The sequence below is a fragment of the Copidosoma floridanum genome, unplaced genomic scaffold (genome assembly GCF_036245765.1).
Source record: "Copidosoma floridanum isolate Cflo_tuat_1 unplaced genomic scaffold, Cflo_Japanese_pri ptg000035l, whole genome shotgun sequence".
Lineage (NCBI taxonomy): Eukaryota > Metazoa > Arthropoda > Insecta > Hymenoptera > Encyrtidae > Copidosoma > Copidosoma floridanum.
Window position 1 is genome coordinate 3,259,301 of NW_028321912.1, and position 243,474 is coordinate 3,502,774.

Here is a 243,474-nt window from a genome sequence, read left to right on the forward strand (position 1 = left end):
CAAAATTTTACATTTATATAATTAAGTATTGAAATTTTACGTTTTCAATCATACAACAATAACTTTGACTTAATTTCTGTTTTTTTTTTTTTTTTCAATTTACTAGTCGATATCTTTAACCCGTACTTGTATATTTTTTTTTTATACAGCTATATGTATACACATGTACGTAATAACACTAGATTCGTGTGACATCAAACATATATTTTAGCACTTGCCACCTATTTGCTGATATTGGACGTGAATGCCCAATCTAATGAGGTTCATGCTCCTAAAGCAGCCGCACCTTGTGAAATTTGCCTAGCCACTGACAATATAAACTACGTATGTGGGACCGATGGTGTCACATACGATAACGAAATGCTGCTGGACTGTGCCAGGAAATGCAAGGATTCCTGTAAGTTCACTTTTTTGGTGTTCTTAACATTCAACTTTTCACCATCGTTTATGACCTTCGAATGTTTCTAATCTTATTTTTCTTGCATATTGCAGCTCTAAGAATCCGTAATGAGGGCCCATGTGACTAGATTGACTAACAACAGATTTTTCTTCTATTAGAGATTTTTTATAAATATGTCTTTTGTATTAGTCGCGATGTGATAAACTAGGATAAGGATGTTGTAGTAAAAATAATTTTTGAACGGATTCTTACATAAAAATATTTTATTTCATGCCTACTATAAAAAATAAAAACTTATATCATGCTAGCCCTACGATTTTCGAAGAATTTAATATTATGGTTGTACTGGGTTGGAGCAATCGTTGTACGCAAGTTTTTGTGTCCATGAATTATAAATTTTTTGACACAATTTTATAAAAAACGAGAAAGTTCGTTATCATAACACTAAATTGGACACATACAGCAAAACTTTAAAAGCCTGAGAAACGCCGTTGAAGAAATATTTTTATTCAAAATTTAAAATTAAATGCTATTAGTAAATTTAGGCACAGAGTGTGAACCAGAAAAAAATTATACATTAATTCAAGTAATACTTTTGTTTTGTATTATTTAAAATTTTACAATTTTTTACGTAATTTAATCAAATATGATATAAAAAAGAAAAAAATTATTCATGAATTCATAGAAGGTGATGTGTCAAAATCGTAGTCAATTATTCTTTGCCAGGGTGGAGCTCAGCTGATATTTTATTATTAATAAAACAGTACTATTAGCACTCCTGTAAAAGCTTTATATTTCTATATTTTGCTTGTGACGTCGCATATTTATAAATAATAAAAAAAGTCCAATGATCACGAGAATATAAGGAGACTCATTGTAAGACATAATTTTGAAACTTAATATGTCTTCCAACCTTTTGATATCTTTTTGTACATTTTTTACGTCAGTGTAAGTCTGTAAGATAATTGTAATAAGTTAAAACGCATTTAAGAATAAATAATCGAATCAGCATACAAATAAGTTAAGACAAATACAAATAAAATAAGACAATAATTGTTTTTTTAGTAGACGAGGTGACACTCAATATTAAAGCTTTGGGCCAATCAGTTGACAATGGATGATGACATCTACATTGATTTGTTTTTTACGATACCTTTTTAAAATGAAGCTATTGAAAGACGCGATATTTTTATAGCTGCTTACACACCTTAGGCAATGCAGTAAAGAATGTTCCAGATCTCGTGTGTATTGTCAATAAGTGTTAACTTTGTTGTTTAACTATTACCTTGTGTATAAGAATTTTTGATAACTTTAAAAATTTGTTGTTATGTAAGCCTCTTTATTCTAATGTCCTTTTCAAAGTAACTGAAAATTAAGCTACATCGAAGCAGTCGTAAAAAAATTCAACTTACGAAACTTCACTTCTTTCACAATGTCTGATAGTCAAGGGCTTACAGAAAAAGTGATGTCACGTGGACAGGGAATAATTAGATAGTTTCTTTTTATTATTTATAAACATTATTAAATCAATTTTATTACGATTCTGGCCCTTGCCACATACATAAGGAGTAACAGTATATATTTTTCAGTGAGTGAGATTTACAACATGAGAAGATTATATTGTTTTTGATTGAAAAACTTCACTTTTCGGAACCATCCAGTTGTGAAAAATTAGTTTTTATAGTTTTTTAATTAAATTTTTGAAATTGGTCACTTTTTCCTTTGAAGATGGATGAACTGACAACTTTTTACACGTCACTAAAAAAAAAAAAAAAAAAAAAAAAAAAATCAAGCATAACTTGTCTCTCCCCCTTTTTTCTGCAGTAACTAAGTATGAGTAAAAGGCGGAAAATAAAAGTAACATGATGCAACAATGAAGTAGTCTTCCCATAATTCAAGTATATTTATAACGTTTTTGGCCTTCGGAATAAAAACGAAGCTTAAGTAATTTTCCAGTGGGCGGGATTCATGACACACGAGCCCTTACTGTTTTAAACTGATTGACTTTTGGCTCTGAAAATAGGCAGATAACTTCATTGTAATATTATTACTACATACATATATCTCACATCTGGGTGTTCATTAATAGTTTTCGTTGAAAAAAAGATTATAAAAAAAAAAAAATCAAAGAATTAATGAAATAATTATCTTCGGATACCATAATTTCATTGTTTCATCAGGCTAATTAACAGATTAATTTTGGCATTTGTGAATTATTTTTAACTTTTTCCCGTTAAGTTTTTGTTTGATTTTACTCTATTGAAAACAAACATGATCGGAAATAATATATTTCCTTTAACATGTATAAAAAAGTATACACAGTATGTATACGTGAAAGTAGTTGAACCTTTTTTTTTTACATAACCATGTAATCCTTCGTGACAGTTAAATTAATATTGGAATATTTTTTTTCTCACACTAAAATTGTAATAAAAATTAAAAACAAAAGTCCAAAGATTTTAGACAAAACTCACGTATACGGCATTTCTCAAAACTTGCAAAGCTTCAAGTACACTAATCATATTTATTACCATTTTTTGTGTTCTGGGATATCTAAAAAGCATAGGTAAAGTACGTTTTTTTAAATTTTGTAGAAGTTTAAACAAACGACCAATTTTTTCAGTTTTTTTTCAATTCCCTTTGACTATTTTTACCGTTAAGAATATACTTCGAACTAAGTCTTGTATATAATCTAAACTTGAAGTAGTAAAAAATTAATATTTTAGAATTACAAGTAGACAAATCAAGTATAGAAAAATATTTTACTTTTTTAATTATAAAACTGTTCTGTTCAAAGAAATGATGCCGTTCAGTCACTAAGAAATCGTACGTTTCTATTTTCAATTTTTCTGTTTTTTTTTCTTTTTATATATTTTTACATATTTTAGTTGAACCAAAAAGTATTTTTTTATCATAACATATTTGGCGCTCTGGCTTCATCTTATAACTTATTTCAACTTTTACGGTAAAAAGAGAAACGATTTTACCATTTCAACCAATTGCACCCTGAAAATTTTTCAAAATTAGTTTTCCACTGATTTTTTAATTCAGAGGATGCGTAATAAAAAATAAAGGATCAGGTAAAGTTATCGTCACGCGCCTTATATTTAGCTCCATTCGAATTAATACTCTCACAATCGCACGCAGATCGCTTGCGATTACACAGAAAACAATCTTAAACGCAATCTCGTTCATGGTATCCCTAACGGTATGTACACGAGTAGAGCTCACAGCCTCTTATAAAATAAAGGAACGGTATGATTTCAGCATCACGTGGGTCGTTGTGCCAAAGACGATGTCGCGACGCTCTGGGCGATTTTTGGTCGTGCACGGAAGAGAAATGGTAATGGGGAAAATATGGGGCATCAGCAGATCGATAGGCAAAGGAGAATGCTTGTGTGAAATTTTTTTTTTTATTTCAACAGATTACTGAGGTATGGGATTATTTTGTGATTTGAGGAAACTTTTTTTTCAGATTTATTAGATACTTTATTTTCATCCGTTGGTAAGGAAATTTTTTTAGCTATACTCAAGTCGTAGGGTAAGCTTTAATGGTAGGTTACTACAAAAGGCAATATCTTATTATGGTTTTACAGTGTGAGGGAATATAATTCAATCTTAAAAGATTGATTGTCACCTGAGTGAAACCTTTTTATTCATTGCGGGTTTTTTAAAAAGACAGATCACGGGGTTTGTTTGCAGATTTTCAAAAATTTGAATACGTTAAATTCTACCAATATAACATGAAGATGATGTAGTATGATGAGGTTCCATTCGATTAATATTTTTTGAATGAAACTAGACAAAAAAACTGTATTTGATATGATTTTCTATTAAATCAAAATATACAAAATGTATGCTTGTATTTTGTTATTTTATAATGTTGCTAAGAAACCAGGCGCACATTTTGTACGAAAAAAAAAAAATATCGATTATTTTAGTATGTCTTCAGGTCATAGCGTTTACATCAAAAGTTAAAAAAAAAAAAAAAAAAAAAAATCATGTCCACCATTAGCAGAGAATATAGAATGTATCCTCTTTAAGTACTTAAAGGGGATTTATTCTATATTCTCTGCCATTAGTGACATCATAATAAAGGTATAAAGGTATTAAATTTAAAGATTGCACAGACAAGATATGCAGTATGTATTTGCAAAGATGAAAAAAAATGTAAGAAAAATTTTGTTCTCTTTGTTAAATAACATAGTATAAAATGATTAAATATTTATTAAATAATTGTCAAAGTAGTTATTAAAATTCAGATTGCACAAAGCACGTTTAAAATAACTAGGGCTTATTACATATAGTTACAGCTTTTATCGGAGAATTTCGTGGTAAAAAATTCCCTGAAAGTTGGTCATACATTCGGAATTCGTATCAACGATACTCTTCAAGTTAGTGGCAGACTATGTCCAGTACACACAAAAAATTAAATTAAATCTAAAGAACAGTGCATTACACTGCCATTACAGCTCCTTATATAGGAAAAAATAATCCATTTTTATAGTTCGTTGAAATTTTTGATGTAAAACAAAAAATTTGTTTTAAAATACTTACACTTAATTAACTGAATACATTTAATACGATGATGAGTTTACTTACATTACTATATAATAATCGTCCAAATAATTAATTGATATCAACCTTGTATCGTGTAAGGCAACTGTGTGACAAAAAATGTTTATAATTTCTTTATCTGAAAATTATATAGCATAACATATAATTAAAATAACATAATAATATTTTGTACACACTAATAGTACTATTATAAGCAATAAGTGAAATTACTTACAATCGTAAAATATTTCTTTTTTAGCAAAATAAAATTGCGTCAGCAAGACAGCTCCACTCAATTGATATTATGTGATGACATCTAATGGGAGTTTTTTTAATTTACAGACTTCGTCGAACACTTAATATTCTGCTACTTTGTTTATCATCTCCATGAGCTCCTTATTCTAACACATTCACGTATTTCAGCCTAAAATACCACTTAACAGTTTCTCCCAAAAGTACATACCATTACAGTTTACCTAGTAAACGATCATGTTGCGAACTGTGATTTTCATAAAGCCCGATGCTCCAATAAAAATGTACTCTTTTTTCTTCCTCGTAAAACGTGTAATACACATACAGGGGCCCAAAGTCGTAAAATCCATCTGGACGGAAAATTAGAAGGCGCTCGTGTAAACTAAAGAGGAGGCGACGCCTGAATCTGTTTTCATGAATCCAGACCTACAAGAAAGAGAGAGAAGGAAAATAAGTGCATACAGTTGTTTTGTGATCGCAGAATGTAAGTAGATTGCCATCGCTGCTTTACACTTACTCCACAATACATCCGCGCGTGCAAGTGCACCCACGATACAACTACAGCTTTTTCCTCGACTTTCGGTCATTGTTATTACACGCTTTTATAGATCCTCGTGATATGATTTTATCTCGTGGTCCCGCGTGGCTTTGGCTTGTAAATAATAAGGAAAACACTTTCACGTAAATGTGAAGGTTGTAATTTTTTTTGTGCCGCGTTTTCCACCCAACGCGGTTGCACGCTGTGTACGTTGTTTGTTGACGAGAGATAATTTTCAATTTATTAAAGGTAGAAAATCCGTCACCACTAACAAATCATACTTTTCTTGAATTTAAAAAATGATTTATACTAAATTTTGTTATGTTATCGATAATTTTTGAAAGTTAACGTACCGGTACCATAGTTTTTAAGATATTTAAGTTTGAAATATGTCTTTTAACATGGGCTTATTATAATAAGATACAGTAATAACAGCTTGAAAGACAAACGTAACAAATCAAACTATTTTTATAAAAAATACTGTATGAGTCTTCGAAATTTTTAATTCATTTTAGTCCTTTCAAACTATGGTGTGCCGGCACATAATAAAAATTAGTTTTTAATATTTTTTCAATTACAAAAGCATAAGGTAAATGTCCCTATTCGTGGAATGTGTCCCTATTCATGGAATATGAAAATTTATGTATATTTGTTATGCAATACACTTAATAAAAAAATTGTGGTAGCTGCATACTTTATTTATCTTTGTGAATTCACAAGAAAAGTTTCATTATACATACAATAAATGACCAATTTTAAAGATAATTTCATAAATAGAGACAAAGTCGTACATATCTTTTGAACAGTACACATTATGGTACCAAACTTCAACGAGTAATTTATATAATTCTAGGGAACAAATAAACGTTATAATTATTTCTGTTGAATACAAAAGTGTTATGCAAGTGAAAAAACTTTCATTGTCTTAAAATATACTAAATTTACGTTTTTAAAAAAGTTTTATAAATAGGGACATAATTATGAAACAGTAAGTACAATACATATCATAATTATGTACATTTTGGTCTTATAAACTTTTTATAAGACAAAGTAATTCAACAATTAAGAACCATATTTAAAAATTAGAATAATAATGGCAAGCAAAATTAACATTTCTACCATTAAAGCTCACGTTTAGAAAAAAAAATTACAGAAACAAGTATGATGAAACTTGGGGTCATAATAGGAACATTTACCTTACAGCCGTAACTACTACAACAGCTTGACTAACTCAGTCCACGGTATTTTCAATTTTATCCTTCGTACTTGGGAATGATAAGTTATCGAATTTTTAGTGTAATTTACGAATAAATGAAATTTAAAAAAAAAAAAAACAGAATCAAAATACAAAAATAAAAATTGCAGAAAGTGTATAACAAGGTAATTAATAGCTATGTCCGTGGGATTATTCTCAATTAGAAATCGCCAACCATATAATAACGATGATCTCGATGAATCCAGTACACAAAGCAAACTCATGAGAAAATTTCACTACTATCTTTCAAACAACTGCAAGATCAAAATAAAACGAAAAAAAGACATTATATACTAAAATATGTACACAATACGCCGTGTACTGCATTATATTATAGGGAAAAAGTGCCAAGTCACTGTTACCATGTAGTACACGATGACATTCGTGACGTGTATTCCCTCAAATTTTAGGTGAAAGTAATCGTTCTTGAATTTTTTTTTTTTTTTTGTAAGCAATGCAACATCACGAGAGCCGTGAAGAGACAATGTGAGCCAATTACCGGGATACGATCTTACGACCGCAGGCCATTTTAGGCTCATGCATATATACGCGAGCTCCCAGCCGTGAAAGTGTGTCGTTTCTTGATCGTCAGATCCTTATCTAGCTGCACTTATTTCAATTTTTCCGGATTCCCTTTTGGATTAGGATCAAAGAAAACGAAAATTGTCGCCGACTGAGTCATTGCTAATGACGAGGCGAGTTCATTATATCAAGGCGGGACAGAAAACGGTGTTTTCAATCACCATAGGTAACCGAACGAAATTATTTATACTGTCCGGAGAAATGCGTTTGTTTGTGTTGACTAGCTTATCTTTATAAGGCAGAGTTTCACTTTCCGTTTAGTACTAGCCTTGTGGCTCATGTGTCATTTATAACGGAACAATGTTCGTACATACGAAATATTTGCACAACAAGATCTTTAAAATAAATAGCGCGCTATTCTCATGAAATTTTAATGCATCAACATTTTAACGGCTGCACTCACAAATTATCCAACTCATTTACACTGTTCTAGTAATGTCTAACACTTAGATAAACAAGGTTTGTTTCATTTTATTATTCAGTTCGAAAAATATAGCTATTTAGTTTTAGTACCTTATTCGAATATATTTTCTGATTAATCATTCATCAGACATTCAGACTTGGCGTCGTTCCAAGTCACTTTAAATCACCAAACCTAAATAGACTAATCTAAATCTTAGTTTTCACATGTAAAAACTTCACTTGAGAATAAGGGATTGACTGTCCCTCGTGGAAAATAGCTACTTTAGAAATCATTGAATTAAGTATTAACGTACATGTGGTAGAATTTTATTCATTCATTCAGAACAAGAGACATTATTTGGATCTTGTTTTCAGTTTAAGAGGTTATACCACAAAACAAAATATGATCGTCATTTAAAATATTTTCTCCTTCGATAAACTTATTTTTACCATCGCCTACATAATTGATGAAATCAAAAATATACATCAAATAAGACATTGGAGGTTCATTGCGCTACGTGTTAGAACACATGATTGCGGTCCACTATAGGATTCTATTTCAATCCGACAGGGTGGCGCTACTAGTGGGTCAACATGATGAATTATCATACATAACTGTTCATAGCCTTTACAATAGTTATTCAAACAATATCCTTAGTAAATATTGGATATTAAGTGATGACTAATTTTAAGAAAACAATCGTAGCTCAATTAGGTAATGTGGTAGTAATTGGTCAGGTGATTATTTAATTGGAAGATGGGTTAGGAAGATATTAGTTGGGGTTAGGATCAACAGCCTCCATACATTATCAGTATCGGGTTCTCATAAAAATCACGCAAATCGGTGCGTGGAGAAAAAAACAAAATTATTCGCATTGTTGGACAAGTTTGTCATTAACTAAATAATTTAAATAGTTAAATAAAAAAAAGTATTTACAAAAAAATATATACGAATGAATAAGCAAAAGTGTCCCACCTAGCGTTTAGATTTGGAACCTCCGTAGTGTAGACAAAAACTAGCAAACAAAAAGATAAACTTGGTTTGATTGTTTGTTGAAAATTTAAATAACCAATGGGATTAAAAGACGCATAAACAGAGTTATGTTTGTCTTCTGCTTGTCTACACTTCAGCAGCTACCGTAGCGCCCTCAAACGGGACATGGTCATCCGGACAAGTAAAAATTTACGATCACTCAATAGAACCGTGACGAATAAAATATGAATTCTAAGCCATGTTTAATAATGATGCCTTGAAAAATAGTACCTCAATACCCGTCCCTTGCTTCTATAAATAAAAAAGGTATGCAATTGCACATAAACGATTTCACGGTTCACGACGTACAAAACCCTTGACCAACAAGCCCGCACGCAATGACGTATTTGTCTTATTCCTCGATTTACGATCTCTTCTTCAAGTTGCCATGTTTCGCAGCTGTTCCACAACAAGTGAAATATGTGGTGCTTGTTTTCATTCCCTAACCACGCACAGTAGGCTTTTGTATTAAATCCAAGCGTGGAGGAGAGTCGAATACATTAACGGTCGATTAAAAGTCGCAAGTATGCGTGTTATTGTCAAATTTTCTGGTCTAGTTGATAAATATATCGCGAGCTCGGAAAAACATTTCTATGACTCGATATGCCCGTACAAAAATAACTTTGGTAAGGAAGGAAAATTAATGAATATTTCAGTTGCATTTTTAGATTGTAATCACGATAACTGAATTGAAGATATTGATTGAACGATATTTAGGAAATGAAGTATCAAAACTGTACTAAAAATGCCTTGACTAAAAGAAAATACTAAAAGTACACAGAACATTTTATACATATTTGCGAAACTTTTTAGCATATGTTGGAGGGTGTGGTAAATTATAAGCATGAATATTGTTACTTTGAAATACTATTTACTAAAAATTGCATGTCTTTGAATAAACCCATCAAAGATGTCAGCACATTTTTAGTTTTTAATTCAAACCTCCCATTTTTTTGTTCGTTTAACGCACTTCATAAAAAAAGGTATAAAAATTACCTGCTTGGTGTTTGATAGAGCACCACTATATTTTCCCATTTTTTTTTTTTTTCTTTTTCTATAATATATTTTATATTTACATGGATCACACAGCAACGGAAGTATCCATTTTTTTTACAGAAAACGTACTTTTTTGACTAATGGTTATAAAAAACTGTTTTGAATCAGTAAACTTAAATGTTTACAAAACTTGAACTCGTACATAAACACTTTTTTACAAGATTATAAAGTTAGGTATTATTAAGACATTAAAATCATACAGGCATGCAATATGATCGACACAACAGATTATTCAGTGAAATGTTGATTTTTTTTGTTTAAATATAATTAAATGTCAGCAAAGAATAAGCACAAAACAGTCGCCACTCGACAAGTTAATCCAGTACATCCAAGACATTTAAAATGCATCAGGTACATCCTCCAGGACATGGTCTCGAGAACAATAAGAATAAATCAAACCGTCTCGCATTAGATGCTGTGGCGCAAGAGCTCGGAAACAACGTAATGGCTCAGTAAAATACGACGGGTCATAAGCTCTCGGTATATTACGTACATACACGCCTCCATACTCCCAACGTTGACATTTATAGAATAGACCGTCGAGCCACTTCCTCGTGGGCTAATTGTATGCGATTGTTCGTATACGCACACCTTATACGCGTACAGTCGCGAGATTCAAGTACGATAATTTACGAGGGAATCAAAAGCTTGCTTTTAGATGCTGCTACCGCCGTTGCAGCAAGTCCCAACGAACAACAGCTACGATCCTTCTACCACAGTGATAATCCTATCCGATTTGTCTCTTACTTGGGCTTAAAGATGTGGTGTCTGTGATGCGATAAGCTATATACTGAATCAAGGAATGGTTACTTTATGATCTAATTTGAGCAGCGGGTGAATCTCAAAAATTAGTTGAAAGATGCAAATAAAGCCAAAGAATTCGAGAAATTCATGCAGAATTAAGAGAGAAGAAGGTGGACAATGGTACACGAGTAAACCATAGATGTTGGACTCACTCGTCGAAACGTACGAGGAGTGGGAAAATAATGAGGAATAATAAAAAAAATCTTTGAATATATAATTCAACTTAAGGAGGTTTAAGAATATCATTCAGAGAGGCGAGGAACGGGGAGTCCCCCTGGACCGCGCATCTGGGCCCCGTTTACCGCGCACCTCCTCTTGCACTCCACAAACTTGAATCTGTACGATTGTAACTGCTTATATTTTTGAAAAATGCCTGGCAAATCTTGATTTTTTTTGTCGAGCATCTTCCTTTTGTACCAAGTTATCTATGAAAACGGTTTTTTTTTTATTCCAACACATTTAGAATATACCTTAATTTCAATTAAAAGGCAAACCTAACCTTGTTCTCTCATAAGAGACCGTGTTAAACTGTCAATATTTCATAATTTTTCTCTTGAAAATTTCCCTAGTGAAAAATCTGAAAAAATTAATGTGAACTCTTAACATGCTCAAATATAACATACATTTTTTTTGGCATGTTTGTCCATTTTGAACTTTTCTCCCAAACCTGCTTAAGAAGTAGTATAGATATGGCAGATCGAAGAGTAGAGAAAAAAATAGAAAAATAGACAAAAGAGAATAAAAGGAAGCAGGCGGATAAAGGAAACGAGTAGAAGAAAATAGAGGAATTAAGACAAACAGTATAGGGAAGTTTGAAATAAAAAAGGAATTTTACCAAAAAAAATTAGAAAAATCATTTAAGATAATTGCTGGAAGCTGAAGAAAACAGTGTGGTGGACAAATTAGAGATAAGCAAGAGAAAAAGAGGGGAAAATTTATTAAGGTGTAGAGAAAAGAAAGCGTTTCAATTTAAATAAACAAAGTAGAAGTGGAAAAACTTTGTTAAAAATTAAAAATAACGAAGCAGCAGGAAGTGACGGGGTTCCAGTTGAATTTTTAAACAACTTGTACTTTCGCTCTACTTCTGCTTGCTTTTTGACTTTGGTCTTTATTAGTCAACGAACATACATGATAAGAGAAATTTATTATTCAACTGTTTGACCATGTGGTAGATAAAACGATTACTGTGTGTTTAATAGCTGCAATTCAATGTTAGTTACAAAGACATAAAATTTTGTTGTACAGAATAATTGCAGTCGAGGTGACCGGGTTTATCAGTGCAATTTTTATCTACGCTTTTGAAATATGTTCGTGCCATTATTTTATTAAGACATTCACATAAGTTTTATTAATAAAAAATTGCAATTTTAGAGCATAAATTTTGTTCACTCTTTCGATTATAGAAATATGTCCCAGAAAAATTATACGATTATTCCAATACGTTGAACAAGAAAATGACTATACATTTGTCACTCGAAAATAACGCAAAATTTTATCTTTAATAACTTGTTTAACATTTATATACGGTGCTGGTGACAGAAGTCATAAGATATGAAAATCAAAATTTTTGTAAAGTTTCAAAGCTGTGCCACCATATGTAAGAAAATTGACACAGCTATTTTTGAACTTAAGAGTCTTCTCATTTTTTCACCTATAAAAAATTGAAGATGCTTTATAATGTTTCTAAATATTATTTGATAAAAACCTTGCTTTTATGATAATCAACAAATTTAGACAAAGTAGCGTGCCACCCAAAAATAAAAATGTTCCACTTCAATGTGTAATGATAATTTGAAAGAAACATACTAGGATTTTACAATTTATGTTAACACATTGACAAATGCTATTAAATGACTCAGACTAATGGAGAAACAAAGTACATAAATGAATTATAAATACCATTTAAAAGTATTTCATGGTGAATCTCTTATTTTTTCGTATTACATAGCTTTTAATGTGTGTTACTGCTCGGTTGCTTATGTCCACCCTCGATAAAAATTGTAAAAAAATGTCTAGTTGGAACTAATAATCCTATAAGTTAATAATTTATATTGATCTTACTGCGTTGCTAATAAAGTGTTTAATCCTGCGAGTAAACATTTCTCTTTGAATCCTATAGTGTCTGGTCAGTATCAGGTTAATGGTAAAATATAAGAGAAAATTACGACAACAGGAAATATTATTAAAACAAAAAATATAATGAAATCAGACAAAGTGCAATGTAAACTGTTGGACTGATAGATATAAAGAAAAAATACATAAAGAAAAAGTATTTAAAAAAAATCAACTGATGATGAAAATATGTAGCTAATTTTTTTAAGACTGTGACGACAATGTACGTTAAAAATTTTAATTATTTATAATAAAATAACTCTTTGTTAGCATTGTATATTTAGGTTGGATATTTATGTAGAAGATCAATATATGATACGCACTTGAACGTTTTATTTTCTGAATATATTTTTGATCTAAATGTATATTTTTTCATTTTCCTTGGGTTATAACTTTCAAATATTTTATTCTGATCGAGTCTTTCGATGCAATATTATTATTTACATGCAAGCTAAAATAACTAGAGTTTTAAAAAAAATGTGGAAAAACTTTGAACAAAAAACCCAAGTTTCTTAAAGAAAATGACAAGTGTGAATCCTTCGTACCCCCAATTTATAATAATTTTATAAACTCCATGTATGAATTTTTGTAGACAATTGAAAGTTTTAGAAAATATTAATTTGTCTATCGAAATACTTGATACACTATAGTTTATCATAAATGTCACTGTTGGCCACAATGATTATCATAGTAAGGATGAAGGTACCTATTCTCTTATCCTAACACATTCATCGTACGATATTGTGAGAAATTCGAAACTTATGGAAAGTCGCTGCTAGATAAAGAAAAACCTAAACCTTAATGATTCTCGTGAAGTGGTGATGTGCACGAATGTCACACGAGAAGTCATTAAAGAAAGCGTGAATCACGTAGACACTAAATTACCTATCCACTTAAGCGTTTGAAGGGTATAAATTGCCAATGTCCATTTGCACATGAGTACATTTCCCCGTTCAGAAGCAAGAAGACTGCAAGCAACTCATCACGTTCTCTACACCATCGACAAAATGGTTCTTTTCAAGATTTTCGTGATGTTTCTGATAGTCCAAAGTTGGTTGTTGACATAATAATCGTTAACTCTACAATTACTTTTTCTCAAGTTATTTTGTGGCACTTTTCAAACCAATTGACTGTTTCAGCAATAGCCGAAGCCGGCGTTATTAGTGGAGTTGAACCAGATCAGAGCACTGTAGTCGAAGAAGCCTCTTCTAATGAGACATTACTCGAAGATTGGGTGATAGTCGAAGGTAGCTTCTTGATGATTTGATCGTAATTTTCATACCTAGATACAATTTAAAAAAAAAATTTTTAATGACACTTTTGTAATCAATTATATATTGCACTAGATGCAGACAAAGTTACGAGTACAATTGAACCACAACAAAGCACTGCAGCCGAAGACAAATCCGAAGAAGCATCGACTAATGGTAAGTACTTGTTGCTTCAAAAGTTTATTTTTTAAGTAAAATTATCGCCTTTATGATATTTAGTTTTGGACTGTTCTATAAATACATAGAGAGAAACAAACAATAACAATTACAGAGGAATTCCAGCAAAAATTTCCATTTTGCAGAGTAAGTCGAGCAAGTTGACCAAAAAATTTATTATTTTTTAACGGTAAAGATTACAGTTTGAATAGTAAAAATTATGGTTGGGACAGTAAGCCTTAAAAGGATCGGTTAATTAATTTTGCTTTCCAGCATTGTAATTTTTACTATTGGAACCATAATTATAACAGTAATAATTAAAAAAATTATAATTTACCAACTTGTATCTTGTTTATATTGTAGGATAGTAATTTTTTCTGGAATTTTTCTATAATTTATATGTTTTTTTTCTCTTAATGTATATTTTTTTGGTCAACTCCATTAACAAAGTTATTCAAGTGCTCGACTTTGATATTTCTTTTGTAATCAAATTGCAGTTGAACAAGTTGAAAGTACTGCTACTCCAAACAATGACGTCCCAGTTGAGGGTAAGCGCTTGTTATACGGCTAAAAAACTTATTTTGGATAAAAATCATTGTCTAACTCAAAAATTGATTCCGAAGGTGTCGAGTCCGTCCCAACAGTCAAACCGGATGATCAGTTTTTATTACAAGTGGCTATCGTAGAAAAAAATAGCTATTTAACTAGGTTACCTTGCAGTGCTGCCCTTATTAAGGAAAATTACGTGGTAACGAATGCCAGATGTGTGCTGGACAATGCCACTTACGTCGTCCTGGATTTTGTCAGGGGCGTGGAAAGATCCATCAACATTAGCAATATTTACATTCACGAGAAATACAACACGGGGTATGATATTCATTTCCAATTAAACATAATACATTATTTTAGATAAATCGAGACTGTTGAATTAATTCATTATTTTTGCAGAAGTGAGATAAATCGGGAGTTTGACATTGCTGTCGTGCAGTTGGCCGAAAAACTGGAACCCAACAGAGTTTTGAACGTATCGGAAATCAAAGGAAAAAGTGTGGGGAATGCGATGATTGGCTATCAATCTAAGGAAATTGGCAAAGAACTGGTACATTTTTATGTTGATTTGGACGAGTTTTGCAATGAAACTTCGTCGCAAGACAACATACATGTTCCACTACGTGAATGGCTATTTTGTGTCATGAACTATGAAATCCCATCTTTTGTGGTAAATGTCGAGAGCGAGTATAATATGTCAATTTTGCAAACATTTAGTTGGTAAAATTGATGAACAATATTTGATATTTTACAGGAAGACGGTAACATCGTTTTGGTTGAAAAAAATGGCAATGAATCCGCATTGATTGGGCTCTCTATCGATGGTAAAATCACGTTCATGAAAGTATCCTATCATTTTCAATGGATCCAAAATAAAACCAGCAGTGCCGTCGGCCTAACACCTGGTTATCTTTTGCTTACTACTGCAGTCATCAGCTGCTTGAGAAAAATGTTCAACTAAAGTTTTATCGCTTGATAATTGGAATTTCAAAAAGTGACTATTCACATAATGATTTTTAAATATTTTGGCTGGATTATAATTATGTACTTGGTTTTTTTATTGATTTCTACAAATTTACACTTTATTATGTAAATGCTCGTCATCATAAGTTTAATAATAAGGTTGATTGAATTTGAATAAATAAATATAAATATAAAACAAAATTTAATTATTTTACCAAACACAATTGCTAATCATCAAAAGTATTTTTATCTGATTTTTCAAAAAATCATGAACTCATCAAAAAACTCCAAAATTTATTGCATCAAAAATTTGATAGCTAGTAAATAATAACAGATAACCAAATAAAAAAATTATAGATATTTTTGATGTTAAGAGTATTACGAGCTGTCAGTAATTTGAAAGAATATCAATTTTGTTTATGAATTTTGTCCTTGTTTTATCTTGATATCAGCTTATTATTTGCGTTATGTTTTTCAAACGGGGGAAGAGATTAATTTTTAAAATATATTTATTCTACGACGAAACCGGTTAAGAATGTCTAATGTTACCTAATAAAACTGACAAACTTTTAAAAAAGTATTTCAAGGTTGAATCCATACTCTGAAAGTATGAAAATCTCAAGCTAGTACCACCAGTGCATATTTATATTAAAATATGGTAAGCTACTGCCGGAAAAAAAAAAAGAAATTCAGGTACAGATTAATTATCAAATTTCCTTGTACTGCACAAATATTACCTCGATCTGTCCATACCTGGGTAAAATGTGTAATCGAGAGGGATCCCTCCGGGCTGCTTAGATCGACAATCGTGGAGTTGCGAGGCCCTCCTCTGGTTGCCCGCGCGACCACACGCACACGTAAAAAGAACCACGGTAACAACCGCATGATCGCGTGTAACGCGTGCGCTCGCGACTTTTTTTGCCGATCCAACGAGCTGAGGGTACATACGTACATTTACTCGCGTCGTACGTATATATGTGCATACACCTCCGCACACTTTGCGGCACTATATATTATGCGTGTGCAACGTCTCGATGGGCAATATCTAAATCGCCGAGCGCTCTCCTCTTCTCTGCTCCTTTTACGGAACAAAGGTGTAATATTTTAGCTTGGATGTCGCGGGCTGGTTTTTGTTTTTTCTCATTCAGGCTCAGGTATTACCCGCCCGGTTCATTGGTTTAATAATGTACGATTGTGCGATATTTGGTTGATCGATCGTTTATCGGGTGATCGTTTCAACGAGAACACGTATTTTATATGCATTTTTTGTGGAATAATCGAAACATCTGAGGCGAGACACCTGACCCGAGCTTGCTGAATTTTTTGGATTTCAATTGTTTACTCATTTTTTGACTCGTCAACAAATACCGATAAACGTAAAAATGGATGATTTAGTTTTACGCATATATGCTTGGATAAGCTTTATAATGTGATACTCCCCCTGATGCTGTTAAATACTTACTTCATCATTTTTTGTTTGCAAAAGAAAGGTGAAAACATACACATTTTTTTTTTTTTTTTTTTTTCATCATCTACTTTGATGGACATTGTGGATTTTTTCACGGAATCGAACTTTCTTGATGATGAAACTTAGCAGCAGATAAAAAATTATTGAGTTATGATGCCAATTTGTTGTCTTTTGACTTTGTGATTGAAGTACATTACTCCTTAAAAAATGTTTGTCTGATGTACATTATGTACTACGTGTATTTAAGATAGTGAATAGAATATGTGTTATTAATTGGGTCTTAAGATTATGTCGGACAATTTTCGATTAATAATACTTTTTATCAACTATTCTGGATCACAGAAATATAAAAAAAAAAAAATCGTATTTTTAATTTTTAAAATTGAAACAAATTAATTATTTATAAGACAAAACTGCACATGAAACTATTAAAAAAATTTAACATATCTCTGTGAATTCTAATTCAGTTACGAAAATTCCTTTTTTTATTAGAATTATTATTTTTATTATTTTTTTACAATATTATTAATGAATATGTGAAAAAAATTTATTAAAAACACACATTAGTATTTTAAAAAATGCGAAAAAAATAAGTAAAATATTTTGAAAAAAATTTTTAGTCGTAAACTAAATAAAAATGATTGTTCTTTTATTTAAATCTTATGAAAAAATATCATTTAAAATTTTAGATACAATATTTGAAAAAACTGAAATTAATCATACATACATTATAGGTTTACGTCATTAGCAGTTTTTCATAACGCTGTCACTGAATTTTATGAAAACACATGACTCAGAAATTAAATATAATAATACCTCACTGGAAAAAAAATTAGAATCAAGAACATATTCAGTAGAATAACTTGAAGTTATTATTCTGTTGAAATAAAATTACATTATTGTACTTAAAGAAAATATGGATTTCAAACAGGTAAAAATGTCTCCTTATGTAAAAAATGTCTTATTTCAAGAGATTATTTACTATTCATTTTTTTAATACAAGAAAATTTTTTTCACTATTCCCATCAATTTTGCTTGGTTGTTTGTTTCAATTTCTACACACGTGAATAAACTATTTCAAAGAAAATATGAAAAATGTAATAAAACGCTAGAATAGAGAAACGACCTCTAAAAGCAAGCAAATCAATTAGGAGCATTATAGATAAATTTATAATCAAACACACTGTTGATATCAGAAAAAAAAAAAAACTCAATACGCTCGATTCAAAAGTAAACTTTCCACGTCATCTCCACTCATATATTTTCCGACGAGCGAAAATAAAATTCAAGCCAGCTCGAATCGCCCACGCACAATGCAACCTTTTCATTAGTAATACCACGCTTCCGCAAAAAGTTAAATTGCCGCCGAAACTTAGCAAAATCCCAAGCCAAAGGCGATCGCTGCTCTGGCCAATGACGAGCGACGAAAAAGTCAACGCAAAACCATCAATCACATCTCTAAATCGCCCACTTCCACGTGTCATACCCCTCGAAATATCACCGGTCCGCACTTGACAGACCCAAGGTGTTTTTGCACAGGTGTTCAAGTGTCCGAGCATCTATATTTGACTCCTTCACTTCCGCCCTCTCTCTCTCTCTTGGTCGGATCGGCCCCAATTATCTATACGCAAGCACGTGTCAGAGCCCCGCACGTGGATCTACCCTCGGGGCTCTCCGTCCCGTACGCGCGCTTTTTGATTTATCACGCGAGCACCAGTTATTCGAGCATATACGTATATATTTCTCTCGTCTTCTAGACTACACTGTGAGCACATGATATATACATACTACTTTGTAGAGCCGTGCTATGAAAAGTGTTTATGCGGTATACCTACGCGTGGGGGAGTGTTGTTTCCTTGTTTTTTTTTTCTCCTTTTACTTACGGAGTTATCGTGTTGACGAGTATTTATTTGTGGAATTTGGTTGTACGGAGTCTTGGGGAAGAGTTGCTGCCAGATGTCGTTGGCTTCGAAGGAATAATCGATCGGGGGGTTTTTTTTTTTTTCATGATGATTTCTATCGTTAAATCAAAGGTACTTCACAATGATATTGAAACGATTGAAGAAAAATAAAGTAATTAGTTGGTAGTTGGCACGAAACAATGTTAAAGTGAATTTTCTTGTGTTTCGTAATGCCGAAATCATTCAGTTCGATATCTGTGTCTTATACAAAAAAAAAGCCAGCGACTTTGCAGTGATGCAAAAAGGCTATACATTTTGTGCACAAGGGCTCGACATAGTTTTAAATGTTAGGGTTTAGTTTACATACGTTTACTGGCATTCGTAAAAAATACATGTAGCCAAATAAATGTTAGGGTAGAAGATCACGAGGGGTACGCCATCTGTGAGAAACAATCATTTGAATAAATGAACTTTTAGTTAGTAAATCTGTATATTATAACTGTATCGTTATCGTATTCTATTAGTCACTTCGCTAAGAAATATTTGAATTTTCAATTTTTGTTATACACTTTCGTTTCATGATTCAATTTTCTCTGTATTTGTTAATATCCCAACAAGATGGTTTTGAAATTGAAATATAATATTTTCGAAATATTAACCTATGACATATTAGTTTTATGAAGAAAATTGTAATTTTTATATTGCACAAAATTCAAAACAGTGATAAACATACCTTCCCGTAAGATGCCATGTATAACACAAAAAAAAAATAAAAAAAAATAAAACACGGAATTTGGATTAAAAGATCTCTTATATAAGATAAAAATCGTCTTATTTTTGTAGGGCATGTATTATCACTTAAGTTTAAGCATATTACATTTTTAATTGGATATGTAACTTTTTTTTTTTATAACTCATCTACCTTAAAATTTCTGTACCTACTTCTGATTGCCAAACAATAAAATACATAATTCATGCGCTTGTCGATTGACACACTCGTGTGATGTACCAAAAAGCCCATACCATGCGAAAACGACCAATTTAACGCTCTTGTTACATAATATACCCTTGTGTATGAACATTTTTGACTAAATAAATAGTTCATTAAATTTTTTTTTTCAATTGTATTGACTACGTGATCCACGCTAAAGGTAATATACTTTCTTTTTTTTTTTTTTTTTTTTAATTTCCATGCTACACGTACAATCATAAAATTCTCACTCTTTATTCATAAAATGGCTGAGTACTCCTGTGATACCCAACCGCACAAGTCGAAAAAGCCGTAAAATGATGTTTTAGGACTGAGGAAAAAAGAAAAACCTACACTCGAGTGATGCGGCCTCCCCAAAAAAAGCTTTCCATATATGCTTGGAAACTAGTGAAGAAAAGCTCAGAGTGCAAATCCGCGTAGGATCTCTAGTTCGGTGCGCACTTCCCCGTAAAGGTACTCCGAAAAAGAACAAGAAAAAAAAAACTGGACAATCGACTTTACGCGAGCCTTAGGGGCACACGCCACACGCGCTAGCTGCATGTATTAAATTTCAGAGCTGGCGAGGAGATGTTCTTCTCTCTCTCTCTCTCTCTCTCTCTCTCTCTCTCTCTCTCTCTCACTATTCGACTTCCTCGATCCTTTAGTTTGCTTTTTCATCTATTTTCTCGGGGGATACGAGAATGTAGGGATTTTTTTTTTTCTATTTTCTCTGTGAATACCAGAACGTTGTACAGTTTGGCTAGTTATTTTATTGCGGGTGTGCATTGAAGATTTTATGGGTCTACGTCGATCGCAATCATTGGTACCTATTTATTAGTAGTAGAGAAGAAAAAGTTCACAGCGTCTTTGAGCTAAAACAAAAATTTGTTGCGCACCTATTATCAGATTGAGGAAAATGTGGAAAAAAAAACTTTACCTGTACTTTTGTTGTAAATAAATTTTCAAAAATTTCAGGTTAACTAATCGTAAGAGAAATTCATAATCTATGTTCTCTGGATGTATTTAATTCAGTCAAAAACTAAACTTCTGCCCTATTCCTTACAAAAGAAGATAAATTCAGGTATGTTCGGAAAAATTTATTTTGAGTGGATTTTGTCCTTGATTAAAGGAAAAAAAACGCTTCGTAACAGTAAAATAGGTGAAGTATTCCATAACTTTATTAATTTGTTTTAATTCTTCAAGAAATAATATATATTTAAATATTTATTTATAGATGCTTCGTTAAAAATTATGGTATATCGAGACAAAGGTGATCGTTTTAATCGCATATTTATGATTATTTTTTCAAAATTTTTATTGTTTATTTGATGTGCATGGAAATAACATTAAAACATACAAACAAAAAACTTCTTTTCCTGAATTGAGGACTCGCAATCACAGAAGAGATTTGTTAGTTTTATACGTGCAGCGGTTTGAGGTTATAAATGTTACTTACATTTACGATGTGACATCTCAAGTAATATAAGCCATCCGAGTTTATCTAACTACTATTTAGGCAATTAAATATAATGAAAAAAAATCAGGACACGTTTCAAATCATATCATAATTTTTTCACTCATGTTAATATTTTTTTCCATTTAGTTTATCGTTATAAAATAATTTTCTGTTAATTATTATTTCATAAAAAATATTTCATTCTCAAGAGAATTTTTTTGTTGTAACCACTTCATCGTTACTTATAAATGCTACATTTTATCAGTATTCCGATTTACCTTACACAATTTTTTTTTTCCTGGTATACCTGAATTTACTTAAGACGTCAGAATTTTTTAATACAATAAATGGCATTAGAATACATCGTAGTATTACTATGATATCGGCCCTTGGACCTATGGCTAGGGAGTACAGAGGCTTTCATCACGATATATTATACAATTATACGATTCAAAAAGCCGGTGTAACATTAAGTCAACCTAACCTCTTTACCATGTAAGGTCGATGTCCCCTCGTTCACTTAAGGAGGTTTGGAAGAAAAGTTGAAAATGGAGAAATGTGCCAAAAAAAATGTATGTTATATTTGAACACATTAGGAGTGCACATGAATTTTTTCAGATTTTTCACCAGGGGAAATTTTCGAGAAAAAAATCATGAAATATTGACAGTTTAACTCGGTCTCTTATGAGAGAAAAAGGTTAAGTTTGCCTTTTAATTGAAATTAAGGTATATTCTAAATGTGTTGGAATAAAAAAAAAACGTTTCATAGATAACTTGGTATGAAAGGAAGATGCTCGACAAAAAAAATCAAGATTTGCCAGGCATTTTTCAAAAATATAATCAATTACAGTCGTACAGTTTCAAGTTTGTACAATGCAAGAGGAAGTGCGCGGTAAAGGGTAAAGGGGGCCCAGCTGCGCGGTCCAGGGGGATTCCCCGTTCCTCGCCTCTCTGAATGAAACTCCCAAACCTCCTATAAACAGATGAAATATCACAATAGTCGGTCACTTGTTCTTTTATGGGCCTTTGTTATATTTTTAATTGGGTGTACACGTTAATTTTTATTAAAAAAGTAATTGTTTAGTTTCTGAATGAATACTCGATTTATATATGTTTTGAAAGTTTATATTGAAAAAATCCACCAAGTGACCGGTTGTTGGGAGATATAACCGAGTACTGGCGGGGTGGCGGGACATCGTATTTACTTCTTGCAAAACTAACCATTTTTGTGACTTTTTAATTCTTGTAACATCATAAAAACCTTATGATGTGTTAATATTCTCAGAAACCCACTTATTTTGGAAATTCATTTGAGTATTTGATCCATATAGATTATTTCAGTAGAGCAGGGGTTTTATCGTAGTATGTGATATAACTAAAGTTCTACCAGATAATATAGAATGCATATCCTTCATTGTATATTCTCTGATTCTGTAGCATCAACCTAACCTATTAAATTTGTTTCAACACCAATAATGTCTCAAGACTACGACACTGAAATGTTCGATATTTGGAATCTCACGATTACATCTACAGTTTCAGGATCCCAAGATCTTCATCGCGATGTGCAATTATTAAAAATTCAATGTAATGGTGTATTAATGAAGTCTTGAAATCATACGTCTTGGTAAATAGAATTTACAAAAAAAAAAAGAAGAAAAAATAAGTTTCAAAAACGTAGTATAAAAATCAAACATGTGAGTACGAATAAAATAATTATCAGATTGTTAGGAATATCATGAATATTTGAGCAAAAGTAAAAATCGAAAACGAAATTCTAGGCATCAAGCCACATTATTCGAAGGAATACAAACACTTGCATGCAGAGATTGTAAAAAAACCACACTAGTATACCTACGCCATGCAGCGACAACAACAACAACAGCATCCCAAAATTCCAAGACAAGACTTCCTGGATACATACCTCATAATATACACATACAAGCCGTATAGTGGGAAAATAAGAATTACTCGCCGAACAAGCGGCGGATAACGGGCGCCCCTTCTCCGAATAAGAATATGAAAATCGCGCGTGCACGCATGTAGTTTATAGTTGGGCTGGTGTAGCTAATACGAAGGTACATAAAGTATAGCTGAAACAGTAACGGAGAGAGAAGTGCAAGGTGCAACAGCAGCAACAGGACTATTATATGCATCGACCCCTCGTGACCTTGGTATCACGACCAGCTTATGGATAACTTTTTTCTTGCCATTGCATATTTTATCATTGCGGATTTTATAGGTTTTTCTATCCCCTTCGGCCGTAAAACAATATTCTCGCCACCTCTTTCCCATATCACTTTGTTTGTGGAACACCAAGGGACAAAATCAAGGTTTTGAGTAAAAATCATTTATATTACCTACAATTGTATTCAGATGCATTAAGATGGTGAAAAAAAAAATTTCATTATGTAGAGACGCTATCATAAATTCATTTAACTTGTGACATGTTCACTTTCGTCGAGTATCAGGGAATTCAAAGTAATTAAAATGTTTTATCGACCGTACGTTTTTTTTTGCTTTTTTTGCGTACAGTGGGGCGTGCCATGGCACACTACTGACAATAATTTATGCGCATACGGGCAGCGGGGCGAAAGAAAAAGTATTTAATTGTCAGCTGTATTTTTTTCTTTGAGATCCCTTTGCATTTCTCACGCCAAAACTGTTAGCATTATTTTACTGCAAAGTGCGGCAATGTCGTGTTGGATACAAATCAAACTTCTTCTGCAAAAATACGAAAAAGCAATTTTAGCCGATGCAATGGAGCATATAAATCAAAATTTAAAATTTGTTTAAATGACAACGAGTGAGTTGTGACTTAAGGTAGTTGTATTTAGTTGGCAGCAAAACCATCAGTCCCAGTACTTACGTACCGGGCCACTAACGCCATTTACGATCTATACGAATTACGGTTAATATTATCCTAAACCAGGCATAAATTAATTTATCAACTGATCTATAGTTTTATTTAAAATAATTTTTTTACTTTAACTTAAAAAAAAAAAAAAAAAAAAAACTGAAAACAGAGGCCAAGTACTAGGTCATTTTAGTGTGCATAACCTCACTTTTTGCGTGGACTTAGTTAATGGATACTACATTGTAACATTAATTACGACAGACTATACATCCATTGGTCCTACAATTTCAGAAATTGGTAAAACTTCACACCCTCTCGACATTTAATGCTCACTTTTTAGTGAATCAGTATACAAAGCAACAAAAGACTCAATCTTCTTATCATGTCTTAAAATTTTTTAGGTTATGATATTTAATTGAATTAGTTATAAAACTTACATAAAAAAAATTTGCATAAATAGTGGCATTATAAAGGAATGAAAAATATCAATGGTACTTCGTATTCTTTGGTATACTACAAATTTGTAGGTTAGATAAATCCGTACACACCAGAGAAGTAAAAAGCGCTTATGAATACATAAAATTAATCCATTGATTACAATATATTGATTGGCAAGTAACTAATTGAGCAATTTGCTGAGACTCTTACATCTATTAAATAATACTTACATTCAAATCGAACATTAAAAATAACCTAAAATACTTATGGCTATTTTAGTGTATTGCGATATTATAGATTGAACAAAACTATACACAGATTTGAGAAAGAACAAAAAGTATACGTATTGAAAAATCTGTTTTTACCTGGCTCATGGCAACATGTGTAGAATAAAAAAAAAACTACCTACCACAGCGAGATATAAAACACAGCCTCTTCCTTACATTCTTTGCCACAGCAAAGCATCGAGCCTCTGCACACCTTTTACCACAGCTCCTCGTACAGGAAGTTCCGAAAAGTTCAAAGGTTTCGAAAAATCTATCCGGCGGTGTGTTTCGCGGTAAGCTCCTGCGGTTTACATACAATACACTAAGCTGATGTTCGTTGTTCTTTAATTCACCCACTCCCTGCTCACGCGCACACGTGTATGTATCTTTGCATCGAGGCCGCAGCTTCGTTCTGCCTCTCTGCAGCATATTTGTTGTTGCTTGTGCCAACAAAGTATTATTGGTGTACCTGCAAGACACACAAGGAAACGGGACTCGCGGAAATTTCATATGGGCACGTGAAAAAATCTTATTCGCGTACGAGGGAAAATCTAAATTTTTTTCCAGAGAACAATGCGTTGCCGTTAAGAGGTTATTTGCTATCGCAAGTTTACTGGGTAATCGTTTTGCTTGTTTTGTAGAAAAAACTATCGTTATAAAAAATGAAAGATGTACCTGATTAGAAATATATTGGAATGTCGAATTGCTAAACCATGCAGTATTTTAAGGAGGTTCTATCTCTCGCTATAGTCCATGCAACACTTCCTATGGTTTATTATGTCGTCTGTCTCTCTTGCCCTCCCGTGAAAACATAACCTTTAGTAGTTTTTAACATGCTTATTAATCAATTTCTTGTCTCACCAGTTCCTTAAATTATTTTATAAAAAAAAAAAATGAAAAAAAATATGATCATTAGATATTTTTGGTAAAATTTTTATCAAAAGTTAATTGTTAATAAACGAGATCAATGCAATAGAAGTGTTTATAAGAACGACAGGCCATAAATATTAATTTCCGCGTTCTAACCTCAAAATAGCACCTTCGCCGCTTGATTTTAGATTCTCAGGCCGAAAAATAGTGTACGAACCTCGTTACGGCCCTCGCTTATGGCTCGTGCCGTAAACCTCTCGGTTCGTAAATCGAAGCCTTTGCAAATTCGTACGTAATATTCTATTATTCGGCTCCTAGGAACCCTCGTCCCTTCAAAATTTGACAGTGTCATTTTCATGACTTTATTAACTTGTAAATAAATTTTTATCCAATTTTCATTGTTAATTATGTAATCGATAGAACTCTCTTAATTTATAAGTACTGCAAACGGTCACTAAACGTCTTATACTCCTACGGAGTACCTTGGATAGGATATATTATATTGCACCAGATATTTTTTAATTATATCTGACACGCATAAATGTATCAACTTTTTTTACATGGATAAGTGTTTGTAATTCAAAAAAAAACTGTGTATATATGTGATAAGCTATAATACTTCTGAGCTCAGGCAATCCCTGTTAAAGTAAAATTTAGTATGTTTTCTTATTTCGCTTCTGTTTGTCTGATATTGTCTATGTCTGGTATGCCCCTATATGTAATGAGCAAAATCCTGTAACTGATTTTGAATCTACGTCTACATCAAATAAACAGATTTTGTTTCGACAAAACTTTTATTGTGGATGGCAACAAAATGTAGTGTATAAACGCCATATACATTATACTTTTTTTATGTTTTCAAATGGTTCTTGAAAATTAAAAATAACAGATTTTGGATTTAATGGCTCCTCTTACCTTTCGCGTTTGTCTCTAAGTCTGTATTTTAAAATTTATAAACTCTTAGGTTAAAAATCGAATAAATTATGGACTGTACGGTTTAATTGTAGATGAAAATCACACAAATTAAAAAGTTTTTCATCGTATGCGTGAATTCTTGGATCTCCAGTCATGTAATTGTAATCATACAAACGATGAAAAATTATTCTTTCTTTTTGATAAAATAAAAACTCAATTGCACCATTTTTCCCCGCGTGTATTTTTTATCATAACGGACTACAGAAAGTAATAATTTCACCAGCAATCGGAAACCATACTTTTGATACATCCTTCGAAGCAAACTTTGTATCGGTATATAGTAAGCCATTGCCTGTATTCACAAGAAAAGTCGTATTTTTCCGAGAACTGCACACCGAACGACCCCGGCAAGCTCCTACCTGTGATTTCCAGGAACGTTTTGAATGCGAACGGTATCGTTCGACCGAATGCACCCGATGATCGGTATTATGGGTTGAAACGAGCTTCCAATTAATACCACTTGGATTCAGAAAGCCGGGGTTAGCCGATTCTATGCAATGAGAGAAAATTCAATGTCCAATCGTATCCACCGGTGAAATCTCGCGAAACAAGTGACCTACGAAAGTGGAGAGATCACCGGATCGGCACTCTCTCGCGCGTTCGCATACCGAAATATCGTATATCTCCGCTCGATTGCGCGCATCGGTGTCCATATTTTTCCTTTTTTATATTTAACTTTTATTTATTTACTTTTTTTCATCATCGGGTATATATTTCGCAGCAGCGAAAGCGAGAGCGAGCCCCCCGATGGAAAAAGAGAAACGGAACGAAACACGAACCCAACGACTTGTGTGTGTGCATACGGATATTTATACATCGGCACAAATGCCATCGTATACACGAACGCGCCAGATAAGAGAGACGTGTAACGTGTCATCGATACACGTATTATAAAACTGCATACGTTCGCGAGATGAATAAGGAAAAGGAGATGAGAAAGAGGGGGGGGAGGATCGATAAATCGGCAAACGTGCAGCACCACCCGCGGTTCGAAGAAATCATGCGGGACGTCGAATCGGCCGTCACGAGAGAGAGAGAGTGAAATTCGCGACTACCGATTTATCGATTCACCATGTGTTGTTGCGAAAGGAGCTGCAGGTCGATAGGTGTTTCCTCGTTCGCATTCGATCACGAATTGGAGCAACGATGCATTTATTGCTCTTGTGTCTTCAAAGTTACGTCACTCCGGTGTGGTGTATTGTCAACACAACGAGACGCGGGGAAAATACACACACACACATCTCACAAAAATCGGCAAAGATCGGTATACACGTACGCGCGACGAAAAAAAAAAAAAAATTCATACACGTATATACGTATGCACACGAAACTAGAAAATGCAATCTTCCTCCAAATCTCTCTCTCTGTATCGCTCTCCTGCGTCGCAATAAACCGCAAACATCGAATCACAAAGCCAACTCTCCTCGCGCGTGTATCTATCTCGAAGCTCGTCCTTTTTTTTCCGCGGTGGATAAAAACATCCGCTCGTAGCAGAGGGAGACTATCTCTCGCGCGAAATCGATATTAACCTTGCCTCTCTTTTGCGAGCGCGGGGCGGGGGGAGGAAGAAAGAAAATAAGAAAAAGAGAGGGACACACATGCGCCGGAAGAGATAAGGGACGCGCGCGTACATGCAATCCAGGCGCGCCGATTGCCACGGCAATCCGATTTATTAAATCTTTCGATCGGGTGGTATGTATATACGCGCGCTGGTTGGGGCCTTTTTTTTCAAACGGCCGCAGCTGCGCGCGAGCAGATCGAAAGGGGGCCCTTGTCCCTTTTACGAACATCATGAAGGTTGTATGGAGAACCCATAGATTTTAGCACGACACTTAGGATTTGAAAAAATTTATGCGTTGGTGCTTAAACAAATAACCAAACGATGTAGAACAAAAAAAAATCGGTAAAAGAAAGCCAATGGCTATACTGAACAAATCTTGATTTATGAAACTATTAAACAATAAGTTATTTATTAATCCTCGTCAAGTTCCTATCATTATCATGTGTGAAATTTAGCATATCTGAATTGTTTCACTATGGCAGGCCATTCTCGTTTTTTGTATATCAGAAAAATTATAAAAATTATCCCGTTTTTGTTCCCTATTTTAATTTAAAAAAATGGTTTTGAGACACACCCTCAAAACCGGGCTCATTTTTATTCGTTATGTGATATGTACAATGAGCAAAAAACTTTGAAAACAAGTTTCAGTGCGAGCAATGTAAAATGGTGAGATACATGTGATAGAAACAAAAAAGGCTCAATCTTACACTCAGTGAATGCAATGATATGATTTATTTGAATTAAATAGGCTACAAAAAGCACAAAATATTGAATTGTAATTACTTAAATTATAACAAAAAAATATTGTAAGGGTAGACACTTATATGTATGTGTTAATATTGGTGTTCAGTACAGTTGAAAAAAAATTATTTGAATCAAATAATTGCCTCTGGAACACGGTGTCAACGATTAGAATACATTAAAGTTAATTTGGAATCAATCCAACTATTATAACTAAGATCGAACATGCTTTGATTTCACGGTCCGAGGCATTGTTTGAAAAAATTTAACACTCACGTGGTATTTCAAAAATCTTGACACCAAAGAACTTCTTTACATATAAAACCATGTATACTACCAAATCAAGACTGAATACATAAGCTTCATAGGGAGTTAAAATATCGTAATACATTTTTATCAGTCTAACGACTTTCGTTTTAAAAGAATTGTTGCAAGGCCAATTTTCACTTCTTTTTGAAAATAACGAGTTCAACAATTCAATCTTTTCATATCTTTCAATTTTCTGAATTTCGAATAGTATTATAATTGGCTTGTAAAACATCTAGAATAGAAAAATGAAATTGTTTTCTCTCATCACTATAGGCAGATGTAAATTATATGGCCAAAAATTGTAATGTATGAATTAAATCACTCACCGTAGATACATCAACAGAAGACACCCAATCATCTCTACATGCAGTACAGTTACAAGTTAAATTATAAGAATATTTCATTGAGAGTTGTCTGTCAATTTTTTTCATACGAATTGTAGCACCGTAAGTAATAGTTAACTAAAATTTTAATATTGCATATACTAAGTGTTGAATTTTATAAAAATAATTTTCGTTTTAGGACACCAACTTTATCACAAATTACCTGTTCTCCTTTTTTTATGGGTTGTGCTGCACAAAGTAGCATTTGCTACCTGGAGTGATTACTTTAATAAGATTATGATTGCAACTATGTTTAACAAGACGACAAAACGGGAATAAAATTTCTCCAATATTCAGCTCCCCACAAGTGATTTGGCATTTTTCATTAGACTCACAATCGCAATTTGAACCTCGAAACTACAAATGTAAGACTTTTGAAAATTACAAGTACTTGTTTTTAATAATTTTTTGATACAATTGGATCTATTTATGTAACCATTTTCTTACAAAAGTTGCATTAAAATAAATATGAATATATAACATATACCTCGTAAGTGTTATTCTCAACAATCAAATGTAATTTGCGAATGATTTCCACGAGTTGATTATCACAATTGCCATTGGCTCTGTTCGGAAATGATGTGTCGGTTAAGTATTAGGTTGGTACCTATACCCCCACCCATTGCTTAACTAACCAAGCGCGCGTTCGCACATGTAAACATAGTTAATCAGCTGATGGTTGTTTTGGAGCAAGTCAGTTGTGATTGTTTTCTACTTTTATAGTGACAATACTTAAAAGCTGTTGAATTAATCAGTAGTTATGGATAATCGAGCAGTTATAATTGTAGTGTTGGATGAAATATTAACATCTAGCAGCAGTGAAGAAGAAAGCTTGATGACGAAGTATTTAATGTTAATCATCAACGTGATTATAATTACAGAATTCCAAGAGTGCATAATTTTGTCGAAAATGTTGTTTCTCAGTACACTGATGAAGAGTTTCGTCAAAATTTTAGGTACGTAGGTAATATTTGTTATTAGGGTAATAAAAATTAAGGTAATATTTGTTAATGTCATTATAGCATGTATCGTAATAATAATAATAATAATAATAATAATAATAATAATAATAATATTGTTGTAATTATTCTTATAATACTTGATTATTGATTGTATTGCATAGGCTTAGGCGTGTTACTTTCGATTACCTCCTCTTTCTCACGAGGGATCAATTAGAAGCTGCGGTTGGTGGATTTGGAAATGTTTCTATTAGTGCAGAAAAACGACTGTTAATAGCATTATGGATTTTGGGAACACCGGATTCCTATAGGTAATACTTATTATATATACAGAATACTACTCCAACTCACTACAATTTTACTTTGGCGATCTGTATCAGTAACTTTTTGGTTTCCTGTTAACAGATCTGTGACCTCTAAATTTGGTGTTGCAAAGTCAACAGCGTGGAAAAGTACGTTCAGAGTTGTTAAACTGCTCTGCAACTATCGAAATTATTTTATTAGGTGGCCTTCTCATGAGGAAGCTCAAGAAACAGCTGTACGAATCCAAGAGGCTCATGGGTTTCCTGGTGTAATCGGGGCCTTGGATGGTACCCATATTAATATATCGGCTCCCAAAAATGATCCAAACGCATACATTAACAGAAAAGGCAAACACTCCATACAATTACAGGTTCGTGACGAATTTATTGTTTTCAACTTTTTCAACACAAGTGAATATTTTAACTTAAGTTTGTTAATACCTTTTGTATAAACGATCATATTGCAGGTCATATGCAACGACAAGTTGGAATTCATGCACTGTTACGTGGGCATGCCTGGGTCTGTGCATGATATGAGAGTCTTCAAGTATTCTGGTGTACAAGATAAGTGCACTGACGAATATTTTCCAAACAATTGTCACATCTTAGCTGATGCAGCTTACACTATTCAGAAATGTATTATAGTTCCCTTCAAAGACAATGGGCATCTCAGCAGAGAAGAAACTCTTTTTAATACCAACTTGTCGAGAATACGTACTATGGTAGAGCGTTGTATTGGACTCTTGAAGATGAGATGGAGAATTCTTTTGGATAAAGTACCAATGCGACGGACTGATCTCATACCATTCTACATTTTAGCTACTTGTGTCTTGCACAACATTTGTTTAAAAAGAGAGGATACGTTTGAGTTTCCTGTCGTCATACTAGACACTGAAAATGAGTATCCAGAGCCCCTCGCAGTAAATGCTGATCAAAAGAGACTAGGAGAAGCTAAGAGACGGGAATTAGTGCTGACACTGCAAAGAAATAGAGACATATAAAAATGTATATTCTATATGAGTGATCTTCAGAAAAACTGTTGTAGCGTGCTTTCGTATATTTACATGTTACCACTCTATTTATTAATAATGTAAATTTTTATATCAATTTGTTTACGTACTACACATATACTCTTAAAAAATTGTTTATTTAAGTTTTTTTGTTTTTTACAAAGTAATGTTATAACAAAGAGAATATTTAAATATGGCCATTATTATCATTGCAATAATTTATATAATACATTTCCCTTTGAATGTTATGTGAATATATTTTTTTAGTAACTCTAGAGGTAATACATCAATTTCAATTTAAATTCCTATATATATGAAAATCACAAAAATATACGAGAGCATTATGTATGTAATTGGTCCATAATATCATATCTATAATGCATGTATCAGAAAATGCTTTTAATTACTCTAATTCTAAATTTAAGTTCATACATTACTTACATACAAATATAAAATTTCAATGTAACGAAACAAAGCTATAAATTAAACAACTCTAAATATTACAAAACATTTTATAAAGCCTACATTCTACGATGAACACATTAACTTTTTTAGTAAAGCTATCAGCTTATTAGTTTAAAAGTAAATTGTTATGTTTTAAGATTAATAAAAGCTCAGTATTAGGAAATGGCCAATAAGAAGATTAATAATACCCCAGTTTTTAAGTAATAATACTAAATTACTATGAAGCAAACTTTAACATAAAAAGTAGTATTAAAAAAATGTACGCTTAAAAAATACGTAACAATGCGAACTGTTAGACCCTATCGCAAGAATCACATTTTTGGGTTAGTGCTGTTGCGAAAGTTTCAAGGATCTGTAGTTTTTTTTGTCGATATGCAGAAGTTTCCTGTCTTCGAAGGATCCTTTCATCGATGGCACTTTGCAGATATTCCTTCTTCAGTACATCAATACTTGCCTTCTGATTTTCTGCAAATAAATTAGGTTTATACATTTATGCAATTATATATAATTTTTTTACAATTATGGTACAGAAGAATACAAACTAAAGTTTGAAGAACATTTGCCCATCGAATTTTCTTTTTTACTTATCATCAATGGTAAATCCGATCCAGCTACAGAAATGGGAGTAACCCACGGTTTTTTTGAGAACAAATCGTCCAGTTTCTAACAAAAGTTAATAATATTTTTATTATTGATACATTGAATAAGAGAGTAAATAAATTATCTATATTACCTTAAAAAATGCAAAATCTTTTCGATTATTCCCAGATTTGGCATTGTGATCCTTGACCTCTTTATACTTTTTTTTTAAATTATCAATTTTGTACTGGCACTGAATAGAAGAGAATTTGTAACCTTTTTCCAAAAGTCCTTGAGAAAGAATTTTATAAAATTGTCTGTAAGTCATGGCATTACTGTCTAATAGTTCTTGATTATCACCATACAGACATAAAAGAAGAGTTACTTGTGCGTCAGACCACAAGGTACGGTCTTTTGTTTTGGACTTAGAGCATATACTACTGGAGGGAGCATGCAATGCTGAGAGAGCGTACGCACCTCCCAAGAGAAGAGTTGCATGCTTTCTCTCTCTAACTCACCTGTGATTGGTCGAGTCGGTTTGCCGAAGAGGCAAGGGGGGTACACGCGCGCGAGCTCTGCTAAGGAACAATAAAAAGTAACGCACAAACGACAGGGCATAATTGTGGAACATGGCACAAGTATTTTTCATTGTTAAATAATTTAAAGTGTTTCGTATACCCAAAAAAAATTAACATTAAATTTTACAAGTAAGCTTGCAGAAAACTTAGTATAATCGTATTACCTGTATAAATTTAGCCCTCACGTTTCGAAACTGCGAAATCACAGTATATTTCTGGGCCTGTTGAAAATGACCATGATACTTTATTGATAATAATCAAATTTTCCTAAATGCAACTGCTGCGTGGGTACATACATAAGCATTAAATACCAATGCTAAATATGTAAATATAAAAAATAATTATGCTGAAAGAAGAAATAAAACCAAAGTAATTAATGGGCTTGTAAAAAATGTAGATGTATTAACAAGTTGTGTTATAAAGGAGCGGCGTTGGCTCAGTGGTAAGCGTGCTTGCTACTGATACAACGCTGTTCTAGGGGTCGTGGGTTCGATTCCCGGTGAGTGCAGATTTTTTCAAAAACTGTTTTCACCGGAAAAAGTCCCTATGTATCCCCGGCTGTTTCGGGGCGGGTTTTTCCGTGGAATTTTTCCTTCAGAGTAATTCCAAGGTTTTTTCCTTGCTCCACAGGTCTTCGGGCCTGGGTGAATGCAAAACAGTGTTAGGGCCTAATAGGTAAGGGATTAGTGGGCCCGATGCCAGGCAGGGATCGCCGGCCTTACCGGCGAGGAGTGGCCCCTGAAACATGGGGCTTCTCTGGGGATGCTAATTAGCCTGGATCCGATGCTTCGGACCCAGGCTACACAGTGGCGAGTTGACCCGATGCACTTTCCCCCGGTGCAGAGAGTGTCAGCTTAACTGACAAGGTGTGTTACACCGGAGATACTTCCACTGTGCCCATGGTATGATATGTATGGTATCAATTAAAAGAGAAGATTTAATGGGTGTGGCAATACACCCCTACACATAGGTGGTGAGTGGGTGGCCCCGGCGACTGGGCCAATAGGCTGTCGCGGTAACCCAATATAAAAAAAAAAAAAAAAAAACAGTTGTGTTATAATCATTTTACATAATTTAGAAATGAATTAAACAAAATAAGTCCTGTTAATGCATAAATAGAATTAGATGTAGATGGTAAATGTAATTGTGCGCTACTGATTTTTAAAATGTATCAATTTTTTGCTAACTCTGCGAATATTCTTAATTGATGATCTTTTTTGCTTTTCGTAATGATTAATTCTTAGTTGCAAGTATTTTTTAATAAGAGCATTCAAAATTTTAGATCTGTGTTTTGTGGGGTTGTCAGAATGATTAATTTGTAAAATATTTGACGGTATACTTTTAAGACATTCTTTAAATAAATAATTGAAGATTCCTGGTCGAGACTTATAAAAAAACCTAAATTTTTTTTCCACAATTTTGCATATTGTTACTATATCGTTACACGGCTTTATCAGACGTCCTCTAGTCTTTTTTTCTAAAAAAGCATGTCGGCTTGTCTCGTTTGTTAAGAGCAATGGACAAGAGAAACACGTTGTCCGTATCAAATAAGTCCTTGTTATAAATCCAGCTATGTATTCAACTATTCCATTGAGGTATTCTTCGTGTGTATTTGGTCCGTAAAAAGATGTTTCGTTAGCTGTTGTACTTTCTTCGCCGCTCTCAATATCATCACTGCTATTCATTAAATTACTGGATTTTTCAATCAAAGTATCTGGAGACACTTGTAATATCTCTGTATTATCCAAGCACAAGCAGTTAGTTTTATCAGAACCCTTTACGTCTGCGTGTACGAGCAATTTCTTAAAAATGCTAATAAACTGATAGCTACTTGGATTATCATTATACCCACATGCACTTCTAATTGCGCTGAAAAAAATCTCTAGATGATCTTGACTCAATTTATATGTTAATAAATATCCTCCAAATTTCTCGATGTACTCATCATAAATACGTATAATACCATTTAACGACGAGATCATACCGACGAAACCTGTTTTCCATATGCTATTGATAACTTCTTGTCTATTCAAAGTTTTCAAGTTAGAAATATAGTGAGTGATAATAACAATTTTTTCGCGTACTTCCTCAATGTTTTTTTCTGAAATCCCAATTTTCGATTTTTCTTTCGAAAACAATGCACGTGAATTCAATACATCGAAAGCTTCGTTAACTATTGAACAGAATCTTGCAGTTTCTTCAACATTTTGAAATTGTTTTACTTTTAATTCTGTGCTTAGATAACGTAACGCCAAGGACACACTTTCACTAAAAGTTTGAGCAGCCAATCTGACATTCATTTTGTTATCTGTCCAATTTATATGCTGCTTCCGAATTTTTGTCGCAGCATGCAGGCCATTGGTATCTTGAAAATCGACAAGGGCTCGCAAATGCAACCATGAAATTATAAGTCCATCTTGATCAACAAAATCTTGCTTTGCAATGGTATTTCTCATAAGTTTTAAAGCATGGCAGGCATCTATGGTTATATAAATATTTTCCTTAGTGATCGGATTCAAAAAATACATACAGGAATTGTCGAATGCCCCTAATTTCTTGCACATAGTAAGGTTTGATTTTAAACCATCAAAAGTAAGGGATACAATTTTTACTCCAGTATGAGTAATGGCTATAACATTGTCTTTTATAATTTTAGCTTTTTCAACCCCAGACAGAGAGTTAACAAAATAATAAGAGACGGGAATTTTCCACTTGCAATTAAGAAATACCACCATCACTACTAAAACGTTTTCTGCTTCCGGACAATCATCTCCATCACACCTGTCACCAATGTCAATGTAGCCATACTCCTTGTTATTTATGATGTCAACGCGTTTTTTAATTTTTATCTCATCAAATACGATATTGCATAGGAGTACATTGTCAGTCTGGGTTTGTACTTTTCTCTTGATAGCCTCAAGACTGGCTGAAACTATACCAGATGAGCAATCAATTTTCCTAAACCATTTTTTGATAGTCTGGGGATGAGGTAAACATTTAAATAAGCTGCTGCGAACATATTTATAAGCCTTTGGAGAATACAAATATAGTGTTGTAGCAAATGATTTCAATGATGAAGGAAAAGGAGTTTTTGAGTTGGATTTTTCAAATAACTTTCTTAAAATAATATATGCATTGGCTGGAAGTGACTCCTACAAATAAAATAAAATAATATTAGGAGGGAATAGAATTCTTGCAAAACACCAATAAAAAAATGATGTTTATAAAAAAGATTTTATTATTGACAATGTAACATTTTCGCTTTGAATAATGTATTTCTATTTCATGTAAGAATGATGCTGTGGTATTGGGAAGGTAGTAAAACACTATGCTCTATTAAAAAAAAAACGTTGTGAAAACCTACTTACCTTCAGGTTTTACAATCTCTTCTCCTGACGTGAAAAAAAAAAAAATCAACAAGTAAAAATCAAAATTAGTTGAAGTTAATCTGTACGTATAAATAAAATAACAAACAATTTGCTCTCTCTCTCTTTTACATGAAAACATTAAGAAATAGATTTGACTTGATTAAGTTTACACATTTGTAGCTGGTTAGTACATAAAATACTTAAAAATTTTTTAGCAAAATAATCTTTTACGAAAAATACTTAAAAATTATTTTCACTTACTTCTAGAGTACTACTTATATCTGCAGGTATTAAATTTTTCTTTTGCAAGTGCGACAACAGATCTTTAAAATTCTTAATTTTTTTTTTCGAGCGAAACGCCTGCAATCTTTTCGCTTCCAATTTTTTTTTTAGGCTTACGATTTCTGATTGCCCTTTTTCGAGCAATAATTTAAGCGTTGGAAGATTTTTTTCTGAGTATTCTAGTGATGATAAATCCACATTTCTTAAGGATTTCTTTAGTAATTCATTCGGCTTCGAAGAGATTTTTGAACTAGAATACATTTACATGTAAAGTTATAAAATGTATGTCATAAAAATGAAAAATTAATTTTATACAGTTTCTTTATATTTACCAGTTATGTGTTTCTAAATGATCACTCTCATTTTTTTGGGAACTATCGATCAAATCGGGAAGTGCATCATCATCTGAACAAAAGACAGAACACTCTTTCGATGGAAAACTTTCAATTGCATTTGTACTTGTGACATCTGGGATGTTGTCCAGATTTGAAAGCCTGGAGGTTTCTTGCAGAACGTCACTCATAGATTCCGATGCCTCATACAAGTCAGAGATATGGTTATCAAACATTCCTTGATTGATAAGATTTTGGTTGTTGACGTTTTGTTTCAAACTGCAAATGAAATGTAAATAATGAAAAAAAAAATTTCAGATTATATTAACAATCGTCACAAATATATTGATATCACATACTACTTTAAACTTGGTGGAAATTCACTTGGGTAGCAGTTTTTCTTAACGTGTTTTCGCCCACTTTGTGTTGTCTCTACGGAAGCAGCATTAAAATGCAAACTGCACAAATACGTATATTTTTTCTCTTCTATATGAAAGTGTTCCTCAATTTTTTGTAACCAGAGTTTTTTGACGTTCACATCACTAGGCAGTCTGATAAAAGTTGTAAATGTAATTAATACATAGCATTACTAGCAGTCAAAATAATGCAGATTCTACTTACTTAAAAAAACTCAAACTGCGCCCTTCAGCATCATCGTCTTGAATTCGACAATTCGGTATGATGCAGTTTTTAGGCATTATTAATAAATAAGCCTATCACTCTCTCATAAATCAATAATAATACGCATGTCATTATAACTATACAATCCACAAATCCACATTAGCGAACGTATTTTTAAAACTTTAATTTTGATAAGAAAGATAAACGTTTATAATGCCGCAGTTTTAAGGTTAGTACTTCGGTTTGGCAGCAGAAAAGCAGAGCTCGCGCGCGTGTACCCCCCATGCCTCTTCGGCAAACCGACTCGACCAATCACAGGTGAGTTAGAGAGAGAAAGCATGCAACTCTTCTCTTGGGAGGTGCGTACGCTCTCTCAGCATTGCATGCTCCCTCCAGTAGTATATGCTCTAAGGTTTTGGAACCTGCAAATATGCATTTAATAGATGTGTGACAATTCACAGTAAAATTTTTACACTGACGAATAAAAAAGTAATAGTACTCATATTCATAAAGACAGAGAAATAGAGAGAGAGATACATCTACTATTAGTGCGGAAAGACGCGAAGTGAAAAAATAAGTAGATCATAATTACGTACCCATAGTTGGATCAGCGAATTCCTCTTCTAAAACATCCATACTTTCGGATTCGTCATCCTGCAAAACTTCTTGGCCATTTCCTTGAACTGTTTATGATACCATAAACTGTGTCTTATGTTTATTAACAAGTTCAGTGGCAAACGATAAATCTGCAGCTACAAAAAAATTTCAAAACCATGCTAGTTTTTCGTATCTGAGTAGCATATAACACTTGCTTACCTGTGAGAGCTCTTTGATGTTCATCAGGTGTGACCAAAATTGTACACGATTCACCATTGTGATTCAGTACTTGTAAAGGTTGCAATTCATTAGAGGAATGGCTTGGATAAGAGTGAAGAGTAATATTACTCTGCACAGTGTTTTTTTGCTGATCAGATATACTTTTTATGTGAGCTTGTAAGAGTGTTGTCGCAAAACGTAAATCTGATAAAAAAAATTAATTTTATCTTACACAATGTACAGGCACTATTATGAGCACAGCTGTTTAAGAGAACGTAGGAAAGAGCAGCTATGTTTTACAATTTTCTTCCAAAATTAAGCTTTGAGAGCACTGTTATAATCAAACCGTTTCAATTTTTCTTAAGTTTATTGATTCATGAGGGAGAATATTTTGTAATGGTATGGAAGCCTGTTAGTTAACATAACCTCGTTCCCATGTTTTTTAAAATAAGATTTATTATTAGTAAGTATATACCTGTTGTAGCTCGATCATAAACTTCCTTGGAAACATTGATATTATAACATTCGTTGTCCGTTGAATCTACTAATTCAAGAGTGTAAGTTGCGGTATCCATTTTACAATGTTCCACTTACTTGAAAATTTTATAAAAGTACCGAACCAACGATCAGCTGATTAACTGTGTTTACATGTGCGAACGCGCGCTTGGTTAGTTAAGCAATGGGTGGGAGTAGGTACCAACCAAAAACTTAACCAACATAAGATCATTTCCGAACAGAGCCTGCACGAACAAACTAAAAAAGTTCAAACAGTACACAAATATTGACGAAATAAACAACATTTTCAAAGTCAATTTTTATTATTAGTATTACAAGTGGTTAAACAAGTATTTTTTTCAATTAGTTTTGAAAAAATTACACATACTTGGTTTACTACAAAAGCAATTGCTTTGCTATTTATTGGTCATAAAAACATTATGAAATCAGCACTCATTGGGTATATTCAACATCTTCATGCAAAACTTATTTTCGAAATACATTGAAATCCAGTCTATGCAACGTAAATTGTTAATGTAAGCTTCATGAGTAGACAAAGTCTTGTAGAAGGCATAAACCATTTTTATTACTTTTTTTCGCATGGATTTAGTAAAAATTTTATTTTCATCCTCGTCAAACACTGTTCTGAAATCCATTTCAAATCCTTTAAATTTCTGCATTTCCGACAAAATACATTTAATTTTTCAAAAAATAATCAAAACCAAAAACGTACCAGAGTGACATGTATATAACTATAAATAAATATTAAATTAAAGTACGTGGATAGTACTCGATGGTTTTGGGGCTCTCGTCAAGTTGCACATATTATATGTAGCGAAATACTTAGAAAAAAAAAATTACTAGCGTTCCCTTTTCGTTTTTACAACTGAAGCAGCCACGAGCAGAGTAAAAGAGAGATTCAACGAAAATCAGCCAGTGTATGAGTCGCAAAAAAGCGTTTATTGTCCAGCGACAGCCTTAAAGTAGTTGGTAATGAGGAGAAGTTCCTCTGTTCCATGTTTCTATACCACCTTATATTTACTTGACGTGTATAAGTTTTTTAATTTTTTAGTACGGTCCCATTGATTTCTTTTTTTTTGTTTTGTTCAGCGAATCGAATAAGTACTTAAATTATGTAACGATCTAAAACTTTTTTGGTCGCATGGGATAAGTACCTGTGACTCAGGGATCAAACAATTATTTTCGATAATAGAAGATTCCTCTTTTGGTGGATCAATTACTCATTAGCTCGTTGGCTAACTTTACGGACGAGAGTATATGAAAAACTAAAAAAATTTTTTAATATATTTCGTTGTTGCAAGTTTGAATAAGTTTACTAAAACGCAAAAAAAAAAGAATAAAATGAAAATTAGCGTCATTAAGCGCTTTAAAAATATACGGTTGAGTTAGTTGGGAAATAAAAGGCTAACAGAAATTGCGAAATGGTACATTGTGTCGTTAAAAATAAAGTAACTTACTCCCATGATGATTAATTGATAATACATTGGGCTTTGATTATTAAAAAATGAAATATTGAAAAAAATGTATATTACGTGCCATTATTGTGTCTCAATGGTGTGCCTTAACTAAAAATTTTCATTAAAAAATGGGGGCAAAAATAGGATATTTTTTGTAGATTTACTCATGTACGTATGACTCGGCACCAGAGGAAGTGCGTATATATACGAGAGTATCGTATGTGAAAAGTGATTCTCTGGAATACTTGGAATAAAAAGTACTTGCGTTTCTTTGTTATCGCCAGTCAAAGCAACTGGAGCAGAGGGAGAAGAGAAATTTAATACAAATTAGCCGCAAAAAGCGTTCATTGTCCACTGAGCACTTGTACAGTGTAGACGATAAGGAAAGTCTCTTAATTATATTTTTGTAATATCGACTAATATTCACTTCGTGTGCTCTTTTTTTTATTTTTTCAATATATAATCCAATTGCTTTTTTCTTTGTTCACGAAATTTAAAAAGTGACACTTTCGATTTTTGACTGTACACCTTTCAAGTATTTGTGGTAAGCAGGAACTTATATACATTACAAAAATATCCATACTCCTTCCGAAGTAAACTACTAATGTTGTTTTAGTTGCAAATTTAAGTAAAAATATTTAAAAGAGCCGTAGTTGCAGTACAAACTTTGAAATACTATTTTAAAATTAGAACCGCAAATATTATTTTTCCGAAATCATGGGTAGTGCTGCACGTGTGGTTTATAATTAATTAAATATGGTTATGTTTGTAAGTGACAATGAAAGTAAATCACCCGAAGCACGTTTAATGTAACCATAGTATACATTATACTTTACTGGCCATGGGCGCAAAGTCATTACAAGAAAAACGGAATTTGCACTTTTAGTGTGAGCAAACTAGATTTTCGACTGATAAATCCAGACTGGGTCAAAAAACATTTTTTTTATAGATCTCGAGCCCGATAACAAATGTAACTACTTTTGGACAAAAAAAAATGTCAGCAAAAGGTCCAAAAAAATGGTAAAAATGGCCAAATCAGGTTTTTTGCTTCTATCGGAAAAACTGTAATTCGGACAAAAAAACGTTCCGCATGAAAATGATGCGCAATTTCAAGACAAACAAAATGAGCCCTGGTGAACTCAAATCGGCCTTACTTTTTTTCCGCAAATTGCCCAAAAGTGCCAATTTCACCCTGTTTTTCGGTATTTCATAACTGGAGTTCTAATTAATATTTGGACTTCAAATTTTAACAGAACATGGGTTTCATGATTCTTAACAAACCTACAAAATTTCAAGACGATCGGATGTAAACTTTTTGCAAACCGTCAAATAAACTAAAAAAAGGTCCTTCTGAAAAATGGCTCTAAAAAAGTTGTTAGACCACATAGAACAATTTTTCAAAATGTTTTCTCTTAATAGGATGTGAGCGCACCGCCGATGTAGGCCACGCCCACTTCCTCGCAGCGCCGTGCCAATCCAGCGCCGTCGCTGGTACTTTACGAAACAACACTATTTTTCGATACATTTTTAGGGTACTTACGAAAAAGTTAGAGATACGAAAATTTAACCAGTTTGGGTTCACCAGGGCTCATTTTGTTCGTCTTGAAATTGCGCATCATTTTCATACGGAACATTTTTTTGGCCGAATTACAGCTTTTTCGATAGGAAAGAAAAACCTGATTTGGCCATTTTTACCATTTTTTTGGACCTTTTGCTTACATTCTTTTTTGTCCGAAAGTGGTTACATTTGTTATCGGGCTCGAGATTTATACACAAAATTTTTTTTTGGCCCAGTTTGAATTTTCATTAAATAGGGGTAGTTTTCACCTATAGGATGCTCATACTATTTGTGCTCATGGTAAAAAATTTCAGGGTTCGTCACAAAAGTGCCATCGCCTCTGAAGCTATAAGATAGCCCTTTTGGATGACGCTCGTGTGGCGAACACTATTTTTTATACCTCGGGACGTTTGGACGTTTACTGCAATTAAAAGACGAACAGAAGCAGTTTTATTGAGCCCCGGTTGGTTCAGTAGCTGTTGAATAAATGGCAAAGTGCCGCGTTTTTGGCCAGTTTTAGGAAGATTGCATGTGATAGTAGTGCTTTGGACATTTTTTTTTTCACTTTTGGACGTTTACCGTGTCCTCACTAGGAAAAATAGGGTTCGCATCTGGTGCGCGCCTAACCAGGGCAAACACGAGGAGTTTCTCAGGCCCATATGGGGCTTACCCTGGAGACATTCGCCACTAGGTACGAAAACTACAATTATACTTAATACTTTTAAAAAATGACCCTTTCGTAACACGGCCATAAAAAATGTTGTTAATTAACGTAGGGTAATTTTTTAAACGCCCTGTTTTCTTCTTGAACGTTTGTCGACAAGTTTAAAAGTACTCCTAAAATTGATTTAAAAAATAATAATTTTGCGCTCCAGCTGGGGACCAATGGGGCAAATAGAATGTACAATAAACCGTTAATACTCATTGAATTACCAAAAAAATATTGTTACAATAGTAATAATAATAATATTAATAATAATATCTAGTCGTAATATACAATAGAATGCAAGTTATAAATTACGCAAAAAATGGCCCAAAAACGCGGCATTTTCCACTTTATTCAACAATGATGGTAAATATCTTTTATGATTTTTGGAATTTAAATACTTTGATTTGATGATTTTAAAGACTTTTCTAATAAAAGTGCATAAAACGCAAAACCTCACTTAACATAAACATCTGAAAGATAATTTTTTTTTTTATATCTTATAATGTTACAAGAGTGCAGACCAAACAAGATTTTATTATGATTTAACATTGTGATAATCATAAACCGATATGATTTCAATTATGTTCCACACGTACAAAAAATTCAAAAAAACCTTGCTATGATAGTTTGCTACGAGACTTTTTCTAACCATAACAAAATTAATACAGTGGCTTCAAGTCACGCGGTAATCAGTATATCAAAAAAGGTTTTGGTGCTTTTAAAAATAGCTCTCTTGCTGGACGAACAGGTGTACTAAAAAAAAAATTTTTTTAGAGTAAAAAAAAAAATTTACTAGAATAGTTTTACATGGAAAAAAAATTACATAGAATTGAGAAAATATTTACTAGAATAGTTCCAAGTGAATATTATCTTGAAACAAGATGAGACAAGATTATTTTATTACATCAGAAATATTTATTTGTTAAAACAGTTATTTTGTTAAAGTAATAAAGTATAATCTTATTTCGAGAAATATTTAACTTGGAACTATTCTAGTAAATATTTGATTGATTGAATGGAATTTTTTTTTCCCATATGAAATCAGTCCGTTTTTTATTATGGAATGTGCAAAGTAAAAACTCTTATGAAAAAGAATTAATAAGTCAATTATCAATCGTATAATATTGTTTTAGTTTATTTACATCCCCTCGCTAGTATGGATCAACTTCTGCAGAAGCTCGATCAACAAAAATCTGCAAAAGCATCATCGGTGGCTCGCCAGATAGGCAATAAACTTTACACAAGTAAAAATCATAACAAGAAAGTTCACCTCGATATTCTCTCTTTTTATAATAAAAGCTTGGCTTTTGCTGAGGATGGCTCCGAAGAAATGGCCTTGGCTTACTCCAACAGATCAGCTTTGCTGCTGCATTTGTGCAAGTACCAGGAGTGTCTCGTTGACGTTGAAAGGGCCTACCAAGTCACAAAGTCGGAAGAGCTGAGGGTAAAGCTTCTGACTCGCAAGATGAAGTGCATGAAGTTGATGGATGAAAAGAGCCAACCTTTGGTCAAAAACAAGGACAAAGAAATTGGAACTATCGAGTCTTATGCAGTTGGTGAGAGGTCCAAGACCATCCCCTGCGCCTATGACTGCGTCACTCTGGCCTACAACAAAAAATATGGGAGACATGTCGTAGCTACGAAAGACATAGAGCCAGGACAGGTTGTTGTCATTGAGAAAAGCTTTGTCCAGTCTCCCTCCATAGATAAAATGTACTTGGTTTGCTCCCACTGTTCGATATTTGCGTGCAATGGAGTACCTTGCAAGTCTTGCGCAATATTATTTTATTGTACAGAAAAGTGCAGGGATGAAGCTTGGCTACAATATCACGACGTTGAGTGTATTGTTCTTTCTTTTTTGAAGTATGCCCATGATTTACAACAGTATAGTTTGACGTCATTATTAGCATCAATTAAGTTATTTATTATATCAGTTAAGAAAGAAGGTCTGCACACCATCTTACATAATGTTCATGAGATTAATTGTTTGCAGAGTAAAGGTTTATATCTGTTCAAATTTTTGGTATCTCTTTGAAGGATTTTCTTATATTCGAGATCTTTAAATTTATCTTAATTTCTTTTGAGGTGAATTTTTGGAAGGATTCTTTGATAATGGAATATTCCAAGGTAACAAATTTAAAAGCATTTACAATTTATCACCGGGTACCAAAACCATCAACCAAATTGAGCATAAGGTTGTTATGGCTGCAATAGAGAAGATTGTAAAATTGCTAGTGGATAATTCAAACATGTTTGATCCAAAAAAATACAACAGTCCAGGATTGGTATGTGATAATCAACTCGTGGAAATCATTCGCAAATTACATTTGATTGTTGAGAATAACACTTACGAGGTATATGTTATACATTCATATTTATTTTAATGCAACTTTTGTAAGAAAATGGTTACATAAATAGATCCAATTGTATCAAAAAATTATTAAAAACAAGTACTTGTAATTTTCAAAAGTCTTACATTTGTAGTTTCGAGGTTCAAATTGCGATTGTGAGTCTAATGAAAAATGCCAAATCACTTGTGGGGAGCTGAATATTGGAGAAATTTTATTCCCGTTTTGTCGTCTTGTTAAACATAGTTGCAATCATAATCTTATTAAAGTAATCACTCCAGGTAGCAAATGCTACTTTGTGCAGCACAACCCATAAAAAAAGGAGAACAGGTAATTTGTGATAAAGTTGGTGTCCTAAAACGAAAATTATTTTTATAATATTCAACACTTAGTATATGCAATATTAAAATTTCAGTTAACTATTACTTACGGTTCTACAATTCGTATGAAAAAAATTGACAGACAACTCTCAATGAAATATTCTTATAATTTCACTTGTAACTGTACTGCATGTAGAGATGATTGGGTGTCTTCTGTTGATGTATCTACGGTGAGTGATTTAATTCATACATTACAATTTTTGGCCATATAATTTACATCTGCCTATAGTGATGAGAGAAAACAATTTCATTTTTCTATTCTAGATGTTTTACAAGCCAATTATAATACTATTCGAAATTCAGAAAATTGAAAGATATGAAAAGATTGAATTGTTGAACTCGTTATTTTCAAAAAGAAGTGAAAATTGGCCTTGCAACAATTCTTTTAAAACGAAAGTCGTTAGACTGATAAAAATGTATTACGATATTTTAACTCCCTATGAAGCTTATGTATTCAGTCTTGATTTGGTAGTATACATGGTTTTATATGTAAAGAAGTTCTTTGGTGTCAAGATTTTTGAAATACCACGTGAGTGTTAAATTTTTTCAAACAATGCCTCGGACCGTGAAATCAAAGCATGTTCGATCTTAGTTATAATAGTTGGATTGATTCCAAATTAACTTTAATGTATTCTAATCGTTGACACCGTGTTCCAGAGGCAATTATTTGATTCAAATAATTTTTTTTCAACTGTACTGAACACCAATATTAACACATACATATAAGTGTCTACCCTTACAATATTTTTTTGTTATAATTTAAGTAATTACAATTCAATATTTTGTGCTTTTTGTAGCCTATTTAATTCAAATAAATCATATCATTGCATTCACTGAGTGTAAGATTGAGCCTTTTTTGTTTCTATCACATGTATCTCACCATTTTACATTGCTCGCACTGAAACTTGTTTTCAAAGTTTTTTCCTCATTGTACATATCACATAACGAATAAAAATGAGCCCGGTTTCGAGGGTGTGTCTCGAAACCATTTTTTTAAATTAAAATAGGGAACAAAAACGGGATAATTTTTATAATTTTTCTGATATACAAAAAACGAGAATGGCCTGCCATAGTGAAAAAATTCAGATATGCTAAATTTCACACATGATAATGATAGGAACTTGACGAGGATTAATAAATAACTGATTCGACAAATAAAAGGGACAAGGGCCCCATACGTGCATACACGCCCTTTCGATTTGCTCGCGCGCAGCTGCGGCCGTTTGAAAAAAAAGGCCCCAACCAGCGCGCGTATATATATACCACCCGATCAAAAGATTTAATAAATCGAATTGTTATGTTATTATTTTAATATGTTACCGGCAAAGTGTATAATCAGGCATTCTATAGAATGCCTAGGCATTCAGAGTTAGGCAAAGTATAGAATAAGTCTATATTTCACACTTTGCCTAGGCATTCTATAGAATGCCTAAGAGATACCCGGCAAAATATGAAATTATCAACAAATACTCGTTGATTAGCGAATTACTTCTCAGTTTGCTGTTTACTTTTGACGTACACGGTTGTAGTTTGAGGACTGGCTTAGAAATGGCTCAGGAAGCGAAAGAAATCATGAGGCAGCGTTTTGAGAATAAACTGAAATCAGTAGACAGCAAATCGAATTCGGTTATACTAAGTAATGTGAAAATCTTAGATCTAATAAAAGAAGTTAAAGAAGAAAAGTGCAAAGAGACTGGTAAATTTTCACGACATTATTGGTTGCTGCAACACTACGATGTGCTAAACGTTGAAGGACGCGAAAAGTTAATTTTGCCAATTAGTGAAGCGAATGCTGATATTAAGTATTATTGTGCCATGGAAGATTTATTTGCCGTACTGTATGATAGTCATTCGTCAATCGGACACGGCGGACGAGATCGAATGATCTATGAAATAAGTAAAAAGTATAAGAACATAACACGTAATCAAATTCAATTATTTTTGAATTTGTGTGAACCATGTCAACAGAAAAAAAAGGAAATCAAGAAGGGAATTGTGGTGAAACCAATAATTTTATACCATTTTAACTCCAGATGCCAAATAGACTTGATTGATTTTCAGTCTCAGCCTGACGGCGAATATAAGTTTATTTTCGTCTATCAAGACCACGTGACGAAATTTGTTGTTTTACGTTTAATTTATGTTTAACTTATTAGCTGTTTTTAAAATGTTTACCTCATCCAAACCAAATTAATAAGTGGTATCGAAAAATTGAATATCCTAGTAATATTAACTTAAATACTATTCAGACAGTTAAAAATAAAGTGGACAAAATCAAGCAAAATAATTCAGAAGCTGAGGTGTTCGTGAATTTGGTCTTCGATGAAATGAAAATTAAAAAAAAAGTGGAAACCATGCAGGGTGTAGAGTATGGATTTATAGATATAGGCGCCGATGCAAATAGTAAAGTTCGTCCAAAAGCTGAAAATGTTTTAGTAGTCATGGTGGTTTGTGTGAATGGCAACTGGAAATACCATTGTCTTATTATTTTGTAAACAGTCTAACAGGTGAAGAAAAAGCAGAAATTATAACGAGCAATTTGAAACAATTGGAACCTACAGGTGTTGTTGTAACATCCTTAACTTTTGACGGACTTTCATCAAATTTCACTATGTGTACAGTTTTGGGTGCAACTATATCTGCTGAAGATCCTTCGAAAGCTTTTTTTGTTCACCCTACAAGTGAAAAACCCATTTTTGTAATGCCTGATGGTTGTCATGATGTTAAACTAATTAGAAACTCCTTTGCTACTCATAACATGATTGATGAAAATGGTGACATCATATCATGGCATTTTATAGAAGAGTTGGTGAATCAACAAGATAAAAATGGCCTTCATTTAGCCACAAAAATCAGACGGCAACACATTGATTGGAAACAAAATAAAATGAATGTTAGCCTGGCTGTGCAAACTTTGAGTGAAAGTGTAAGTGTTGCCCTAATGTATGCCAAATGTGATCTTGGCCTTCAAGCTTTCGAAAACGTTGACGGCACTGCAAAATTTTGCTCCGTGATCAATGAGGCGTTCGATATTTTAAATTCAAGACAAAAATTTCATACTAACAAGCAAAAAAATGCTATAGACAGTAGCAATTTTTATGATGTCTGCAGAAGAGTTTCCTACATCATTCATTATATAGCATCGTTGAAAAATGTGCATGGCACACTAATGATTGAAACTGACAGAAAAACAGGTTTCGTTGGATTAATTATTGCGCTGTTCAATTGCTTAAGAGAATATACAACATATTTTGCAAGCTGGAACGGATATTTGCTAACGTACAAGTTATTACAAGATTTTTTAGAAAATTTTTTCAGTGCAGTCAGAAGCAAGGGTGGGCACAATAATAATCCTACCGCATATCAGTTTATGCACACATTCAAAAAGTTACTCATCCATGCAGATGCAAAAGAGTCCCCTAATGCAAATTGCCAGTCTTTAGATGACACATCCTTGTTACAAATTTCTCATAAAAATGTAGCAGTGAAAGAAAATTTTACATCGAATGACAGTTTGACCATAAACAGCAATCAATCACTTATTGATCAAACAAAAAACAGCTATGGTAAAAAGGCAAACCAAAAGTATGTAAATGACGTCGTTATTTATATTGCTGGCTTTGTTTTGAGATTTCTATTAAAAAAAACAAAATGTTATGAATGCCCCATTCTCTTAACTGCGGAAGAAACATCATCTATGTTACTAGAGAGAAAAAATCGTGGTGGACTGATTAAGCCATGCAGTGATATTATCGAAATTTGTAAGAGAATAGAAAAAATTTTTCGGCAATACTACATCCCGACAAAAGGAATTTTTGAAATGTTGCAGTCTTATATTTTAAAAAATATACCCCCTACGTTATTACCAATAAGACACACGAAAGGCCCAAAAAGACATATATCATACATAGTACAGAGAATAGTATATAAATATTTAGAAATTAGAACCCATTATCACGAATCTTTAAAAAATAAATCAAAAAAGCGTGTGCGTAGAACTTATACAAAATTGGTTTTAGTTCGCAATGAATAAAAATGTAATAATGCAAAAAACTTTCATTTGTACGAGCATATCATGAAAATCAGGGTATCTAAATTTACACAGTAACTATTTAATAAATAAATATCTTTTGGTAAAATTTACATGTACAGCCGCCCTCATTTTGTCAATAATTTCAATTTCACACCTTTTAATTAAATAATATATTAAATAATAATCAAAGATTAATATTACTATTAAACATAAAATATAGTAACTTATCGTTTATTTTTAAGTAAAAAAAGGGACAAACTTCTAGTAATGAGAAAAAAAAATCCATTCCGAGAATTTGACTTTAAGACCACCGTGGTCTGAGGCAAAAGTGTTATCATTTGCGCTATAAGCTTTTAAATATATTGATGCTAAAAAGTACTTGATACTCATCGGCGAGCAGCCCATAAATCAGCTTATATGTTTCTCAAGAATTAGCGTTCACAATAGGTTTCATTTTCCAATGTTATTGTTCAAAATTGATGGTTATATGTTTTTTTTATTATTAATTTTACAAATGTACTGCCCTACACTTCTACCATCTCACTTGCATGGGCTATATATAGGTATTGTACCTAACATCATCTTGAGTTTCTCTTCTACTACTATGAGGCTCTTTTACAGTCAAGCTTGAATCAGATGGCGCCAGGGTACGTCGCGGCTGTCATGGCCGTCTCACTCACACAACATTACTTTTCAGTATTGTATGTATACAGGAAATTAAAGTGTAGTGGTAAAGAGCAATATTTGAAATTTTGAAATGAATAAGGAAGACAAGAAAGAATATTATGGGAGCTTAAAAGTTTCAGAATTAAAAAAGCTTTTAAAAGGGAAAGGAGCAAGAGTCAGTGGAAGAAAAGCAGAACTCGTGGACAGGTAAGTGTAAATTTTAGGTTATATTTACAAGGCTATTTATGTATTTGTTTACTAATGATTGGTCTCCCAATTGCTTCGAGCCACTTTTTTTTATCACACTATCAGAAGGAAATTTAAATTTCACTTTCTTATCGCAGCATATTACACTGCACTTCATTTTTCCTACTATCTTTAAATGTAAATGCAAACAAAAATTGTCTGCAAACAACAGCAATCATTTACAAAGGTTGTGTCTTCTGTTTTGCTCATCACACAGATAGGCTCACGGACACAATACACAACTGTAAATTTGACGGTGTGTAAGTGCGACGGCCATGACAGCCGCGACGTGCCCTGGCGCCATCTGATTCAAGCTTGACTGTAAAAGAGCCTCATACTGCACATACCGTCAGCCTGGCCAGGGCCTGGTCTTCAGCTACGGCCGTCTAGCGGTCATTTCTTGTCGGGGTGGTTCGATTCCCGACCAGTGCGACTTTTCAGGCAAGTACCTCTGTGATTTTTTACATGTGCTTTTTCACCACGCAATGCTCCTCGAGGGGAGTTTTAGGCGACCTTCTCGCAGCAAAAATTGCCTAATTTCCCTCTACCCCCCTCCTTTAATGGAAGGCCTCCCATCCCTTTCCCAAGTGCTAAGTGCCCATACTTAGTAGTGCCCTTATCAAAAGGAGCCGGACGTAGAGCACTACAATATAAAAAAAAAACATATATATGTATGACTTGCACCAGCGTTGTGTGCGTGTATGTGTAATTAATTGGTGTGAGCACGCACACCATCAAATGTTTCATACTATATATAAAATTGTAATAAGAGAAACTTGGTGAATTATCAATTCAGAGAGTCCTATATGCATCAATACGAGTAGAATTTCTTAGAGTATTAAATAATTATATTATGAGGTTCATGGCGAGTATAACTACATACATATATATGAGCGCGCGGTGGATCGGTTGGCTTGTTTGTGGGACGGCACGCGGGAGACTGCGTGTTCGTTTCCCAGCCAGTGCGACTTTCGGGCAAGTACCTCTATGATTTTTCTCATGTGCTTTTTTACCACGCAATGCTCCTCAAGGAGGGTTTAGGCGACCTTCCCGCAGCAAAAATTGCCACAATTTAGTGCGTCAAGAAACTGACGCAGAAAACTGATCGAGATTGGAACAGCAGCGTGTAAATCGACAAATAAAGAATTCATTACGTGAGAGATAAGCTTTTTATTTTACCCTCTCAGTAATCTTTTAAATCTTTAAAGATCTAAATTCAGATTTTTAAATAAGAAGAAAATATATTTGTATTTTTGTTGCAATAAAAAATGTAGAGATTAAGCACAAGGCCGTTTACTTATAAGCAAATGCAGTAAGAGTAAAAATAATGAAATAACGGGAATAAGAGGAATATCAGCAAAAATAAGCGAACCAGCACAATATCAGGAGCCGTACCATATAACTTTTTCCGCTTCGCGGGCCTATGTTTTAACATAGGCCCGCAATCCCGCAAAGCGAAGAAAAGTTATACTTATGGTACGGACCCTGGGGTGACCTGGGGTACATTTTTTTTGTGGTCAGTCGGTCCAATTCCTCAAGAAAGTAATACAGATATACATGCTAGAGGAATCGGACCGACCGACCGATCACAAAAAAAACGTACCCCATTAATAGTTTCAAAAAAGTATAGTACCTACATTAATATATTATTCTGTTTATTCCCACTGATATTCTCGTTATCATCTTATTTCTTGTTTTCATCACATTTGCGTGAAAAGAACCAACGTACACTTGTCACCCTTGGCCCTTGGCCCCCCTGAGTAAAGATCCACATTCCAGAATCTCTGATTCCACAATCCGCAGCTCTCCAGTAGCCTAGACGTGTGAATGTGTGATTCATCGATTCATGGCCTAAGCCGTGTCTCTTTGCAGCTTTGCACTTCATGCACCCAACCTATATGGTCATTTGGTCATGGTCATGGCCACAGTGGCCACACACTGGCTCATAGCTCTTACTTTGGAGAGCCTATTACTTAGAGCCTATATTATTATGTAGCCAATGAAGTGAAAAGAAGAAGTGTCTCTTTGCATTCACAATTCACACGCCGTGTATTAATGCTGTTGTATCTCTAAAATTATACTTGTAAACAGTAGTAAACAAAAAACTGTGTCCATTATTGTACATTATTTGTACAAAAACTTGATTTTTCTTTTTTTTTTTTATCTATAGGCGATAAGACCGTGACAGGTGATCATTGAAAATTCGAAACTCCCAATATACTATCCACCGTCATGGACGTGGACGAAGAAACCACATTGTTGTTGAGAGAACTGAAAAGTTTCAAGGTTTTAGAAGTAATCGAAACCGGAAACGACGAAAGTAGCCTAAAATGTGCTCGCACATCCCTCATGGCCCGACAATTAGGAAACGAGATCGTAGTGAAGCAGCACCACACGACCCAGGACCACTACGACATCCTCAAGTTCTACTGCAAAAGCATAGCTTTTGCACCCAACCAGTCCGAGGAACTGGCACGAGCTTACGGAAACAGATCTGCCCTCCTGCTGCACTTGGAGAAGTACAAGGAGTGCATTGTGGACGTCGACAGGGCTTTGGCCATTACTCGAGCTACAGATCTTATAGAACAGCTGACCAAACGTAAAGAAAAGTGCTTTCAATTGATGAATTTGACTAACGAGATAGATGAGCTGCAGAAGAGGAAAACTGAGGCATGCAAGGAGCTATCGGTAGGTTTATCATTCAACACTAGCTGGGTCTTTTTTTTTCACATTGTATTGAATAAGGTATTTTTCTCTCAGGAAAATGAAACTCGAGGTGCTAAGAATACAATTGGATTTTTTGACCTATCCATCAAAGGTTACAATGACAATTTGTTATCCCAAGAATGTTCGTTCAAGTCAGTTGATATAAGATATAATACTACGTTTGGTAGGCACCTGACAGCTACACGTTACATCAGACCTGGGGAGATAATACTTGTGGAGAAGCCGTACGTAAATAACTTCAACTTCCAAAATCCCTACCGTGATTGTGGACACTGCTTGGCGGTCAATTGGACAGGGATCCCTTGCCATCAGTGTGGTTGGATAATGTATTGCTCCGAAAAGTGTAAGAATGAAGCTTGGGAGCAGTACCATGACATTGAATGCCTTAGTATGAGTTATATAAATGATTTTACGGATTATGCTAAGAGTCGTACAGGCAAGGACATCAGATTTGATGGGCTCATCATTAGAGCCATGCTTAGAGGTCTTAAGCAAGCTGGTAGCTTTGAAAAGCTGAAAGAGCAGATGAAACGTGTTGATCAGTGCACAGGTAAATCTCCAAAATGTAAATCTTTCACTGCTAGGCAGATTTCAATTTTACTGGATTGTTATTTGTTGTTGCAGATGAATCCAAAAAAGGTTTTTCTGAGAATGGGAAATTTGAGACCGATAAATTCATAAGTTTGTACAGTCTGCCCCGTGGTTCGCCTAAAAGTATGAAGAAAAGTAAGATAATGTTTGTTGCCATTGCTCTTTCGTGTCTGGCAAAGCACACGAAGCTTTTTGATGATGCGTTCAACAATTTCAGTATTGCGGCACTGCTAAAAAATCGAGACGCCATTTTCATTGGTACCGTACTTATGAAATTATCATTAATAAGCGGTCAACATTTGTCTAACGTAAGTTTTTTTAATTGCATGATAAAAAATGTTGAAACAATCCAATAAGAATAATGCCTGTAAACACTTACATTAGGTAAAAAATGCAATGGACAAATGCAAATATCTTCGGGAGGAAGAGAGATATTTCAAACAAAATTGCTGCATGAGACGATTTTCCAGCATGTCAATTATCAATCTGACTGTTAACAACTGCAATTCAAATGCTAGTGGATGTTTTACTAATAATCAAAAATGTGTGTTGTACGCTATTCAACCAATAATGAAAAACACTGAGGTACTTGTGAAATCAATAATGTAGTACAGGATGCTCACCTCACTACTTAATCAAACTTTATTGAATCAGCTTTATTATAATCATTGAAATCATTCTTAAAAAACTTTTTATTTTTTTGGTTTAGATTTCCATGGCTCACTGTTTCCATTTACATCCATACTACAAAGAAAGTACTCTTCAGCGTACTGTTCCAACTCTTTGGGAAATACCTTTATTGCTACGGTATAACAGCTTGATGCAAAGTATTTTCCAAAAATCTATTCAGTTCGATCAAACTGTGCTTGATAACATATCAAGAGCTGTAGAAAATACAGTGAATATTCCACAGCCTTCCCTCTTTTCTTGTGATGTACTTCAATGTCTCAGGCAAGTGTTTGAAGCGCTGTATGGATATAACACTGAAATATGTGAGAAATATTAATTTTCTATCTCATTTTCTTTAAAAGCCACACTTTATTCATGTATTAAAGTAGAATAGGTGGCAAAAAGTTTAGTTTTACAATTTTCGTTTTGATACCACACTTGAACAATGTAATGTAAGTTTAATTATTGTAATCAGGATCAGGATTTACTTATAAGCATATGTAGCCACTACATAACAACCAGATTATGTTATGTATTTAACACTATATATAGAGATATTCATTCTTTAAACTTTCTTGCATCTGCTTTGTGAAATTATTAATCTTTCCAGTGACAAACCTTTTTGATGACGTTATAACGGCATGTACAAAATATTAATGCATACAGTGAACTCTTTCTTGACTGTTATAAATAGTCCAAGCTAAGAAAAAATAATTTCATTATTTTGTTCAATAATATAGTGCGTAACACCTTTTATTTAAACTTTTTTTCCCCCATACACAAGAAACAACTACTGCCTTGCATCAGAAATCAACGGCTAAATATCAAACTTAGATATAGCATCTATAAAATTTGTATTTGAATGGCTGATTATTGTTTGTGAGATATAATATTACGATAATAATAAAAAAAATTGTAACTTTGTGTGTTAATAAATATTTTTTACCACACAACTGCGTAATCATGATTTTTATGAGCCACAAAAGACCTTCGTATTATATCCATCGTATTCTCTCTCTCGCAATTTATTGGTATATATGTCATTAAAAAAATGATATAAAATATTTTTAGCCGCATGTAGTATGCAATACATTCAATTAAGCTTCGTTTTATCAATTTAAAGAAAGGGTTAATGAAATCGTGAATTTAAATTTGGTCTAATTTTTTTCTCCATGGATAAGAAAATGCTAGATCTTTTTTACAATGATCTGAGACCACATATTAGGTGGAGTTCTTTTGGATCATCAATGTAAAGCTTATTTCCGCGTTTCTGAAGTAAGATTTTTGTTGTTCACTGTACACATTTCTCTGCATTTTTTCAGATAGTTTATCGCAGTTGTCTTATTTTTTAAAACTAAATTCCATTTTTTATCACCGAATATATATAAGGATATTCGAGTGAAATAATATTAAAAAATTTACCTTTAAAAAATACAAATAGTGAATTTACATTTGAATAAAAGTGATCACTACTAAGTAGAATCTAAAGTATTTAAGGAGAAGGTTACAGTTAAAGAAGAATAATGAAATATTAGATAATAATATCCACCAATTTCGGGAACTTTACAAGGAAAAACGTAATAAATACTAGTTTCCACTAAAATCATTAAAAATAGTTATTGTCAGAATGATAATTTAGTCGTTTATAAATATAAGTAAAGTTTAATTCACATAAATAACTTTTTGTCTACCAATTAAAAAAAAAAAAAAAATGAAACCGATCATTTAACTACATCATGGAAAATAAACTCAAGCTATTGTGGTTTTAAATTTAAGGTATAATTTCATAGTGTTTTAAATATTTACTTATAAAAGTATATTATATTGTCATCGAAAAAAATCCGGAATTTTTGGATACGTTTTTCAAAGTGATTTAAAATGTATTAGAATTTTTTAACTATGAAATGTTTATTAACATTAAAAAAATATTATAACTTTCAAGAACAAAAATACACTTATTTTATAAAAAATCGCTTAAATAAAACAGTTTTTTTTTTAATTTACATGTATTTAGGCATTTTTTTTTTTTTTTGTTTACTCAACACATTTTTCTCTTATGTTTTTCGAAAAAAAAAACATTAAATGTCTACTATACGTCGCTTGCAAATTTCTCCTCCTGGCCAAGTTTGTCTCAGCTCTGTAGACTTATATTTTTCCCAATATTTTGGTACGAACGTAAACAATTAATTTATATAATTATAAAAATGAATTAATAAAAAATTCAATCATACCAAAAGAAAATCATGTTATTCCAACAAAATAATTATAATCACCCCAGTCTTTCACACGTACAATTTCTTATGTTTCAATGGAATTTTTTTCCATGATAGGGACATAAATTATAAAACTCTAGGACTAGTCGTATCAATTGTTTGTGAAAACAATATCTTTTTGACGCAAGGATATTTACGTTTAAAAATGGACAGTAAATTTTATTGAGTCATACCAACAGAAAACATCGAAATTTCTCAAACTCGAGCGTTCAAGTTTTACTGACAAAATAAAAGAAAAATGAATTAATGATTACTTATTTTACCTATGCCAATCATTTCTGATCAAACCGATCAATCAAAAGTTAAAATGATCAAACAACAAGTCATAACGCGATATTATGCAACAGAACCAACATTTGGTCAACAGTGAGAGGCACAACAACGAAAAAAACGTGCTTTTGGTAAACAAAACAAAATATTTTTCATTTCCTCAACATCGAATGCCGTAGCACGTGTACAAACAGATATTTTTCCGCGTCACGAATTTCGCAGCGAGAATCCGGTGCGCGTTACAAAATGTCCAACTCGGCGTGTATACGCTCGCGCAGATGTATATACACCGGTCCGGGCTGATCAATTGCAAGGGTGGAGTCGGCGAAAATTAAAAATAACGAGAACTAATGGGTCCGACAACAGACTGGCGCCGCGTGCTTTTCAAACACGACGTCTCCTTCTCGAATGCGAAACGGCTCGTTTGAATAAACGATCGGTTATTTTTTTTTTTTTTTTTTTTTTTTTTTTTTACAATTATTCTCGCCCGTTCTTTTGTCAAATAAACTCGTGTACGGCCACGCGGGCAAAAGTTTAATTTGTCTCTTTCTTTCTCTGAGTCAACGGGAGTTTAAACATTGGGAAATCCACGAGTGACGATTTGTCGTAAGCAACAATACAAAATCTTCAGTATTGTCTATTGAAGAGAGAGTTTGGGGGACGTTTGATGCTGGTCTCCCGTTCTTTTACACGACCAAGTGTATGCGGTTGTTCACCTTAATTATTGCCATTTATGAGATGTTGAAAAAATTACGTTAACAAACGCAATTTTCACAATACGCTTGAAAAGGAAAAGGAAAAAAAAAAAGAATCTATTTAAAATTCCTTATAAAAAGATGGAATATTCCTAATAACTTAAAAAATCCAATCCAAAAATTCGATATTTTATAAAAAAATATTAAATATCAACGAAAATCCAAATTTTTGTGATGGCAATAGCCTGAAAAAGTTTTAAGATGAAACATCAAGGCATGCCCATTAAATAAAAATTCTTGCATTTAATTATGTGCTTCATTTCATTCGTGATAAAAAATAATTTATTGTACACTGCAAATAAGGTGGATTGCATTTCGGAGGTCGGTATTTTCAGTCCCCTTAAAAATACACCCTTTCACAATATAGACCATAAAAAAACCATCGCGTCGCACGCAGAGCCTTTTTAAAACATGACACAAAGTACTAACAGCGAAGGTTATTAATGAAAGAAAAAAGGGATGAAAAAAGCAGATAAAAACTAAGCGCGCGCTTCATTTTTATCGCAACGACAAAAACCGATAGTCGCTCCCTGCAGAGGTAAGCACCAATAAAATAAAAAAAATAATTAAAAAAAAGTCGCACGCGTTGGGCTTTCCAAAAATACAAAGGCTCCGAGTGTAACTTACAGCCGCAAGGGTGTATATATAAATGCTTACTCCGATACGGGCCATCGAAAATAAAGGCGGCCTGCAGCCAATGAACTCGCGCGCGTGCCTCTTTCTTTTTTCGCACGTTTTGGCGCGTTATGATACTCGCACGCGTGTATAACCAACCACTGGTGAAAATTCGGAGTCCTGTTGGCTTTTTTGGGGGTCGATAGCCGCGTTGAGACGCTTGCGATTGTTGTTGGAAAATAAATGCTCAGAATGTTTTTTTTTTTTTTTTTCTTTCTTTTTTTTTCGTTAATGTAGGTAAAGGTACAATAAATATATACGTAGATAGAAATCATAGATTAGAATACATACCTTATTTACAAAAATTTATTTTTTAGTCCTGTACTTACTGCAAGCTCTATATTGTATCCTAATCAAAAAATTTAATATGAATTACTTTTCAGGAAGAATTTTTCAACCGTTGTAACCATTTTTCATCTGCTCAAAAATTATTTTATCGCTAGTGAGAGTTGAAAGTGCACTACTGAAAATTGTTTGGACCTACAAGTTTTTGAAAATAATTTTTTATTTTGTTTAGTACTTTTTTCTATTTTTTTTTTTTTGCTCTGTAGAAGTATCTTCAAATTTTTTTCGCTTTACAATAGGCCTTAAAAATCCAGTACGTAGTTCTAATTCTATTCAAAACGATTCAATGACTTTGAAGCAGATGAAAAAATGTTGTAAAAACGGTGAAAAAATATATTTTTTACGATTTGCTTGCAAACATTTTTTCCTTGATTTGGTTGTATGTGTCTATGTATCTAATGTATACTCTGGTTCAAATAAAAAAATTTTTGAAATTTCTATGTTATTTAAATGGTAATCCAAGTGCATTTGGCTGCACATGACTTTTTTCACAAAGATATTAGGATCGTGCAACAGTTGAAAAGAGCGCCACCATTGGCGACACTCGGAGTCACTGGGCCGGAGATAATGAATGAGAGTAAGTGACGATTTCTCATCAATAATTTAATCTTACAAATTTATCGAGTTAGAAGACGTTTATACAAGTAATAATGAATTATCCAGTATTTGTGATAACCTTATCCATTTTTCTGAAAACAAACATCACAAAAAATATATAACCTCATAGCGTATGGAAGAAAACAATGAATTAGATAACGGAAAATTCATTATTACTTGTATAAACGTCTTCTAACTCGATAGATTTGTAAGATTAAATTAGTAAAGAGAAATTGTCACTTCCGTGCATTATTTCTGGTCCAGTGACTCCGACTATCGCCAGTGGTGGCGCTCTTTCAAACTGTTGAACGGTCTGCATAAGCAAAGATGGTAGAAAAGGTATGTTTGACGCGTGTCTTTGAAAACACATGGGATGGATATGGAAAGGGTCACTGACACCCATGCATTGATACCTATTATCTGGGTAAGGTAAAAGCACCAGTACGTGAACACTTCCTAAAATTGCACCAGTAGATTGAACAGCTTGAATAAACTATTTTCAATTTAAGTGGATAAAAAAAAAAAATGTTTCTGATATCCTTTGATCGTTCTTTAGATAAAACAAAATTTATATTTCAGTAAGTCTTTATACTCAACGAGAAAAAAATTATTTATTTGTGCAACTTGTATGAGGTGGCTTGTGAGACTGTTCAGGTACTGGTACCATTATGTTTTACCTATACCCAGTACTCGAACACATAAAAATGATTGAAATCACTGTTAATCAATAATAATAGTATGTCAAGCCAGTCGTTATAGTTTTCATAATATGTCACCAACGAAATTAGAAAGAAATTTTTCGATTTGGTTATTTGCAATACATAATAAAAATAGAAATCAGTAGAAGGCAGCTAACATAACCTCTCTCCCATTTAATTAACATGGGATGTTCAAGTACTCGGTCAAAAATACGTATCGGTACCAATACCTGAACACGCTGTTCATCTACTGGGTCATTGGTAAAAAAACTTTAAAATTAATTTATTAATTGTACACATGACCTAGAAAAACTTTTTTGTTTTTTTTTTAAAGGAAAAAATATAAACTTACTGGCGCAATGACTGTTTTGTTGTTATGCAAATCAGAAATTCAATAAAAATGAGAAAACAAAGACTTTCTGGAAAAAGGGTTCACGTACTGGTGCTTTTACCTTAAGAAGTTATTATTACCACTTTACATACATCAGGCAATTTGAATAACCGCCACAACATTCGTTCGTGCGGACTTATTTATCCTCGAAAGCGTTTTTAACGCTCGCGCCTTTATTCTTAAATTTCCATCCGTAATAAACAAGAAAATCACGGGAACGAGAGTATATCACGCCTGAGTGCCTTATATAAACTGTCCTGTCTTTTTTTTTTTTTTTTTCAAGTACCACTTGGAAGTTTGAAAATAAAGAAACGGCCGCCGGGGAGAGCACGCCGCGCGCAGATGAATAAATAAACGCGGATCTCGAGTGAAAACGGCGGTAGGATCGAATTATGCAAAACCGATTGGGTATACGTGTAAACTTAATTAGCCGATCGTCATTATTTCGCGATGACTGTGTACTTATTCTTTTGCTTTCTCCAAAAGTTTGAATTATGACCGTTGATTATAAGACGGAAAAGTTCGAATTCTTTCGGGCACAGGAACAAAGTGTACTCGCATTGCACAACGAAATACCTACTCGCGGGATTGTAATAATGATGCGATAGGCTCACCCCATTCTTTTTTCCTCCTCGAACGCGAAAGTCCACGCGAAGTTTTTCAAATGATTCACCCTCCTCCTTTTCCCTTTCTTCTTCATCTCGAGGAATTACGCTCTGCTTTCATTTATTTTTGCCTTTCGAGTGTTTTTACGCGTGTTTACGGTTTCTCTCTCCCCGTCTTTCTCGCTTTACACTTTCACGATCCCGTGAATAATTGTTATTCCTTTATTTCGCGATTTACTCCCACTGGCGGTTATTTTACGTTATAGTGCGGTATAAGAATTATATTTGCACGACAACGGTTGTTGTTGATCAAAGTATTTCGAAGTCAGGGTTACGTGATGTCAATTTTTAGGCAAATAAAATAGTTTACATATGTGTGTACTTTTGTGACCGTTGGAATCGTTGGAAAAAAAATTTTTTACTAGTTACCTAATTTGTTTTTTTCAGTTTAAAATTGTCATTGCATTGTAACACTAGCGAAAATAAAATTCTTAAATCTCCGATAAATGACAAACTCATCAAAATAGTGAAAACATTAATATCAATATTCACTAATGCTCGCGCGATATAAAACATTGTCACTACTTTTATAGTTATATTTACAGATATTTTTATATTTTTACCACAATAATCTTTTTATCTACTTATCTTTTTCGAAAGCGTAAACAAGACAAATATCATCACTTTGTATCATTTCCACAGTGTGAACTTATTTAATTTCATACGTTATTATGATTTAAACGGTTAACCTTTTTTTTATAGCCACGTAATCAGTCTCAATCAATCACACAACGAATAAAAAGGGACAATCAATCTTTTAAGATTGGATACGAAACGGAACGGAATAGAAAGTAAATTTTAAAACTTGGCGCTCTTTCACGGCCTTGCCCCGCCAAGCAGTCGACGCACATTTGCACGTGTGTGTCGTCTTCTCTCAAACCACAACAAACTCTCGAGTTGCAGCAACGTGCGCACGACATGGTGCGTTAAATCTTCGCCGCAAACTCCAAAAAAGTGTACACGAGTGCCTTTTCAACTCTTGTTTAAGCACCCAAAGTATCCTGTTACCTGTTATGTTAAAAGTGCGTGCAAACAAAGAAAAACAAATCAACTCTATCAACAGACTCGAGTGCCTGTGACTTAACCTAAAAGCTATTTTCAATTAACTTTGGCCCGTAGCTTCAACTTAAGGGGCAAGATGTCGAGGCCGGAGCTCACGGCCCCGCCAGAAATCTTCTACAACGACGAGGAGGCGAAAAAGTACACCTTCAACTCGCGTATAATGGCGATCCAGGAGCAGATGTGCGAGCGTGCCCTGGAGTTGCTGAGCTTGCCCGAGGACCAGACGTGCCTGCTGCTGGACGTCGGCTGTGGCTCCGGGCTTAGTGGCATGGTGCTGGAAGAGCACGAGCACCACTGGATTGGTGTGGACATATCGTCATCGATGCTGAAAATCGCCACGGAACGAGTCACGGGTGATCTGCTACTGTCCGACATGGGACAGGGTGTGCCCTTCAAGGCTGGAACTTTCGACGGTGCTGTCAGTATATCTGCTCTGCAGTGGATCTGCAACATAGATAAGAGCAGCCATTCTCTGAACAAGAGGCTCAATGCTTTTTTCACATCGCTTTTTGCTTGTCTCGCCCGAGGGGCTAGGGCTGTTTTTCAGTTCTATCCGCAGAGCGAGGAGCAGATCAGTATAATAACAGCTGCTGCGACCAGGTGTGGGTTCATGGGTGGTGTTGTGGTCGACTATCCCAACAGCAAGAAAGCCAAGAAGTTCTTTCTGGTGCTGATGACTTCGGGTATGGTGAAATTGCCTAAGGCTCTGGGTGATGGCGATTCACATAGACACAAGAACAAGAAGGAGGACAAGCTAAGAAAGTGCTCCAAGACTTGGATTTTCAAGAAAAAGGAAAGGAGATTAATGAAAGGATTGGAAGTGAAGAGGGACTCCAAGTACACGGGTAGAAAGAGGAGTAACAGGAAGTTTTAAGCTAGTGACATTTTATAACGAGATTGTTTATTGCGAATGACTGTGAGAATATCTTGGTGATAGTGTGTGAAAAATTTAATATTTTTAAGGCTGTTAATTGTAACTTTAGTTGGTAATAAAGTACTAATTTTATTACTTACTAGTTTGTTTTTTGACAGTGGTTTAATTGATTGTGCAAATCTATCCATTTACAAATCCCTACATTGACACCCATTATTTATGTTTATCATTAAAATCAGAGAATGAATGTCGTTGAATTTAGGATACCAGATATTTAATGTATATAGATGTACAAGACTATTGTACCAAGCAAATATGAACTCACTTTTTGTTTTAATGTATGAAGTTCCTCATAATCTAATTCAGATGAGTAAATACATTGACATTTTTTCAATTAATCTGAATAAATGTTAATACTTTTCACAATACTTTACATTTTCAGAAGTTGAAAATAGTTCAACACATTTTCATATAACAGGAAATCAATAACAATTTATCTTTCAATGAATGCAAAGTCTAATTCAGGTTAAAGAATGTGATAATACCTATTTGGTGGAGATGGAACTTTTTTCATTTCTTTAGAATCTGCCATTGTAAACTAATACTGTAAGTAGACTGTTGTTTAGGTAAGGGCGAGCAGTAATAATGTGAACAGAATTTTGCACTTTTTTTATGTATTCTATCACACAGTTTGTAATGGTAATGGATGATAATTTTTATTCAAACAAAATTAAACTTCCTCCTTAGAACTTAGTTATTAACTTGAGTATCGTAATAATTACAGTTTGTTGTAGTAGTAATCATACCTTGAATAATTGTTTGCAACTTTAAAACAATACTTACATTTTTGTTTTGAGTTGAATGCATTAAACTTCAAATATTTATATAGTCATTGGCAAGTTTTTTACATACCAAACGTTCTGCTCAATGTGTATATAAAAAAAATGTGTATTTTGTTATCCTCAAAAAGTCAACATCAAAAAAAAAAAAGTTTATACGTAGGAAATTGTTCAGTAATGGTTACAATCTATGGATTGAAAGCTGTATAACGTAATTTTTATCCTTGTACTACTGTTTTAAATAATAAAATTGAAAGAAAAAAAAATTCTATAAAAGAACGCAATAATTGTTATCAAACGTCATTTGAGTTTTAAGTAAAGTTTTAAGAACTTTTTAAAAGTTTATTTGGAATGTCTCACCAGTATTTTACAACAAAATAGCAAGTTAAACACGACTTTATCGATGTAACGCTCAGTCGCATTAGATTATTATTTTAATTGTAAAAACTCATTTTCTTTTAGCAAAGAAGTTTTCAATCATGGTTTTTTTCAGTTACATAAGATTTTAAAATACGCTATTTTGTTTTAATGATAATCACTTTCTAACCAATCAATTTTAATCTTCTGAGGCTTGTTTATTTACAGGACTAATATAATTTGATACAGCTTGTTTACAATTTTTTTTTAATTTTTACACGTTAATAACAGCTTTTTGACTCATTTGTATCGACATTGTAAATTAATTTTGTTACAATTTGAAGGTTTCCTAACAATTCCTGGAATTTCACACAATTTTTCGTAAAGTTACCATTTTACTTAAAAGGTAGTGTTTATGTCAAACAAATAATATATTTTTAACTCACCGATTAAAGTCAGGGATAAAAATAGATAGGTCAAGACAAAACAAAAAATAATCATTCGCTCTGCGGAAATGAGCGTTGACATGAGATTTTAGGCATTTTTTAAAAACTAATTTATTACAAAATAGTGTAACTTTTTATTTTCTTCAAATCATTTATTTTCGTAATATTACTATTACTATCAATAATTTAATTATGACGGTAATAATTATTATTTTACTATTTACATTAGATGAACACAGAAATATTTAACACGTATCCCGGAAAATGCACAACTTTTATACCATATACAAGTAACTTTAAAAAAAATTCAACCCTTATCGTAATTTTGTTGTCCCTGAATTATGAGAAGTACTGTGGAATAAAAAAATAAAAAAAGAACATCAACAATTTAACCAAAAAAACTTTATTTTTCATACATAAATTTCACTATAACAAGTGACTAGCACTTAAAATACATTTTTTTTCTTCATTTTTTCTAATTTATAATAATTATCTCGTAAAATATATAGCTATGTCCACGCCGCATTCGCGGACGCTATGAAAGATTCATTTACAGAAATATACAATTGGAATGTTTGAGGCCTCAAGGTAATAAGGTCATCAGATACGTTATTTTTATGAATATACATGTAATAAAAAAAAAAAAAGCGCGGAATAAAAGGCACTATACAGTGTGTATGGGCATATCGTACAAATCTAGTGGTATACACGGTACCTCCTATTGACATTTCAGTAAGCGCAGTAATATTGAGTTATTAATATAAATATGGAAAAGAGCACGTGTGTGTTCGCATAGATGTAAATGTGTCTCAATTGAGAAATGAAGGTGTGTGGGTGCGCGTGGTTAAAAAAAAAGAAAATTACAATGTACAGATTCCAACGCTACGAAGCATCGACAAACTTAACATGACAAAAATCATTCGTCCTGCAGAAAATTACATTTTTAAATATGTGTACTATAATCTGTTTTTTTTTTTTTTTTTTTCGTCTCTTATTCATAATACAACTCTCAACTTGGATTCGGAACACATTATTACGAATTCCTCGCTCATTACATTTTTTCGTTGCTCACAAACATACATTTCGTTATTTTTAGGAACATAATGATACAAAACTTGAGCTAAAAGGTATCATCTTATCGACCATCCAATTGACATCAACATAACCTAATTCGTAGTTTTCGTTTCAACTTTAATTATCACAATATGTGCACGCAAAATCTCTTTTCCAAATTTACCGCATGAAGTACTAATGCAGTCGATCTCACGTTCCAATATAAGTATGTCATGGTAACCACCATCGTTTCAAAAGACACGGATTTCGTCTCGTTGTAGCGCAACCCTTTAGTACAAAAGGTAAAAGTACCAATGACAAAACGCATTTTGATTCATGTCCCAATGGTGAAACAGTCTAGAAATGAAATAAACTTACGGGGTTGTCGTCGTATAAAAATTGATTGACGATGATAAAAGTATTATTTATTTAAATGAATAAAAATAATGGGTTAACTTTCATTTTTTACATTTATATTAATAATTTGTGTACGGCTGCTTGATCTTTCTTAGAATTAGAAACATAACCTATAAGATTTCCAAATGATAAAACATACCGATTCCATTAGAAAAATATTTGTATTTCTCTGTAAGACCATCACGTTTTGTAATTATATTAACATGTGTTTTCAAAGGTTTTATGTGATGTGATTGACTAAAATTTAATTCCCAGCTCAAACTCAATCAGTACATCTTTAAAACGGATTTTCGATTGGGTTAGAAAATAGGTCAATCAGAAATGGGGCTAGGATCAACACTCTCCACACGTAGGTGATGAAGTATCCGTAAAAATCTCGCAAAAATGTTACGCATGCAATATTAAAAGTAAGAATACATTATTAAAATGTTTATAAAGCACATCATACCCTGAACGATATTACACGTGAGGCTATTGGTGACTTAAGCATCAATAAATGTAAAAATATTTTTAATATGTAAAAGTGACATAACCTCCATTAAGTAAGAATGAATAAATTTTTGAAAATTAATTAAAAGGATAAGCCACGTAGATAAACATTAAATAATTTTTAACGTATGTTGATAGTAATTTACATAAGTTTACGGACAATTTTTTACTAAAAACCGTTTCTGTATTGGTTCTTTTACATTACGCCAGTTATCATTTTTTTTTTTTTTTTTACTTGTGGTAAATTTCAATAAAACTTCGACGTACTGAAACTTCCTTATTATTTTCTCTTATTTTTAAAAGACATGCGGGCAAGTCGTATTTTTACCTTATCTCGAGCTCTTTTCGCTTGTCATTCGCTCCATGCCGACGAATCCCAAAAAAATTCAATGGTTTATTTTGAAAGCCAGAGAGGTAGAATTTTTTTATTTCATCTGTTATTTTATTTTATTTATTTTTTTTTTTTTGTTTTTTTGTTTTTTTGTTTTTTTAATTTTCAGCTACATAAAACGATGGTAATTGAAAATAAAAACTCGTCGGCAGTCGATACTCATTTTTTGACCGCTAAAAAATGAAATCTTCGAATCCATAGAGTTTTTCACTGCAGGTGATTTCAATACATACACACAGTTAAAAATCGCACGAGTACGCATTCACGCTAGCGTTATCGTGATATAGTGTATCATATATTATACATATATATTTTTTTCTTACATGCACACCTTTATTTTATCGAAAGGCTTTTCGACCTTCTCGTTACGAATTATCGTCTTCGTTCCGTGCGCACTTCGCCTCGACTTTCTTTTTTTTCGGATTCTTACAATAATTTTTCGCTTAACTCGCTTTCGTACGTTTTAATACTTATCTTCTTCATGCCACGAGAAGCCCCCCTCCCCCTTTTATCTTTCGATTAAGTGCATTAATAAGAAATGCTTCTTGGCTATAAATAATCGCTGAAATGGGGACACTTGACTGGTAGAAAAGTTTTTTTCCCGATATTCTCAATTTTTTTCGTCTTGGTCTTTTTGGGGGTGACAAATCTGTTTTTTCATATAATAATTTTTATAAAAATGCAGGTGAAAAACTATACATATTCAGTTTCATGTACAAGTTCTAGAAATATATAAAAGTTGGTTTTTTGTCAAAAGTTACAAATTCATCCATTTTTATTAAGGTTCATTCAACAATAACGTAAATTTTCTTAAAGGAGATAATTTTGTTTGAAAAAAGTACAAAAGCATAGTATGAGCTGAAATAATAAAATCTAAAAAGGTACTTTTAACTTTAAAAATCGTGTGAGCATTTTTACTTTCAAAGCTTACTTTGCACGTTTCATTGTAAAAATTGAGATATTTCTTACCTAAATCTAAAAATTCTAGACTGCAGTTTAATTTCAAAAATTATGTGTGCATTTTTCATCCTAAAAAAATTAAATTTTTTAATCCTCATCACAAAAACCGAATTGACACCTTATACTTTAAACAGCCAAACTATTAGAATCTTCAACACAAAGCCAAGTTTTTACGTTGTTCCTCCCAAACGACATTATACCTGTATTACACCACGATCCCGAAATTGGGTGCCAAACACCGAAGACCCTTGTTCCACCGAGTTTACCATCATTCGGAAAGCATAACATTAATCTAAAATATCGTACCATATTTTTTTAACGAAAAACATTACGGTTTCCCTACTTAGTGATTGTAGTTGCTCTTATTGCAGTATCAACTTCAAGTAACCCACAACGGCAACTTCAATCATCTCGAAATCAGTTTATCAAAACGACGGATCGCTAAGCACCGCCCAGTTGGTAAATCGGTAAATGATTTTCTCTGTCCAGTGAAAAATCGACAAGTTACAAAAATCCCCAAGTTAGGGTTGCTGTACAAAATCGTGGACGAAACAGCGCCCCCTTACAGGACTCCCCCGAAGCTCAGCAAGAACTCATCACGAGAAGGAGATAAAGAAGCATCGCGCCTCTCGCAAGTAACACGGAGGGCCTCGAGTCTTTTATCCTCGTCTTGGAGCTCGGCGTGTTTAAAACAAGCCAGCAAGCCCAATGATTGATGATCATGATGATTGCCCGAAAAAAAAAAAAAAAAAAAAAAAAAGTTAAACAAAAACAAAAATCTCAGTCACGTGCTTCTATCGTCCGACCCATCGTCAGCGATTCGCGTAAACTCGGCTGCTGAGTACGACGACGTCCTGCCTGCAGCCCGGCTCGTCGGCCGAATTGGCGCCGAGGATGAGGGCGCAGAGGAGCCGTCATATGCTGAGCGAGGGCCTCTTCTTCCGATCCTTGCCGGTCCCGTTGTTATTGTTGTTAGTGGTGCCGTTGTTGTTGTTGTTGTTGCCATTGCCGTTGTTCTTGCCGAATATGGTGCCAAGAACGCGCGAGACCGAGTGGACGCCGAGTTTGCGGCGAATAGGCAGGGCGCGCAACAGTTGGACCGATCTGGCCTCCCGCAACAGAGCTTGAAAAGCCAGGGCTGCTCCGGCTGGGCTCTCGGCTGCGCTCACCTCGTAGAACTGACAGCCGTGCGCCAGGGACAGCTGCTGGCCCTCGTCCACGCATACCTCGCTGAAACAAAAAAGCAGAGAACAGAGGTTATGTAGGTTGGGTTACTGTTGATGGGTGTCGGTTGGCGAGGGTTTACGTGGGTAATTTTTTGTTGTCAACAAAAAAAGGTATGCTTGGAAAGGTGGCGGTAAGCAGCATTGAAAATTTATGAAAAATAAGGAAAAAGACGTAGAAAAATGAAACACACTGAGCGACCCGATTCTTTGAATCAAAGAAAATTTCTTTACCCTCATTCCGTTAAATATTTTCTTTTAATTGAAACAAATTTAGTCGATCCAAAAAAACATTTCGTACAACTAAATCAGAAATTCGTAATTAAAAAAAGAAAATTTTAATTAAATAAAATATTGTTTCCAATCAACTTATATTTTTTTACTCATAAAAAAATATTTAACGGAATGAGGGTAAAGAAATTTTCTTTGATTCAAAGAATTAGGTCGCTCAGTGCAGGGTGTTGAAAGCTTAAGGAATTGATGAGTGGTAAAAATGGGATGAAAAAAGGATGAATTTTTAAGTACGGAAAATAAAAAATAAAGTAATTAAGACAGAAAAAAGGAAGAGAATGATTCGAATACAAAATAGGGCTAAATAACCCAATTATTGAGCAGACACTAATTACAGCGCATTCGATGGTAAGCCAAAATAAGAAAAACAGACTCGAAAATTCGTGTGCTCTAGACGTTTTAATACGTTCGGACATTCATAACGTTCAATCCAGAATCGTACTTTACATCATGACATTTATAATTGTTTAACTAAACTACTTTCAACGAATCTAACCTAAAACTTCGTAGTCATTCGCAGTAATTTGATCTGGGCTTCAACATGAAAACCTTATAGGAGATACCCGCGCTATAATTGGGTTCGCAGTAACTGGTGCTGATTTTATAACCGTGCGCAGTAATACAAGCAAGCGATATCAGCACTAAAACAATTATGTATAAATGTCGAAGTAGGGTTAACCGAGCCCTCTGATTGTTTGATAAGGATCCATGTTTACTATTTCACACATTTATTAAACGTCTATTATACAATAATGATGTAATACAAACATTCGAATTGACACACACACTTGTGTGACTATAACACAAGCAACGTATATATGATTTAGAGCCTTATCGATCAAATAGAAGTGTCTGTTGATCAGGGAACAGTGAATTGGTAAAACTAGGTTTGAAAATTTATCAAAAAAATCCCGACGCTAAAATAAACTACGTTGCTTGAAAATAATATACTACTAATATTTTTTATTATACTTTTGTTAATTAAGGTATGACATCATATAACTTCTCATGAACAAATATAACTTTTGACTTTGAGTAAAGTCTATAGACAATTTGATCACGTATAAATATTTCTGTGAATTATAATAATTTTTAAAGTACCAGTTTAATACAGTTGAAGTTTCCTATATGATAGTTATATTTATTTATTTATTTCAGAAGTCAACAGGGACTAAATATTGCCTTTTACAAAATATAATGTAATGAAAAATAAAGTAAATCTACTAGCGTTATTAGACAATTTTTAGGACATTAAAAGAATATTCTGAATATTCTTGGTGTAATGTAAAGGAAGATTCAAAAATAACACCTAGGTCGTCAAACATCAGTGACTCTATCAACAATATTATTATTACCTTCCATGGTGTAATTGTACATAATAGGCTGGCGAGACCTCGTAAATGTTACAGTACAACAAGTCTACTTATTACAAGAAAGCTTATTTGTCTCACACCGGTTACAGAACCTGTCTACATCAGCTTGCATTATATGGTTTTTTATCGAGTCTCTCTTAGCGACAGAATTCGACTCGTCATGTGACATCTCGTTTGATTGATACACTTTTTCCTATCAAATACAGGTGGACAGACTTTCACTTTTTAATCAATAAATATCGTCAGAATCGAAATGTAGATCGATGGTAGTGGAAAGACTATATAGTCGCTCATAACATTCTATGTTTATAACATAATATTGTTTATACCTATACTGTTCTCTTATCTTCGCACTACTTTTTTGTGCTCAACTTTTTTTGTACTTGTATCATTGCATGTTTATTTCACTTTGGAATAACCGCTTTGTAGTTTATAAAAACAATTTCATTGATAGTTTGTTTGTATGAGCAAGTTACGTAAGTTAGATTCTGACTGTAGATCTGGCACGAGGAGCTGGTTCCTGGTATATTTCTTGTAGGCCAGATTTATTACAATGATCGGAGTGAATCGGGTTTTCGTATGAAAAGAATACATATTTTTCAATTGATATTTAATCGATTACGATTAAAACAATAAAAAAATGCACGTAATATTAAAATCAACGTTGCGCCGGTCAGTTGATAATGAAGCATCAATAGGTACTTTTTCATAAATCGATACTTTATCGACCATTTAAAACTAGATCTCCGAACAATATTACAGCTTGAGTGACATTAATGCAGTATCGGCGTGCGTTTATCTGCAGATAATCAAACGCGATTCGCCGTTCGCTCATTATGACTTATCATAATCATTGTATGTACGTGTGCACGCTCTATCTTTCGGTGATATGCAAACGAAATAAAAACAAAACTAATTACATATGTATGTGTATGCTGGCATTGGTAGTAAAAACAAAAAAAAATATAAGTACAGGATCGCGATATGCTACGAGGGTTTATGCTCGCGCGTGTGTCACTAGCCGTACTATGAATTCGAATGCCATTTACATTGATAGTTGTCGGATTCGAGATTTAAAAAATAAGCGAATAATGCGCTGCTTTGGGTATTAGTTATAAATTAAAGATAATTATTATTGGCTCGTAAACCGTCAGTTTATTATGGAACGAGAAGATTATTGAAAAAACGAAAACGGAACGTTACTTTGCTTGAATCGAACATGCGAATGTCTAACCTTGAAAAAAGGAAGAAAAAAAAGGGTAAGCGATACAGCGTTGGGCAAATGAATCGTGCGATATGTCGGCGCGTACCGGAAATCACATCCACACACTAGAAACAACATGCAAGGTGTACGGGCATAAAGTCGCCGATGTACATCTACATACTCCGAGTGGAACGAAAGGATCGCGAAAAATTATATAGCACGTATACGGGTTGGTCAAACACGCTCGTCTCGAATGTGTGTAACCTAACCTTTTTTTGGTAATAATAAGCTTGAATGCAATTATTAAACCGCAAGTGGCTGTTGAAAAACGGTAAAACTGAACAATAATGATGATTCTCTGATTTTCATGAGTGTAGCACGGGTCTAAGGTTAGGTCCTGACGCCGTTCATTTCCGTTCCTAACTATTCGGTTCTTTCAAAGGATCGGAAGGCTTAAAATTATACTTTTTACCTTCTATATTCTATTGAGTTATACTTCATCTCAGTCTGAAAGTGATTATCATCTGAGAACTCGAGAACTCCAAATTGAGGCTCACTAAATCAGATGCCTATTTTGCGACTGAACAAGTGGAATGAATAATTGAAACCAAAGCTATCAACTTAATTTTGGTTCGTACTAACTCATTCCGCTTGGAAATGTAAATTGTTGGAATCGCCAAAACTATAAAATTTCTGTTTCTATTTCTCTCTGACGACAAAAGTATAACGGTTGTTTTTTCCCAAAAAAAGGTATACAATATATGTATAGTATATCTCTAACGAGTCCTTACCGTTTTCCCTAAGCAAAAATCTTTCGATTCGTTCACGAAACGGATACAGGAAAATGTCACAGGATGACATCCCAATAATTATATTATTCCAAACATCGTTTTCCAAACGCCTTTAGGGCTACGCTCGAGCACAAAGGCCTCATAATACAAGTACACGAGATTACAAGCCTCCGTATACGGTCCAACGGCGACATTAGTAAGCCGTTATCGACAACGGGGATCTTGAAAATTTTCAACGCACGCCACCGTTTCTTTTCCCTCGCACTCATCTCTTTTGCGCTGTATGGCGACGAGCAATAGCATCTCTCGCGCGCGCTCATACATTATATTCCATCTCCTTTTCTACATGGGTGGAAAAACAGGTTGCCAACTGCTGCGTGTACGTATACGGGGCACAGTGGCAGCACCAGACGGTTGAAAATAAGAACAAGTGAAAAAAAAGAGACAAGCAAGAAAAACAAAAAAAAAGAAGAAGAGAACGGGAACCTCCAGAGGGAGACGTTAACATCTTGTTCGAGCGACGCCTGTGCTCTCTTTTCCGATAGGGGTGATGCTTTATTAATATGCATACGTACACGTGCGTGCGCACCTAACCTAAAACACATGTGCGCCCGTTGAGAAGAGACCTTTCCGAGTAATTATCGGTAATGCGACGGCTGCGTTGATAATGTCACGGATGAGTTGGCGATTGAGCTGTTTTCGAATACGCACGAAAGAGCACGCGGGGACTGCTTTTCTATTTTTCCTAGGGCAGATTGACGTTATTGAAGTCTAGCGATCGAGTATCGATTTTTCCCTTTCGAGCGAGCAATAAAAAAAAAAAAGGGAGAGTCGGTATAGCTTTTTATTTTTAGTTTTCCGCGACGAAAAGGGAGAAGATAAATATTAGCGAAAATTAGCTCTCGTTTACGTTGGGCTGGGCATTCAGCACAGCTGCTGCTGTGCGTATATACAGTGATATCTCGAGAGCCGCCGTGCAGGATATTCGAAATCACGCCCGACAAGCTGTTTATGACGTTATAATTAATTAGCCGCTAATTTAATCGAATCCGACTCGCGCGCTCGCTGTGCGTTACATATATACCTATGTTCTCTGCGTTTGTATAGATGCGTGCGAGTGTGTGTAATGCACGTCGGGCTGGAGATATAGTTATTTTTTTAACATAATTAATTAGAAAGCGGAATTCGATTACGGATTTTTCGAACTCGCGGCTGCTTACGTAACTTTACGGGCGTTACAGTGGCGTTAAAATATTTGCATACAGGAGCAGGTCTGTGAAAAAATGTGCTTCTTGGAAAAAAAAAGAAAAACTTTTATGAATTACATTGGTGGGACAAAGGTTTTTTCCTTCGACTTATGCCTTTAGACTACTAAACTATTTGGGAACAGTTAAAATAAACGTACTTTTTTGACGATTTTTGTTTATTATATTTATTAGGTTTAAATAAATTGTAAACATTTCTCATTTTTTGCTGAATCTGTAATTGTTGAATAAATACTAAGTCTTATCTTAGTATTATTATTATTATCTCTGATAAATTAGTTTTTTTTTTTTTTTTTAATTAAAATTGTTACAAATTCAAACATATAATTTTTACAAAAACCATTAGAAAAATCTTTAATAAGTACACCATATTTCAATTTTCAGATGTCCGCGAACTTTCCCATACCTATTTCAGGCACGTAAAAAAAAAAATCTTTACCCTCAGGGCGTGTTAAAAAAACATGATTTTTTTCACTTTCTTAAACTAGAAACCAATTTTTTGGGATTACTTATAAACATGCGTGCAAATTTGTTAATATATTAAAAGAAAATTCAGTAAAATTATATTAGGCATGGGAAATTTTTTAAGTCTTTTTTGGAGAAAAATAAAAAATTTTGTTTCAAATTCCGGTTTGCATATTATGTATATATTCATGCACTATGGGTGTACAAACTTATATAAATCCGGACATTAATGTGAGTCCATAGCAAACATATACGTTTTATAAGAGAACATCCGACTACGGTATTTTATATAGATATATTGTTCCGACGTAATTATCCGATCTCGGATTGATATACCGTATTCCATTTCAGTAAGAGATCGTGTTCGTGTATATGTATATATATATATATATATATATACGTGCTATACATGAGTAGTTCAAGCTCGTTTTGTTGGTGAAAATGAATGCATGCACTTAATATTAATCGGTGATCTGATTTCTCAGAAATCAAACTGGTGGACGCCAAAGAGAAGGGGGTCCCCTTGGAGTTCCAACTAATAATAATAAGGATCATTACAGCGAGGGTAATTCGAAGGAACATTAATAATATGATAATCAACTGATGTTATTAATGTCTCGTTGGACGAGTGGTTGGTTATCGTTATTGAGAAATATGTGCAACATCGACGCGTGGTTGTAACACTTGAATAATACATTGGATATGAGGATGACAAGTGGCGCCCTCGGATAGTGTCCGGAATCGTTATTTTGGGAGGTTTTCAAGTTTTCATTAGAAAATTAGTATTTTCACAAAATTTTCAATTTTATGATTTGCTGCCGAAAGTTTTAGATGCAATAGTTTTTGTAATGATACAACTAAAGAAATTGAGCTAAAAACTATTCTTTAACTGATGACTTCTAAAATAAGATACATTCAAAGCATACACTTGTAAAGGTTTAAACAAGGGTACGCAGTTATACTTCATTTTCTCTTTGGATAAACTTTTTTCTCTGAGGAAGATGTCGATGGGAATTCTCGTAAACTTTTGAATTTACAATTTTACTACCTCTACATTTGTACGTGATAATTTTCAATGTTTGAAATAAACTTTGTGAATAATCACTGAAAAAAATCAGGTGACGACTCCTCATACTTTTACGAAAATCCCTCTAATGCTGCCCAAGTGTACATTGCTTCAGCGATTATAAACATCCCAAGGACAATAAATTATAGTATACGAGCTCCCATCATTTAACCTAAAACCAGAAAGCGTCGATACGTTATCAGCCGAGTCTCTTTTGGGAACAAGAAAACTAAACGATCTTCTGCGCGATTCGCTCTCTGGTGATGCACATCACGATTTTCAAGGACACTTGCAACCACGTGCCCGTAGAGAGAAAGTCTCGCGTCTTTTCGCGTACATGGAGAGAACAAATTCGTACACCTAATACTTAAGTCGATATTTCTCAAGCGACAAGTAGTATAGTAGCACGTAGCAGCAGTTATAATGTTCTTTTTATTTAGTCCGCGGACAAACTGTTTTATCGCTGTACGCAGATAAGGGCTACGTACTCCAATTTCTTCTACTTGCAGTGATTAATTGTGGTTCTTTGAAGTACATTATAGGTACGGCCCCCCTCAGCCCCCCTCCTGACTGTACGCGTATAATAAGCGTATATAGCAAAGTTCGAGATTACAAAGAGTCACGTATGCTGGTAAAAAGTTTCTCGTGGACGAGAAATCGATACGTCAATCTTTCGCGACCGAATTTTGATGCGGTAGGTACTTTAGCACGCAGTCTCCCCTTTTTTTCGCGCTTGTTCGCATAAAATATACGCAGAACTGTGGATGCGTACACCGATACACGCGCACTTTTGTTTTCTCCTGCGGCTTTTGATTTATTTGCCGAGGTTCTCTTACCTCTTCTCTTTTCCTCCTCCTTTTTTTTTTTTTGATATATGGGTCAGACACCGCACGCGCGTGTTCCGCGTGTACCAGTGTCATAATGACACTCGCGCGTTCGTTTTTCTCCCGCCTTTTTTCCCCGACAGAGACTCAAGTAGGTGCTTACTTTCATTTTTGCTCCTAACCATGTATACGATAAATTCTCTCTGATACACGTTTCGGATGAAAATTTCCTTTCGGGAAACTCTCCTTGTCTCAAAATAAATTGATGAAAGTAAGTGCGTGGGAAGAAAAAAACGATGGAAGATCCATGTACGCGAACCTAACCTCAAACACAACATTGCGAAGCAGCTTTGAATTCCGGTGCAAATAAAATGATCACGAAAAAAATTCAGACCAATGATACGGTGAAGCAACTTTGTGGCAAGCACCTAATGAAACCGGCAGACCACCACCACAGACCGAAAAAAATGTCTGCAATCAATCTAAAACGTCTCGGGTTTTGTGTTTACTTGTGGACTGTCTCATTTTACACTCAACTCCCCCCCCCCTTCCTCTCTTTTGGAGAGGTTCGCCTATCAATTGCGATTGACGTTGCAATATCGTAAATCGAGACGCTGACATAAACTGGGTGTATATTATGGGCTTTAGAAAAGATTTGAGGCCCACCTTTTTGCATGACCATTGCATCTTGGGAACGCCGTATACCACACGAGGCTTTGGTTTCACACGTGGAAAATCATAATGTTTGTTCTCTTTTTGCTTTTTTGCATCCAACTTTGATTTGGTCATTAAATCTTGATTACGATACGTACGGATAAATAGTTTCGGAGGTTATGCAAGGAAAATGTCGAAAAAGATATATCGTGTGCGATTGCGTTAAATATATAAGAGTATTTAGAAATGCTTTGTTCTACTCTTTTCTAAAGGTTTCAAAAAAAATTTTTTGGTGATTCCTTTACTGAAAAATAGTGAATCCACCACTAGGAAGTAACAGAACAATTTGGAATTTTACGGTTCTTATTTTTGATAAAAAATCCATCCGCCTATTTACTTACGAGTATCAATTTTTAATAATGTTACAGTTTACTATATCTTAATTCTCGTTATGAAGCATAGAAAAGTTTTTCTTACAAAAACACGAATGTAACTAATTTTTAAACTAATTTAATTAAATTAATAAAAGTTTACGTAGATGATTTGTTGGCTTGCATTAAGATTTCGGAATCCGACAAGGTTTTAAATTATTTGAATTCAATTGATAAGCATATACAGTTTACTATGGAGACACCTAATAACAATAGCATAAATTATTTAGATATGACTTTAACATGGGATAATAATGGAAGCATTAAAACCAATTGGTTTCAGAAACCAACACATGCAAACCTATATTTGAATTATTGGTCACACTCTCCATTGTCACAAAAAATTGGAGTGATTTATTCTTTGGTCGATCGTGCAATTAAATTGTCAGACACTTGTTATCACAATAACAACCTAAAAAAGGTATATGAAATTTTGAAAGAAAACAATTACCCACCCGATTTCATAAAAAAACACGCAGAGAGAAGAAAAAAAATTATATATTATAATAATAAAAATGATAATGATAATAATTCAAATAAAAAATTATATGATGATAACAAAAACTATATTGTTTTACCGTATATAAAAAATTGTGATAGTAACTTCAAAAGTTTATTAAATAAAGTAAGTTATAAAACCATTTTTAAATCTGTAAATAAACAAAAATTCTTAAACCAATTAGGAAAAGACTCAATTAAAAATAAGGATAAAGTTTGTTCAGTCTATTGTATTAAATGTAAAAATTGTGATAAATGTTATGTTGGTCAGTCTAGTCGAGTCGTATCAAAAAGAATAAATGAACATAAGAGAGATGTGAAAAGTAAAAAGAACGAATCAGCTATTTTCAATCATGTACAGGACAATGGCCACTCATTTGATTTTGATAATTTTAAAGTTATAGATAATGAACCAAATTTTTATAAGCGTTTAATATCAGAAATGGTTTTTATAAAAAAATATAATACAGTTAACAAAGTTACAGATACACAAAGTTTAAGCTCAGTTTTTGAATTTTATATAAACAAATACTTATAACAATTTTCATAATTTGATAATTCATAACAATTTATATCCATCAATCTCTATTTATCAGTTAGTGGCCACTTTCCTTGATATTGAGTTTGATTCTTTAAAGTAAAAATAAACTCAGTTTCATAAATTACCGCTGATTTTGTACTACACCAGGTTCACCACTGTTGTAGTACTACACACACATGTTCTCACTTAGCTTTAAAAATAATTCCCATATATAGTACTATATCGCAGTTGAGTAGAATAAACATCTTACATTGACGACACTCTGCGATTATTGTTTAATATTGTAAGTAAAGATAAAACTTATATACATTGTTAGTGCGTTTTCTGTTGCGTACATCTTTATATACATATTCATATTACCATTGCTGTATATTAATTTTTAGTGACTTGATAAGGACTGCCTTGGAGTAGTCGAAACGTCGTTTTTCAAATAAAGTCAATTTGAACAGCATAGCCCTTAGTACTTGTCATTATTTATTGTAACTAATTTTGTAAAATTTACAAATGGTACTGTTACTCCTTCTAAGAAATACCTAAAATGTAACTACTCTTTGCGAGAAAAACGACTGTGCTAAACATTTCTGAAAGCATAACCTCAATCGTATAATTCATTTAAATTCGAGAACTGTGCTTTGCGGTTTTGACAAAATTACTCCCTCGGATCGAAAATCAAAGTTCTCATAGAACAGTGCCAGTAAGTAACGCTAACATCTTTTACACGATTTATAAAACGCGTCGTGTAAACAACGGTTACTATACAATAATAGTATGTCGCTACGATACAGTAGCGATTTCTCTTAGAATTTCCACGCAATCAAAGCCAATAATAGCCGCAACGCTTTGACTTCTCCTTATACCAGTTATCGCACAAAACCCGTTATGTACACTCAAACAAGCAGAGCTTGCGGGTAGCTCGCGCGTCTTCGCTTTTGTGTACGCCTCGCGTGCGTAAGTACCAACCTACACACGTACTTGTTCATTATATTACGGGGATGTGAGAATTATGACTCCCGAAGAGTCCGGCGGAGACAGTGAGTTTATACGCGCACGCGTGTGTATTTATATACGAGCGGTATACGGTTAAAACGGTAAGTTACCACTGCCGTCAGTTTTACGAGGTGTCTTTTTTTTTACAGTGATTTGAGACTTTTGCATTCTGAAGCAATTCATGGTGTTTTTTATTGGATGTTAAGTAAAACAGAGTTCGTTTATTTTTTTTTTTTCGTCGTAAAAGGAAGTTGGGGTGTTGTTGAGAATTTTTTTTTTTTCATAACATAAATATGTAGTAGAAGTAACCCTCTAGCTGGATAGAACCTATCAATTTCATGACGTTTACGTATCAGTTATACACTATTACCACAGTTTGAAAATAAAGCATCGATACTTCAGTCACGTTCAAAAATAAAGCGTTCGAAGACCCATAAGTAGAAATCATATAAAAAATTACCCCCAGAGTGTGGGAGTGCAGTCAGCTTGACATCAAAGCTGTCAAGTATTACTGCACACATCGATCAACACAGGCATACATTACATATGGTTGTATATTTTACTCAATGTGTACAGTTCAAGTTTATAGATGTGGAGAGTACTTTATAGTTTGGTACCCCTACTTAACTAACAGAGCGTGTTTTCAATTGAAGTAGACAAACGAATGTGGTGATGACCTAAAGCCCCTAAAATTGCTGCAAATTTCTTCAGAACTGGCTTAAATCAGTAAATAGTGTTTACTACAATCCAATACACGCTCTGTTAGTTAAATATAAGGGTACAAGTTTTTTTTTGCATGACGCAACGTCATAAAAGATTTAGTAAATTTTTAGAGGGATCGACAAGTTGTTGCAACAAAATAAAAGAACAGGCTCAATTGAATGTATATAAGTATACTCGTCCATGCAAAGCAGTTGCCGGTGCTGCCGCATGTTCGCTCCCCCTAACCGCTTTCTAGTTTCCCCACGCTAATTGTGATGAACGTCCTTAATTCGTATTCTCCGATAAAATTATGTGAGAATTGACTTTATTTTAAAAACTAATGGATTTCCATGGGTGCAACAATTATAACTGACACTCTCAAACTTGTTTCGAACCAACGTAAATCACAGCCCACATCTTTGTTGTTTATATACTTCTATTAAAATTCTCACAATCAACAAAAAAAAAAATTATTCCGAACAGAAACTTGAAAGAAACAAAAATCAAACAAACAAAATACCAGCTAAGCCTACACCAACAAAAAAAAATTTCACTGAAATTCAATTTCAGCGCCAAGTCGGTCATCGATCACCCGTCGCGTAAGGGATACGTTCTAACAATTACTTGCGGCTCTATACGCAATGCATTATAAATCAAAGCAGCCGTGTCGCTAGCGAAGCGCATCCTCAACACCGTATCGTATGTAGTCACCGTGATATGCGAGACGAAGCCGTTTATTTCATTCGACGCCTCGAGCTGTCGCTACCGGCGATGAAAAAACGCGAAACAAAAAAAAAATATCTGCAAACCCCTCATTGTTCGAGTGTAGAGAATATTATATTGGGACACCCACGCGACAACCCTGCACTCGGCTTTGACAAAAGGATGAAGAAAAAAAGAAGTGTGACAGAAGCGCGCCACCGTAAGAGCATCTCTCATCTTTTCAAATCGCATTGTGCTCATATAAAAGCTCGGGGCGGATTATAATGTAGGAGAGAGAGAGAAGAGCCGGCCGAGTTTATATGCGCGTGCGCGCGCCCGTAAATGAGAAAAACCGGTTCTTCCCCGTGCTCACGTGTATACATGTATACACACGTGTACTTGTTTATTTTTTCATTTCTTCTTACGCGCGCTCGTCTTCTTCTGCCCTCCGTACGGATGTCTCTTTGTCTTATAATACGCATCAGCTAGTCTTCTTATCCGAGAGCGCAAATACTTATCCGACGGTACACGTTCGAGGAATCGTCAGCCTAGCTCATCCCGCGATGTCAAGACGTCAGGGTCGAGGTCAGGGTTATTATGCATTGCTGGGCTTGATGACGTGACGTTTCGAGAATGCGTGCGTGCTTATCTCCCTTGGTTGCATGAAAAGGGTCAGAGAGCGGGTGTGCGTAATTGAATTTTCGGAAAAATACTAAAGTTCCACTATATGCGCTTATGGTCGGTATAATATGATGTGACTGATAACAGCAGGTATGAAGGTTAATTTAAATCAGCAACCGTGTAACTTGGAAAAGATCGTGTTTTTTTTTTTTCTCGTCAGAGTAATCGTGTTCTCAACAATGAACATCCACTCACGAGGATGGATGGTATCGCGCTTGTTTTCAGTTGGATTTTGATTTTCAAATGCATAATCGTCTGTTTATCTCAAACCGATTTTTACCGGAAACTCGCCAACAAAAAACAAAATTAAAATCTTTTACAAACCGCAACAACAGCGATAACATACACACGTGGAACAATGTAGGTACAGTACTCACCGAGCGTGATCGAGATCGCGCTTGTTGCCGAGCAGCAGTGCGGTGAAATAGGACGGCAGCCTGAGATCGGTGAGCTGCTTGAGAAGACCCCGAGCCTCCTGGAAGCTGCGCTTGCACGTCACACTGTAGACTATGACGAAGGCCTCGCCCCATCTTATGTGCGAGTACAAACAGCCGTTTTCCTGTGAGGACGAAATTATGTAGATGTTACTTGGTGCAGTTCTTACGAAAAATTTTTAATGAGACTGTCTTTTTTTTGTTCTTCGTTCTTATCGACGATGTGTTTCGCTATCTGTGCCTTGAATTTAATAATTTTTTTGGGTTATTAGCTCGGAAATATTGTTAATGATCGTTTGAAAACAAAAAAGAAAATACTCATTATGAAAAATATTCACGTGAGCGACATTTTCCAATTTGACGACATTACTAACAGGTGGTTAGTCATTGCATATTTATTTAGCCTTTTAGCCTGTATAATTGTGTACTGATACACTTTTTACAAACTCAAGTTGGTTAAATACAATTACTGGTGAATCAATTAATCATACGATATTTCAGTCAACTGAAAGTAACACTTTAGTCAGCTGTATAGTTTTGAGGTTATAAATTATAAATAGTTCTATCTGATTTTAAAATTAAATGGATTGGTAATGATTCTGCAATCAAAGTTTTGGTTCAATGACGTTCGAAGTTGCATTTAAAAGTACACTCTTCCTTAAAAAAAAAAAAAAAAATCATCATATAACCGTTAATTACAGTAATCGAACATACCAGATTATAATGAGCAGTCTCAAACTGAGCTCACTCACGCACAAAATCGTTGCTCTTAAAGGAAAAAAAAAGAAGCAACATCGAGATTAAAATATGCACTCTTTCTCATAACAGTTATTAAGATCAACAATATCAATTGCATAATTATACGGGTACGCAACGTGCATGCGGGTCCTGTAATAATACATGAATAACCGAAGAAGGAAGGGGGTTAGTGTGCAATATTTGAATTTCAATGAACAGTAAAAAAGCGTGTCAGAAGGAAGGGATGGGGAGGGGGGGGGCGAGAAGCCGGCCGGCGCCGGGTGAAATATGTAATACACGCGCTTGTACAATGAGCCGAAGCGACATGAGAGCCTATACACGTGCGAATACGTGTGTATACAAGCAGTCGTTGTGTGTACACAACAAGAGTATGCGAAAAGTTCATAAATATTTATTGACCGATTGTACGTCTAGGCTGCGTCATTGTACACGGTTGCACGCTGTTTTTCCACTCGTCAAACTATTCGATCATGGATTGCAAATTCTTAGTAAGATATTCATCAATCAAGTGATAGAAAATACGTTGTGTCAGAACGTAGATTTGAGGAGTCAGTTTTGAGATTCTTGTTGATAAGATTGAAATCCACCCATCCCACCTGTGTACTTATGGAAAAATGTATCAAGTTTGCATCGCTTTACTAAAGGGACCGATGTAGATACATCGCTTTTATCTCGATCTTTACGTTTACGTGGAGGTTAGGTGACGTCATTCCGATGCCCAGCACGCTGATCCAATCTTGTTTTACTGAATCAATTTTAGAATATTTTAGTTGATCTTAGGTATGTTAAACCACTCCACGTATCGTTTATATTATTTGTTTGGTTCATCTATTCCACTGTCCCGATCGATGGGTTGCATAGTTTTTTGGCTTTTAGATAAAAATCATCAAAAAATAAATACATAATGTTAGCGTGAGAATTGTATCTCTAGGAAATGCATGATTTTATCATACTGGTACCAATCTTACAAACGATTTTATCAACAGATGTGCAGTGTGATCAACATTTAAACAGTAGAAACAAGGCGAACAAACTCCAAGAATGGAACAAATAGTATGAACCGAACAAATGCTAGTGGCATGTAACCTCTTCGATTTCAAATCCACATTAAACTCGCGACTATGGCATAAGTTAAAGTAATAAGGTTAAAAAATAAAACGAAGCGAGTTCACGACACGGGAAAAAAAGAGAGGGCCAAGGGGGCGGAGCACGACAATGTAGAGAACCGTTACAGTCTTACCCAGTGCCCAAAAATTAATCTCTCTTTGGGCCTGAACAAATCAGTGGAGCCCGAATAATGCAGTACAGGAAGAAGAGGAAAAAAAAAAAAACAAAGTGACCCAGGCTGGGGGAAGGGTAAAAAAGCTAATTATTTTTTTTTCCCGCTCTCCGCGAAACCCACGCGTGAAAGCATTACAACAGCGAGCGTTGTTGTACCCATACGTATAAGTGCTCCGTAATTGCGAATTAATGTTTACGACTGTCCAAATTTCGCAAAGTTTGTAAAGTACCAGCTCAACGGATGCAGAAGGGGGGGGGGAGTGAGAAGTTGTAAATACTTTAACGACGCGCGCATTCACGGGGCGACATGATGAGCTCATTCACGGTTTCTTTCCTGACGGTTGAGGTTATGTTGCCTTGGAAATATATATCGTTACGACGCGAAATAGTAGTCGTTCCGATGTAATTAAGGCCGCGTCGGAGGGCCCATTTTTTTTTATCCTCCCCTCCCTTTCTTCCTCTTCTTCTGCCTTTAATCTCTCGGGCAGATGAAAAAAAAAAAAACGCTCGCGTCGCTTGGCGTGTAAATTCACGCGCTTCCGAGTTATTAAAAAAACGCGTGAAATATACATGTGCGCGCGTGGTATCACACGTTATTAATCTTCCTGCGTATATGTGTATATGTGCGACTAAAATTAATCCAGCCCCCTACTGGCTACCACGGTAAGCCACAATTCAAGCAGTGCGTGAAATTACACGCGCGAAAAAGTTAAACAAACAAAAACAATGATAATGATAATAGCATACTCGGTGCGAGAAAATCCAGAGGTGCGATCTTATTTTCCGGCACTGCAGTGCGATTGTCGGCTCCTAGCCGAGGAATCGGGATAAATTTATGCGGTGCTTCATTAAGGGTCGGGAAAAAAGGGGGGCAAGGAGCGTTAGCAGTTGCGTTATCTTATCTGTCGAGTCGCGCGTGTAATGCGAGTGGGCGAAGATTCTTCTTCTGTGCGCCGCGGCTGGGCTATTAATATATTATACGCGGGGAACTTTGTGCCGCGAGGATTTTTCGGATGCGTCGTCGGGAAAGATATAGGGGTGCACGGAGGATGATTTGTGAAGGAAAAAGACGATGCGAGTAATTGATGCTGCGGAGCGTGCGAGTGTATACGCTTTAATGGTATTTATTCGTCTGTTTTTTAAAAAATTTTTTGTTTCGTGTAAAATGATTCGTATCTTTGTTGGTCGATCAAGATGGGCTTACAATTTTTTTAGGATCTAAAGAGTTTCATGCTATTGTGCACTACAGTGCACTTGTGAGCATGATGCGATTGAAGGTTTTGACAAAGTAACTACGTTTTTTTACAAAAATGTTTAAAGACTGATTTTTAGTGTGATTTACGCACGTTATTTTATAGCTGTTATTTGATTAGAAATAAATGATGTTTCTTTATTAATAATAAGTGTAACAATTTTCGAAAAATTTATTGTCCCTTGAGTAACAGTTTTTTATTCGTTGTGTTATTGGTTAAGATAAATTACGTGGTTATTTTAGGGTGTTCGTAAAAAACAATTGTATTATATTACAGTATTATTTGATATATTTAATGAAATAAATCAACAGTATAAGAACCTTAAATAGTACGATTCTGTTCGTTGCTTCTTAAAAAAAATATAATGAAAGAAGGAGATGAATAATTGTATTTGATGAAAGTTAATATTAAATTAAATTACACTGTATTTATGACTACATTTTGTAACTTTACCATGCCACTTGTGTCAAAAAAAAAAAACTTTAACTATTATTTATTTATGGAACAACTGTATAGGTAAAATATAAGTTCACACAGACTAAAAATCAGAAAAAAAATGTTAGAAAAATTTTGTTTTCTTTGAATAGTGTAGTATTGTTATTAAATAATAAAATATTTCTAATCCCTTTGTCCTCTTAATGAATTGTATGCAACAAAGTGAAAATAATAGTTTTACTCGTTTTTGAAAATAGACATGTTTTTTTGTGATGGTAAAATTTTTTACATAGATGCATTGTCATTTTTAGAACCTCACAATATCAAAATTATGTTGATTCAACTTGATTTCATAAAAAAAAAAAAAAAAATACAAATACAACTATCACTTTAACAACCTAACCATTGGAAAGCATAGGCTCATCATATATAACCTGGAATTTGTATACTGTTAACTAATGCAAGTTAGAAATTTGATATTCAAATAAGTAAAAATCTACTCTTTAAAATAGGTCATTTTATAGAGCATAAAAACAACAGGATGACATTTTTTTGAATATCCAAAGAAAATTAAACTGGTCAGATTCACTAAAAAATATGTTTTATAATAGTTCAGTAGACATTCTAACGCGATAGAATATTTTAGTAAATAATAAAGAAAAGCGCAATTGCAAGCGATCAGACGATTGGACGTAATTGATCAAGATGTTGCATAAAAACGATTCGTGCGAGGCTCGAAGTTGCGTACAATTTTTTAGATCCTATTTTTACTTTAGAGAAAAAAAAATTACAGGTTTTTCAACTTCTAATAAACTACCAGATTACAATTTAATAGAGCAACAAAACGGAATAATTTATAGCAGTTTCAAGTGTTTGGAAACTTCGACACCGAAGCAACATAATCAATTTTTTTTCTTCGGCAGACCGAAATTAATTGAGCTGCAACTCAAACGCGCATATGACTCAAAAGAAAGAAAGAAAAAAAAATTCGTTCATAATGTATACACTCGAGACGTCGCGCGGCCCAAATCGAAGTTGAACAGCAACAAATTTCCCTAATTAAGTTAAATCGCCCAAATCAGTCATGCCGGATCGAATGGATTTTAATGTTACATAAAAGCACCGGTCGAACACCGCACGCATGTAACGCGTACAAATCGCGTGCGCCACGACCTCCCGACTCGATCGGGAACGCGCTTAATGTTATTTACGCCTCTCCGCGTGGGCAATAATATTCCCCCTCTTTTTTCATTCAATCGAAAAAGTCACTTATAATTGCTCTTCCGATCTTACCGATCTCCTTACCGATTTAAATCTTTTGCTCCCGTCGGTCCCGTGTGTTCTTGAATGAATCATTAAAATTTTGTAACACTCAGGTGTGTATATGTATGCATAGTCGACCTAACCTTAATGAAGTTCTATAACCTATAACCTATACATTATGACTCTCTACAGAGTTTTTTGTCCGTAAAATTATAATATACATTGTAAATTATTTATTTAAAGTATTGAACTACTTGAAATTGGCTCTTTAATTTCCATCGAAATTCTACAACAGCATCTCTGCACGGAATAACGTGCATAACTTTCATTCCGTGCAAGTGGAGCAGTTGACAAGCTATCTCCTCTTTCAAGAGGAGTTGAAATGATTTCAGATTTGAAACAAAAAGTTTTAACGATTTTAAAACTCATTCAAAATAATATTACTAGCGAACTTATGAAAAAATTAATATAATTTAGTATCGATTTCAAATAGGTTTGAAATATAGAATTACCATAAATATCAGAGTAAATATGCATACGTTTTATAATAGAAAATGGTGTTAATGCGAAGGAAAAAGACGAACGGTTTAAATGCTAATATCATTTTTTGTCAAAGTTGTCCCATCAGAAAAAGGAATAACATTGAATCTATTTTTTTTTTAACCCAACCAAGTATGTATAGGTACAATATTACCGATTCGACTAGTACACGATATATTTTTTATAAAGTTAAAAACATTTATCTATATTGATTTTGATTCTGTAACGATTTTGTTAATTACGCGAGACGTCGATCAATTGATTATTCCAATAATTTCACTAAACTTCAGATTGATCTTTCAAAAGGAGTCCAAACGGATTTAATGGACCAAACAGCCAATCGGACGCGGTAAGCAAGTGCGCGCGTCGAGAATCAAGCGACGTTTACTTCGGCGTTGCACAATCGCAGCCTCTGACACAATATAGGCCTCCGGTGTACTTACGAGGTTTTAGTCGAGAGCCGTTTCGTATACACATACACCACCGAGGCGTGTATACTGTTGTCGATCTATCGCCGATTTTCTCGAGCACCTACAGCAGGTTTCTCGAGAAAAATTATACAATATGCAGTGCAAGTGTGTGTACATGTACGGAAACACAAATGCGCACTCACTGTACCTCTGGAGCTCATTTGCATGGTGCATGATACATATATATCCATACACCAGCAGTGCATATATATACGTATATTCGTATGCATATGAGTTGGAGACTTTTGGTGGTGTATTTATAAACGCGGGCGCTCGCCGTGAAATCTCGCTCGGTTATTTGCTTGACTCGCGTCTGGCCCATTTTCCCCGGCGCTGAATAAATTTTAACGCCGGTGAATACGCGACGCGTCGTGCATATGTGGGCAAGTCCACGGAAAAATCGGTTTGGAGATGAGGCCCTACGAAAAAGGGGTGCCGTGCGAGACTTATATATATACTCTTGTTTGGACAGTCAAGGTTATGTAGTAAAAACGCTTGTGTAGACATTTTTTGGGGATTTTAAAAGAGAGAACGAAGTCTTTCTGTTCTTAATACAGTAAAGACTAAAATTAAAAATAATGCTGGTAGTTGGTTTTCGACGTCAACACCTACGATAATTATTAAACTCAGTTGCCAAAGTAACACCTCAACAATAACCTCATAATATAGGTTAGGAATATAATTATGACGCATGCGGCAGCGTATATGAAACAAAGAATTATGGCTTTTTGTGACATGAACTGGAGAACGAAAAGTGTATATATACCTCAATAATACTGATACTTTAATTAATTGGAGTATTGCAACTTCAAATTTTGGAAAATGCGCAAAAATATGTCTGAAACTATGTACATTATATGTATATTGAAAGTTCAAAAATATGTTTATAAAACCTGTCTGACTTGATCGGTATATTGAAATCGATATGAAGCTTATAAAAAAGGTTCTTCAGTTTGTATTGTAAAGAACTACAAAAAAACTGAACGTAATACTATGTTCAATAACACCTGCAGTACGAGGTGCAAGAAAACAGCTCTAATGAAATTGAAAACAAAAAAGTCCAAATCAACTGTACTTAACACTAGGATGTTGTGCACGAAAGAAATCTTAGCTAAAATCTACTTAGTCAGTTCCATCTGGAGAAACGTTTTTCGTAGATTTGCTCGTACTCCTACCTACATGTATACAGGTACAACCGCCTTGCGAAGGTCGGCCACGGTGTTTTTTCTTCTGTTTTTCAACACATACACGCATACCCGCGCGCAAGAGGTTTAATTCACCATACCGATTTTTGTGGGAAGCTTTTAAAAACCTGGCGCCTGCATAGCTATATTCTTCCGTATCTCTTGGCGAGTGGACTTTATGTAAACGCAGCATATATATAGACTGAAAAGGCAGTACAGATTGGAATTTGTTAGATGCTGCTACGGATAAAGATTTTTTTTCCCTTATTTATTCATGTAAATCTTTATCGCTCCTCCAAGCTGTTTTATGGTTTTTAAAAGTTACAATAGGAGGTGCGAGTGAGATGTAAGTGGTTCATTTTTTTTCAAATTACAGCCGTAAAATGCCAAACCGAAGTGATAGCGCTGCGAAATACGACTTTGAGTGAGACATTTTTATCATCACTAAAACCTCATCACTACAACAGAATTATCTGCAATAGCCTCTTTTATAATTTCTTCTTTACCTTAAATGTTGAAATTTCGTTGTTTTTCTAACTTTGTTTTGAGTTTTTCACTCATCATCATAATTATTTATCCCTGCTTTTTGCTCCGCATCATTGCCAAGCCGTTTGATGTAAAACAAATATTTAAGATAAATGTACCAAAGCTTGGCCACCAAAAAATTAGTCCCAAAGCTGGGCTACAATTACAATTTAACCATTCGCGCGAATTTCTGCAGCTGTAAAAAAAATTTTTTTTAATATTCACGCTTAGAAATCACAATATACACTTTATTGTTAATTTTGATGATACTTTAATCCAAGAATTTTTCAAAAGTGTTTCTAGAAAGTGACTGATCGGCTGGCGAGGCTTTGGGACATCTGTCAACGTAACGTTTCCTGCGTTTACAAAAAATTATTTCTTCTGGTTACAGTTTAGAATAGCGGCATAACTATCAAATAATACCGATGAAGACTTGTACTTTTTCTAATATTGATGGTGTACTTAAGAAATTGACCGACTCAGGTGGCCAAGCATTGGTACATTTACCTTATAGACGTGTTAATTATTACGATTACCATACTTTTTGTAGACAAACATGCTGTATGGTTAAAAAATTGTATGATAAATGACCATGTGACTTTGGCGCAAGGACCTGTGGCAAAGACTTGAAAGTCCACTCCATGGACTCGCAAGGGACTTTTAAATGTTCTAAGATGAATTTTGCCAAAATGATTTCAGATATTAATCGGGACTTTGTAGCGGGCGCAGCTTCTCGGTTCATTCCGAATTTCCTCTTTCAATTATTTGAAAATGTTCCTATTTTCCACCTGTAGGGCATTCATGTAATATAAGAAAAGCCCCAGCGAAAAAGACAAGTGCAGCTCTGCCGCGCTAACCTGACTCTCTCTCTCAACGTCCAACACACACGCACACGCGAGCAGAAATAGAAACACCAGGCACGGTAAGTACAGATCGGGAATCGTGCTCGAAAATCCCTCGCCAACTTATTTCCACACATGCACGTATGTATCACTATACACGCGCTCTCAAGTTATGCAAACCAATAGAGTACACGGAGTGGGGCCCCTTAACCTCGAAAAAAAGGAGGAGAACATCGAACGACAGCGAACAAACAACTTTGCCGCATTCGGAATCGTTCGAATAAAACAGAGAGAAAGAGGGAAAAAGGAGGTGGTGCAAGATACATATTCCCGAAGGAAAACTGCAGCTCGCGAGGGTGGACGTTGAGGTTATGTGTGCGAGATAGTACACGCGTGCGGTTGTGTATACCGTACTATTAGACGAGCGCCTTGTTATTTCTCTCCTGCATCTATTTCAAGGAAAAGGGAAGAAGGGGCTTCCCCCCCAAGTTCATTGCCATGCACAACAGTTGTGTATATGTATGTAGCCTCTTTGCTGTCTCTTAAAACCCTTTGACAGACGCTTTTATATACTGTTTTCTCCGTGTACGTATAGGTTCTACGAGACCGGCAATTGGATTTGACGTTACCATATATACACATACGGTGCAGTGTACGAGCGGTCCAATTGGCGTTACATGGATGTATAAATATATATATATCTATACGCGTGTAACCTATTGCCTGCACTGTTTGTATTTATATATTATCTATGCGTGTCTTGTCAAAGTGGGTGTGGGTACTGTGGGTGGATATTTTTATAACGCCACCCGTGATGTGTATATATGTATGCACTGATCAGGTGTGTCGTCGTAAACACTTTTATCGCGCGAGTTGGGACCATTTGTGGCCTTTATGGGCCATGCAGATAGAGGAACGGTTTTATTGACGAGTTCCTTGCAGGGACAAGGGCAAGCTCGTTTCTCTCTCTCTCTCTTTCTCTTGTTTTTAATTGCTATGTACCTATCCTGTATCAGCTGAAATGCATGTGTTGATAAAAAAAATGTTGGATCAAATGGTATGATCGCAATTTTTGGATTGGACGCGTGATAGCGGGAGAAACCTTTTTGAGATTCGTATAAAATAGACGTGAAGAGTCGACCAATTGTTATGTAGATCGAGCGTATGGGTATAGACAATAAAAATTAAACTTTTTCTAGTAACAAGAAGATACGATTCAAAGGACATGTAGATTTGTATCTACATTGGCCTACAAGCACCAAACAGTTGGAAATTGTTTGTCAGTACTCATAATAATCTTCTGTGCAATTCAATAAACGCCATAACCTCTAAAACCATTTCAAAATTTATTTTTTACTTTCACAAATGATACATTGTGATTACAGTATTTTTTTATAATATGTATGTAAGCGTGCAATAAAAATATGACACAGAGCATGAATTTCAAATATGGATTTTTTGTAGTTCCTTAACAAGTAACGATACTCAAAAAATTACTTTCCAAACTTCTCGTTAATCTTTCACTTTGGATGTCATTAGTATTGTCAACAAAGATTCGACCTTTTAGAATGCAGTATGATATAAATCCTTCTATCTTCCTTTAAAATCTCGCAGGTCTCCATACTTTTATATTAAAGAAATTTTTCTATTGATTGTTTTCAATCAGATTTCATAACCTCATAGAACTCAGGAATCAAACGAAATCTGTATTGGCGAGAAAAGTGATAGGTGTATGAATATGTGGTTGTTTCATTTAGTTGTAAAATAGACAGTTCAGATCAAATATGATACACACGTGAAAAAAGGGAGAATTTTCACGTATATATTTCTACGTTAGTTTTCAAATTGAGACGTAAGTACACGTATACGGTATAGGTAACATAACCTCTTCTGCGCATACATATACATACAATCATAAGCTGCTTTCTTCGATCCCCCGTGAAGTAGGTACGTCGGCAGGTGAGTTACCGGGTTTCGCGATGGTAAATAATATTCCCTTACAATAAACGAGAAACTCCGGACGAGAGTAAGAGTCCGTGTATATATATTTATAAGCGAGTAGGGAACGCGATCTCGCGAGTTTCGTTCGTGTGCGCCCAACAATACATAATACGCCGGAGAATCGATAGTTTATTGCTCCGTCGAGCTGGTTCTTAAATTTCAGGTCACGCACGGGCGATTTTTTTTTTTTCTACATTCATACGCGGAATACAACCTTTCGCCGATTCACTCGAAACGCCACGTGCCTATATATATATGATGGCATCACCCGATACACGCGATCGAAAACGGCGCGACATTGACATCCAGCGTAATAATACCGACGTAGCCCGTGCGTTGCCCTTTTGAACACGTACCCCCTCTATGTATTATATACACGCGGTGGGAGTGAAAAAGAAAAACATACATCCGATCCCCGGATTACGTATCTCCTGACACTTTCGCTCTTTTCGATGCAGTAGCGGACCCCTGCGTGTATACAGCGGCGAGAGGAGAGCGAAGGAGATTACGAAAGGCGCGAAATTCTCTTTTTCAGCGGCGCGCGGATATCGATTTCGCGGAACGAGACAATATTCCACACGTACCCGTGTGTGTGTGTGTGTGTGTGTGTGTGTGTGTGTATATACGGATATCCCGTGTTATAATACGTGCGAAGGACACGACGCAGCGCTCGCCGTGGAGAGGAAGTAAACAATCCGTGTAGCATTTTTTTTTTTTTTTTTCCCAGTTGCTTTTTCGTCGGGTGGAGTCGGGCGATACTTAATGAGTGAGCGGATTTTCGCGCTTTCTCGGGGGCCAGCGCACAAGTTTGTGTGCATGTATACATATATACACTTACAAGAAAGCTCGGATATTTCGCGTATGTGCATTTTATATGTATTAAGCGCGAGGGCACTATTTTATTGAGACGTTATTTAATACCTGAGCGAGTTTTGCTGTTGTAATCCGTATACTGTGACGGTTGGTAATTTTTTTTTTCTTTTTTGGTACACGCAATGTTCGTGTACAGGTATTTTTTTTTTCGGTTAATCGCGCGTGGTATATTTCAATAACGGATAATCCATCATTATTTAACTTGTTTAGTACGGAATTAACTGAGAGCAAAAAAATTGTAAAAAAATGACTGTGGCAGTGCTGTAAACTGGCATCAATTTATTCTCGAGGGACTTTTTACTCTTCGCGTATACTGTAATTTTCATAACAAGTACAGTGATTTTTACTGTTTGCACTGCAGTAGAAAACTACAAATGGCTGTCCAGTGTAGTAAATATTATAATATAGGATGAAAAAAGTAAAATGTTCCCAAAAGACAAAATGCCACCTGTTACCAGCAATAACGCAGTTAAAAAGTAGAAGTACCAGTATATGTCCACACATTTAAATTATGTCCCAGTAATAAAACAGCCAATAACTGGTATACATTCTTGAAGAATACATCCTAAAAAATTTCGTTTAATTATACTAAAAAAATGATTGCTCCAACAACCGTACAGTTGCAACCTTAAAAATACGCGAAGGCCCAGAGTTAAAACACACAAATGCTATTTAAATGGGGGTAACGTGAAATTTTACTTTTCACACAATAAATTCTTTAAAAAATAAGTACTACGTACTCTTCTCTACATACTAAAATTTATACTCAATTAATCAGGATAGAGAGAAGAAAAAAAATTTGCTCATCAACGTCCACTACTTCAACGTGAAAAACGCTTGGCTACTTCATTTTCGCGACCAAGTCGAAAACTATACTATATATTATAAACATCGAAGGAGAGTCAAACGCGCGTGCATAGGCGCACATATAACTAGATCGACTTTCTTTTTGATCGGTGAAACTTTTCGTTCGCTCCGGACTCGTTATTATCATTTAAATGCAGAGAAACACAAAGTCACGTTGCCAACCGATCATTACAATATCAAACATATACGTATACACGAGAGACGCGCCCATACCTGATGCATCGTAACTTTCTTCGGGCCCTAAAATTTCATTAGATCTCATTAATATTGGTACATCGCGTCTCGGAGAACATCGGAAAACATACAAAGCGCGGGCGTACGATTATTAAGCAACGTCACGTTAACATGCTCTTACACCCGTCAAATACACCTTGCTGAGCAGGCAGTGTAAGGAGAGGCGCGCGGAGGCGCCGGATGAAAGTGTTAGTAACACGAGCTGGAACGACAGCGAAAGGCTTTGATTTACATCCATATAAATTTTATGTACATCAAAATATGTGTATTAAACTTGCATTTATACATGTATAATGCCATAATATATACGGACTTGGGTGCGTGTAATAGGTACACGTAAGATTACTTATTGTATATCCAGAGCTTTGGCGATCTGGCCACGATTTTGACTGTTTTTTTTTTAATTTTTTCTAATTTTTGCAAATAGTAGTTTAATAATGACTATTTAACGTAAAGCAGGTAAACATATTTTTTTTTTTTATTCGAACAGAGTTTTCTTTAGCTGTCAAGTTTAATTAAATTTATGTCACTTTACTTTCGTGTTTTTTTTCCAAATATTCCAATTAAATTATATTTTTTTCACTGTCAAGAGGGTCATCGTGACAATTGGCTTCTTACAGAAATTCTTCTAAAAATTATTCAACTCATTTTATCACTACAAATAACGTATCAAAAATTGTTGTTAAGATTTACAACGGCACAAAGTTACCATAGATATAATGTTACTCATGTGAGTATTTTAATATGCCTACACATCATGATAAAAGTCAACATTTATTAATTTTTTTTTTTTATTTTTGAGTATTTATTCATTTACTATTGTTATTTTTTTTACTTTTTATGTGTATACGCCAGGGTAAACACTTAGTATTCTAAATTAAAACTCATTAGGTGATTAGTTGAAGCCAGTGTAGTCTTTAATATTATGACTTTACTATGTGACCTTAGCTTTATTGGAAATATGATTTTTTTGTTAGTAATTTGCCTGATCTTGTTTCTTTATGCTACGCGGAGAGGCCTTTTTACATTTTTGTTTATTATTTTTTGTTGTGGATTGTTTTTATCTCCGCAATATATTTTTATAATATTTTTAAGAGCGCAGGACAGTCCAAGCGGCTTGTCATCCCAACGTCGTCATGGTAAAAAATATCATGAATAAAATTATAAAAATTTCCTTATTGTTTGAACGTTACACTTACATTATTTAAAAAATTTTTCTTTTTTTGTATTATTTTCACTCTTTTGTACTCTACAGATATGTAATCCGAAAGAGGCCATTAGAATTATGGCAAAGTATTGATTATTGAATAATAAATATAGTTGTGCTCTGAAATCACCTAGTGTGCCATATTATCGTGTCCTTATTATTTTTTTTATTCAACTAAGCGTAGTACATGTCTGTAAAACAGAAAACAATTTTTATTATCCTTCGAACACTGATGTCAATGATCCGTGTACGGTCATTAATTTTTGCAAGATAATAAGATACAAACTGCGCTATTTGACGTACAACGAGAGATGTGTACATTATCCATAACGAGGATGAAAACCCGTTTATTATTATCACTATACAAACACAATTATAATACATAAAAGAGCAAAATCAAATTAGGTTAATAACGCGCCATAAATAACGAGAAAAAAAGAACAACAAAAAAAAAAACACTTTTTCTCCTTCTTTGGTTCACGTGCGACTGTTTGTACAGAAATATTTTTACGCGCGTACAATAAATCCACATTGATATCGGCACTCGGGCACATTTAAATGGCACAATATCCATAAATCAAAATCGCCTCGATTCGCACTTTCTCGCTTTCCTGGCGCAGTTGTGTTACGAAAAACCAATACCAACACATACGCACACGTGTATTATACGTACATGTGGAAGCACGCACACGCGCACAGAATGCGTGCCCAAAGGTGAAAGTTTGGAAAAAAAAAAAAAAAAAAAAAAAGAAGACAATGCATCCCTTAACCAGTCCGAGCTCGATGTACTTACTCCTCTCGACAGTAAAATTTATATATATGTGTATCGAGTGCTCAACTCGGTGCTTAAGGTGGCTCATCACATTTTTGAAAGTCGAGCCATTGCACCCAAATTGAAATTTATGTTAAAATATGACTAAACGAATGTACATTTAAAATTTTAGGGCATGTTGCCGGCTAAAATCGAAAAATAATCATAGTGAAAGTTTGAAATTTTAGCATTAGTCTTATGGAGCAGTCTGATTTTTTCACCGAAAGTGTTAGATTTCGTAGGCTTAAAGTCGGGCCACAGTCTCCAGAAACTGAGAGCAAGTAGTTTAAATAACCCTCTTTCTAACAAAATCGCGAAAGTCTAAGATTACCGGTAAAAACAAAAAGATATAAAGTCTTGAAAGTTCTAACCGCAGGATAACCTTAATTTTGATTCTTGGCGCTAGCCCGGGAGATTCAAATGTCATATAAGAATGTGGGCAAAAAAATTGTAAAAATATTGTTTACATCTAAAACTGGAATGTCATGCTCGGTTTTGAACGCATATTATTGCAAAAACTTTGTGTAAAAATATTAAATAACAATAATTTAAATAAATAGGTTGAATAAAAAATAGTTGAATATAAAACTTTTATATTAATTGTTCATTTGATGACAACATAGCAATAACGCCATGAATAATATAAATTCCAATCAAATAAAATATCCTTTACTTTTCATTACAAACAAATATTTGGCTTATTTTGTCTAATACTTTAGTGTTAGTAGTCACCCGTGGCTTTTCTCCAACCATCAGCGACGATCTTCTTCACGAACTGACCTCGCTTTTTTCCTCTCGTTTGCCTGATATTGTAATTAGCATTCATTTTTTACAAGCATTAATTTAATATTTACTGGTAAAAAAATACACACAAAACAAGTATAAGAAAGTTGACAGGTGCTGGAGCTGAGGCACACGCGCGAGTTCGTCTGCTTGGATAGGGACGTACGCAGCTTTTTCGATACCCTATCAATAGTAACTTTTTTTAATTACGGAATTTTTTCGCATTTTTTTGCTCATAAATCATGAATAAGACATGGCACAAACCACAAACTGTCTTTTTATTGGTTTATATTCAGTGAATTTATAATTTATAGAAAAGCCCCCCCGGTGCCCCTGCTTGATACGGCACCATCGTGATGAGCCACCTTAAATCCTCGCGTAAAAGTTACGAGAGCACATATAATTTTTTTGGTGTCTTAAAAATCGACTACTCTCATCTTAAAACCTTTTCCGAAAATATGTAGATTCACTTGGGATCATTTTTTTTTTTTTTTTTTTTCTAAGTAAAAATTAATTGCCATATTGCCTTTTTAGTGCGAAAGTTATGTTATTTGTTTTACAATGAATTTTATCGAGCCTTGGTCACTTTGAACGAAACAAAATCAAGCAATTAGGTTTTCGCATGAAAAATTCTATTTGGTCCATCTTGTATAGTTTTGAAAAATGATCGACACGTATTTTTTCTTTTTTCTTAAAAATAAAAAATTGAAAAAGATATAGTACCTCAAAATTATAGTATTTTAAAAGTTACAGAAAACACCATGTACATGTGACGTTGTGAAGTATACATAACACGTGAATGTTTTACAATTAAATGTGAAAAAACGAGCCTAAAAACATAAAAAAAAGTTTTAAAGACACAGCGTTTTGAAAAAAGTATTAAACATACATATAACCTCAAATAATATCTAAGCGGTTACATCAAATTCGCTAAAAATTTATCTTTGTCTACACAGTACCAAAACCATGTACTCCTGAAAGATTCAAGCAAAATTACTTATTTTTACGCGAGTTATAGTAAAAAATCAAAATGTTTTTCACATGTATTATTATAACGTCATATACACACAAGGTGTATATCTGTGGCTATCAGCCACATGATGGCTCTGTTGGTAGCGTGTCTGCCAATTTGCTCCGTGCATGACACGCAGCGCCGCCCTCGGTGTCAGAATCGCGCAATACCGTACCCCCGTATGATTAAATCGTAACACTGTCGCTTATAGGAGAAAGTATTATTTATTGAATAAGACGTACATACTGCTATCGCGTAAACATCAGCACCCTAAAAAATGGATATGATTATCCTAACAGGCTTTAAAAGTATAAGTCGCAACATAGTTTTTAATAATGAAACGCTGAAAAAAGCTAAAAAATTAGTAGAGAGTGGGCACGTTGCCTACGTACAGGAATATGTAAATAAAGGAGTCGGTCATCTGATCAATTGCTATGTTGTGAGACAAACATCTGTCAGCTTAAATCCATACAAAGCAGAATTATCTGTAAGTACATTATTGCCTATGATTGACAAATGTAGGTTATGGTAACATATACATAAATGTGTAATTTATTTATCAGATTAACGAAGACCACTGTATCTCCGACGTGAGCTGACAGCTCCTTCTGTTTTGTTTCATGGGGTCTACTTGGGAATTTATACAGCACCACCCCCTGCTTTTCTTTCTTGTTGCAATTAACAACGCAACACTGTCTCGTACGCATTTCGTTACTTTGTAAACGTAAACACTGATTCAGATTATACAGCTAGCGGCAGCCTATGTCGACTGCTTGGAGTTCTTGCTCTCACGTATACAACATTACAGATAAGTATGTGTGTTGTGTACTATATGACAGATGATATTTAATAACCCATTATTTGAAATTTCGGGCGATTTGAAGTGCCTAGCAAAATTCTTTATCCGTATTATAGACCCGGTTTGGCTAAATAACATTTTTTTTCCACCTTCGATTTTTCAACTAATTACTTTAAATGAAATAATATCTTTTCTCATATAAGACAACGCTTACTGTACGATTCATGGGGGTACGGGTTCGCCAACTTCGCTCACCTACAGCGCTGCAGTCGTTTTTTTTATCCCCTCCAACCTGATGCACGGAGCGACTAGATCTTGATGGCCGGGGTTCAAATCCCACTCTGAACCAAAATTTTCATCAATAAGTAAGGTTTTTTTCTGGATGAGATTTGAGCTTCAATACACCTACCGTTCTTACATACCGTTTCTCACCTATACTGTTAATTAAAGGTATGGCTAAATACACTTTATAGTAACAAAATAGCCATGTCTGAGCCCCTTAGGGGGCGATGATGAATTAAAAAAAAAAAATTTATATAGCTATCAAAAATAGAGAATCTTCAAGGGGCTATATTTTAAAAAAGTTTTCAATTTAAAAAAAAAGAAAAAACACGTGTCGATTATTTTATAAAATCATACAAGACGGACCAAATAGAATGTTTCATACAAAAACCTAATTCTAATTGTCAATGTCCAAGTAAATCGAGTTTTTACACAACACCAAGCATGAGGCGCCAAATAAATGCTCTGTTTTAAAATAATTGAAAAAAAAACCCTTTTCCCGGCACTCATTTACCACAAAAAAAAGCACTGTTCTCTCATTAAAAATTCATAGACCCCGCATACCCATGCAGGTAAGTGTCCTCATTAAAACCGCTGTCTCAGCGATTTCTCGGATTTTTCCCTTAAACTTTATAAATATATACGGCACAGATAATGAATATCCCGTACGAAGAAGCTCCGTTCATGATCGGCCGTGCCTTTTTTTCCTTTCTTCTGCTCGCTCTTGTACGTGCACCGTACGTATATATACGTACATCCGCAAAAGGGACCGAAAAGCGATTCAACAGCAGACCCCGGAGACTCCGTATGGCCTTAATTACACGCCCACGAGTGTATTTATAAAGCGAGGGAAAGAGCTGGCGACGCGATGGTCACGAGGAGGTCGTCAGGAGCGATGGGAATGGGCATTTGGTGCCTTTATGTCTGTGTACGAGCACAAAAGAAGGTGATCGAGTAAGGTGTGGTTTTTCCTTAATGTGCTGGGCGGCGGCTTTGAAATAAATTAGATTTGGTGAAAACAGTCGTTGGTGTGGGAAAAACAAAATTTCATTATGTTATTCACTTGGAAAGAGGCTATTGGGCATTTGCCATTTGGTAACCAGATTGGGTAATGTCAGGGCAAATTTTTTCCAACAAATTAATAATATTGCCTTTTCTGTCAAATGGAGTATTTTTTTTTTATATTTTGACTTTACATGTACACGATTTCTGAGCAAAATATTTTGAAAATAGAAAATGTGTGAATTTTTTACAACAAACACACTTAAAAGATATTTTTTGCTTTCAACGAACTAAGGTTTTACAATTTATTTTTTTTTTATAAAAAATATATCCCTTTTTTCATTTGATTATTATAACGTTAATTTTTCTTGTCTATGAAAATCCATCAAGAATAATTATTAACATCATATTATCCAGATTATTTTAAATAAAAAAAATTTAATATGTAACGCTAATTTTTCAGTTGAACCTAGAAAAAATATTTTGTTATGTTTTTTATTTGTTTTAAGCGTAAAAACATTAACAAACATTTTTTAGCAAAAACTTAAACATTGTTATTTTTTTTTTTTGTAAAAAATTCGTCAAAACAATACTATACAACTTTTGACCTATTATGAAAACAAAAAAATAAAACCATCATTATCAATAAAGTCTAACGCAACATCGTGCCTGTATTTAAAAAAGGCACAAAAAAGTAATAAAAAAAAAAAAAAAAAAAAATAGATTCGGAATGCTAATCACCTACTTTTCACTTTTGATTACCAAATTTTTATACAATTTAATAGCCCCACTCAGTACTTTTTAATAAGTCAAAAATACGGACACCCACTTATCTTTGCATATGGTATAGGTAAGCATACAGACATTGTACATTGCTAATGTGCACACTCATCGAATATCGCGCAAGAAAGCCAATAATGTAGTAAAGACGGCGAACGAGTGTTTGCTCAAGCATTTATATTACGGGGTTAAAGCCAACTTTGCTGAGTACGTACGACCTACCATCTCTGAATTATGGAAAAGCGCGAAATATCTCACGTACACTCCCGTCCCTCTGCTTCGCTTTTACGACTGGTCGGGCGAGATTATTGTTACGGCCATCGTGGAATAAGATTACATTTGTTTCTTGGGATTCGTTTTCCTCGAGCGAGAGATAAGAGGATATTTATATACATTGGAGGTAAATTAGACGTATAAATTAGCGATAACCCCCTCCCCCTGACCCGCGAACAGAGTCATTATCCAGATCTGCTTTTCTATTTAGCGCCGGAGAATATTAATTGTATACTTCTGTGACGCAAGGGGCCGCGATAAATGTGGAGTTGGTGAATCGAATTTAGTCGGAATTCGATTCTCTTAAGAACTTTCAAAACGCAATGTTCGAACATCAGTTAGGATATTTCGAGTATTCGTTAGTCAATCAAAATACACACTCCAAAATCAACGCATAAATGAAAATAAAGTTTGAAAAGAAAAAAAAACAGAAGAACTTAAAAGTACGTGGTTCACTACACAGCTTAGAGAGCGAATCTAAAATCATGAAAGGAAAGAAGGAAAGGAGGAAGGATGCACACGGCATTAAATTGATTTTTACGGGTCCACGGGGTGAGGGGGGCCCCGTAGAGACCCCCCCTTTCCCAAACTCATTACATAAATATTCTAGCTAATGATAAATTGAGCTTGCGCTTTCACGTCTTTAATATATCCGCTCGCGTTCCGTGCCACCAGCATACAGCACATATCGAATGGACCCTCTTTCCCGTTCTAGCGGACGCTCGCTCTTTAAATTTCGCGTCAGCGGCGCCTTAATCAACTTTCATCCGACAACCAATAAACAATGGGGGTCTGCCCCCCCTCTCCTTTCTTCCTTCCTCCTCATATACCGTCTCTCGAACGCGCATATATTTATAATCTCTCTCGGACACAAGAGAAAAATATACGCTCATTGCAGCGGGAAAAGTCTTATGAAAAAAAGTAAAGGGATTGGGGGGGAAAGGGGGGGGGGTGGTTCTTCGCCCGAGGCATGCGTTAATTTTGCACTGTCCCCGAAAAAATTTCGTTCCTCGGCGCCGCCGACAAAGTGTGCCACGTGCCCGCATCTCTTTCTCTCGCTGTCCTTCGGGGACCCCCCCCCCACCCCCCTATTGGGACTTATTCGGTAATTAGCGAACACGCGACAGATTAATGTGCAGAGTTGAAAAATTGAAATTATCGTGGCTTAGCGCGGTTAAATCGGCTTTTTCGGATCTTATGCTGGTATTTGGAGGATTCGAGTTTCATCGTGTATTTCTTTTTCTTTTTTTCATGATGGTGGGTATGTAATGCTATTGATAAGAGATGGTATTTCGTGTGCATACTTTCTTTTGCGCGAAAAATTGATTCAACGCAAAAAGGCTTGTGAAGGTAAAAACTGAACGCATTAAAATAATTACATAGTTCAGAAAACTTTGTGTGCTAATAAGCTTATGAAAAAGTAAAACTGATAGTATTGTAAAATGGTTTTAAATTGATACTTGGAACAAAGTTTTATCCTGTAAAAAAATAAATATGATAAATTATCTAAGGATTGCTTCAACCCAGAACTTTATTTAGACTCAAAATCAAAATAGTTGTTTAAAGAAATCTATGGATTTAAAATACCAGTGAAATATCATAGGTTAGGTGGGTTGTACACTTGTGCAAACGATTCTTCATTTAATTTTTATTTAACTTTTACTTACCCCAAAAAAATTTTATCTTTACTTGAGGCATCATCCAGATAATTTATCACGATCTCTTATATAATATTAATTATAAAATTATTCGTAAAGGACCCTAAATACGTACAGAATTATCGATATGAATTCACTGTTTCATCGCAATATTCGTAAATTTTTTGATTTTTGAAAAGTATACTCAACCCATAAAAATGAGCACACTAATTTCACGCGACTTTGAAATGCTGTGCAAGCTCAAAAGCAAACTCGTGAGGCAAAAATTATCTGTACCAGTGAAAATTTCATACACAGATTAAAAAAAAAAAAAAAAAAAAAAAAAACCAAAGCACTCGCACAATAACTAATGACTTTCCCAGACAATCAACGATAGCAATTTTCCATTTACTTTCACTCCAGCAGCGAAAAAAAGAAGAAAACCAATGCAATCCTTTTGTCAAACAACACCGATACTCCCATTGCGAAGTGGATCGCAATCGCAATCGTAAAAAAAAAAAAAAAAAAAAGAAAAAAAAAAAAAAAACAAGAACAAGAAGAACAAAGAATTACGCCTCTCCTCCCATATATGTAGGCTCCTCCTCTTTTTTTTCTGCTTTCGGAATCGGAAAGTTATCGACGCGTGATAGATCGGGGCACCGATACTATCATGCGATCGGTAGAAAACGAAAAATAAGAGAGGGGCAGAAGAACACCACACGGCAACACACGAATACGGAAGCCCGTATGGCTCATGCGCGCTCCATGTTGCGCGAGCACATACGAAAGCAAAAAATGTGCTTGCTCCACCTAAGGAAGCGCACTTGCGCGCTGTGCTGCTTGCTCCTGTTTTAGGAGTCTGTCTACAATGTATCGATGGTTCGTTGCGCTGCGTTACGCTCCTACACGACGTATTGTTTCATGAGCTTAAGGCACATTATAATTTAGTAAAAGCTAACCTATTCTTTTGTTTACAACATCTTAATTGGGTTTTACTTATTACTGTTCATAATTAAAAAATTAATCATGAGTTTCGAAGAAAACGTGAAGAAATATTTTGAAAAAAACTGTTCTCAAGCAGAAATAAAAGCTTTGCTCGAAAAAGACTTTGAAGTTACTGTGCCATTAATAAAAGTGAAGAGAACTTTGGAGAAGTTGGAATTGAAGAGGAGAAACATAACAGAAAGTAATTTGCGTGATATCTGTGTGGCTGTAGTTGAGGAATTAAATTCATCAGGCTACAATGTTGGGTACAGGGCGCTGTGGCAAAAATTAAAAAAAAAATACAATCTGAACGTCAAAAGGGAGACAGTTTATCAGATACTGAAAATAGCAGATCCAGAAGGAATCAAAGAAAGGTTTGGTAATAAATTGCATCGTAGAGAGTACCTAAATCCAGGGCCAAATTACTTGTGGCACCTGGATGGGTACGATAAATTGAAGCAGTTTGGTTTTCCTATCCATGGATGTATTGATGGATACTCCAGAATGCTACTATGGCTTGAAGTTTCCAACACAAACAACGACCCACAAGTAACAGCTTATTATTATTTGTCAACAGTGGAGAGAATTGGTTTTTTACCATCAATGATCCGGTCTGATAAAGGAACTGAAAATGTTCTTATTGAATCTCTTCAAATTTCTCTACGAAGTGCACATAGTGATAAACTAGCTGGGAAAAACAGTTACATCAAAGGTACAAGTACTAGGAATCAGAGGATTGAATCTTATTGGGGGAAAATGCGTCAAAATTTTGCAGATTACTACATACAATTTTTCAAAGGCATGCAAGCAATAAATTTATTTGATGGTTCAAAACTTCACATTCAATGTTTACAGTATTGTTTTGGACATCTGATACAAGCTGATTTGCAATTAACCAAGGAAATGTGGAATGAACATACTGTGAGAAAACAAAAAGTTTGTAATAACGTGGGAGGAAGACCCTATGTTATGTTTCGCTTGCCAGAGAGGAATCAGGATAAAGACTACAAAAAAAGTGTAGATGTGCAAGTAGTGCAAGAATTGATAGATAAATGTACATCCAAACCAACTCTAATTAGTCCCCTTATCAAAGAACTGATCAATATTTTAGTACCCAATCACAGTATTCCAAAAAATACCGAAGAGGCCCTTGACTTATACAAGAAAGTACTGGAGGCTGTAAGAAACCATCATACAGAAGATTTGTGATAACCTTTATTGTAGTGGTTCAAACAATAGCTATACATGTGTTATATATCAGTGAAGTAGTAGCAAGTTAGTAATTATAGTGTCAATCATTTTAATGGTTTTTTTTTCCATAACTATAGTAGTGTAAATTTCAAAAAATAAGCTTGGGGCCAAGGATGGCCAAGTCTCTAAACAGAGGGATGACAGGTTGCAGTTTGTTTTTGTGTATTGGATATTTTCAAATAATACAGTGTGAATTGTGTTGTAAAAATAAATTTTATTTTATTTGTCATTTTGTTTATCATGCGAACACATGTATTACAGATGAGATCTGTTGAAATATAACTACTTTACTGAAACAATATATGTTATTAATGAATTTTTTTTTTAACACTATAACCAACAATCCTTTCGATCCTTACATAAATTTAAATGTTACACAGGTACAAACAATTATTTAACCGACAATACTTGTCTAAAAACATTACATTGTCTCTTTATAACGTGCATGTATTAACCAACATTCTTATAACCAGCATTCTTTACTTTCATTAACATATAGTCTAACTGACTGGTTGTCCACTAGAATTTTAATTTAACGGTAAACTTAACTAACTATTATCATAGTATCACAGTGTAACATTAAAACGACTCATTTTTTATGCTAATTAGTTTTCATCTGAAAAATCGGAATCGGAACATTTCAATACATCTAGTACTGTACTTGCTTTTGGTCGACTGTCTGGCCGATAATCAAAACATTTTAATAATATTTTTTTAAAATCCTTGGGCACATAACTCATATCGGGTTTTTTGTTTTGAATCATTATAGCTCTTAATGTATTAAACAGACCACACATCATATCATTGTTTGATACAGTCCAGATTGATTTTTCTGAGAAGATCTCAACAATCACACAGCCCAGTGCCCATACATCAGATTTTACTGAATGAGACTGCTTGTCAACAATGATCTCGGGTGATAAGTACAAAGTCGTACCTTTCGGGTGCGAGCCTACAGTTGAATTTAGCTCCGAATGTAGTCCTTCGAATCGACTTAGCCCAAAATCAATTAGTTTTACCTCACAAGCTTCATTGACAAGTATATTCTCAGGCTTGATATCTTTATGAATGACACTAGGTGTCAAATCATGAATAAAACTAACAGCCATACTGATTTTTTGTGCTATAATAAGTTTTTTCTCTCTCGTCAAATTAAATGATCTTTTTGTGACGGGATTAAACAGTACTTGTCTTAAACTTTGACTTATAAATAATTCTGTTATGATAAAACAGTTCATCGGATCTGCAGATACAGCCATCAATGAAATCAGGTTTGGATGTCTTAAACGAGAAAGTGTTAAAATTTCTCTCTTTAAGTATTTGTAATCATCCGTTATTTTAATTGTTTTTATTGCGACGGGGGTATTTAACCACATTCCTTGGTTTACATAGCCAAAAGCTCCTCGCCCTAACTCTTTGCTGAGCATTGTAAAGTCATCCCGCTGAATGATAGGTACAGGTATTTGCAAATCTGATAAAAAACTGGTCCAAGTATCCATAGGTTTTCGCGACAAGGACTCTTTGGTCGCAGAAACTTTCTCACTAGGCAGTACATCCGCTTCTCCAGAAGGAGTTGTGTCTGTACCTTGGTAGGTACTATCATTTTTACTTTTGCCATCATTCTCAGCTGTTTTTTTTGTTTGGGAAAGCAAGTACAGTTTTAACTGTCTGTTTGAAGCTTTAAGGGCTCGGCTAGCAAACTCCCAAAAATCACCGATATTACCTCTACTATCAGAAAAGTCTTTGAACATCGTATTATCAAACAATCCTAAATAAACATCACTGGTTTCGAATAAGTCTTTGTTATTCTCTTGAATCATTGCTTCAATGCAGAGTTGTAGAATTTCATCGTACGAATACTTTTTTCCTGCATCCAACTCAACTTTCTGCAATCCTCCTAAAGGATACTTCATGAGCGTAAACTTCGTCTCATTTTTAAACTGGTGTTTCCACCCTACTGTCAAATTTTTAAACATTGACATTTTTGCCACTTTGCTCTTGGGAAGGGTTGCATCACGTGGACTTGTGGAACTCGAGCTGTTAATCATTGACAGGATATGATCGACCCTTTTTTTGTTTCCGCTTTGGAAAGGACTTCCTACAAATAATTGGCAATTAAGATTTGACTGAGAAATATTTCGATGTAGCTATACGAGTATCAACTTACTATTAGTGTTACTCGAAGGATTAAATCTCGGATTAAATACTTGATATTCGTCAATGTTATTGTCAAGGACAATTTTGTTATCTTTAATGGATAACCCTATCACATCGCCGTTTTGTGTATACGTTAATGACGTTGCTTCTGGAAAATATAAATGTAACGTTGACAATTCCAACTTTCCATTTGTAACCTCCAATTTCACAGATACGTTGTTTTCTACAACTTTCACGTAGCGAGACATGTTTGCCTATGATTCTTAATAGAGTATTCACAAGACATTAAACAACTCAAGAACGACAAGAACACCAATATTATTAACAAAAGAATAGGTTAGCTTTTACTAAATTATAATGTGCCTTAAGCTCATGAAACAATACGTCGTGTAGGAGCGTAACGCAGCGCAACGAACCATCAATACATTGTAGACAGACTCCTAAAACAGGAGCAAGCAGCACAGCGCGCAAGTGCGCTTCCTTAGGTGGAGCAAGCACATTTTTTGCTTTCGTATGTGCTCGCGCAACATGGAGCGCGCATGAGCCATACGGGCTTCCGTACACGAACCGCCCGCAGCGCGCAGATGCGCGTACACACACACACACACGTGTGTTTGTATATATATATGTACGTGGATACGTAATTTATGTACTTACACGCGCGCGCGTGCCGGCTTGGATTTATTAAGTTGCTCGCTCGCTAGCTTTTCCGAGACCCCGTATACCTATATATACGTATATACGTATACCCACGAGAGATTAGTTGTATACGAAGGATTGCTTAGAGCGAAAGCTCCGAGTGGTTGTTTCTTGGCCTATTTTGGTTGTTTGATTAATTCGAGAAATTGTGAAAAATTGCCATCGCTCCTTCGAATCCTTTTTTTTTTTTTCTGACGAATCGCTTTTGACGAACGAAAGATGCGCCGGATATCGCGAGATTGATTGTTATTACAGTGCCAAGTGCAAGTATGCCTGGGCTGTAATTTTCGAGTCCCTCTATATATACCCGCCGAGAACCATCGAGTGAATAAAAGAGGAGGGGGGGGGGTATTAAATTTTTCTCTTGTCTCCCGAGAGCGAATGCGCGTTTGCTTTTAGCGCTGTGTATAAATACGTATGCCGGAGAGATTGAAAAAAAAGGAAGGGTCTCGAGAAATAAAAATGCCTAAAATTCCGTTGGAGTAAATCAACTTTTACGGGGCTCGCGGATGATAAAGGAAAGTAAGATCGGCAGAAATTTAAGGCCTTGGTAGATATATATCAACGGCTTTTACACTTGAATTGTTCGACATGAGGAGAGGGGGAGGGGAAAAACGCGGGTATCTGGCAAAATTTGAGTGCGTGGTGGTTTTGAACGAAAAAAAACAAAAAAAAAAAACGGAAAAATGTCTGCGGCGTTTATTTATCGCATCGCCCAAAAAAGTGAAAGTTTCCGCGTTAACATCTTCATGCGAATCAATCGGATTTTTTTTCTTTCAAAGTATGCAGTTCGAACCGAGGGTCTCTATAGATGCGTGCTTTCGATTTCGTTACGTAAAATCGTCGTAAATCTAACTTTATTTATTTTGAAAGATACGTTGGAAATACATACCGATCGAAGGTGAGGTGCTTTGAATCGCACATCTTACGAAACAGAAATATACTATCCATACGTGTACGAATTAAAAATATGAGGTATTTATGTTATGCACATCAACATCGGATTATTTAAGATTTCATCTTAACGTTTTCACACTTAAACAATATTTCCTTTACTATCAACCTTTCAAACTTACTCTAGCACAGGGTATCACATTTATATCGTTCCAACACTTTGCGTTCGTGTCTAGCACAAATTTTTTCTCCCAAAATACAACGAAATATTATTAACTCAGAGAAAGTGAAAGGTACTTATGAACAAAAAAACAACTTACGAACAAAAAAAAAAAACCGAGTCACATGGTAGCGTTACCGCACTCAAAACATCTTACGTAGTCAGGGGATTTTTCGGAAATCCCCATGCCACTAGAACCGGAACGAACCACCGCTACTAGCATCAAAAAAAAAAGATCCCCATAAAATACATTTCTCAAAAGCTCCTGGAAGAAATTTTCCCTCCATTCAATTTTTCGCGCGTAGTTCCCAGTAAAGTGCCAACAGCAGGAACACGGCAGCAAAGGCGCCGTTTGATAGCACATAGGGGCGGAACGCACGTCGAGATTTATATTCCCCGGCGGGACAATGGAAAAGGGGAGGGGAACCCCCGGCAATACAGAAACATTAGCGCACACGCCGCGCCGCCACCGGCCTCCCACGCGCGCGAAATACAAGTGCGTCCAAGGTCTTTCTTTCGAGGCTAATTTCGCCGCACAGCTGACACGGTGTCGAGTGAATGGGTTCCTGCAAAAAACAAAAACCCCAAGGTACCATCGTTGCACGAGATTTCATAATATTACGGAACTGCCTGTTGTTACGGTAAAGGGACAACAGTAGACCCACAGACACGCGATCTAGATGCGTGGGTATACTTATTCACGATGAACCCCTGTGACGATTCGATTTTTCAGCACCTATTGTCATTGTGTAAGTAAACCGTAAAAACCCCATCTTACACCACACACGCGAACGCGTCCCGCGTCGTTCGTACATAAACTACTCTGTAAACGAAGAAAAAAAAGGAAAACCACATTTCGCGTTGGCAGACAAAACGTTCCCTTCGCCTTCATAAGTACAGGAGTGGACAGCCACGCGAGCAATCGACTCCCACAAGCGAGCGGACCTCTGGGGGTCTATATGTGTACCCGCTAAGCAGTAACGAACACCCAGGGTGACGGGCATTCGCGTGAGTAACGGTAAAACCGATCGTCGGTCTAATTACGACGCTGACGTCGATGTGTATATATGCGCACACGAAGCGAAGAACGGTAGCTCGGACAATCACGTCCACACAGCAAGCTCCGTGCTCTGTGTGTACATATAGGTATGTAGGGCTTACTTAATTCTTCGATTGATTTTCAACGAACAAACCTTACGTGTGCACTATGACGATGTGCAAACATATGTTGTTGGCCTGCAAGGGTGGAGCGGAAAAAAAGGGGGCTCTCGTCCCATTTCGGAAAGCGAGCTTGTAATTACGGAAATCGATCCGAAACCCGCCCGCCCAAGCGAGAGCGTAATCTCCGCGCGCGCGGGGAGTAAACGAGATTATGCGGTGCGGAAGGTCCGTATCGATGCACGAAGCCATCGCGTGGGCCCGTCATCAGCTTCACTCGCGTGTATTATTAACAATGGCGCCGCGCAATGACAATCGCGTAAATAAGAAGTCGGGGTTGCAGGATCGGTTGCTATGGCTTTGTGATTTGGTCGCCGCGAGATTGTGGTTGGCTCGATGGATCGGGATTTACCCTCATTTACACATGTATATTTTGTGGAATCGAGTTTTTTTTTATCTTGGTTATGTTTAGGGTACTTTTTTATTGTTTGTTCTAATCATTCAGACAAAAATAGTCTTAACTATCAGTTGAGTGTACGATTTTATTATATAATTCCATGATAACCCCTACATAAACAGCACAAAACGCCGTGGAAATAACCAGGATTTCCTGACATAACCTCAAATTTTCGTTCAATCGATAAAGCAGCTATCTGACTGATTAGTTGGTCTCGCAAGTGGACCATATTTAAGTAAATTCTTCCTTTGCAACCACAAAAACCAATGAGTCAGTACAATCACCTATACAAATGTATCCCAAAAGATTTGTCGTTTAATTTTCCCACGGGACGTATTGCTTAATCGCACGAAAAGCCGAGCGCATCCTCCGCACATTTTTACTTTTCACTTCAAAGGTCGTTGCGAAATGTTACGTGCATGTATAAGAATTGCAGACACAGCAACCATAATGCGACATCGCATCGTTATACATTACATAAATCCCCCCCATCGAGCGATCGAACGAGCCTCTTTAGCAATTACCCTCGCTGTGTACTCAATAGCGCAATTCCGCCGATGTATATGCATACATACAACCTCACAGAGAGATATTAGGCTGTACACACAGCAGCGCGTGTCCTCGCGGTCTTAATTAAGCCGTAAATAAATACGTGAAATTAAAAGCTCGTATGGATGGAAAAAGCCGAGAGACCCTTACGATTAAAAGAACAGAGGGGGGGGGGGGGTACCTAGACCGTCTCAACCAGAGAGAGCACGCGCGATAATTGGGCAATAAATCCTCATTAAAAGGCGGTGTCGCGGTGCGCGCGCGAGCGCTCCCCGAAGGTCGTACTCGTCGCGATTTCTCCCCTCACCCCCCCTTTCTTGCGATTCCGTTTCCTCGGTCGGGGCGCTAATGCCCCCCCCCCCTATTGGCTCGCTCTTATCGGGCGCCAAAGTCTATCCCGTGGCTCCCTTCGCGCTGTGTATACATCAGCAGGGGATACGTGTACTACTTACACGAGGGCAAAGAGGGAGATGCCGCCGTAAAGGATTATATTATACACACTTGCATTTTATCGCGACCCCAGCAGCGAGCCCGTGATTTTTGCTTTATTTGCTTGCGCTTACCCCCCTCTTGCGATATCGGGTAATCGAGGAGGAACAGGTGAGGATTTTCTTTTTCTTTTCGTAAAGCTGAGGCTTCGAGAAATTTGCGATTGTAATTCTTGCGGCGAGTGGAAAAGAGCCAATCCAGGAAAAAAAGGGTTTTTTTTTTTTAATTTTTCACGAAAGGCAGAGAGGTGGGGGGAGAGGGGGGTTATTTTTCGAAGAATCGGATTTCTCGTTAGTTACGGAGGGTCACACACACACGGTCTGTGCGCGTTACTTTCCGAAGAATGCTATCGCGCCATCTATATAATCAATTATTCATTGTACCGAGAAAAACGCCCGCCGTAAGCTTGTAATCGAGAGGTAATCTAAAAATACATTGTACCCACACAGACGCGTGCATATATTTCACTCCTGTATCCATGATTTCGAGAACCAGATTTGTTTGCGTGTACGGTGAATCGCACAAGAAAAAAAAAAAAAAAATTTGTGGAGAAAGGAAAAAACCCCCCATGTTATCAAAATTCCCGAGCGACCGCGAAAATAGAGCTACCGGGTAATGGCACCTCCACCCCTCGGTAGTCCGTAGTAGTTAATCGCCTATATACCTCCGGAATGGGCATTCCAGGTTAACCGCGAGCCTCTGTGCCCTCAAGGGCTGGTGGGGGAGGAAGAGTAGGTATACGAATGATTCCCGGTGCGCGAGCCACCCACGGAACGTGGAATTCAAATTACAGCGGAACACGGAGTGGAGCCTCGAACGAGTGCAAGTGCACGAAGCGAGTATACCTGTATAGGTTTAGCCCTTGTGAAACGTCTGGTGCAAAAAGTGTTTACCCATTGTTGGGACACATATACATGCCCATATGAATGAAAAATTGTAAAATGAAAAATTTCTCGGACAAGCGATAGCTTTGGAATTCGTGGGTATTGTTTTCTTTTCGACGGGTGGTGAAATAAATATAGAGCGGAGGAACATAAGGTCAAAAAGACCCTTTCTTATAGAGCTAAGCGGTTTAAAAATTTTTTTTGTAATAAAACAGACAACATACATGTCGATTAAGAGGACTCTTAATGCAGTGGTATAGAATTACATTTTTCGCTCTATTCCAATAATCTTGAAAGTCTGTGTTTGTGGTACTTAAGTAATTTGTGCTAACTTTCAGTGATAAAGCGGAAGCGATGGGGTAGTAAAAACCAGTTTTCAATTAAATGCAAGAAAAATTATCGTAGGTTTTTAGTTGATGACTAGAAAACTAACCTCCATTTTATACTGGTTTATTTTAAGCTCATTTTGTTCTCTACAGATGGATATGAGGAAATCCACAAAAAATATCCTGTTTTTGTCCCCCATTTAGAAGAAAAAAATTTATAAGGGTAACACCCTTTTTCTGCTATAAACTTTTTAAAATTAAATCTATAGCTATTATACATATAGATATTTTTTTAACATGTAAATCGCGGAAAAAGGGTATCCCCTTCATTGAAACCCATGTTCAAAATTAGTTCCTTATACTACATGATATTACGAGTAAAATGAGCCCAGTTTGAGGAGTGTGCCTAAAAAAATTTTTTTTATTAAAATGGGGGACAAAAACGGAATATTTTTTATAGATTTCCTCACATACATGGATGTTAATCAATTATCATATTGTAGTATTATAAATCACATAATAATACAGCAAATCACAAATACACATTCATCATAATTAAAAGATTTTTGATTTTTATTACAACGATCAGGTGATCAAAGTTTGGCCAAACAATTACATTTAAAATGCATATCTCATTATGATAAATAATACGTGTCTTATACTTTTAATAATTTACTTGGCGGACATAATGGATTTTTTTAGTATTCTTCCCCGTTGGATAACATTATTTAACATTATTTTAATAAATCTTTAAATCAAAGCCTACGACGTTTTATGGCCAATCAAGTGACCTGATATTGAATAATTATGTGGCTCTTGATGCACCAATACTTCTTTGCTTGTATAAATTCGACGCTGTTCAATACGTAATTATTTCATGTAGTGAGTATACATACCTATTTAATTTGTAAACCATGATATGGTTTAAATCAAGTTTTTGCCTTATCTCACCTACACGCGGATGAAGGTAGAGAGGCCAAATAAAATAAAACAGCTATAGCATTCTTTCTGTTATATAGCAGAGGATATGATACAATTTACCGTGGGTCACCGCAAATTTTGCTGATACATGTGTCACAACGATATGGAAGTATATTGGTATGTATATACGCGCTCTTAGGTTATGTACGAGCGTCCAATTTCACGACGGATTATAATATCGATCGCACTATTGTTCCGCAGGTTTGATTCAAAAGCACATATATAATATACCAAGGCGGCTTTTCTAATCGCGGATGATCGCTTCCGATGTCCTCTCTTTGAATCCCTGCAATGATGATGCATTGCCGGCATCGCCGAGTCAAGCCGGTCTTTTATCCCTCCCTCCCCTCCTTTTTTTCACATACCTATACTTCGTAATTGAAATCGCTTAAGATGAATTTACGAGCCGCACACGCATGGACGTGTTATAACGCACCACTCGTTTCGTTTGACGTGCGCGCGCATTCGTGAAAAATGGAGTAAAAGTGACGCAGCTCGAGAAGTACGGAACTATGGGTTTATTTTATTTTTTTTCTTTTGCACCTATGACTTTCCACTGTCACCGTCATAAATTATCGGCAAGTACTTGGCATGTGTATATACAAACGCGTCCAAGCGCGCATTTGCACAATGATCCGAGAAATTACGGGAAAATCAAGCGACCGCGGGATTTATTATATGCACCGGCCGGCATCTTCTCTTCTCCGTTCCCGTTCATACGTCAATTACACACGTGTGCAACGTATAACAGACGCCACGGAACATTGTTGCACCGGTCTATTCGAGTTCTAGGCGCTGTAGACTAGATCCTAAGGGTTTTTTTTCGCTACGGCTACGTCGTCGCGGGAATGTATTATACGTATAATGGACGACGTGATATCCAGGAAACGCCGGAAAGCATCGACGCGCGTTTATCTCTCAAGATCGCGCGATGGGGGCAATTACCGGGAGCTTCGGATGCGTCTTTCGGTCCAAGAGACGCGTTGTGTAATTAGAACAGTGAAAAGTTGACATACGAGCTGATGTGATAATGGGAAAGCTCTTACGTGGAGATTCTTATTTTTTTTTTGGTATCGTCTTGAATTAATATGTTCACTGTAGTTGAAGTGACGAAATAGCGAGTATAATGACTTTGAAAACAGAGTCGAATATAATTTTGAAGGTTATATACTTTTCAGACTCTCTGATTTAATCAAAGTTATGAACAGATGTGCAGACATACATTTTGTCACTATATCTGTGTCAAAAGCGTAGACAGGCCCCGTATGCGGAAATCTTTTGAGGTTAAGGAGGTTGACTACTTTATGTAATTTACAGTCACTTGTTAGTAAAAATTTATGTGAAAAATGTATAAAAAATAGTTTAATGACCTCGACGTTCCTCTAAACTGATAAATTAATGAAACAACTTTTGTCAACTTTGCATGAGTTCTTATGAAAATAATCAAAACCAACTCTTCAATTTAAAAACTTAAATAAAATTACCAGTCAGATTTTGACAAAATTACGATCAATAGTAAACTAGAACATGCCTATAGTGTATAAGAAACATGTAAATTTATTGGGCTTGCATAAGGAAAATTATGAATAAATATATTCGAGAATCATCGATCTTTCAATGCTAATGCATGACATGCGTGCGCAATTATAACCTAAAAGAGACAAAAAGTTTTTTTGAAGAAATCTTGTAATGAAATGTTGTCATCCAACATTATTATATTGACTTAGCGACTGTTTACCAACACTTCATTTAATTGAGAAATTTCATTGAATTTGTCAGCCATACCGTTGACTTTGGAGTCGGTAAGTCAGTATTCGCTATGCACTTCTACGGTGCTGCCCTCATTGTCGAGAACTTCCTGTGTTCAATCTTATGAAACAAAATAGTTTAAGTGGCTGCCGTCGATAAAAGTTCTTTACATTCTCATAAGAATAAGTGTTAAAGTAACAAGTAGCGCCAAACCATAGACGCATAGCGAATTGAACCACTTTATAAGGTTGCTTTTACCAAAATTACACAACGGGAAAGGCTAAGTGTTGAGCACAAAATAATATTCATTGACAACAAAAACATTCGATGTCAATATTGATGGATCGTTTTTATTACCATTTAAAAACGTACAGAAAAATCTCTTGAAAGATTGTTTCACCATGAGTATAATGTTGTTTATTTACATGAACAGAATTCCTCTACTAAAAATTCGGTTTTATGAAAATCTCAAATTTGTATTTGATACATATATTAAGTTTATTAAAGTTTATTCTTAGAAGATGAAAAAGTTTTTGAAGCTTTCAGCAACAATAAGCTTATGAAACTTGTATACTTATAGCCTTTTCAGGGTGACTAAACAGTAACACTAGAGGGAGAATCGGCCACGAAAATCGAAAAGATCGTTTCGTCAACGCCCCAACTCTCGACGTATGTGTTAACCTACATACGCTATATGGCTACTCGGGACTCGGGAGGTCCGTGAAAAACGCAAATGCATACAATTAATATATTGTACGCACTCTCGCAGGCGCTTCGATCGAATATTCATACGCTCACCACGTGTGTGTGTAAATTATATATGTGTATAAACCTGTATTATACGCTCTGCAGATTCGGGCTGTGTATATACCATAAAGCGAACCGTTCAAGCTTCGTCACGGCCGGCTCGGGTTATAGTATGTATTAGGTATACATGTATGAGTGTGTACATTGTGCAGTCTCACGACCATTAACCGCGCGACGACTGATCGGTCGTTAATTGAATCTCGATTGTGCCCGCGCGGCTATGACGCGAGTAAAGTATAATGTACTGTTTCCATATGGCATACATATATTTATGCAGCGGAAGGTCGATTTTTCATAATAACTTTAATTTGTATATTACACAAATATTATTGTTACGGTTCTTTATATATACGCGACATGGCGACAACTTGCATGGATGATAATCTCGTTATACGAGACGGTATTCGTACGCGATGATGGTTTTCAAGAGATGAACGGTGATACCGGTGTATATAGATACGTTTGTTTCGGTACGTGATAAGAGATTCAATGCAGCCGTAATGGGTGACGGAGCGCGATGGTATGATTATTTATGTGACCCGGTGATCGGTTTCGCTATTGACATACAAAGCGTTTTTGAAGTATACATTCTAGCATTTTTCGTTCACAGAGACTAGCGAGTTCTCGTATATCATCGGACTCATTTTTGAAAAACGTCGATGCTGGTGCTCTTGATATTGTTGCGTGAAGAATCCATATTATTTCAGATTTTCAACAATATTTAACTATTTCAAAATTGTTTTACAATCATTCCGTTGTTATGAAAATTATATCCTTGGTGTGTACTGTTTTACTGCGTAATATAACCTGAGATCATTTAATATCATTTGAATATTGACCCTTTACAATAAATGTAAGATTTATTTAATGTACTTGGTATATTTGATTGCTAATATGATTAGTAACATTTAAAAATCAAATTTTCTACTTTTGCAAATAAAGTTTTCAACATTTATTCTTTTGCGGTGTACCTAGATTTCTAATCTAGTATGATATGATGAGATTACCGAAATCACTTATGAGATTTTAATTTATACAAGACTTCGGTTGATTTCAGATTGATTTCGTTAATGAACACCCTCATGAGTTCATGAACTGAGTACAGTCCATTGCGTTGACGTGGCGCGCCGATATGTATTAACGATCTAATCCATAATTTTTTAAAATTAAATTTGAAACGCCTTACGTGTATTTCAACGCAAAACCACAACAATATAACAATTATAGCCAATAGTTACCGATTTTTAGGCTTTAAATGCTAATAAACGTTCGAGTTAGTGTATGGATACATCCAACGGTTTGTATATATTATTCGATAAAGTTTAGAAAAATAAAACTTTAAAAATTCTCAAACAAACCTTGAAAAGTGCGAAAAAATGTAGTCCGAAAAATAGTTTTTGAAAAAAAAAACCAGGTCTGAATTACAGACTCCCTGCATGGGTGTGTATATATATATATGTTTTACGGGACTCGGCGCAATTTAACGGTGCTGGCCGTGTCCGTCTCCCCCTTACGCCTAAGTGCACGTGCGCTCTCTTTCCCTCCACCGCCTCCTTCTCCCTTTTCGCCTCCGTCCTGCTATTGTTTATTGGCTATAAGGAAGAGGATAGGTATAATCCTTTCTTCCCTCCCCCTCTCTGACGTCCTTTTACAATGTACACGTGCATAATAATGAGCGCACGAGTGCACAGCTGATTTATTATGCGCGGGATTGAATATACATCGGCAGAGCTGCGAGGTATATCGATCGGAAAGACTGAGGTATCGATCGATTTTTTGTTTCATTTTATTCGTCTGGAAGGTATCTTGTTCCCCCCCCCCACCTTTTTTTTTTAAATCTTATTTTCGTACTGTGGGATTAATCTGTTCTGTACACTTGCATTATCCGATTTCTTTGACCGTATGAACTTTTAGTAAGGTCAAAGCCAGGTATTGGTTGGAATTGATTATCGGTATGTTGTAACACATTGTCTATAGAGACAGTTACATTCGTAAGATAAGGTGGTTTGGATAAATGTTCATAAACTTCTTTTGCAATCTTGGCTTCTATTTTCCATGTTGGAATACTTAGGATTCAAACTGGAAACCTGCCATCCAAGAGTATTTAAAAAGTACTGATGTGTTGTTTTTAACCAATCGGTGTTTGAATTATATGATTTTATAGTTATACTTGAACTTTATTTGATTAGCAAAGAAAAAAATCATGTGATTTTACATTATACGTAACAAAATAATTGGATTTTCAGTTGGCCGAGCTGTTGATTCTAACCTAAGAAAGTGTAAGACTCAGATTCTCAGTGCCAGTAATGTATAGGATAACATTATTATATACATATATTATTACTATAAAAGTGATAATTGATTAATAATGACAATCAAATGACATAAAAAAAATGTAACCCGTAAAAAACCATGGGTTTCCTTCCCGGTCTTCTCGGTCTCTTCAACAAAGTCCTTCGGCTTGCACACACATAGCACCGATTGCTCCGTGTACACGTAAAAAATACTTCATCAACCCCTCTTCAGCTCCCATAAATAAAACTTCGAAAAAATACACGGTAGCATAAATACCTTATACTCGGCTCTCTAGACAACATAAACAACGTCTCGACGCTCCCGTTTCCTAACCTCAAAATCCAATCAGCAACCGCGTGTCGCGGGAGCGAAAAAAAACGTGCGTCTCGCTTTTATAAATCCAGATTACACGAGTAAGATCGAAAGCACGTGGCGAAAGGTTCTCTTTACACCCCGTGCGTGTGTGTGTATGTGCAGCCAACGTTCTCTGTCCCCCTTCCCACCTATATACTCCTTTCACGAAAGGGAAGACGAGCACGCGAGCGAGGAGGAGGTTATACGCACGGTTTGACGACGGCCGTTGCTAATTCGATACTTTAAGTCAAGGATGCCCTGCTGGTTTTTTTCCCCCCTTTTTTCCGGAGCTGCAAGAAAAGGTGCGAGCGTATGTTTGCGCGTGGAGGAGATGCAGAGAGGCAATTAAAGACTCGTAATGAAACGTTATGGGGTTTTATCTCGGTGAGATTGACGTAACGCGATAATAAGAGTTATTCCCAGTGAGATTTTTACTTTTTCAACGAGATGGGACTTTTTTTTTCTCCCACTCGGTGGACCGTACGTTTGGCACATTAAAGTTAAACATGGCATCTGATAATGGCTGCGATATTTCAGATCGAATTTAATTTTAATTTGTTACGATATTTATTACTTCATGATGTTGTTCTTAACAATACACACATCGTGATAATAAAAAATAACGAACACTGGTAACCTCAATTCGAGGTTAGGTAAAAAAAATCCGCCCGTGATAGGTACTGAATCTTCGAGAAAACAAGGCATGCAAATTCATGCACCGTAGAAAGTTGGGCATTTATAAAACCATACAATCAATTTTTACGGGCACTTCATTAGCCGAAATCACCGACTCGAAAATCTCATTTGAAAAATGCAAATGTCACCGTTTTAATTATCGAATACACGCCCCTCCCCCCCCCTCCCTTCAGTGCACCGGCTCCGTTTCGAAAACTCATAAAAGAACGCCCCTCCATTTGATTACGCAAGCATGTATGTATTTCTCAACGCCTGCCCATCACATTACCATTACACCCCATTAAAAATACCGCACTAATCTTTCGAATTAAGTCATCGCACGCAATAAATAAGCCACCTGGGAATCTCACGCCCGAATCTTTTCTCTTTTTCTGTGCAGTACAACCGAAAATACGATCGACAGGTGCGAAAAAGCGCGTCTCGGGGGGATAAAACAAATATAAATGAGCAAAACGTATACTGGGTATAATTGCGACGGGACCGCGAGCGCGTGCAAATATAAGAGGCGAGGAAGATGCGGCAGCGGAGATGAGAAACCAGTTTGGGCTAAAAACAGCCACGCTGAGAGCTACCGAATACTCTTTATTCCTTTTTCTCTTCGTTCCTTATACTATATATACTACGTATGCTTCGCGAGAGCCGGAAACGACTACACACCAGCTGCGGATGTGGTGGACCCTCGCTTGTTTTGGATGTTTGCTCACGAGAATCATTTCGCATTCGGTCGGATTATTGTTTTTGTTTTAAGGTCGTTCATTATTGGAGTTAATGTGGAGGTGTAGAATAAAATAATTTGGCGGTTGAATTTTCAAGACAATAGAAATCGAAAGAGACTTCATTGGGAGGCTAGTCCCAAAAACAAAAAATATCAAGAGAGTCATAAAAATTATTGGAGTCCTTAAGGGGGTTAGAGCGGTACAGTCAGTCTCAAAAGTTAATTTAAATTAAAAATTTGTGTATTTTATGACTATTCTTGATAAATCATGCAAGCTATTCCATATCGTACAGCAGAAGATTACTAACAAGTGAGAAAATAAAAAATTAATACTTCAAAATCGAATTCATGCTCCATTTTTTATTTCTCATCTGCTGTATATAGATATACCAATAGCATTTTCGTAAAATTTTTAATTAAAGTATTTCTTAAACCGTGACGGCTTGCTTTCTCAAATTTGGATATGTTATTTTAATTGTTACTTACAATTACATACTCGTGTTTTTTGAAAGAATTGTAAAAATATTTTCCAAATTGTTGGTAAAAATGTACATGTCGCGACGACGTTCTAGTAAGATCCTGTGTATAAGATACTAAGTTTGCTATTTTTTTTTCTCAAAAACTGTGACGCTACGGTTCCTGAAATTTCAATATGTTGTTAACGTAATGAAAACAAACGCATTATAATTTTTCGAAAACTGTCGTAAGAAATTTGTTTTTCGCTCTAACCCCCTTAAACCAAGTTATTAGGAACTTTTAACACAAGTTACAACACAGTTTTTTTTTTTTTTTAATTTGTGTCTAAGTTGTGACTTAATACATTAGCTCTTATGGAGGGAACGAAAAATTTTTCATTTAATGAGATGTACTTTTCTTTTGAAAAAACAAGAATCGACTTCAAAACATACGATAAAAAAGATCAAGCTTTTATTTTTACTTTAAAAAGCGAAATATAGCCAATACGGTTTTGAAGTTTTTAAATTTTAATATTTTATCTTATGTATCTATATCATGGTATATATACAGAGTAAACAGTCCATTTTTTTATTCTTCATTTTCCAAAACCTAAAGTTTTTTTGTAACTACCATTTGTCTTATAATCATTAAAAGTGACGTAGCAATAAATTTTTAAATAATTGTTAATCAAAAATAAAATTCTATAGGTTATAGGTTAAGAGCTTCCTTAACTCGTACAACGAGATCGTAAAGTATTCCCCGTTACGGTGCAATAAAATTGAAAAATTCATAAAACCTTACGCGTCATCGTGTAATTTGGGCAGAAAAAAAAGGGTCATGGGAACCAATTACCTGGTACACTCGCAAAAACATGCGATTGTCTTGCAGCGCTGAAAAAAAGGGGGACTGCCTAAATTTCAAGGTTCACGAACGCTACTTTTCGCGGCACCTTTAGCTCCATGCTCCATAAAAACCGAAAATCGCCGGTGTAGCCCTTGGAAAGAAAAAAAAAAAAAAAACCCTTGCTCTTCGGAATTTTTGCCTCGGAAGGTATATAGTATAATAGAGGGAAGGCGAAAAAAAAACAAAATAACAACTCTCGCAAGTGCGAGCATTTCTCCAAGTAAAATACAACCTGACTAGCTCGGCTTACAACTGGTTTTTCGCGAAGATGAGAACGGCAGAGTGCGTATTAAATCTGTCCTCCTTGATATATGCAACACGGTCCGCTGCGTATGCGCGTATTCGTTCGATGAATCCAAGTTAGAATCGAAAAATCGATCTTGAAAAAAGAAAAAAAAAACCCCCATACGCATTGAAATGCATGAGAATTAAATATTTCCGCTTATCAGATTGTTTTCTATGAAAGTTGTAACGGGCCGCAACGTGCGCGCGATTTCGTCATGAATAGCTTTTTATTTTTCCCCTTACCGCGAGAGCGTGGGGTATATATACCGGCCGGGGAGAATAACAGAAGGCTAATAAGAACGAGATACACACAGGGAGTATTGATGCTATCGTGTAAAAATGGCGGCTAAACAGCGCAACGAACATTTCTCGCACTCAGCGCCGGGAATTTATCAAGGTGAGAAATCAGACGGGAGTTTAATACACATTAAGAGAACACACGCGGGAGACCAACTTGCCAGAAAAATACACCCATGCCCCGGTATTTTATTGGTCTCTAGATCCGCACGCATTTATTGATACCACACTGGTGTCTTTTTTAGAAACTTTACCTGGTAAGAAAGTCGGGTCGAGTGGACTTATCGCTTCATTTTTTTTTTCTACCCCGCCAAGATAACCTAAAAATGCGTGTGCAGACACGTTCAAATCGTAACCTAAAAATTAAATACAGAACTAACAACCTAAAAACTTTCGGTTACAAATGGCAAATTAAATCATCACTGTCCCGTGCATCGAGGAAAAGAAAAAAAAAACATAACCTCACATTCTCACGGAACAGTGCTTACACGCGTTTGCACCCCGGAGGGGCGGCGTGCGGCTTCAAAATCATTCTCAGACAAGTGCAGTTTTTCTTTTCTTTTTCTTTCGCATCTCTTCGTCAGCTCATACATGAACCTACTCCAACAACCGCCACTTGGCGAGTAAGTAAAGTGGAAGTTCGCAAGGGGCTCGATATTAAGCTGATGAGCAAGACGATTCTTGTCGATTCCACCGTAACTGGAATGATATAAATACGCCTACGGCTGATAGTCTTTGCAATGTTTCTTTTTCCGCAGGTCGAAGTCAGAAAAATCGCGGGGGTTGTTGTTGAAATGTGCATGGTAATGTACATACAAATGAACGTCTCGCGGGGCACATATCAGAGGACAAAAATGAAAATCACTTGGGTCATTTCGTTTTCTTTTTTACCGCAACGCATTATTATGCAAAGTTTCAATCGATTACTGCTGCCACGAGTCGAAACTTGTTTTCTCCTCAAGGAGGGTATGGCTTTTTTTTTTTTTTTTTTGCAAAAATGACGTATAATTAATTCAAACTTTGCACACTAGTATGGTTTAAAGGAAAACGAAGGTTAAGCCTGATTAATATATAAAATACAAAGTTTCAAGTTTGGAATGTCATTTGAAATTTTTTCAATACGGTGGTAAGGAGGTTATCAATTTTTTAATAATCCTTCAATCCATGATTCGCGTCGATTCCGACAATTGCAACCACAAACTGAAAAATGCAGAGTTTCGGGAAAAAAAGTAACAAAACCCAAACATTCAAATCCCGTAGAGGTAAGAAAGACACTTTTACCAGCCACAAAAGACTCAATCCTCGCAGATTTGAAAAGCCGGTTACCAGGGTACAGCAGTTTGTACAAACGACTCCGCAAGAGAGTATTAATTTACACCGACATTCCTCGTTCCTATATCTTATGTGCACTGGCTACTGTGTTGTTTTCTTTTTTTTCCACTTCACAATCTCACTTTTTCTGAAAATGGCGAAAAATAATGCGGTCTACGATACATCATACTTGGGCAACAAAACAAAGCGCGCATATGCCAAACTGTAAATATATGTATTCAGAAAGATATACGATAGCCAAGTGCAATTGCGTTCCGTCGTTTCTGCATACTATATGCGTATTTTTATTGGTGTTTGATATTATTAATTTTATTTGACGTAATTAAGAAAATTCCTACGAACCATGGTGATTAATAATATCGGATATCTCACGAAGCAAGACTCAGATGACAAGTGGTTTTTTTTCATTGAATGGAAAATTTACCGCATACGAAAGCGAGTTTCAATATTATCAATGTGATACGTACGCATACGTACATTTATTACTGTCATTTTGAAAAGTGTGCAATGATAAGATCGTATTCGTGACTCTACTTCAGCTATTTTTTTAACAAACTAGCCTCAAAATTTCACTTACACTCTCATCACTCGGCAAACATAACCTCCAAATTTCAACACTATTCCACGCGAATTATGTAGGCGCCCAGCTTGTTAATCTGTGAGAAAGCAAATAAAAGGGTCGTGCGAGAAAAAGTGTAGTAGCATTGAGAAAGTTTTACGGCCTCAGTCTTGGTATTTTACTGTTAGTGCTAAATTTTCGGGTACGTCAACAAATACGAATCAGAAAACAATGCAAACTACTAAACCATAGCCGAAACGTTTGTTTGTTCCATCTCATAAAAATATCGCTAAAAGAGCCGTGTTAAAGTACAACGAACTTGAGTAAAACTTTGCGATTACCCGCGAAAAAAAATCTACAATCCAAGCGAATTTCAATCTTATAAAACGTAAGTGTCTCCACGCACGCGAGGGAGCAATCAAAAGTCCGAACCAACTCAAAAAAAAAGAAGCGAGAGCCAAAAAATAAACAAATGGAAGGAAAAAAAAGAGGAATCACCACATCGCCAATTAACAGAAGAGAGCCCACGCGCGCTCAAAAAGAGCACGAGAAGGAGAGTAGGAGGTAGAGGTAAATGACCCAATTACTGCGCACTGAAATTTTTGATTGTACTAAATTTCTCATTTCTCAATGTTTTTCGATGTAAATTGAACCAGTTTTACTTAATCTTTATCTGCAGCATCTTGTGCGATTAAAACGACAAACATTTTTCTGTTAAGTAACTTTTTTTTTTTTAAATAATTGTTTTAGTCCTGGTATTACTGCGCACAGTTATAAAATTAGCATCAGTCGCTGCGCCCCCAATTACTGCGCGGGTATCTTCCATAAGGTTTTCATGCTGAAGCCCTAGACCCAATTGCTGCGCACCAATCACTACGCACGACTACAAAGTTTTGTAGGTTAGATTCGTTTAGAGTCACTCAGTTAAACAATTATAAATGTCATGATGTAAAGTATGATTCTGGATTGAACGTTATTAATGTCCGTATGTGTTACAATATCCAAGCACCCAAATTTTTCAGTCTGTTTTTCTTATTTTCAGTTACCGTCGAGTGCGCAGTAATTGGTGCCTGCGCAGTAATTGGGTCATTTACCTCTATATATAAAGGGGAGAAGATGAGAAAGGGAAACCGGAATCCCATGCAGCGAATTATATGCGCGGCCGTTGACCGGCGATAAGTCTGTTACTCTCGTCTGGTATATACATATGTATTCACATAAAGCAGTACCTATCTCATCTGTCCGCGCTAAATGTGACATTATAACTTTCCGCATTGTTGTGAAAGGCTACCGTGTACACGAGCGCGTGCCAAAGAAAAAAGAAAGCGAGATCACTGATATCATCTTAGTATGAAAAAAAGTATATTCATGGGCGTTTGCTCGTGTGTTTTTACGATTTGCGCACTCGCGAGATCCCTCGCAAATGGAAAACAATGACCGAGCAGGTTCTGTTGTGAGAAACCGATTTTTACTATGTATTTTCTTCCCGTAGTGGTCGTAACATAACGTTATTTGTAGATTTCACTGTTACGTGGGCATATTAAACTTTATATCGTCTAACAATGAGATATGACGTGCCTTTCGGATGCTCTACAATAACGGTATACTTACCAGGCAAAAAGACACGTAAACGCTTACACAACAGATTCGGTCGTCTCGCGAAATCGGCTCAAAAAAGAAATGCGAAATTTGAGTTCAACGATCTGATCTCGAGATCGGTACCGTAGATATGAAAAAGCAAACGATCCATCGACTTGGCGAGTACACTCCCAGACAAACTGTCCCAAGTCACACGATAAACGTGCCTGCATGCAATTAGAGAGCATCGATATTCCCGCGGAAATATTTCATAAATCAAGCGAGTGTAGCGACCTATTGCTCAATGTAACAATTCCCGAATCGTCGAGACAGCTTGTGTGCCTCGGCGTGGCTCTTTCACACAAATGTTACCGTTCCATTGCGTCACCCCCCCCCTTTATCCCCCTCAACAACGAGATAAGATAAAGAACGGAGAGAGAGGGCAGTTGTCGAGTCGCGACTTTCCGCAGAAACCAGAAGTCGTGACAATCGGCTTTTTACATCTCGGAAATAACGAGCCCTAAAAGTCACCCGCGACACCATAACCTCTCCGCCCCACCCCATGGCCTCTCCCCATTCCAACTCGCCTTTTTTAACTCGCTGCGACCGTAAGTACCTACATTTAAGTTTACACGGAGTTTCCCGTTTTTCGAGCCGCCAAATGGCCTCGTTCTCGTGGACCCTCCAAAGTGCAGTAGACTTTTTTTAAAGGGGAACACACCTCACGCTTGGAAACACGACGTTTGAAAGACCCTCAATTCAGCGCTAAAGGGGGGTTGGAACGGTACAGTTTATCTTTAAAGTTGATTTTAATGATAGATTTTTTTATTTCTCTTACATTGAGAACCATTTTTGATAATATAGTCAGTACTTAAAATTAGAGGAAGAAAATGAAAACTTGACGATTTTATTAAAATTGAAGCCAAACTAGATAGGGTATCACAAAAGATACTTTAGTTTTGTACATAACATACTTTTAGTTTATAATGTACTTGAGTTTTTTAAATTATCATTTATGAAGTTGTAAAAAAAAGTGATGACAAATGTGAGCATACTAGAATGACTACACAAATTTCTCAGTAAATTTACTTAAAAATTTTTTCAAAAATTTCTCAAACTTTCCTCATTTGTACATGGTACTTCAAGTGTTCAAGTGGCTTATAGCTTTCCGTAGATTTTTCAACGCTGAAACCGAATCCGTCCACATAATTGCTCTAACTGCAGGGTAGGATTTTGAGATATTCCAACCTAAAAGTGCAAAAAACACGATTTTGGCTTATATTTGAGGTTATATAGCATTGTTACACATTTTTTCCATGAAAACTATGTAGAGCACTTGAAAGTATAAGTCTTGATTTTCAAAATGCCGTTGAAATTGCTGAAATATCTTTTTTTTCACCGAAATGTGTTACATTAAACTTTTATAATGCAGTTGACCCATTATGCCCTTGTTGATATAGTCATTGTGAAATTCATGCATTTTATAATAGTCTAAAGCAACACTTTTCGGTGGAAAAAAAAATGTTTGGGCAAACTCAACGGCATTTAAAAGAGCAAGACTTACACTTTCAAGCGCTCTATATAGTTTTTCTGGAAAAAATATGTCATGATGCTACATAACCTAAACCTAAAGTATAGGGAAAACCCGTGTTTTTTGTACATTTAGGTTATATCTCAAAATCCTGACGTGTTAGGCCAATTCTGAGGTCAGATTCGGTTTCAACATTGAAAAATCTACAGGAAACCATGTACCATTTGATAGTGCAAAAAAAAACATTTTTGTAACACTGTGTTATCGGTCCAGTATTGGATCGATGCAAAATTTTAATGGTAAATTCAAGCTTTTATGCAGGGTATTTATTATTATACATATAATCATACGAAGTTGCAGATTTCCCTTACAGTGCTGGTAATCTAAAAAAATTTCCATCGTAAAAACTATATTCAAACATTTCATAAAGGCATGAGTTCTTTTAATTGCTTCACTGTATCCAATGAAGGCAACATTCTTCAAAATATTCCATTTCCTAAACGTGAGATTCCGTCGAATAATCTTTAACTGAGGACAAAAAAAAAGTACAGTCTAATATATATACGAAAGTTTTGATTTTACTTATTCTAAAAATTCAATGTATCCACATCACACACACGACATTTTCACAATACCGAAGTACGAAGCTCTTAATTGCTGACATTTACACACACACACACACACACACACACAAAACATTCTTATTTTATAGGTACAAAAGCTCGGATTACCTTACATCAACCCATTGCGTGACCGCTCTATTTCTAAAATACAAAATACCAGCACTCGCGCTCATAACACTTGAATCATGCGCGCATCGCCCTCGATACGGAAACAACAACAAAATTATTCGTGCATATGGTATGGTTCTACTGTTCGAGAAATGGAGTAATCGATGGGATAATAATCGAGGCGTATACCGAACATGTCGATAAATAATATCACCGTCTCTTCGGACACGCCGGGCACGCTTCCGCGTGCGGACTGCGGTTCTTTGTGCGGCGTATGGACTTTTATTGTGGCGTGCTGCATAAGCGTGACAGACGGCTAACTTGGATATCCGTCGTGTGTGTACACGGCATTTAAAACGCGGCAAAGTATAGAGGTAAAAATGATGATTTCTGTTTAGGTGGTTGGTGCTCAACATAACCTCTTTTTATTCACGGATTTTATGGTTAGTGGGTTATAAATTAGACGAGTTGCTGATTACTTGTTGAGAAAAAAAGAAGTTTTGGGGAGGAAATAATTTTTTTCAAAGTCAATAATTAAAAGTAACGTGAATGAAGATACAGTTAAAACGTTGACGCTAAAAAGATGACTTGCATTGGCTATTGGAACTGAGTTAACTAGTTACTGTCTTTGAGCTTAATTCTGTAACAGCGCCCCCACTGAGCAACTTGGGAACGATTGGTTTTTAATAGAAAGGACAGTACTTTGTATTACAATGTATCAAAAGGGCTTTGTATACACGTATAGGTTTGTTTGGGTGTGTTTAAATATACTACATGTTTACATGCATATGTGATACATAGTACTGTCCTTTTCTATTCAATACCAATCGTTCTCAAGTTGCTCAGTGGGGGCGCTGTTTCAGGATTGCGCTCGAGGCCAATACGTCTGCGTTAATTGGGACACAACCAAGGTTATGAAGACATGTTGCTATAGTTTTTTTACATAAAAATATGGTTCAATTTACTATTTAATTAATTTATTTTTCATTATTTCGTATCTTATTTAGAGTCGTTTTTTATAGGGTATGGCAGAGTAATTTCTTTGATGGATTATTTTTCCAATTTCATTGATTTCGAAATAGTATATTACGCACCTAGTGATCGAGGTTAAGAATGTCTTAGATTTTACGTGAATAACTCTGAAGTTCTTTCAACCAATTATGACAATAACCCTTGGTCAATTTTCGTTTTTGGATATTTTGAATGTTTTTGGATTTGAAGTTAAGTTTTTTTCTGTTCCTATAGACACCTATCGCTGTTACAAAAATGAAATTTTTATTCAATGGACTAATTTTTTTTTTATATATATATTTTAACAGTTTTGGAAAATCGATGTTTTGGTGTTACAATTCTCAGAGTATTATGAAATTTTAAATAAAACATTTATATTTTTACGAAATTAAAAACAATGAGTTATGTGGGTAGATAATATTATAGACTAGTTGTTGAAAATTAAAAATTATGATTTGATGAAACAATATCTAAAATAGATTAAGTCTATTAGGGATCCGCGTTTCAATCAAATATAATATATTTATGTGGTTTGGAAGCGTTTTTACCAAATGCGCTTACGTTAAACCCTGATGTCTTTTTTAAAAAAATTCTCGAACTCAAGTTATTTTGAATTTTAGCACATTTCACCTTGGCAGTATCATTATTATTATCGACAAAAATTGTAATTTCAACCTACTTTTTCGTCAACATCGACAATAAGAACGAGCAAAAACAAAATGTACACGCGTAAGAACAAAACGAATGGAAAAATGAAGAGAAAAAAAGGTTCGAGACTCACCTCGCACCTGGAAGTGTCCAGTATCTCGACCTCGGTGGTAACGTTGTCGATGGTTACGCTGTGCCGGTAGAGGAAATCTGCAACATACAACACACAGAGGGGCTAAATCCAGCGCATGGCAGCCGTTGGCTCAGATGGATCAGTTTTAATCCTCCCACCATGTCATATATATGTATACGTGCATATATATTATATGTACAATGTATTATGTACCACCACCACTACGATGCACCCGAAGAGATAAGAGACACCGTCGCTGCCGACGCCTGCGGATATCTCGCTCTCCTCGACGTATTGTACCATGTATATTACGTGGGCATCATGTACATACATTTCACATCCACGCGCGCGGATCGACCGTACAGGCGCCACCGAAGCTTCACGAAGATGATCGCCATTATGAAAAGGGAAGTCGAGAGCGCGATAGGGTAAATGCCGTGTCACGTCTCAACGGATTCACGGTGTCGTTTTTTTTTGTCCCTACTTTTGCTGGGGGTTGCTCGAGATCGCGTGTCCGGATATTGTTGCTTCTCTCGGCTGATGTGCATGCTCGAGGCTGCTCGGAAAGTTGGATTTGTTTTCGAATTTTCGCGCTGCGGGAAAAGATTTTTTTTTTTTTTTACGGAGGAAAAGTCGATCGGTGTCGGGAAAGGTATGAGGACAACCCCGAGAGAGTAACCAAACTCATCTAGTAACATTTAATGATACCAACAAGACATTCCATGATTTCACACGATGATTACATTGGTTTCTTTAAAAAACTGATGGTTTTATAAGTTGGTATCACTGTAAGTCACTAAAATTATCGGTGAATCCAAAATTTAAAAAAAATTCTAGTGATCCCAAAACACACGACTATTCGTTGCACCTCGTTTTAGATAATCTAATTTTGAGAAGTTTTTCGCGTAGGCCAACTCTGATCGGACATAATGAGAGTGTCGATAATTTTAGGGCAAAAATCCTCGTACGTCCCGAGTGTCGAAAACCAAACGAACATAACCTCAATTCGGGGCGCTACTAAAACGAAAAACTAGGCTGAAGAGCTATTATTCCACCTACCCTCTCATAAATACGTCGAAAGTTGCGTGTAACTTCGTTGCGTCACACCTTTCAACCGCCGCAATTCCGAACGAGCGAGTCCCTCTTGTACCCGGTAACTTATTATATACATATACGCGTACGAGCAATCTGATGGTAATGTACACTTGAACCGAGCGCGCGAGAAAACACACCGTATCAATCGCGCAGGCATTCTTACATCAACTTTTACGGCCGACGTGTTTTCATGAGAAACAAAAATGATCTCCCTCTCTCCGAGCGCGCTTGAGAGCAGCAATAGTTTTGATAAGCACGCGACTTCGAGAGAATTTTCTCGCAACCTGCTGCCGCTGCGAAAAACGTCAATAGTCCTATTGCGCGAAAAGGTTGAAGGAAGTCCGGCGAGGAGAGAAGCTTGCGTAACGCAAAACACGGTAAGCGCGGGAAGAGAAGTGATCATCTTTAGCCTCCGCGGAGCGTTGTTTGGTAAACAACCGCTGCTTGTTTTGAGAAGAAACATTTGCGGAACGCCGCTGACGAGGAAATAACGCGAAGTGACGAGTGTACTCATTGCACGTGTACCCAGTGGCGGATGAGAAAAAGAAACAAAAAAAAAAAAAGAAACGGATTTCATCGCGCGCCCTGGTGATAAGCCAGGATAAAAATATTGCGCGAGATAGGGCTTTTGGTCGTATTGAGATTGCGATCCGTGGAAGTTGGTACGCCTGCTTCGTGTTTTTTTTTTTTTTTCTCTTCTTATTCCTTATTCTCTCGCTCGATCGTGTTTTTTTGCATTCTTTGCTCGATCTGTTTTTGTTTTCTTTTCTTCCCTTTTTTGCGCGTTCCGTCCGCGCTTCTTTGTGCAGCTGAAAAGTAAGCACGTGATTCGATCGACGATTGAAAGAAAATTTGTTGAAAAATATCCTTTGGTATGTGATATTCTGTGAGTACTGGGGGATCATGTGATAATGCCTTTCCATTTGGAACTTGATTGCTTGTCATTTATGATATTTTCAGAAAGCACTACATGAAAATTATCTTTAACCACATTCAAATGGTGGTACTAGAAAAAATGATACTCTTTCCAGATTACTGAGTAAATGATATTGGAGTTATTTGAGGTTATGTATGTGCCCAATGTATGTACAAGCTTTTACAGTCGGAAAAATGTTAAAGACAATCAAAGTAGAAGTAATTACTCCTTCAACTTGAATTAAGCAATTAAAAAAATCTTTGCAATCGTAACTATGCCAGTAGCAATAATTGTCCGACTGAACAATGTGTTGTAATGTATTTCCTAAACTCACTGTCAGATTGAGCCCAATAACCTCATTACTCATCTCATCGATCAACAACAAAGTTTTATACTTTTACACACCCTCCGATCATTTGCATGACGAAAAATAAGCTTAAAAGGACAAGCTGAATGGAAATCATAGAAAGCAACTCTTCTTACGCGCGCTCGAGCGCAACAACTCGCGCAGCTTCTACATATGCGTCCGGCAATTACGCCAACGACGCGGGACACTCAATCGATCGCGATTAGCCGATTTTTCCGGCGTCGGTATCTCCAACTCGCGATACACACCGATATTCGCGGGGAAATCGCGGAAATCGCGCGGATTAATCGGCCCGATCGCGCCTGAGAAATAAAAGAAAGCGATAGACGTAAGCGCGCCGAGAGCCCGGGACAACGCGGTCCGTCGTGTTCTTGACTTCCTGAGTATAGCGTTTCCATCTCTGGAGTCTTACAGTATGTATATACATAACATATACTCGGGTGAGAGTGATCATTTACATTTTTGTTTTCATTTCGAATTCTCTCGAAAATCGTGCGCGATCGAAATACGGTGACGATGACGTTGATACGAGCACACGCGTGCGAGTTTAAGACGACTACCGTCTTGTGCCCGAGCATGGCAATTAACTGCTGTAACGACCGGCTTTCTGAGCCGAAGGACTACACGTTTTTACTCCATAAAATAGTCCATTTGGACTTTCCTCAACGAAATCGGAATCACTTGAAATCATTGGAATCATTTATAAACTCACCTCGAATCAGGTCTATAAAATGTTTTAAATGTATCAGCAACAATAATTATCTACCGTGATTGAAAAATCGTGTGGTATTTTAAAAGGCTCGATAATAGTTTTTCTTTTCTGCTCAAGTCTGTGGCCCCTAGTGTCGCCCTATTAGATATATGACATTATAAATAGTTTAGATTACAGTAAATCTAAAGATATCCTTTACTAGACAGAATTTTAAGAAACCATACTTAAAGCTCGCTTTTTCAACGAAGGCGCTTATGGCAGGTAAACTAAGACTAATGATTTGCAACTCGGATCGAAAGTGTCGGACATTACATCAGCACACACGTGTTGTAGGTTATAACTTCATTTTTCAAATGCCGTCGTTGAAAATATAGATGATTGGCAAAAATTTTGAGATATTCTATTTATAATTGATCGAATTGTCGTATTTCCGTAGGTAAACCTATGTTTCTCTTGTGTCGGTGGTGCCAACTATCAAAGTTTTTTGAGAAAATTAAGGCTCCAAGTCTGGGTTGGTATCCTTACTCGCTGGAATCTCCTTAAAACAATCATACGAACTTTTAATCATATTATTTCTGCCGTTCAAATTCATGGTACCCATTTCTAAAACAGTACCCATGTATTAAAATCGTTAAAAGAGCTTAAATGATTTTGAAATAAAATAAATACACCAACCTACTGGGACAGTTTTTAACAAGTGAGCCGATGAAATCATCATGAAATCATTTTCAATTCTTTGACATTTGAAATCATTTTCCCATGAGGGTATCAAGTAATGGGAGCACCCTATGGCAAAACTTGAGATTTCGAAAAAAAGCGCAAGCAGTCAACGATTAATTTATACATTCGGAATCACCCGTCCACGATAAAGCAGTTAATAAAACGATTCACAAAGTAATCTTTTGTTTTTTTTTTTTTTTTTTTTTTTTTTTTTTTTTTTTTTTTTTTTTTTTTTTTTTTTTTTTTTCATCTGGAAAGACAAAAATACAAAGTTCCTTTCGCAATTGGAGCTCCTCGCATCCAATAATAGATTTTTACGCACACACGTGTACGAGCATGGAGCGGAAAAAAATAATATGGCCCGAGAGACGAATGGAAAACACCGGCTTTTACGGCGCCATTTCCATACACGCTTATGGAAAGAGCTAGAGGGAGTCCAATCGTGGAAATAAGAAAAAAGAACGATGCGCCACGTATCCCCGCAAAATCAGTGGTACGCCGATCTTCTTTCGTTCGAGAGCCCAGTCGCACGGAGATCGGTAAACACACCGGCGCGCTTGTAAAGCTCCGAAGAAGAAAAAAAATACTCGCTCACAGACACATCGATCGGTGCGTTCACCCCCGCGATGGGCACGAGAACGGGGAAACAGAAAAAAAAAGAAAAAGGTCCATTTACATTTACTCGGCCGCGGTCGACGACTCCGAGCGTGTTAGGGAGAATCGTTAGTGCGGGGCCGATTTTATTGCGCCAGTTTTAATAGCCCGCGCACGCGGGAGGAGCCTTGTTTCGCTCACCACCCGTAAATTCGAACTGCCGATCATTACCGTGCTTTCCGAAATCTCGAGCTATTCCACGTCCGATCGTCGTCCTCGCGTACCGATTTTTCCGCTCTTGAGGCTCGTTTCGCGATCCCCGGGGGTTGTTTTCCGGATTGTAGCTGCGATTTTACCGATCTTCCGAGACCATACCAAGCGCACTAAGAATTTTTCAACAAAATCGGTAATTGGAAAAAAACCCCAGGGGTCTTTTCCCTCCGAGTATCCAAACCGTCCACACCAGTGTATGTACGTACATGCGGATTGCAGTGCATGCTCGGGCATTGATGAAAGCCGATCATACTTTTCCGCCTCGCGTGTGTTTAAATCATATACATATATTGTATATGTGTATATTCATGTATTATGAAAGCAACGGCAGCATTTGTGTATACGTAAGCCACTGCCATATAATTGTACGTACACATTATTCTGCTAATCCACAACGAGGGAGTATACGAGAAAATATAGGTAATGCATGTATGTATACATATACGTGCACGATTGCCGCGCGCGTACAGGTATGGGATAACGCGGAGAGTTAAGTGGCGCCGTTGGGTTAATTTGTCTGGCGCCCGCGCGCGTGCGAGTCTCTCTCTCTCTCTCTGCAGTGTGTGCAAGTGAGCCTTTGCATGCAGTGTGCGCTGGGATTTACTAGTTGGGTTATTGGAAAGGTGTGGGTTTGAACGGTTCTCCTTCTCTCTCGGTTGGGTTCGCGGTTCGCAGGTGTCCGCGACTTTCCGCGCATTGGCGATGCCGGAAGCAATTTCGTCCGTTTTGAGGGATCGCTTGATGCCTTCGTTGGCACGCGGAATTTGCTTTTCCATCTGATTATCTGTACGTTTTACACGTTCGTTATTTCTTGTACCTATTTTGAGGAAACGAAATAAAAAAAATAACTGTTTTTAGCCCTGTACACTTTGGTGTCTTTTTAAGGTTTTCAGTAAACTGCATAGCAAAAAAGCTCTCAAACGACAGAATAATTTCGGTTGACAGCCTTCGCGTGATTTTTATAACTTTTTTTTTCCATCACCGTATCGTCGGAAAGAGAATTTTTTCAAGCAACGAAGAAAAGTGGACCACCAACGGCTGAATTGCATGTGTGATGGAATATGACACGTTGTATACTAATTACTTTTTGTGATCTGCTCATTAAAACCGTAATTTATTGAATGATATATGATATAATAGAGTGGTAAACACCAATTATCTGGTTTCAGAAAACTTTTGCTTTGTAAAAGGTAAAAGTCCAAAAGTAATTACTTATTTGCTATTAAATATCAGACCCCAAGCGGGTAAAACAAAGTTTCCAAAGTTTTTTATTCAGAGAATCAAGTTGTTTTTTCAATTATTGGTCAATAGGTTCATTCGATGATCTGTTCAATTTGACAAGAAGTGACTCCAAAGACACTTTCATATCTTTGGTCTAGTACAATATGTTTACCTACTGAGTGTAAAATTACCGTTTATTTTTACTGCACGAGACCTTTACTTTGAATACTAACTCAACCGTAAAATAATCCCTCGGATAAGGTCGTGCGATCTGAAGCTAACAGAAAAAAAGAAGCCACGAATAAACCCTTAATCGTCAAACGTAACTATATTTTAGAGGAATAATTAATTGATCTATTAAGTTCCGATATAGTGACGAAAAGGAAATATACTTAAAGTATATGTAGGTATACATGTATGGACGAAGCTCATGAGATACACGTGTATACGGCACGGGGCAACTACTTAGCGTAACGGTACACCCATACATCCCCGTGCACTGCACGCAAGTTACACAACCGTAAAAAGACGGATAATGTAGGTGCGTATATAGGAGCCGACGCGAGCAACGTGATATTTTCCTTTTCGTTTCACGTGCGATTCTTATGATGTAATTTGCCAGAATTTCATTCACCAGTGAAAGATTCGGCGGATTTATGAAATTGACAGGAAACTCTGTACAAATCAGTTTCCTGTCTATTCGATTTTTCATAATCTCAGCTGCACATAATATTACAATCGGCAAATTTCATGTGAATAAAACTCATGAGCAGTATTGACAACCATAAGCAAAAAGGCCCTGACCATTTAATGCGTTCACTGCACACTAAGGTAGCAAGTGACTATCAATGTAGCCAACACATTAATCTATACGTCTCATTTAGAAATAGCATTGGTTTTTATAGGTAACATGTAGAGTAGACCATTAGGGCGGTGCACTGATAGTTACTAGCTAGTTCTGTAGCGAAAACTTTGCCTCTCTGTCGCTGGGGATCGTCCGCCGGTACTTATATAGATACTTTGGAAGGAAGGGAAACTTGGCGCGCGATGATTACGCATATTTAGTAAATATTATTTACTCGATTATGGCGGTTGGAGGAGTTTCAAACCGATGTAGTACATGTGTGCCCGTAAAACCGCTGCAACCGACCACCTGTAAGCGAAAACACCTTACGTTACGTTAAAATTGAAAGTTGCTCAACGCGCTTAAATCAAAACTTGGTCCAGTTTTCACCTTGTGACCTCGAACGAATCGTGCTTATTCAATCTGCGCCTTGAAGTGTTTAACGCGAATTTCGCCCTTCGAAAAAAAAGGCGTTTACGTGTAACCTGTAATTTTTATGCTCAAAGCCATGGGATGATGATAAATATGGAGATAAACATTGAGACTTTTTTGATGTATCACTTGAAGGATCGTCTTACGAAAATAATTACGCGTACAAAATTTTTACGTAGTTTAAAAATTCAACGATCAAATCTCGACTGAAGCAGTTTTATCATGTGAGTCATCGACAAGGTTTTTTTAAAACGATTATTTGTAAATATAGTTTATTGAGTCACATTTAGTACTGATTCAAAATTATAGATCATGATATCGGATATAAAAGTTGATAGGAATGATTATGTGAAATTTGAGCTTAACCTCAAAATACCAGCAGTTGATGCTTGTCTATCATATGCTGTCAGCATAGGACATGAAAATGCATGACTGTATTTATTTCAATATTTTTTGATTAAGTCCGGGAACGTGTACATTTTTATTGTGTCAGTTTTTAGCTCAATTATGTTCGGTAAATAAATAACTAGGCTACAACTTTCAGTAAAGAACTGCTTAGTTACCATAAGAGCACAAATTTAGAATTTATTTTTCATTCATCATTTTCTTGCGTTTATATTTGTGAGCCTATTCTAAAAGTTTGAGGAGTAGTGTATTGTAACCTAATAAAAGATTCCTCAAGGTTTCATGTCATTATGTTCGTAATCATTTCATAAAAGAACCACTTCAAGTATGCTGAATTGAAAAATTCCGTCTGTAAAATTTCCAACGAATCCCACGCAATGCAAATCAAAGAAAATTTCGCTATAAATACGCGCAACTCCAACTTTCTCGAAAATACGATAAACGTCACTCTAATAGCAGTCCCCGATTCATTTGCCACCACCGCACATTCATTTTTGTCCTCCAAAATGATAATTACGCAGACGCGTGCACATATAGGCCAGTTAAGTTGCGCAAAATTAATTGAGACATTGCTCGTTTCATTAAGATCGCTAAGTAGGGTAATTATACAAAGTAACGATCTCGCGCCTGGCGTCGACACCTCGAGCAATATAAACGCGTCTGCGCATATATAAACGGCAGTACGTCAATGTTTATGTTAATCGAGAAAGTGATTTCGATTGAGTGCCAAATTATCCCGCATGTGTCAAATCGCGTAAGTACTGGCTGAAAATGTAATTTTCACCCGCTATATGAGCCCCGTCGATATCTCATCCCACCATCGGTGCGCGAAAAACGACTCGCGTGCAGGGTACGTGTGGAAAAAAAGGCAAATACGCGCGTAGATGAAGAAGTCCAAAGTAGAAAGCCTGAGAAAAGTTGAGCCGGACAGCAACGACAACGGCGAACGCCACGCGCGCGTATAGAAAGCGCCAAGTAGCGCTCGATTCCTTGTCTTTTCGTCTTTAAATTTTATTTTTTCCCGCTCGGTTGGGTGTTTGGAAAAGCTACGTGGGTATGTATACGAGTGAGTCTGTGAAAATTGTTCGTTCTGTTTAAGTGTAGTTTTCTGTACGACTTTGGGGCTGCATGGTGTTGTTTCATTACACCGCGTATAAGGACACTCGAGGAAACTTGACTGCGGTGGCGCTGGTTGTACTTAAATCAAACGAGAGACGATTGATCAACTACCCCCACTCTTATGGGGTGATAAAACTCACTCAAACGAAGTTGAACATGATTTTGGGACGCCATTTTGATGTAATTAGCGCCACCACAGTTAAATTTAATTGGAGGAATCCTGTTTTGTAAAAGTATCGGGGTTTCTATCCCTATTTAATACGATTTTTTTTAGTATTTTGAAATTGTAGATACTTATTGTGTCAACAACTTTTTCTTTTTTATTAAAGTCTGGTTAGAAATCGGAAACGTGTTAAATACAGGGCACTAAAAACAACCCTCGATCGTCTGTGAATCGGGTGGGATTCGATTGATTGATTCTTTTTGATAAATAGTTTTGATTGAAACGTCAACTACAAACTTTCAAATGACACTTACTCTCTTACTTTAAAGATCACTTCCCTTACCAAAAAAAAGTAGTTTTCGTCGTACAAGTGACATTGTGTGGCGCCATTTTTCTTACTGAGGGCGCTGTAAACGTCCAAAAGTCACGACACTCACAAAAAACACCCCAAGGTAGGAAAAAATCCCTTTCCAACATAACCTCAATTTGGAGAAAAACTCCTTCCGTTCTCCTTGCTCATCAAAACCCTCCACAGCCGATTATTTTTGCGGAACCCGTCGTATACCAAATCACGCGAAGGATCATAAAGCACGTGCGGCGCAACAAGTGAAAACGGCAGTTAAAACCCCCGCGCACTTCGGTGAATCCAACTCGGAAATCGGTGTTAGGGGGGATTTATATCTGTGTACGCGAGCCAAGAGGGGGGAGGGGAATGCATGTTAGTCGAGCGCGAGGAAGGATTTGAAAACGAAGGTGATTGATCGGTATGTGCGGCCGAGAATGTAGGCTATACGGTAACGATCGGCTTTTAGTTTTCGCATACCCACTTGTGTGAACAGGTGTGTGCGTGGGAGGGATGAAAATTCCCTTGACCAACGTTGCGGATGGCTCAACAATTGACGGCACCGATTTTTTTATTAAATTTGAAAAATGAATGAAAAAAGAAGCCCATCGGTGCCTAAAAATAGCATCAAAAGATGCTGATCGCTTACTCCCACAGCAGCAAAAACAAAAGAGTCATCGTCCTCACCAACCCTTCGATCCCTCACGGTATTCCCAGACTACACCACGCCTGTTGCACACATCCCATTGGGTGAAAAAAAAACAAAAACAAAAAAAAAAAACAGAAAAAAACAACATAGAGAGAAAGACACACAGACAGACGGACAGACAGGGAGTAAAGATCGGAAGGTCCGATATTCGCGGCAGCTGCAACAGTAGTGTGTACATGTACTGTATACACGTATATATACGGTACATAGGATGCAGATCTCACTCTCGCTCGAAGCGGCGCGGCGCGAGAGAGCCGTCCATAACTCACGACGCGGCACAATAATTACTCCCTCTCCCCCTCGCGCACACACTTACGTATATATATATATATATATATATATATATGTATATATATACACAGGCATAATATAAGCTCAGTTGCACGTGAAAATCTGCCGAGATTTTCATCTGACTCTGTGTATATATACGTATACACACCACTGCGTTTTACGATCCATTATATATCATCTGCCGTGCTTTTATTTTTTTTTATTTTTTTTATTTTTTCTTAGCCAGACGTGTAGGTGCGCGCGGGAAGGATGAAGGAAGAGGGGTAATAGACTTTCGCCCACTATACGCTATTCTAGTTTTTCGCTCCTCTTTACGACTTTTGCGAACGGGCTTTTGAGTACGCGAACACCGCGTATGTGGGTAAGTATATGCTTTACACTCGATGGTGTATCCGCGTCTTTCTGCAGTAAAGAGATGAGCTACCCGATTGTTAGTTGATTGTCCATTTTGAGCAATGAGCTTGAATTATGGAAAATTACTCAAGAAAAAATTGTCACGTCTAACTCTGTGGATATTCAGTTGTTAAGATTATTATCGATTCGTAAAGTCTGGATGAAAAAAATCGTTACAGTAATTTTTACGGTAAAAATTACGGATACATTGGGGCGTCATGGCAGTTGGAATAATTCTTACTCCAAGTTTCACGAAACAACGTTTATACGTTGGAATAAAGTGATTTTTATGTTATTAATCTAAGTACAGCCATAAAATTTTTTGCTTTCTATTATACAGTTATAAATTAAGGTTTTTTTACCTTGATAAAAACCGTTTGGAAGTTAAGGAGCAGATAAAGATTTATCAGCAAGTTTTTTCCCATTTCACCACAATAACACCAATTTTCATTCTTAACTTTGATTATTTTCGTGTCATTAATGTTTTACTTATGGCATAATATTGTTTTAGGTTAGGAGTAAAGTTGGGAGAGAATTGATTATATTTGCGAAATGAAATTGTTTTAGGTTAGGAGTAAGGTGCTAAAAGCATCGTTCAGTACACTGTTTTAGGTTAGGAGTAAAGTTTGGAGAGAATTGATTATATTTGCGAAATAAAATTGTTTTAGGTTAGGAGTAAGGAGCTAAAAGCATCGTTCAGTACACTGTTTTAGGTTAGGAGTAAAGTTCGGAGAGAATTGATTATATTTGCGAAATAAAATTGTTTTAGGTTAGGAGTAAGGTGCTAAAAGCATCGTTCAGTATCTTGAAACCATGAATTCCTACAGGCAATCAAGCGGTTTGAGTAAACTAATAGTTATACATAACCTAAAATGTATAAGTTTTTAAAAAAAAGTTAAGGGCAAAATTACCCTACACGCACTTAAACGTCCAAAATTACATTATAGCAGTCATGTAAAGTCATTGTTACTTGTCCAAACTTCACACTATATCTACCGTAATTTTTACGGTAAAAGTTCTTCTCTTCGTCGAGCTCTTCGTAAACTTGTGTATAAAATGAGTTATCGAACAAACGCACAATCCCGTATATTCATAAACCCGATAATACACTCAATGAATTGCATACGACTCGTATCATTCATTATACCGTGCAGATACACATATTACACACACGTACGAAAAAAAGCACCCGTGGACAAAAAAATCAATCCGTACAATAATTATTATAAATCACAGGGCCGATGCGTAAAAATTTGTTAACCTCCGCGTATAAGTACATGCATTCGTATCGCCGACGATAACAGCCAGATACAAAACCCGCAAGTAAATATATCGGAACGAGTCCTTCGTGAACGAAAATGAGGATGGGCCTCTTTCCCGTTTCCAGTGTCCTTCTCAAATACAGGGATAACGATTGAAAAAAAAAAAAGTCGATCCATCATAGCCAGCCCCGAAAACTCGACCCGCATGGATAATTTTATCCTGTGAAAAAAAAAAAAAAATTTCTGCTCACGATACACACACGTCTCCTAAACCAGTTCTCACAAAACAAGGGGGAAAAAATATACACGTAATCTCGAGCTTATGTATACGATAAGCTCGGCGGTTTTTTCTTATTGTTCCCCATTTAATTTATCGATGCATATTATATATAATAATATATATGGTCCGCTTCGTGTACGAACAGACACGCGCGCGCGCGCCTCGAGGTGTCGAGCGAGCAAAAGAAATAAGGAAACACAGGACGCGTATGAAGTAAGTAGGTATCCCTCGGCGGTGTAATTTTAATAAACGCTACCGGTCTTCCATCGTCTTCTGCGTGCTCTTCTTCTTCGCCGCTCACAGAAGCTGATGTATTCCACTCGCACGTGTATGTATGAATACACGTATACTAGCACGTTACAGGTATATGCATACAAATGAATATAGCGAAGAAATAAAGGATGATAATCTGCTTTTATTTCGACTGATACTGCGGAGGGTTCCGGTGGGAAGCGAAAGTGGTGATTTTCCAGATGAAACGTTGATGTGTCGAGTGTTTCTCTAGATGTACAGCGTATGGATTTTTCGAGGTTGATATTTTTTGTCGAGTAACGGAAATTTCAGTCTTTCGCGATTCAATGTATCCATTGGAAATACGATGTATGATTTTAAAATCTCGACGCACGTTACGGTTCATCGAGAAAATTGGTGTGCGTGTTTTAGTGTTATAATGATATACTGGAAGAAATATAACGATCATTGAAATCGGAAATTCGGTCGATGCGATGGGAGAGTCCGTACACGATGTGTACTTGTGAATTTTTTTAAAATATTTGTCTATCAGAGGATCGTCTGGGAGTTGTGCCTTTATAATTCGAGTACGGAAAATGTATGTACCCAAATATTAATTAATTTTTTTTTGTTTCCCATATGAACGAAAATTTGGGATTGTGAAATACGCATGGAACATATATCGACCTTCAAGTTTTTCATGATACATTCTCAAGTTTTGTAAAATAATCGGTATCGGTAGCATCGTAAGAGGTACATCAAAATATTGATTTAGTGTACAAGTCGTCTGCGAGGCTTTTTTTCCATGAACAAGAGGAAACGTAAAAGAATATACCTATTTCAGATTATGGTTAATTTATTCTATCCACCGATTTTTAAATAATTTTTTACGCCGATTTCAGAGGTTTATGCCACCACTCCACGTCTGGAATTACGTTTCTGATCGGTTTTTAAGATCCAAAGTTTACTTTAGTACATGTGTCCTTGACGGTACGTATAATCAATTATAATAACTTACTTGTTCTAAAAAAAATTATTATAAATCGTTACACATCGAACGTTTAAAATTATTGTAACGATCATCTAACATCTATGAGTTACCATTTAAATTAAACTCAAGAAGGTATGGGTAATAATTTCCAAAAATCTGCCTCGCGCTACCGGTATTGAATACACAAGTGTGTAAGTGCATCGAGTCGAGTATTTTTAGCCCGTGGATTATTAATGCACCGGTAATTAAATGATTGATTAAAGCCGCGCTTCGTAATTGGAGATCATTCGTTCCCTCTCTCTCTCTCTCTCTTTCGATCACTCGGTAGAGATATGCATGTGTAATATATAATGTATACCTTCGAAGTGGTGTAATTGTCCGGTTTACTCGTGCACTCGATTTAAATTTATTTAAATTCGAGGCGGGCATCGCTGAAAAATACGTTTGCGTTATCGTTTCACGCGTTATAAAATTTTTTAAAGGGACTCATCACCTTTTTCAAAAATGACTGAGAGTGTTAGCATTTGTGGATTTTTTTTTTTTTTTAAGTCCTGATGAATTTATATCTCCCATTTGAGCATAGATTGACGAAAAAATCAAAGTGAATATGTTTTAAAAATTTAGCTCATACTTTATTAGAGGCCTCTATTTTAAGATTGAATGTAGTACGTAAAGAAATGACTTTTAATTACGAAAAATTAACGGTTCGTATGGTTGTAAACAAGCTCTTTGTACTGAGAATTGAAAATACATAATACCGTGGCAATAGATTTCGAATGATATCAAAACCAAAAAAGCACATTTATAGGTTATGTTTCTCTCTCATCAATACAGCTGAGAGATATCGATGAGTTTCAAAACGTTAAATAAATGGAGTCCTCAAAAGGAGATTTAGACCATATAAGTATGGCTGCTATCATTCATTCTCTGACAAGGGTCCCTAGCGATGAGCCTCCAAGCCTGAATGGAAGAGCCGGATGACGAGAGTTATACGTGTGAACCCCTATCTAGTGATATTTTTTGTCCAAAGGGCCCACCGGCCCGGCAAATCATGTGTGACCCATAAACGTACCGGCCAGTGTACGCGATGTGGCTTCGACGGGGTGAAAAGTATCGGTGAAGTGACATCTTTTACATTGCTAATATAATAATAATAATAATAATAATAATAATAATAATAATAATAATTATTATTATTATTATTATTATTATTATAATTGATGATGATTGTCGTGTGTAACTGTATACTTTTAACCACTATATTCTAGAACATAATGTCAATCAACGTGTGTTTGATGCATTTGAAAAACGAGATTGAAGTTTTATATTTAAAGAAGACAGATCTACTCTGATAAGTTGACGAAAGAAGATACGAGATTTGATAGTGATAAAGAAATGCAAAGTATGTGTACTACGTTAATTTACAATTGTGTCCGGCAACGATGACAATGTTCAGTTAAATTAATACATACGTGTTATATATATTCTGCCACTCGAATGTCAAATTCCTTAATCATTGGATCTCCTACTTCAACAGGTACAACAATACTATATTATTACGTGATCTTGGTGCGTAAACGAACGAAACTACCACAGTTTACATTTATGATCATTTTTCTCACAGTGCACCTATTTATAATAGCAACGTCATGATTGAAGGAATAGGAAATTACCTTTTGGAGCTACGCAAAGTAAAAAAAAAGACAATAATTACAATATGTTTATGCTTTTCAGGACAAAGAGAAGCGTAAACTCGCGTCAAAATTGAGTCATGCAAACGACATTCAAATAAGATGCTTACATACATGTCGCAACGAGTGTAAATAAGTTAAGGAATTCGCTGTTATTGTTTGACAATTTAAACCAACGGACACCACCGCACACGTATGCAAGAAACGATGCATGCACCCGATCGCGGAGTATATAGTCACTTTTCGTTTTACCTTGAACTTGTGAGTACACGTATACATGCAAATTAAGCGGAGTCTCTCGGCGCGTCAGCGAATTTTTCCCTGGTTCGAAGTATGCCAAACACTCGTCTCGTGCAGTGCAAGCTGCGCATCATCACTCAAACGAAAGTCGTCCCCGAGAAACGTATACATATATACACGCACGCGCATTCATACATTATAAACATCGGCAAAAGGTTGCAACTTTGCTAGAAATCGTGTCTGGTCTATACCCCATTCCTCTACGTACACAAGTTGCAAAAACAAAAACAAAAAAAAAGCTGTATCTTTATATGTATAAGGATACATCTATGTGCGCGCGAGAGCAGCAGCGAACGTAAAAGAGACGCGGGGAGTGAATTACACGGCAGACGCGCGCGATAGCGCTTTATCTCTCGGCCAACCGAGGAATGATGGATTATATATTCCGCGAGCTTGAAATCCAGTTCTTCGAGGGTTCCCTTTTTTTTTTTTTTTTTTTTTTTTTTCCTCCACGTAGTGACGGATGAATCCGCGCCCCGGGAGTCTACAAGGTAGCGGTGTCTTTGCCGGGACCCGAAGGTGTGATAGGAGAATCGGTGTCGATAAGGTTCGTCGGAGAAAAAAACCAACGTTCCCAAATGCTTATCTGATGTGTATTGCGTCTAAAAGTGCACAGGTTGCAAGGCTTTTTTTTTGTTACAAACAAATTGGTCGGTGGGGCTTCAAAACTTTGAAACCTCGCCTTTATAAAAATGCAGCTTGGAGCTTTACAATTTGCCTTACGGTTAGCTGTACTTGGACATATTATTTTCGGTAAACGTAGTTGTAAAATAGAAAAATACAGTTAAACTTGAGTTTGAAGATTACGAAGATTACGGAGAATCAATAGCCCAGAGTAAGTGATACATATTCGTTTGTGTCATCAACAAAACCAAACGGGTAGAGCTTGAATCGCCCACTGTAGTATTTATTTCCTGATGGTGTTGAAAACTCCTGTAATAAAAAAAAAAAAAAAAAAAAAAAAACAATTTTTAAATTACATGGGAGCATGAAGTACTCATTATTTGAGACGCACGGTTGGTTCTGGAATGAAAATAATTTACAAATCTCAAAGTTTTTTTTAACCCAATACAAGTGTAACTTCGATAAGTTTGAAAAACTACACAATTAATTCTTGAACATATTTTTGAGAAACTTTTGTTAAAAATCATTGTGAATACTTCAGCAATATTTTATATCAATGATAAGAATGAGGCTGATAAAATTCAGCCTATTTATTTATGTACGATGTAATTTTACCATACAATGAACAAAGAATCCTCATATGCTTTATTGTACAAATCGAGTTTTTTAACTAAAAATAAAATAATATAGCTGTGACACTACAACTGGTATTGAATTAAGTTCGAATGAACTGAAGTGATTTAAATTGTGTTGGAATATTGAGTTATTAGAAGAAATGGGCTGTGACATAGATCATCAAGATAATTGTGGTGAGTTACAACAATTGAAAGTTACGTTTCTATGATTTTTGAAATTACAAGTGCGCTCAGCCGCAGATATAGTATTTTAGATGGATCCATATATTCCGGTACTGTGCAAAACTGTGTGAACTGGAGGCCGATATTATTTTCTGATTAATTTAAATCCATTTCGATGAAATTACACTTTGGCATGAAGCTAAAATTTAAACATTTCGATTAACTATCAAGTTACGATTACATTGGAAATTTTAATTTATCTCCTCTCCAATTCACAAATCGAAAAATTTTCGATTCAGCGGACCAAAGTTTGAAACTTAGTTTCTAACAAGTTGGAAAAGTAGAGTTACGATTCTCCTACAGGTGGACAGTCCTGTTAGTTCAAAATTAATAAGGAAAAAAAAACCACAACAATTTAAACCGAGACAATTTTATCTTTAACAGGGAAAACATCACCTCTACATTATGCTGTTGAGTTTTACAAGGAATTCGAAGTTTCAATTTTACTATCAGTTGGATCTGACATAAAAATTGCCAATAATGATGGAGAAACTCCATATACTTGCTCTTGACGAGCATAGGAAAAAGCTCATGGTTGCATGCCTGTACTTCTGTCCAAAAAACGAGGAGCGTTGAAAGGAGATTTTGCCAATTGATGTTCAATTTGACTCGGATTTATCAACATTAGAAAAGACGTTCATTACCCCTCAGATTTCACTTGGCGATATTCTCACGGAATCAATGACGAAGAGGTTTCCTGCGCTGCCGAGACCCCAACGCAACGCCATCCTCGAGTTCATCAAATTCGATGACCTGAAATTACAACCCAAAGAGTTGACGCCGTTGTTCAAGTTGCAACGCATACAATTCTTGAAGACTGAGAAATTGTTCAACATTGCAATAACTGCACTACGAGAACTTTTGGATCCAAGATTACCCGGACACTGTCTCCAATCTATTACGATTAATTTGGATTACGAAGACCTGTGGGCTTTGTCTCTGATGAAAAACAACGAAGATTCATAAGAGATCCGCAGGGCGCGTGGAATTCAGAAAGAGCCGATCACACGTTTGATGGATAACAACTTAATCGTTGAGTAGTGTTAAGCGCACAGTTTGATAAATCACTGTATGGCAGAGTCGATTGTCCGGTCTGCTACTTTATTTTTTTTTTTTACGCGATTACACGTATGTTAATTTGTTTTACTCAAAAGTCCTTATATAAAATTGTTTTTACGCAAAAATGTAATTATCGACGGTCGAAAAAATAGTCGAATCGAACGAATTGTTTGATTTTGCAGCACGAAACCTGTGACACTCGTGAAAATTGATTGATCGGTGGAGCCGAAAAATGCAGGGGGCGCAAAAGTAGATTAATTGTACGCGGTTCAGCTGAGAAAATAGGACGATAGCTCCGTTTATATACACATTCTCATTTAGCCGCATCAAATACGAGTAGCGCCGCCCCGATTACAATAAAATTACTCACCGCTCGTCGAGCTGTACTCGCCGATGTAGCGCCGCGTCAAGTATCGCACCACCACCGCTGAAACAGAGAAAGAAAAAAATAATCACATCATCGTGCGTATAGGCTCTTTTTTTCTTATTGTATTTTCCCCCAATGTGCCAATATTCATTAATGTAATCGACTGTTCGATATCGGATTCCATTGTCATTATCGATGAAATTTTTTTCGTTCTACACACACACGGATTTACCATGAATCGTAGTGAAACAAACAGCAATAACGTAAATCATCGTGGTCATTGGATGTGTGCGCGCTGTTTTCTCGGTCGGGCCCATTAATCATCGCGACAAAGCGGCGAAACAATGCCGCCCGGCACAGCCCATACGAACTATTAGGTACACGGGTATATTGCATTGGGTGCAGTATGCCAATGATAACGCACGCAATGGGGAGGGGACTGTCGAATTCCACGGGTGTGTGCACACAAGTGCCGTTGTCGTATCGTTTTGGGGTGCAATGCACGTGCCCGAGAATCAAGGCCGAAAAATGCACGTTCGAGCTCCAGAGATAACAGAGAAATGGACAGTCGAAGCCGCGCACCTTGGATTCTGTGACAATGTGATAATATATGTGTGGGTGGTGCGCGAAAACGTGTACATTTTGTACATTATTGTCGTGAAAACATCAGGATAAAATTGTTCCAACGACAGATAACACAGAGTCGCTCTGGTTGCGTTAAGTTTATTGCTATGTAGTACAGTGACGACGTGTAAACGTCCGATTTTTATTACGAGGATCGGTAATCTAATTGGTTAGTATACATACTTGGACAAGTGATTTTGCTCTTACTCTGATGTATATGAGCGAAAAACACATACTCACAATGAATAGTTTGTGCGATTAATTTAGTTGCATTTTTGTTAATCTTTGCTCTATCGATGTATCGTTTGTTTAAATAACGTTGGGGGACGAAACTTGTAATACATTATATATTATTTTATTGAATAACGATTGAGTTTTCAATAATAATGGACAACAGAACAATGAAAAAAAAAAAAAAAAAAATCTTTTTGCCATCAACATTAGAGAAAATCTGGTACTTATTGCTGCGTGAAAAAAAAAGGCTGAATCTATTAATTGCCAACGACACGAGGTAAAAGGGAATTGAAATAATTGATTAAAAGACGGTTTTTCAATTTGTCCCTAAGTATCATTAATTTCAACCATTACTCCTCATGTAATCAATTTACAACTGATTCATGCAAGAAAAAAAAAACGTAATTACTTAGAGCAGGTACATTTCTGTAAAAGTATTTAGTCACTAACAAACATATGTACAGACCCTAGGGTACATAGTAAAGCTACCGTGAGTTGAGAAAAAAAAAAAAAAAAAAAAAAAAAAAAAAGAGTGCACAAAAGTTCCACAAAAGGTACAAACCAAATACGCATATATAAACCACACTCGCGTATAGTATCCATTTCTCTGATGGCGATCACACCAGCATCGCGAACCCTCCCATTATCCGCCGAGAGGTTGGCAAGGTCGGCACAATCCTTTGCCGGGGCCGGAGATGCCATATACGTTGTCCCCCATTGAATCGCCCGCAATTCGAAATATCAGGACTGCAGGTTTAAAACAAGTACATACATCCCCGGTAAGGAGCCGCTGACCCGATTCCGCTAGCCACTGAGCACACCTGTGCTGCAGATATGCATATACATAGGCGAGCGAGTCGGAGCTAGCTCTATGCTAATTTTACCGACGTTTGCTTGCGCTTTCAGTCAAGTTGCGTGTATGTACTTATCAGAGAAAGAGCATTTTTGCCGCGAGCTTTGAAGCTTACTTGATTATACCTGTACTGATAATGCGGCTATACGTATAACATCGTGTTCATGTATCATCCCTAGTTGTCAAGAGTTTCCTGTGTTAAATCATATGGAGCAAAAAAGCGGCTGCCGTTGACGAAAGGTGTGTTAAGGTGACAAGTAGCGCCAAATGACTGGCGCATAGCGAATAGAGTTAATAGAGTAATCTATCGCTTTTTTTTATTGTAATTAAATCCATTCGAATTTGAACGGGTGAGTGCAAAACCATTGCTGGACCCGACGAATAGTTGGTCGATGGATTCACGATCCGAATAGTTTTAGGACTTGAGGTTTTTTTTTTTTTTTTTTATTATTTTGTGTTTTGCATCGATAATCGAAGAATGTAACGGTTGGCATGGAGGTGTATAGTTTCCTTGTATCATAAAATTGCCTATCCGGCTCATCCAACAGGTCTGTCAGTGTTCAGAAACCAAACATATTGGTATTTTTGAAAAACAAAGTTATGAAAACTTTTGTCAGTTAACTGTGTGCTATAGTTTTAATTTCACAATAATATCACGATTTTTAGGATAAGCACCACGTTTGGTTGAGTCCCAAATTCAAATTTTTTTCAAGTAAACAACAACGCAATAAATTATGCTTTTCTTCCTCAGCGTAAAAATTTTTCTCTCAAAATCAGTAAATACATTTTTACGATATCTAGATTTCTTGTGGATGAAAATTTATATAATATCAAACACACTTTCTAAAACATGTGTGTATATCCATGGCAGCTGTTCACGCAACACTTATAATCCCAAAAAGCGAAATCCCCAAGCAAAGAGACACCGAATCTCGCGCTCTAAATAACGCGCCACTCGACACATATTATATATATAACAATAATGTGCGCATGTATTTATAACTACAAAATCGTCACTCTCTACTGTGTATACTATGGTCAAGAGGATCGTTGTCTCTGTTTTAATATAATACATAATCCACCGGGGCACGCGCCACATTCGTATGTATAGGTGTATGTGCCTAATGTGGCAGCGGCCGAGAAATTTCACGTGTGCGTATGCTCGACTTTCTAACGGCAGCTGCCGATCACCTGTCAAATTTATCGACACCAATTAGCTCACCGTCTTCGCGAGGGAAAGGCACGTTAATTATATGTATATATACACACCCACACCCATGTGCACCGCACGCTAACGCACCAGGAGACAAATTTAGATCCATCGCCGAGATCGCGATCTTTGATAACAGAGCGAGCAACGAGCGATCGGTTAATGAACGTGCCGGCTTCTATACATACACGGATGCGTGGCTGTGGTACGTATACATGCGCATTTACGCAACCATCGCTTTTGGACTGTGCAGGAATTTGTCGATCGGCGGGATTATTATTCACGGCCGTGGAAAGCTGCGGGGTTCTGATTTATTGTCATATGCGCGGGAATCGATAAAATCGACCGGAGATGTCAATTAGCGTGATAAATATGTATGGATGCGCTGGATTGGGGAGAGGCGTGTATCGTATACCGATTTTCGTATTTGACCGTGTAAAATTGAGGGATGCGCAGTGGTTTTTTGAAAGGTAAGGGTACCGATGTTTCAAACAATTTAGTATTCATTAATTTTTTCGGTAATATAGTTTTTGTCGGAAAAATCGATTTTTTACAATGTAGAAAAGTAATGGAAGAAAGAAAAAGTTGAGATCGGTATCGTTTTATCGTGATTCAAGTCGCTCAATACGAATCCGAGGTCGTTTTTGCGGAATTCGACATTTCCAATCTCTCTCCACCTATCATAGGGTAAAAAATTACCGATTTTTTAAAAAATTGATACATATGTATGACGTTTCAACGGTTCTTAAATAATGTATTACAAACTCGACTGTGTTAAGATAGTCGAATTTTCTAAAATTAACCTCATTCGTAATCAGCGATTTAACAAACCGTAAAATCCATACCGATCTTTTTTTTTTTCATATTGTCGGGAAAGCGACTTTTCCGTCAAAATTCTACAACTTGGATTATAGTTTTTCATTACTATCGGTACTGTAAACGTTAACAATTGAAGCAAACAGTACTAATTTTTAAAATATTATTTTATATATTTATTTCTTAAACTAAGTTGAATTTCGTTTAAAAAAAAAAAAAAAAAAAAAAAAAAAAAAAAAAAAAAAAAAAAAAGATTTGAGATGCTCAACACGAATTGTTCTTACGTCAGTTTGGAAGAAAAGTTTGCAGGAAAAAAAGAACAAACAACAAACAATTGACAAAGATTAGATACTCTGGAAAAATGTCGACAAAGAGCACAAAGTATCGCTCGATTTAGGATCAACGAGTGAATCAGATTTTATTTAGCGCGCGCACGGTTAAATAATACCGGAAACTTACTATCAATGGGCCGAGACTGTTGTTTGTACATGAATTCAGTGTACCGTTGTTTTTCGCTCTCTCATGCGATGACTACACTAATGCGATTCGCTGGTAGTGCACATATTATGATGAAAGCGGTGACTCGTCTGTAGTATGTAAGGTAAAGAAAAAAACAAAAAAAAAAAAAAACAAAAAGGTTTGTGTTAAATATCGGGACTATCAAAAAAGAATGGAAACATGTTCGTTCTTTTTTTTTCTAGTTAACAAAAAAAAAACTGATATGAAGATACAAAAAAATCAAAGTTTGGTGAATGAAGGGTTCAAGGTTAGGATATTAGTTTTCGTCGGATAAGTGCCATCGCCTCTGGGGCTATTTTGAGGCCCAAGGGACGTAAGGTAGCGATGGTGCTCATGTGGTGAATCCTATTTTTTCTACCGAAGGCACACCCGATCCTCAAAAACGCCCGAGGTTGGAGAATATAATTTTAGGTTAGAATCGTTATTTGAAGGCTGGTCAGAAGTACGTGTTATCATATAAGAATAAAGCTCCCTCGCACACCTACTGATGTTTTTGTTTATGTTAACATTGATTTTTATTGAAAACACCATGATGCGTCATGAAATTTTGATGCAATATATTTAATAACTACAACTCGTCAATTGACATGTTTTTTTTATAAAGTCTCTGTATTTTTGTCCATGTGAAAAAATTAGTTAAGGTCAACTATCACACTTTGCATAAGGAACCATGAAAAATATTGAAAAAATTCACACTCTAAAAAACGAATTCCTACAGTTTCACAGCGGTTTTTTTACCTGACTCGTAAGCACCCTTAAGGCGCCTTTCAAAAGGAAAAAAAGACGTGTTTTTTAGAAACGACAATCACAGCGATCTACCATATAATCAAGTACTCAAGACTGAAGCTGAAAGATGGAAAAAAAAGTATAGAGGCACCTGCATACGCGTAACCTGGAAGCTGCCTCGCGCACACACATCGTCGCCACGCGAGTGCGAACACGGAACTCGACTTTTTATTCCTCTCCCCTTCCTTCGATCATCGTCATTATCACCGTATTATTCGTGGCTCGAACGCTAAGCCTCACCGCACAACATCACCGAGAGAGAGAATATTCGCATCGAGGTTAAGCCGCGCAGTAATAATAACACACACGCGACATCATAATGTACATACTTTCTCGCGTCAGGCAATGACAGTTTTTTTTTTTTTTTTTTTTTTTTTTTTTTTCGGTCGATATAAGCTAATTACATACATTACACGGGCAAAATTTCCAGTATTAACGCGAGGTGCCTCTGAAATTCTTTTTGAGGCCGCAAGTGAACTTATATGCGATTGGTTTAAAAATGCATACATTTACTTCGTTGCGGTTACAATATCGTGCACGATCTGCTTTTTTCCTTTGTTTACTTACTGTGGATACTAAATTACACGCGAATAGTTTAAACGTAACGTTTACTCACAATGAACTTACTCCTTTGAGCTATTTTTATTGTAGCTGTAGTCGCAAAGTAACGGTACAATTTTTTTTTTTTTTTTTTTTTTTTTTCATTGCTATGTTAGAAAAAAAACACGACAAACAAAGCGCACTGGGCCATGTCACTATTTTTAGAAATAAGCATGATCTTCAAGTAATACTTAGTGCAATTAATCCCTTAGAAAAAATGGACAAAGGACACGTGTTTTACTGTAAAAAATTTTTTATTTGCCATGCACACACGTTCAGAATGTAAGAATAATTTTATTTTACAACTAATTTGACTAAGTAGTGCAATAATTGTAGAAACATTAACGTTGATAAAAAATATTGGTGAAGGTATACTACGTAGGCTCTTTGAATATGGTTGTAGAACGTTTCAAAAACCTCCACACAAAAGTAGTTTAATTAGATTCTTGCACTCGACAATGTACTCATAGGATTTCAATTGTACAAAGAACATTTTAAAGGAAAAACGTATCACGTATCGTGTAATTTGAAATTTTTGAAACTAGTACCAAAAATTTCAGTTTTTGCACGATACTTTATCACGCGATCAAAGTTATTACAGGTGAGTAGCGTGTGAAAATCTGGAAGGTCTACGCGTGACCAAACTTGTCGAAATCCATCCGAGAACAAACAATGCCACGTGCGCGGGAGAAAATCCAATAGAACTTTTCATTCGACACATCTTAAGACGCCGATAAATTAAAAATGTTTTTTACCCCCTCCCCCACCCTTCGTTTTATGCGCTCACTGGGTTCGATTTCTCACATAGATTGGACGCTAATATGATTTACAGCGGGATTAAACGAGCGCGCAAAAACCACCATCATTTGTCCGCTACCGTGATAAAGTGTACACAAAAGCCCCGTGTGTCCGCATTACTTTTGGCCGAGGAAAATATAATCGGTAGACCAGGTGGGCATTGGGTTTCAAAAAGTGTCTAAGCGTATTAGTCACTCGCGCGCAATTTGTATTTATAACGCGATCTCGACTCCACGCGCGCGAACAGAGAGGGACAAAGGAAACAAGGGCTGAAAATAAGAGTCGAGCCTTTTCGTTTTGGCAAAGTCCGTTGTGCCGATAATTCACTGGGTTTTGCGAAATCGGATCGTTAAGTACGTATACACGTTCGGACGATCGTTTGAAAAGCTCGACTCGCACGCGATGTGTAATACAGTGTAGCTCAAACTAGCTTAGAAATTTGTAAAAAAAAAAAATAATTTGTTTTATTTGAAAATTCCATCCACAACAAGTACCCAGAGCGATTTTTCTACAAAGTTTCTTTCGCAAAAGATGTACGACGCATTATGATGGTGATTTTTCATCAATTTTTGAAAAAACATGTTTGCCGTGTGGATAGTTTTCACGTGTAGCTGATTTTTTCAAACCAGCCTAAACAAAAGCTGAGAACTAGCTCTGTCGATTGAAAAAAAAAAAAATTTTATTTGAAAGCATAGCAATAAGGACTATTGCAAGTCGTTTACTCCTTTGTTGCTAATGGCATTACAAATTCATTCGATACAAAATGTATATCCCACATCTATATTCATCATTGAGCGCGCGGTGGCTCAGTCGGCTAGGTTGTGGATTAGGACGCGGGGGAGCCCGTGGTTCGATTCCCGGCCATAGTGCGACTTTTTCGGGCAATTACCTCTGTGATTTTTCACATGTGCTTTTTCACCACGCAATGCTCCTCGAGGAGGGTTTAGGCGACCTTCTCGCAGCAAAATTGCCTAATTCCCCCTACCCCCCTCCCAGTGATGGGAGGCCTCCCATCCCTCTTCCCTTCCTTCTCCCAAGTGCTAAGTGCCCATAGTAGTGCCCTTATTAAAGGAGCCGGACGTAGAGCACTATAATATAAAAAAAAAAAAAAAAAAAAAATCTATATTCATCGACTAATCGCTCCAGTGGAGGACGAAACTGACCGAAATTTTTGGACGTTCGAATAACGGAAAATCAAATACTTGCTTTAGCGTACACATTTGTGTACTTGAGGTCTCGACTAAAAAATATTATTGTTGATTGGATGTTAATAGCGTAATACCCAAAGCGATTTGTGTTTAGAATAAGCTTTCAGTGCAAATCGTAAGATAAAACGTATGCACTGAACACACGTGTTCGTTGATTGATACACAGTACAAATGTATAGTCGCTCATTGCTGTATAGTTGATAATGTTTAGGTGTATAAATCCAGAAAAAAGAGCTTCAATTGGTAATTGTGGAGATCTCTTGTGGTCAAAATTGAGTGCTTTTGGAATACAGTTTGCAATTGACATTTCGACCCTATTGTCAAAATTTCCTTTACGAAGTAGACGACGTACCAGTCCAAAGTCATATGTAAAAGAAAGCTTAGCCGCTTTTACCTCAAGTATCCGATTTCATTTGTTTACGAGCCCCAGACGCCATTTGAGTCAGTTGAAAAAAAATCACCCATGCACGCACGTAAGAAATCAATTATCTCTCAAGATGGGGGGGATTCCCAATTAATCAAAGAAAGTGGCGCCATCTGTAACCGTCGACCCTTTTAATAAAAAGTTATGAGCGCCCATCTCTTATACTTTTGGCAAACTTCTGGCACGGTATTAATTAATCGTGGCGAGAGATTTTGAGGCGTGTTTGATGAAATCATGTGGGTAGGCCTGTTAAAATCGAGGGTAATCGAGTGCAATTATACGCACACGAGGGGCCGTTAGTAGGATACGAATAACTGGATGGGTCAGAGAAACAATTTAGATTTGGGTTGATGCACTCAGCAGTTAATTTGGAGAAATTTTTTATCTATTAACTTGATGTAATATTGAGAGAAAGAAGATTTTCGATGTGGGGCTTGTAATTAAAGCAGCAGTATATGTACGCTGGTATACTACGGAATCTGAGACAAAAAAAAGTTCTTCGCCCATTCAAATCACGAATTAGCTATTACATATTACTAGTCGTTGACATGCATACATGGATAAGTCTTATGATTTTTCAAGTGTAAACTAAAAGTTGTGCATCACCGGCAAATGTATCTGGTGATTTAGTGTTTTTGCAAGTTGACTATAAAAAACCCGAAATCTAAAGATCCATGTGAAATTCCTCGAGGAGTCCTAAACTTCTACATTGATTATTAAACATCATTACCGGCTCTACTTAGGTGCTCAATCCACAAGTAATGGTTGTTCACGCAAAATCCCACGTGGAAAATCCTCGACGAATCGTGGAAGAATCCACGGGGAATCTTGAAATGGGGATGGTAGTTATTTCGTCATGAGATAATTATAACTACACAGTCAACTCAATCTTTTCAAAAAAAAGTTGGAGACGCACGCGCGTTCGGCACACCCAACAATCCAACGGACTTCAAACAAAGCAGAGGCGCCTTCTCTACCGTCGGTCACACAGGCGCCACGAATCTTAACCTCTTCGAACTCCCTCCCGGAATCATTAACCACCCGTGGCTGGATTCACTGATTTTTTTCTTGTTTTTTTTTTCGCTCTTCTAGAGCTATCGATTCAGCCTATGAATCACAGCAACATAGCCCGAGGGGATCGATCGGAGAAAACGCGCGCGCGCTAACCGATCATCGTAAATCCACGCGCGCAGTGCGTTATTCGCTCGTTAATGAGGCTTCGAAGCTCGCGTATAACCTACCTGTACCAATACATTAATACGTATGCGTGTGAGCTTTGAAATATATACCCACAAGTGTTCGTTGGGTTGCGTAATCCTTATGTGTACTATATATATATGCATACGCGTGTAAGCTATGTAGCAGGAAAAATCTGAGCGCCAGGATTATTGATATACATGTAGTGTGCGTGCGCCACTTGTAACTTATAAATCTGGCTAATTAATAAATATTTTCCGAGGAACCCCCCCCCTCCGAGTTCAAGTGTAACTGTAAGAGGAACAATTTTTACGATACACGTGCAGTATCGCATGGTGTGCTTGTTATATGGGTGATTCTGTCGTAAGTGGCGCATTTCGTGTCCAGGGCTCATATGCTACTACATGAAACTTAAACTGAATATTCTAATCACATGAAGTTTTGTTGAAAGAGTTTAACTGTCTTGGTAAAAACTTTCAAGCTGATATTTTGCCTCATAAATAAGTTAATTTATAGGAAAATATAGTCAAAATGTCACTTCCGTACCCCTTAATGGTAAAATCGTCTCATTTTCTAGCTTTCCTGCATCGGAACTTTGCAAAACGTTTTTTCCAGTAATATTGAGATAAAACATGGAACACGTCTCTCGGCGTTTGGTCTACTTAATTGGCCTTTTTTCGTGAAGTACATCGACGAATATCGATTCCACTTCCAACACTAGCAGCAAAGGAGTACACTATTTTAGATGGTCCAAAATAGGCTCAAATGATGGCCGAAACGAAGCTCTGTTGATTAAAAAAAAAAAAAAAAAAAATTGTTGAATTTGGTGCCACTCATCAAAAGTTATAGGGATTTTTTTATTTTATTTCGACTTTTTGACAAAAATCTACGAAATCTCATTTTTGGCGATTTTTATCGCTCCTCTTTCAACAGCTGTAACTTTTGAACGGAGGCACTAAATGGAACAAAATTTGTTTTTAAACAGTAGTGTTTGATCCTAGCATTTATTTTATTTGGATTAGAACACTTGATCTGTACAAGTAGCTTATCTACACGCATCAGAAGCAGACGTATTTTTTTTTCGAAAACTGACTAAAATTGACTTATTTAAAATACCGTACATCTTTTGATCCAAAAACTCTGGTGGTAGTAAAATCGCTTTGGATATATTTGTTGTGGATGGTATATTTTAGGTAGAACTACTATATGAAAAACAAATTTTTTTTAAACGATTCTTTAAGGCGTTTTGAGCCACTTATGGCAGAATCACCCATATACATTTGCCCATCGAAAAAACATACCGGAATTTATGTACAAATTATAGCTCCGAGGCTTCAGGAAGTGATGGCGCTCGCGAGAGAAGAGAAAAAACTCGATCGAGAACTTCAAAGTGCGCTGCACACGCACTGGCTTTCTATTAGGTGTGAAACTTGATTAAATATTTATTACGCGCGTTCATATACGCATTACACACGCATACAGCGCGCCACTGGCGCAAATTAATATTTATGGTGGGGAGGGAGGATTCCAATTTTTCTTTTTTAAACAGTTGATTTGTTTATTTGCGAGGCCACTTAACGAGAGATAATACCCCCGGGAGCTGCGGGGTTTTTTTACACTCGTGCACATGCACATACCTACGAGAAAGGGGCCTAACGAGCAACCGTTTGAGGTATGCGATCGTGTCATTCTTTTGATATAGAAGTACATCGGAGGGCCGAGATCTGGTTGTGTGTGGTAATTCAATAACGAGCCCTTAACGGAAGGGGGGAAGGATGTAAAAGGAGGATCGGAGGTGTTGGTGTGGCTTGTTACGGGCCCGTGTAATTATGAAATCGATATATGTGATGCAGGGGAGGGACAGAGAGAGCGGACGTTATGGGGAGCGTCTAGCCTTAGAGCATATACATATGTATATGCTCTAAGCGTCTAGCCGACGGAAATTGTAGGTTACGTTTGGGTTAAGGGGGGGGGGGGTTTGTTTGGGATATGGAATTCCTTGTTTTTCTCAGCCTCGAAGATTTTTGCGAGATAAAAAAAAGGAATACTTAGTCTCTCATCGCCGACACCTGCTTTGCTTGATGGTCGGTGATAATGATTTGGGGTTTCGAGATGGCCGGGTGTAGGATCCCCCACGGGCAAGTTTGTAAAAAACGTTTGGTTAGGAGTCCACAAAATTCATTCTTCTAAACGTATAGAAAGAATTATCTGCTTGTGGTTAACAAAAATCTTTCAAAACAAGGGACCTTATCCATTTTATGCACTGAGCAACCCAACTCTCTGAATCGAATAAAATTCCTTTATCCTCATTCCGTTAAGTATTTTGTTTGAAACAAAAAACATCAAGTCTATCGAAAAAAGCATTTTATACAATTAAATGAAAAATTCGTAATTAAGAAAACAATTCAATTGAATGAAATATTTTTTTTGAATAAACTTACATTTTTTTATTTATAAGAAAATGTTCAACGAAATGGGGGGCGGAGAAATTTTTTTTGGTTCAAAGAGTAGGGTAGCTCGGTGTTCTCTTAAACTTGTTACAAGTGCATAACTTGATATCTTTTTTTTTTGGTAATTCAAAAGTAGAATTTCTGTTGTGGACTTGCATTTTTTTTCCAACGCTCGAAATGTTATGAGTCACAAAAAACAAAATTTTTCCCACCAAACTTGAGGAATGTTTCACCGCTCTAAAACATCAGCTTGCAGGTTTATACCTGAGAAATCCTTGATGTTAAAGTATACACGCCTGTTCCTTGTTTGGAAAAAAAAAAATTCTCAACCATCGTGCCAACGGTGTTTATAAAATACGATATTGCGTGTAAAAGAGTGTAATATTATTTTCGGTTCAATAATACGGCGCAGTGTTCCGCGTACTGAGCTTATAAGCAAAGTCGAGTTGCAAAATAAAAAAAAAAACCTTATACACACATGCACGGTGACCAGGAAACGATGCCCATTGCACCTCTTCCTCTCTTAACATACTTTTCATTTATTTTAGTGAATATCTTTTTCTTTTTTTTTAAATCACTCTGTAATCGTTTGTACCTAACCATATATGAATTAGCACACGAGGGTGCGGAACGAAAAGTCATGCATGCATTAAAAAAGAAATCACACAGCATGAGTTGTAATGTATATATGCAAGATGTGTGCGTCTGCTATGCGCATAGTAATGTAGGTTAGATTAATAAGGTTAACCTCAAATCTCGCGATTTCTTCATCATACATATAATATACCGCAAACGAAGACGCGTGGGTTTCCGACAGAGAAACCGTACGTGCGTGTATGCCAAGGCTAGAAGAAAAGAAAAATTCAACTTGACGAAACCTGCAAAGCCTTTCAACAACTTGACCAGAACTGAAGAAACAATGGCTGGAGGAATATTGATATTGTTAACGAAGACTCCCAGGACGACGATAAAAAGTGGTTAAGGGCGACGGGGCTCTTACCTGGCGCGCATAACTACTATTCAATTCCAAGTGGCTAATTGAAAAGCCAAAGATCGTTTTCGAGAGGCGCCGAGAATATAAGTATACCGACACATATATATAACATACGTGTATCGTATAATGAAACCGGTTGTTGCCGGCAATGCCGGCCGGGTATGTATATATAAGCGTATTCAGCACGTGCAAACACACTTCTTTCTTTCCTCTTGACTTCGACGCCTGCCTAGAGCAATACAGCATGTCAGAGACTTGCATGCACGAGTGAAAGGATACACGGCGACGACAGCGATGCGCTTCGGGTCATTGGAAAGTCATCTTCTCGGCATTTTAATATGATGCCTGGAGTCTCGTTGGGATTTTTTTTTTCGTTTTATTCATTTTTCCACTTTCAGCGACGAAAATGACAGAATTAGGTAGCGTAACATACGTGTTGTTGAATCAATCACGCATGTACAGTTTTGAAAACTACATAGAGATTTGAATGCAGGGAGCTTTTGTGATTCAACTGTTCTCAGGGAGCATCAATGATTTTCTTAAAATTCAGAGAAAGCAGTTAATAAAACAATAACAATAACCATGCATTCAGCAGGTTAGAAAATTGTGTAAATTTATTCAATATTTTTTACCACAAATTTTTTTATTAATGAGCCTAAATTCATTACTGTCGTTAAGAGCTTGTACTAAGAATTAAAATTTCATCAACAAAACGAATTGTAGGTGTAAGCATTTTAAACATTAATACAGTTTTCTGACACGTTGAACAGTTATTGTTGAAAGACTCACTCTGCATTTTGAGAAAATGAAGGCGAAACGAGCGAAAAACAAAAACCACCCCATCGTCAGTCCACATCTTCAACTGAGCGTTTTCCGCAAGCAATCCGTGCCACGCGATACAATGGAATCTCACGCGTGTGCAGCCTTGGGTTCTTTTCCTGTACAGTAATCTTTGATCTCATAGGCTCTCATAGAGGGGAGGAGGATAATCTTTTTTTTCTTTTTCATTTCTAATCGAACACCGAAACGTGATCGAACAAGGGAACGTGTTGAAAACAACTTTTTGAATATACATATTTAACTGATTCCATTTCAGTGTTAGCCGAAAAATTTGTCAACGACGCCATTTACACATACAAACACTCCACTGGGTTATCTTTCGGAGGATCACTGTTTTCGGTTGCATCAAATTACCCGACTACGAGGCAGTTACGGATCTTTATCTCCAAAATCGACTCTGTCGTCGCGTGCGTGTAAGTATCAATTTACCCTAGTACTGTTCTTTAAATTTCCAACCCACTTCGCGTATGACAGCACATTTGCATGTATATGTGTAGTGTACACCCAGTTTGGCCCAACGCGAAGGAGGTGAGAGGAACGGAGAGGAAAAAAGGGCCAACCACCCGCTCTTTGAAATGTAAGACCGATTGTTCGCGTTTGCCGGCCGGTTTTGCCGGCTAGATCCACGCCTCCTCGGAACACAGCCGGCGGGAGCACACGGCCGGGAGATCCGCCGGCTCGATTGCATCGGGCCTTGATGGGGAAAGGAGCTTGCGAAAAACCCCTTTTCACACCGCGACTCGGTGTGGTTTCTTTTTTTTTCTGGGTTGATTCTTTTTTTTTTCATTTTATACGTTGTACACAGGTTATGGAGCGCAGCTGGCTTGGGGATTGAGATGCGCACCCTCACATTACACGTACAAACGTGGGAATGAAATGCATTAATGAAAAACGTGCGTTTCTTATTTGTTTTCTATACGTTGGAGTCGTTTGTTTCTGCCATGAAGAATCGTGTACGACTCCATCGTGCGAATACAAATGTTTTTTTTCTAAATTATTGTAACGGGACCCTAAAATTGGGAATCCCAAAAATGAGGTTAGTTTAGCAAAGTAAAAAGAATTGTTCAAATAAAACGTCCAATGACAGTTGGTAAATAATTATAAACAACGTCCAATGGTGGTACTGTCATATTTTGAATTTATTAAAAAACAAAACGACGTTTCGGCCGTTTGGACAACGTACCGGCCCTCATCAGGTACAAAAATCTCTGACTCTTACGAAAGGGATGTAAAATCGTAATGATTACGATTCTTTACGATCACATTACGATTTTACATCCCTTTCGTAAGAGTCAGAGATTTTTGTACCTGATGAGGGCCAGGACGTTGTCCAAACGGCCGAAACGTCGTTTTGTTTTTTAATAAATTCAAAATATGACAGTACCACCATTGGACGTTGTTTTTAATTAAAAAGAATTGTATGCAATTGTATATGTGTATAATACGGGGGGGGGTACTCTGTAACTTCTGCACCGCGCCATACCACAACTTGACGTCACGTTACAATGAATAAGTAAATAGTAACGTACCGTCAGTCTGTGGCGTGGCGTGGTGTAGAAGTTACAAATACCCCCCCTGAGAGGGAGAGATTCGAAACTTATTGGAGCAGCCGGGGGCAGCGAATTGATAGTCCGAGTCTTTTGTTGAGTGGCTCTTGTATTTGTTACGTATTTATTGTTCGCGTATGTATGTGTGTACCCGAGAGTCGATTTGCCTCTTGCGTTATGTATGTTGTACGAACAGGAGGGACGGACGAGAACGAACAGGATCAGAGAATGGAGCGGCTGTTATAATAAAAGGCACGAAGTGTATTCCAAGGATACCTGATGCGCCAAGCTGTGTATAGTCGTAAGACAATCAGCGATTGAATTTCGTATACGAGACGCGCGAATCCCAGGGGTTCGACTCGTGTCGAGTGATTTCTTCTTGAGATCGGGTGTGAGCCCCATTTTTAAAGGTGTAGTGTCTGGTGATTGCTGTCGCGTTAATTTGCATTTTGGTGCAGCTTTACTGGGAACAATTTTTATCTCGTGTGCCCGATTAGTACGCGATTTTTATGATGTTTCGTTGATTTCTCCTATGGGATTTTGAACGATCGTGGGAGACTTGGATCGATGCAAAACAAATTTTTATAAATATGATGTATGGAAAATAAATTCGAGTCAGTTTCGATAATTAGTAGAGATTTTCATCGAAAATGCCCTCACAATTATACGAGAATTGCATTTTTGATGCAACTACCAAAATAATTTACTGTGCTAGTTCATGATTCGCATTTAAAATAAAAACTGTGTGACGATAAACAAGAGAAGGGGATCTCGTGCCTCACCCTCATTATCATACATCTATAGTAGTGTAAATGAAATACGTAATATTAAAATCGCAAGGAAACAAGACTATACATGTATGCGTCACTTACTCAAGACGTCCTACCTGTGCATAAGATCTTGTGTGTGCAAACCCATTGTCCTGTTACTACAAGTGAACTTATTTATACCTGCACTATGTAGGAGCAACAAAAGCGAAAGACACTCGGATTAGATGAAATTATACAGATGCACCCTCCCCCAACTTCTGTACTTTGCAAACAGATAAGGTACATACATATACTTGCAACCTTGCAATAATGAGGTACATCATAACAATAATCCCATTTTATATTTTTATTAGATAGTTATGGCCTAAGAAAGATAATACGAATACCTCAAACGCTGCAGCTATGAATAACTTGGCACATAAAAAACTTTTAATTTCTTTCTAGAAAACGCATGAAATAACCCACGGTTGTGTTTTCATTTTTTTTTTTTTTTTTTTGACGAGCAGATGCGTTTATTTACCATCTTCTTCATCGAGTGGAAAATTGCAGTATTTTTATACCACAAGAAAAAAAAAAAGTCTTTAAATGATACGATTAGTACCATTTTACTCTTGGCAACCTAATATTGACAATTTAATTGCTGAGCAGTAATTTTTACTGTTCAAACATTAAAAATCACTGTACCGACGATAAAAATTACTGTTCGTAAGTAAAATAGTAAAAAAGTCTCTACATAACTTGGTAGTATTGGATTACCATTCTTATCGCATTAATTTTGATAATATTTTCTCTCAGTGTAACCGATACTGTACTACAATTAGCGTAGACGTCAGATATGCCGACAGTTGTATATTCGCGCACACATGTTCGTGCTGAAACAAGACAACTCCGACGAAATTGACGAAAAAGACATCTCTTGCGCACGAGGAACGACTTGTGTATTTTAAATTTATGTAAAGAGACTTCTCGCAAAAAAAAAAAAAAAAAAAAAAAAGAGTAAAAAAAGGACCGTCGTTCGAATTTTGAACCATCTCGCGCGTGTATTTCGCCGACGCTTACTCCCGCCCACTCGCTCTTTAAAATTTTTCCAACAATAGAACATCTATTTTCGACTCCGTGGCGATATTTTTTCTCTTTATTTCTTCCCCCCTCCCCAAAAGAAAAAAACTACGTCACTGAGTGACTGGTGCAAAAATTACGTCACAATCAGGATTTGAACCTCCAGAAAAAAAAAACAACAATAACGATCGATCGGTTCACCGCGAATGATAAATGTTGCTCGCACATGGTTTTGATACACAATCGCGTCGACAACCTCGCCGTGCGCGAACTTGCAAAATTAGCGAATCAAAAGTACAGCCTAGACGTACTATATATTATTCCCCGAAAATTTCCGTATATCTTGAATTTCACGCTGTTGCATGCACCCACTGTACCCAACAGTGTCTCCGTTAGGCTGTGGCGCAATCCCCGATTGTGTCGCGTTAGCGAAAATTAAACATCGCGGGTGTATCGCGTGCGTCTCTTCGCGTTGTCAGTTGCGCGAATAAATAAGTCACGTCTATGGTCAAATACACATAAATATTTGGCAAAAGTCACACACACACACACACTCTGATTTTGCCTCGCATGTGTTTACCGTTACACACACGCGAATCTACTTGTGTGTGGGTATATACATATTTTTTTGTTTCGCGCGTGCATATCACGTAACGCGCGTTTGGCGTTTATACTGCACATGTATATAGAGTGTTATTATATACCAAGAAATAAGATTTATATTTATATCGAGACTCGAGATATAGGTATACATAAGTATAAAAATATATGTATTTTTTTCTGGCGCTTTTTGCCAAACGCTCCTCTGACCGTTTCAGTTTTCATGCGCTGTATGTACGTGAAAATTAACATTCACGGCGCATATATACGTATTTTTTGCACAACAAAATGTTTCGTTCATTGAAAATAAATCTTATATTAACCTTATACGAGATCACCGTACATCGATGAAAAAAAAGAAAAATTCAAGGTAACGGCACCACTTGCTGTATACACGTATAATATACACGCACAAAACATGAAACAACCTTGTAAATCGGTATACACGCGTCACTCAGGCGATCGCGTATATAAACGTGCCTCCCACTCCTCGCCCCCTTTCTTACTTTTTGTTCCTTCTCCTATATGTAACCTCAGCGATTTTTACTTGTACTTCCGTATTTTTCTTCTTCCCCCTATTGCAGATATTTACACTCAGACACGCGGGTGTATCTTTCGATTCAACAGAGTAACAGCGTTTGAATAGCAATTGAAGCACAAGAGGCAGAACTTTTTGCTATTTTGCTAAGGATACGTACTTAATAGTAATCATGTGTCTGTATAGTCGAGTTTTATCGCTCGGATTGTTTCTTGTGATTGCGGCGTATACCTGGCGTCTATTGGTACATATTATATACATGGATAAATATAAAACACAAACGTGTGCGCATTCGATATTTTTGTGTGTGTAATTTTATACATCGGTGGTTAAATTGTTATTATCATTTCGTGAGGAAAGAGCATAAACAACATTTTTTGATTCTATATACTGTATAGAAACTCATCTAATTTATTCATACCAAATAATAGTAACTTTAATTAAATAAATAACTTTTCTATAATTTAGTATCGAGAGGATGTATATGAGGAATCGTACGAAAAATCTGTCATTTTTGGTATCGAAAAAGGAGGTAAAATTTGTAGGGAAGCGCACATCTGGAAATGAGCTTTTTTTTGTCCTTAGAACAAGAAAAATATTTTCAACATAAATTTTTTTCACATCATTTTTCGATGATAAATTTTAAATAAAATTTTTACGACTTTTTTGACTTTTCAATCATAACTCTATCCCAGCAGGTCAGAGAGAGAGTTGCTTGAAGCATAAAAATAAAGCTTTTGACATAAGCTTTGGTATTATTTTGAGTTGTTAAAAAATTTTATGATCTTCCAAAGCTGTCAGCAATTATTAAAGTAAAAATCGAAAAATTCCTCAAATTCATGAAAATTTGCATATTTTCGATATTTTTTTTTATACTTTATTTTTGATGATAACTATACTCCAGACGGTCGTACGGGGTCTTCAAAAAAAAGCGATGAAATTCACGAGATAGGCTTTAATTTTCTTTTTGAATCATAAAGAATTATTGCCAGCGTCAAAAGTAACTAGCAGAATAAGCATAACAAACAAGAAATTCAATAAAATTCGTAAAATTATTTTTTCTCCTATCGAGCAATGAGTGTCAATTCATGTTCAACACTTTTCAAGATTGAAAATTGAAACTTTTTTCAAGTGCTTTATTTTACTGCTTCAAGCAACTCTCTCCGACCTGCTGATGGGACAGAGTTACGATTGAAAAATTCAAAAAAGAGTCGTGAAATTGTATTTTAAACTTAGCGTAGAAAAATAAAAATGCGACAAAAAAGTTCGTGCCAAGACCTGGTGTGCTTGTTCAAAGTATTTTTTTTTTTGTACTGAAGGATACCTGTGACAAAAAAAAACGTGTGAGGTATGTTTACCTACAAATTTTACCTCATTTTTTGACACCAAAAATGGCAGATTTTTCGTAGAATTCCTCATATTTTATTCAAATGAATAATTTCTTTTTCCGTATTCAAATAATGAACGTTCATTCGGAGTGACGAAGTTTTTTTTCGACCGTTGTCAAAAATATTTTTCCTCGTGTACAAACGTCGTGCAAAACTCCAAAAGTAAGATTATGATTGTCGTATCTTGTAGGTCGTAAAAATTGTATTTATAATTTAGAAATGAAAAGAAAAAAATTGAAATCCAACAACCATCGAAGCCCGCGCATGGAGCAACCGACAACATTGCGATTCGATTTCTTTTGAAAAATTTTACTGCTAATCCCCTTTGAAATTCGAAAAAAAAAAAAAAGAAAAAAAAACACCAGATGCAACATATGTTGTTGTTGTTGTTGTTTATTCAAGAACGTCATCATCGCCTTCCAGCAAAATAAACACAAAAATAAATATGACGCTATTCCACCCAAAGTTTGCCTCATTCAATCGAACCTCGCGCTGGCGAATCCAAAACCTTACACAAGCAGAGAGAAAACCTACAAAAGTGCAGTTGTACCCCCCCCCCCCCGAAAATTAATCGGCCCTCCCACGCGGCCACGTGTGCATACAGGAAGGAATTTTTCCCTTGGCGCATTCCTTCCCTGAGACCCCGCGCCGCAGCAATCCCGCGGTTGAATTTGTCAAGACGTCGCAGAGCTGCCATACACGCGTAGATAACGAATGAGGGTTTTTTTTTTTACTTTTGCCATCTTTACTAGACTTAAATGCGAGATGGGACGTGGGGGGGGGGGTGATCAATTCACGGGTGACTTTGTGTGCGTGCATTAAAGGTGAAGACGCGGGACAAATCGGCCGGAGCTGCGGAGGACGTTAATGGACGCGCCCGACTGTGCAGGTGCGCGATTTTTCCTCTTTCTTGGGAGGTATGGACGAGGGAAAAAGCGAGAGTGGAACGAGAGGACGGCTTGACGGTGGAGTTTGCAGGTTGTTGGCCGTGTGCTGGGGTAAGACCACCTTGGAGGGAATTTTTTTTTTTTTTTTTTTTTTTTTTTGGTGCCCATCAACACGTTGAACGAAAAGTACTTTTGTTGCACTTAGTGTACCGTAATGCACCTCAACAGGTTAATTAACAATTGAATTTTTCAAGAGACACTTGCGCAAGATTATTAATTTCGCACTTGTATCTCACAATGAGTTTAAAAATGTCGAAAGTCATTAACTTTTTTTTTCTATTGCTACGTTTTAGTGTTAATCATTATTAAAATTTCAAAATATATCTAACAGCTACATCAATGTGAGCGTTTGATAAGTGAGCGCATGGATTTATCATAGTGAACCAGCGCTATTGAACTACAATTTAAAAAAAAAAAAAAAAAAAATTCGCCCAAAACATTTGAAAAATGTAAAATGTATCTTCCAATAAATTTAAATGCTGCGTAAATCCAAGTATTTAGAAACCAAACACTTTAATTTTCAACACTTGTTGATAAATCACTCGAAACTAGACAAACTATACTGGATGCGCTTTGAGCATTTTAAAACCATCTGTTGGAGGTGAGACGTGACTAATAGTAACGCGTGATGTTTAAAAAAAAAAAAAAAAAGAAAAAAAAAACTAAAAACCTCTGTAGTCATAACAGAGAGCCAAATTGCAATAATGTAAAAAATGAAAAATTATCAAATCAGGTGTTGTATTGCAGCATTCTTAGTAGTAAAACCGTGGGTTGCATCCTTTCTCAATTGCCTTGCAAAAAATTAACATAATGAAGTCTTCCACATGTTTTTCAGCAAGTCTCAATGCACGATTTAACCAAATTTATAGTCAGTAGAAATATTCACATTTGAGATTATAGCATTAGCTACAATAACTGCAAGTATACTTAATGTGCGAGTACCATCACTTATATACTGTATGTAAAAAAAACTATTTGATCAATACATATCGAATTTTTCCAGGGTTACCTATATATATATTTTGCAAGTTACCACCTGGAAACTTGAGAATTTTTTTCTATAAAACAGTTACTGCCCTAATATGCAACTCATTGATTATGGTTAGAAAATTACGATGTCTTCACGTTGCTCCATAAGAGTTTGTGTACAATGTGCGAACTTTGATAGCAAATATCTTGAAATTTTCCATAATTAGAGAGGAAAATAAAGACACCGCTGAATCAGTGGACGTTAAACGAATTAAAAAAGCAGCCCCAGTTTATATTTGTAACGACGTATTTAACGAACCATCGATTTCGTTGTTTTGAATGCGCTTGATTATCGGTACCATGGCGAATTGCAAGTGAGGCACGTCAAACGCGTTAATTTTACCGTGCATTGTTTACTTTCACGCGCGACTCTTTTGTCTGAAACGTCAGGAGCAGTTCGTCGCGTGACATCGTCGCGAATTTCAAAACCACGCAAACGGACGGTATAACTGAAAAAAACACGCGCCAGTTCGTTCGACGATGAAACAAATATAAAACACCTCCAGAGATGTATGTTTGATGTCGCCCCGTGTGCGCGTGTGTTTGTATGTACATGTATCACAGAATTCGAACGTGTTTATTCGCGATACACTTTGTTTGCGTGACGATTTGGGACGCGACTTGCTTTCATGGGTTTTCGCTCATAATGGACAGTATTTATAATCTTGACAGTTGACAGAGAAAAAAAAACTTTTTTTTGTAATAATTTTTATGCACAAAGATTCACAGGAAAACATTACTCTACGCGATAAATGATGAACAAAACCAGACCAATACAATACGTCACGACGATGAATAAATCAAACGCCCATGCTCGCAATAAGTCAATTTTTTTTGTTCGACCAACGAAAATTAGTGTCAATATTTTTGCTCTCAGACGGCAAGAAAAAAAAAAAAAAAACAAATTAAAAATAACGAAAAAGCATAAACGGTACAATTATATACCGATCAAAATAAATCATCGGATTGAAAAAACGCGAATCCCCGATCGTCAGCAGCTGCAGCAACAACAACGTAAAATCGTCGCGCTCGTCTTCAAATAGAATCGCCAAATGCTTGCTTGCTCTGCTGTTTGTTTTCTTCGTTTTTTTTTTCCTACCATCTTTGCTGTAGCGTAAATAGAAGTATTGCATTTTATTTTCAAGTATCATGAAATTTTCACAACGTATAACTATTATTGCTTGAATCGAATAATCATACATTTTTATGTGATCTATTTTTTTTAATGATTTTTCAAATAATTTTTTTGGCTACCTCGTGAAAAATAAATTCGTTGCCGATCCCTAATTTTGTAATCAGAGAACGGAAACACTCACTAGAGCACAATTTCGACAACAAACGATTTTTTTTTTTTTTTTTTTTGTTTCGCCAAGAAGTGAAATTTCTCGTCGCAAGTGGCATGACTTCCGGAAAACGTATGATGAAATTCGTGTAATCTGACATATGATTCATTTTTCCCGTACTTTTGACACTTTTTGTCGGCTTATTAACTGTACCTACTATAGATTGCGTTTATATTGGCATCTACATTAGTTCTGTGTAATGTACTACTATTTATCAGAAAAATCACAGAAAATCCGTTAAACGCATAGTATTTTAATATATACACTCGAAGGACTATAGCACATACTCTTTTTCATCAAATGAATGAAATTTACTTTATCTTCCCGAGTTTCAGGAATGATTTCATAGATTTGATGAAATTCCTGAAAACCATTTTATTTAATCTCCATAAATGTACATTCACGCACGATTTCAATTGACTTTGTACAGATTTAGCCAGCGATTTCAATTTATTGGATGTTAATTTGCACCCAATTATGCTTCCAAGAGATTTTAACGAATTGAGATTGACTCCCTCGAAGTCCGAATGATTTCATGATTCGAATTGCGCATTCGTCAATTCCCCATAGTGCATATGGATACACTTCCTATTTTTTTAAGGCAAAATATTATTCAGGCCAACGCGCAATATTCTTTTTTTTATTTACACCCAAACAGACGCGCAATTAGTCAAGAGAGAGAGATAGATTCAACCGTAAAAGTGTATCAGCGACGAAAGACTCTTACCCACGCGACACCTGACAACTGCCCGATACATCGCACGCTAGCTTTGTCCCATTGTGCTGAGCCGATCTGTTTTGCTTTACATGTATATGTATAAGGTAAAGGGCCCATCTATGAGACAGTTTTTTACCACTTTTTTTGCTATTAAATTAATGTACACTCTCTATGAGCGGAAATATATCAAGTTTTGGTATCAATGAAAGCATTAGATCATTACGAATAATATTATAATTTTTAAATTCAAATAAAACGTTAAAAAATAATTTTATAAACAAATATAAACAGGATGGAAATGCACCTATTAATGAGACACATTGAATCTGTAGGGCCCTGTGTATGAGACACACGTCCGTTACTATGAGACACCCATGTTATTTAAATGCGTCTTGAGTGTCTCTTAATAGGGACAACACATGTTTGAGGTTATGTTTTCACATTGTACCTATGTATGAGACAGGGTCTTACAATAAAATTCTTTATTATTTAATAACGTTTGAAGTTCTTTAAAATATTTGTTTATTCAAAAGATTATATTATAATGATATTAAAAAAAATTTCTTTTCATGTTTAAGTATTACGTATATAAATTAAACTGGGTGTCTCATGCATAGGTACCGATTTTAAAATTGTCTCATAGATGGGCCCTTTACCTTATGTGGTAAGCGCGCGCGTCTATCCCGTTCTCGTATGGCCGTGCATTACTTCTCGAAGCGAACGCACGTCATCGCGGCTCGCGTCACACGCGGGCGATAAAACCCCTTGATTAATTGACTGCAGCGCGCGTGCTTTTCTGAAATGCCATTTGCGCTTATGATTTAACGCTCGATCGGCTTGTCCCGATAACCTTTCGATTTCGGGCCAATCAGTGCGAATATGCATGTTTATATGCGTACATATATATATAAATATATACATGAGTGGGTTTTGTCGATCAATATTGGAATTGCTTTTTTTTTTTTTTTTTTTTTTTTTCGTTGTTTCAAGTAGCCGATATTCGTATCTGATAAGACGTCGATTTGTTTAACGTCTTGTCTGACAGGTATATGTTACTTGCTTGTCCCCCTACATGAAAAAATACAAAGCAACCGTGTTCCATTACCTCTTATTTATGTACAGCTCAAAAAAAGGCTGTTCAGTCTACAAATTGTTTGGTCCTTACTAACGAAATCAGTCTGTAATCGTGTTCAATACATTCCAAAACACTTGAAGTACATTTTACGTTAAAGGGCAGTTTTATATTTTATTTCTGGTGAATTACAGTAAAAACAATCGAATTAGGGACTCAGGTCCTTCACAAGTGTATTATTATCATTTCGTAAAGTAGTATGCAACTATGACACAGTTATTTCATACAGTTTATGCGATATCACGAAAGCGTTAGTAAAATCATATTAAGTAGTCTCAAATGATTATGGAAGAAAATAAATGCAATTGCTAAGTAAACATTGTATCAGAATGTAGCCATATTGAAATCATTACGAAATCATCAAATTCTTTGTAAAATCTGAAATCCCATATAGTTTAAAAATACGCTCATGTCATTGTGAAATAAAATACACTTGCTAAGTAAACATTGTATCAGAATGTAGCCATTTTGAAATCATTACGAAATACATTAAATACACTTGATAAGAAAATGCTGCATCACAATGGAGCCACTGAAATCATTGTATGGAATCATCACCAAAGACTTAGTTAATCTGAAATCCCAGCCAGTTTTAGGGTCGAAGTAAAATCAGAGCTTGAAATCAATAAGCCCAATTGCACCAAACTTTGCTCGCCGCTCATCAAAAACCCATACAACATCGTTAAACCATTTTAAAAATCGACTTTGACTTACATAACCCCAAAAATCATACAAAGGGGTCACTCGTATACAACTCCGAACCGCCGAAACGACCAATCACGCATAAAAAATGCATATATTCAACACTCAATCCCGCGCAACACCCGTAAATCCATCATCTCCACTTAGCATCGCATCCATCATATACTCCGTGAATTGTTTTTTGCCCCACACTAACGACCGATGAATAAAAAAACCTCGGACTCAATCGCTTCTGTCCCCCGAAATCTCCCGGTGCGCACTTATGTATACAAGACCGGATTGTTATTGGGTATTTATGGCTTTTCGATGCATTTCGAGCGCAAGTGCAGTTGGGAATGAAGAGCAAACAAACTGCGCGGCTGAGCTTTTTTTATTGACCACGAGCTAGTTCGGGTTTAACGATTTTTTCAAAGATGTCCCGACCTCCCGGGTAAGCGTGACACTTTGTAGAACGACGCTCTATTAAAATTGACGCGAAGAAATACTGTCCGTTCAAGTTGGTGCTCGGTATCGTTTATTTTGTTTTTCCATGTCCGTGAACTGCTCGCAGGTTGGTATATATTACGCAATAAACGCTTGTACCAGTGCAATTTCAAGTCGACCGTTCCAAGAGACCTTGTCAATTATTATCAACGAGTGCAACACACGAGCATTTATTGTGCGTTGGTGTGAGACATAGGGCTCGCGAGTGATTTTACATTGAGATCGGTAAGCTGTCGGTGTAATCGGTTTGTCGAGTGCAACGGATTTCTGTTGAAACAAATGGCACTCGCTTCTTTACGATCGAGAGAGAATAAAACGGACTCTCTCGGATACAAAAATTAAAAAATTTTGCTCGTCTGAGTGAAAAATTTTTTTCATAATATTCTTCGGCACGTTTTAAACGAAAACGTTATTAAAATACACAGACTGTCAAAAAATTGCTTAGAATCAAGAAAACATTCACTAGAATAGTTCCAAGTGAAATATCTCTTGAAATAAAATTATATTTTCTTACTGCCACTAAATATTCATTTTGAACAAAAAAATGTTATGTTGTTTCAAGAGAACATTTACCCGGTACTACTATAGTTTGAATATTTTGGCGTAGAAAATTTACACATTTCGAAAAAAAATGCGAAAAAAATTTCGTTTCGTTTTTACGAATTTCAATAGCGTTTTGTACTTTGTTGTCACTCCATCATATTTTGAATGAACCAGGGCTCAGATTTTACCGTGCAGTGTATAATTGTAAATATACAGTATGTAGCTGTAATCTTTTTTTATCCAAAAGTACACACTTTGTGGTAAAATTTGAGCTCTGGTGGATTGAAAATAATAGAGCGACGAGCAAGTAAAACGATGTTGAAATTCATAAAAAACGTATTTTTTCAAAATTCAGGAATTTTTTCGCCGAAACTAAGGGGTTGAGGTACATACATCCCAATTAGTTTTTGTTCAAAATGTGCCAAAGAATATTATAAAGTTGTTTTAGTCAAAACAATTAAGTATCAAACGGTACTTGCAAGTTCCCCGCCACGCTGCCATACTAGTGGGGCGGCCAGGTAGGTATCCGTAGCCTCTTATATGTCCACGACTGCACCAAAGTGGTTTCAACGTATTTTTACCTCCTGAACACGATGCTGTTGGGTGCGAGCCCGAAAAAGTCCGGAGTCGATTGTTATTAACAATTTACATGAACAAATAAAAAAATTTTACGTTTCCGACCCAAAAAAAATTCAAAATATGTAAACCTATATAATGTACAGGACACAAATATTTATATTCAGTACATATCCATGGAACACCGTCGATGAGCCAAAAAATCAATAGCAATTTATAAATTCAAAGTGTAAAAGTTCATTGAGAATGTTATAAACTGTATTGATGAAGATTTGATCCGGCTTTACTTTGACCAATAGTTAGAAAAATTTCTTATAGGTGGTGAAAATAATTAAAAAAAGGTTAACAGACAAATAATTACAGAATACAAGCAAAATCATACGTGAAGAACTACTAGCATGAGCTGAAAACTTAGTTTCTGTCCAACTTTTCTTTTTTTTTTCTGCAAAATCCAAGAATTTTACAAAAAAAATTGAGGTATTTTTTGTTTAAAATGGAGCAATTAACCTAAGGAATTCTTCTTGGGTCAAAAATGAGAAATTTTTTAATTTTTTCATGTAAATTGTTAACAACAATTTCCCTGGCTCTGTTTAGTAGATCAAAACACGTTGACGATTACATGAAAACTAATGAAACATAAATTATATCCCGAAATTGTCGTCGAAAGAATAACGCGTACCGAGAATTCATCGAATTCAGTGATTTTTCTATCTTTTTTTATTTTTTTCTGAACAATCTACTTAAGCATTTTACGAAAAAATAGCAGGAAGTATTTTTTGTTTAAAATGGACCAATTAACCTAAAGAAATTTTTTCTTAGGTCGGAAACGTAAAATTTTTTTATTTGTTCATGTAAATTGTTAATAACAATCGACTCCGGACTTTTTCGGGCTCGCACCCAACAGCATCGTGTTCAGGAGGTAAAAATACGTAGAAAAAACTATGGTGCAGTCGTGGACATATAAAAGGCTACGGATACCTATACCTGGCCGCCCCAGTATACAGCTGCGTGCCGGGCTGGCGAGAGAGAAGGGACGGCAGCAGTGGCATGGGCAGCACAGCTGATGGACAAACTTACACTCGAACTCGACAATACTTTGTTGTTTTTAAAGTTCATTTTCGTTTATGGCAACGGATATTGGGTGTACTGTGTTAAAAATATATCACTGTTGTATAAGTACATAAAAAATTAACGAGTTACCATTAAAATAGAACGTGTATAATTAAATAGTGGTTGTAAAAATTGTGTTTAACCTCCAAAAATCAGCATAAGTACATTAGTCTCATGGGACCAAAAAATCAGTTGACTATTGAAACACATATTTATTGATTGTCATGAAGCAGAACCTAGTATTTTTGCTACCTTCAAGTACTTAAAGGTAATACTGAATTTAGAGAAAATTAAAAAAACAAAGTTTTCGATGAGTTGTTTAAGTAAAGGTTGGTACTTAGCTCTCCTCGAGTCCTTAGTTAACCGAGTGAGTAGGTACATATGAGATGTAACCTACTTTACTTATTATAATTGTTCGCAACAACAAAACGAGAGCATGTTTTGGTTTCTATGTATACATTTATAATATATACTCTCAAAAACTAGTGATCCTATCAAGGAAAGTCATCGAAATGTCCCTTCATGTTGATCAAAAATGAAGCGCGCAAATTTTAAAGCTACCAATTACGAGTTTTAAATGTGTCCAACATACACGCCCTAAAAATATACAATTATTAATTTAAAATATATTACGATAAATAAAAAATTTAGTTAACAAAGTAAATAAACGTAATATTGATTAATAAGTTTGAAAATATTTTATATCTTAACAAAAATGTAGAAAATCTATGTATGAGCTTAAAACATACAAAATAACAATCAAAAAATTACACTATATCATGATTTTTTTAAGTACGTGATTAATATAATTGCACATTATTTGTTTGACTACATGAGAACATTACAAACTGGATATCTGAGTAATAAAAATAGATAGAAATAATTAACTATTCATAATGTAGATACATTTATTTAATTGTTGTGTAAAACTAAAAAAAAAGAAAATTTTAGAAAATTTTTTAAAATCTCCAAAAATCGTGGTTAATTGAACCAAATTAATAATGATATTACAGTACTAAAACATGTGAAAAATTAAAAAAAAAAGTTTAAAAAAGAGATCTTAGTAAAGATGATTAAAATTTCTTTACTGTTACTGAATTAATTAAGTAAGAGTATCAACCAACGAACGGACAAAAACTTTTTTTCCTACATTAATAAACCAAAAAATCATTTACGCCTGTTGTACTATTTGTAAAAATTCACGAATTTTTTTTTTTCTCGACAGATGGAATTCATAGGGATATGTTCCATTTGTAACAAACAAATGCATTATTTGGACGATATCGTAAACATTTACGAGCGGCAAATCAACACTTTCGTAACAAAAAGTAAAGTACGAGAGGACAACAAATGGACCCAATGGGAAGGGAACACGGTCGTAAAGCTTCACAGTTACTGCAGAAAAAGGTACTCGTCACTTAAAGCAACTCCACCAGGAAAACGGAAAAGAGTAGATTTCGATGCATCCGACGATGAATCCATCAGTACTCAGTTTGGCTACAGTACTGGCTCAGGACCAAGTGAAGACGGGCAAGAAAGTTTGTTCGATTTTCAAAATAATTGTTTCATTTGCGCGTTACCGCTGAATAAAAATAAAAATATCGTGCGAAGAGTACGCGAAGAAAAGTCTCTGCGACGCTACACAAATATTCGCAGAGCCAGCGACAACGAAAGCGACAAACAATTGGTACAGCGGCTCGATCGGCGGTCCAACACTGGATACGTCGATTGCCATTACCACGAAAAATGCCGAAAAAAGTTTTTCTACGAACCAAAAGCACCGAGTGCACCGGTACTACACCCAGTTCGACCGGTTGTTACAAAAATCGAGGTGGTATTCGAAAAAGTGTGCAGTTACATCGAAACAACTGAAAAATTAATATACGACATCCGTGAAATAGACAACATTACGAAAGCCGAAGTAAGCAGAGAAGAAATTTTTGAACTGTTGGAAAAAAAGTATGGAACGAACGTTTTGATCAAACGAGGTGACGGCAAACAACCCGCTATTTATTACAAATCTTGCGACGTCGACGGCATTTTCAACAATTGGGTGCATAACGACGGAAAAATCAGTTTGCCAGAAAAAAAGGTCTTGCTAACCATCGCAGCAAACGTGTTAAGAACCGATGCACTTATGGTAGTGGACAGTGACAGCAGTACTCAACCATCCACCGACACTTTCCTCGAAAATTTGAACTCCGATGTACCGGAAACGATGCAAACTTTTTTGAATTCTTTGCTAATCGGAGAAAACACGAACAGTACAGTGGCCGTCAGGGACGTGATCGCGCACACCATCATGTCCATAATTCGTCCGATGCGTTTTGTATCGAGACTACAGCTGGTTGTAGGTGCTTATGTGTTGAGGAAAACGGAATCCAAACTGATAGTTGACTGTCTCAACAAATTGGGAATTTCTGCTTCCTACGAAGCAGTCAAGTCGTATGAATCGCGCAGTGTTTCGGAGTCCGACAAACAAACTGTTCATGATACCTTTTTGCAATTTGTATTTGAAAATACACATCATAACGTTCAGACACTTGATGATACTCTTGATGAGGATGAGTTTTATGCTGTTGATTGCACAGAATAAGCGGATTTACAAAAATTCATGAAAGAGCGATATTTGCCTGTTAAACTGTACTTTATTATTGAGCATTATTGCAAAACGATTTTAGCGAATGTAATAAGCCGCAAAAAAATCAATATTCACAGGTATGAACAATTTTGTTTACTTAAAAAATACTGATTTTAAAAAGTATTTCACTTTGATTTCGTATTTTATGATATTTGCTGCTAGTATTATTTTTTTACAATTACATAATTTTTAATAGTACTACAGGGTTTTTGTTATTACTTCTTGATAGTTTTTTTTGTATACCAGTTTGAAAAACAAAAAAAAAATTTTTACCATGTCATAAAATCATGTTCGACATAATGTCAGTCAAAATTTTGTTAATATATTTTTTTTACGTATGTATACTGTGCAATTTAATTAAACAATAGAACTAAAAAACAAGAGGTGGCAATGGCATACTAGTCTAAAACTTTAGCACTTTGTTAATCTTACATTGTTCTTTGTGGGCTCTAAATATCTATTTTCGGATTTTTTCAAGTTTTAAATAATTGTTTGAAAATTATCAACTTTAGGCAAAATTTGCTAGACAACCTAGTTTGTAGTTTGTTATAAATTGTTCCAAAAAAAAAAAAAAAAACCTTTTTCCAGAGCATAAACAATTAGAACAGTTTGAGAAAAAAAAATTGTTCAAACATTATTAAACCAAGAAAAGTATTATCCAACGGATCCTTTGTCTCAAACTTTTCGGTGTGTTGAAATGCTGTGTAAGTGGTTACTTAATAGATTAAAAAATGTTTGCCCTACACGCTGGTGTTTTTATTTTCTGCGTATCTATTACCGTTTACGAGATGCAAGCAAAATAAACTTTCAAACGTGTTTTTTTTATAACACTCCCTGTTTTGCGTGCTGCCTTTTTATGATCGTCTTCTACGGATCTGATTCGCCAAATCACAAAAAAACATCACCGGATATAAACATTCCAATTCAGAAGAAGCATATAAAACGTGTCCTTTCTCAAAGGAGAAAAAAAGAAAGGTCATAAATATATTTCATTGTATAAAAACTCATTTAGAAGAAAAGAGTGATATCTTCTTCGTACCACCAAAAAATAACGATGGTTTCACTTGTAATTAAAGAGCGAACATTGATATTTTGTTGTTATGTTGTTTGCAAGTTTAGCTGTTGGCATCGTAAATGTGCGAAATAGTTACTTTTCGCATGGAAAGCTCATCAAAGCTAGATCACTGTTATTTCAATTGTTCTACTAAAGTCTCTTCAAAGCAAATAGCAACTTCTTTAGATTATCTCACAGATCAATTTCTATAATCCAACATATTTCATCAACTTTACAAAATGATTAAATTTCGAACATAGCAAAAAAATGTATCCAAAAATGCTGCAGGACGCGTGTAAACATGCTGTTGAGGAATCAAAATGTCGACAAAAATATTTCTCATTCCACAGCTTTTTTGCGTCAATAGCGTTGTGAAAAAAATTTTTTTTCAACAACCCGCGAGCACTGTACTTTGGCATAGGCAACCACATCCTCACCCCTATTATACAGAGATCGGGAAACTCACCCTATTAGCAATCAAGCATTCCCTACGTATACCGAACCAGCCCCATAATACTAAAAAAAAAAAATAAAAATAAAAAATGAAAATAAATAAGGTACACCATACAGAAGCGCTCGTTAAAGAGAGAGTCTCGAACGCCTAATCGGCCGCGGCGCATCTCTATATACTCTCTTTGAGGGCTGCGCAGCGCTTTCAGGGAGAGAGGGAGCCGTGCGTGCGAAGGTGTATAGAAGCGTATATAAAACCCAACCATTCGGGATGGATGCGGCCGATATAATATGGCCGTTTAAGGTGTGCTGCTCTTCTCTCTGCTACTGAAAAAAAGAATAAAAGAAAAAAAAACCACGTCTGTTGCTTACATTTACCTTTTATTTATTTTTCTACCTCTTCAGAGAGAGAGAGGGGGGGGAATCCCAGGGCACATATATGCGCGCGCACGCGTGTGTTCTTTTCACTTTCCAGTGCGCGGAATTCGAACTCTTTTTTTTTTTTTTTTTTTTTTTCGTTACACCAGCAGAGATGCGCGCTTCGAGAGTTTTAATGAATGACCGCGGATAGTCGGCGCGGCTCTGCACGTGCATATATATACGTATGGACGCGGAATGCAATTAAGAGATCGTTCACACTCTCGCGCGCGCTTACAAGTCCGGGCGCCTCGAGGAGAGAAACGTCACCGGGTGTGCGCCCAGCGCCACGGCGTGATAAGATAATCGTAGAATATCGTCGCGGTCGGGGTGTTTTTTGCACCGATTCGTTCGCGCGCGAGGCGGAGGTTCGTTTTTTTTTTTTTTTTTTTCAATATGGTTTTGGATTATCCGCGGGACAGGGAATCCGGAGAATCCGAAGCGGTTGACACTTTTGTTTTGTTACGAGCGGTATTTTTTGCGTCGTTCCGGACTTGTGGATTTTTTTCAAACCGCGTGCCTTCAATTTTATTGCATTTACTACCGGGTGTATTGACTACAGATGATCCTGGGACCATAATTCGAATGAATTATACGGATGATGGAAAAAAAACAATGTTTACGAGTGGTAACGTAAAAAGATTCATGATCTTTGATTTGAACAGAAAAAAATAACGATTTTTTTTTAATTCTAGCCTTGTTAGACACGCTTCGTGCGATCAACGTTACGGCGACTACTTTTATGAAAAATTATAAATATAAATTATGATATTTAACTTAATAAAAATACCATATTTTTCTGTAAAAACAAATTTGTTTTTCTGCCTTTTTCATTTGGTTTCTCGTCTTTGCTGATGTACGTAACAAATTTTACTAATGAAATCCTTTTTTATAACGCCATAATTGAAAAAAAGTCCATAACAATTTAGATGAATTTTTTTCAAGAAAAACGTATGTTTCGTACAATCTTAAAAATCAGAACAACCTAATGCAATTGACTTTTTTTCGAGCTGATAATAAAATCCACTCAACCTATTTTTAACAATTACACAACGAATAAAAAGGCCTCAAACTTGACAATCAATCTCTTCAGGTGAGATAGTAGTAGCAAAAAAATTGTTGATTCCTACGAAAGATTCCAAAGCAATCCTTGTTGAGAAATAACATAAAAATTTTATCTCTTGCCAATAATCGATATTTCAGACGATGCAAATCAAAAAAGAATCGCAATGATTCAGAAGAGCAAAAAGCCTTTCTCAATAATTGTATCTATATGAAAAAAAAAATTCAAGCTCCAACGATTTCCTACCAAAATAAACAAAAGTGAAAGTGTCTCTTAAAAATATACGGTATAAAGATGTCACTGGCGGTTCCCATCACACGGACAAAGGAGCCGTAAAACGATACACATGTTAGCCTTGTCGTTACGACGTGCGAGCCGATCGAACTTTTACGGATTCCCGCGTAAACTTTTTTCTTTGCTCCTGTGTGCATACCCTCTCGTTACGTGTATGGGTGCTGATACTTTTTGATTCAATTGTATTTACGCGTACGGACGAGAAGTTACTAAAATTACATCCCTTGATATACTTGGCGTAGTATTTAGATTTATTGACAACCCGCGGCTTTAGTTGATAAAATTACAAACTTGCCGTCTACAAGAATGTTTTTACGATTTCTTACTCTTAAGTACCATAAAAACGTATAAAACAAAACCCACGCGTGTTATATAGGCATTTATACGAACGAGATTCCGAAGCTGGAAATTTCACGGACGATACTCATACTCTACATTTTCACAGTGAATATTTAACAAATTTAGTAAAATAGCAAGTTATTTGAGAAATCTCATCGGGAGATCGGTAACGATACGTTATTTTTGACTTATAAGTAATATATTACTAGACCTATAGGTGTGGTTACGAATACTGTCCTTGGAAAATTATGTAAATAAATTCAAAATCGGTTATCACTATTACTTTGAAACAGTGATTTTTTCATAACTATAGATAAAAATTACTTTTGAATGATAATGCGATGATCAGCATCGCGGATCGTGGACCTACGGAAAAAATGTTAACAGCCCATGCGAGAAATCGGAAAACCGTACCGATCCCCGCTCGTGTAATACCAAAGAGATGGAAAGTGAAAACTAATCTGTCGTATAAGCCACCGGTCGTGCCGATGCAGGAAGTTACTGCGTCTTGCGGGTCAGTTGCTTGTAAACGATCCGAGTGGATTTTACACGCACTCAATTACACTCGAACATAACTTTCGGTCTTTAACGCTTACGGAGCAATATTTTACGTCAATAACGCAAGGTGGTTATCAAAAGCTCACCCCGATTTCGTTCAAATGAAAAAAAAAAAAAAAAATGTCAAAGTCTCTGTTTACAAAACAAACGATCGGTATGAGATCGTCACGCTCTACACTCGGTATCGTATCGCAAAACTTCTATAACGATCAAGAGTTTGCCGAACCGTTTGATAGAAAAACAGTCTACGTACAACGAAAGTACCGATGAAGCCGATTTTTGAAACAATCGCCGTACCGATGTCACGTTGACACCCTATATATTACACATAAATCCAAAGACAAAAGGTACAATGATATCATAAAATCCAAAGACTATGTATATAATACACACAGGTAAGTGTATTAAAGTAAATCGCGAGCAAGGGACTGATGACACCAACCTGATTTGCCGACTCGGGGGCCGCCGAGGACGACCACCCTGATCCTGTTGACGTTGGTCATTAGTCGTTGTGTTATTACAGATATACTGTTCTATTATCTCCCTTTCCTTCCCAGCACAAACGAAGACACACTGCAGGAGCACACAGTCGATTTTTCGTGCCTCAGGGCTTTGCAACGAAACACACTCTCGCAAGTACTCCGCGAGGCAACGATCGTTCCTCCTCTGCACTTGACAATGTACAGCTTTCCCCGAAAGTATCGCTCCAAAGCGCACTTACCGATCTTTTACCCCCTTCACCCCCACAGATCGGCGCGGCAATAACTATCAGTTCCCCGCGAAAAGGCAAAAAAAAATGAAACCAGTTCAGCAAGTGTCACAAGGGCGCTTCGGCGATCAACCGATCGGCGCCCGTCATCGACACCGGGAATCGGGCTCCGGTCGCCCTCGCCCACCCACCAACGACGGCATCGGCGCGCATTTTCACCCCAACTGTACTTATATACCGTGTTCGAGTACGACAGTTTTGCGAGGGTCGATGCACGATATTGGACGTCAAACGCGACGAGAAGAAACCGATCTCCTCGGGTACGGGAGTTGGATGTACACGTGCGTCTCGGTCGAGCTCCGGCGTGCGACTGAAGCCGCGAGAAAGTGCCGAGGTCCCCCCCAGACACTGCTCGCGGATGGCAGCACCTTTCTGCAGATTATATATTGGCTCTCGGCGCCGGACACGTGCTTGTGTTGTTGTGTATATTATATAGTGGGTGGGGGGGGACTCCTCTGTGTTTCGGATTTTCGGCGCGATGGATTAATTTTTTTTTTTTTTCTTTTACAGGACGCGCGTGTAGGTGCAGGTGTCGCGTGTATATGGGACACCTGCTCCTTGAGCTGCGTATACGCAGGTTCTCGTTTCGAGATCGGTATTGTTGGCCGATGTTTTTTTTTTTTTTGCTTGCGAAGGGGAGGGGGATAGATCGGTGTACCTACAGATGCGTGACGAATCCGCGGGGTCTTTGGCTCGCGAAGGGGGTAATAATAGCGGACGTCATTAGTTGCCTTGTTAGCTTCTAATTTTACGAGGATTCTAAAATACTCGTGACGCATGTAGTCTCTTTCGCTCTCTTTGTACGTGGGTAAGAATAATGGAGCGACGATTTTTTTTTTTTTTTTTTTTTTCATATTCAGTTCGTGAAATCGGTTGGGCTCTCGGCAATAAAATCATTTGTGAATGTAGATACGTACATTGAAAGCAGTCACTCTGGGATTCAGATTGAAGTACATCGTTACGAGCAAACGAGTTGTAAAAAGATAAAATTGGGTTTTTCAATCTTTATAAGCAATTACATCTCAAATCTTCTCTGAAATAATGACGATTTTATTTTTTGTTTTTACTTCATGGCATAAAAATCATACAAACATTTAAAGTAGTTTATGCCACTCAGGTTAGATCAACCTACTTGTAAAACAGTTAATCATCGATTTTTTAAATAATTGCTGTTGTTTATCGTGAATTTATACCTCAGTCACCATCACAAAACTGACGAAAAAAATCGATAATTATAACTTGGTACTAAAGGTTGAGAACAATTTTACCGCTGTATAAATATACTTAAAAAAGAGAAAACCATTAAAAAATTGTAAAGCACGCGACATGTTAATGATCTTTCAACACATGGATCGTATAGTTATGTTTTTCGTATTACAGTCATTTTTTGAAACGATCGTAAAAAAATTTTTAAAGTTATCAACAATGACAGGTGTTTTTAACTACTTGCTCATAAGATGTAGTGTTAAAACATGTAAATTGAAAGTTGAATATCTCAAGAATTGGCATCGAAATTTAACCACGAATGTAAGGGGGTGTCAATAACTTTTACCCCAATTTTCATCGTTTTTGTAAGAAAGTTGATTTTGGCATGAATTACCTTAAATTAATACTCATCGAATCTTGCGTGGGGCTCTCTATTTCTAAAATCACGAGGAAATCATCTCGAAATTATTGAAAAATCCGTGAAATCCGACATCCCTTCAACTCCTCGAGTAATAACAAAACGCTCATAGTATAGTACAGATTTTTTTTAAAAAGTATACCGATTGCATAAATTTAATCGTACAAGCAAAGGTGGAAGTTCGGGCGTTGGAGAACTCACCATTTTCGTGTCCTGGTATCGAATGTACACAGGGGGGCAAGACGGCGTTCGCAAATTTTTACGATGACGCGAGAACGAATACATCCATTATTCAGGTCAGTTGGTCGGTCTCGTCGCGTAAGAGGTATATAGGAAACTCGAGCTCTGTCGCATCACCGATTTATACATATATATACACACGTAACGATGAAGTTGATGGGCAAAGGAAAGAGAAAAAAAAAAAAATGATCCGCGTCGGTAGCGCGTCAAGTCAGCGGTCTCGGCTCGAAAGTTTGTCTTTTTTTTATGCTTTTCTTCCTTTTTCTAAACGGTGACGCTCAACAACGACTGCGGTTGGGATGCCGTGCACGATGACTGACAGATTGAGTTTCGTCATTCTTTTTCTCTCTCTTGTTTCCGTTATTATTGTACCTTTGTCGTTAGGGTAACGCAGTGGGTAATGAGTGCGTGAAAAAAAAAATGGCACAGTGGACGAATTTTTTCCAACTGTGTGATTCTTGGACTTTTAAAAATAGTTTAAGACGTATACCTACACCACATTACAATGATTGCTATTTGGGGGAAAAAAAATTCGTCAAGGAGAAGTGAATGCTTTTTAATATAATATGTTGGCTTGATCACTTTTTCAAATTCATTGCTCGTATTTGCATCGTTAAGGACATTTGTCATACTTAACAGTCAGAGGGAAAATGTAGAGATATAGGGTATAGTGAGGGGAGTGCATGCGGCAACTGTTTTGCATGAATTGCCCATATATATGCGTCTGACACTGTTTTTTTTATTTTTTTATTTTTTATTTTTATTGCAAAGTAACTAGTGGATCACTTTGGAAATCAAACATAATATTTCTTTTATGGTATCGCGTTACGCAAAAAAAATTGGGCGATTCGTGTAGGCCATTTTCCTATATAGAACCGATTTTCCATGCAATCATGTCATAAGGTTGCGGGTTAAATTGACGTTTTTTAACATTTAATACGTAAAAAACGGTGTAGAAATGATCTGAAATGCATGAGACGTTCTAAAGTCATTACCAATGGCTTTTTAACATTTTTAGTAAAATCTATCAGAAAATAGTAACGAACGTTCTTAAACATATGTGGAAGGGTATTTGACTGATTTTAGTATAACATGGAGTTTGGCGGTAGTCACTTTTCGAAGCTATGCATATCATATACTTAAGATAGTTCAACCTACGCGTATTAAACGAATTCAAGTTAATTTAAGTTTGCCCACAACTTAAACACAGCTTAAACAGCTTAGATTTTTTTTTTAGATCCCATAAAATATTGTCTTGAAAGTCGCTGCTTTTGCGAGTAGAGTGTAAATTTTATCAAAATATTAATATACGCCTAAAAGAATTTTGAAGAATTTTTCTAAAAAATTCCAAAAATTAACTTGCTTTGAAGCAGAGTTCCGATGTATTTAATTACTCAATCAAACAATTATAATTAAAATTTAATTTTTTATTTTTTATCAAGTTTTAATTATGAACTACATTGTTATTTCGTAAAAGTATGCTATTAATTACACTTTTCTATATTTATTCGCTTTTTTCTCGAAACTCGAAGAACAGTGCGTTTTATCTGTAGTGTTTAATAAAATAACATTAATTAGTATTCTATTTAAGTTATCAAGAATAAAGTTTAATTCCTTAATAGCAGAAAATTTTTTTAAACAAGAGTTTGACATTTCGATTAAATAGTTAATTGTAATTCCTAATTGAATGAAGATTTAGTTGAATTATTTTGAACCTTGTACTGATGTTTCTGTGACAGTTGACTTCTGAAGTCTTACCAAGATATCTCTTATAGAAACTAATTTTATTTTTTTACTCTGTGTGTTCAAAGAATGTGTGTATGCCAAGACTTTTGTTTTTAATAATAACTACGTTGAAACTAGCACCTTAAATTACTACAAAATGAGAGAAACAAAGGAGATATTTAATTTTTTCTCCGCTCATGTGATTTCGAAAACTCAACAAGTTTTCAGAAGTTAATCGCGGTTTGGAAGAAGACAATGTTTTTTGTTGATCAAAACGTGATCGTGTGTAGTAAATAATCGGAGTCATCGTGACATTGCGTGCAAAAGCTAACTGTTGACTTTCGAAAAAACACAAAGAACACTTTGATTAATGATTTTTTTTTGTATTTAAAACGTTTGTTGTTGATGTATACGAATCACTTAGCTAGAGACAAAAATTTACTGGTAAAATTTCATGTTTGATTGATTCAATAAAATTTTTTGTGTTTCAACTTGCGTGAAAGTTTCGACGATTTTGCGACTACAGGGTATCTTTTCAAAACCAGTAGGAACTTTTTTTAGTTTTTCTATTGAGCGCCCGATTTCCTTGAAACAAAAAATATTTCTTTACCCTAACTCCGTTCAATTAAAATTTAAGCTAATTGAAAAAAGTGTATTTTTCCGTTACATCAATATTTTTTATTAATGGGAAAATTAATTAAATTATGAATATTACATTTCACTATAACAAATGAACTGAGTAGATTAAGTGTAAAAAAAAAAAAACAAGAAACAATAATTAAAAGACAGCGTTGATTGAACGTGACGTCACAAAAGTATTGACAGACGAGGAAGTGTTTCGATTACTTTGTTTGAAGTGATGCAAATATCACAATAAGCTTGTGGCAAATACTACAATTTGGCGTACTGACATTTGGCACGTCAAAGTAAAAAAATGACGAAAATTTTAGGTGAAGTATATGCTACTATAAACTTTACGCCTCTGGCTAATTTTCGTTTATATTATGTGTTGACTCAAGTATTAACCTTATATTGACTTTAGTTTCATACAACAAGAATATAAGTATTTTCTAATTAATTTTTTCAAATAATTGTCAAGACTTTCAAGCTTTTTGTTGGGGAAAAACAAAATAACAGCGGTCAGTAAAGTGCTAACTTTTATTTGGTTTGAAGAAAGCACTGATTACTTAAGAGAAATTTTTTTTCTCTTATTTTTTTTGGTGTTAGTGTTTCGTGTAGTGGAAAATGTGTATTTTTTTTTTTTTTACTACTTCTGTGTTCACAACTGTGTGGAATGAAGAAGTCAACTCTATACTATAATAGTGAGAAACGTTTTTCTTAAATGTTGATTGTCTTCTAAATCATCAGGACTGTGTGACACAAAAAAGTTGCATTTCAATGAGATCTACATTTTTCTTACCGTATACTAACTATTAATAAAAATTATACGAGTAATTATTGCTTCCATTACTGTTCCTAATGTTATCCTATAGGAGTTTTTATTATGAAGTCAAATTGGGTGACTTACACTGCAAAACTTGTACACAATTTAATGAGGTACTTTTACCTCATAACATGCTCCGACTAGTACAATCCTGGGAACCCTTTTATAATATAATTAATAATTAGCTAGCTATATGTTGAAAGTAGACTCAAATCCAATAGACCATATGCAAGTAGAATATTAAAACCACGTGGTGTGTGTGTCTTTCAGTTTGATTTGTGGTTGAGAATTGCAATACTTTGCGAACAAGATCAATTTTAAACTGTTGTCCACCGCTTTTTGCTTATGCTGTTAGGTGGAACACTCTTGCTTGGATAACCGAATACAGGATTGTTGATGATGGAAAGAAAGAGATGGTCGTGTTTACCTATGTCAAAGCTTTATTATATCGATTATCATTCTTTATTTATATTTTCTTACGCTCTACCATGATTTTTCAATGAATTCATCTTAAATCTATTATATACATAAGGCTGTATCAAAATAAGAGCACCATTTACGACGTAAACGTGAGCCCCGTAAAGATTACATCTTTTTATTTATTTATTGATAATTTTTTGTATATATAGATTCCTATACTTTTTTCTACTGATGTTTTCTTATACATACATTTTTATCGTTATGATGAACAATTATAATATAAATCTATGATATAGCCACCCACATTTCGTCGAAATGTATTATTTTTATTACACAAACCTTAAAGTTAGAATGATCTTTTTCTTAAGAGTATGCAAATTTTAGTAAACATTTATTTACACTTCTCTTCTAATAACTAACACTGTGCATCACTGGCTCATCAATTTATCAACCTTTATTTCAGCTTGATTGACCTTGAATTTTTTTGTTGTCTCAACATCAGCTACTTCAATTAAAGGTACTTTCATTTTTCATGAAATTTTGACTTTTAATTTATCGATTTCATATCGGTATTTCAGACGAAGGTAAATCAGTACTGTTTCACAAAATTACATTAGTTGTTTCACGACGTTTAAAATATCTTAACATGGTTCTTACTTTTGTTTTCGAAAAGTAGACTTTCAATCAAATTAATTAAAAAAACACTGTTAACTGATAAATTTTAAAAAATAATTATTTATATAAATTTTTTCACGATTATTTACAGTCTCCGGTGTAAAAGTTCATATTCATTGATTCCAAGTTTTGTACCTAATCTTCTCTTCAGATGATATATTTTTCACAACAGAGTAATATGATTGTATTAATTATAAATGTTTGTTAATGTCCCATCCATACATGTAACCAATTATATTTACTAGTCATTGTAACCAAACTAAAATACAGTTGGAGAAACGGAGCAAGAATTTCAAAGTTTTTAGTAAAATCCAAATTGCTCGTTACGCAATGATTGAGAATCTACGCCTTTGAAAATGATCGCTTAGATGTTTTTGAAAATAACTAGGCGTACTATCATAAAACAAAGTTTTATTACTTTTGAATCAATAAAATTGAAAAATAATGCACATTTGTCTTGATTTTGCAATAGTTCCTATCATACTAAAAATCACAATTTATCTAACCAATATTTTCAAAAGTTTCGTTATTCTACACTTACAAATTCATTTGTATATTAAGTATACCAATTTTTTTTTTTACACAAAATAAAGTAACAATCAGCTTATAAAATTGTCTTGCAAACACATTAACAAAAATGTGCTAGATACATTGATAAATTATTATTTTGTTACGTACTAAAATAATGATGATTCCTATTTGATATTATACACAATCGATAAAGTTAAGAATGAAAAAAAAATCTTTAAAGGACGTACTATGATTTTATTGGTGTTGCAAAAACTAGATAACATCGAAAGAAGTTAAGTTTTCAAGTAAAAAAAAAGAAGAGCGAATTCAGACAGCTTTGACGGATCCATCAATCTAGAAAAATGAGAAAAAAACATCTCACAGATTTTAGTTGCTGGTGGTGGATTTTAATCGTTCCGAGCACAAAACTATAAGTGAGGATTGATGTCAGTTTTAATTTTGTAAATTCCTTTGAACTTATTTTGAACAAATATTCAATAAATTAAAAAACTTTCACTTTATCAATGACCTCCATCTATTGATACGAAACTAATTAAAATTATTTTAATCATCCACCACAGGTCAACAAGTTTTCATGCTTAAAACAAAATTACTGTAGCAACTTATATAAGATCTCAACAACAGAAAAAAGGTACAAGTCGCTCTTTTTTTTTCTTACTTTTTCAACAAGCCCGTTTTTCACACCCGGCATATGTATATGCGACAAAAGCAAGGTCCTCGACTTCGCGTTAAGAGAAAGAAACTAAAGGAAAAATTTTTTCAATTCGACGAACGCAGTTGACGCACATTCGGCCTCTTAATGTCCGCCGAACTGACGACGATCTTGCGCACGAGTCGCTTCGATTGCGCTCCCACTGCCGTCTGTTGCTGCGACGCCGCTTTCGCCGGCGCTGTCAATGACGCCGGTGTTATTATCGCCGTCTTCTTGTGCGCCGTCGACATGTGCTTGGCGAACGCCTCGACTGGCACAAAGTTCTTGCACAGCCGGCAGCGCTGCACCAACGTGCCTGAGATTTTAAGAGCATGCCATTTTTTAAAAGTTGGAATAATCAATTTTAAGTAGGTGAAAAATTATTATTATTTTTTTTTTTTAATCAATAACGATTTTTTTTTCATCTGCTAACTGAAATGTTTAGAGACCATAACGTACTTTAACTATGTGAAATCTCAGTATCGGCATCATCACCAGGATCGTTAATTGGATCTATGTAATAAGTGAAATAAACAAAAAATTGACTCTAAAGTTGAGCTTTTTGAACTTTTACTTGAATTATCAATGGAATCGAGCAAAAAATGAAACAATTTTAGCTGCTAAACTCAAAAATAAGAGAGAGGAAAAGAAACACCACTACATATTATACCTACCGGTTTTTTTAGTCCTGTGCTGCAAGCGATGAGTATCGAGTGCAGTAGCACTCGAGAACCACTTTCCACAAAGCAAACAATTCAGCTTCTTCACTTTCCACGACCGACCGCCGGTACTCGTAGTCAGCTTCTTGTCGGCGTTTGCTTCATCTTCCTGTGAAACGTCCTCGATCTCTGTTTCTTTTTCCGGAGTCATTTCTTCCTTTACCTCGATCTCGTCCTTTTCGCTTTCAATTTTTATTTTCTTGGCCACCTCAGCGTCCGAAGCTTCCGACTCCGGCTTGTCGCCGTCACTTTTCGACCTATCTTTGACAGGCCGGCCCCTCTTTCGAGACTCCGTTTGATTCTCGTTTTTTTCCGGCTTGGAAGTCGTAGCTTCATCATCCTTTGGTAACTCGTCTTCCTCGGTTGATTTTTCCGCCGTTTGAGTCTCGCATGCAATTTCAGACTCATCCTCCAACTCGAGAGTCAACCCGTTGCCGTCCGTCGAGGATTTCTTCTCGGTTGGTTTGTTCTTCGTGGCAGTTTCCGAGCCATCCTCTGTTTCTGAAGTCTTCAAGTCTTTAGAGGCTTCTTCTTTGGCGGATCGACCTCTTCTGCGAGGTTCCAAAGAAGTTTCTGCATCGCTTTTAGGAGTGCCAGTGCTTTGCTCTTCCGAGGACTTTTCTTCAGTCTGTTCACTGGTCGTTTGCAACTCCGAGTCCTCTTTTATTGCACTCTCGCCTTTGATGGTGGATTCAGAAGTACGTGGCTCATCTTCCAACAGCTCATTATCTTTTTCCTTGACAGCAGCTTCTCTCTTGGTGTCATTCCCGCTTTTATCTTCTTGCGCTGCAGGTTCATCGCTGTCCTTCAAATTGACATCTTTGTCCAACTCATCGTCATCCGTGGATTTTTTGTTTTTTTCCTCTGCTTTTTCCTCCATGGTATCCGCAGAAATCTCAGTCGTACCTTTGTCCTCGCTGACTTTGGGCTGCAAAGGCTCAGACGCGCCATCTTTCTCCTGAGGCTCTGGCGTCGCCGGTTCACAAGCCTCCGGCTTCGACTCTGCCGACTTCTCCTCACTCTTCGAACTCGCGGACCCCTTGGCTACCTCTTCTTTTTTCAGAGGCTCTTCATCATCCTCGGCAGCCACGGCATCGCTCTTCATCTCCAATTCCGGCGAAGCCGACGACCTGCCGTCCTTCGAAACGGTTCTCAACGTCCTGCCGCGTTTCTTCGGAATCTGAGCAATGGCCCGCTCACTTTTCCCTTTGTTCTCGGGACTGATCGACCTCTCGTCCTTGGAAGATATACTCTTCTTCCTCGGTCTGCCCCTTTTGCGTGGCTCGGCCACCTTTTTCTCGTCAAGCTCCGTAGACTGCGAGCGTTCCTTCACCAAGCTTTTCCTCGAAGTTGGCCTGCCTCGTTTCTTCAGCGAGAGATCCGACGTCGGACTAAAAACGCATTAAGCCATCACAATAAAAAAATAATATTGAAAAACACGATATCATAGTGTCAAGAGAACAAACCTCTCCTCTTTGGTGATTTTCTTCTTACTCGGCGGCCGCCCGCGCTTCCTGCGCTTGGGCTCGGGTTCGGGCTCACTGTTCTCACTCAAGCTAGCATCCTCTTCGTCCTCGTCTGGCTCCGTGGTCGTGGTCTCGGACCTGTCATCCTTCGACCAGCTCTTGGCCGGCCTGCCTCGCTTCCTCGGCGAGTGGGTCATCCTGACGTGCCTGGCCAATTTGAGCGCAGCGTCGAACACATCGCTGCAGGTCTTGCACGTGAAATTCTTGGCCGGCGTGGTTTTGGGCTTCTTCGAGCAGGTATTCAAATGCGTCACTAGCGAGCGCCGGTTGCGGAAGTCACGCGTGCAGTTGTTGCACTGCACGGGCGAGGAGTGCTTGTCGCCAAAGCGACGCGGTTTTTTGCGGCTGGTCCGCTTTTGCTCCTCCCCTCCTTCTTCCTCCTCCTCCTCTTCTTCTTCTTCCACCTCGTTCTCGTCCTCCGAAGAGCCGAGGCTGATCACGTCGTTCTCCTTGTCGCTAGAGCCCTTGGTTTTACCGGTACTGGCGGTTGCAGGGGTGCTGGAGTCAGGAGTCGCCTCCGAGCGCTCGCCCTCGTCGACGTCGATTTCAATCAGCTCGTAAGAACGGCCCAAGCGCTTGGACTTTTTGGCCACCTTACGAGGATTGTAGTCGGGATCCGGCGACAGGCGTTTTTTCCTGCGGCCGCGCTTTTTGGCGGCCACAGGCTCGTCCTCCTCCTCGGAGAAGACGGACGCAGCTTGGATGATGATCTCGGAATCCGGTCGATTGACGGCTGTCAGTTGCTGCTTGCGCGGTCGCTTAACCTTAGCTGGGCCCTGGGAGCTGTCGTCCCCGACTGCGGAGCTCTTCTTGCCCTCGGCTTTCGAGGTGTCAGTCTCCGAGCCCGAGATCGCGTAGCTGTCGTCGGCAAACATCTCGTCGAACTCGTCCTGAACCATTTCTTCCATCAATTCTTTCTTGATCTTGAGATTGGTCACGTGGATGATGTTGTTGGTGCTCGGAGGTCGGCTGGCGGCGGGCTTCCGCGTGTTCGAGTATGTTCTGTAGACGATCGGCGCCATCGATATCGGCTTTGTCACCGCGGGTTTCTTTTGAGTGAGTATCGGAGCGAGTTTAGGTGTAGTTTTGACGGTGGGCGAAAACTTGACGATGGTTTTCGGCTGTGGTTTCGGAGGCTCGGGAGTCTTGGCCTTGCTGACGGTCGTGGGTTTGTTGAAGTTCTGCAGGGAACGTTGCACCTCGTCAAACGTCATCTCGTCGTCCGAGTTCCCGTCGCAGAGGATGTACTGGACCGTCGACTGTTCAAGAATCTCTACGTCGCTGTCTATTTCTTCTTGAGGACGATCTGAAATCAAAGCTAATTATTAACAACGTTCAACGAAAATAAGGATTCTAGGTAATAATTAACTCGATGCTTACCAAGAATGTAAGCTTCATTCTTGTCCGTCACGATGTAAGCGATACTCGTTTCAGATTTGGTCTTTATCTGTAGGTTGGAGATATTACTGACAGCTTTGGTAGGTGGATTTCTCGGAATCGGTGATTTTGCCACGTGTACATTTTTATTTCCATAAGTTTGAACTCGATTGAAAACTGTAACCGGTTTTTGTACATTTTGAACCTTTTTCGGTTCTGGTACTTGTATGATCTCCCTTTTCACCTCTATCGTTCTTTTGGGCAAGATATCTTGCTTTGGCAGATATACCTTCTTTGGTATATATACTTGCTTGGGAGAGGATATTAATTTTGGCCGAGACACTTGTTTCAAAACAGGTGCTTGTTTAGGCGACGATTCTGGTATCACTGTAAGTACTTGTTTCACCTGCGATACGGGTTTCAGAGGTGTTTCTTGTTTCGGTAGTATTTTTTGTTCGGTTGGTGTATCCGACAATATTTGTTTCGGTGAGGTATTTTTTGTTGTTTGTACATCTATCAATATTTGTTTAGGTGGTGTTTCTGGTATCACTTGTTTCGAAGATGTTGCTGGTGTTTCGAGTGTTGGTTTTACTGGTTCTCCTGGTATTTCTTGTTTTGGTGGTTTTTCTACTATTACTTGTTTTGGTGGTTTTTCTGTTATTGCTTGTTTTGGCGGTTTTTCTGTTATTGCTTGTTTTGGCGGTTTTTCTGTTATTGCTTGTTTTGGTGATGTTGCTGGGATCACTTGTTTTGGTAGTGTTGCTGTTATTACTTGTTTTGGTGATGTTGCTGGGATCACTTGTTTCGGTAGTGTTGCTGTTATTACTTGTTTTGGTGATGCTGCTGGGATCACTTGTTTCGGTAGTGTTGTTGTTATAACTTGTTTCGGTGGTGTTGCAGGTATTACTTTTTTAGATGGCGTTTCTGGTGTTTGTTTTTGTGGTGTTCCTGATGTTATAAGTATTGGTGGTGTTTCTGGTATTTGTTTTTGTGGTGTTCCTGGTGTTATTAGTATTGGTGGTGTTTCTGATATTTGTTTTTGTGTTGTTCCTGGTGTTATTAGTATTGGTGGTGTTTCTGACGTAATTTGTTTTTGTGGTGTAGCTAATTTTTTTTTCGGGGATGCAACTGGTAATTTTTGCGTTGTTTCTATTTCAGGTGTTACTTCTGGTGTTGCTTGTTCTTGAGGTATTCCTGATATTTCTAGTTTCGTCCGTATCTCTTGAGAGGGTGGTGTTTCTAATAATTCTTGTTTTGCAGGTGTTACTGATATTTCTTGATCTGGTTGTATTTCTGGTTTAGGTGGTGTCTCTGGTATTTCTTGCATCGGTGGCGTTTCCTCATTGGATATGACATCTTTCTTCGGTATGATTTCTTGTTTGGTAAGAGTTTTAGAACTCGATGAGGTATCTTGACTTGGTGTGACCTCTTGACTCACTTCAAACACAGGTTTTATCTCTGGTGCTATCTCAAAACTTAAGCCATCGTTTTTCTGAATTGGATGCGATTCTTGAAGCTGCACAGGCTGTACAGACTTCTTTTTTACAGTTCTCACCGCACCTTCCTCTATCAATCTTTCAACGTCATCTCTGCAGATAATAAAACATAAATGGTTGAGAGTGAAAAATTTATGTGTGTGAAATGTAATGAGAAAAAAAAAGTTAAAGTTACAGCACTTACTTCATTACAAAATGAAAGTTTGTTGGGGGTTCACCAGATTCATCGTACAAGGCTACTGCAAACACTTGATCTGAATTTTCAACAGCATACAGGGCTAGCTGTTGCCCTGTAGATGTCACAAATGTAGCAATTGTCTCATCGTCGTCTGAATCTTCCGTTTCTTTGCCTTCTTCGGTGGGCTCGTCATCTTGTACTGTTTCTTCTTTTTTAACGTTTACTTCAATACTTGAATCCAAACCAATTTTTGGCTCATTCTAGAATTGAAATACGTACAGACAAAGATAGTAAGGTTAGAACCAACTAATCTGTAAAATTTCAAATACCATCATATTCAAATTCGTATTCTCAACTAATTCTTCTTCCTTTGCATTAGCTGATGCATCAGATGCGTGTAATGTGATGAGACTATCCATGTCAACGTTGGTATCCATGGATTCCATATTGACAGAAGATTCTGTACTCGTGACTACTTTAACAATTTCTTGAGAATTGTTATCAAATATTATCTATAAATAAAAAAACTTTCGTTAAGTACGGTAGTGCTAAGGTTTATAAAAAAACCCTTCTGCAAATGAGCTTATGATTACTATTTAATATTGCTACTGTTACACGTAGGTACTCGTATAAATAAAAGGATATTAAGTTGAGAAATGAATCCTTTGTAAGAATGTTTTGGTTATATGAATTTTATAAAAAATAATGATTCTTGTATCGTACGTAAAATAATAGAATATGGCTTAAAAACAAAACATAAACTCCAATTCTTTTAAAAAGTCGGGCTTACAGGTTAGGTTCACGTGCAATATTAATAGAACTAGAAACGGCATGGAAAAATAGTTTCATTAAGTATTCCTTAAAATAAACGACAATTAACTTTATGGAATAGATTTTTATAAGACTTAATGACTTTTTTCTCTTTGCACGACTACACCACAATACATGGAAAATAAGACAAAAGCATTTTAAGTGTAACTAATTTTTTTTAAATGGACAAAAAAATATTAGTAAAATGACATAACTTTTACAAAAACAATTGAAAAAATTCAAATTGGATCACAGCTTAATTTTGAGCAACCATTCTTACCTTGAACAAACTCCCCAACAATAAATAAAAAAAAAAAAAAATGAAAAAACTTAAATCACAACATTACCACAGCTCCCTCCATCAGCTGATTTTGTCCAAGCAGATCCATGCCACCAACGGACTCCCCAAGTTGCTGTGTTGGCTGCTCAAACTCAGCAGTCTGAAAAACACTGTCCTCGTTCCCCACCGACATTATAGCACTTTCTAGAGGTTCTAAAATTTGTTCATCTCCTATAAAAACTACCAAATAAACTCGAAAACGGTCTCCCTCACAGCCCAAGCCTCATTCTCTCGCACCAGTTCTGGCTGTGATACATCAGCAACCAGGTACAACCATCAACATCATCATCCACTGTCGGTCCCATCCCCGACCGCCAAACCAACGAGCGTCTCTCCCCTGGATGAGTAGGATGTGCAGGCAAATCCAATCCGTGGTAACAGCTATACAGCATCCACAGCCAAACAACCATCGACGCGAATGGCTCACGATATCATGCACCCGCAGCAGTGGACTCCAGCAGGGAGCCTCAAAAAGCTACAGGTCGACGAGGAAAACAATGTAAACACGTACGCCAGCCAGCCCTGGTGTACTTTTTTTTTGTATCACAATTGCTCGTTTGAGGTTAAGTTCTCCCAATACACATGCTCAGATGTAGATGTGCGTATACACGCACCACATTTACAACAGCTTACAAAACAGGGAGTCCACGTCCACGACCTCAGAGGCCAACAAACTTACGTCGCAGCTCGCAGGGACCGCCAAAAGTGCGCGGTACACTCCCGCACACACACCACACACCACAGCTTCGTTGTTCGTTCTCGTTTCTTTTTCGATGCACACTTTCTCCGTTTCACGCTCACTCGACACTCACAGACAAATGATGATTCCAACACAAATACGGACCGTATTAACGTCACTTGGGGTATATAAGTATAACTAAATGAGCAACGGATCGATTGCTTTTTTTTGTTTATTTACCCGCGCTGTATAGGTATAGTGCAAGGTAGCAACGTAATATCGTTGAAAAATAGGAGTAGGACGCTGCCATACGCATAGATGAAACCAGAGGTATATAGCACTAGCACTACACTGTGTACAGACAGCAGTTTCACAAATCACACAGCGACACTGCGACAGCAGCGCGCGCGCCTGAGAACTCTGAGAAGTTGAGAACGTAGAAATATATATATGTATATGTTATTTTCTCTTTCTCGCTTGAACTTGAAGTCCCTTTTACGCATACTTATTTGCAATGCATTTTACGCTCACCCATTATTTATTGGTGGTCTTTGGTAAATCTATACACGTATATATTGAGGTCAGAACCTTAAATACACAAAAAAAAATGTGTATATAATATTAATACAATTTTTTTTTCAATAGGTGTTATCGATGATCGGTAAGTTCAGTATTGAGTGTGCCAATCGCTGCTTTCACTGACCGTGTGAAGATTGAATAGTATTCTTCCTTATCATGTCTCACCAGGTACATTTTATCGTGTAGTGGTAAGAACGTGTTCTTTCTTATTTACACCTCGTTAAGTATCATACAATTTTCGTTATAATTATTTTAAATTTTCATTTTTCCTGTAAATCAATAATTAATCGACTGTTACCAGTGATAAAAAGTTGTATTCAAGGTTCTCAAAAGTTGAGAAAAGAATAACAGGTGTATTTACCGTTTCATTTTTTTTTAGAATTACAACTGTTGCATTTACAAAGTTGTAGAATATAAATTTCTAGCTGAAATTGTTGAAAAACTACTTTTGTGCTATTTTTCAAGTACGTTTTGTTTCGTATGTGTGTATCATTCTAATGTGGTATAACATGCCAAACACGGAGGACGAAATTTGGCAGACTATAAGACAAGTTTTATGTTCGTTTTATTGATTTCCACTGTCCTTTACGCAGATTGAATAAGCTTTAGAAATTATCATGATTTTTTGACAAAATATGAAATTATATACTATTTTATTTTATATACAATACCAATTATGGCGTAATCATTTGAAACATACTATGTATATTTATTTATAAATACGGTAAAAAAAAGTGCCACTTTTAACTTTTTCTTATGACCTAATTATTTAAATTGTCGATTTTTAAAACAATATAACCTTATCTTCATGGCATATTGAAGATGATAGTGATTTCTTGAAAATTTTCAGGGTTGTAGGTTGTTTCCGACATTTTTTAATATGAAGGCAATTTTTGTTTATTTCATGTATCGATTATTAAATAACTATTAGCATTTAAAATATTACTGATGAAGAGGATGAAATAACACAACTCATATAATTTTTAATGAACAAAGTGCAAAAAATTGAAATAATTCAAATAATTGCAAACAACAACTTAAACATTTTTTTCATTTGTGTTCGTTTCAAACAAATACGAGAATTTATTTGATAAAATTTACTAGTTTAAATATGGCGTAAAAAACATTTAACACTCCAATTTTCAAAAAAATGAGAAATCTTTAATAAAATTGTCAGTATCACTTCTTCAAAAAGGGATGTACGAAATTTTTGTCGATTATGTGAATCCCCGATTTGTGTCAAATCTTTAATAAAAATAAAAAAACGTAGTTAATAATCTCAAAAAGATTTTCAGGATAACATATTGACCAAAGAATGGTATGAATCCCCTGCCACTTTCGAAAGGTTATTAAAGTCGAACAGTCGATAATTTGTACGTCAGTTCCTACGTAGCATTTAATGCTCACATATAAATTAAGAATAACAAAAAGACCCGTACCATGATCTCCATGAATTAAGTAGATTTCAACAACGATAAGATTAAGATTCAATAATTTTTCTTGTCATTGTAGTGAACTTGCTAATGGCATATCAAACTTCAAAAATAAATTTAAAATTCTCTTGTTATTAAATAAATAAACAAAAAGAGCACAATACTGCAGAGGAACTGGCTCATATGATCTTATGCAGCAAGAATCTTTTTGATTCTCGTATACACAGCGAGTAAAACATGCATTTTAAATTTGTTAGAAAATTTTTACTTTAATAAAAAAACTTTTCATTATTCAGAGCTTGTGAACTATTAGTATTATTGGTGTTGATTCAGTTATTACGAGACAATTTAATGATAATTAATACTGACTTTTGAACATGGACAGGATAAAAAAAATTATAAACTATTGTTTCCAAAACCACTCTTACAATTTTTACTGAATTCTAAATTCGAATATGTATAATATATATACTTATCCATGAGGACAAAACACAATTTTGAAGATCTTTGTTGATCGCTTTTTTTTTTAATTCATGAGAAAATTATATAAAAAAAAAAAAAAAAACACATTGCAACCAGCATGGTAAACAAATATTAAAAACTTTTTGAAATTAATATCCTTTATTTAGAAACAAAAATAAATTTTGACAAGAAAAAGAATGATTTGATTTTTTAATGTGAATTATCGCGATATATCGTTTCTTACAAAGGTTCTGCTATAAATTATGACACGCTCATTTTACCATAAAAAAAAGTAATTTACAAAAATTTTAGAATGAGTAACTTCGTATTTTTTGAGGACTTGAACGTTAAAGATTATTGGTTATACACTTAATTTATGGAGAGGTCTTTTGTGAGTTGGTGTCCAAAGATACTATTTGATTTAAACTTGGTTAGTTTTTTACAGAATCGCATAGAAAATAAATCAGTAAATGGTACTTACAACCAAACCTTCACTTAAATTTTTAGTAAGCATACACTGAAAGAAAAAAAAAAAAAAAAAAAATTATAGAAAAATTCCATGAAAAAATTACTATTCTTCACAGTAAATCGGATAAAAGCTGGCAAAAAAGGAACAAATTGTTATTTTTAATGGTAAAAATTATTTTTTTAACGGTAAAAATTGTAGTTTGAATAGTTAGAACAATACAAATTACTGTGCTGGAACAGTAAACCTTAAAAGGATCGGTTAATAAATTTTACCTTCCCGCATTAGAAATTTGTACTGTTCTAACCATAATTTTTACTTTTCGAACCATAACTTTAAAGTTAACTTTAGCAGTTAACGGCTAAAACAATAATTTTTTCTGTTAACAGTAATAATTTTTCCTTATTGCATTCGATTCACTGTGCGGAATGGTAATTTTTGCTGAAATTTCTCTATGATTTTTACTATTTTTTTCGATCAGTGTATTTATTGTTTTAATGACTCGTTAATTTAAAGTTATTTCATAACGTTATTTGTACATACATCGATATGATGGCACAAGTAAAAAAAAGTCAATACTGACTGTAAAATTATCTGATTATAATTATGCTGTTCGCTGATTTATATGTATGTACGCCAGATGATTTTTTGATTTGGGTCGTACAAAAATACTCGTACCACGAATATATGTTATACATAAAACTCACTTTCATAGTTAACGATAACCCCCTTGAACGAGTGTAGATAGCTACCCTCTAAAAATAATAATCTCCCTCTGTATAACGATGAAATTCACTCGCTCTCTTTTTTACGAGCGTAACACTCGTATGTTACATGCGTGTACATTTCGTCGGCTATTATTAGAAAGGACTCCTCGATAGATTTACAAGTCTCATAGAGGGTGAAGATGAAAATTTTTTAATACACAATCTATCTATCATGCCTCCCTTGCTTATACATATATGTATATATTTATATATTATAAGTACAATGGAACGGCAGAGGTACTTATGCTAATATGGGCGCGAGTCGCGAGCGAGCCGAGGAGGAGGAAGTATCCGGAATTCAAATAGCGAATTATAATTGTTAATTCGTTAAATGATCCCGCGGCTCAGGTAAGGATCTCTCAAATCCCCTTCTTCCCCCATCCCCCCGACACTTAAACATTCCTCAAAACTGAAGTGCCCTATTTTTCTTTCCCCGAAGGAATGACTTTTGCGCCTCGCGTATAGCGAAAGTTTCGTTTTCCCAAGTTTCTCTTGTACTTATGTATACTTACGCTCTTTGTCTTTTCTTTTTCTTCTCCTTTTCTGCAGTTAAGTAGTTTCATTGCCGGGGTGTTGCTGAAAGTCATATTTTTACATGCAAACAGTTGCGTTTGAATTAAAGATGCAAGTGTACTTAGTGTCTTTTTAAAAAATTTTTTAAACGATAATGTGGATGTATACATGTCATCTTTGGTGTATAATGAGAAAAAAATGTGCTGGGGTTCACGTGTCTTTGGAACTGATTTTTTAAAATTGTGTCTTAATTTGTGGTACTACGTGGTGAAGAGAGAAATCTTTTTCACGTAGTTTCACTTTGAATAAGTTTTCAAATAAGGTTATCCAAAAGGCCGATGTCGAGTTGGTTCCCTAGATAAGAACATACGGTCGAGTTGGTTCCCAGGTGATAAAGCCTATGCTCATATAAAAAATAATACATTTTGTAGCATCAAATTTTTGTACCGTACATTGGTACTCTTGAAAGTTTCAATTTCCAACGAATTACTACAGCCTCAAATGTCTATACTAACTTTGATTTAAAGTTTCGATTTCAAAGGAATCACTACACGTCGAATCCAAACCTCTTCCAATTTGTAGAAGCACCCAAAGCAGTGATACAATTTCAAAGTGGTTCTTTTACTCGTCTTCAGTGTGTTAAAGCTGTTTCAACAAAATTTTTACCCACGCAGACTTTGTAATTTATCCAAGAGCTATAATTTATTAAACATTTAGTTAGTGGGAATAAAATTTATAATTTTTTTGAGCACGCCAGTATTTTAAATTTTTATACTGTCAGTCCAAAGCCTGATTGAAGTGTAACGAGAAAAATAATAAATGTTATTGATATAGATATAGAGCAGTCTTATTGCCCGGGAACCAACTCGACCATATGCTCTTATCACCCGGGGACCAACTCGACATTTTTTCTAGATTTGGGAACCAACTCGACATCTCCGACTCAAAAATTGGAGAAATAGGTACAGGAAAAGTAGGAGTACACGCCAATACGTCATACTCAAGGCATGAGATTTTCCTCAAGTGTTGTTGATTTAACTGGTGAAAGCAGTGACAAAGAGGATAATCTGCCTCTGCCTTCAACACCAACAAGCACTAATTTTGCAAGCAACAAACTTTCATCAGCTGAAAATGTAAGTACGCATAGACAATAAGTATTTTTCTTACCCTAAAAAGATTATACACATTCGAAAAGAAAAACGACATTCGTGCCTTGGGTACAAACGTATTAAAATCCCGCCGTTCAGACAATACTTAATAACTATGCGCCCACAGTACAAAAACTACTGTACTATAATCACTTCACAATAGTGATCTACATCATTTCTGTCAGCAATTTAACTCAAGCTGCAGTATACTAAAATATTTTTTCTTTTTTACAAATAAATTTTTCAGCAAAAACGGCAGACTTTCTTGTAAAGAGAGTAGAGGAATCAATGAAACAGGATATATAAATGATCCCGTGCATATGCTTATTGATTGTTTTCAAGGATACAATGAGACATTGCAAAACACATTAAGAAGGCAAAACGATATCCTGTTACGTGAACTTCCAATAAAAATTGCCGAAGCGTGTGGGGTGATTAAGCCAATAATATCAAAATTAGAAACTGAAAATGACAGTGACATGGATCAAGATGATGAAGATGAAGATGACAGTTTTCCTCCGAGGATAAACATGAATAAACTTGATGACTTTAAGTTTAAAGACAATGACATGAATTGAATATTTAAATAGTTGTTCTGTTGCTGGTTCTAGATTTTTAAAAATGATATAGGTAAGAGTCAGTTTGTTAAAATTTTGCATTCATAAATGGCGATTAAGTTACAACTGATTGAAATTTATGATGTATCATTTAAGGCGTTTTTTTGTTGAATAAGTGATTGTTTATTCATTTCGTTGCATTTGAATAATCGTGTCATAAATGTTCACATACCTCTTAAACTGTTGTAGTGAGGAAAATCTGTGATTTATTTTTAATTAAATATTGTCATCGAAGTAACAAAACATTCGATAACAATTCTATGTTTACAAACTGTTGATTTTATAATTAAATAGTTGATAAGTAAATCTATGTATTACTCGAGTTCAATCTTCAATAAAAATGTTGCGAAGAAAAATTTCATTCATAAATTGACTTGTATTCTACAAAAATTTCAGAACTCCTAAATCGGAAAAAAATGCAAAAAATCTCGTTTTTTAGCACTGGCAGTGCAGTAAGTATTGTTTCATTTAATTATTTTTTTCTTTTTTGTTCTCTTCTAATTAAAACGTTTGGAATCAGAGTGATAATTAAATTGCTTGAGATCACTAGTAGCTTGATCACTATTAACAAATGAATATCATGAAATCTATTCGAATCGACTCGACTCGACTCGACTCGTGATTCGTAACGAAAGTTAGAGAATCGGACCCCTGTTGGGGGTAGTGGGAAACTATAGGTGGGTTCACCGATGTTTTATTGGGTTATAACGAAGCAGTTATATTTGAATAAATCTGATAAACTTATGAGATAACTCGATGTATTGACTTTATTCGAGTGTCTACAGTTTGAACTCCATACTTAGTAGTAGAATTGGTTCAGGAGCTGTTCACATAGACGTGATACATGAGTTTTTAATATAAACATTCACATTAAATAGGGGGTTGCGTGACACTGAAACCTTAAAAGTTACAGTTGATGTGATGCAAGCTACCACTTAGAAATGGAGAAAAAAAACCTTTGCAACAAATTTTTAATTATTAGCCAATGTGAGAAAATAAAAATTTTTAATCTGAAAGTATAAGAATTGTTCGAGGCATCATAAGATATGTTTGGTTATTTAGATTTACTCACGTATACACATAAAGTATTTTTTTTAAAGATATTCATTGGGTGCATATAGCCAGTACAGCGTCGATGCGTCGAAAAAGCGAAACTTGGGTGTCAAAATGTGCAGACGACTACAGAGGGTCAAGTGCAGTGTGGCAGATGCTGGAGCTTCTCCTGATTGGTTCTGCCATATTCAGGACCAAAACGCACACAATCCTAATTAACCAATTACCGGCTCGGGACCTCATGTCTGTGAGCTTTATATGTTTGAGTGACATACATTAATATGTGTACGTTGTTTTTTTGTTTTTTTGTTTGTTTGTTTTTTTTTTTTTTGATGGAGCGGGAAGGTCCACTTGACCCTCTATACAGACGACAGACGACAGATGAGAGGGAAAACTTAAGGGGGCTCCTACGACTACTGCTGAGGTCAAAGACAAACAAAAAATAAAGTTTTGTTTTTCAATAAACAAATGTGTCTGAAAATCATTATGATATTTTTAATAACGTATGAAGTGGAAAAAATGATATTTATGTATGTAGTTTAACTTTGTACGAAAAATTAATTATTGTTTTGACCAGTCTAGTGCATACGAGGGTACAGTGGTACACCACCTGTGTTGGTGTAGTATAGCGATATAATATATAGGTACATGGTATATATATGTCGTGTTTGCATGCCTTTCTGCTATTACTCTATCTCTATAGTGTTTAGTATCTGTATGTCATTAACATCATTTAATTGATAAACAATGGATGACGGTCCTTCTAATCCGCCTAAAAAAAAAAATACCACGCACATAGAGTCTCAAGAGGATGGAGGAAAGGCAATCTCAACTTTTTGAAAACTCGCGCGATTAGGTGAACAAGTACGTCTGCTACCCACGTGACCTCCTGACCTCCCGCCCTCCCGGACACTATTTATTTATTTCCATCACAAATATCTCGCTAAAATGGTCCTTTATCCACAATTTTTAATACAGCATATTACAGAGAAAGACTTCATCTACAAAACGTATATATTCAGTCTGCTGGGACATTTAATTTAGGTTTATTATAAACGAAAACAAATTATTTTTCTCGCTGCCCCATAGGAACACGTGCTAATAGTTACAACTTTGAGCTTGGATTTCTCAAAATTTTGACCCATTCGAATTATAATTTAGACCACCATTAAATTCAGTAGACTTTTATTTACAAGAAATAATGTATCTCTATTTGGGGACTTTCGTGAAGGAGCCCCCTTAAAAAACTTTTTAGGTCAGAACAGTTACGAGCTTACTTGACAGGTGTATTCTGTGTAGTAGTAGTATAGTGTATTTTTATTGGCATAAAAGTTAATATACAGCCATGTGGTATTATACATTAGTTTTCTACATTAGTATTTACACGCTGAGAATTAATACATTTAAAAAATATGGAAAGGAATTAAACTAATATATATATATATATATATATACACATGATTATACATTGTCTGAAGTAGTTAAATTTCAAAGTATTAAGTACAATGCAATATTGCTGCAACACAGAGTATTAAGTAATTTAAAAAATTATTATTATTATTATTATTTTTTTCAATTATCATATGTTGATATTAATCTTAATTATAAAATCACTTAAGAGTAGAGTTATTGTTGGATTCATATCCGCTAAAAAAGCAGTCGTCGAATAAGGTCCATACGGTAAAATCTTTCTTAAGTTATTGTACATTTCTTTCCTTTCTTCATTATATAAATTACATTGCCAGAAAACATGCTCTACAGTTTCTGGACCTTCTTCGCAGTCACAAAGGTCTGAGTTAACAATATTACATTTTACAAGACTAGATTTTAGTGAGGTATGATTTGATCTTATTCTATTTATAGAAACTATTGTTTTCCTAGGCAAGTTGAATCTAATGAACCAAGGCTTTTGTTCGTTTTTGTAAAAGTTTTTAAAGTATGCAGTACCCTTAGTTTCTGCTTCAGCAAGAAGTTTTGTTGTATTATTGGATTTGATTTCCGATTTAAAGGTGCGGACAACATTAGTGAAGGAAATCCTTATATTGAGAATTCGACCATTTTTAGCGGCTTGTTTTGCATTTTGTTATCGTTATACTACCTGATTCAATCTAGGAAGGAACGTTATTGAGTGCAAGGTTGTTATAAATGATATTGTCTCTGATAAAATAGGCTACTCCTCCTCCTCTGCCATCCAGCCTATCAAATCGGGAGACTTTAAATCCTTTTATTTGGAACATATCGTCCGGTCCTAGCAAAGTTTCGATGGCTATAATAACGTCGTATTTTTGAGCCTGGTTCATTAGTTCCAACTTATTTTTAATACTGCGACAATTCCACTGCAATATTTTAAAACTATTAATATTAACATTCATTATTATGTCTATTAAAAAGAATTAAGAAATTTATGAAAGTTAAGTTATACTTAAGTTGCGCTAATAAATAAATTTGAAATAAAGTAGAGTATGCGAAGCTTTATCCGGAAAAGGTTGGAGATTTCGTGGATTGATATAGTTCCAACAGACTTTCAGCTCCCCTTAATTTTTGTGATAATTCATCATCATTTTGATTCTTTAAAATAATTTCATTTTTGCTACCATTAAAACTGTTCAGATTTGTATATTACATTTCTTCTTGAGAGTAGTCAAATCGCTATCTTGGAGCTAGGACTGTATTTGCAAAGTTCCTGGGTGGACTGCTAGGAGTATTACTGTTTCTAATTCCACGGGCTTTGTTGAGAGCTTTTTCCTTTAGATCAGGAAAATTTTCTCTTGTTCTGTACGGTACTTCCCTTTGGCCCAATACTTGAACCTTCGCTTCCTTAAAAGTTATATTGTCATGTGCCATTATGACATTAATTTCGGCATATTTCTTGTAGAACTCACATCTGGAATCTATACTTTTGTGTTCGTTTTGGCCTTCTGGACTGTTTGCACATTTGGGGCCTTTTATGGGACAATTTTCTTCGTGCTTTTCTTTTCCACACATTATACACTTGGCTTTACCTCTGCACACTTGTTGTTTGTGGTCAAATTTGAAGCATTTAAAACATTGTAATGATTTTGGAACATATGGATCGACCAATAATCTTACTTTTGCAATAAATATTTCTTTACGTAGCTCTTGGCCATCGAAAGTCAAAAGAATTAATTTGCTGGGGATCCATTTATTATCTTCACTTGTTGTTGTCCTGTTTTTCATGTCAAGACGTTTTATTTCCCTTAGTTCGAATTCTGGGGCAAATTGAATCTTGTCCATTATGGTTTCATTACTGACATCAGTATCTACTCCTCGGATAATTCCTTTTCTTGATTTGCGAAAGCTGGGGACGTAAGTGTCAAGCCCTTGTTTTAATAAATTCGGATCAATTTTTAGTTTATTTGCCTCTTCTCGATTAGTTAGAATTATCTCCACCTTGGATCTACCCTTTTTGGTATAGTTTGTTACACTTGGATACATCTTTTCGTCAACAGCCACACCAACGCAAAGTGCAGAAATTTCTGTATTTTCTGTGACAGGTCTAACCCATACGATAAAGGAACCTTTGCAATTCGAATTGAAGAATTCTGTTGTTTTGTTTTCTTTAGATGGTAAAGGAACTGGTGAATTGGAAGCGATTGTGTTCTTTATCATTTTCACACCTTTGCTGGGCCCGTTTGCCCCATTCATAATGTCACCACTCACTTCGACCTCAGCAGTCCGTTGACGCTTTGACATTTTGCGTTCGTCATTAACACCTCCATTATCCTGATTCACAATCTCACAATCGATTTTGTCATCAGACAAAGGCAAATCACTGCCTTTGTCTTTTTCACAGTCTTTCGCGCTATCACCCGCCATGTTTTATCGATCTAACCTCCCACTTTCGGGGGTAGATATGTACGAATGTTTTCGACCACTATGAGTTAATTTAATATCTACACAAATGTTAAAAATCAGTGTTCGGCCCAATGGCCGAACCGAGGAGGTTTGTAAATGCCCCAAAAGGCAATTTCAATTAGTATAACAACAGATTAAAATAACTCGATCAGCTCGTCCGATGCACGTTCATCAATCCTCTACTCTTCAATCTATTCTGTGTATTATATTCACACGTCGATGGCGTCATATGCAATCTTCAACACCCTAGTGGCACTAAATGCTCACCATTGGAGCTTAGATCGTTTCACCTGTTCCCTGATTTCCTCCTACACCGCCTGAACTCAGCGAAAATATAGATGTTTCACACTAATTGTTTCTAACACGTTATACACAAGCCTTTATTATCAACCTATGCTTATTCTTCTTCAAAGTTGTAATAGCTATCATTGTAATAAACTTCAAAGTCATAATTTAATGTATGAGAGCATATAAGACAAGTATAATAAATATGTCAGAAACTCAATCATTATAAAGTTAATAATCGGTCTGTAAAGTAAGGATATTATTCCAACGACAAAAAATACAAAAATAATCGATAATTCCATAAAAATAAAACTATTTTGTTATAAAAAGTTAACAGCTATTTGAAAAACTATAAATGTCTTTTACTGTTTGTTGTGCATTTTTAACTTCTCCAATTATGTGAAAGAATTAAAACTGGACAATTATTATTGACATATTTATTATAAAAAGTAAAGTTGTATGAGTTATGTATTTTCGTTTTGTGATAACCGAAACTTTTCATAGTTAATTTCAGATGTATATTAAAAACTAAAATAAATCGTTTGAAATACCGTAAATAAATTTTTCTATCAATTTTTTTTTTCATATTGGTACACGTTAAATTTAAAACGAAATTAAATATTAAAAAAACTGTTAAAAATAGTATTTTACTATTTAGCTATAATTTAGTAGGAAAATTTTGTAGTCGGAAAGTATTCCTCATAGTATATGATACTACATGTCATATCTGCTGCAAACTATATGTTTTTTTGACAAAAAAGGCACTATTATGTGGAATAAATTATATTTTCATAACGTTTTTTTAAATTTATAATATAAACAAACAAAAAGTGCACTATAAAAAAATAGACTACATATGTTTACACTAGTTACTTAAATGCTTTTGTAGTTTTAGGTGAAAAGATGCAGTCTCTTAGGACATAATTTTTTGGTACGGTTGATAATTTTGATGACAAACCTCAGTTGATGTTCAATTAAAATTGCCAACACTCACTAAACTTGTTAAGATTTTGTCGAGGATTTTGTTTATTTAGACGATACGATTGGTTGTAATAATTCAATAAAAACTGAATCATATTACCGTTTTTCTATTTATAAAGTGACTATCATTCACTAATACATTTTCGTTAAAATGCGAGGTGGGACAGTTTTAGTCTTGCGACATTATAGGCGTGTGCCACATTTGTACGAGTATACAATATTTATATCTACTGAAATACGGGTTGTGTCATGCAGTAAACTTTTGTCGAGTTAATCTTGCTACATTTATATTTTGTACTTTTCGTTAGTGTAAAATAATATTTTCGATTAGCATTTCTCTAAGTAGTTTATTTTCTTGTTTGCATGGATTAAGTCCACACGCAACTTGATTACTTACTACCAAACATATTTTTCCACACGCAATGCATGTGTATATTTCAGTCGTATAAGTTTATGGTTACCCACACTAGCGTGTAATTAAAAATTTCAAAACTCATGAGTAATTATGTACTCGGCGAACACGATTATCGCATCGTTTCTGTCGTGTCTTACTTTTTTATCTATCGATACTAGTGTGAATGACTAATAAAGATAAAGCAACGAAAAAAAAACCTGCCAAGATAATTCAACTGTAAAGAGGTAGGTCTTTTAACAGTTTGTAAGTTACCAATAACTCGAGCACTACATTTATGTGCAAACTTGCAATCGTGGAAAAAGGAGGATTCATCACACATGTGCTCTTGGTACTAACTGTGACGTAGATCTAAGAAATACCACGTGATAGTCCATCATGTTGAGGCGAACAAGGTGAGTATAAAAGTTTTTCAATTTCTGTTTTTGTTTTCGTACGCCAATAAAAGGAATTTACGTCGTTCCAGAATAAATAAGTCCATCGAAATGGAGACGGACGAGTTAGTTTATGGGACAACAATAAACTCGTTGAATGACGATTGCTTGTTGCACATATTTCGATTTCTATCCATAAAAGACCGTATGAGAATGAGCAGAGGTTCGTAAAAGATTGTTTTTTATGTTTTTTATTTATTCTTTATCATCATACGTGGTTTTTAGTAAGCAAACGTTGGAAAACAACGAGCGATGAGTCTTGGTCTTACGTCAAAATGCTGAACAAAAGTAGTATTGAGTGGGCCTTCAAATGGAAAGACAAAGAATGGAAGAGACGCAACCAGTTGGTATTCATAAAAATTTTACAGTCATGTGGACGTTATCTTACTCATCTCGACTTTTCTGGCCTACCAGTGAACAACAGTGTGTTAGACAATATCGGTGAACTGTGCTCCAACGTGAGAACCATTAAGTTCAGCAATGTGCCATTGTCCACTGGCATAGTCAAGTCCATGTCAGCCAATTGTCGGAATATCGTGGAATTTAGTTTTTGTGAGCTGGATAATGATTGCACGGAAGATAAGCTGTGCAACTTTTTCAAGGGCTGTGATAAGCTCGAGTGCTTGGAGGTATCACGAGCTAGAGGTTTGACTGGAAAGTTTTTGTGGAGCCTTCCAACAGAGTGTGTTCGGAAAATTACCGTACAAAACTGCAGAACTCTCTCACATAATTTTAACTATAAAGTATGCTTTTTATCTGACATATGTTGTTCATTTGAAAAAGGAAGTATAATTCCAAGAATCAATTTTACTTGTGGTTTAACAGCCACTTAGGTGGTTATGTGCAACGGATTGACAATAGGATCACGAATGTCAAATTGACCCCTAAGTTATTTTGGTATTAGGTATTACCATATCGATGGCAACACATACATTGATAAAGCATTTGCCTCGTGCAGTAATTTGAAACAGCGCCATCTGTATGAAAAAAATGCTGATTAGCCAACGCTGCTGATTAGCTGATACTAACATACATGACCTCTAATGGGCCATCACCTTTTATAAATTTTTTCTTTAACATTAACTTATCTTTGAGAATTAAAGTCATTAGTTTTATTATTAAGTATACAATTTAGAAGTAAAAAGTACATGTATTTTTTGTATAAATTTTTTTTGTCGTAAGTAAAATTTTTTTACTTCTACAATAATTACTTAACACTAAAAAAAATAATTTTAGCTGTCATGGACTCGTTTAATGTTAAGGAACAAATTGATAAAAGGTGATTGCATGTATTAATATTCAGCGTTGGCCGCGATGGTCAAAAGTTTAATGCTGACCGCGACCTTCAGAGTGCTTCTTTACTTCTTTTCCCTTGCAGATGGCACTTTTTTAAATTACTGCAAGAAGCCGCTTCGTAGAAGTGAGTACTTGTAGAGCAATTTACATTTTGTAGTAATATTGAAGTGTTTACTTAAAATTTAACTTGATGCGTCTAAAATTCTTTACGTACAGTTTCACGTATGGTTACAATTAATTTTTTCACGTAGCGAAAAGTAAAATGATACTTGGAATTACATGCCATTTTGCCGAAAGGATTTTCTAACGAATAGTTTAAAAAGATTTTTGTTTACCCAACAGGTCTTTGGAAGGTTTCCCAACCTTCAAACTCTATGTATAACGCATTCTTCCATAAAAACCATATCAAATCTATCAGGAAACTTGAAAAATCTGAAGCATGACTTGAAAATCACCGAGTCCAAGGTCCTATCACAGTTGAGGAATCTCGAAACACTCGACGTTTCAGGCGCCACCGTAACAGACGCCTTTTTGACGGGCTTGGTACAAACATCCAAGGACTTATTGGACTTAACACTAAGAAGTAGTACTAGCTTTTCGTTTTTTACTTCAGTCAACGGAAGACAACTTCACCAACCGAATGATTCGTTTACGTTGCAGATAGTCCCATAACTAGAGCTGGGCTTCGGGCCATTGTAAATCTGCCCAAGCTCGAAACTCTACACCTCGACAATGCGACGATCGTTAAGTGTCTGGGTTCCACTTATCCACCGGCGCTGAGGAAATCGAATTCAAATTCGAACATATGCAACGAACTTTTCAACGAAGATTTGGTCTCCTGCGACATTTATGGACGCGTCGATGGTACGATGTTTACAAACGAACGGCTTCCTTTGCGAGTGAACGTTTTTAGAACGCATCCCGTTGATGCCCTAGAAGAGACGGAAGTGCGTTGCAAGAGGTTCTGCGTGACCGCTTTCGTGTGTTCGTTGAAGAAAAATGTCCGACAGTTCGAGAGAAGACTTCGCATGTGATACACCTTTTCGGGAGTTGATGTACTTAACCGATGTAACTATTGGGATCCGAACAACGGATGAACAAAAGGGCTTCCAAAAACCACCACCTTACGTAATTTTACACAGAAGTATGGCGCTAGTATCTTAGAGCCACCTGTCGACTTGTTGAGGCTTAGAAAAACCGCCACCTTATGTAAATTTTACATGGGCTATTGGCGCTGGCGGCGTTATTCAATCCCAATCCCCCAATACTTGTATGTTTCTGAGCAATCAATGTTACAATGATTTCTGAATAACTTAGCTGTAAGAGAAGCATTATTCTCTTCTTTTTTCTCATGACGTGTATATAAAATTCACAGTAAAATTTGATTATTTATCAAATAATTTTTGATACTTTTAGCTCATGTCGTGGGATTGTGTTGTGAAAGAATTTTGAAGCTTAAAATTGTACATACATTTTTGAACCACCATCAATAGGATGATAGTTTTATGATGTTATGATAACTTATACTTTGTTTAAAACGCGTTGAAATGTTAATCATAACGTCGTTGGTCATAGGACCTACCAAAATATGGTTACAATCGTTACAAGACTTTTCGAAAATTATGACTGTCGAAGGACCAAAAAAACATAACAATCCTGCTCGTTGAACTATGACCACAATATTTGTAGTAGCTTATCATCTACTCATTAAGTTGTCTACTAAGTAAATTTGTTAAGTTACTAGTAGCATTATGATACTTTTTTTGATAAATTCGTAAACTACTAAGTACTTTTTGAAGATTAGTTTCTTAAAAATAGAAAGCTAGCCAGGCTTACCTACTTAATAAATGAATTTTTCATAAACTTAACAGCGAATTTCATATAATGATTGTCTTAAAACTTCTCACAGTCTACAAGTGGTAATTTGATGTGTTAGTTATTATATTTAAGCTACAAACTACATGCTCATCTTTCTGGTGTATTAAATGTACATAGTTATGTAAATAAACAATTCCAAATTTTAAGATTCCAAAATCGATTTTGTATGTAGTTTTGTAAAACTTGATGTTCTCTTTAAGGACATTCCCTCAGGGTTAGTAGAGTTAGAAAATCAATTTCTCTTGAGTTTCTTTGAAAAATACAATTTTTAATGATTGAAGCGTGTGTAATCATCGTATGAGTGTTAAAATAGTAATATAAAACATTATAAAATTTGAATACTTACTACAAGAAACATGATAAGTAATACTACAAGAAACATTCACATTAAATACCAAAAACATAACAATACAGATACAAATATAACATTGGAGTGAATCTTAGAGTGGATATAATTCAATTTAAAGTAGGAGAGCTAGGGGCTTGTTGTGACAGAGGTAAGAAGTAACACGCTGTTTTAGCTGAGTGTATAAATTTTATGTCACATGTTTTTGTATTAATTTAATTTCTATATCATGTAGAATAACCGTATTGCGGTCAATGTTCTGTCTATAGACAACCCAGTGAGTAGATGTGTGCAAGTGCTTCAATTTGGTTAGGTAGCGTTAAATTTTAACTTTAATAAGTTTTGATTTTCACAGCTGTATTTTATCAATTTTCAGAAGTAAACGTGCACATAGCTTTAAAGAATATTTGATTTCAATATTCCGTCGAAAAGTTTTGCGCGAAGTTAAATTGTTTTAAAAATTTCATACTAAATGTAGAAAATCATGCTCTGGGGCATGTTGTTAATATCTTGGGGCAAATTGTAACATTTTACAACTGACCCAAGTATTATCTCCACAGTACTTGTACCGATTATTTATGTTTATTACTATGTTTTTGTTTTAGGATATGAAATTATAAAAGAAAGACTGTATTTCATGTAAAAAGTGGGCACGTGCTAAATGTGCTGCAGGTGATGCTGTATCATACCTATGTGTATAAATTATTACTCAGATGAAGACTGAATTTAGTCATTAATATTGTATTAGGTTCTTAAATGCTGTGAGTTTAAGAAATAATATCTAATAAAGCTCTTAGTTCCATCGAAAGTGACTTTAATTTAACTGTTACTACTTATCCCAGAGCTGTTACAACTACCCCGATGAAGGGGACAGTTGTACCAACTAATTTTTTTTGTTTTAAATATCTTGTGTGATAAACTTTTTGAAAGCTAAAATTTTATTTATTTTCCATAAAATACTAGAGTAGTTAAGCTATCGATTGGCACTTTATAGATGTAAAAATATAAAAATGTACTTAGTATTACTGTTTTTCGTGAAAATTATTACAACAAGCCCCCAGCTCCCCTAATGCTTTTTAAATAAAAACTTTTTGGGTACTTTTCGAATACTTTTCTATGAATTACATTCGTTTTATGAAAGAAATCATAAAAAAACTTTCATTTGATATCACCGATAACCGATAATTTGAGAGTCAATTGCAACATGATAGTGTGCTCACAAACTTAAAATTTTAGCATTTAAAAGTAAATATCTCAAAATAAAATACTGCTTGGACATAAACAAATTGTTCCCTGCACTTAGAGAAAACTCAAAAACAGACTTGTAGATAAAATCTAAACAAATTTCTAAGAAAAGTGATTTTCTGAGGAATGCCGTCAATTAATTTTCAGTCAGTTCAAATAACTTAGAAAGTAGTGATATTTAAATGTTCATACATCCTAAAAGACTTATTTTCGGTACCGTGGTACAGATTTTATTTTTTACTACTAGTGATAAAGCCTTACAAATTTTTCACTACAAGATTTAAAAAAATACATTTGAACATTATTTCAAGTATTATATTGTATTGTAATAGATTACACATGCATCGTGTATACTGGCATGTTAACCACTTAGTTATTGAGACTGTTTAGTTTCGAATATATAAGAAAGTAAAATAATTATGATTGATTAAATAATTTTTTTAAACAAGAATTTTTATAATATATGTGTAGAAAAGTATATTCAACACTTTACTTTATTTCAAAACTATAACTTGTTTATCTTATCTTACTAAAATATAAAGCAGAAGTGCTAAAACCGTTGTAATCGCTAACCGCGAAAACTACTGAACCGATTTTGTTGAAATTTTGCACACTGATTCATGATACTTCCTAGATGGTTTTAGTATAGTTTTTATCTTAAAAAATTTAATAACAATAGCAATAAATGAGCTCAAAGTTTTGCAAAAATATGCCAGCTTTTCACTTTAGTTCAGTAAAATCCGCTAGGTGGCGTCGACATAAAATCGAAGCTACCTGAAACATAATTAAATAAGTGTGGTTATAATAGGCTGGAGCGTCTCCATAGTGTTGTAGTCGAGCTTCGGCAACTCAACGAGCTGTATTGAGAATGCTGATAATAGTCTTGCAGCTGGGTATCCCGGTTACGGACGATACTCTTCTCTGAGGGGGAAGGGACCTAAGTGTCCATTTACCCTGAAACTCGATGAGTGCGATCAAAAAAAAAAAAAAACTAATTCCAACCGATGCCATCTCTGCCACAATACCAGAAGACATATGTAGCCAGAGCACAATCTGGTTCAACTCATCAGAGATGTGAGGGAGTCCCACCATCCCACCTGGTGCAGTTAGAGAATTTGTGGCTACAAATGTAAGCAAGGGAAGAAAACAGCTCTGAGCTCTGAGGGGCATGGGCAGCCACAACGGCTACCTTCTTGGTCGTCGCGTCCCCAATGCGCTTACCCACATGTTCCCGTCTAACGATGAGCGGTTGGTTATCCGGGGAACGACCCGAGACGAGATATTCTTTGGTCTGCAGCGTACCTCCCTCTATCACAGTCTCCGTATATCGAGACTCCCAGGGTAAGAATCAAGCAACCGTAGCCAGCTCTTTATCATCAGGAATAAGAATAGCCTGGAAGTTTCACCACTGGCGCTTTTTAGCGCCAATATAAGTATTTACGTTCCCTACTTAACCATCAATTTCATCGGTTCTTTTTAGGATCCACCTAAGTGTAAACTACCTTGCCAAAAAATAAATTTTTATTACCATTTCCGGAAGCGAATCATCGACTAAAAGACTATATTAACTAACGACGGGCACTATTAAACCAAGTCAGCCATTCACTAGCAGACGTCACCTGCGGAGTTGTTCTTTGCAAGGCTGGAAAACCTGGTGACCGACGACCCTATATTACCCTCTTGACTCTAAGAATTCAATCAGGAATCACTGATCCTCTCCAAAGTCTGCGTTAGGCAAACCTATAACAGCTATGTAGGAAAAAAAACTTGAGCCAACGGGACAGCCTCCACTGGACAAGTATCACTAACCAATCTCCCCATCTAAGATCACCAAAATAACTGAATCTGAAAATAAAAAAGGTTTTCGACGTTATACCGGGAGACGCTGGGAAAGAGCACTACAACTAGCCTCAAAGCTTCGGACTATGTAATTTTTCTCCCAATCAGTCTGTATCTTTAACAGCAAGCCAGAAAAGATCACCTTGAGGTATCCAGGTCACAATTGCTGTTAACTGCAGTCAAGAAAGAGTTAACTTAAAAAGCTCACCGGTCTTTTTTAGGGCCATCGGACGTCGAACTACCTTGCCAACAAATATATTAGAACTTAACAAAGTTGACAGAAAACACACTTTAGGGGTCACACAAATTTTAAGCATGCCAAAAGTCGCAAGAGGGTGAATCGGAAGAAAAACTTCAAGTGTATCTAATAGATACAATTTTACTTAGGCGTCAAGAAACTGACTCAGAAAATTTATTGAGATTGAAACAGCAGCGTCAAAATTAACAACTGAAGAGTCTATTACGTGAAAGATCAGCTTTTCATTGTACCCTCACAGCAATCTCTGAAATCTTTAAAGATCCTACTTCAGATTTTTAAATAAGTAGAAAATGTTTTAGTGTTTTTGTGGCAATAAAAATGTAGGGTTTAAGGTCCAGGACTTTGTTGCTCTGGTAATAAAGTTGTGAGATATGAGAAAAAAAATTTTTTTTTAATATAAATTTTTTGGGGGTTTAAAATCTTAACAGCTTTAAAAAATAGCCGTTTTCGTGAATTACATGGGAGAAACTGTAAATCAACGGCTTTTTATGGCCACCGATTATTTTATGGCATAAAGAACGCACGGTACTTTTCAGCATAATAATTTTTTTGAATTTTTACACCTTATTATTAAACCAAATAAACTATATGGATTCCGAAAAAAATATGTTTTTAATAAGAAGATTTTTGTTCTCAGATGTATCAGAAATATGTGTAAAATTTCTAACTGAAAATGTTTCACATTACATGTCAACACACTACGGTGTTTTATTTAGTAAGTCTCGGGCGAAGCCGAGAGGGGGGGCTGCTAGTAGAGGTATATTAGATCTACAGTGATCCATACACAAAATTGTTTCTTATAACATTCACTGCGATTCTGTATTATAAGTTACTTATTTAAAAACATCTTTGAACCCAATGATCTCGATTATTAATTTTTATTTTATTTTATTCAGCATACCAGCTTACAAAATGACTTCTTTTGTTTCATTACAAAAAGAAACAATCGATAGAAATTATTTTGTTCTTTGCTCGGTTTTTTCCAATAGCTTTGAACGTTATTCAAAGTAGCAATCAAGCAATAGAGCATCCACGAAATACTATGCATGCAAATTGACGCACAGTTATAATTTTTCATAAATTTAATGTATTTCATATGGTTATCATGTTATTACCTGCAATTTTGTTGTTTCATACAAAATAAACTATCACGGAGTAGATGTAGCAGTACGAAAAATACTATGTAATTTTAAGTAATTACAATTCATCCGTGCTTGCTGAAAAATTTAAAAGTAAGAGCACTTTCCATTTTTTCAAAATAAAAGTGTTTTGGACACTACACTACATATCCTCCGACTTTAATTTTTTGGATTTTTGAAGTGAAAACTTCTTGTGGCGCGTTGAGCACTTTTGTGGGTGAGCATTTTCAGCCGTTCTCGCGACAGACGAGATTTTACACAGATATACTCCGCGTGTATTCTTATAATATATGTATGCTATACGCGCTCTTTGCATGGGCATTCGTTCGTGCTCTCGCGACAGACGAGATTACATACCTATATGTATACTGAGAGTGTATAGGTATGCGAGAGCGCTGCATGCTATACGCAGCATGCGTTGGTCTCTTGGTCTGAGCATTATTCCACACTCACAGTTCATGCTTGATCGCACATAGCGCCACTGCCTGGATCTCACCGCGAACTACTTGGCGCGAGAATTCAAATTCAAAATCGTATGATTGTTTCAGCAGACAGTAGGTGCAGAAATTCAAATTCGAAAGAAATCTTTGTATGTATGTAGCGATTTGTTATCGCCTACTTGAGAGAGAAAAAGGTGGTTTGATGTTTCGTCCCGGCAGCACGCCAGGATTCATCAGTAAGGCTGATGACGTGCTCCCTGCCTTAAACACAGAAGGGGTGTGGGCTTAGACAATCTCGATCGCGCTTATATAGTAATCGTGCGGGAATTTCGCCGCTTGACGGGAGCGAGCTATTAGGGGCTTAGCCACCTGGCGAGTAGAGCCTGAAACGCGAGAGATGTGAGACGCCACATGTATTGGCTAATTAATGCCTAAAAATATTGGATAATGTTGTATGATTATAGAGATCAAGAGGTCGTCTATAAGAGAGACAAAAGGTGTTTCGTCCCGAGAGCACGCCAGTACTCATCAGTAAGGCTGATGACGTGCTCCCTGCCTTAGACACAGAAGAGGTGTGGGCTTAGAGTGACTCGATCGCGCTTATGTATGAATCGTGCGATAATTTCGCCGCTTGATGGGAGCGAATATCAGGGGCTTGGCCACCTGGCGAGTAGAGCCTGAAGCGCGAGAGATGTGAGACGCCACATGATTACATACATAAATAGTATACCAAGAATTCTTTCGAATTTGAATTTCCGCGCCTACTGTCTGTTAAAAAAATCATACGATTTTGAATTCAAATTCTCACGCGAAGTAGTTCTCGGTGTGATCCAGTTAGCGGTGCTATGTGCGATCAAGCATGAACTGTGAGCGTGGAATAATGCTCAGACCAACGCTGATACGCAGTCTTTGCATGGGCATTCGTTCATGCCCTCGCGACAGACAAGATTGAGAGTATTTTATCTTTATTTTTTTATGTACAATTTCTCATGTCACGAGCGCACCTAAAAATGCTCACTCAAAAACGTGCCCAACGCGCCATAAGTTCAAGTTTTCACTTCTGCCTGCACTCCCGGAGTGCTCATTTTTTTTATTTACATTTATAAGGACAACATTAACAAAAAAAAGATCTTAATAACTTCTATCATACAAAAAGTTTATTGATAGTATTAATTTACTATTATATTAACATCTACAAATTTTGACCAGAGATTATATTAGTAGATCTCTGCTTTGACCACGTTTTACCCCTACGGACATAGCCCATGTACAAATGAAAATTAAAAAATTGACTTCAATGTGTTTTAATAAGTTCTTAACTTTAATTTTATTTCATGTTGTTGATTGGCATACATACACTAAAAAAAAAAACTTTCTTAGAATCAATAAAATTTTTTTTTATAATAGTTCTAAGTAAATATTGTCTTGAAACAAGATAACATTATGATTCATCAAGAGTATTTCTTGTTTGAAATAAATGTTTCCTTAAAGTGAGAAAATATAATCTTATTTCAAAAGATATTTTACTTGGAACTACTCTAGTAAATGTTTTCTTGATTCTAAAAAAGTTTTATTAGTGTACTAGCCGGTCTTGTAACGAAAATTTAAATTTTTAATAAAATTAACAAAAGCGTTTTAATGTCTACTAGTTAATTAATCTCAGGGAACAAATTATAACAAGACACATCTACAATAAATTACACTGTACTTAACAAAATGTTGTTACAACTAGTACCTAGTTCTCCTATACAAATTTGCAATTACGTTTCTTAGAGATTATGTTAAAAAAGCTAAAAATGTACTCTCGAGATCCATAAACGCTAGAACACTCTGAATACATCGATGAAAAGTCGTAAACCTCCAAACTAGAAATAGACTATTGGAAGCCTAATTTTAGTGACACACCGAGTATTTAGTGCTAATACTATTGTTTCGTTTGACGATATACTGTCGGTCGGCCCCCCTCCTGATCGTCTCGGCGCTTCATTACGCCGCTGCCGCTGGCATCGACGGCCTGTGCCGGGACCAGCTCAGTTCGTCTCCTGATACACAGGTTCACGCATCAGCTGGCCAGCTACAAGCCTCTACCAGCCAAGCCACACCAGCAGCAGCCAGCGAGCCGCTCGAGACAGCTAGTCTACCAAAAATATCAGCAGAGCATAGTACGCAGAAAGCACGCTATTCATTGTCGTCGGGTCCGCTTCCCTTGTACTCAACAAATAAAGAGTTTCTTAAACATTGGTCCTTCAAGCTGGATTCAGCAACAAGGAGAGAAAAGCCGGCACGATGTAAGTACGCATTAAGTCCTGCGTCTTGTGTTAATGCGCGTGTCTTGCACGTCCACGCGCGTTAATTAATGTAGCCGGAGGTCATGGCCGCCACGCTGCCCATGATACGGATTGCGTGGCAGCCGTGGTTCTCGTTTGTCAGCCACCGCGGCCTCCATATCGTAGGCGTCGCCGACTGGCGCTCGCGAGTGTACGCGCGCTTGGGACCGCCATATTGGCTGCTCGCTGTGCGAGCGTTAGCCACTGCCGCCGCCATATTGCAGGCGTCGCCGACTGAAGCTCGCGCGCTCTGGACCGCCACGGCCGCCATGATGCCCGTGTCGCGGATTTGAGGTTTGGCTGCTCGCCGTGCGAGCGTTAGCCCCCGCGGCCGCCATGTTGCCCGCATCGCATGACTGCTGCTCACAAGTGCACGCGCGCTCGAGACCACCACGGTCGCCATGAGGCCCGTGTCGTGGATTTCATGCAGCCAACTGAGCGTCTGGCGCCTTGCTGCCTCGCTCGCAGAGTAGTCATCCTTTCCGAGCGCCTGGCGCCGTGTCGCCTCGCTTACGAAACAGTTGGCTCAGCAGAGCGACTTGTAACTGATCAAGAAGCGTCCGCCTCGAGTTCCGTTGATGATTCAACGTCGAACTCATTATATTCATGATTTTCAGGGAAACTGGACAGGCGTCAGCCCTGTTCGCCACCCAACAACGGCTTGGCGACGTCATCGCTCGGTTCACGGCCGCTGTAAAGGCCACCGAGACAAGCCACTGGACCCCAGGCCTCGTCACGGCTCGGCTTGAGCTCTTGGACGCCTACTGGAATGACTTCCAGGTCAACCACGTGGGTTTGTTGACCGCAGAAACCACCGAACATGGCGACGCCGCGGACAACATATACGCCGCCGCAGACGCCAACTTCATCGATGCCCGGTCACACCTGTATGACGCTCGGCTCGCACTAGCCCCGCCCGGGGCCCACGGGGAAATCCGCCCAGCCGGAGAACCGGCACCACATCGTAGGCCCAAGTTGCCTACGCTCACCATCCCGCCCTTCTCGGGACGACGAGAGGGCTGGGAATCCTTCAGGGACCTGTTCCGAGCCCTCATATACGACGACAAGCAGCTAACGGACGTTGAGAGACTCTATTATTTAAAGTCACTCACTCAAGGCGATGCCAAGGCCGTCTTGGACTCCGTGCAGATCATTGGGTCCAACTACCTGACAGCCTGGAGCCTACTCGAGGCCCGCTATGAGCATCGGCGGCTCCTCGTGCAGGACCACGTTGCGGCGCTCCGCAACATCAAGCCTCTGCGGGAAGAGTCAGCCGGAGGTCTCCAAGCGCTTTTGGACACGCTTGAACGTCATCGCGATCAGCTTAGTGCTCTCGGCCGCCCTGTCACCTCCTGGGATGATTGGTTCATCGCGTTTGCAGCAACGGGCATGGACGCCACCACAAGACGTGCTTGGGAAGACGAGCTGGAGAAGCTGGAGATTTCCAGCGACGGGCCCGGTGATTCCTGGGCCACCTTTACCATGCTGGCTGCGTTTCTGCGGCGCAGATGCCGCACTCTCAGCTCCGTAGAGGCTTCTCATCTAGCGCGCTCAGCTGGCGAGGGCCCTCCTCGACACACGCAGGGCGCAATTTCCGCTCCCTCACGACCCAGGAGGCTCCAGCGAACTGTCCGGTTTGTCACGAACCCCACTATCTCGGGCATTGCGGTCAGTTCCGGGATCTGAATCCAGCCGCCAAGATGCACATCGTATTCCAGGAGAAGTTATGCTTCAACTGCCTGAAGCCAGGGCACTCCTTGCATGACTGCCCCTCCAAGTCGGTCTGCCAGCGCTGCCGGGCGGCGCACCACAGTCTGCTGCACGACAGCCGCAAGCGCCGGTCCGAAGCTCCAGGATCTTTGGACCCACCCAAGCATGTGAAGCCAACCAGCTCCGATCTCCTCAAGACTCCTGATGAGTCCCGGCAATGACTCGCGGTGCTTCTGACCGCGCTCGTCCAACTCAGTGGCGGCCGGGGGCCCATCGTCACCGTGAGAGCCTTCCTCGACCCGTGCTCTGAGATCTCGGCCATCTCTCTCAAGCTCGCTCGCCGCCTGAAGGCCCCTTTGGAGGATTCTAGAACCAGCGTATCGGGCATCGGCGGTGTACACGCCGTAAGGTTGACACTCCGCGCCAGCCTACGCCTGATGCCAGGGGATGGCACCCCCAGTTTGCATCTGAAGGCGCTGTGCATACCCCACCTCGGTCTTTCAACTCCTGCGGCCCCGCTTGACCCCCGCATCCTGCGAGTCTGGGCCAGCCTGCAGGACCTCGCCGACCCCGACTTCGGCCTTCCTCGTGCGGTCGATATTCTCATCGGCGCTGAGGTCTACAGCCGTCTGCTGCGCCCTGGGTACCATCAGCGTGGAGAGATTGTCAGTCAGCATACAGCACTCGGCTGGACTCTAGTCGGGTGTGCTCCTGGGCGCCCCTTGGACAGCGCCGTCGCGTGTCCGACATTGCACGATGAGCTGGCTCCACCCTGGCATCGCGAGCTCGTCATGCTACTCCAGCGCTTTTGGGAACTTGAAGAGGTGCCCTCCGTCTGCCGCTGCGCGCCCGATGACATCGACTGCGAGCGGATTTTCGCCAACTACTAGCGCGACGCGGACGGCCGTTAAATCGTGCGTTTGCCTATGAAGCCCACTGCTGCACCGCTCCTCAGCGATAGCCTGGCTAGCGCCCTGGCCTCACTGCGATCTCTACACCGTCGCCTCCAGCGGGACTCAAAGATGGCGACCGAGTATAACCGCTTCATGAGCGAGTACCTCGCCCTCGGTCATATGAAGCAGCTCTCCAGCCGAGAGCTCTCCGAACCGAGCAGCACAGTCTGCTACGTCCCGCACCACGGCATCTGGCAACACGGGAACCTTGGACCAAAGTTGCGCGTCGTGTTTAACGCCTCGCACCCAACCTCGAGCGACTACAGCCTAAATGACATCCTGCACTCCGGGCCGAGACTCCAGACCGCACTACCGACAGTCCTGCTGCGATGGCGAAGACATTGCGTCGCCTTCTGCAGCGATGTCCAGATGATGTTCCGCCAAATCTGGGTCGACCCGCGAGACGCAGACCTTCAGCGCATCGTCTGGAGCCCCGATCCGAGTCAGCCGCCTGTACACTATCAACTGCGCACCGTCACTTATGGCGCGACTTGCTCGCCCTACTTGTCACTGCGTGTGATTCAACAACTCTGCCATGACGAAGGACACTTGTGGCCGGACGCCGTACCTGTTGTCATGAACGATCGGTACGTGGATGACATCCTCTCGGGTGCCGATGACCTCGAAACAGCCCGCCAGCTTCGGGATCAAGTAATTGGTCTGCTGCGCTCAGGCGGATTTCCACTCCGGAAATGGGTCGCCAATGACGCCGAACTTCTGGCTGACCTCACCCAGGAAGCTTGCCTGCGCCCTACGTGGCGTGAACTCAGCGACGCCGGCCTCGTCAGCGAGCTTGGCATCAGCTGGGACCCAGCCTCGGATACTTTCCGGCTTACACCCCCGGCAGCTCGAGAACAGGACACCAAGCGGAGCATCCTTGCTGGATTCGCGAGCCTCTTCGATCCTTGCGGTTGGCTCGCGCCGACCATACTCCAAGCCAAGCTCATGTGCAGGATCTCTGGCGCGCCCGGTTAGATTGGGATGAGGTCGTGCCTGCATCAATGGCTCTTCGATGGTCAGCTTTCACCACTGAGCTGAAATCAATCCAAGGCTTCTCCATTCCACGTTGGATTGGATCTTCGGCTCCGTCGAAGATTCACCTCCACGCCTTTTCAGACGCCAGCCACCGCGCGATGGGCGCGGTGGTGTACTCCCAGCTGCAGGACTCCTCAGGGCAAGTCCGCTGCCACATTTTGCTGGCCAAGACGAAACTTGCGCCCATCCGAAGCCTCAAGCCGTCAGCCACGCCTCAGGCTTGCATGACGATCCCTCGCCTTGAGCTGCGTGCCGCGCTGCTTGCTGCGAAACTACTGCGCTTGGTCGTCAGCGAGTGGAATATCTCTATTGAGCAATGCTACGCTTGGTGCGACTCCCAAGTCGTTCTACGCTGGCTCCGCTCCACCGAGCCGACCAACCACCCTCTCGTCGACAACTACGTCACCCACATCCAGGAGGTACTGCCACCGCACATCTGGCGCTATGTGCCTACTCATGACAATCCTGCCGATGTGGCGTCTCGAGGCACCGATGCCCAGACTCTACACCGCCAGCAGACATGGTGGACTGGCCCTTCCTGGCTGTCCGAAGGACATGATCGTTGGCCCCAGGAGCCCTCCGAGCCGCCACAGCCCTCACCTCCTCGCCTCTGCAACGTCACGCAAAAGGTCGAGTTCGACCTTTTCCGACTGTTCTCCGATCTGGGCGTCCTCCTGCGCACCTTCACCCACCTGCGTCGGTGGGCGAGACTCCATCTCGGTCGAGCCCCTGCACGACCGATGCTCTCAGCACCGACGGCTACCGAGTTAACCGATGCCTACCTCGCTTGCGTGCGCTTGAGCCAGCAGCGTGCCTTCTCTGATGAACTTGCACTGCTTCGCACGGGCCGCGCCCTTCTCAAGCGGCACCCACTGACATCGCTCGCAGCCTTCGTCCATACAGACGGCGTTCTGCGTGTGGGCGGTCGCCTCCAGCACGCTGAGATGACCTTCGCGGAGCGACACCCACCCATCCTTGACGGCGCTTGCCCTCTCGCTACGCTTACGATCGCGTGGGCCCATCACCGAGCGCTCCACGGGGGCTTTCGCACCACCAGCGCGTACACCGTCAAGCGTGCTTGGATCATCGGTGGCTCCCGGAAAGTCAAGGCTTTCCTACGCAGTTGCGTTGCTTGTGCTCGCCTGCAAGCCCGATCAGCTGTCCAATTGATGGCTCCTCTCCCACGGTCACGAGTTACTCCCTTCCGCGCTTTCGGTCGCACTGGAATCGATTACGCTGGGCCGTTCCACGTCCTCGCAGCTAAGGGCCGAGGCGTTCGCACCATGAAGGGTTACATCGCCATATTTGTCTGTCTCACCACGAAGGCACTACATCTGGAGCTCGTAGGCGATCTATCAACCGTCTCCTTTCTTGCGGCTCTTACCCGCTTCTCTGGGCGCCGGGGAAAACCGTCTGAACTCTGGAGCGACAACGCGACGTGCTTCCATCGAGCTGACACCGAGTTGCGCGACGCGCTCCGTCTTGTTGAGCACCGGTGGGACCTCGTCGCGGGTGCCCTAGCGGATCAAGGTATCGAGTGGCATTTTATTCCACCCGGGGCCCCTCACTTTGGAGGTCTCTGGGAGGCCGCGGTCAAGTCCGTCAAAGGTCATCTCCGACTAGTCATGGGCTCACGGCACCTGACATACGAGGAGTTCTCAATCGTCTTGGTCGGGATCGAAGCTATCCTCAACAACCGACCCCTCACTCCACTGTCGGGCGACACGGACGACCTGGGCGTGCTGACCCTCGGTCACTTCCTCATCGGAGCACCCCTCAATTCAATCATCGAGGCCGTGCCACCCGATCAGGATCTCGACCATCTGGCTCACTGGGAGCTTGTTCGGGGCATCAGAGCACAATTCTGGGCCCGATGGAGTCGGGAGTATCTAAATACTCTTCAACAGCGATCGAAGTGGATCACCCCTCATCGAAACCTGACCTTGGGCGATATCGTCGCCGTCCTTGACTCATCTCTACTCTCGACCGACGGCCGCTGGCCTCTCGGCCGTGTAACTGGTGTTCACCCTGGCCCGAACGGCCTCGTACGCGCTGTGACCGTCCGAACGGCGACGGGAGAATACACCAGGCCAATCACAAAAGTCACGCTGCTTCCTGTGATAACCCGGACGGCCTCTCAGCCTGCATCGCCCGGAGGCGAAACCGCTCTGGATACGGCGGGCGGGACTTGAAGTTTCGTTCCTGGAACGAGGCGGGCGGGATGTTTCGTTCGACGATATACTGTCGGTCGGCCCCCCCTCCTGATCGTCTCGGCGCTTCATTACGCTGCTGCCGCTGGCATCGACGGCCTGTGCCGGGACCAGCTCAGTTCGTCTCCTGATACACAGGTTCACGCATCAGCTGGCCAGCTACAAGCCTCTACCAGCCAAGCCACACCAGCAGCAGCCAGCAAGCCGCTCGAGACAGCTAGTCCACCAAAAATATCAGCAGAGCATAGTACGCAGAAAGCACGCTATTCATTGTCGCCGGGTCCGCTTCCCTTGTACTCAACAAATAAAGAGTTTCTTAAACAACTATGGAGCTATTCACATAGACATTTTTTGCTTATTCCATTGTGAACGTTCATATTGAAAAGGGGGTTCCACTGTTCCGCTAAACTCAAATTGAGTGAACAGACTGAACAGACCTATACTGTGTTCTCTGTCAGTCAACAAAGCCTGGTCGCAACTATTCAACTACCAATGTAGGTTATAGATAAAAAAAATTACTTTTTAGAGTTATTTTTTGTTGATGTTAAATAATGAGTACTAGGGAAGCTAATATAGATTTCGAATTGAGGGATAGCGATGGAACTCGCTACCTGCTCAGTGTCACTCATCAACAGCTTGATCGAGCCTTGAACGGTAATACGAAATCATAAACTTTACGAGTAATTTTAAAATGCTAATTCACGGTTCTCTCTTGAATGAAAGTTTATATTGAAATAATTGTAGATAAAATATATTATAGACATTTACTTGAGCAAGCTAAAAGCTTGTACGCTCAGGACGTAGATCTAGATGATCAGGACGAAGAGGAGTCTGAAAACTCATGTACACAGGATTCTGATAACGATAAAAAAGACTATAGATTTGATAGTTTTGAACAAAAAGATCCTTACAATGATGCTGATATCGAAAACTATATTAAAAAATCATGCTCAAGTCAAGAGTTGAGCTCATCGAGTACTCGGAGCAGCAGTGTTACTCCGTCAAAGCCGCTGAAAGAGTCAAGTGTTCTTTTAAGGCAGTTAAATGCAAACAAGTCAAGGAAAAGGACAAGCTCAATGGATAAAAATCGTGAATGCATTGAAGCAGGTAAGATGTAGTAAATATAACTTGCAATTACATATGATTCGTTACTATATGTGTATAATTAGAACGAAGTTCTTTATGTCGCGTTACTCGGGGGGCTGGAATTTTAAAACCGACAGATTTTTTTTTTTTGGAAACGAAAGTGGTTTCACCCAAAGTCGCTTCCTTTCAAGTTTCCCCCCTTACCCCGTTCCCCATACACTTCCCCTCTCCCCACTATATATGTATATCTGCCAACCGTGCCGTGTTACTCTTCTGCACACCTTTACCCACCATTCCCTTTTCACAATCCCAAGCAATTAATTTTCAAACCAATTACAATTTTATTTTCCCACAATAACTTTTATTTCACTTTGAATTTTTTTCTTTTACAATTCTAAAAAAAAAAAAAAAAACATTTTCCAATAAAGAGGTTTGAACCCTCGACCTCTTGCATTGTGAGTCCTGTACCTTACCCACTCTGCTACGAGCGCTGCCGAATAGGGAAACTCGGTTTCTTGTACTTATGGTGTGGTTCGTAACTATAACATTCCATTTTTAAATGTATTCACTGATAATACATTCAATTATGTATTTGTTTTATAAATTGTGTATTTTTTTTTCTAAATAATACATCTAAAAAAAAAAAAAAAAAAAAAAAAAAATTAATTAGCATCAATATGGTTATGTAGATTAAACATAATAAGGCGCGTTATTACGCATTAAATATTTGTATTTTATGCATTTGATGCATAAAATACCGACCGATTTTTATTAAACCTGAGGTTTTTTTTGGCATTACAGTAATGCTACTAATTACTGTTATAAATATAATTATTTTATAAACAAATAAATTATTTCAATAAAGGAAATACAAAAGAATGAAAAAAAAAGTAATGAAATTAAATATGAAAAAAAAGGAATGATTTATGAAAAAAAAAGGGAATGAAAAAAAAAAAGATTAAATATGAAAATAAGAAAGAAATTAAATAAAGGAAATACAAAAAAATGAAAAAAAAATGTAATTAAATGAAATACGAAAAAAAATAAAAGAAGAAATAAAGAAAAAAATGAAAAAAAAATGTAATAAAATAAAATATGAAAAACAAGAAATAAAGAATAAAAAAATAAAAAAAATAAAAAAAATAAAACAAACCAGGGGGGATAAATGGGTCATGGGACCCACGGTAAGAACGAAGTTCTTTAAACATGAGATGAGTATGGACACAATTTCTTAGGTAACAAGGGGGTCGCCAGACCCACAGGAAGAACGAAGCTCTGTAAACGTTAGTACTGTATTCATGTTGTTTACTAAAACAAAAACTTGAAAAACGAATAAAAAAAAAAAAAAAAAAATATTTTACTACTCACGATGGTTGAACTTCGTGAGTACTGTATTTATGCACGACGTTCTCACGAAGTTCAACCATCGTGAGTAGTAAAATATATTTTTTTTTTTTTTTTATTCGTTTTTCAAGTTTTTGTTTTAGTAAACAACATGAATACAGTACTAACGTTTACAGAGCTTCGTTCTTCCTGTGGGTCTGGCGACCCCCTTGTTACCTAAGAAATTGTGTCCATACTCATCTCATGTTTAAAGAACTTCGTTCTTACCGTGGGTCCCATGACCCATTTATCCCCCCTGGTTTTTGTTTTAGATGGTTTCAAATGGAGTAAACCTATGATGCTACTACTTATTTATACAATAAAAGGCCAAAGTGAAGAACTGTCTTCATCAAAATATAAAAGTGCACGTATATGGTCAACTGTTGCTACTGATATGCAGAGTTTTGATTATGCCGTCACAGAATCTCAATGCAGAGAAAAGTTCAATCAATTGATAGAACAGTACAAGCGTGTAAAAGATCATGATAACGGCACTGGCAATGATTAAGAAAAACTTTGGATACTACAAAGTACTAATTTTTTTTATAACATTTTGTATGTTTTATTATACGTTGTATGTTTTGTTATACATAATAAATTTAAAAGTAAGTAATCTTCCTCATCTTCGCTATCACTTTCACTTTGATACAAGTCTTGTAAGGTTAATAATGATATTCCTATGATCTGCTTTTCATTACAATCCATTGTACAGAATAATTGAATCAAAATCAATAACCAATTTATTTGTTATTTATAACCTACAATAGTTGCGACCATAGGCTTTGTTGCCTGATGGAAAAAGAGGTATAGGTCTGTTCAGTCTGCTCACTCACTTTGAGTTTAGCGGAACAGTGGAACCCCCTTTTCAATATGAACGTTCACAATGAAATAAGCAAAAAATGTCTATGTGAATAGCTCCAATACTCGACGCATTCCGTCAACAAAAACCACAAATGACCTTGGCTCCTCTATTGCCCCCATAAATCTCCGGGTCGTTACTAGAGCTTTCCTCTCATCTGCCCTCGTAGAGCTTCAATCTTTCTAAACTATGTACGCACGAGTCTGTGGGAACGAGCATCAGCCAAGCCAGCTAGTCTCCCATAAAAAAAGGACACCACCTCTTCCTTTACGAAAGCTTTCTCCAACAACGAGGCTGGGCATCTTTCGAGTGTATACATGTACGTCGTCGTATGGGCAATAGAACGTCTTTGTGCGTGCGCATCGAACTTTCCTTGAAATTAATGAGAAAAATTGCTCGTAAATTTCCTGCGGCCGGGATATATGTCTTGCTAATAAAATTGGAATTACGCCGCTCCACCGTGTGTACCTGCACGTGTAGGCGTCCTTTGCGTACCTGTACTATGTGTTATAAAGTATCCTTTGGACTTTTGGCTCCTTCAATAAATTTACATCAAGTTCAAGAATACAAGAAGCATTTTGAGATGAAAAAAATTTCTACACCTTTTTTAAGATGATCAGTAGCCAGATGGAAATGCACACATCACTGTAAAACTCTGGAAATTCGTTTTAGGTGTCTCGAATTACCTTGTGTTATTAAATGTTTTTTATGACTCGTTCTATCTATGTAAATTAATATCAAAGTTAAGCTTTTTACCATATATTGCTGTGAAAGTTAAGGAGGTTAACTACCTTTAGCAATTGACAGTCAGTTTTTACCTAAAACTTGGTGTAGAGCTTCAAAAATGTGTAAAAAAATGTATGCAAAGTTTCAAAAACTCTGGGTGCTTATGAAATGAGGAGTTGATGAAACAAATTTTGTAAATTTTACATACATTCTTATGGGAGATCGTCAAAAGTAACTTTTATAATCAAAAATTTTAATACAATTAACAGTCAGATTTGGACAAAGCTGTACTCAACAGTAAATTAAAATGTGCCTAATAATTATGTAAAACAATACGCGCAGCGTTGGCTCAGTGGTAAGCGTGCTTGTTACTGATATAATGCAGTTCTAGGGGTCGTGGGTTCGATTCCCGGAGAATGCAGATTTTTTTCAAAAACTGTTTTCATCGGGAAACGTTCCTATGTAACCCTGGCTGTTTCGGGGCGGGTTTTTCTGTGGAATTTTCCCTCAGAGTAATTTTAGGGTTTTTTCCTTGCCCCACAGGTTTTCGGGCCTGCAGGGTGAATGCGAAACAGTGTTAGGGCTTATAAGTAGGGATTAGCGGACCCGATGCCAGGCGTCGGTCAAGGATCGCCGGCCTTACTGGCGAGGAGCGGTCCCTGAAACACGGGGCTTCTCTGGGGATGCTTATTAGCCTGGATCTGATACTTCGGTAGAGAGCACCGGCTTAACCGGCGAGGAGTGGGCGTCCTGGAATAATGGAGTCTTCTCCGGGGAAAGGCCACACAGTGGCGAGTGGACCTAATGCACCATTGGTGCAGAGTGCCAGCTTAACTGGCAAGGTGTGTTCCTCCGGAGTTACTCACACTGTGCCCATGGATTAAGGTAGCATATGAGGAAAAAAAGTTTGGAAAATGGGTGTGGCAATACACGACCCACACATATATGTGCATGGGTGGCGAGTGAATGGCGCCCGCGACTAGGCCAGTAGCCTGTTGTGCTTGCCCGGTAAAAAAAATAAATCATGTAAAACAATCACGTCACTTCGATGCTGTACAAAAAATTATTAACGAATAATCTGGGGTGTAAATACAACTTAATAATAAACTACGGGACATGCGCACGCATTTCTAACCTAAAAAAGTCACAAAGTCGGACCTCTTTCTCACAAATCTCACAATTTCCTCCACAGGTAGTCAACCATCTTAACCTCAATGTATTTTTTTACATGAATAAAAAGGTTATAAATATGAAAAAATTCATCAACTGGCAAATTGCAGCTTCTGTATTAAGTCAGCAAAATTTAATGGCACATTATGGAGCATTTCAATGAAAATAATGTGTAAAATTGTGAATTACTGTCCATCCTTAATTTCCTTACACTAATATGAGATACTAATTAATAGTTTTATTATTTCACTAGATACTCAAAGAATGGTATGAATGAAAATTGCCAATTTTTTTTAAGTTTAATGGTTACAGCGAGAATCTTATGCTCAACGTACAATTGAGCGTGCAGTCTTTTATTAGATGAAGAATTCTCTAATAAGGTTCCCTGTTTAAATGGAGTCCGTCATGCAGTTACTTTTACTACATATTTTAAGATTTTTTAATGAGTCTTAATACAATTTTAAGTTATTGCTCTTCAGTCAATGAAGAAACATAATTGTGTGAGCCACAATTTTTATGGTTCAGAAATACTAGTTGCTATAAAATTTGTCTGCTATGTATAACATTTATCTATGATAATAACCTACATAAAGTTTTACTTCCGTTAGCCTATAAGAAATTGTTTTCTTCTTCTGATAAGTATTTTTATACAAAAAGAATCACCTGATGGTTATAATATTGCCTAAAATGCAATGGTGTTGATCTTTGGATTGATAAAGATATATGGCTTTATTTTAGTTTTTGATCGTACTCTCGGACAACTGGGAAATTTTGACGTAACTTTTTTTCCAAGTACCATTACTAAACATCGTAAGTGCGGTAGTTTATAAATACATTCTCATACTCATTTTGTGGGGTGAGTCCAATGTTAAAAGCTTTGCAGCTTTAATATGTATTGATTAATTAGCAACACGCTGCGAATGCGCAAGTCAACTTTACCCAACAATATTGTGCCTTCAAAGAAGTTGGCCGCCAGTTTATCGATCATGAACTTGTGTGATTGGTCGAGTAAGTTTTACATTAGTAGGTCTAATGTGATTGTAAATACTAATTCCATGTCTACGTTTAATAGCTTCAAGAAGTTTGTAGTGATTTTTAAATTATCTGACTTTCATTTTCTATTATCTTTTATCATCTCACAAGACTATAAATTTACCAAATATTACTATGACAGTTTTTGCTATCAATTGTTGCAAGAAAATAAATCATTACACATAATTCAAAGGCCTTAATAAAAATGAATTTTTCAATTCTGCACCATGTTGTTATGAAAATTTGGATTTTCCTTCTATCAGGTCATGGTAAGTTTATCACCTAATCTTATTTTTTTATCTGAAAGAATGAATTGCATTCCATTAACCTTGTAAGCGAAATAATTGTTTGGTAAAAAGAGGAACGCAAGGTTTTAAATCCTTTTATACGTATGTAAGAAATCTAAGAATTACATAGATCACCTGATCTTCTTATTAAAGTGACAGAAGAAAGTATTTCAAGCACTTAAGGTGGCTCCAGTGGCCTCAATGTTAAAATTATAAATAACCCAACCGAGGTTAATAAAATTGAATTATATTCTTTGAATTTCCATCTTTCTATTCGTATAAAAAAAAATTAAGGTAGACGATGAAAATTGTAAGAAATCATGCTTACAAAATCGTAGTTTTAAGACGGGTTAGATAGGAAATGCAAGCTTACGCGATATACAACCTACTGCTGCACTTATATAAATAACCCGTAAGGTGTAAAAAACATACTATCTTGTACATATTATTACGCAGTTTTCGATGACATGAGAAAAGTGTCTTGTTATCGAACAAAATCTTTAAATAATTGGAGACTAAGTATACAGTTGCGAGTGCAAGTCAGCTCTCAGCTGTCTGCATTCTGCAGAGTACATATATATAGGTATAACTACTGCTGAGCAATGTTGCCACATTCTTGAACTCAAGAGCGTACCGTAACAGTTCATCAATTAGGGCACCATAAAACTTTTTTGTTTTTTTATATTAACTCACTAAAGTAACAGATAAAATGTAGAATATGGCTTACAACAGTCTCTACGATAATTTTATACCATATTTTAAAGAAAATAATGATTAATTTTTAGTCTCCCCATTTTGATACGGCACTAGGCGCTGGAGCCACCTTAAGGTCTTATTGTTAAATGAATTGTAATTTATAATGTACTTCTACCGATTGATTGTCTTGTATCCTTGATGTATTTTCAAACTCAAAAAGCACTCATAAGTAAATAAACTTGTTCTTCCAGTTACAGTATTTACTATAAAAAGCGAGAGCCTTGTTGGTGGATCTATATCTACAATGTGCAAAGTAAAATATCAGGTGGTTGTAACAACATCAAATGAAACATTCATATGTGGTGGTAGTATTATCGATGATAACTACATCATAACTGCAGCACATTGTGTACAAAGTCCCGGATCAGAGTATGGATGTGAAAACCTTACAATAATAATCGACTATGATTATCTAAGAGATCATAATTTTACGAAAATACGGGCTGAAAAAGCTTATATACCTGCACAATTTAATTTGAAAACAATAGCTGGTGACATTGCCGTAGTCAAGGTGAGACACTAATTAATGTAAGGGAAGTAAAATAAAAATAAAAATGTTTAATTCAAGCTATCAACACCGCTGAACATTACGAAAAATCCATGCCTGACTAGCCTTCGTTTACCCCAGCACGACAATTACGAAAAAGAAGAAGCTATCGTCAGTGGCCAGGGTATCGACCAAATCGATTGGAATCTCGACTTATTCCAACTTATAAAATTTGACACGAACCACACAGCCCGTTTGAGGACTTTGAAGACGAAAATAGTTTCTAATGCGCAATGTCAGAGAACCTATGAGGTAAGGAGTCTTTTCTCTCAATTACTTAAACATATCTTTTAGAAAAAGTATAATTAGCTGTCAACTTTTTTATAGATTGGTTTACTCAAGTTGATAAAGATTCATGACGGAATGATTTGCGCAGAACCCCTTAGTAGCAACAAAACTGGAGAAAGAATGGGCGCTTGTGATGTAATACAAAAAATATAAATACATTATTGACATTCAAGTACATCTTGTACATTCTTTGTAATATATTATAATTCAAGACTTGATTTCTTACTTTTCGCACAGGGTGATAGTGGTAGCCCATTGGTGGTTAACGATACGCTTGTGGGTATTGTCAGTAGTGGCGAGAGATTTTGCGATGATACAATATACAACGGAATCTACACGAGAGTTTACTATTACCTGGATTTCATTAAAAAAGCTCTCAATGACGAGAATTACACTTTGGTTCACGGACCATCAGCAGATTACGTTGACCTTTGCCTCGTAACAAGTGACACCTATGATACAGATCCGAGAAATGTATCATTTCTTACAGATTACGACTTATTGCCATTTTACGGTCAAGGGGTTTCCGACTTCTTCTCTTACCTCAAGTACACGTTTGTAAAATTAAACGATCGCCTTTCATCATGGTGGAAAAAAAATTTTTCTTAGTTTAAATACTATAGAAATACCATTTAAATAACGTATAATTGAATAGTTATAAAAATAACAACCAAAATTTCCACAGTATTGTAATACCCTTCTTTGATTGGTTTTTGTTTTAATTGATTCATTCCCATCTAGTTGTAAGCACAATGTTATATGATAAATTCTTTCTGACTTGGGTGCTTATTTTTCTTGTCCAAGTAGATTATATGGACCATTTATGAACCATCAAAATAGACTTTGATCATTCAATAAAAGTTAAAATAAGTATATGGTTCTTTATGTATGAAAATCGATTAATTTCTAATACAATCAATGAAACGTACTAGAATTAAAAAAAAATCAAATAATAATAACATTGATTTTAAACTTGATTGTAAAAGTTGTAACTTGAGCAAAGAGTTCGGGGTTACTGTAGATGGTAGATACGTTAGATACTTGGAATATTTTTTAATATTATATTTCAACGTAAGTGTCAAAAAATGTTTTTTACTTAGCCAGCCAGCCGGTTTGCTCCTCTGAGAAAGTATTTTTTTCTAATCGTATCTCGAAACTGCTTTAGTGAAAAAAAAATCTATTTTAAACACTATCAGCAAATTTACAGTCATTTAAAGACATTTTTAAATAAAGCTGATAAAATAAACATTATTTATTTAAAATAATTCGATAAAATATTGCAGTATTTATACCCGAAAAATATTGACGCCCAAATAAAATAGCTAAAATTATTTAACTGTGATGTCACACTTTTCGTATTGTAGTTGAAATAATAGGAGTCCAAATACTTCAAAATTGTCCTTAACTGCATTTTTTTTATATATTACAGCTTCTACTTGATTTTTTTATCGATCTATTTAACAACTATTTTGAGTAAAGAGTAGTAGTATTTTACAATCACTTAATATAATAAGAATTTTGTGATTTTTATAAAATTTTATAACAAATATTTGGACTCATTCATGGTTATATTTTCTTATATCATAGTTAATTATGGAAAATTATTTTTCTTATTGCTAAAAACTAAATACATCCAAAAAACCTTATAAGGAACCCTTTAATTAGGGAGTCATTTTAAATCTTGAAAAATTGTCTCGTAGACGCTTCACAAATAGTTACAAAGGATAACAACTATTTTTGAATATGATGACAGATGCGAATTTTCCTTATTAGTAAAAATATTTATTGATTAAAATTCAATATATTAAAATTTTTCACTAATGACAGCTGTTGCTCATTTTTACGAGTGGCAATTTCCCATATCATTTATATTAATATAAAAAACATTTGATTAATATTAGAGTAATCTAACACAACAAAGTAATGAAAAAAAAAAAAAAAATCACTTCAACGCCCAACATTGCCAAAGTCTATAAGCCAAGAAAATGATCAGCACACCTCATCCCTCGATTCTATCACATGCACCTCTAGCCGCACAATCTCAAACTCCCACTGCCTCTTCCGTAGTTTGGTTATTAAAATTTCTTATCCGTCTATAGAGGCACATCTTAGCACCGCTTCCTTCTTCACCCTTAAGCAAACACGTCGACTTATCGTGGTCTCGTCCGCATTCCAGGCTCTCCACCTCGACAAGAATTACGGTTCGCAATTTTCGTGAACCTAAGCTCCTTTCGATCGCCATGGCGTGCACCGCGAGTTTTATTAGCTCGACAAATTACTTTGACGTTCAGAAATCTCCTTTATATAACCGTAAAGGGGTCTGGGGGACAGGGACGTTTTTTTGGAGGCTCAAATTTATGGATCGAGCGAGATTGTCGTTCATTGTGGGGACGGATAGACCTTGTGCTACTAAAATTTTCGATTTTTCATAGCCTTTCTCTGAGGGAAATTACTTTTTTGAAACTTATTCTCGTTTTTCTATCACCTTAATAGTTTTTATTTATGAGAGTTCTACAATTTTTAAATTTTGCGACCGAACAGTAAAAATCAAAATTTAATTTCTCATTGAAAGTTATCCCAATAAAGAATTATAATTTCTATTAAATTCTTATTTAAAGAAATTTTTAGTTAAAAATTAAAAATCCTACGTAAATAATTATTATAGTATTGGCAGAGGTACTGCTCAGTAAGTAAATTGCGACCCTCATATTTTAACTTAACTGGAAATTAAAAGATTAATCGATGATTACTAAGAAATTTAATTTTTTATTGAAGTGGGTTTCAATTAAAAATTAAATTGAATTATTCAAGGTTTACTTATTTAAAGACGAGATATCATTTAACTCATACAATGAGCACAATATAAGTGTGTTTTGTGATGTTTAGAATCGAAATAGAGCACACTGGCTGATATGTCTGTCTGTTTGTTTGTATGTGTGTGTACTCAATATTCAATACAAGTACGGATTAATTTAAAAATTAATTTTAATTATTAACTAAACTGTAATTGAATCAAGATTAAACGAAATAAAATAACAATGAAGTAAAACAAAAAAGCTCAAGGATTCTCACATTTAATTTATCCTATATACACAAATATATATATACACGTAACATATCCCCGCAGTATCATCAAAACTTATAAAAGGCTTTCCGACAGCTCAGCTTTATTCCAGTTTAGCTTTCTCGGCGGTTTTTTTGTCCGTTTTAAGAAAAACGCTGGCATTATTTTCGTTATTATATCCATAAAGATTGAAAGAATAAAGACGCTCACGTTGATGTATCGTTAAACTTTCACAATGACCGTTAAGCGTCTCGTGAGTCGTGGCTTTATTTCTTTTCTTCCTCCTCGTTCTCAAGGGAATAGGTACGGGAGCGGAAGTAAATGGATACCGTGGGCAGACAGGTTTCTTTTCTTCGTCTTGCCGTAATTTTTATTGTGTCAAGCCGGATGGCGCGACTCCGCAGAGCTACTGGCTCGTATTTTTCTGAATTGCGATGCATTTTAATGATCTGCTGAGAATGATTTGGTTTTTTTTTTTTTTTTTTTTTTTTCAAAAATAATAATAATTTGAACATTGTTTAAATATGGCAGGGCAAGTTGATGAGATTTATTTCAATTGTATCTATTTTTAATTTTATTTTCAAGTTATTTATTGCGTGTAATTTTTTTCCGTTAAACGAAGTAAAATTTTTTATTATTATACTTTTTATTAATTTGGCACTAAGTAGTTTAACTCGATCTCTTTTTTGTTTATTTGTAATAAAAATAAAAATTACAAAATAACGTTTTTCTTAAAAACGGAGGACATGTGTATATATTTTTAGGGTATTTTACTCAATGATGACGTTTGCAACACTATAAAGAAAAAAAAAGAAAACGAATATTCCCGTTTTATATATTTTAGTTGAAAAGCCAGATTACAATACCTTAATATCTATTAATACCTTTTTCAAATTTCAAGTGGATATCTGACTATCAACGCAACTTAAAAAATATTTTTTGGAGAAAAGCATTTTATTAAAAAAACAATAAATGAAAAAGCTAGAACTAAATACTCAAATTAATGTTCAGTCCAACAAATATCGAGTAAAAATTTTATTAAACTATTTTCAGCATCATTCTGTTAACAAATTAATTTTTTGTGTTAGTTTCACTCTGAGAATTTTAGATTTTTCTAAAATCTTACACATATGAATTAGAAGTTAAAGACAACTATCAAACATGTTTCTTTGTCTGTATTTTGTATTTTCACTTTAAATAAAGTTTTGTAACGTGAAATTAAGGTGTATAGGAATAATTTGTGATATCCTGTTTATAAGTACTCATGTTAAATATATACAGCAACATTTTCTATCTAATATTTACTCACATACAGTTCACAATGTAAAAAGTTATACTAAATTATAATAGTATAACATACAACTCACAGCATCAGATATACATAATTGGGGCCTATTTTGAACCCAAAGTATATTTTCTCTTTGAATGCAAGAGCAAGCAATTGCTTACATCAGCTATCAAAAGCTTCGAAGGTCCTCTTTTACAAACGATTAGATACTTGCATTGACAAATAGTCATTCCTGCATAAGAAATCTTGACCTATCCAAATATTTTACTAGATGTTTTGCAGAAATAATAACGTATAACAAACTCAAAGGCAAGAAAACAAGTATTACCTATTTTTATATTAGATGATCCATAAGTCATTAATTAGACTCATACTTCAATACGTACAAAAATAAAATAGAGGCACTAATTTTTTTAAAGTCAACGGAACAAAACCCGAAAATTTTTTTTTTCTTAATACTATTCTTTTTAAAAGTTAATATTGATGTTTTTACTTTTTAAAATTTAGAAGAAAATTAATAATCATATGTCTCACTACTGAGTTTTAGAAATCATAACTAAATGTCACTTACAATCATTAAATAATGTGACATAACGTTTTTACGTCGTGTTAAATTTTGCAAAAACTGATATTAATATGATAATTTTCCTCCGATGTCCCTGTGTAAGAATCGTACAGTTTTATTATGGCAATCATGAAAAAATACAATATTTTTTCACACATCAAATGAATAGATTAAACAAAGGAAACAAAACGGACTCTTGAGAAGTTTCACTTAGCGGTGAAAGCTCTCACCCATGTATTTGCTTTTTTTCTTGAAAGTATAGCGAATAATCCTTCACCCCCAGCCTCGCTCTTGCTTATTAATAACGTAAATCACGAAAAATTTAAGCCGAACGGACTAAGTTTAAGCCACAAAATGCGGTCAGTATCTCGTCTTGCTTTTGATCTGCTCTTACGTTTATGAACAGCATCTTTTTTTTCGTCCTAAAATAACCCATTTTTCCTCCTTTCTCGGGGATATCTTTGAGCATAGCTAATCAAACTTTTTATTATTAAAAGGGTAATCCCCAAGCGTGTGCCAATGTCAATTTACTTTTCAACTCCAGTGTTTTCACTAAATTCTGAATATTTTGTTTCCCAGTTTGAAACGATAACTCTTTGAGCGCCGATTTGCCACTCACTTGAAATATTCATGAAAAAGGAGAAACAGAAAAAATAAAACAGAACAAGTGAAAAAAGAAAAATAACCAGTCGAGTGCCACTATTCGGCGTACAGTCAGCAGAGAGTCGTGTCGCGCGCTAATGAATCGGGTAATGCGATTTCGGGAGATAAAACGTCCGAGTGAGCGGTCGGACGCAAAATTGGTTTTTCCAACGCGTAAATCTCTCCTGTGCGCGTCGACTCACGCGTGGCTGGTGCAACGCTCGTGTGTTCTATTATTCCAACGCGCGATGGATCGATCCGAGCTTTTATTTTCCCATCCCCAAGCATATATCGCGCGTCCGGGAGTTTGTGGGTATTTTTGATCCATCGCCTTGATTGTTTGTTAGCAATCGTGTGACGCGGATGGTCTTCGAAAAATATGGAGGCACGCTAACCCAGCATTGATATTTTTTTTTGTTTTTTTTTTTTCGACAAAAAAAGTGGGACTTTAGC

The 243,474-nt window shown here is 36.3% G+C and overlaps 10 protein-coding genes and 1 pseudogene across 12 annotated transcripts; 9 read left to right on the forward strand and 2 right to left on the reverse strand.

Annotated features, from left to right (window-relative positions):
* The first annotated feature begins 13,937 nt into the window (after positions 1–13,937).
* LOC149373208 (uncharacterized) lies at positions 13,938–16,061 on the forward strand. Its single transcript, XM_089597700.1, has 7 exons — positions 13,938–14,041; positions 14,131–14,238; positions 14,338–14,418; positions 14,916–14,966; positions 15,042–15,285; positions 15,367–15,637; positions 15,722–16,061. Exons 1-7 carry the CDS (start codon positions 13,999–14,001, stop codon positions 15,926–15,928), a joined length of 1,005 nt encoding a protein of 334 aa, XP_089453826.1. The 5' UTR covers positions 13,938–13,998; the 3' UTR covers positions 15,929–16,061.
* Positions 16,062–30,798: 14,737 nt separating this feature from the next.
* On the forward strand, positions 30,799–32,588 carry LOC111643718 (uncharacterized; annotated as a pseudogene). The gene is made up of 4 exons (XR_016293429.1): positions 30,799–31,081; positions 31,249–31,395; positions 31,490–31,757; positions 31,854–32,588. The product of XR_016293429.1 is annotated as an uncharacterized LOC111643718 (transcript).
* A 20,681-nt stretch (positions 32,589–53,269) lies between these two features.
* Positions 53,270–55,881, forward strand: LOC149373209 (uncharacterized). Of its 2 annotated transcripts, none has more exons than XM_089597687.1 (6): positions 53,270–53,440; positions 53,521–54,038; positions 54,111–54,627; positions 54,702–54,976; positions 55,053–55,253; positions 55,378–55,881. In XM_089597687.1, exons 2-6 carry the CDS (start codon positions 53,583–53,585, stop codon positions 55,672–55,674), a joined length of 1,746 nt encoding a protein of 581 aa, XP_089453813.1. In that variant the 5' UTR covers positions 53,270–53,440; positions 53,521–53,582; the 3' UTR covers positions 55,675–55,881. The 2 variants fall into 2 exon arrangements, with proteins under 2 accessions (XP_089453813.1, XP_089453812.1); XM_089597686.1 differs by having other exon boundaries at positions 53,270–53,433.
* Positions 55,882–62,897: 7,016 nt separating this feature from the next.
* On the forward strand, positions 62,898–64,145 carry LOC106641453 (18S rRNA (guanine-N(7))-methyltransferase). The gene has a single exon (XM_014355877.2). It carries the CDS (start codon positions 63,145–63,147, stop codon positions 63,940–63,942), a length of 798 nt encoding a protein of 265 aa, XP_014211363.2. The 5' UTR covers positions 62,898–63,144; the 3' UTR covers positions 63,943–64,145.
* Positions 64,146–69,655: 5,510 nt separating this feature from the next.
* Positions 69,656–185,254, reverse strand: LOC106641451 (ras-related and estrogen-regulated growth inhibitor). Its single transcript, XM_014355876.2, has 5 exons — positions 184,824–185,254; positions 149,531–149,587; positions 131,269–131,345; positions 82,970–83,151; positions 69,656–70,124 (listed from the first exon to the last, which is right to left on the reverse strand). Exons 1-5 carry the CDS (start codon positions 184,882–184,884, stop codon positions 69,809–69,811), a joined length of 693 nt encoding a protein of 230 aa, XP_014211362.1. The 5' UTR covers positions 184,885–185,254; the 3' UTR covers positions 69,656–69,808.
* On the forward strand, positions 105,166–106,332 carry LOC111643140 (uncharacterized). The gene has a single exon (XM_023390365.2). The coding sequence runs from the start codon at positions 105,166–105,168 to the stop codon at positions 106,330–106,332; it is 1,167 nt and encodes a 388-aa protein (XP_023246133.2).
* On the forward strand, positions 177,519–180,242 carry LOC149373210 (uncharacterized). Its single transcript, XM_089597697.1, has 2 exons — positions 177,519–177,833; positions 178,791–180,242. Exon 2 carries the CDS (start codon positions 178,791–178,793, stop codon positions 180,159–180,161), a length of 1,371 nt encoding a protein of 456 aa, XP_089453823.1. The 5' UTR covers positions 177,519–177,833; the 3' UTR covers positions 180,162–180,242.
* Positions 185,255–190,627: 5,373 nt separating the features above from the next.
* Positions 190,628–199,971, reverse strand: LOC106641466 (uncharacterized). Its single transcript, XM_089597793.1, has 7 exons — positions 198,954–199,971; positions 198,126–198,308; positions 197,803–198,056; positions 196,126–197,711; positions 194,686–196,051; positions 193,175–194,610; positions 190,628–192,816 (listed from the first exon to the last, which is right to left on the reverse strand). Exons 1-7 carry the CDS (start codon positions 199,077–199,079, stop codon positions 192,569–192,571), a joined length of 5,199 nt encoding a protein of 1,732 aa, XP_089453919.1. The 5' UTR covers positions 199,080–199,971; the 3' UTR covers positions 190,628–192,568.
* A 12,582-nt stretch (positions 199,972–212,553) lies between these two features.
* On the forward strand, positions 212,554–215,373 carry LOC106641447 (uncharacterized). The gene is made up of 5 exons (XM_014355871.2): positions 212,554–212,612; positions 212,684–212,814; positions 212,877–213,394; positions 214,290–214,530; positions 214,608–215,373. The coding sequence occupies exons 1-5, from the start codon at positions 212,596–212,598 to the stop codon at positions 214,979–214,981; spliced, it is 1,281 nt and encodes a 426-aa protein (XP_014211357.2). The 5' UTR covers positions 212,554–212,595; the 3' UTR covers positions 214,982–215,373.
* A 10,683-nt stretch (positions 215,374–226,056) lies between these two features.
* Positions 226,057–227,058, forward strand: LOC149373211 (uncharacterized). The gene has a single exon (XM_089597766.1). It carries the CDS (start codon positions 226,057–226,059, stop codon positions 227,056–227,058), a length of 1,002 nt encoding a protein of 333 aa, XP_089453892.1.
* A 26-nt stretch (positions 227,059–227,084) lies between these two features.
* On the forward strand, positions 227,085–229,310 carry LOC149373212 (uncharacterized). Its single transcript, XM_089597767.1, has one exon. The coding sequence runs from the start codon at positions 227,085–227,087 to the stop codon at positions 229,308–229,310; it is 2,226 nt and encodes a 741-aa protein (XP_089453893.1).
* The last annotated feature ends 14,164 nt before the right edge of the window (positions 229,311–243,474 follow it).

Coding starts and splice junctions, on each gene's coding strand:
- LOC106641466 (XM_089597793.1), bottom strand. CDS start 199,079: ATGTCGGTGGGGAACGAGGACAGTGTTTTTCAGACTGCTGAGTTTGAG. Junction 194,611..194,685: donor AAAATCACCAAAGAGGAGAG/GTTTGTTCTCTT, acceptor ATGCGTTTTTAG/TCCGACGTCGGATCTCTCGC. Junction 192,817..193,174: donor GCACAGGACTAAAAAAACCG/GTAGGTATAATA, acceptor TTAAAATCTCAG/GCACGTTGGTGCAGCGCTGC.
- LOC149373208 (XM_089597700.1), top strand. CDS start 13,999: ATGGTTCTTTTCAAGATTTTCGTGATGTTTCTGATAGTCCAAA. Junction 14,239..14,337: donor AGATTGGGTGATAGTCGAAG/GTAGCTTCTTGA, acceptor ATATTGCACTAG/ATGCAGACAAAGTTACGAGT. Junction 14,419..14,915: donor CGAAGAAGCATCGACTAATG/GTAAGTACTTGT, acceptor ATCAAATTGCAG/TTGAACAAGTTGAAAGTACT.
- LOC111643140 (XM_023390365.2), top strand. CDS start 105,166: ATGAGTTTCGAAGAAAACGTGAAGAAATATTTTGAAAAAAACTGTTCT.
- LOC106641453 (XM_014355877.2), top strand. CDS start 63,145: ATGTCGAGGCCGGAGCTCACGGCCCCGCCAGAAATCTTCTACAACGAC.
- LOC149373212 (XM_089597767.1), top strand. CDS start 227,085: ATGGCTCTTCGATGGTCAGCTTTCACCACTGAGCTGAAATCAATCCAA.
- LOC106641451 (XM_014355876.2), bottom strand. CDS start 184,884: ATGACCAACGTCAACAGGATCAGGGTGGTCGTCCTCGGCGGCCCCCGA. Junction 149,588..184,823: donor CCCCCGAGTCGGCAAATCAG/GTTGGTGTCATC, acceptor TCTCTGTTTCAG/CGGTGGTGGTGCGATACTTG. Junction 83,152..131,268: donor TGGACACTTCCAGGTGCGAG/GTGAGTCTCGAA, acceptor TCGTCCTCACAG/GAAAACGGCTGTTTGTACTC.
- LOC149373209 (XM_089597687.1), top strand. CDS start 53,583: ATGGACGTGGACGAAGAAACCACATTGTTGTTGAGAGAACTGAAAAGT. Junction 54,039..54,110: donor AGGCATGCAAGGAGCTATCG/GTAGGTTTATCA, acceptor TTTTTCTCTCAG/GAAAATGAAACTCGAGGTGC. Junction 55,254..55,377: donor CAATAATGAAAAACACTGAG/GTACTTGTGAAA, acceptor TTTTTGGTTTAG/ATTTCCATGGCTCACTGTTT.
- LOC149373211 (XM_089597766.1), top strand. CDS start 226,057: ATGAAGCCCACTGCTGCACCGCTCCTCAGCGATAGCCTGGCTAGCGCC.
- LOC106641447 (XM_014355871.2), top strand. Junction 213,395..214,289: donor CACATAATTTTAACTATAAA/GTATGCTTTTTA, acceptor TTTACCCAACAG/GTCTTTGGAAGGTTTCCCAA. Junction 214,531..214,607: donor ATTGGACTTAACACTAAGAA/GTAGTACTAGCT, acceptor TTTACGTTGCAG/ATAGTCCCATAACTAGAGCT.
- LOC149373210 (XM_089597697.1), top strand. CDS start 178,791: ATGGAATTCATAGGGATATGTTCCATTTGTAACAAACAAATGCATTAT.